The sequence below is a fragment of the Narcine bancroftii genome, chromosome 7, assembly GCF_036971445.1.
Source record: "Narcine bancroftii isolate sNarBan1 chromosome 7, sNarBan1.hap1, whole genome shotgun sequence".
Taxonomy (NCBI): domain Eukaryota; kingdom Metazoa; phylum Chordata; class Chondrichthyes; order Torpediniformes; family Narcinidae; genus Narcine; species Narcine bancroftii.
The window spans coordinates 150,969,652-151,258,009 of NC_091475.1; the positions used below are offsets into that span (position 1 = coordinate 150,969,652).

At 39.9% G+C, this 288,358-nt stretch overlaps 1 protein-coding gene and 1 pseudogene across 8 annotated transcripts; one reads left to right on the forward strand and one right to left on the reverse strand.

Annotated features, from left to right (window-relative positions):
• The first annotated feature begins 22,850 nt into the window (after window positions 1-22,850).
• slc36a4 (solute carrier family 36 member 4) lies at window positions 22,851-179,028 on the forward strand. Of its 8 annotated transcripts, XR_011342097.1 has the most exons (14): window positions 22,853-23,221; window positions 23,481-23,560; window positions 50,069-50,192; window positions 55,380-55,470; window positions 56,811-56,899; window positions 62,025-62,120; window positions 62,738-62,776; window positions 66,438-66,522; window positions 69,358-69,594; window positions 74,313-74,411; window positions 85,250-85,419; window positions 133,667-133,836; window positions 151,714-152,127; window positions 176,375-176,431. XR_011342097.1 is itself a non-coding variant. In XM_069890840.1 (13 exons), exons 2-13 carry the CDS (start codon window positions 23,539-23,541, stop codon window positions 176,692-176,694), a joined length of 1,542 nt encoding a protein of 513 aa, XP_069746941.1. In that variant the 5' UTR covers window positions 22,851-23,221; window positions 23,481-23,538; the 3' UTR covers window positions 176,695-179,028. The 8 variants fall into 8 exon arrangements, 7 of the variants coding, with proteins under 7 accessions (XP_069746941.1, XP_069746942.1, XP_069746946.1 ...); XM_069890840.1 differs by lacking the exon at window positions 151,714-152,127 and having other exon boundaries at window positions 22,851-23,221; window positions 176,375-179,028; XM_069890845.1 differs by lacking the exons at window positions 151,714-152,127; window positions 176,375-176,431 and adding an exon at window positions 149,862-150,057 and having other exon boundaries at window positions 22,852-23,221.
• Window positions 179,029-226,045: 47,017 nt separating this feature from the next.
• On the reverse strand, window positions 226,046-233,694 carry LOC138740047 (general transcription factor II-I repeat domain-containing protein 2A-like; annotated as a pseudogene).
• Between the last annotated feature and the right edge of the window lie 54,664 nt (window positions 233,695-288,358).

Consider the following 288,358-nt stretch of genomic DNA (forward strand, 5'->3'; position numbering starts at 1 on the left):
CCAGGTGTACACCAAGGAATTTGGTGCTCTTGACTATCTCAACAGTGGAGCCATTGATGGTCAGCAGAGAGTGATCCCATGGGCTCTCCTGAAGTCAACCACCATCTGCTTTGTTTTGTTGACATTCAGATATAGGTTGCTGTCTCTGCATCAGTGATTGCACCTCTTCTCTGTAAATGGACTCATCATTCTTGCCCCACCACGGTCATGTTGTCAGCGAATTTGATAATGTGGTTAGAACTGTGTCTCGCTGTACAGTCATGGGTCAGCGTAAACAGCAGTGGGCTAAACATGCACCCTGGAGGGCCCCTGTGGTCAGTGTGATAGTCATGGACAAGCTGTTTCTGATCCAGACTGACTGAGGTCTTCCAGTCAGGAAGTGAAGCATCCAGTTATAGAGGAAGGTCTTTAGGCCCAAACAGGTTTCATTTCCTAATGCTGTAGTAAGACTGTGTTGAATGCTGAGCTGAAGGATATGAACAGCATTCAAACATACACAAGTATCATAAATGAAATTAAACAGAACAAAATCAAACCATATCAGGACAATAGGTGAAGAATTGTAGCCTTGTGTCACTTCAGAGAGAATTTTACTGGAGGAAAGATAATAGTTAAAAATTAATTTGTAATTGATTGACACACAAAAATGAAATTGTGTGTACATGCCTCAAACTGCTAAAGAAATGAATACAGTTATTGAAGAAAGGGATTGATTGATAGGCTTTATCAATAACTCCAAAGCTGTAGAGTGAGGAACGATAGACTTTATTATACTTTAGACTTGTTGCTGGCCTGTAGAGCTCGTCGAAAGAACCAAAGACTTGTTGATCCAAACCAAGGCTTTTATTAGCAAAAGACAGGAGCTCTTCACAGGTGGCCGACCAGTCCGGAATGATCCGACCTGGCTAGGGACACAACCCTTTAAGGCCCAGACAATAGGCGTGGCTTAGCTCTCAGCCAATCGCTGTAAGCACAGTCTAGATACAGTAACTCTATACACTATGTACATTGGTGATAGATCTGTACTATCACAGGATGCACCTGTGTTGATAATCAATGAGGAGGAGATGTTGTTTCTAATTTGTACTGACTGTGGTCTTCCGATGTGAAAGTCAAGGATCCAGTTGCAGAGTGGGGTGCCACTCACTGCCTAGAGTTTGTAGCTTCTTGCTGCAAGTTCCAAAATCTTTCTTTCTTGATAATAAAGGAATTTAACCTGTATTGAATGCAGCTTTTGATCTAGTTGTGGTCGAGGTCTTAAAGCTTGATGTGCTCTTTCTGCCTCAATATCTCCCAAAATTCTTTAACTCCAAGACTTTGTGGGATCCAACATTGCAAAAATTGTCTAATATCTCCTTCATCCCCTTCTTTAAGTCCAACAATTTTTACATTATTTCTTCCACTAAAATTTTCTAAAGCATCCAATTTTTGGGCCATATAATCTTTATCAGCAGTAAAATTAGATTGTATATTCCCCATCTGATCTTTAATTGAATCAATTTCAAATTCTGTAACTCTTTAACTCTTTCTTCCATCCCTTCAAATGATTTTTGCATATTCACCACAACTTCCTCTACATGTTTAATTCTAACTTCTGATTTTAACATTAAAGCTCCAATTTGCTTTATTTCCTTCATAAATGCCTTCATTTGCCTATCCAAATCATACATACTCAAAGACTTAACAATTTACCCTTTCTGACTTTCAACTGTCTACTGGCTCTTTCTGATTCTTCTCCTTCTAATTGTAAAAATTTTTCAGAATCACTTGAATTTGATTCTTCTTTTGTTTCTTTTTCTTGTTGAAGCAGTTTGTACCTGCTTCCTTCTTCCAGCGCTCCTCCTGTTTTACATATCTCCTCACGCATGCGCAGAGACGTTTCTTCCTTTGGGACCTCTGGCCATTGTTGGAGGTGGCTCGACGATGGAACGTCTTGAGTCACCCCAACCATGGATTCTTCAAGCGGGTCGCTACTTTTGTACAGCTCACAGATCCATCTTCGAGGTAGACCTCCCTTCTTTATCTTGTCGTTGTTTTCTGTTTTTTTCCTTTGAGCCAGCAGCAGCTTTTTCTTTCTTTGGAGACGTCTTTAGGGTGTTCTCTGTTAATTTAAATGTTTTTTTTCCTCTTTTTCTTCTACCTCTTCTTTTTCAATACTTTTTAATTTTTTTGGGGGGAGAGCTAGGTTCTCCAACCTGATGCTACACCATCAAGTGACACCATCAAGTGACATCAAGTTTGTAGCTTCTTGACCAGCACTGAAGGAATAATGATATTGAAGGCCAAGCTGCAGTCGATGAAGAGCAACCGTATGTATGAATTATTGTTGTCAAGCTGGTCCAGAGCTGTGTGGAGGGCCAGTGATACTGTTTGCATCTGCTGTGGAGAAATTATGATGTTAGGAGAACTGCAGTGGGTCAAGATCTTTGCTTAGGTGCGTGTTAATTTTGGCCATGACCAGGTTGAAAGGCAACTTGCCAGACAGATAATGAAAGGTTGCATGTGCACAAAACTTTTCATCAACTCACAATGGGGAGCAATCAGGAGGGAGTAAGTGTGGGTGGGAGAGGAGTCCAACGATCCCGGGAGAGGAGGAGGTGGCGGGACTCAGACTCTGGCCAGGTTTTGGGGATGTGGCGCAGGTCAAGTTGATCAAAAACAAATGCAGTGCAAAATCCAAATGGAAATTAAACAGGAAACTGGAAGTACACTTTGTCATGATTTCACCAAAAAAATGTCTTTCTTGTCTGGAGACAATGATGTACCCAGATAGGAATAAAGAATCTGGAATAGATGTTCAAAATAATGGCAACGTTATTTAAAATGTAAAAAAAAAAGAAAGAATGGCAATGGATTCGTCTGAAAACTTGAGCAGAAATCTGAGTGGGTAAATTGCCCTGTACTCCCAAGTATGCTGAAGGAATAACCAGCGGAGTTTTATGATAAATTTAGAGTGATCAAATTATGCTGGATTACCACTATTTCTGATGCAGAAAGAGGGGGGGATGAAGGACTGGGGAAGGGAGGAGAGTGAAGGAGTGGGGAAAAGGGATGGACAGAAAAAGAGGGAAGGGGAAGAGGGGGTAGGAAGAGATGGAGATAGGGAGAAGAGAGGAAGGGAAAGGGGACATGCAAATGTTTAAAGTTCTTGAAAGGTTCAGTGAATGTCAAAACCAGAATTGACGGATTTTTGCTCAACCAATTTATATCCCTTTGTAACTTCCTTTTGTTTACTCCATGCTTATTTTCTTATCTAACTTCATGTCATTTGCAATCTAGCAAATATAAAATATTCCATGCCATGAATTTGAAGAAGAGTATTAGAATTCTCCTTGTTGGTCTATTCAACAAGTTCAGCCTCAACAAGTCTGATTAATCTGATTCTTACTTGTGGAAAATTGGTTGCTGTGATTTTTATCTACAGCAATGACTAAACTGCAAAATTTCCCATTGATTGGAAACTACTCAGAGGCACCATATTACCCTGAAGAGCAATAACGATTGAATGAACTGCTCATACAAACCCTCTACAATTTATGAAACAATATTTATTTATTTGTAGAAAAAAAACACACACAAATGCTGGAGAAACTCAACAGGTCAACGGTGCCTTTATGTAGCAAAAATAAAGATACATCACAAACATTTCAGGCTTGAGCCATACTTCATATGTATTTTCATGTTTTTCCACTGAGAACTGGAGAATGTGATTTTGTCAGGTTGTATTTGCATAATTAGATGCTAATAAACTTGATATTGAGTACAGTTTTTTATGCACTCCCAATCAGTGGTGATTCTGCCTCACGTGCAGGAAGAAGAATCTCAGGGTTTATGTGATGTCATAAATCTGAACTGATTTTGACACAGCAATGAGGAAAAACAAAGTATTCCTGAATCAAGATGGTATATGACTTGGAGACAAACTCTCTGCTCTTCCGACTGTTAAAAATGTATTTTCAAATACATGATCTCGATGTTAAATATGGCAGTGCTGACCACAAAAAAGTGTTAATCTTGACTGAATTAGCAATCTGCTGTTTTTGCCATAATTCCAGTGTATGTTTGGACTGCTGGTGCAATATAGCAACCATCATAATTTACACTGCAGATGTGTAGAGATGATTTACATACCATATTGGGAATAAATCATCACATGTTATTAGCGAAGCAATAACAGCTATTCTGCAAGTCTATTTTGCAGCCTTGAAATGCTGAAGGCAGCCATTGAGATAAAATACATAATTCAGCCCGTAAATTTTTGCTTGATGTTATTTGATACCTATTTTCAATAAAAGACAAAAGTCAACTTTAAAAAGCCCTGCCTCCCCGTGGCATTTGGGAGTTGAGAGGGTTGTTGATTTTAATTATTTGTATGAAAATGTGTTTTCTTATTTTTATTCTCCTATTGTCTAGCTTTGATTCTCAGATTGTTAGAATTTCCCATCAGAGGAAATAGGTTTTCTTCCTATCTCAATTGAACTTTTACAGTCAATTACATAAACAATAAATGGAGCTTGCATTTAAAGATCTTAAGGTTTGATGTAAGCTTTCTTATTAGCTGTTATCATATTGGTTCTCACTATTTAAATAATTCAACAGTTAAACAGACAGAAAAATCTGTGTGATTATGGGAACACCAACCTGCACTGGTCAGGACTGCTCAGACATGCTGAGGCTCCACTTAACATTCAGGCAACATCCGAGCGCATATACGTCGGCAGTGCCATAATTATTCAGTTACTGCGAGTAAGTCTGCAGCAATTTAAAAAAAAAACAATGCTAGCTATAGGAAATTGTATACTGTATTCCCCAACTAATCCCACTGCACCATGCTCTCCCAACAGCCCTGTGTCAGTCCCCACACTGATCTCACTGCCCCATTCTCTCCCCATAGCCCCATGTAAGTCCCCACACTGATTCCTACTTACAAATTAACAGTTTACAGGTGCATATACTATATATGGGATACTGTCGTGTAAAAAGTATTAAACGTTAATACTTTTTGCTTGAGTAAGTTTACTTTTTTATAATTTTCAATGAGGTGCAATGTGCCACTTCTAATCATCCAATGTGCCAATTTTGGCGCATGCACCACAAGTTGGCCATCCCTGATCTAGATCATTAATATAGTTGGCAAACAACAATGGACCCAGCTCCTGGGTTATTTTTAGGACCTTTTTTAAACATCAGAACAATATTAGCTACCCTCCAATCCTCTGGAACCTCACCTGTGACTAAAGACATTTTAAATACAGGTAGTCCTCGACTTCCAATCTACACAAGTTAGGTCCTCCCGCACATACCACTGAAATTAAAAAAAAAATCTTTATTAAAACTACCCTACAAGTACATATTTTGTATTAAAAGTACTGTATACAGTGGTCCCCACTCCCAGCAGCAGCCCAAAGTCCCCACTCCTGGCAGCAGGACGAAGTCCCCGCTTCCCACGACAGCCCTAGGTCCCCACTCCCAGCAGCAGCCCAAAGTCCCCACTCCTGGCAGCAGGACGAAGACCCCGCTTCCCACGGCAGCCCTAGGTCCCCACTCCCAGCAGCAGCCCAAAGTCCCCACTCCTGGCAGCAGGACGAAGACCCCGCTTCCCACGGCAGCCCTAGGTCCCCACTCCCAGCAGCATGATCCCAAAGTCCAATGATAATTATTTACTATAAGTTCATATGTTGAGTATCTTTATTAAAGGTAAATGTGCTGACATATGTTGACATTCTTTATTTGTTGAAATGTAAAAAATTGCTAGAAGACCTCATTAAGGTGTGTGTGTGTGTGTGTGTGTGTGTGTGTGTGTGTGGGGGGGGGGGGGGTGGTCGGAATCCAAGTTGCATCTAATCTAAGTTATAACCAATCCTTCCGTCCCAATTATGGTTGTAAGTCGTGGACTACCTATATATCTGCCAGGGACGTTGCAATTTCTACTACTATTTTATTTACCTTTGATCTTTGATCTTGCTGTCATTTAAAGGAGTTCAAATGTCTTCTAATTTCCGGTTTGAATCTATGAAATGATTCCACGTGCACAGCTCTCTGGGGATGGAGAATGTCAAAGATTTACGACACTTTGTGAAGAGAAATTCCTTTTCATCTGTCTGAATCTAGACACCCCACTGCGGAAAACATCCTCTCAGCAAGCATCCTGTCAAACTCATCAAATTCTTGTATGTGTCAAGAAGATCGCTCTCATTCCTCTAAACCAGCCATTCTTAATGGGGGCCCTACGCTCCCCTGCCACCCCAGGGACCACAGCACATTTAATTAAAGCCTTGCTTTCTTTTCACCTCTTGCAACAAAATTTTTTTGTATAGTTGGTAGGAGAGAAGCACTGAAGAAGCTAATGAAATGAATGCTTCACAGGGAAGGGGCCTAAAAACTATGAGCAAGTCCTGGGGGGGGGGGGGGGGGGACGGGGGGACGGGGGGGACAGCTGAAAAAAAATGTTGAGAATGGCTGCTCTAAAATATTCTGGTCAATCTTTCTTCAAAGTTCAACCACTTTACTTGACCAATCAACTCTGTGGTCCTTCTGTGAACTAATGCATATATATTTTCTTTAAGCATGGAGGTCAAAGTGTTGTCACATTTATATCTTTTAAAATTATGTCAAAACTTTTCTATATTTTAACATTTAAATCTTACACAAAAATTATAAGTATGTCATTAACCTTTCTATTTACCTGATGTAATTGCCAATGAATGAATTTCATGGATGAGGATACCCAGATCCCTGAGTACTACATGACAAGGATCAATTTAATTATTAATATACTTTTCATTCTTCATTCCAAAGCGATAATAAAATATTTTTCACATTATGCTTCATCTGACAACTTCTTGCCCACTCACTTAACATATCCATAACCCTTTGCAAGCTCTTTGTCACAATGCATCATCAACAAATCTGACTGTATTGAACTTGTTTTTCAACTTAGTAATTCATGCATATTGTTAGTAATGGAGTCCATAGCACTAACCCCAGTTTGCCAGCCAGATATTGTCCCATTTGTCTTGACTTTTTTATGCCAATATATTACACTTTCTCCTCCCCAATCTCACTTGCCTTTAGCTCCTGGAATAACTTTTCATGCCTTTCAGAAATCTCAACACAATGCATCTTCTAGTTCCCTTTAATTCCCCTTCCTTGTTATATTCTCAAAGAATTCCACCAAATTTATCGAACATGACTTTTTTTTCTTAAAACTATGCTGACACAAGTTGATTGTGGTAATGGTTCCAATGTTAATGCTAATATTATGAGAGATTGTGTTAATCTTGGAATTATATTTTGGATATTAATTGTGAGGATGTAAATTGAGATGGGCAGGTTATCCAAATGGCCTATTATTAATCCCTTAATAATACTACCATTTCCCAATGAGAGATGTTAGACTCATTAACAAATGATTCTTTCTCTCTCTCTCTCTCTCTCTCTCTCTCTCTCTCTATTTTAGTTCTCCGATCCTCTGGGAACTCCCAAGACGTCACAGAATTTTGGTAGATAGCAAATACATCCAATTAGTCAATTAATTTATCATAACATTAGGATAACTTTGGAACACCTGCTTTTTTAAGACATGCTCAGATCTACTGATCTCAGGACCCCAATTGAAAGTATGAGGAAAATGAAGAGTTAATATTTGATGCGATTGTATCCTGTAAACCTCTCAAATGTAAAGTGAATGGTGGTCCATTGTTGGATGTTGATTTCGCTGATGTTCCACATGCACTCAGGTTTTCAGTTGTACAAAATGTAATATGGTTTGGCTTCAATCAATTTTGAGAACACATTAATGATTACAAGAAAAGGTTGTTTATTCTTCAGCAAAAAATGACCATTTACATCTGAGGGGGTTACAGCTATTTTTAGAGTATATTTTAATGGAACTAGATTCATGATCATATATTACTTCAGTGTCTTCAGGTATGTCCCTTGTTGCAAACATATCCAAAGGAAACTCAATATGCTTACCAGTTCACCAAGATCCCATTGCCAAGTCATGTATTTGTCCACTGGTCTGATGTGTAACTATCATTTAACTGAGGTTGCTTTTCTTCTGCATGTTGTAACAGACCAAATATCTCTATTCTGTTAAGCAAGTCAAGATGTTAGTTTCTCTGTTTGAGATAGCAGGCTTGAAATAATAAGGAACAGTCCATTGGAATTATCTCTTGAAGATAATATTGATTTGCTGTCATGCAGAACAATGCCAATGGAGAAAGATAGGAAAGAATTATTTGACTTGTTGACTCTCAATTGATAGATGATATAAGAGAGAAAGCGGCTACAGCAAGTTTCTATTTTAGTGAAGGGTGAGCTGAGATAATGTGCCCAATGGTAACAGTGGTGATACTGGTTGATAGAATCAAAGGTTTTTTTAAATTGATTGATTGAATGGTAACCAGGAGAAAGGGTCTAAGGCTGGAATAAGAACTGAATACTGTATTTCTATATTGATCAACCAAATGGGAGTCTGTGGTGTGTAATGTTATAATATGTAATGATGCTTTGGGTGCAATAATCATATTTTAAATTGATTTTTTTTTTTAATTCCCAAACTATTTCTGAATGGCTTCCTCTCTTTTGTTTTGAGGAGCATTTCTCTGCACTGCTGACAAACTGCATAAATTGAAACAACTTCCTCCAACATTTGACCAAAGCACAATACGCCTGATGATGATTCTTGTGTTCTGGAATTCCTTCATCAGTGATGAAAGGATTCTGAAAGAGGGAAACTATTTGAATTTGGAATGTCAGGGACTGATTTGAAGGAGTCAGTATTGTTCACAAATTTGATTGAGTCTTTTGAAGAGGTGACTAAGAGGATAGACAAAGGCAGGGCAGCAAACATTGTCGACATGAATTTAGCAAAGTTTTTGACAAAGGCCTCCCATCTAGAACCAAGGTCCCTCTAATCTTAGTTATTGAACTTCATTGTGCAGACAGTAATGCATGTTTACATGTTTGGAAGTCCATCCCACTTCTATCCACCTATTACCTCTTGACTTGTTAGCATGTATCTTCTTCTTCTACCACCACCCCACCCCCCCCCCCCCCCCCCCCACCACACCGCACCAGCCCTGCTCACTTTTTTTATTCAGGCGTCGGTCTAATTTTTGGCTCTCCTGAAGAAAGGCTCAGGCCTGAAACATCAACTGACTTTTACTTTCCATGGATGCTGCATGGCCACCTGAGTTTCTCCAGTAGTTTTTTGTACTACTTTATTCATGCATCAATTTTTGGTGCTAAAATTTATTTTTTACATAAACATTGGAATGTGAAATAGTGTTGAGTGACATTTGGGAAAACAGCAGCATCAGATCATGAGGTGACATAATAATTTGGCCTGAGTTTTAGCATGAAATAATTCCTGTTGTGCAAGTTTCCCATTTCCTCATTTGAGTAAATTCATAGCAAACTCTCTTGCAGATAGATCATCTTTCAAATGCACTCATGTACAAGTTTTCAAATATAATTATATAACATTTTCCCAAATATATGATGCTTTAATACAGATTTTTAAATGCATTTCATGCATCTAAGATCTTGCACTGGTCAATCTAATACTTTAATGGCTGCTTGTGAGCCATTGTACATCAATTCTAGACAATATTTGTACATATTTCTAAAATGTTTGCATTTGCAGTTCCCCAAACAATGTTACATGTTGGAATTTGTACACTTGCCAACTTTAAAAGCCCAATATGCAGTTTCTAACCTCCACAACTACAACAAGTATTGAAGCAATGCCTGATGACACATGATCAGGCAATCATGCTTTATACACCAGAATAGCCAAAAAGAAAAATTCCAGGGTCATTGAAAATAACCTCTGATATAGTATCTTAGGCATTTCTTTGAGGGTCACTAAACTTGATTCTTAGTTTCTCATAGAGTCAAGGAGCCATTCAGCATAGAAACGGGCCCACAGGTGCAGCCTATCCATGCTGAACAATGTGCCCCCTTTGCTTCAGCCCCAGTTGCCTGCACCAGGCCTAAACTTTCCCCCCTCCATCCCAAATACAAGTAATTTTTAAAGAAAACTAACATACATGTCTCTGTGCTCTGTCTGATAGCTTCCATATCCCCTCAACACTTTGATTGAAGAATGCCCTCTCACATTCCTTCTAAATTCCAACCCCCTCACATCCCTTCTAAATTCCAACCCCTTCACCTTCTAGTTATGCCCTCTCATCTTAGATTCTCTTGTTCTAGGAAACAGACTGTCACTATTCATCTTGTGTGTGCCCCTCATGACTTCATAGACCTCAATACAATTCCCTTCAATCTCCAATGCCTGAAAGAAATCAGGCTTAGTTTTTTTCAGTCTCACATGATGACTTTTTTGATGCTGCCAACAAATTCCTCATATATCTCACCAGTGCTTTATACAGTGCCAACAGTGTATCTCTCTTCTTGCATGCTATTCCTCCAGAAAGGAATGCCAACATTTTGTCGGCTTCTTCACCACCGATTTAATCTGGAGGTTAACCTTTAGGATATCTTGCTTGCTTTAGGAGATCTTACTTGCACTAGGGTATCTTGCTTAAGGATTCCCAAATCCATTTTCACCATTTATTTCTTCTGCCAAATTGCAGAAAAGTACACTTACCAACATTGTATTTCATTTGCCACCTTTTTTGCCCATTCTCCTAAGTATCCAAGTCTCTCTGCAGTCTTTTGGTATCCTCAGCACCACCTGCCTTACCATCCATTTTGGTATCATCTTAACATTGAGCCACAAAGCCATCTATTCCATAATCCTAATCATTTATATACAATGTAAAAAGAAGCAGCCCCAACACTGTTGCCTGCAGAACACCACTGGTAGCCAACCAGAATAGGATCCCTTTATTCCTATTCTGTTTCCTGCCAATCAGCCAATGCTCTAGCCATGCTAGTATCCTTCCTGTAATTCCTTAGGCTCTCATTTTATTTAGCAGCCTGATGTGTGGCACCTTGTTAAAGGCTTTTTGAAAGTCCAAATACACAACATCCACTGCATCTCCCCTGTCTATCCTATTGGAGATCTCTTCAAAAAACTACAATAGGTAAACCATGCTGACTTGGGCCTATCTTTTCATGCACCTCCAGATATTCTGTAACCTCATCCTTGACAACCAACTCCATTCTGCTGTCTTGTTTCCTTTGCGATCCACCAGAACGATGCCAGAATCCATCAATAAGAGGATGATCATTACCAATGCCTCCACAGTTTCAACAGCTATCTTCTTCAGAACCCAAGGGTGCATTCCATATGGTCCAGACTTATCCACCCTTAGACAATTGAGCTTCCCAAGTACCTTTTCTCTCATGATCTTGACTGTACTCACTCATTTCCCAGAGACAGATGAGAGTCCAGTATGCTACTAATGTCCTCTACAGTGAAGGCTGATCCAAAATAATCATTCCATTCTTCTCCCATCTCCTTGTCTCCCTTTATAATTTCTCCAATGTCATTTTCTATCAACCCAATGTCAACTTGGATCACTCCTTTTCTCTATATATTTAAAACAGCTTTGTGTCCTCTTTAATAATACTTGCTCACTTCCTTTCATAATTCATCTTTTCCTTCCTAATAATCTTCTTAGTTGTTTTCTCTAAGTTTTTAAAAGTTTTCCAGTCCTCTACATTCTCACTATTTTTTGCTTCCTTGTATGTCCTCTCTTTTGCTTTTATTTTGGCTTTAACTTCCCTCATCAGCCACAATTGTCTCAATTTTTCCATTCACAAATTTCCTGCTTCTTGGTATGTATCTGTCCTGCACTTTCTTAATTTCTCACAGAAACTCCAGCCTTTGCTGATCTGCTGTCTTCCCCATTAGTATATTTTTCCAAATGACTGTGGCCAATTCCTCTCTTACGTGACTGTAACTTCCTTTATCCACTAAAATATCAACATATCAGACTTTAGCCTCTCCTTTTCAAATTTCAAAGTGAACTCAATCATATTGTAATCAATGCCTCCAAGGATTCTTTTACCTTAAGCTCTCTAATCACCTCTGGTTCATTACACAGCACCCAATCCAGAACCACGGTCCTTCTGTCATACCTTATCTATTTCCTGTTGTATTTTGTAGTTCCTGTTGTTGTTTGGAGGCCTGTATATAACAGCCATTAGTGTCCTTTCACCTTTTCCATTCCTTAACTCAACCCATAAGGACTCTACCTCTTCTGATCCTATGTCACTTCTTTCCAATGATTTAATATTGTTGCTTACCATCAGAGCCACGCTGCCCCCTCTGCCCACCTGCCCATCTTTCCAATACACTGGGTATCCTTGGATGTTCAGCTTCCAATGACATCCATTCTTTAGCCATGTCGCAGTAATGGCCACAGCATCATACCGTCCATCCTGTAGCTATACAGCAATATCATCTACCTTGTTTCTAATGCTGTGACCTTCAGACCAGTTTTTGAATGGACTCTCTCTGTCATCCCTCCAGCTATTATTTTGTCTCATCACCTACCTGTCATCCTTGCTGCATGCTCACTATCTTCACTTTACTGCTGTTTACCCTTCTTCAGCCCTAGTACTCTGGATCCCATCCCTCTGTCAAATTAGTTTAAACCCTCCCTAACAGTTAGATTAAACCCACCCACCAGGATATTGGTCCCCTTAGGGTTAGGGTTCACGGGTAACCTATCCTTTTTGTATAGCTTGCACCTTCCCCAAAAGAGATCCCAATGATCCAAGAATCTGAAGCCCTACCCCCTGCATCAGTTTCTTAGCCTTGCATTTATCTGCCTGATCTCATTAATCTTCGCCTCACTAGCATGTGGCACAGGCAGTAACCCTGAGATTACCACCCTGGTGGTCCTGCTTCTCAGCTTCCTCCCTATTTCACTCTATTTCTCTTCAGAGCCTCCTCACTTATTTTACCTATGTCATTGGTACCAATATCTACCAAAACTTCTGACTGTTTGCCCTCTCCCCTCAGAATATTCTGGATGCATTTGGGGACATCCTGTTCCCTGGTCCCATGGAGGCAACACATCATCCGGGTGTCTTTATTGGGCTCACAGACTCTCTTGTCTGCTCTCCTCACAGTGGAATCTCCTATCATTATTGCATGCTTCTTCACCCTTTCTGCTACAAAAACCAGTCTCAGTGCCAGTCATTATGGTTGTACTCTTTCAGGTCATCCTCCTCAATATTATCTAGAGTACTTCTAAAGAGCAAGGGTCCTAGTTCTGAATTCTGAGACAGTCCACTTGTCATGGCCCTCTGCAATGACTCTCTGACTTCTATCACTAAGCCAATTTTAAAAAAAATCCAGTTGGCCTGGTGTTCTCTCCTGTATATTCTAATCTTCCATTCTAATCTACAATGTGTTATTAAAATCCAAAAGAATAACATCAGCGACCTTGCCCTCTTCCACCTTCTTCGTAACCTCTTCAAAAATTTCTATAAAGGTCTTGAGACACAATTTTCCATGTACAAATCATTGCTGGCTCTCCTTAATTTTTCCCTGGTCATCCAAATGCTGATAATCTATCTGAATCCTTTCCAGCAGTTTCCCTACCACTGAAGTCAAACCAACAGGTCTGTAGTTACCTGGGCTATCCTTACAGCCCTTTTAAAATAAAGGCACCACATTTGCCATCTCCCAGTCCTCCTCAACTTCTGTCCTCAGCAATGAATTAAAATGTCTGTTAAGGCCTCAACAGTTTCCCTCCTGCTTTCTCACAGTGTTCTGGAATGCACCTAGTTTTTAACTTGGAGATCTATCTATCTTAACATGATTTACGACAGCAGACACCTCTTCACTGCTGGTGTAGACATGCCCTAGCCTATCTTCAGTTACAACTCTCCTCTCAAACTCCTGCCTTTCCTGCTGCACAGAAAACACATTCAGAAAATATTCACTTTAGCTCTTCTCATCCTTTCTGGATCGGCACAGACACCACTCTTGATTTTCATTCCCTTGTGACCCTTTTGCTCTTAATATACTTAGTTTAAGTATACACACACACACACACACCCCCTACATACTAGGGTTGTTCAACAGTCTCACTGTCTTCTTTGAATGTAGTGCCTCAACGATACAGTGGCCTGATGGTAAAGGTCTGCAATTATGCTCTGAGTCCTCTTTAAGCACTGCTTCCTATCAACGATAAAGGAAAGGGAGACTCCTGTCAGTTTTAATCACCCTCTATACAGACCTCTGATTTTTGCAGCTACCATACCATGCTAAGATGCAGCCAGCCAGAACTCTCTCTATTGTACAATGTTGTTAGGATGGTGGTTAGTAGCCTTACCCTCCTCAACCTCCTTAGGAAGTGAAAACACTGCCTCCCCTTCCTGACTAATGAGGAAGTGTTTTGGGCCCAGATTATGTCATCTTGAAATGGACTTTGTGCTTCCTACTCTTTCTACAATGGAGCCATTCATTTTTAGTGGGTAGTGGTCCTTTGTTCTTGTCCTGTCCACATTGAGACTCAGTTTGTGGTCTTTCAAACTCCTCTCTGTAAACCAGTTCATCATTATTGCCAATGAGGCCAATTACTATTGTGCCATCTGCAAACTTGATGATTCTGTTGGAGCTGAACCTGGCACTACAGATGTGAATTGGAAGCATTAATAGTGTTGTAAGAACATGCACCTCTGAGGTGCACCAGTGCTTAGTGTGATAGGGCTTGAAGTCTTGCAGCCAACCTAGGAGGATTGTGGTCTTTCAATCAAGAATTCCAGGATCCAGTTGCAGAGGGAGATACTGAGTCAACAGCCTCTGAGGCATTATTGTATTGAACACCAAGCTGAAGTCAATGAACAACAGCCTGGCATATGAGGATTTGTTCTCTTGGTGGGTCAGGATGAAATGGAGGGTCAGGGCTATTGCATTGTTTGTGGATTGGTTTGACCAATAGGAAAACTGGAGTGGGTCCATTGTTGCTGGTAGGTGTGCTTTGATGTGCTCCATTAATGGTCACTCAAAGCACTTCATGATTGTGGAGGTGAATGGTACTGAACAATAGTCATTTAATCCAGCTCCCATTGCTCTCTTGGAGATCAGGATAGTGGTGGCTGCCTTGAATCCTGGTAAAATCCATGAAACCTCCCCGAGCTAAACTGTTCTCGCATCTACTTACAAGTTCCGGCCTTGTCCCCATATCCCATGCTACCCTGACTAATTAGATACCCCCAAAGATCCTGCCTCCACAGCTGCATGTGGCAACGAATTCCACAAATAGACTACCCTCTGGCTAAAGACATTTCTCCTCATCTCTGTTGTAAATTGGTACTTTTAAATTTGAAGACTGTGCCCTCTTGTCCTGGAATCACCCAACAGGGGAAACATCTTATTTACATCTACTCTGTCCAATCCATTCATTATTCGAAATGTTTCTTTGAGATCCCTTTTATATTCTAATGAATGGAATCCAAGAGCTGCTAAATGTTCCTCATATGTTAGCCTTCTCATTCCTGAAATCATTCTGGTAAACCTCCTCTGTACCGTCTCCATCCTTGCTATTTCCTTTCTAAGACACGGAGCCCAAAACTGCACAGAGTACTCCAAATGATGTCTCACCATTGCCCCATAGAGTCTCATCAACAGCTCTTTATTCTTAAACACAATCCCCTTTGAAACGAATGCCAACATAGCATTCACCTTTTTTTACTGCCGATCCACCTTCATGGTCAACTTTCAGGTTATCCTGCATGGGGACCCTAAGTCCCTTTGTACTTCTGAGGTTTGAATTTTCTCCCCATCCAAATAATAATCTGACCGTTTATTTCCTCTACCAAAATGCAAAATAGTACATTTTTCAACATTATATCTCATCTGCCATTTCTTCACCTGTTCTCCTAAACTGTCCAAGTCTCTCTACTAGCTTTTGATTTCTTCTACGTTTCGTTCTCTACCACCTATCTTGGTGTCATCTGCAAACTTTGCCAGGAAACCATTTAATCCATAATCAAATTCATCAATATACATTGCAAAAAGAAGTGTACCCAACATTGACCCTTGCAGAACACCACTAGTAACAGGCAACCAACCAGAATAGGATCCCTTTATTCCCACCCTTTGTTTCCTGTCTATCAGCCAATGCTCTACCCAATCTATTATTTTTCCGATAATTCCATGTGCTCTCCTCTTATTAAGCAGCTTCTTATATGGCACCTTATCAATGGCCTTTTGAAAATCCAACATCCACAGCCTCTCCCTTGTCTACCCTGCTTGAGATTTCCTCAAAAAATTCCATTAGGTTGGTCAGGCAGGATATTCCCTTCCCTTCCCTTTCAAACCATGCTGGCTTGGACCTATCATACCATGCACCTCGAAGTATTCCATAACCTCATCCTTGAGAATTGATTCCAATATCTTTCCAACTACAGAAATCAGACTAATAGGCTTACAATTTCCTTTTTTCTGCCTCCCTCCTTTCTTAAAACGGCGGAACTACATTTGGGACCTTCCAATCCTTGGGAACGATGCCTGAGTCTATTGATTTCTGGAAAATCAATTCCAATGCCTCTACAATCTCCAAGGCCACCTTCTTCAGAACCCGTGGGTCCACCTTATCCGGTCCCGGAGATTTATCTATTTTTAGACCATTCAGCTTACTAAGCATTATCTCCCTTCTAATCCTGACTGTACTTAATTCTTTTCCCAGAGACCTTTGAATATCAGATATATTGCTAATGTCCTCTACAGTGAAGACTGATGCAAAATATCCATTTAGTTCCTCTGCCATCTTTTTGTTACTCATTATAATTTCTCCAGCTTCATTTGCAATTGGCCCTATGTCTACCTGTGTCTCTTTTACTTTTTATATATTTGAAGAAACTCTTAGTATCCTTTTGTGTATTATTTGCCAATTCCTTTCACAATTTATATTTTCTTTCCTAATAATTTTCTTTGTCTCTTTCTGTAAGTTTTAAAACAAATTTCCCAGTCTCCTGCTTTTCCAGTATTTTTTGTTCCCCTGTATCCTCCCTTTTGCTTTTGTTTTAGCTTTAACCTCTCTTGTTAGCCACATCTGCATCATTTTACCATTCATAATTTTCCTTTTCCTTGGAGTATATCTATCCTGCGCTTTCTTTATTTCTTTCAGAAATTTCAACCAATTCTATTCTCCCATCTAGCTTACTTTTCCAGTCAACTTGGGCCAGTTCCTCTCTCATACCACTGTAATTCCCTTTGATCCACTGAAATATTGACACACTTGATATCATTTTTTCCTTTTCAAATTGGAAGCTGAACACTATCATATTGTGATCACTACTTCCTAAGGGCTCCACAACCTATAAATCCCTAATCATCTCAGTTTCATTACACATCACCACCAATCCTCTGGTGGGCTGATTGACTAGCTGTTCCAAAAAGCCATCCTTTAGGCATTCTATAAACACTTTCTCCTGAGAACCTGTACATTCCTGACATTCCCAATCCTTTTTCATATTAAAATCTCCCATAATTATCTTGACATTCTCCTTCTGACAAGCTTTTTCTAATTCCAGCTGCATCTCGCAGTCCATGTCCTGGCTGGTGTTTGGGGAGCTGTATATTACAGCCGTGAAGTATTTTTACCCCTGCCATTTCTTATTTCAACCCATAAAGATTTCACAATTTCTGTCCCTATGTGCCTTTTTCAAGCGACTTAATAGCATTGTTTACAATCAGGGCCACGCCACCCCCTCTACCTACCTGCAAGGTGTAACCCTGTACATTCAGTTCCCAATCACATCCCTCATTCAGCCATGTTTCAGTGATGGCCACAATGTCATACCTTTCCATTTGCATCTGCACAGCTAGATCATCTACCTTATCCCTAATACTCCATGCATTGAGGTACAATCCCCTTAGACTGGTATCTGATTTCTCTATAGTTCCATTGTTCACCAAATTATCTTGTCTTTTCCTTTGTCAGTCTTATTTTGCTGCATGTCAATTTGGACTTATTTCCAGTTTTAACTTTGTCCACCATTACACCCTGCTTTCTTTATACCTTAATCTCAGCACTAAGATTCAGATTCCCAGCCCCCCTGCCAAACTAGTTTAAACCCTCCCTAACAGCCCTAGCAAACCTGCCTGCCAGGATATTATTGCCCTCCAGTTCAGGTGGAGCCCATCTTGTTTGTAGAGGTCAGACCTTCTCTAGAAGAGATTCCAATGATCAACAAATCTGAACCCCTGCCCCCTACACCCTACACCAACTCTTGAGCCACACAGTCATCTGCCACATCCTCCTGTTTCTACCCTCTCTAGCACGTGGCGCTGGCAGCAATTCTGAGATCACCACCCTTGAGGTCTTATTTCTTAAAACCTTGTATTATCTTTTTAAAACCTCATTCCTATTCCTGTCTATGCCATTAGTCCCCAATGGACCACAACCTCTGTCTGCTCCCCTTCCCCCGCCAGAATGCTCCCTGACCCTGGCAGCTGGGAGGCAACACACCAGTCAGGAGCCTCAATCTCGTCTACAGAAACCCCTATTCACACACCTAATCAAAGAGTCTCCAATCTGATAGAAGCCTCTGTTTTCTTTCTGATCTATGCCTCTCTTTTTCTTGTTAACTTGGGCTCCTTAACCTTGCCATTCCTTCCCTTTAACATACTGAGAATATGTTTATCCTGGACTTTCCTTATTGCCCTCTTAAATGTCTCCCATGAGGCAATCGTACTTTCACTCACTCACATTTGCGTCCAGTCAATTACTGCTAACTGCTGCCTAATCTTGTCAAAATTGGTCTTGTCTCAATTTAGGATTCTTTCTTGAGGACCAGTGTTATCTTGATCCTTAACTACCTTAAAACTAATAGAAATATGGTCGCTGGTCCAAAAGTGTTCCCTGATCACTAACTCAGTAAGCTGACCAGCTTCATTTCCCCAGTATAAAGTCCCATATTTCCCTTCCCTAGTAAGCCTATCTGTATGTTGCTGGAGAAAATTCACCTGCAAATACTTAACAAAGTTCACTCCATCCAATTCCCCAAGCTGTCTTCTACAGAAATTTGCTGCACAACTTTTTAAATTCGGTTCAGGAAGATAAATGGTACTTGGGTCAGGTCCACCCAGACATTTTGTATCTTCAAAATAGATGTGAAAAAAAATCTTCAATTTTCAGTGCAGAAAAAAAAAGCCTCCTTGGACTAAGGAAAGTTGCATTATGGGTTTTTTTTAGAAAAATAAAAGCCATCCTTTTTATAAAGATAACAAGCAAAATTATTTTCAGTCAAACATTACATTAATAATACATTCCATAAGCAACATTTTTGGTGTATGGTTTTGTTTACATAAATCAAATCATATGATAGAAGAGTTTGATATTGAGGAAAGGAGTCAAAATTGATAAAGGTAAGACATTTCCTGAACAAAGGATGATGAATAAATTGGAGATTAGAACAGAGACTACTGTACTCAAAATTGAGAAGCTGCAAAATTCATCATGGAGATTGCAGCAGAAACTATGACAGCATCCAAGATTTTAAAGTGAAATACCAAAGTCTGCAGCTGCTGTGATTGTAGTAAAAACATATCGAAATGCTGGAGGTACTCAGCCGGTCCTTTCAACATCCATAAAAAGCCAGGATATATTGCCAACATATTGGGTCTGAGCCCTTCTTCAAGGAATAAGTAGAGTTCAAGATCTTAAAACCTCTAATCAGAGAATATAGACCTTGCTGATTATATCATTTATCGTCCTTTCTTGGATATTCCCAATATTTTTCTCTCTCCTCTAACTTGAATTATTGAAAAGTCAACCTCAATGTTCAGGCAGTTGTGCAAGGCAAAAGTGGATTGCGAGCAGAAAATTGCAGGTAAGTGAATATCTGGCATATAGTAGTTATTCAAATATAAAAGGGAGAGTTTGAGGCCAAAACGTTGCCATAAGCATGAAAGGTAAGGTCAGCAAATCTATGGGGCTATTGAGGTGGATAAGGAAAATTATCAGAAGCATATGGCAAATGCAAAGAACTGAAACTGGGTATTTAAAAACAAAGAAGATTGAAATTGCATAGGAAGAGAAAATTAAGGAAAATCCCAACACATATTCTACATATTTGGGCAAGAAGATAACCAAAGAGTAAAGGGCCTAAGAACATGGATGAGGTCTTATTTCTCATCTGTGTTCACTAGATGGGACAGGGTGTCTGTGGCTCTTTAAGTTTCCCTGGCCAGTACAGGATGTCATAGTTATAGGTGGATAACTCTATTCACCACCTCAGTATTTTATCATTTTTGATTTTGCCCCACTGCTGATTGTTGAACATGAACACATTAGTGCGTTAATCAGTCAGCAGGGTGAATCTCTTACTGGCCAGGTAATGGCTCCAGTGCCACACTGTCTTGACAATGGCTTGGGCCTCTTTTCCAACTGAAGAGTGTTGAATCTCGGGGCCCTACAGGGTGTGTGAAAAAAATGTGATGGGCCTGCATCCTTCAGGGTGAAGTCTGATGTGTTGCTTTCCACCTGAAGAGGGGTGGATTCATCCACTGCATGCATCATGGCCTTGGCAATATCAGACTTGATGTGGCTGAAGGCTACATGAGCCTCCTCCACCTGGGGAAGGATGTAGCAATTATGCCTTGTCTGCATAATTGGGGACCCAATGTGTATAATAGGAAAAAAAAAACCAAGGCACCTCTTCAGGGCCTTGCGGCTGTGGGAGGGGAAGCTCTAAAAGTGGTCGCATGCAGTCTGGGTCCGGGCCAATGACACCATTCTCCACAACACAGCCAAGGATGGCCAGGCTAGTTGAGCGGATCTCACATTTGTTCTTGTTGTACCTCATATTAAGGAGCTTGGCTGTCTTGATAAATCTCTGGAGATTGGGATCATGGTCCTGCAGTTCATGGCCACAGATAGTGATGTTGTTGAGAAACTGGAAAGTGGCCCACAATTCATACTGATCCACCATATGGTCCATCTCCCGCTGGAAGACCGAAACACCGTTCGTGATGCCAAAGGGGATCCACAGGCAGTGGTAAAGGTAGCCATCTGCCTTGAATGCTGGATAATGGCAGTCCCCCAGGCAGATGGGTAGTTGGTGATGGTCGAGAAGACCTGATACTGGGCAATTTGGTTGACCATGTTGGCAATTTGCAGAAGAGGGTATGTGTTCAATTGACTGTAGTTGATGACCATTTTATTCTTTTCCCTGTTCCACACTATCACAACTTGCACGCTCCAAGGGCTATTGCTGTCTTCAATAACCTCTTCCTTAAGTTAGTACTGTAGCTCTGCCTAGATGAAGCCCCTGTACCTGGTTCTGTACCATTTGCTTTTAGTGGTAATGGGTTTGCAGTCAGGGGTGAGGTTGGCGAATAGTGACAGAGGGGGACTTGCAGTGTGGAGAGTCCACAAGTCATGCATGGTGAATGATTAGGTTGATGGACATGTACGGCGGGGAGTTGCCTATTTAATTGCTGATTACAAACGGTGAGGGATGGATGGAACCCATCAAATGCCATTGTCACACTTTTAAGATGACATTGAAAATCAAGCCCCAACAATATCTGGCAAGTTGATGAGGATTGTCCTGGTTGAGGGTTATGGAGGCTAAAGTCGGGTCGCTGCACTTCACTGCAGTAGAAGATGGTGGCGTCCAAGTTGGTGGCCTCCAGGGCCCGCATGCAGTGTTGCCAGATCTGGAAGATGGCAACTTCTGCAGCCCAGCTGTGTCCTGATGGTGGCATCCAAGATGGTGGCCCCCACAGATCACACATGGCACTGCTGGCTCTGGGTGATGGCGGTGTTGCAGAAGATGGCCCCCATGATCTGCACGCGGCACTGCTAGGAAGGGTTTTTCCACGTGCACACTTTGGCATAGCGACCCTTCTTTCCATAGCTGGAGCAGATTGAATCTTTTGCTTGGCAGCGTTTCCTCTGATGCTTGCCCAGGCCAGAAGCAGCACTTTAGGAGTTCATGCAACATCACAGCTGTGCTTGGGTCATCAGAGCCGGTCGAGAGTGTCAGAAGGGTTTTTTGGAGCACTGCTGTTGTAGTCTGGTCATTAGTGGAGCAGGAGGTGATGGCACATCCCAGGATGGCTGCGACTGGGGTTTCCACAAGGTGGCTGCAACGTCAGTCAAGTAGGTCTCTGTGTTCTGGAGAGTCACCTCCAGCATGCCTGCCAGCCCAACTGCTTTCCACAGGCTAAGTTCCCTTTGCTCTAAAAGTCTCAGTCGTATGTAATTTGACCTGATCCCTGTCCCGGATGAGGTCCAATGTATACTCTGCGGCAGACATGGCTGTTCATTCACAGGCCAAGCCGAGTGCTTTCAAGGCCAGGAGATATTTGGCATTTGACTCACTGGGTTGTGGCTTTCTGGTCACTAGAAGGTGCCTAGCATAGACAACATTGATCTTATGCAGGTATTGGCCTCCTGGTACATTGTGGTGTCCCTGAACATGGAGAACACCATGGTGCAGACCTGTGAGTGCAGTACTTTCAGCTTGTCAGTTTCTGATCGCACAATGGTCGAGGAGGCCTGCAGGAAGGTCTGAAATCAGCACAGCCAGAGTTCGAGGCTGGTAGATGCCTCAGACAATTGAGGGTTGATTTCCAGTTTTTCTGGTTTGAGGATCTGCTCCATTGTAGAAAACGTCAAGTGAATTAAATTGATGTACCACCAATCACTCAGGAGACTATTGTGGAGAAACCAATAGGCTTTAATTCACTTGAGAACATAGCAACTGTTCAGTTGCCCTACATGGAGTTGCAGGGGACTGTGGAACGGCCACCTTTATACAGAAGCCTGTGGGGCGGGACCACAGGTACAACTGGCCAATGGGTGTGCCTGATCAGACAATTCAATGCAACAGTGGTTCACTTCATCTGCCAACTTTCCGAGTAATTCTGCACGCAATAACCAACAGGAGGTCACGATAACCATCATTTTGGGTTTGACCCCCCCTTCTTCAACTGGAGCCCGAAAACGTTGGTTCTATAATCTCTGTCACGCTGCGTGATCTGCTGAGTTCCTCCAGCACTTTTTGTTTTGGTGTAATGACCGGAGATTGGTGGGTGCATTGCTCCTGATCCGTCTGTTAAATATCCCGAACATTCCTTTTTGGATCATCCTCTTCGGGAAGACCAGAAGCCGCTCCGTGAACTCGAGCAGCGACTCCTTCCCAACTGCGCATGCCCACCGCCCGGGCCAGTTCACGCATGCTTTTCCCAACCGTCCCTCGGAAGCGCGAGTCGCCGATGGAATATCGTCGTCACTCATGGCTTGAGCAGCGCGTGTATTCATGGGGCCAGGTTGGTAATTCCTCTTGCAAAACGGCGCGCTGCGTGGGGGCATTTCAAAGGCCAGAGGATGGGGACGGGCGCGTCATCGGAACGGTGTTCACTGATTTGAACGTGGGCTTGCAGTGCCCTGGGAAGAACAAGATGGCCTTCGGTTGCTGAGCGATCGCCGGGTGCGGGAATTTGGCTTCCTTTCGATCAGTGACGTTGGTGGCAGGGAGGCCCGGCATCGGCAGTCACGTGTCTTGGTCTCTGTCGTTTTGTTCCCCAGGATATCTTTGAAGCCAGCTTCGCTGCGGGAGCGCCGCTTGGCCGTGACGTGGCGCTTCATGGATGCCGGGGAAGAGATCGGTGAGTGAGTGAGAGCGTGGCGCGCTCCGGGGAGCTGTCTTCTTGGGTCAGCCTCCTGCAGCAGAGAGTGTTGCAGCAGCTCACTCAAGGGAGTGAAGGTGTTGATGCAGGATGGATCGGATCCGGCTGAGCTGTTGAAATGCGAACCGTCAATTCCTTTGCAGCTAAAGACATTTTAGCAGTGATGAATCTATTATCAACCCCACCGACAGTATCAGGGCATTTAAATAGTTGAGCCTTTATGTGTTCGTGATAAGCACATTGACCATTTGCATTTTAAGAAGGATTAATCTGAATGAAGACCTTTGATCGGTGTGCTTTGTATGGTGCAAGCCAATAAAATATCTTGCTACTCCTGTTCAAAACGTGTGGTCAAACAGTGTCTATAAACAATTTATGGGGGTGGGGGAGACTAATAAAAACAAGTGGCAAATACCAGTCTAAACGTTGACCAGAACCAAAAGGAAAACATTTTGTGGACTTGGCACAAAACTATCTCATTACACTAGAATGGTAAGGCAGTAATAGTTTAAGCAGGTTGGCTAAGGCTTCATTGGCTTCTCAAAAGCAAACTGGTATTTAATCAAACACTCAACTGTGACAGCTCTATTTTTAGAATTTTTAAAAAAAAGTTTGGGTCATAAATGTATCTTCAAAAATTCCAGCATAATTTTTTTTTAGAAAAGTGGCGGTAAGAGACAGCTGTTTATCATGAAATAACTGATGGCTTTTTAAATGTCATTTGAAAATTGGCAATGTTTGTAATCTTGTATAATTTTGAAGATTTGATTAATTGATGCCAGAAATGCGCCAGGTCAGGCAGCATCAGAGTTCGTGTTTCAGTTTGATCTGTTATTTTTTTTAAATTCTAGAGAAAGGAGAAATGGAGAGAACTGAAATGAAATCAAGAAAAACCTATAATTACATTTAGCAGTGGTTATTCTGTCTAGAACTCGAGATGGATGCAGATGATGGAAAACTGAAACATAAACAAGAATGCTGAAAATAAAAACTTTAACAGCCTGGGTAGCATCTGTAAGTAGAGGAATAAGGTTCACTTTTCTGATGGTCAACCTTTTATCAGATTTGGCCAGATCTGAACAGTCTTGTAAATTTGAATGGAAATTGTTGCATTCTATGTTGAGAGCTAGTAGACTTTCTTGTAACAGAAATCCCAAGGTAGAATTAAAGTGGGAGAAGATGAGGAGTTAAACCAAAAGACAGCAGTAAGGTTGGGGTTGTCCTCATTGACTAAAAATGACTTCCTAAAGTAGTCATGCATATCGCATTTAGTTTCATGATGTGCAGGAAACCACATTGTTAGCATTCTTTGCTAACACTTCAATCACGGATGCCTATTGTTTCATTCTATGGCTGCATTTTTTGAAATTTGGACTACCTAGCTGTGCTCTTCCTTTCTGTGTACAAACTCAAGCTGAAGAGCACAGAATCAGCAATGAAGTCTGTATAGAGGTGGTCTGGAGAGGCAGAAGTGCAGTTTCATGACTGTCTGGAGTCAGTGAATTGGGCGATGTTCAAGCGTGTTCCAACTAGGTATTCGGTTGTATTCAAATCAGAAGTCATGGATGAACCAACTACTGAAGACCAGATCTGTGGTGTTTAGAACTGGAGATTCAGAAACATACAAAATGTCCAGGTACAATATCCAGAAGACCATCATCAATGTGAAGAGACAATTCTGGACTGAACTGGGGTCTCAGACAGGTACCTAACGGCTTTGGCAGGGCTTGCATGCTGTTACATTCTATAAAGTGAAACAAGACCGTATCATCAATTGCGATTGGATGAGCTTTGAAAATGAACCTATTCAAAAACCCTCGAGAGCCTCACGGCCCCGGTGACTCTGTGCTCCCAGTCCCTGAGAAGGAAATGACAGAACTTTCAAAAGGGTGTATTCTTGGAAAGCATCTGGCCTGGGTGATGTATCTGGCTGGGTTCTTAAAACCTGTGTGAACCAAACGGCTGGACACTTTCAACCTCTCACTCAATGGCCAGAAAGACCCGTATGCTTCAAATGAGCATCCATCTTTGTGATGGCCAAGAAGAACAAGGTGACCAGCCTCAAAGATTCATCTGGTGGCATTTTTGTTGACACGAAATTTCAGAATAGAAACAGTGCTGGCTGGGGGAGGAGTCCAGTCCAAAAAAAAGGTATTAATTGGATATAAGAGGAGAGGTGTCTGTGTGAAAGGAGCAAGAATTTCAGCCATATACATGCTCTACAATGTGTATGGCAATAAATTTGTCATTAAATTAGCAGTGCAAATGAATTGCCACATTATCTGGAGATTTTTGGGTCGGGATGAGTCATCTTATTTTTTCTACTTTCATTGCAGCATCTTTTTCTCATTTCCTTTGCATTCTCATACTTCCACCATCATCCACTCTCCTCACACAATCTTCCCATGTGATGGAGTAAATGCGACATTTGCCCTTCATCTTCCACTCATACCAGGCAGGGATCCAAACTAATTAAACAGTAATTTAGTGTGCTGCATTCTTTGCTTGTGGTTTCCTATGTGTTGGGCTATCATTTATCAACCTGTGGAGCCACTGGTGGTCTGTGGGTGTGGTTAAAACAATATTGCTGAGATAATCAACTAGTCGTATGTGAAACATGTAGATTTGTCAATAAAAATTCTCAAAACATTTCCCACAACTGAGAAGAAGAAAAATCTTGTTGGTTGAGGAAGAGGCTGGAGCTGGCCATCAGCATCCAGTGGGTTTGTTGTTGATCGTGTGATTTTTTTTTTAAAGTAAAATTAAGATAGCCTTGAGTGAAGAAAGTTTGTGAACTCTTGTATTGAAGAAGTTAAATGCAGATTGAGTGAGCACTTTGCTGATCACCTCTGTTCAGTCTGCAAAGATAATGCAGAGGATCCAGTTGCCAGTTTAATTCCCATCTTGCCAGTGCCCTAACATGTGTTTGGACCACTGAGCATCTCAATTTCATTTTTGCCAATATTATAGTCTTCAGGTTTAATATTTGAGCTCAATAGTTTCAGGTTACAGATCTTTCTAACACCAGAAGGCTGACCTGCTGTGTATTTCTCCACTTTTGATTGCAATTTTCCAATATTTGGAGTGTTTTTACTTTTGAATTTCAAGCTAAAAAATGACATGGCAGATGTATTTTGGAGGATCTTGTTCTTAAATTTTGAGAAATTGCATTCATAAATGTTTTGCTTTACTTTAATCATGCTAGCATAAAATCAGGCAACACTACCACAGACCCAGGAGAGCTGGGAGCGGAGACCAGCGCTGCTCCACAGGGTCCTACTGCTGATATAAAGGCTTTGTGTAGGCTTTAAATGGTTTGTTAAAGGACCCACTGCTTTTAAATCCTGCAACCACTGGGTCTGTGTCCAAGTTGGCAGTGCCTTTGTGGGCAGCATACCACAAGGGGTTGCAGACCTCAAGGGAGCAGCGAGCCAAGTCAGGGCACCAGAAATTGGGAGAATATTGCTCCCTCATGTCCACTTTGAGGAGAGCATAGGAAAAGTACCCTAAGGAACATGACCACAGCATGGGCTTAGTGGCTATTAGCGACCTGGTCAAAGGACTCACTCGTGCTGCGGGCTGCTGGAGATGGGCTTAAGTGAACCAGGTATCAACTGGGATTTGAGAGGGTGTTGAGGGCAAAAAGGACTTCTTAAAGGCCTTGGGCACTGAAGGCTTTCTGATCACGTCAAAGGTTTTGATTTGGAGCTCAGGTTGCTGATGGTTTGAATTGGAGGCGGATCCATGAACGCTAATGGATTCTCTCCTGCTGTTAGTAATGATGTACAATGCCCATTATGTAGATTGCGTGACAATAAAAGGAACCATGTGAGGGTTTCAATTGCTACTTTCTGATATGGTGTTATTTTTCAGGGATTTGTAGTACTTTCATACATAAGCAGAGCAAGTGTATGCTCCCAAAGAAAATAAAAAGCTTGCGTGAAATTAAATTCTGCATTAGGATTTGAGCCCCACAGGGCTAAATCTGTTTGTGTTGGACTATTGTGTCGGCCTAGCTCAGTACTTTATGAAGTCTTTCTGATTTCAAAAGTAATACGTATGCAGTATATACATAGCATTATGAAGTCAGTGCATTTTGTATACAAAGCACCAATGCTATTCACAGTGCCAATTTTTTTTGAATATTTTATTTATATTTCCATACATGTATTAATCGCCAGATACAAAGAACAATATTCATCTATTTCAAATCAATTGTACATATTACATATTATACCCCTTGAAATCCCACCAACTCCCTTCACCAAATAATAGTCCCCAAAGAAAAAGAGAAAAAAAAGTGGAAAAAGAAAAAGATTCAGAGAAAAAAAAACTAGTCAAAGAAAGAAAGAAACCTGGTTATTGAACTATAATCACAATTCACTCAACTTTGCCTTTTCAATATTATTCACATCCATTGGAGCGCGCACACCCCTAACGTCGAGGTACTCGAGATGGCAGAGGTCGACAGCATCGAGTCCACGCTGCTGAAGATCCAGCTGCGCTGGATGGGTCACGTCTCCAGAATGGAGGACCATCGCCTTCCCAAGATCGTATTATATGGCGAGCTCTCCACTGGCCACCGTGACAGAGGTGCACCAAAGAAAAGGTACAAGGACTGTCTAAAGAAATCTCTTGGTGCCTGCCACATTGACCACCGCCAGTGGGCTGATAACGCCTCAAACCGTGCATCTTGGCGCCTCACAGTTTGGCGGGCAGCAGCCTCCTTTGAAGAAGACCGCAGAGCCCACCTCACTGACAAAAGGCAAAGGAGGAAAAACCCAACACCCAACCCCAACCAACCAATTTTCCCTTGCAACCGCTGCAATCGTGTCTGCCTGTCCCGCATCGGACTGGTCAGCCACAAACGAGCCTGCAGCTGACGTGGACTTTTTTACCCCCTCCATAAATCTTCGTCCGCGAAGCCAAGCCAAAGAGAAGAGAGATTTACTTATCCTAAGCAGTTGGCAAGACTTTGTGAGGTTTAGGTAAAACTCTTTATAAATTAATACCTACAATGTGTAAGTACGGGCATCAAATTTATTCCTTAAATTATATATAATCTTCTCAAGGTATTCAACTATGTATTTCCGCATGCCATCTTTCCATTCCACAATGCGAATCTGATTTCTGTGTCACTGCTATACATTTTCTTGCAACTGCTAATGCAATTTTCACAATTTTTTTTGGTCTTATCGCTGAAATATTACCCATTAAGAAGAGCACTGGTTCTTGTGGAAATTTAACTCGCATAACTTGTTCTAGAAATGTTCCTAAATCTATCCAAAATGGACTCCATTTTGAGCATGACCACGTAGAATGCAAAAAAGATACCTATCTCTTGATGACGCCTAAACCATTTATCTGATGGATCTGATTTCAATCTTTAATTTTTGTGGACTAAGATAAAGTTGATGCAAAAAAATTATACTAAACCAATCTATATCAAACATTTATTGTGTTTGTCATGGTATCGTAACATAATTTCAACCAATTTTTCTCCACAATACTTGTATTTAAATCTGTTTCCCATTTCTATCCAAGTCTATGAATTCTCTGCTTTTTGAGTTCCCTTTTGCAATAATGTGTATATGGCAGAGATAAATTTCTTAATAAATCTATTGCAAATCAAAATTTCTATTTCACTTTGGGACGATAGCATTGTTGTGTGGCACTCTGAGGAACTGAAATAAATCACAGCCTCCACACCGATGGTCGTTAATGACCGTTTTTATTTAAATTCAACGCGCCCAGGGCATGCATGAGTTCAGTCACCTGGTGCATTGTGACGTCATAATCGCTGCCCAGGGCATACGCTGGAAGGGACGCTGGAGTCGAGAAGAAATCCCTGATGACGCCATCTCCTAATGGCTGCCCCGCCACGTGGCAATACAAGCGGGGGCAGTTCGCCATTAGACTGTGGGCCGCCACACAACCCCCCCTGCCCCTGAACCAACTATGCGTCCTGTCACTTGGCGACCAGCCCCGCTGTTTGGGCACGGCTGCCTGGATCAGTTGAGATAAGTCTAAGTGGGCTGCTTTCAAGCAGTCCACGATAAACAATTCCTCCCTGCCCCCCATGTCCAAAGTAAAAGTTCCGCCCGACCGCTGGAGAACCTTGTACAGCCCCTCGTAAGGCCACTGCAGCAGTGCTCTCTGTGATCCCATTCTAATAAAGATGAATTGCGCCACATTGAGTTCTTTGGGCTGATGGGACGGTCGGGTGTCGTGGTGCGACGGGGGTGGTGGGGTCAGGTTTCCCAGGCGTTTACAAAGGTTGGTGAGCCGCTCACCTTCACTGCATGGCCTCCGCTTGCGGACCGAAGAATTCACCTGGCAGGGAGAGTGGTGTGCCATAGACCATTTCAGTTGACAAGGCTTGCAGGTCCTCCTTGGGCGCTGTTCTGATTCCGAGGAGGACCCAGGGCAACTCATCCACCCAGTCGGGACTGAAAAGCCTGGCCATCAGGACGTACTTTAAGTGGCGATGGAACCTCTCTACCAACCTGTTAGACTGCGAGTGGTAGGCTGTGCTGTGGTGCAGTGTTACCCCTAAAAGCCTCGCCAGCTGTGACCATAGGGCAGAGGTAAATTGAGCACCCCTGTCGCTCGTAATATGCGCCGGCTGCCGAAACGAGCGATCCATTGGCCGACAAGGGCTCTAGTGCATGTCTCTGCCGATGGTTCATGGACTGGGATGGCTTTCAGCCACCTGGTAGCTCTGTCCACTATGGTGAATAGGTACGGTGACCCTCTGGACCCCGGCAAGGGGCCCACAACGTCTACGTGGATATGTTGGAAACTTCATGGTGCTGGGTCGAAATGTTGGACAGGGACCTGCATGTCCCTGTGGACTTTTGAGGTCTGGCATCGGGCTAGTGCCGCGATCTCCTCCTTGAGGCCATGCCAGATGAATCACTGAGCCACCATATGGACGGTAGTCTTTACTGAGGGGTGGGCGAGTTGTGGATGGAACTGACGACCCTAGCCTTCCAGTCCTGTGGAACTACCAGGTGTGGTGAGCCGGTGGAGGTATCACAGAGCAGCGGCTGGGCGGAATTAGAAAGGCAGATATCCTCAAGCTGGAGCCCTGATACTGCGGTGCGGAGAGCCTCTGTTTCGACGTTGCGCTGTTAGGCCTGTGTGAACTGTGTGTAGTTGAGACCGGGAGCTACCGTGCTGATGGCTGAGCGGGAGAGTACGTCAGCGACTACGTTGTCCTTACCCGCCCTGTGCCGGATGTCCGTTGTGAATTCCGAGACATAGGACAGGTGGCGCTGTTGCCTGGCTGACCATGAATCCTTGGCCATCGATAGTGTTTGGGTGAGTGGCTTGTGGTCGGTAAAGATGGTAGAAGTCCTGCCCTCTAGGAAATATTGAAAATGGCGGATGGCCAGGTACAACGCCAGGAGCTCCCAGTCGAACGCACTGTATTTGAGTTCGGGAGGCCGCAACTGCCTTCTGAAAAAGGCTAGCGGGTGCCACTCTCCGTCCAGCCACTGCTCGAGTATCCCCCGACCGCCGTGGCAGAAGCATTGACCGATAATGGCGTGTGTGCTTCCTGGCGCAGATGCACTAACAAAGTCGGCTCAGTGAGGGCCCGCTTCATCGCTGCGAAAGCCTCATCTGCCTCCCCGACCAGGCCAAGGTCTTCTCCTTCGTCGCTATCAGCGCAAACAGAGGGTGCATGATGCGGGCTGTGTTGGGGATGAATCGATGGTAAAAGTTCACCATCCCCACAAATTCCTGTAGCCCTTTAAAGGAGGAGGGCTTGGGGAATCGTTGGACAGCTGCCACCTTTTCCGGTGCCAGAGCTGCCCCAGATGCTGTGATGGTGGGCCCCAGGAACTGTAAAGTTTGTTTTCTGAACTGGCATTTGGCCTTGTTGACCGTGGGGCTGAATTCTGCCAGCTGGGCGAACAGGGTAAGGAGATGTGCTTGTACTCTTCGCAAGTGTGGCTAGCTACCAGGATCTCGTCTAGGTAGATAAAGATAAAGTCCAAATCCCTACCCACTGCGTCCATGAGGTGCTGGAATGTCTGCGTGGTGTTCTTCAGGCCGAATGGCGTGCAAAAAATTCGAACAGGCCAAAGTGAGTTATAATTGCGATCTTTCCAACGTCATTGGGGTGGAACGGGATCTGGTGGTATCTGCGCACCAGATCAACCTTTGAAAAGAACTGCACGTCGTAGAGGTTGGACGCGAAATCTTGGATATGGGGGACTGGGTAACTGTCTGGAGTTGTGGCGTTGTTCAGCAATCTATAGTCTCCGCAGGGCCTCCAACCTCCTGATGACTTCGGGACCACGTGTAGCGGCACTGACCAAGCACCACTGTTCGATCGCCGAACGATGCCCAACTCCTGGAGTCTGGAGAATTCCTCCTTGACTTGCTTCAGTTTCTTCGGCGCAGACCTGGCGTGGATGGGGGGGGGCCTTGTGTGGAGACATGATGGAATCCTCCGTGTCAGAGCGAGGTGATGTTGAAGCAAGGTTCCAGGATGGCAGGGAACTCACTGAAGATCCCAGCGAATTTGTCTTCGGAGGCGGCGACTGTGATGATATCCAACCTGGCGTTGTCTGCCATGCCCAGGCGCACCAAGCAGAAGGCGCAGGTGTTGAGCAGCCTCCTGCCCCTCACGTCCACCAGCAGGCCGTGAGCCCTTAGGAAGTCAGCCCCGAACAGCGCCGTGCGCACCGCGGCCAGGATGAACATCCAAGTGAACTTCTCTTCCCCAATCTGCATCTGTGCCCTACGAGTACCAAAAGTTTTGATTGTAGAGCCATTGGCAGCCTGCAGGTTTGGTCTGGGGTTTCGAGTCCGTGTTTCCAGTGCTGTGGGGCGAAGGGTGCTCAGGTCAGCTCGTGTCGACTAGGAACTGGCAGCCTGTGGATCTGTCTTGGATGTAGAGGAAGCTGTTCACGTGGCCAAACGTCGCAGCCATTAACGGCGGTTGGCCTGGCCGTTTCCCTGGTAATCGCAAGGCTGGCGGCCCTTGTGGCCTTTAGCCCCCCAGCACTGATGCTAGAAGCACCACAATGACTGGGCTTCTTTGGGCTTGCCCTTGGGGAATCTTGCTGATGACGGGGCACTGGCTTGGAGACCTGGCTGAGTGCTGCCTTGTTCTCCTGCTTAGCTTGCCAGAGGGCATCCGCCCGGGTTGCTGCCTTGTGGGGGTTGGAGAAGTCCTCTTCAGACAGATGGACCTGAATGTCCTCCGGCATCTGTTCCAGAAAGATCTGTCTGAAGAGGAAGCACGGCTCGTGATCCTCTGCCAGGGCCAGCATCTCGTCCATGAGGGCTGAGGGGCTGTGGTCCCCCAACCCATCTAGATGTAAGAGTCTTGTTGCACACTGCTGGGATGAGAGACCAAACTTCCCCAGGAGCAGATTCTTGAGGGCTGTGTACTTTTTGGTCGCTGGTGGCCGATGGATGATATCGTCCACCCTCACTGTCGTGTCCTGATCAAGGGCGCCCACTACATGGTAAAACTTGGTGGCATCAGCCATGATGTTGCGGAGGTGGAATTGTGCCTCTGCTTGGCCGAACCACGTCTGTGGGCGATATGGCCAGAAAGGGGGAGGTTTGAGGGCTACTGCGTTGACCTCTGCTGTGTCCATCGTTGGTTAGGTCCAGAAGGTCATCTGGGTCCGTTGGGGACACCAGTGTGATGCTCTGAGGAGCTGAAGTAAATCACTGCCACCACACCGATGGTTGTTAACGACTATTTTTATTCAAATTCAGTGGGCCCCTTTAAGGGCAGCATGAGTTCAGTCACCTGGTGCATTGTGACATCATAATCGCTGCCCAGGGCGCACGCTGGAGGGATGCTGGAGTCAAGAAGAAACCCCTGACGATGCTATCTCCAAATGGCTGCCCCGCCACGTGGCGCTACAAGTGGGGCTGGTTCGCCATTAGCCTGTGTGCCACCACAGTTGGACCCAATTTATCTCAAAAATATTCTTTTATTTGATAATAACAAAATATTGTAGTATTTTGTGTTGTGTATTTATTTTTTAATTGATCAAATGACGTTAAATTTCCTCCTTCATAACAATCTGCTATATTTCTAATTCCTTCAGAGAACCAAATATTAAAAAGTCAATTGTTCATTTTGAATGGGATAAGTCTGTTCTGAGTAAACGGCATTTAATTAACCTAAAGTTTGTAGCGATAGCTACGAGGAATGAAACTCTCAACCATCACGTTCGGGGTTTCAATGACCATTTAATTCAAAACTTGCACGTGCCCCTTCAAGGGCAGCGTGAGCTTTGTCCCCGCGCGGGCTGTGACGTAGTCACGCTTGCCTGAGGCATGCACTACATTCAAACCATGTGGCAAAAAGGTCCCCTGATGGCGCCATCTTCTCACGGCTGACCCGCCGGTGTGGCGGTACAAGTGGGGCCGGTTCACCATGAATATGTGCGCCACCACACAACTCCCCCCTCCAGAACTGGCTTATGCGTCCCACTGCTTGGGTGGCTGGCCTTGGCGCTTAGCTTGGGCAGTCTGAACCGGCTGACTGAGGTCCAGGTGCGCCACCTTGAGGCAGTTGATCGTGAACAGTTCTCCTTTGTCCCCAATGTCCAAAGTGAAAGTCTTGCCCGATTGTGGCAGGATTCTGTAGGGCCCTTCATAAGGGTGCTGCAGGGGCTCGGTGTGCGAACCATGTTGGACGAAAACTTACTCGGCTGCGTCCAATTCCTTGGCCAAACAGGACGGTCGGCTGCCGTGGTGGGATGGAAGTGGGGAGGGGGGGGGGGTGCGAGCGAGGTGAGCTTACTCTGAAGATCTGCTAATAAGATCTGATTGTCGGCTGCCGAGTCTGTGTCCAGGCTGAAAAACTCTCCGGGTAGTGACAAAGGTGTGCTGTAAACCAACTCCACGGATGATACCGTCATCTTCCTTCGGGGCTGTTCTAATGCCGAGCAGAACCAGAGCAACTTGTCCACCCAACCAGGGCTGGTGTGATGAGTCATAAGGGCCGACTTGAGGTGTCGGTGGAATCGCTCCACTAGGCTGTTGGCTTGAGGGTGATATGCACTGGTGTGGCGGAGTTTGATCCCGAAAGGCTTGCCACTTGTGCCCAGAGGGCAAATGTTAATTGGATATCTCTGTCGCTCGTTATGTGCGTCGGGTCTCTGAACCTGGCAATCCAGTGAGCGAGTAGGTTCCTGGCGCACGTTTTGGCAGAAGTGTCTTTCAGCGGAATGGCTTCCGGCCACCTCGTCGCTCGGTCGACTACAGTCAACAAGTAGAAGGTATCCCTGGACATCGGCAGGGGGCCCACAATGTCTACATGTACATGTTGGAATCCCTTGGCCGCAGAGTCGAACTGTTATATTGGGGCTTTTGTATGACGTGGACTTTGGAGGTCTGGTAGTGCGTGCAGCTCCTCGCCATCTGGGCTACTTGCTTCTTGAGCCCATGCCACACAAAACGCTCCGCCACCATCCGAATCGATGTCTTGACTGAAGGGTGGGCCAAGTCGTGGACCATGCTGAAAACTAGTGACCTCCACTGCGGTGGGACTACAGGGTGCGGCGACCCGGTGGAAATGTCGCAGAGCAGCATGTCTGGGCCCGAAGTTGGAGGCCTGTATGGCGGTGTGGGTGCTTGTGTTTCTTCGTCTTCCCTCTGCTGCGTTAGCTAGGCATAGTTCAGGCCAGGGGCGAGGCTGTGGATGGCGGGTCGTGAAAGTGCATCTGCCACAACATTGTCTTTACCTGCTCGGTGTCAGATGTTGGTAGTGATCTCCAACACATAGGATAGGTGCCGCTGGCTGTTGACCCATTGCTCCAGAATGCCCCCAGTGGCTATAGCCGACGCGTCCACTGAGAACGCAGTGTGAGCATCTTGCTGCGGGTGGACTCATAGAGTGGCGCTCATCAGAGCGTCTTTCGTTGCAGCAAAAGTGCCCTCTTCCTGTTCAGTCCATACCGGGACTTTGTCCTTCGCGGCGATCAGCGTGAATAACGGTTGTGTGATATAGGCCTCCCTGGGGATGAACCGGTGGTAGAAGTTCATCATGCCGACGAACTCCTGTAGGCCCTTGAGAGTGTTGGGCTTTGGGAACTGGCTCACGGCTGCAACCTACTCCGGTGCCGGGGCAGCTGCGGCCGCCGAGATGATATGGCCCAGGGACTGCCTGCCGATCTGGCACTTGGCTACATTGACCATGAGGTCAAACTCTGCCAGACGGGCGAACAGTGCACGGAGATGGACCTTGTCCTTGTGGTCTCAACTGGCAATGAGTATGTCGTCAAGATAGATGAACACAATGTCCAAGTCTCTGCCCACCGCATCCATCAGACGCTGGAAAGTTTGGGCCGCGTTCTTTAGACTGAAAGGCATCCATAAGAACTTGAAAAGGCCAAACAGGGTGGTGATTGTGGTCTTACTGATGTCATCAGGGTGGACTGGGATTTGATGGTAACCCTGTACCAGGTGGACCTTCGAGAACACCTGGGCGCTGTGCAATTTTGACGAGAAGTCCTGAATGTGCGGGATTGGATTTCGGTCTGGTGTGGTTGCATCGTTAAGGCGACGGTAGTCCCCGCAAGGGTGGCAACCCTCAGAAGTCTTGGGGACCATGTGGAGGGGGGAGGCCTAGGGGCTATCGGATCTATGGACGATTCCCAGTTTCTGCAGTTGGGAGAATTCTTCTTTGGCCAGTTGTAGCTGTTCTGGGGGTAATTGTCTGGCTTTGGCATGAAGAGGGGGGCCCTGAGTTGAGATGTGGCTGCAGGATGGAGGGGAACTCATCGAGGATACTGGAGTACTCGTCCTTGAGGGTGCTGTTGCAAGCTATCCCCGGGTTGCACGTATGTGGCATCGATGCGGATGGATTTGAAAGGTGCGGGTGTTAACCAACTGCTTGCCCTTGACGACCGCTAACAGGCTGTGCGTCCGGTGGAAGTCGACCCCCAACAGCGCCGTGCCCACCAAGGCCAGCGTGAACTTCCAGCGGAACATGTCCTTTCAGATCTGGATCTGCACTCTGTGAGTGCCAAAGGTCTGATGGAGGATCCGTTGGCTGCCTGTATTGTAGGGCACCGTGCTCGGGTGCGGGTCTTGAGGGCTGTCTGGGGGAGCACGCTCAGCTCAGCTCCGGTATCTGCTAGGAACCATTGGCCAGTGGTCATGTCGGTCATGTGCAAGAGGCTGTTCGCATGGCCAGCCGCCACAGCCATTAACGGTGGCAGGCTGAGTCATTTCCCTGAAAAATGCTGCCTGGACGTGGGCTTGAGCCCCCCCCCCACCCCCGCCCCCAGTGCTGATGATAGAAACACCAGGTGGGGTGGTGCTCCTCCGGCTTGTACTTGGGGGATGCTTACGGCTGACTGGGCCCTGGACGGGTGACCTGGCTGAGGGCAGCCTCATTCTCTTTCTTGGTCCGCCAGAAGACATCAGCATGGACCGCGACTTGTTGTGTGTCGTTGAAGTCCTCATCTGCCAGCAGGAGCTGTATATCTTCGAGCATTTGCTCGAGTAAAATTTGCCGTAACATGGTTTGTGTTACTCTGCTAACGCCAGCATCTCGTCCATCAGGGCAGACGGGTTTCTGTCTCCCAACCCATCCAGGTGTAGGAGCCTGGAGGCACACTGCTGCGGGGAGAGGTCAAAGGTCCCGAGGAGGAGGTTCTGAGGGTGGGTTATTTACTATCCTCCGGTGGGTTGTGGATGAGGTCGTCCACCCTGGCTGCGGTCTCTTCGTCGAGTACGCTCATGACGTGGTAAAACATTGTGGCGTCTGATGAAATGTTTTGGAGGCAAAACTATGCCTCTGCCTGCCCAAACCAAGTATGTAGGTGATGTGTCCAGAAGGGGGACAGTTTCACCGCGACTGCGTTGATCTCCGAAGAATCCATAGTGAGAGGCCAGAAAAATGTCTGGACTCGTTGGGGTCACAATGTAGCGGTAGCTACGATGAATGAGATTCACAACCACCACCACGTTGGGGGTTTCAACGACCATTTAATTAAAAACTTGTGCGTGCCTTTTTAAGAGCAGCGTGAGTTCTGTCCCCACATGGGTGATGACGTCATGCTTGCCTGAGGTGTGCGCTATATTCAAACCACGTAGCTAGAAGGTCCCCCGACGGCACCATCTCCTCGCTGCTGCCCCACCAGTATGGCGGTATAAGCAGGGCTGGTTCGCCACGAGTATGTGTGCCGCCAGAAGTTCCTCATTCCCATTTCATTATTTACTTTATTCCATATATTGATCAGATGCTTTAACAGTGGTGTATCCCTATCTCCAGGTATTAATCTTGGCTCCCATTTATATGTAAAATCTTCTGGTGTCTTTTCTCCTATGTCATCCATCTCTACCTTAATCTATGCTGGTTTGTCTCCATCTTAAAAAAGAGAAATCTCATTTGTGTGGTTTTATAATTTTAAAATTTGAAAGTTGTAGACCTCCTCATTTACATTCCCATTTTAATTTTTCTAACAAACCCTTGATATCTTGCCCTGACAAAGAATTTTTCTTGTGTATTAATTCCTGAAAAAAATTCTGAAGAATTTTGAAAAAGTTTGAAAAAGATATTGCACTCTTGGAAATGTATTCATTTTTATTCAGTTAACTCTTCCCAATAATGTTATTCATTTTTTATAATCTTCATCAATTTTCTAAGTAAAGGTGTATAGTTCAATTTAAATATTATTTAAATTATTATCTACTTGTATCCAAAGCAAAGTAGACAAAATCCCCCAATTAATATTGTTACAATAATACATAACATTACCCCCACCCCCCTCACCACTTTGTGTTTAGTAGCCAAAGCCACAAACACTCACATGGTTCAGTATATGTCAGTCCATTTCCTTCAGCTCCCTGAATGTTTATTTCTACTTCCATTCATATCTTTTAGACAGATTAACATAATCTTAATCACCTATTATGTTCAAGAAGAATTTCACACTCCTGCTTGCTGGGCTGCTCTCTGATGAACTTCTTGACGAATATTCGGTAAAATATCTGTGTACTCTTGTGCACGTCCAGGGTCTGGGGGTGGGGGGTGGGGGGGGGGGGAACCCATTAACAACTTGTTTGGTTCTCCTTGGACAAAAACCTTTAGAGTCACAGGATGAAGTAAGATAAAAACTGTAAAGTATTCTTCACTGGGTTAAATTCTTTCCTCCTCTTCAACAGTTTAAACTGATAACAGGATAAAAAGTAAATCTGATTTCCATTATATTCCAATTGACCCTTTCTTTCCTTAGCTTGCTTTGCTGCAAGATCTAGCATTTTTCTTCTAACCTGATAATGATGAAACTTTTATCAATGTTGGCCACAGTTTTTGATCAGGTGATGGGCTTGGTCTTAAAGCCCCATGGGTCCTCTCTATTTCAATATCTCCATGGAGCTTGTCCAAAGACTTCTTGGATCCAACGGTGAAAAAAAAGTTGTTATATTATCTTCTTCATCACCTTCTTTAAGAACAATAATTTTAATGTTTTTACTGAAATATCTCTAATGAATCTACTTTTTAAAAATAACTGTTTATTGATAGCAGCAAGAGTATTCTTTTTTGAACCATCTCTATATTAAATTCCACATTCTTAACTCTTCCACATCATCAATTGATTCAATATATCATACATCTTCATAGTTTCTTCATCTGATTTCTTACTGTCCTTCTCTCTTGTTTCAGCTTTCATTATAATCATAGTTTCTGTACTTAATTTCTGAATATTTGTTGGCATTTTAATTTTAGTACTGTAGTAACTACTCCAGTAAAGCTACTAAATCAACACACATACACAGGCTAACTTAACCAAAGACTGTTTATTTGAGTTTGCCATGCTTTTATATCCCTCCCATCCCAAAGTAAACATGGTGGGAGCCCCTTGCCCTCTAGAAAGAGGCATTGCGATCTAGCGTGCCGTTACTCAGCATGCAGTACCGCATGTATGCAGTCCATTGCCTAGGTGAGTGCATATGCTGGTGAACCGCACCGGTGAGGGTTCGCAATATTGTGCCATGCACCTGCTCGGCTGTACACAGCTGCTACAGTACCTTCTTTAACAACAGCCTTTTCTTCTGTTTCTACTGCCTCTTTGTTTCAGGCATGGAGTTTTGTCAAGTATTCAGTTTCTGTAGGCAGCTGTTCAAACATGCTGCTTTCCTTAGCGATCTCTTCCCGTTTGGGTGTTCTGCGCATGTGCGACTTCTTGTGTCCTCTTCATCTCCATTGTCCCTCCATTGCTGCATTACCGTTGCAGTTTGTTGAGTTATCGCTTTTGGAGCTCTTGCTACTCAGATAGGAGCCTTCATCACAGCGCCTGGATCCATCTGTAAGATAGGCCTTTCTTCTTGTCCTTTTTATGTGACATTTGTAAAATGCACTCTTTAGGACTAGTTTCCAAAAGTTTAATTTTGGTCTCTTCACTTTTTTCCACTTGTTGCATCCTGGCTCTACCTCATCATGTGACATCCTCCCTGACTCTTTCTCTCTTTAACTTGCTTTGCTGTCAACTCTAATGCTCTCTTTCTAACCTGATAACAAATAAACTTTATCAATATAGGCCAGTGGTTCTCAACATTTTTCTTTCCACTCACATACCACTTTAATAATTCCCTATTCCATAAGTGCTTGGTGATAAGTAAAGGATTGCTTAAGGTGGTATGTGGATGGAAAGAAAATGTTTGAAAACCACTGTTTTAATCATACCTAAAATTGAATCGTTATGCGCACAGTTTCATAACTCCAAAGGAAATGGGCCAAAGACAATTTTTCTCAAGCAAAATATTTCAGTAACATTTGGGTCCAGAGCAGTAATTCTCAACCTTCCCTTCCCACTCACATACTACCTTAAACAATCCTTTATTAATCACAGAGCACCGATGGTATAAGGATTACTTAAAGTGATATGTGAGTGGAAAGAAAAAGGTTGGAATCCACTGATATCAACCGTGGTTTTTGATCTGGCAATGGTCGTGATCTTAAAACCAATTTGAATAATACGCTTAGAGTTTTGTCTGGCTGTTACACAAGATCCAGCCTCTGAGCCCATTGGCAGCATTGTAGCCTTCTTCACAAAGCTTTTGTATTAGCTACACCAAGCTTCAGTGCATCCCATGATCTATAATCCCCCAAGATGGAATATGCCACGAAGCAGTATTCAGTGTAGGATATGTCATTGCACTGGAAGGCATAATTTTGGACAGATTGAACTGTGCCTTTCACCAGACTGATTTTCCAGAAAGACTTGGTATTTGTATTGGGATGTGGCCTTGGAAACAGACAATCGTCTATCTATGGTCAGTACTTTATGTAAGTCAGGATGATTTGCTTCATGTTATTGCAAGATTAAGTATTTGTTCTTATCAGTATTGTTGGGTAAGATTGGGTCATGTTTATAATGGAGCTGACCTGTTTATAGTGATTAAAGATGGAGCAAAGTGTGTAACTTTTTAAGTGAATTTTCCATTTCTGATTGATTAATATTTGAATACATTATTTATTGTAACATGATGACACTTGTATTTGGATTATGCTGTCAATTCATGAGTATGCAATTTTGGACATTTGTGCTGTAAATACATTGGATATGTCTTTCTACCAAAGAGTCATTATTGCTTGACATGACTAAATTGTAACCCACAAATTATGAATTTCCAGTCAAAAAATTATGCAAATTATGTAAGTATATATTAGCATACAAGTAGAAACATAAAAACTTGGGTTACGCAGCATTAGTGGAAGGAGAAACTGAGTTTATGTTCCAGGTTGAGGAATATTTATCGGAACTGAGAACATGGGAAATGTTACTTTTAAGCTGCAGAGAGGGCAGGGGAGTGAAGATGGCCAGGGCAAAGGAAATATTTCTAATTATGTGGCCAGCATTACATGAAAATGTGTTTACAATTTCAACTGGTTGATGACTAATGAGGGAACAGAGAGCAAAAATGAAGGGATATATAAAAATTGCAATAGCTTTAATATTTTTACAGAAAACAGCAAAAAGAAAATGTTGGGAAGGCCCATTAGATCAGACCATGTCTGCAAAGAGTGAATGAGTTAATGTTGCAAATGGATTGCCTTACAGCAGAACAAATAAAATGAGTTACCCAGAATTGTTGAATTTGATATTGAACTGGGGGGTCTTGCGTGATGGCGTAGGCAAGGAACATGGGAAAACATATCTCCCAACAGATTAAAGAAAAGCCCATTTTTACAATAACTTTCTAACAGTATAAAATTTTCTAAAAGTCTATGAGAAGAAATAAAAATGAAGAAGACTAGAACTCAAACCACAAATAAACCGATTTTAAAACAGTCGGTAAGAAGTGAGGCCTACCTCCGAGTTGGAGCCCGGAGACTCGGGTGGTGCTCCTCCCCATTCTCTGTGACACAAGCAGCCGTTCCGAAAGTGACGCTGGCACCAGTGCCACAGAGTTCCAGGCAAGATGGCGCAATGTCAAGAGATGCTCCTTCACGGAGACTGGAGAGGTGGTGAGCATGCAGACTATCCTAAGTATTTTTCTCCCTGTGGGAGGGGGGGTGCTGGCGCTCGCTCACTCAGTGACCTGGGTTGGTGGAGGGCCAGTCTAGGACTCATAGGGGGAGAGGAAGACAGGTTAAACTGGTGGAAGCAGAAGACATGGGGGATGGAGCCATTGAAGCTGAAAGCCTTGAAGAAGAATTGGAGTTTAGTGAGGAGGAGGAAGTTGAAGAAACAATATCTCCAGCTTATAGTAGGGCTACAGCTAAACATAAAGATTATTTTGCAAAACAATTCCAGGCTATGTCTCAACAGATTTCTTCATGTTTTACATCTGTGAATAAACAAGTCTCTCATATTATGGAGGATATAGCATCTATTAAAGTGGATGTGGCAAAATATGCTAATTTGGTGGGTAAAGTACAAGAAAAAGTTAAAAAGATGGAAGATAAACTTGTGATATTGATCAATGCCAACAGAAATGGAATACTTTGGATGATTCTTTCACTGGGTGGAGAATAGAGAAAAATGATTTATTAAAGAAAATTGATTCTTTGGAAAATCAGAGCCGGAGGAATAATGTAAAGACTTTGAAGATTCTGAACCAGTAAATTTTTTTCAAAAATGGATCCCACAAGTTTTAGGATCAGAATTCTTTCCAAACGGGCTGGAATTGGATAGGGCTCATAAAGCAATTAGAACAAAACCATTACCAGGTCAACCACCCTGATCTGTTTTGCTAAGTTGTCTTCATTACCAAGATAGAGAGTTAATTTTCCAACAACAAGGAGATCCATTGATGGTTTTTTTTATGTGGACCTTAGTCAAATTATTATTAAAAGACATAAAGAATTTAATTCGGCAAAAGCAGTCCTCTGGCAGAAGGGTTTCAGATATCCAGCTGTTTTAAAGGTCTTTTATGGAGAGTATGAAACACAATTTTTTGATGATGACGGCAACGCATTGATATTTACCAATTCTCTTCCTGATTTTAAAAAAGGACAGTCTTCATCTTCTCAGATGCAGAAATCAAATGGTACCTTTAGAAAGAAAGGTAATGGAGAATGAAAAGAGAGAAGGAATAAAACTTGGGAAGATCAGAAGGATGAGTCACAAAAGAAGGAGAGTGGTGATTCGGAAGAGATATCCATTGATGAAGTGAATAAGGACTTGGAAGAAGCTTATCATACTTGAATTTTTCTTTATATATACTGTTTGTTTAATTAATTCTGTTTGGAAGAGATGCAAAATCTCATTGTATCTCTAACTGAAACCGTTGGTCACATAGTGGCTTAGGCCACTATCTGTATAGCAGAGTAGGGTAATACAATAAGTACTTTTGAGGAGGTGGAGGGGTTTATTATTCCTTATCAACCTTTATTTAAAAAAAATTGTTTTAACTTTGTTGAGGAGATGTGGATGGGGGTTTAGATGGTAGTGAGATGAGATGGCTAATTTAAAATTTCTAACATTTAATGAGAATGGGCTCAATAATCCCATTAGAAGAAAGCGAGTGTTAGCTTATATTTAAAAAAAAACTAAAGGTAGATGTTGCATTTTTGCAGGAGGCACCATTACCAGAAAAGGAACATCAAAAATTAAAGAGATATTGGGTTGGTCAGGTTTTTGCTGCTTTTGTAATGGAATATTTGGGAGATAAATTGGTAAAATTAGAGTAGGTTACATATATACGCACACTTTAAAACCGATCTTATTTGAAATATTGAAGAATTCACATTCAGTGAATTTACAGAAACTATGGAGAATGCTGTGCACATTTCACAAGTAGGTGCTAATTGAAATGACATAATTAAAGCAACAAGCAGGAGATGCTCTGGCCGTTAAAAGCTCTTTGCAAGGGTTTTGGCAGAGTGCACATAAAGGTCACTCCTGGGTTTTTGTTTACCTAAAGACAACAGCTTGACCAAGAAGACTAACTCCTATTGTTTGCTGGAGAAGGTCAGGGGTTTTGCAAGTGAGAGAGTCACATGGGCTTTATGGAAGTTGGAGAGAGAGAGAGAGAGAGAGAGAGAGAGAGCCATCTGTCTGATGTTTCTCTTGGAATAAGGGGAACAGAAAGGAACTCTCTGGTAGTCTGAAAGAAAGAGGTTTTCATCTGGAGAACCCTGATGGGGCAAGTTTCATCAGCAAGACATTGAGGTGACTAATGGTGGGACCTCAGTTGTGGAAATCCTGGAACAACAAATCTCTCTCTGCAAACCCTACGAGAACCTTTCTGAGCAGTAAACATTTACCTTTTGAGCACCAAAACCTGGTGAATTTTATGCATGTTAAATTCTGTGCACAGTATAATAATTGCCTGCAACCAGTGAACTTTGAAGAATGAGAAGTGAGATTGAACTGTGAACCAAATAACTTTTCTTATATTTACACACACACACACACATCACATATACGCGTGCGTTTAGAATTAGAAGGGGGTTAAGTTGGGTTTAGTTAAGTTACTAGAGATAATTTAAAGTTTGATTTTGTTTTCATGTTTAAAGATGATTAAAAACAACTTTTGTTTAAGTAACTACTTATCTTGGTGAATGACTATTGCTGCTGGGTTTTGGGGTCCATTGGGCTCGTAACACTTAATTCAAAATCTAGAGGTGTGGCAATATTAGTTAATAAACATTTGTCATTTAGTTCAGAATCTATATGCGAGTTGGGGAAGAGTTTTGATAATAAATTGTATTTTTTTTTTCAGATTTTTGGACATGTGAATATTTATGCACCAAATATTGATGAGATGTTTTTTCAATAAGTTTTTAAAAAAATTTAACATATCTTTTGATCAAGTTATGATTTGAGGTGATTTTAATTGTTTAGATCCTTTAGTTGATAAATCTGATAAAATAACAATTAGAACAAAGATGGTGAAAAAATTGATATCCTTGATGAAGGAAGTGTATTTGATTGAGATATGGAGGAAATTGAACCCGAAAGAGAGAGATTATTTGTATTTTTCAGCTCAATATGATATTTATTCTAGAATTGATTTTTTTAATGTTATCAGCTCAGTTACAAGGCAATGTGGTATTGGTGAATATAAATCTAGAATTTTGTCGGATTATTTATTGACAGATACAAAAATGAAAAAAAATGAATTCTACATATTGTTGGAGATTTAATCCTTTATTAAAAAATTCTGAATTTTATAATTTTATTACTGAATAAATACAACAGTTTTTAGATATAAATAGAGAGTCAGTGGATAGTAAATTTGTATTATGGGATGGATTAAAAGAATATTTGAGAGGTCATATTAGTTTTACATTGAAACTTTAAAAGCAATATTTAGCTGAAACAGATAAATTAGAGAAAGAAAGAAATATTTTGGAAAAGGAACTACTAAGAAATCCATTTGAAAAAGGTTAAAAAAAAAGCACAATTGACTTCTAAGGAATTTAAATATAATAAATTGCAAACTTATAGATTTGAACATTGATTGCAAAGATCTAGACAGATTTTATGAATTAGGTGAAAGTGGACATAGGCTGAGCATGGCAGTTAAAATCTGAACAGGTATCTAGGACAATAAATGCTATTAGAAAAAAATCAAATATTTCTTATAAACCTCTATTGATGAGGAGTTTACAGAATTTTATAAGAAATTGTATACTTCAGAAGTTGAACAAGATCAAGATAAAACTGATAGATTTTTAAGTAAATTGTGATGACCTTTTTTTAAATGATTGAATGAGAGAGAAATTGGAGAAGCCAATAGATATTAAAGAAGTTTCTTTAGCTCTTAAATCAATGCCTAATGGTAAGTCTCCAGGAGAGGATGGGTTTACTAGAGAATTTTATAAAAGGTTTCAGGAGTTTTTATTACCATTTTTTAGTGAAGTATTAGAATAAGCTAGAGAGACACAATCTTTACCAGATTCTTTTTCACAAGTTATTATTACAGTTATACTTAAGAAAGATAGAGACCCTTTGAACACAGGATCTTGTAGACCCAATTTCATTGTTAAATGTTGATTATAAATTTGTAACTAAAGTTCTAGCCAATAGATTAACTCAATTTTTACCAAAGTTAATTCATATTGAACAGCAGGATTTATTGAACACCATTATTTGGCAGTTAATATAATTAAGTTAACTAGTTTAATTAATGCTTCACAGGAGAAATACAATTTACCAATAGTCTTATCATTTGATGCTGAAAAAGCATTTGATAGAGTTGAATTTGGAAAAAAAATTGATTTGGACCATTATTTATAAGTTGGATTAAGGCAATATATAAACAGACTATGGCTAGAGTTGTGACAAATGGACTTTTATCTGAATCTTTTTAGGTTAGAGGGATCAACAAGGCAAGGTTGTCTTTTGTTACCTGCATTGGAGATTGAACCTTTAGAACAGTTAATAAGGCAAGATAGTGAGATAAAGGGTATTACAAAGGGTCTGGATGAATTGAAGATTAATTTATTTGTGGATGGTGTGTTGATTTATTTAGCAAAACTAAGAAAGTCGTGGAAAGTTTTACAGGATAGATTAAGGGAATATGAGGAATTATCTGGGTACAAAGTTAATTGGGAGAAAAGTGAATTTATGCCATTGTCTGATGCAGATTATTCTTGTAAAGATTTTGTAAAATTTAAATGGACTGATCAAATTAAATATTTAGTTATTAAAATAGATAGACAAATAAAACATTTATATGCATTAAATTATTTACCCTTATTTTCTAAATTTAAAAATTACTTAATTAGATGGAAAGGCTTACCAATAACTTTTAATAGGCAGATTGAATTGTATTAAAATGAGTATATTCCCAAGACTTCAATATATTTTCCAACCTATTCCGTGTAAAGTACCTAAGAAATTTTAATGATTTGCCTAGATTTACTCCTTTGTATCAGAATCATATTTTTCCCTTTACGATTAATAATAAACTTTTTAAGATTTGGGATCAGAAAGGTATTAAGACAGTGAATAATTGTTATGAATTGAGTTGTTATCTTTCATTTGAGAGAATCTGGATATCTAAAATGCGGAAAGCTCCAAAATCTGGCTTTTTTTTTTTGCTGGTGCTGGTACAGCGGAGGGAGGGAGAGAGACAGAGACAGCAGCGTGAGTAGGTTGGGCATGGGGGAGAGAGACAGCAGCGCGATTCAGGCAGGTAGGGGGAGAGAGAGACAGCAGTGCGACTTGGGCGGGCGGTGGGAGTGAGACTCGGGCGAGGATAGATACGGCAGTGCAACTTGGGTGGGCGGAGGGTAAGAGAGATGGGAGTATGACTCAGGCGGGCGGGGAAGAGAGATGGCAGCATGATTCGGGCGGGTGGGGGAAGAGAGCCGGGCGGGCGGTGGGAGTGAGACTCTGGCTAGGATAGATACGGCACTGCGTCTTGGGTGGGTGAGGCGGGGAGAGAGGTGCAGCATGACTTGGATGGGTGGGGGGAGAGGGACGCCAGCGTGACTCAGGTGGGCGGGGGGGAGAGAGAGACGCCAGCGCGACTGGAAGGGATGGATAAGGCAGCACAATTCGGGTGGGCTTAAATCTGGGGCAGCTGGCTTTTGTTCTGAAGTCCAGAAAAATCCAAAATTTGGATCACACTGTCCCCCAAGGGTTCCGGATAAAGGGTTGTGTAACCTGTACTAACCCATACACTATTTTGTTATTATCAAATCAAATCGTTGTTGCATGACTTTCATTGCAGAAAATTGGAGCTTCTAAAGGAATCAAAATTTGAAATGTTAAGTCAGCAAGGTGGAAAGAAAGGATTTATAAAAGAACTTAATTTACAAAGATGGCATTTAGAATTGAGATCTTGTATTCCTTTGGAGAAAATAACATAATTTGAGAGATAAATATTTTATTTTTCGGAAGGTTTGGAGCCCTTATTTGGATTGTATGGATTTAAAATTTAAAGGATCTGAACCTGTATGTGGCAGGATATCCCCATCGCACAATGATTAGTTACTGTGCTATTTTTGGTTATTTCTCCTCAACGTTTTTTTTTTTCATTTCTTTTTTTTCTTTTTAAGGGTTAGTGGGATTTTAGAGGTTAAGGGTTGGGATGTTGGGAGAGGGTGGGTTGATTAGTATAAGGGGTTGGGGAGGTGTAGAGGGAGGGTTTTTTCCTTTTTTTTCTCTATTTCTAACCATGTTTGTTTTGATCTATTTTAATTATCTTTTATGATAACTTTAAATAAAATATTAAATAAAGAATCTGATATTGAACCAAAAGATTCAGCATATCTGGATGAAAAATGAGATATTGCTCATCCAGGAACACCGAAGGCTCCAGAAGGTAACAAACGTGCAGGCCAATTGCAGGTTCCGACATTCCATCCACTGAATGAATCTTTGTAAGGTATTGCCTCAAGAAGGCAGCCATCATAAATGTCCTCCATCAATCTGGTCACAACCTCTTTTCACTGCTACCTTCAGGAAAAGGTATGGACACCTGAAAACCAGTACCTCTAGATTCAAAAACGGTTTCTTTCCAACAGCTATAAGGCTTCTGAATCTCTCCTTGTTACACTAGTCGTGGACTGCTCTGAAATGCTCACAAAATGACTGTCTGCATTACTACACTCACTTTTTGCACAATGACACCAGAATATGATCTATCTTCCATTTGCATTTATCGTTTTTTTTAAATTCAGCTTGTGTATACTATTTTGGTCTTTTTGTGAAGTACCTATTTCAGAAATTAAGAATTTTGGTGCATATTGTATAATGTACATAATTAACTAAGACTTTCAAACAAAATTTTCTTTGCTCGTCACCTACAAGTATTAGTGTCCATCCAAAATGAAGGGAAAACTAATAAATTTATAAATTAAGCACATAATGTTACCTTTTCTCCCCCCAAAAAGGTGTTACACACTAAGGTTTTGCAATTTTGGAAAAGATGACTGTAATTAAAAAAATGCAGTTAAAAAGTAAACAAGGAATCTTATGAGACATACTTAAGACATAGTTTAAGTAAATTAAAATAAATATAGAGGGGTCAATATCTGAGTGGGCATATGAAGCAGGGGAATTGCATTGGGCACGGGAATAGGCTGAGGAGTTTGAAAGATTTTGTATTTACTGTGCATTACTGTACATTGTATTTTCTACAGTGTTCAATAAATGCAATGAGCACACCATTAATAATAAAAAAACTTTGGAAGTACATGGCACTTATACAGGTGAATTAGTGTTTGGCAAACTAATGAGGTTATGGCTGATTGATTCATTGAGTGAGATGAAGTTTAATAAATGGAGTACAGTAAAAAAAAAACTTGTTATCTGGGGTTCAAGAAACTGGAAGCCTCCAGTAACCATCAAAATAATTGTGGAAAATAAATAGGTAAAAAATACAGAAGTTTAAAATTGGGGCACCTCATTGGTAGTTTGCCAATCACGCATCACACAATTTCAAGCAACTGGAAATTTCACTTAACTGGCAAGCACCAATCCCCAAAGGTGCTGGATACCAGGGTTTTACTGTAAAATGGCATAGGATTTTCATAATTTCCTTCTAGGGTGCTTTGAACAGCTTCTGACATATTTTACCTAGGTGACTTCCCCAATTTCAGAAACGGTAAATCCCTTAATATTTACTCTTTATACTATTTATTCCTTAATTTCCTGCACATTTGCTCTTAACTGCCTCCCTTCATTGGTCCTTACATTTTACCCTGTTAGCCTCTGCATCCAGCACACATTTCTGTCAGCTTCAATGTGATCCCACCACCAGTCATAAATTCCCCTTCTAACCTCTTTATGCCTTCTGGAGAGACCACTCTCTTTGTGACTCTGATTCACTAATTTTTCCCACCCAATCCTCACCAAAATATCTAAATTGGCTCCCTCTGCCTTGTCCAACTTACCACTACCTGTCAAATGTATAAAAAATGAATCTCGTGGGCTAATTTTCTTTCTGAATAGATATGAATGATATAATAACCTGCAATATTTTTTCCAGTTCTTTTTGATGTATATGTTTTGTAATTGTGCAATGCCTAAATTCATATCTTGCAAGTATTAACAAAAAAACTAATGCAGTAATATTTTGGTGTTCCAGACATGGAAGTTATGAATCCTCTTATAGAGGTGACTCATACTTCAGAAGAAGTGTCAGATGAAGAACAGGAATCTGAACTAACAGGTTTACACTTGCAGAAAACTGGGCATGAACAGGGCATCTCGTAAGTTCATGTTACTTTCATTTACCTTTGTATTTTTCAATTTTAATGTCTTTAAGATTACTTTTTTTTATTCTGAAGGAAAATGTTATTGTATTCTAGGTTTACATTTCCTAACACTTTGAATCCTCAGTACCACACACATTAACTGGCCTTTTTCATATTTGTAAAAGATGCCCTCTAAATGGCTTCAAAATTAAAAAAAAAAGCATTTTGCTGTTTTGGGAATGATTTGAGGATATTATGTGAATATCCTCAAATCATTCCCAAGATGTCAAGATAATATTTTTTCTAACTTGTTTTAGTTTATGATTTTTAAACTACATTATGTAGTTATAATGCATGGTTTATGCAATATTCAAAAATCAAACTATGAAAGGTCATTAGTGAGGGAATATTTAGAAAATCAAATATTCAGTGGTCTCTGCAAATTCAGAGATGGTAGGTATTTAACAAATTTAAAATGATTGCTAATCTTGGAGAAAAATGGTATTTTCTAACTGGATGTTAAGACACTTTTGAGTTTTGTCTCTCACTCGATGGAAAATTTAACTCGATGTGAATATTGTAAGTATTTTTTAAGATTTCATTGAGCCCTCTTCCCCTAAACAAGTGGAGAAATGAGCCAGACTTGAAACATTTTAGATTCATAGACAACTGTGCTGAAAGATGACAGGTGAAAATGATTTTGCAGTGTTTTATTAAAAAATTGTCTCCAATGCTTTATTTAGGGCAAGGCAGTTCAAAATCAGAGCTAGTCATTGGGTTACTCGGTCTACCTTGGTTCATCCATGCATAAAGATTGAGCAATTTTTTAAAGTACAGAATGTGTTCCACAGAGAATAGTGCATGTGACAGTAGCCTTTGGCCCCTATTTATAGTTGAGTTGATGAGTCATGCAAAATGCTGGTTTTTGATAATGATAATGAGTTTATCTTGTGCAACATACTGTACATAAGCCCAAAAGTTCCTACTTGCTGCAGCTGGAGAGGTACTTTGTTTTAAAAAAAGCTATAAAGCAACCATATAATGCTAAATTGAATTTACAAAGATAATTATTACACACGAAAATATCAATAATATTGAGCTACCCTGGTGCATAAAAAGTGACAGGAAGAGTGCAGACAGTCCTTTTGTGGTCAGAGTGTAACAAGGGGAATTTCTGTTGGAAAGAAAGTGTTTTTGGACATAAATGTTGGTCTTCTGGCTTGTGCACTTTCTGTCTGAAGGCAGCAAAGGAAAAGGTTGTGACCAGGATGCTGGGGTCCTTTTACGGTGGCTACTTTCTTGAGGCAGCCTTGATGAAAGGTTCAAGCCTGAAATGTCAGTTTGTGGCGGCGCACATCAATACATAGGCAAACTGGTCCTGTGTGTCACGGCCACGATAGTGGGACAGCCGCTGTCAGGTTTTGGGAGTGCATTGTGGCCTTGGCTGCAGCGTGCGCTTTTCGGCAGTGTGGTAACGTCAATGCCGACGTGGGGCGAGGCTTGCGCCTGCCCTTAAATACACGCATGGGCATTCGCATAAAGTCAGTTGGAACTGAAACTCACACTGACCTTTGGTTTGCTTTCAATTGCAGTAGCTGTCGCTACAAGGTATGTATTTTTTTTATCTTTGCACAATAGAAGATACTGCCCTTTTGAGTTTCTCCAGCATTTTGTTTTTACTTTGATTACCTGGGTTTATTTGTACTCCTGGCGTACAAGCACCGGTGGGGAAGACAGCAAGAGTGCAGTCAAGGGGCATGGATTACCTGCAGCATTGCTTTGAATCGATGGACTGGACCATATTCAGGACCTTCCTCAGACCTGAATGAATATGCAACAGGCATCACAGACTTCAAGTCCTGCGTGGACGAGTGTGTGCCCATGTGCACATACTGGGAGTTACCCAACCGGAAGTCTTGGATGAATCAGAGCATTTGCATTCTGCTGAGGGTGAGATTAAGGGCGTTTGAGGCCGGAGATGCAGATCTCTTTTGGTCTAGGTACAACCTGCAGAAGACTAACTCTACAACAAAAAAGCAATTCCGGAGGAAGGTAGCGACAGATACACGCCAGCTATGTCAGAGAGTGCAGTCCATTACATCCTACAAAGTGAAGGTGAACACCATAGATGGCTGTGATGTTTCATTACTGGAAGAACTGAATGTCTATGCCCACTTTGAGAAGGAGGCCTCAACAGTGCCTATGAGAATTCCTGAAAAGGCTAAGGGCCTGTGATGTCTGTCTCTGAGGCCGTTATTAGAGCATCATTCAAGAGGGTCATCCCTCGCTAGGTGTCTGGCCCTGATAGCGTACCTGGCAAGGTGCTGAAAATCTTTGCCAACCAACTAGCCCGACCATTCATGAACATTTTCAATCTCTCATTGCTGTAGTTGGAGGTTCCTACCTGCTTCAAAGGGGCATCAATTATCCTATGGCCAAGAGGAGCAGTGAGATGCCTCAACGGCTGTCGTCCAATAGCACTAAGATCTGCTGTGATGAAATGCTTTAAGAGGTTGGTCATGGCCAGAATTAATACTTACCTAAACAGAGATCTGGACTCACTATAAAGCGCATATCGACGCAATCACTCCACAGTAGACAAAGTAAGCGCATATCGACGCAATCACTTCACAGTAGACAAAGTAAGCGCATATCGACGCAATCACTTCACAGTAGACAAAGTAAGCGCATATCGACGCAATCACTCCACAGTAGACAAAGTAAGGTCATATCGACGCAATCACTCCACAGTAGACAAAGTAAGCGCATATCGACGCAATCACTTCACAGTAGACAAAGTAAGCGCATATCGACGCAATCACTCCACAGTAGACAAAGTAAGGTCATATCGACGCAATCACTCCACAGTAGGCAAAGTATCATTGGCTCTCCATTCAGCTAGAAATCAGCAACTCGTACACATGGCTGCTCTTCATCGACTACAGCTCAACCTTCAATGCCATTATTCCCTCAGTGCTGGTTAGCAAGCTCCAAACTCTGGGCCTCTGAGCCCATCTCTGCAATTTGATCCTTGACTTCTTCATAGGAAGATCATTGTTTTGGCAATATTGTTTGATATTTCAAACAATATTGCCAAAACAGATGTTGGAACAAAATGTTGGCATGCTATTTTGACCAGTCTATGAAGTAGTATTCAGATAGGTAGCTAAGAGTTGTTTAAGATGTCTGAATGTGAAGAAATGTAGTGTAAGTTCATTTTGTTTTGGGGAAAGATAAATTTTTTACCAAATAGCTGTATTTAGGGCAAGGCATTTCAAGATCAGAGCTAGTCATTGGGTTATTCGATCTTTGAATCAAAGACTGCCACACGTAGGGTGAAAAAGTTGGGCTCGTCAGTGGATAATTAATCTGATATGTTTAATAAATGTTGAATTTGCATTATCCACTTGGTAATTACTGTGAAATAGAATGGCTGAACTTTTGATCTCATAACATTAGATCATATTTTTTGTTGATTAAATTTGCATAATATATTAAAACACTTATCAATCTCCTTGTTCAGACGAGATCGGGCGTTTTCAGGCTAGTATGGCCGTAGGCATCAATCTCCTTGTTTATGTTTTTGGGCTCTTCAGGTACATTCATAAATCTAGATGTTTAAATGGCTACTAGATGTGATTAGCTGAATTCTCTCAATATAACAAAGATCCCACTCCAAGTTATTGTTAAATTTATTGTGATGATGTTGGTCTGTTGTCAGTAACATTGGTAAATGATACTCATTTAACTCTTGTTTTACCAAAAATTGACATATTTTACCGGCATCTTATGAGGGATTGGGAACTTAGTTTGTATTTTTTTTAAAAAGGAAAAGAACAGGTTGCAAATTGAAAAAGCTGTGGTGGGTGGGTTGTGAGTGGAATTTATCTAAGGAACTTAAGGTATGAATAATTTCAGATGACTTCCCCAAAACAGCTCTTCAGTGAAAATTGACACAACTAATTGACATGGAAGATCTTGTACCATTTGTATTTTTAAAGAAAAGGGTGGTTTGTGGCAAACCAAGACAGACATTGAAAGTAAACTATGGGCAGGTCTCCTTAATTTGTACAAATGCCATAAACAGTTGGTGCATTGTGTCTGGAATTGGAGTAAATAACATGGAAGTTGCAATTACAGCTAGTAAATTATTAAAAGCTGTGTTGTCAGATTGTTAGCACGACAGCTGTAGTGGTGTAAAGGTAAAGGTTCTATTATTGTCACGGAATACTACATTTAGAATGTAACATGCATGAAATTCTTTAACTGTGTACTGTAAGGAAGATAGAAGCCCTTTTTCCATTGGCATCCCAGTTAATTGGCTGTACAGTCTCCTGGAATAGGAAGCTGTTTGTGCTGTTTCCACTGGGCCACCTTTAACTGAGACACTGACTGCTTTTCCACTGAACACAACTCATCTCTGGAGATCGAGAGTCTACCTTTGAATGGAATGGGTGGGTTTATCTTTTTCCACTGGTTTAATCAGCATGCTGGTGTCATCTGATGCCAGGGATATGATTAGGGGTAGAGGCCTTCAATCCCTGGTGTGATTTGACGCTGGAGTGCTGATTGCTTTCCTTTTTCTGAACTGGTTAATTCCTGGGACAAGGTGCCAGTGGAAAAGGGGCTAGAGGGTTACCACTTTGTCCTGAGCCCCTCACAGAAATGAGGCCTTAGCAAGGAACGAAATCGTGACCCCTGGTTTGCATGACCAACGCTCTAACCACTAAGCTATCAGAACCTGCACGGTATTTTAAAGTTTGTTGTATTTATTGTTATATTTTGCATATAATTTTGAAATATCGTGCTATAGTGTTTATAATATTTTACCTTGTTATTAAATTAGTACATGTATCCATTTCAATAAATTTAAAAAAAAATGTGAATTTGTTTCTTTGAATCTTGGAAAAGATCTCGCTTCAAAAATAAAGGTAATTTATTGTTTTCAAATGATGCGAGGCCATGCAAGACATTGTGTCAATTATTGTATTTATTTGTACCTGACTGCATGAATCTGCACTTCATTGATATTCTGCCTTCAAACCTGTACAGTACTAATTTATACAGCTCCTTGCTAGGTCTTTTAATGAAATCAACAAAGTCTAAACTAAATTATAAATGCAATTCAAATGACAATTACCTGATGCATTAAAATAAAAGATGATCAGTAATTGTGTTTTTGTTTATTTTTTGTTGTTGTAGATTCACACAAACGCTAATTCATTTATTGAAGGGAAATATTGGAACTGGACTCCTAGGTTTACCACTTGCAATTAAAAATGCAGGTCTTATGGTAAGATCTATGGTGTATTATCTAAAGAGAATGTTTTTGGAGAAATAATAATGGATTAGTCAAAAAGAACAATTTGCCAATTTTATTTCAATAATATTTGTATGTTTGCAGCCAAACTAAATAATGTTGGAGAATGCTTCCTAACTTTCCATGATATTCATAATTATTGTGCTAATTATTGTGTCAATTTACTCCTTTTTTAAAAAAAATCTAACCTAACATAATTTCAAGGTTCAAAAATGTAAATTGGAAATGTTGGAATGATCCAGTTTATCACAGTTGTAAAGAGTTTTGACCAAAAAATTAATGTAAAAGGAATTCCGTTTGAGATGGAATGATTTAAATGACATTCACTGTTTCATATGCAAGATTGCCATGTTAGGGATTTGTCTTCCACCTTTGTCAAAAGATTAATTATTTGAGGAGTTTAATGGCTTCAAAAAGTCAAATGTTGTTTACTGTTGAATTTGAGAACTTGATAATTGTATGGGAAAATAGATTAATTGACTTGAAATATATAATCTAGAATTACAGTAAGCCCCTATATCTCCAGGGCATATGTTGCAAGACCTCCAGTGGATGCCTGAAACCACGGATAGTACCGAACACTTTATTGGTTGGCGTAGCGATTAGTGCAATGCCTTTACAGTGGCAGCGATCTGGATTGGGATCCTGTCTGTAAGGAATTTGTATGTTTTCCCCGTGTCTGCATGGGTTTCCTCCAGGAGCTCCGGTTTCTTCCCTCCATTCAAAACATACTGGAGGTTGTAGGTTAATATGGATAAATAGGGTGTAAATTGGGTGGCATGGACTCGTGGGCTGAAACGGCCTGTTATCGGGCTGTATGTATAAATTCAAATATATACTATGTTTTTCCTCGACATACATGCCTATGATGGTTTAATTTATAAATTAGGCACAATAAGAAATTACAACAATAACTAATAATAAAATAGAACAATTGTAACAGTATTTTAAAAAAATTACTTGAAAAGAAGCACTGCATTACTGCAGCAGTCGATTTAATAACCAAGACAGCTATCAAGTGACAGATAGCTTATATAGCGTGGATGCTCTGGACAAAGGGATGATTTCAGTCCCAGGTTCAACGGCATGAAATTTCATCACACTACTCAGAACAGTATGTAATTTAAAACTTGAGAATAGTTTATTCTGAAATTTTCCATTTAATATTTTTGCACCGCACATAACTGAAACCACAGAAAGTGAAATCGTGGATAAGGGGAAACCACTGTATTTGAGAGCTTACAATTGCATTTGCAATTCACTGTATGGATGAGATGCATATTGATGAATTTACAAGCTACTTTTTCTTTCAGCTTGGACCAGTCAGCCTTGTTATTATGGGAATAGTGGCAATTCATTGTATGCACATTGTAGTGCGTTGTAGCCATCACTTCTGTCACAGGTAAAACCTTATTTCCTTTTAAGATGATCAGTTCTATTTTTTTCATGCTGTTTTGTTAATTTTGGAAGTTGTCCTATATTTGTTAAGGAGGCTGAAGGCTACACAGTTTATTATCGTTTTATCCCAGATCTTTGGGACCAGACATTTCATGGTATTTAGATTATTCTTGATTATGGAATTAAAATGGCAACTGTACAGATTCGTGCAAAACACAAGCCCTTTTGATGGAATGACATCGCATTGAAGCCGGATCAATGAGCAATGGCTGTCTTCTTTGCCCATAATTCCCCCACTCAGTTGGAACCACTCTGAGAAATCCCCAGATTTCTAGCTGCATGGGGGATTATGGGTTAACGAATACATTAAATAAGCCATTAATCCTGCATTTAAACAAAAAGTGCTCACTCTGCTGGGCTGTGCTGCATCCTTGCCTGCCTCCTTTCGGCCTGACTCGGCTGCTTTTGGGCTGCTTCCCATCATCTGGTGTCTTTGCTGCTGCTCAGCTATCAGAGGGCTGCCCATCGTCTGCTCCTCACTCAGTCCTGGCTGTTGCTGTTGTTGGGGCTCAGCCACTCCTCAACGTCACCTCAGATTCTCTCCCTCCAGCACTCCCTTCTCCTTGGCATTGGTTTGCTTCTCTCCTCCTTCCTCCTGGACTGTGGAGCTCAGCACCCATGTCCCTTTGCCTTCTGATCCTGGCGGCTCAGTGGACTTTGACTCTCCTTGCCCCCGCTGGGCCTTCATGCTCTTTGGCCCATGTTCTCTCCTCACTCTCTCTCTGCTAGTCCATGCTCTCCCTGCCCACTGCGCGCTGCTGCGCTCTCCCCACCCACAATTTTGGAATCACGGATAAAGGGATGAGGACCTTTATTAGTGTTTGACTGGTGCTGAGTGCCCTCCTATAATACTTCCAAATGTCCACCTTAATATGCCAGAGATCTATCGGAAGAGAAGCAGGGCTAATATTTCCATTCATTAAGCAACAGAAAAGTTAAAATAAGTTTTAAAATAGTGATTAAATACATAAAAATGCTGGAGGAGAAGTTGGCAAGTCTTGCAGCATCTATTGGGGGGGGGGGAGGGGGGGGTAAGATGTATAACAAATGTTTTGGACCTGAGGCCTTCTTCAAGGAATGAGCAAAAAATAGGTAGGAGCCTGAATAAAAGAACTAGGGGAGGGGGGAGCACAGGCTAATAGACAAAAGATGGTTATTGGACATGGATAAAAGGAGAGGAAAGGTGGGAATTGATCGGAGGATGGGTGGTTCTGACTGCAAAGCTGTAGGAAAGGAGACTGGGAGAGAGACAGGACTAGAGGCAAGGAGGGAAGGGGGAGGGAGATTAGGAAGTGCTCATAGAAATTGATGTTAATTTCATCTGGTTGGAGGGTGCCCAGTTGGAATATGAGGTATTGTTCCTTCAATTTGCAGGTAGTTTCAGTTTGGCAGTGCATGAGACCATGAACAGACATGTTGACATGGGAATGGGGCAGGGAAATTAAATGGGTTGCCTCTGCAAAATCTCTGCTCTTGCAGTGGACAGAGTGATGATGTTGAACTAAGCAAACTCCCAGTCTGTGTCATAGAAACATAGAAAATAGGTGTAGGAGTAGGCCATTTGGCCCTTTAAGCTTACACCACCATTCATTTTGATCATGGCTGATCATCTACTCAGTACCCTGTTCCAGCTCTCTCTCCATACCCCCGATTCCCACTAGTCACAAGTACTAAATCTAACTCTCTCTTAAATATAGCTATGGAACCGGCCTCAATCACTTCCTGTGGCAGAGAATTCCATAAGAAAAAATTCTTCCTCATCTCAGTCCTAAAGGACTTCCCCTTTATCCTTAAACTGTGACCCCTGGTACTAGACTTGCTCAACATTGGGAACAATTTTCCTGAATCTAGCCTGTCAAACCCTTTAAGAATTTTGAACGTTTCTATTAAATCTCCTCTTAATCATCTAAACTCCAGCGAGTACAAGCCCAGTCGTTCTAGCCTTTCTTCATATGCAAATCCTGCCATCCCTGGTATCAATCTGGTAAACCTTTTCTGCACTCTCTCCATGGCAATGATGTCCTTCCTCAGATAAGGAGACCAAAAACTGAACACAATACTCCAGGTGAGGTCTCACCAACTGCATCAATACCTCTGTGCTCTTGAACTCGAATCCTCTTGATATGAACGCCAACATACCATTCGCCTTTTTTACTGCTTACTGCACCTGCCTGCCCACTTTTAATGACTGATGCACCGCAACACCCAGGTCTCTTTGCATCTCCTCTTTTCCTAATTGGATACCATTAAGATAGTACTTAGCCCTCCCATTCTTTCCTCCAAAGTGGATAACCACACACATATCCACATTATATTGCATCTGCCATGCATTTGCCCACTCACCCAACCTGTCCAAGTCACCCTGCACACTCTTAACAGCCTCTACACATCCCACCCAGTTTTGTGTCGTCTCCAAACTTGGAAGTTCTGTTTTCTATTTCCTCATCTAAATCATTAATATATATCGTAAATAACTGGGGTCCCAGCACTGAGCCTTGTGGTACCCCCACTAGTAACTGACTGCCATTCCGAAAAGTACCTGTTTATTCCTACTCTTTGCTTCCTATCTGTCAGCCAATTCTCTATCTACCTCAATACCATATCCCCTATACCATGTGCCTTAAGTTTGTATAGTAATCTGCTGTGTGGGACCTTATCAAAAGCCTTCTGAAAATCCAGGTAAACCACATCTACTGGTTCTCCCCTATCCACTCTACTAGTTACATCCTCAAAAAATTCAATAAGATTAGTCAAACATGATTTTCCCTTCATAAAACCATGCTGGCTCTGACCAGTGAATTCACCACTTTCCAGATGTGCCGCAATCTCATCTTTAATAACTGACTCTAACATTTTCCCCATTACCGATGTCAAGCTAACCGGTCTATAATTCCCTGATTTCTCTTTCCCTCCCTTTTTAAAAAGTGGAGTTACATTAGCCACCCTCCAGTCCTCAGGAACTCCTCTAGAATCTAAAGAGGTTTGAAAATTTATCAACAATGCATCCATTATTTCATGGGCTACTTCCTTTAGCCCTCTGGGATACAGACCATCTGACCCTGGGGACTTGTCTGCCTTTAATCCCTTCAATTTATCCAACACAACCTCATAACTTACACTTATTTTTCCCAGTCCTTCCGTCACATTAGCCCCATGGTCCCCTATCATTTCCTGAAGATTATTCATATTTTCCCTAGTGAAGACTGAACTAGTTATTTAATTGGTCTGCCATGTCCTTGTTCCCCATTACCAATTCACCTGTTTCGGACTGCAAGGGACCCACATTACTCGTCTCTTTCTCTTTACATATCTATAAAAACTTTTGCAGTCATTTTTTATGTTCCCTGCCAACTTTCTCTCATAATCTCTTGCCTTTCCTGATTAATCCCTTTGTCTTCCTCTGTAGAACTCTGAATTTCTCCCAATCCTCTGGTATTCTGTCTTTCCTGGCTAGTCTATACGCTTCCTCTTTACACTTGATACTCTCCCTGATTTCCCTTGTTATCCAAGGATGTACTACCCTCCTTGAGTTATTCTTTTTCCAAACCGGGATGAACAAACACTGTATTTCATCCAGGTGATCCTTAAATGCTTGCCATTGCCTTTCTACAGTTAATCCTTTAGGTAACTTTGCCAATCTAACTTAATCAATTCGCATCTCATACCCTCAAAGTCACCCTTCTTTAAGTTCAGAACCTGAGTTATAGAATTAACCTGTCACTTTCCATCCTAATGTAAAATTCCACCATATTGTGGTCACTCTTGCTCAAAGGACTTTGCACAACAAGATTGTTAACTAACCCTTCCTCATTACTCAGAACCCAGCCTGTTCCCTCGTTGGTTCTTCAACTTACTGGGTTAGAAAATTATGTCTCTGATGTAGAGGAGACCCAATGGGAACACCGGAATCAGTAGCTGACTCCTGCAGATTCACAAGTGAAGGGCTGCTTCACTTGGAAGGACTGTTTAGACCTCCAAATGGTGGTGAGGGATGAGGTGTGGCTGCAAGTGTAGTACTTTCTTCAGTCACAAGAATAGGCCCCAAGGCAGGAGTGGATGAGGGGGGTCACAGAGGAGGTGGTTTCTGCGAAAGGCAGAGAGTTAAGGAGAGGGTAAGATCTATCTAGTAGTGAGATCACGTTGGAGACAGTGGAAATGGTGGAGGATGATGTGGTGGATGCAGAGGCTAGTGGGGTGGTAGGTGAGGTCAAGGGGAATCCTGTCCTTGTGCGTGTAGGGGGCCAGGGCAGATGTAAGCTGAGGGCTGAGCTGATGGGGAGTGGAGAGGAAGCCATGTTTTTTATTGGAGGACATTTTGGATATTTCCCATGGAAGACCTCATCCTGGGGGAAATGCAATGGAGATGAAGGAATTATGAGAAAGGAATGGAATCTTTACATGGTGTGGAGGTGTTGTCAAGGTAGTTGTGGGAGTGGATGGGCTTGTGGAAAATGACTGTCCAGAGGTTGTTTTCTGAGGTGGAAACAGAGAGATCGAGAGTGGGGAGAGTGTTGCTGGAGATGGACCAAGTGAATTTGAGTTTGGGGTGGAATTTGGTAGCAAGGTAGAAAAAGTCGACGAGCTCATCTTGGATACATGAGGCAGCACAGAAATAGTTGTCAATAAACAGGAGGAAGAGTTGAGGAGCCGAGCTTGTAGGCTTGTCGCATGTATTGCTCCAAATAGCCAATAAAAAGGAAGGTGGAGCTGAGGCCCATATCGGTATCTAGTGATTAAAATGTTCATAATATGTTTGTGATAGAAGTGGGAGATGGTGGAAAGGGGTAACCAAGGCAGATGAAAGAGGAGATTAAAATTGTTAGAAAATAACAAATGGTATCTCCATGGGACTAAATGTTAGCTTTTATGTATTTTATTGAAACCTGTCTCCTGGTTTGCATTGTTGACTGCAGTCAAAGTGGATACATTTTTGCTTCTGTGAAGCAAACCTGACTAAACATTTTTTGTGCTTGTGATAGTGCTATTTTGAAATACTGTGATTCAGTTGTAAAAATGCATTTTTAAAATATATGGTGATCTCTTTATTTTGGAATTTTTTTTATGAACAGATTTAAAAAACACGGTCTGAGTTATGGTGACACAGTCACATTTGCAATGGAGTATGGACCATTCTCTTGTCTTCGAAGCAAAGCTCCATTGGGAAGGTAAAATTGGCAATATCAATAGTTAATAATGACTTTGATGTTCCACAAAAAGTACTGGAACACTTGCTTTGGTTTGGAAATACTGACACCTTGTAATTGATATAATCTTTTGATAAATGTTAATATTTAAAAATATGGAAGGAGAGTTATGATGCAATACACAAGTGTATTGCATTTTGACAATGGGGTTAGGCCCTGAAATGTTGGTTTTATCCCTTTGCTTCCCATATGTGCTGCGTGACCTACTGAGTTTCTCCAGCACTTGTCTGTATTCACAACAATCACAGTAGCTGGAGACTTTCCTGTTTAACTTCATTCAAAGGAGAGTTGTTAGCACTGTGGCCTCTTTGGCTTAGAGACCTGGTTTGATCCTGATCTTGGATGTTGTCTGTGTGGTTTTCACATTCTCCCTCTGACTGTGGGTCTTGTCTAGTTGCTTTGCTTTCCAGAGTCGTGTTTGGATGCTATAAATTGTCCCTAACGTGGGTGGATGACAGGAGAGCCAGAAGTTTCCCCATGTTGAGAGTCCAATATGTTACATGAAAATAAGTGGAGGAATGGCAGTGATGAAATTAATCTTTGAAATTAATATGAAGAATATGGTGCATTTCCTACAGATTTCTTATGGTTGCCATGCTAATATCTGAATTAACTTGGTAGGTAATAGAACTACGAAAAGCACACTTATCCTTAATGAGCATTTAAATTTTTTTTCCATACCTTGATTAAGGGCTCAAGACTGAAATGTCATTTATGTATTTTTAACTTTTCTATATAAAGGACACGAGGTGCTTTCAAATTGCAGTACCCAGGAAGCTCTCCTGGGACCTGGGTGTGATAACTGGGCTGTGGGTGCAGGATGCACCTTTCAAATCGCAGCCAGACCTACCTGGTAAATCACCAACCCAACGATTTAAGGGGGATCCTGTCCCCGCAATGATGTGGTGAATGATGTGTCAAGCACTCGGGAAGTATCAGCCTTTAGTCGCGCTCCCCCCCCACCCCCCCCCCCAAGCGACATGCCACTGCCACGAACGGGGTTAGGGGGTTCACGATGATGGCTCAATGTGGGAGTACAGGAGCAATGACTGTCTTCCTTACCCTTAATCCCCCCATGCTGCTGGAACCGCTCTGTTATCTACTGGTCTTGTCCTGGGTGGGGGGGGGTGGTGAAGTGAGACCTGTCATTTGTGAACAATTATTTAAAAGCTAAATGCTGTGAGGAAATATGTTTGGAAATGTAAAATTTTTATAATTTGGATGCAGGATATATATTAAATTGAATTTAGTCTGATATTATTGAAACAAATACCATTTCCAAACTCTTTTTCATATTGTATTTCTGTGAGGTTTGTTCATGCATTCATTTTTGAGGGCTGACATCACAGATGAGGCCAGCATAGGAATAGGCCATCTGGCCTGTCGAACCTGCTCCATCATTCAATAAGATCATGGCCGATCTATTAATTGACTTAACTCCACCTACCTGCCTTTTCCCATATCACTTAATTCCTTTTTTATGTAAAAATATATATCTAATTGAACCTTAAATATGTTAATGAAGTAGCCTCAACTGCTTCCCTGGGCAGAAAATTCCATAAATTCACAACTCTGTAGGGGAAAAACAGTTATTCCTCATCTCTGTCTTAAATCTTCTCCCCTGAATCTTGAGGCAGTATCCCTTAGTTCTGGTCTCACCTACCAGTGAAAACAATTTTCCTGCCTCTATCTTATCCCTTTCATAATTTTATGTTTCTATAAGATCTCCTCTAATTCTTCTGAATTCGAGAGTATAATCGTAGACGATTTTGTCTTTTCTTGTAAGTCAACCTCCTCATCTCCGGGATCAACCTGGTGAACCTTCTCTGGACTGCCTTCAAGGCCAGTATATCCTTCCTTAAGTGTGGAGACCAGAACTGCATACAGTACTCCATATGTGGCCTCACTAGTATCTTGTACAGTTGCAGCATGACCTCCCTGCTGTTGAATTCAATTCCTCTAGTGAAGAAGGCCAACATTCCATTTGTCTTCTTAATAAACTGTTGTACCTGCAACCCAACTTTTTGGAATTCATTCACAAGTGCTCCTAAATCCTTCTGCACTATAGCATGCTGCAGTTTTTCACTATTTAAATAATAATCTGCTCTTCTATTTTTTTCTGCTAAAGTGGATGACCTTGCATTTACTAACACTGTACTCCATCTGCCAGACCTTTGTCCACTCACCTAACTTAATTATAACCTTCTGCAGCCTCTCCACATCCTCTGTACAATTTACTTTTCTTCTCAATTTAGTATAATCCGCAAACTTGGCTACACTACACTCCGTCCCCTCTTCCAAATAATCAGTGTAAGTTCTACAGTTAATGGCAGGATTCTTAGGATCATTTATGTATAGATGGATTTTTGGGTGCAAATCATAGGTCCCCAAAAGTGGTAATGCAAGTGGAAAAGGTGGATAAAGAAGGCTTGTGGCATGCTTGCTTCCATCGATCAGGGCATGGAATATAAAAGTTAGGAAGTCATGTAGGCCACATTTGAATTATTGTCACCACAATGCAGGCAGTCTGTACAGATTTTAATGAGGGTATATAAGAGTTCACTATCATGTTGCCTGGAGTGGAGAATATTAGTTACAGAAAGAAGTTGGACAAACTTGGATTGTTTTCTCTGGTGTATCAAAGGCTGAGGATGACAATAAAAGTGTACAAAATTGAGAGAGGTTTAGATAGCAGAAGGTAGTCTTTCTTCCCCTGGTTGGAAATGTCAAATGCTAGTAGGGAGAGGTTTAAAGTGAGAGGGGGAAACTTTAATTGAGATTTGTGAGGCAGGCCACAGGTTCTTGGAATACTCTGCCAGAGGACATGGCAAAAGACAATACAGGCAGTCCCTGGGTTACAAATATCCAACTTGCGGACAACTCGTACTTAGGAACAGACTACGTATGGCTTCAGTGGTTTGTTGGCTCGAGGAAGTAGAACGCTGTCTACTATTTTCAGTTGGATCATGTTGCCTCCCTTGATGCCTACTTCCAGAAATTGACTCCAGTAGATTTATGTGTTTATACTGTAAACTAAGACAAACATTTGACTAACTGAAGCTAAATAAGAATCGTATGCACCTGTTCTGACTTGCCTACAAATTCAACTTAAAGACAGACTTAGGAATGGATCTCGTTTGTAACCCGACGCCTGTCTGTATATTGTAACATTTAAGGATGTGTGAACAGGGAGGAAATAGAAAGACAGTGTGCAGGCAGATTGTATTCATTAGATTGCATAATTTTCTGTACAGGCTGAAGGGCATATTCCTGTGCTGTACTGTTCATGTTCTTATTTTTTCCAAGGTTTGTTGTATTCTTTGATATTGTTGGAGGATAGTGCTGGCTAAAAGGGCAGGGAGATGGAAGATGTCTTGCTTTGCAAATCTATTTTCTTGTCAGCTTCATGAAGAAGTTGACCATGACTCAAAGTTGATGGCTACAGAAAAAAAAAGTTCTTTAGTTCATGTGTAGCAGAACTAATTAGACATGTCATGTTTGAAGAATTAATGGAAGTTTTCTGTGGGTGTGATCTAAATATGAAGCTGGAAAGTTAGGCGTTGTATGCTATTTTCACATACATTCCTGGTTCCCTGTACCAACTGGGGTGTGGGTCTCTACAAGTACTGATCTATTGCAGTACTATGACTCAGCTTCAGTGTAATGCACACCTTACCTGCGACACTTCTAGCAATGTCCACAGTAGCGACATGAAGTGGAGTAATGTCTGTGTCTTGGGCTGCGAGGCAGAGACGGAGAAATGTGCTTTGCGTCGATGTTTGATACATTTCTGATCTGGGCACCTAGCCAATAATGACCCCAGGTAATTTAAATGAGCCAACGGTAAGGCGTTCATTAATGGGTGGCCGGAGTCCAACCTTGATTGACAGGTGATGTGACTTCTGAATAAGTTTCAGACAATATTCCAGACCGGCAAGGAGGCTACGCTTTCCTCCAAAATCCACCTATAATAATTGCACAGTTAGAACTGCTATTTACATGGTCAATTTTTAAATTAATTTAGGCAATTTGGGTGATGCTGAAAAGGTCAGCATTGGTTGCCCATCTAATTGTCCAAAGGGGTACATGAAGCATATTCCTTAGCATTATATAATGAAAGGCATTCAAGATCTTTCAGAAACTTATTACTGCTCTTCCGACATTACATAAATTATCAAACTGATATTTGTGGAATCATGTTAGATAATATATATTGCCATTTTTCTCAATGTAACATTTGTATTTTCAGTATTTATTGATGTGCAACTTTCTCTTTAGGATGACTGTAGAATTTTTCCTCATCATTACACAGCTGGGATTTTGCTCTGTTTATTTTGTTTTCCTTGCTGCTAACATGAAACAGGTGAGTTTCTAATGGTTAAAATCGTTCTGAACGAATGAAAATGATGGCTCATTTATTTCCCGTGAAAGGTTTTAGATTGAACACTCCTTTCATAGTACATTCTTTACGTGGGAAAAATAAACTTTTTTCTTCTTTAGAATATCACTTTTACTTATTTTTGCTTTAACAAGAAGCATTAAAATAACCTTTTTTGAGAATGTTCAAAGCATACAATCAAAAGTTTAATAAAAGGAGAAAGAGAGAGATTATGAGCATAGCCAAAAGAACTTCCCCCTTTCTATAGCAAAGGTTTTGTAAAAATCTGCTGATCTTTTCCCCTTCCCTAAAGAAATTGGCAAAGTTGTTTTGATGGCAGATCAAATTGAAATATAGTTAGATTTCAGATATTTTGTCACAGTACATAAATGATATCTCATACCACCTTCAGATTCCTTTATCTTATGGGTGCGGAAGAATTACCACTAATAGATAAAAATAAATTGTATACACTGTAAACATGTAAATAAATTAAAGAACTGTAAACAGTGGTTATCTCAAATCTGAACTCCCTTTAAAATTTTAGATTATTTTTAACCAAAAAGCACAGTATGTTAATGCTGCAAAATTGAGTATGTCATTGTTGTCTTAATCAGATTTCAAAATTTAAAAGATAGGCAAAAAAGCTCAAATTAAAGAGAAATGCAGTATAATGTGGAAATTTTGGGAGAAATTAGTTTTAAAAATACTGGAACATGTAATGTGTTGGTGCCAGAGGAAACTGGATGTCCTTGTATATGAATTGCCAAAAGTTAACATGCAAGTGCAGTGTGCGATTAGAAAGGCAAACTACTGATTGTATTTCAAGAGGATTTGAGTACAAAATATGTCTATCTGCTGTTTTGTATAAGCACCATGTATACACAAAGTAGAATATTATGTTCAGGTCTGGTCTCATCACTTCCAATAGAGGGAGTGCAATGAAAGTGGATCAATTTAATTTTTGGCATGGATAATTGTGCTATGAAGCAGACTGGGTCTAATTCTCTTGTGCACGAGAATGAGAGGTGATCTCTTTAAAATGCACTAAAGCTTTATGTGGCTTGACAGGGTAGAAGATACTTCCCTTAGCTCTGACATCAAGAACAAAGAGACATAGTCCAAAAATGAATCGTTAACCATTCAGGATTAAGATAAGATCACCTTGAGGGTTACAAATCTTTGCAATTCTTTGTCTAAGAAGGCTGTAAAGACTGTAGTTGACAGATTTTTGGGGCAATTAAGGGATATGAGGCAAGTGCTCAGTTAAATGAGCAGACATAAAGGGCCAGTTTGTTATTGGCTATTGGAGGTCAGAATTTAATTGCCAAAACATCAGTTTTCTTCATGCAATTAGGTACGGGAGAAAAGCAGCAAAGGACAAACTCTATTGATGTTTTCTGAAAATGCAAGTATATAGTTAGCCAGATTTAGAAGCCTTAGTAAATCATCACTGGACAGAGAAATTTACCACAATAAATCCAAGGATAATTTTGAATAGTTTTATTATCTCTTCAAGTATATTGATTGATGAAAGCATCACATTTAACTTCAGGTATTAGAAACTAGTGAATGTTTAAGTGAGAGTATTTTGGACAAATGGTGAATGAACTATAAGTATGGAAATTATTTAAGCTTGTATCTTGAAGTCTCTTGTTGATTAGCTTCAGCAGTTTTCTGCGCCACACTAATTTTTGATGTTTATTCAGAAATCCCTTAGACTTGGCATAGAAATTCAATCACGAATGCTGTTATTCGTGGATGTTTAAAAAGGTGCATGTTCACATTTTTATAATTACTGAAATATTTTATTCCACATGCATTGCTATTTAAAATAAACCTTGCAGTTTTTGTGTCCTGCTTCTCACAATTTTGCCCATTCTAAATCCTGTTGTAGACTTGGAAAGATAAAACAGTCTGTACTTTCATCATCTATTTCATCCTTAACGACAGTAGTACTGTCATATATCATTGTTTTTGATACATCTTTTAATGCAGAGGACTTTCACTATGTTACTTTCCCATACTTTTCTCCTTGGCATTCTGCAATAAATAAAGCATGTAAAAATGAGGGCAGAATGACAACAGCAGATTGGTACAAAATTTTCTTTACTCATTCATTGATCCCTTGGTTTGAAGATGACACATTATTTTGGTTGTCATTGTTATTTCTTCTGAATGGATAAAATACATGACACTATCAGTTTAATAAAGTATGTAGGCCTAATTGTGCTAAAGTACTTGAGATAAAAGATAAAAGCCAAAATCATAATATCAGCTTTTCAAACCTGTAAACAGCTCTCTCTGGTGCTAGGATAATTTGAAGTAGCTTCAAATGTGAAATTTCATTAAACCATAAAACATCTGAGAAAGCAAAATTTGTTTTTTTTTGTATTTGGACGAAAGTTTTTATTTGTCCTGGTTATTTTAGACTGTCATAATTGTCAAATTAATCATAAATTTGGAGATCCAAGTTGTTTCATGCTTACACAAAGTCTCTATTTTTGGGAACATTGGAAAATGGAAAAAAGTAATCCTTTCATTAAGCTTACAGGGTATTGATTTTTTTTTAATTATTGCACACCAATTAACCCTTTTTGTTAACATTCACAGTACATTTCAAGTTGCTGCAATCAATTTTATTATTGTCAACATTTTGACTGTTTCACCTCTCATTTCCACTTTAAATCCTTATGTTTTTGTTTCATTGTTGGGTTTTGTTTTAGTTTAGGAATTATCTATCTGTTGTTTCTGATGGTGTTGGTATCCACAGCAGACCTGATGTGTGAGAGTAATAGTTCTGTTGCTTGTTTTCCACAGCTAGTCGAAGGCTTCCTGAGGAATCATTCAAGTTACAATGACCTAAACATCACCAAAAATCTGCAGTCCCACAGTGAAGACTGGAATGTCGATGCAAGGATTTACATGCTGAGCTTGCTTCCTTTTTTTATCTGCTTTGTGTTTATTCGTGATCTGAAGTACCTTGCAGTATTTTCTTTCTTGGCAAATCTTTCAATGGCTGCCAGTCTAATAATCATCTATCAGTATATTATTAGGGTAAGTTTAATGTACAGAAAAATGTGTTCATAATTCTTTCTACAGGTTTTTAGCCTTTGTCTTTTTAACTTAGTTACTTGCAAAAGATTTGTGGATTGTAGCCTTCAAACCGATAAACTTACTCCCTCCATTTAAAAAAAAAACTAATAATTAGAGGCTTTTGATACCTGAGAAACTGTATGTAGGATCAGAATCATCTGTTGCCATCGAATTTAGATAATAGAAAATCTCTATTTTGTTACCTGCTTTGGGTAATAAATCTCCACCAAAATCTCCCAAGTTGAATTTTTCATTTTCCTCTCGGATTGTGTTTCAAATTTCTATGATTCTTAAGCAGTGCTCTGTAATATTACTGCTGGGCAGCTGGTCTAATTTTAAAGGTTTATGCTACTCTTTATATCTCTCGTATAATTTTTTTTTCTCTCCCTTTCAATTATACTTAACCTAAAACTAGAGAGCATAGATTTTAAGGTCAACGAAGGATTTAAAAGGGGCCTGAGCAGCAACCTTTTCATACAGAGGGTGCTGGAGCTATGGAAAAAGCTGCCAAAGGAAGATGAAGAAATGGGGACAATTACAAGGCAAATGAAACCAGCGCAGGTAGAAATTTGATTGGTATGGACAATTTAGGTTGAAGTGCCAGTTTCCATGCTGAGTAGCTCTGTGACTCAAAGGAATATATAACTTGTGTAATGGTCTTGGAGACTATTCCCTTGTACTATTCTGGAGAATGTGTTGCACTTAGTGTATTATGCCTTGCATGTGCGTAAATGAATTCCATGAAAATTTGTTGCATGCTGATTTTGGTTTCATGTTGCTTTCAGGTGCAAGTCTGCTTAAGTAGGCAGATAATTTTATTTTAAGTGTGTGTGCTTGCCATCATGCAAAACAATGTAATTAGTCTTTTGTTTGCAATTTGACTATTCCCTCTACAGTTGTGTATTTTTAGTTGGGGGGAGAAAAGGTCATTAAAGAGCACAGTATTTTCTAAGCAATTGAGTGATCTGTTTGCATAGCAAACTAGGTAATGGATAAAAAGTATTGGGAATATGTGATAACTGTGGTGGTGGTTTGGGGGCGGGGGGCGGGAGTTATTTGGAGTTTGATTTGGTCTTTCCCTTTCTTTCAGTGGTCTTAGTTTCAGAACTGTTTTAGATTCACTGAAGGTTGATGCATTTTAAAATTGCAAATGCTCAGATTAAAATCAGGATTTGCTTTTTGTAACCATTTTAATTGCTGGCCAGTAAAGTTAAGAAAATGAAGCTCCTCCTTAATTTCTACCAATAGGGTTTTTTTTTTTGCAGAGTGGGATCTGTTTTGGCTTCACTACGATCACTTTGCGTGGCCATACACATTCCTTTACAGTTCTGCAATGACTGCTGATGTTCAATTGCAAAACAATTGAATATAATTTTAATACTAGCCTGTATAGAACAAGTTCTAATATTTTTTGTAATAGTTTAAAATTGATGGAACAGATGGTATATTTTGGTTTCTTGTATTTTGATTTTAATTCATTCATATTTGATAGCCCCTCTTTGAAAGGTAATGTATGCAAATACCAGCCAGGAACTTCAACCTTTTGGTTCAACTACTGATTGGAGTTTGCTGTCAGTCATGCAGGAACATTAAGAAATAGAATAGGTACTGAAAGCAGCAGAATTAGATGAGTTTATCAATCTTGTTATCACTCATTGACATGGAGGAAAAAGCTTTAAACATTTGTTTATCATCATTTAACTACGCATGCAACCCATGAAATAGAGTTTCTCCGGTCCACGATACATGCAAACATAATACATGTACATATAATAGATTTATTGTCAGAGTGCATACATGACATCAAATACAACACTGAGTAGATTATTTTTTTCCTGTGGGCAAGGCAGAATTACCACTTATTTATAGTACACAACAAACATGTAAACAAATAAAGAGAAAAAAACCCCAAAGTCCTTAAACGAGTCTCTGATTAAATTTATTGTTAAAAAGTCTGGTGGTGGAGGTGTAGCAGCTGGTCCTGAACCTAGTCGTGTGAGCCTTGTGGCACCTATACCTCTTTCCTGACAGTAGCAGTGAGACCGAGTGTCTGCTAGGTGGTGTGGATTCTTGATGATTGCTGCTGCTCTCCAAAGACAATGTTCCCTTTAGATGTTCTCAATGGTGGGGAGGGTTTTGCCTGTTATGTCCTGGCCGGTGTCCACTACCTTTTGGAGGGCTTTGTGCTTAGTGTATTGGTTTCCCCACACCAGATGGAGGAAACGGTTTATCAATCTTACAGCCTCTGGAGAGGATAAAAGCTATTATTCCAATGTAATAATATCAGCTCCCTGCTTCGTTAATTTTGATATCTGATTGATAGTAAGTATCATGTTGGGCTTTGTTGTTTTACTGTTTTATTTCATGATTGCATTTTCACTTTTGTTTTATGTGATGAGTACAATTAGGCCTCTAGATGTTGTTCCCTTTTGAAATGCTAAAATTCTTCATGTAATAAAGATGTCCCTGGGACTTGCTTAGCATCTGATTTTGCAGTAGTACTAAACATGTATCCTGATTATCTTTAGTCAATTCGATTGGATAAGCTTGGAGTCCTACATTGTTGTGGTCCTGCCATCTACACTGCTCATTCATTTATTGCCTTTTAATGAAAGCCAATAATCATCAGTGTGTGGTCCTGTGTATTTCCTTGCATCTCTACAATTTGAGCAATCAACATGATTAGTGGGGACAAGTATGTTTCAGTCACCAAACAGCATGCCTTTGATTGCATTGACGTTGGTGCAACTGTTTCCCCGCTCAAATTTTATGTTGATCAGGATGAAATATACCACACACACTCTTAAATGTATTTTAAAATATATTTAGAAATATATTAAAATATAAAGAGCGAGAAATATATTAAAAAAAATATACGAGCAAATGTTCAAATTATGCACTAATCGTCCCTGCTCTAGTGTGGCAAACTACAGAGTGAAATGCTCAGTGGTTGAACATTGTACTGTGCTTTGTATAAACTAATTTATATTGCTGAGAAAATGACATTTCTGCCACCAATTCCAATACTGATTCTTTACTGGTCTACAAGGGTGGTGTTTTAAGTTAAATTTCATTAAAGAGGTTGCTCTAACTAGTGCACAGGGAAGCAAGTAATGTTTTGCAGCCATGTAAATGTTTTTCCTTTCTTTAAAATCAGAATGCAAATCATATACTCAAATGAACACCAAAATACATTTGTGTATTTGTATAACTGGCAGAGTAGAATATTATAAAAGTACTCCAAAAGATGGAGCTATTTATATTAGGTTACTATAAAAGTATCCTTGACTAGTAACAAATTTATTTGTGGGCTGGGGAGTGGGGCAAAAATTATGCATGACAATTAACGCTCATCAGACCAATGCATTTGACAGCGATATAAATGGTGCTTGATTTTTATTGTGAGTGAGGATCTGGGATGTGGAGTGTAATTCTGATGAATATGAAGTTATCAACCTTGGATGGAAACCAGCAAATCAGACAATTATTTAAAGAATGAAAAATGTTAGTGTGTAAAGTAATGCAGAGAGATGTGGGAGTTCTTGTGCATAAATCAGAAAATGTTTGCTATTGCAGCAAGTAATCAAGAGGGCAAATGGAATGTGAGGGACATGGAATATCCTCTATTGCTGGAGAGATTGAATATAAAAGCAGGGAAGTGGTGTTGGAACTGTACAGGGTACTGGTAAGGCTGAACCCAGAGTATTTTGTGTAATCCTGGTCTCTATCAGAAAAGATGTACTGGCTTTTGAGGTGATGCAGAGAAGGTCCATCAGTTTGATTCTGAAGATGAGGGGAGTATCTTGTAAGGAGACGTTGAGTAGCTTGGAAACAGGTGAGTCCACAACAGATCAACAACCATCTTACTGAATGGGCAACAGGCTTGTCTGACTATTTGGCCTACTTGTGCTCCTATGTCTTGTGACTTTGTTTTTAAAAGCCAGCTGCTCTTTTAAACTCCACACCAATAGCATAAATCAAATTTACTTCTTGTTAGAGGTTCTAAGGTTGAGAGAAGAATTTCACTTTGTAGGTAAAAACACACAATGTTGGAGAAACTCAGCTGGTCAAACTCTATATAGCAATGGTAAAAATATATAACTGCTGTTTCAGGCTTGAGCCCTTCATTAAGGCAGGTGTCCAGGCAAAAGTGTGTTGGGGTGGGGGAAGGGGGAAATTATGGTGTCATTGTGTGTGTTTTTATACCACAGTATCTACAGATTTTCATGATTTACTTCACTTTATAGGTGTTTGGATTTGAATTTGCAAATTCGGTCAACCTGCTTTTTTTTAGATTGTCTTGATCATTTTCTTGATTGGCTTTGTGCCAATTTTATTTCAGTCAAACCATTTGTCCTTTGCCCATGTTTGCACTCATTTAATCGAACCCTGATCAATGCTTTTACCATGTTGATATTTTGAGATTTCACTTTCGTAGCTGCATAATGAAAGATGATGTGGTGCATACAATTATTTTTTTTTAAATAGGCGTCTGTGGTTTTTACAGCTTGATACCTGCACATGGCTCTTTTTGGGGGGGGGGGGGGGGAAATTGAGCCCTCCAATTGCCTCTCAAAAACTTTTGGTTTAGAGAATCAACATTCCTGCTGTTTTATGTGATATAATCCTGAGTTTAAAATAACATATTTCATTCTATTTATTTTATTCTTTTCATGTAGGATATACCTCATCCAAGGAAGCTTCCTCTGATTGCCAGCTGGAAAAAATATCCACTGTTCTTTGGGTCTGCAATATTTGCTTTTGAAGGAATTGGGCTGGTAGGTACTACCCTATTCTTTATCTGGGTAACACTGTTTAGTGCATACAGTGGCTTTCTAATTTTAACCCGACAATGATATAATAAGAATTTAAACTTGGCCAACTGAGTTAAATTGTAATAAGATTTTAGACAAGAGAAGGATAGTTAGCATACTACTGTACCGGTTTGGTTTGCCAGATGCCCTGGAGAAGGAAATCCCTCTGTGACTTATGATTTTTTTTAAGCTACTAAATTCAAGTATAATTAAAGGTGTAAGAAATGTGCGCATTACTGGTAACAATTAATGTTCAACTTATTTTTTAGATGTTGACTCCACCGTTAGCTAGCATTCATACATCATACTCTGAACAATTTCATCTTTAAATTATGATGATGTGCTGTGAACCTGTTATTTCAATGCAGCCATTGAAAATGATATGTGCTGCTTTGTTGGTCTTTTAATTTTAAACTGTTCCCAAAATTAAGGTTCTGATTTAACAGGAGCAATGTTATATGCATCCTAATCCAGAAGTGAGCAATCTTTATATTTATTTGATTTCCTAGGGGATTTCTGCACAAAATCAATGATTTCAGATGTTTATTTTGAAGGATTTGGGAACACCTTCAATTGCGCTATTGTAGCGTCTCGTGCCTTGGGTCAACACAGGAAATGGTCATCGACCTTGGCGACTGGCAAAGCATCATGCGGGCTGAAACTCCCATTTCCATAGACTGCCGACAGAGTGGTGAAACTGGCCAATCACTGCTAGTGGATCTCAGGGGGCCCAATGTGGGCCTGGGTATCTGAGGTAACCAATCGGCAGCCAGTTCACTCAAGTTGACTGTAAAAGGCAGAGCTGCAACTGAATAAACTCAGTGTTGAATACACTCTACTGGTGTGTGCGCCTTTCTTCTGTGGATTCGAGCTACAGCCTTAGGGCTATAACAGAGTTACCATATAACCATTTATGGAGCGGAAACAGGCCATGTTGGCCTTTCGAGTCCGCACTGGTTCACTAGAACAGCTCCACTAGCTCAAACCTCCTGCTCTCTGCCAATAATCCTCCAACCCCCTCACCTCCATGTACACATAAATCATTTAGTAAATTACTTGTTTTAAATTGTAGTATTTACTTTTCCAAAACCTTTAACTAGTAATAAGCTCTTTCTGTTGTAGGATTTTTTTTCTGTAGGCCTTGAAAAATATTATTATAAGTGACCTGCTCTGTTTCTAGCAATTTCGGAGTAATTGTGTGGAAGAAGATACTTCCATGTGGATTTTTCTAGGTGAATTTACCAAATGATGTAGTGCTAGAAAAACAAATTTTAAAAGTCCAAGTTTGGTTCTCTGAACATGCTGAATTAATTTATTCTCTGAGGCAGCAGTGCACTGTTCTAATTAGCCTCATTGACCCTTGAGTGTGCAAAAACAAATCTGGGTTCATGTTTCTGCTTGACTGTTTGAGAACTACTGTTGAAAAGTCTGCATGCATATTGGGATGCATGAAACTTGATTGATCTGCAATTGTAGTACGAGAATTCTGAACCATTTTCTTTAATGAGGAAGTGAAAGTATATACAGTACAACTCTGATTGATTTTTCTGAAATCAGATTCTCCGAAATCCTCAATTATCCAAAAGATTTTCAGAGCCGACTGACTGGGCACCTCGGACTCCCAGCAGCGGCAGCAGTGAGCACCTCAGGCTCTTAGCAAGTGTCAGTGATTGGTATGGTCAGCATTTTTTTTTTTGGTGAGAATTAAACATTATTTTAATGCTTTAAAACGATTACAAGTGATTTGCTGTTGCTACTGGGCTGTTTTTTAAAAAATGACTAGTTCTCTGAAAAAAAAACTGTTTATCCGAAATGGGCTCAGTTCTGACCATTTCAGATAATTGGAATTGTGCTGTATTTCTGGTTAACTTGTGATTTGCAAGTATGTGTTTCACAGCTTTTCTACTTTCCATTATACCAATCCCCCACCCCCATCCACCATGATATATTATTTGCTGCTTTGAAATTAAGTTAGTAAAGCCAAAGCAGACTCCGAATTTCATATATATCAAAGCTATAGATGCTGGCATGTTGAGAAAACGGGAAACCAGTGAAACTCAACTGGTCAAGCTGCATCCATGTCACAAATGATAAGTAAATATTTTGCATTAGGACCATTTATCAAGACGGATCATAGATGCTGCTGACTTGCTCAATCCCTCTAGCTGCTCGTGGTTTGTCCTTGAGTTTATATCTTGCTTTTGAAATACAAAGGTGATTTGAGTTGATGGCAAGTTTTGGATTTGAATCGAGTTCTGTGGTTACATTCACGTAAATTGGGAGGTATTCCCACTATCATTATTTGAATCTTGAGACTGAGATGGTGGTGCCCTTTCTAATAAATTACTAAGGAGTATAATACCGCACTAATATGAAAGTAGCTCTTGCCAAATGTGATTCAACTTTTTGTTATTAGTGACTGATATTAGGCAATTAAAACAAAATTATTTTCAATTTCAAAGCACAAAGTTCAGATTTATTGTCGATGTGCATACATTATGTCATCTACAACCTTGAGATTCTTTTTCCTGCAGGCCACCAGGCAGAATTTCTACTTATCAGTGGTGCAAAGAACTGTACTCCAGAAAAGATGAGAATGGAAAAGAGAGAAATTTAAACAAACTGCAATACTGAAAATAAATATTTATTCAATAATAAATAACGTGCAAAGTAAGAGTCCTTAAATGATTCTCTGAGTCTGATGGTGGAGGGGCTGCAACGGTTCCTGAACCTGGTGGTATGAGTCACCTGTGCTTCTTTGCTGATGGTAGCAGCAAGAACAGAGTATGTCCTGGATGGTGTGGATAATGATGAATGTTGCTGCTCTTTGACAGCAGGGTTCTGTGTAGATTTTCTCTATGGTGAGAAGAGTTTTGCCTGTGATGTACTGGGCTGTGTTTACTTCCTCTTGCAGGACTTTCCGCTTAGAAGTATTGGTGGCCCCATGTTAGGCTATGATGCAGCTGTTCAGCACTCTTTCCACTGCATTTCTGTGGAGGTTTGTCAAGGTTTTTGATGTCATACCAAACTTTTGTGAAATCCTAAGGTAGTACAGATGCTGACATGGTTTCTTCACAAGGACACTTGTGTGTTGGATCCAGGAAAGGTCCTCTGAGATGGTGGCTCCCAGAAATTTAAATTTTCTCACCCTCTGCATCTCTGATTTTCTCCATTGATCACTGGATCATACACTTCTGGTTTTTTCCTTCCTGATGTCCACAATCAGCTCTTTGATTTTAGTGATATTGACTGTGAGCTTGTTAGTACACCATTCAGCCAAGTGTTCCATGTCTCTCCTGTATGCTGACTCATCACCCCTTTTTATACAATCCACTACCTTGGTACTGTTAGCACATTTATAGATGGTGTTATTGTTGTACTGAGTCACACAGTCATAGGTGTAAAGCAAATAGACCAGTCAGTTAAGAACTCAACCCTATTGTGCTCCGGTACTGATGGAATTGTGGAGGAGATGCTCTTCCCACTCCTCCCTTATTGTGATCGAGAGGTGAGAAAATCACAAAGCCTCCATATTGATGCAATTAGAAAGAAGGCTCGCCAGCAGCTATACTTTGTGAGGTTTTGAGGAGATTCAGTACGTTAGTGATAGCTCTCAAACTTCTACAGGAACTGTGAAGACCAGTCTGGCTGGTTGCATAACTGCCTGGTACGGAGGTGCTAACACTCAGAACAAGAATAAACTCCAGAGTGCTGTTAAGTCGGCCTGCAATATCTCAGGCACTAGACTTCACTCCATCAAGGACATCTACATGAGGCGGTGTCTTAAAAAAGCAGCCTCTATCTTCAAAGATGCTCACCACCTTCTTCACTCTGCTATCATTGGGGGGAAAAGGTAAAGACGAGCACTCAACGACACAAGGATATCTTCTTCTCCACTGCCATCAGATTCCTGAATAATAATTGAACCAAAAACATTGCCTTGCTTTTTGTTCACTTCTATTTTTTTTTTATTTATAGTAATGTTTGCAAGCAAAACATTGAATTTCATGACTTGTTCATGGCAATAAATTCTGATTCTGAACTCCAGAATCCAATTACACAGTCAGGAATTGAGGCCCAGTTTTGGAGTTTGCTAATCTGTTTTTAGGGGATGATGGTGTTGAATGCTGAATTGTAGTCAATAAAGAACATCCTTGTGTATACATCATTATGTGCCAGGAGTTCCAGGGCCTTGTCTAGAGCCAGTGAGGTGGCATCTGTCGTAGACCTGTTGCTGTGGTAGGCACATTGGAATCCTTGTTGTCACTCAGACTGGAGCTGATGTGCTTCAGCATCTTCCCCTCAAAGTCCTCTGGATGTTCGTGCTACTGCTTAGTGGTTATTTAGGCACGTATGTTTGAGCCTTGTTTGAAACAGGTGGGTATAATGCCCTGCTGGAGTGAGATGTTGAAGATAGCTGTGAGTACATTGGCAACTTGATCAGCACAGATTTTCAGTATTTGGCTGTACTCATTCAGAGCTGCTTGTGGTATGATTTGAAATCCATTTTGCTTCTATTTCAATTTTGTGCCCCACTTGTGCACCAACATGTCCTTGACCTCATTCGCTGGCAGGCCAAGACCAACCATAGACCTCTTTTGCTCTCCCACCCATATGCCCCTGTGACCTCTTGCTGTGTCAGGTTACTTGTTTAAGTGTTGCTGGTACCACGTAATCCAGTACTGCCTGTTGCATGGCTGGGTGGTCAGGAACTAAACCAGCTCCCCCACTAGACTTGCCAGGTGCAGAGGGTGGCTGGACACCCCAGGACGATAAACAAAGCCTGTCACAGTGCGGACCAACCCACTTGTAGGGTCAATGGCCACCTAGCAAATACGAACCGTGAAGTGCGGAAAGGGCATCCCTTGCATTGAAGTCTGGTCTGGGAACAGAACTTCCCCCAGCTGTCTGGGACCTCACCACGCTGCTGGATCTGTGGGGTGTTGAGACCTGTGGGTCTGGACCTGTGCAACTCCTACTCTCCTAAAATCCATTCATGGACACACTGTTTCTTTCTGAGGAGTGGGGTATCCACCTATTAAACCCCACAAACTGGCTGAAAGGAACCATCATCGTCCTATGGGAGGATAGCCGGAAGATGATCTCATGCCTATTGGCCTGTGTTCCATCCTCTGCCCCTCCTCCCACCATTTTCTTCAGGTGCCTGCCTACAATTTGCTCATAACTTATTTTAAGGTTCAGGTCCAAAATGTTGGTTATGTAACTTTATCTTTGCTACATAAAGGGCACTGTGTAACTTGCTGAGTTTCTCAAGCATATTTGTGTCTACAGTCACAGCATCTTCAAATATTCTTGTTTAACTTACTGCTAAATATATTTGCATCCTTTTGTTGTAAGGATCTGATATGCTCATATTTTCTTGTGTTTTTTTGTGTTAGATGCAAACAAGGAATGAAATTAGAATGTGCTTGAAATATTGTCCACTTTCAGGTTAACTTATGTGGAGCCAAGGAAAGCATAATGAAAGAAAATGCTTGAAATATTGTCCATTTTCAGGTTAACTTGTGTGGAGCCAAGGAATGCATAATGAAAGAAAATTCTTGAATATTTTAAAATACGGTTTGAATGGAATGGAGTTAAGTAGCAAGTAAAATTTCAGCATGTACTTGTAGATATTTCATAAATCTTTGCTACTTCCAACATTGTCTGTTACCAGGGATCCACATAGTTTTCCATCTTAGTGGATGGTAACTCATTGAAAGCACTATTAAGTAAGTTGCACTTGACAGCTGATTATCTCTCGATTGTTTATCCCATTACCCTTTGAAGGCTACCAGTGAAGCTTCATCCATCACTGTATCATGGCATATTCTAAATTTCTAACATATTTCACTTGATAGAACAAATCCCTTGTGCTTCTGACCCTGGTACTAATCACCATAATTTTATATTGTCTTGTGAATTATTTGCTCACAATGAACAGTTCCTCTGAATTTGATGTAATTAAGCCTCTTATGATAAGAAACTCCCTCGTCACTTCCCCTTCATCTTTCCTCTAAGGTAAATAATCATAACTTTGAGTCTGTCACACAGCTAATCCTTAAGCCATGGAACCATTTACTGTACTTGGCTCAAGTGAACTTGTTGCTGAAATGTTGGTGCTGAGATTGGGCACACTGCACCTCCTGGGACGAAGATTATTTTTTGGTAGGCAGAGGATTAGGTCTTGACCTTGTAATGTGTCCCTCCATTTTTAAAGATGAGGATTAAGTTATTTTAGTTAGACAGGAAAGTCTGCATTTGCTGTCATGGCAATGCAATATGCTTGAATGACTCACTGAGAGCCTCAAGGTAAAATAATATTAGTGTAAACACCATCTGAATTCTTTTGTTATTTAATTTAAAAATATCAAATTGGTAGTATGCTTGTATATTTTTGAACTTGGCTAGGTGATTGGGAATAAGTCTTTTGCTTAAAATATTGAGATTTCTAATGTTATCCATTAATATAACAGCATAGTTGAACCAGAGATTTCAGTTAAGATGCTTAGTCTAAAGGGCCTTTTTTAAGTACAAGTTATGAAATCTTGCAGGGTTGTACAGAACACCTGTTGATCAAGGCAAAATGTTTTTAAAACGTGCTTATTTTGCTTTCTGTATGGAATAGAGTCAGGATGCTGTTACTTTGGATAAACATGGCAAAATAAGTACTGGGATGAAATCTCTGCAGAGAGTTGAGTACAAGGTTGCTCCGAATTTTAACCCTTGTTTCTGCTGGTGTGCTCTGTTGTGTCATTTATTTTGTGGATGAGGCATTAACATATGGTTTATTTAGAGGAGAGATAATACAGTGAAACCTTGTTAGAACGTGATTCGTTAATCTGCAGAATCGATTATAGCGCGGGTGTCTGTGGACCCCAAACTTGCAAATAAGTTGATGAAAATATAGAATACCAATATTTTAAAAATTTGCTTGCTTTTTTTCAATGAAATTGTTAGTTGTAGATAGCGGATCCTTTGAAAACTGGTAATATTTGGGTTTAATTATTCATGGGCACTCTGACATAGATACATCTGTTCTGCGACTTGGCTGTAACGCGGCATGAAATCTTGGACCCCATCTACTGCGTTCTAATGAGGTTTTACTGTACATGATCATTGGTTATTTTAAGAAGATTCATCGTGGGTGGGTCCTGGATAATTAGCTTTTGCAATACATTAGTCTATCACATTTGGTGTTTGTGTGACTTCATTGTGCAAATTGATTGTTTTATTGGTTATGAAATATTTAAGAAAATCCAAAGGTTGTGAAAATTTGTATGAACCAAGTACTAAAATCTAATAAGGTTATGGCTGATGTGATTGTAACCTCAATTCCACTTTCCCTCATACCCCAGTAAACTTTCATTTTTATCAGGTGTTTACCTTTGCCTGAGGGTATTCAGACGTGCAGAAAATGCCCATTGTCATCTGGAACACTTTACCTTATGCAGAAGACAAATGCCAGTCTTCTGGCACTTCTACACCTTCCTCATGACCATAACAAATAGAAAGTTGCAGATCTTATTACATCAGAACTCTCCGTGGCCTCTAAACTTGTAGTGCTCCAACTCCACACAGCTTACCTTTCTTCTTTCTTTCTTTGGCTTGGCTTCGTGGACGAAGATTTATGGAGGGGGTAAACGTCCACGTCAGCTGCAGGCTCGTTTGTGGCTGACAAGTCCTATGCGGGACAGGCAGACACGGTTGCAGCGGTTGCAGGGGAAAATTGGTTGGTTGGGGTTGGGTGTTGGGTTTTTCCTCCTTTGCCTTTTGACAGTGAGGTGGGCTCTGCGATCTTCTTCAAAGGAGGTTGCTGCCCGCCAAACTGTGAGGCGCCAAGATGCACGGTTTGAGGCAATATCAGCCCACTGGCGGTGGTCAATGTGGCAGGTACCAAGAGATTTCTTTAGGCAGTCCTTGTACCTTTTCTTTGGTGCACCTCTGTCACGGTGGCCAGTGGAGAACTCGCCATATGACACGATCTTGGGAAGGCGATGGTCCTCCATTCTGGAGACGTGACCCACCCAGCGCAGCTGGATCTTCAGCAGCGTGGACTCGATGCTGTCGACCTCTGCCATCTCGAGTACTTCGACGTTAGGGATGAAAGCGCTCCAATGGATGTTGAGGATGGAGCGGAGACAACGCTGGTGGAAGCGTTCTAGGAGCCGTAGGTGATGCCGGTAGAGGACCCATGATTCGGAGCCGAACAGGAGTGTGGGTATGACAACGGCTCTGTATACGCTTATCTTTGTGAGGTTTTTCAGTTGGTTGTTTTTCCAGACTCTTTTGTGTAGTCTTCCAAAGGCGCTATTTGCCTTGGCGAGTCTGTTGTCTATCTCGTTGTCGATCCTTGCATCTGATGAAATGGTGCAGCCGAGATAGGTAAACTGGTTGACCGTTTTGAGTTTTGTGTGCCCGATGGAGATGTGGGGGGGCTGGTAGTCATGGTGGGGAGCTGGCTGATGGAGGACCTCAGTTTTCTTCAGGCTGACTTCCAGGCCAAACATTTTGGCAGTTTCCGCAAAACAGGACGTCAAGCGCTGAAGAGCTGGCTCTGAATGGGCAACTAAAGCGGCATCGTCTGCAAAGAGTAGTTCACGGACAAGTTGCTCTTGTGTCTTGGTGTGAGCTTGCAGGCGCCTCAGATTGAAGAGACTGCCATCCGTGCAGTACCGGATGTGAACAGCGTCTTCATTGTTGAGGTCTTTCATGGCTTGGTTCAGCATCATACTGAAGAAGATTGAAAAGAGGGTTGGTGTGAGAACACAGCCTTGCTTCACGCCATTGTTAATGGAGAAGGGTTCAGAGAGCTCATTGCTGTATCTGACCCGACCTTGTTGGTTTTCGTGCAGTTGGATAATCATGTTGAGGAACTTTGGGGGGCATCCGATGCGCTCTAGTATTTGCCAAAGCCCTTTCCTGCTCACGGTGTCGAAGGCTTTGGTGAGGTCAACAAAGGTGATGTAGAGTCCTTTGTTTTGTTCTCTGCACTTTTCTTGGAGCTGTCTGAGGGCAAAGACCATGTCAGTAGTTCCTCTGTTTGTGCGAAAGCCGCACTGTGATTCTGGGAGAATATTCTCGGCGACACTAGGTATTATTCTATTTAGGAGAATCCTAGCGAAGATTTTGCCTGCAATGGAGAGCAGCGTGATTCCCCTGTAGTTTGAGCAGTCTGATTTCTCGCCTTTGTTTTTGTACAAGGTGATGATGGTGGCATCACGAAGGTCCTGAGGCAGTTTTCCTTGGTCCCAACAAAGCTTGAAAAACTCATGTAGTTTGACATGCAGAGTTTTGCCGCCAGCCTTCCAGACCTCTGGGGGGATTCCATCCATACCTGCTGCTTTGCCACTTTTCAGTTGTTCGATCGCCTTATATGTCTCATCCTGGGTGAGGACCTCATCCAGCTCTAGTCTTAGGGGCTGTTGAGGGAGCTGGAGCAGGGCGGAATCTTGGACTGAGCGGTTGGCACTGAAAGGAGATTGGAAGTGTTCTGACCATCGGTTGAGGATGGAGATCTTGTCGCTGAGAAGGACTTTGCCGTCTGAGCTGCGCAGCGGGCTTTGGACTTGGGGTGAGGGGCCGTACACAGCCTTTAGAGCCTCGTAGAAACCCCTGAAGTCGCCATTGTCCGCGCTGAGCTGGGTTCGCTTGTCGAGGCTTAACCTCTTGTTAAAGATCCATAAATAGAACTGCCCTGGTAGTCTCTTTTTTGCTTGCTGTTGCCCCACAAATGTATTCAGATGTGGAAGCCATCCTGTATCCCCTTGTTTGGTCCCTTCCCAAATATATTCAGGATTCCTGATACCCTCCACCCTTATGGTAATTTTGAATTTCCAGGACCTGATTCACACACTGCAGTTTAGGTTAATCTTTTAATTAGCCCTTGGAGGCCTTTGATCTTACTGAATCTGTAGTTTTTAAGGCCTTTTGTCACTTGACTTACAATACATGCAACTTAATGCTGATCTTCTTTGAAATATAATCTTAATAGTTTTACCACTTTTGGCTTCTTGTACTATGTTCTCAATCTTATATACTAATTTTTTGTTTCTCTTTAAGTTTTAGTTTACTTTATGCTGCTGTCAGGGCTGATTTCTGTTTTGAATCTTTTAATTTTTCTTACCATCTTGGCTTTTATTTCACTTTATGAGGCAATGATCAAATGTATCATAAAGCAATCAAGTTGAATAGAATTCAAAATGATGATAACAGGAAAAAAAGTGGTGATTTTTAAGCAAAGATTGGAAACCTTGGCATTAACTTTTTTAGTTTTCTGTTGGAAACATTTAACTCCTAATGCAGTGTCAAGATGTTCAAACCATGAAGTTGTTGAGCAGACGTGGGAGATCTATTTCCCCTTCTCTCAGTTGCACCAGGCAACACAAAAATTCTGCATCGCTAACTCTTCTTGCAGGATAGAATGTTATGAAAAATTTACTAAGGTTTAACATTTTTTAAAATTCAAAATTGATGCTGCAAAGGAAATAAAGTCAATAGTTTCAAGCTTGTAGCAGATTGAATGGAGTAAAGATTCAAAAATAAATCGATCTGAGCGAAATGGGGGAAATCCAAAGAACAGGTTCTGAGAGCTCAGTTATGCTTGCAGTACAGAAATACATGACATATCACTGAACAACTGAAAAAAGGAAATAATAAAACTATTAAGTGTTTACTTAATCCATAATATTTTTGCCAGATTTTATTCCTTTTGTTTTGAGTTTTTAATCTGTTGAGAGCAGCAATGTATAATTATTCTTAAATATCGGTAATTACCTGTTGCTTTTTTTTTTAATGAACAGGTTCTTCCTTTAGAGAATAAAATGAAGCAGAGAAAGCAATTTCCACAAGCATTAAACATTGGTATGGGTATCGTCACAGCTTTATACATTTCTCTGGCAACCCTTGGGTATCTGCACTTTGGTGATGCTATTCAGGGCAGTATTACATTAAACCTTCCACAAGATGTTTGGTAAGTGATTTTTGCAATCTATATTTAAGAAAGTTATTTTTAAATTGTACTTAGTACAATTTTTAAAAAATTTAAGGATGGCTCCCTGGTTACAATGTTGGTTGTAATTAAAATGTTGTTATTCTATGCACTTTCATCAATTTCAAATTTCCATAATGAATTCTAGTTATCTGCAGTCACATCTAATTTAATTTACTTTATTTGATAGGCCTGCAACTACTGTGATGGTGATGTTGGATGGCTTTTTTTTTGGAACACTTTAGAAATGAGATTTGTCATTTGAATTAAAAAAATATTACAGAATTTAAAATAAAAGTTACTATCAAATGCTGTTAATTTTGCAATTTAACAGAAGACCATAATATACATTTGATGGAGAGAGTAGAATCTATTTGTTCAACATCATGACAACTTGAGGTTGTTTACATACGTATCCTGTTATTTACTGGATCTTGTACATCTCCCTACCATGCTCATTTTCATTGGGTTCAGATATTTCAAAATCTTGTCCCTTCAGTCACCTAAGCCTACAATCCTCTCAGTATCGACTCTTTTTGTCAAAGGGTTGGTTTCCCAAATACCTCTGCCTTCTGTTATGTCATAGACGAGCAGCAATAGAAATTCACCAAGACGATGGTATCTTAAAACAATAATTTCTATTAATAATATAATATCTTACTTAAATCTAAACTTTAGTGTGGGTGTGTGTTAGTTATCCAAACCATTGCAGCTTGGATACAATTCTGAAAAGTTGATTCAAAGTTTAATTTTAGGAATCTTGTGTTGAAACTCAGACTCTTTAAACTGATGTTCAGAAGTAATTATGAAATAGATGAGACACCGAGTTATCAGACTTCTCAAAACTAACAAATTCTTGTCAAGATACTTTCAGAGAAATGCTCCTTCATACCAATTATTTGTCACAACTCCCCTCTTCCTTGCATAGGGTTTACAAAACTTGTGACTTCCATGATGCGATGCTTCCACGAACCCAGACAAGGGTTAAATGAAATGACTGTTAGAATGGTCATGATCCAAATAAAAGATTGGTCCTGCTTCCTTTACCCAGACATGGGTCAATCCAAAATGACCATTATAATGGCCACAATAGATTACTGCTCTCCTCTGACGAGGAGAAACAGCAGAAGAGACCATCTCATCTGAAGTCACTCCAATTCTGTTTTTGCAGATGACTTACTGATGAACTAAAATGTTGTGTTTTCAAGTGTATTAATCACATGACTTTCTTGATTTAATCAGAACAGATGTCTTCTTGGGTAAACATCCATTATTATAATCTTTCAATTGAGAACAATAATGCTTTTTACAGCTTTGAATTCAGTGCCAGGAACAACCTTGTCTTGCCGATTTTGTTAATGAAAAAGAAGAAAGTTGTCCATTAGTAACTACTTTAGCCAAAGGATTTCTATGTAAAGCTTTAATCCAATTCATAAATATTGGCCCAAATTGAAATTTTTGCAGAACCTTAAATAATTCCATTCGAATCTATCAAAAGCCTGTTCTGCATCTAACGATAAAACTAATGCTTGATCCAATTGTCTCTGAAAACTATGAATTAAACTAATTAATTTAGCTATATTATCAGCAGAATATCTTTTCTTGATAAATCCAGATTGATCTAAATGAACCAACTCAGGTAAATATTCATTTACTCTATCAGCCAAAACTTTAGTAACAATTTTATAATCAACATTATAGATCTATAAGACTCAGGTTTTAATAAATCTTTATCTTTCTTAGGTATTGCTGTTATTACAGCATTTGAAAAAGATTCTGGTAATGAAGAAGTTACTGTTGCTTGTTTTAATACTTCCATTAATAAAGGCATCAACAAATCTTTAATTTTTTTATAAAATTCAGACATAAACTTGATCTTCACCAGGAGATTTTCCATTTTGCATAGAATTTAAAGCCTTAATAACTTCTTTCAACGTAAATAGAGAATCTAAATCTTTCTGAGCTTGGCAATTCCAAGATAGAAGTGAAACTTATGTAAAAAAGTCATTAATTTCTTCTTCATTGTCCAATGATTGAGATGAATGTAACTTGGTATAATGCTCTCTAAAAGAATCATTTATATCCTGTAATTTATAAGTAATTTTTGAATTCTTCTTGACAGCATTAATAACCCTTGATGCTTGCTCTGTTTTCAATTGTCAAGTTAAAACCTTATGTGCTTGTTCTCCTAATTCATAATATTTTTGTTTAGTTCTATCAATTAATTTCTCAATCTTACAAGTCTAAATTGAATTATAATACATTTCCTTTATTTCTCAAACCTATAAGTCTGAATTGAATTATAATACATTTTTTTTATTAATCAATACTAACTTTTTCTTTTCTGATGGTTTTTTGTAATTTTTTTCCAAAATTACAATTTCCTTCTCTAATTTATCTACTTTAAGATAATTTTTCTTAATAACATTATTTGGCCTCTTAAATAAGCTTTTAATGCATCCCACAAAACCAATTTATTATCAACCAAATTAATATTTGTATCTAAATACATCTGTATTTGACTTCTCATAAAATCACAAAATTCTACATTTTTTAATAATGATGAATTAAATCTCCATTTATAAACTGTTTCAATTCTATCATAATTTAAACATGACATCAATAATGGTGAATGGTCTGATACAATTCTAGGTTAATATTTATACATACTCAATCCTTCCTTGTAAATGAGCTGAAATTTAAAAAAAATCAATCCTAGAATAAGAATCAAACCAATAAGAGGAAAACAAATAATCTTTCTCTTTATAGTTCAATGTCCTCCAAATATCTACCAAATTTAACTCTTCCATTAATGTCAATATTCTTTTAGCCATTTTCATTTTCATGAAAGATTTTGTAGATTTATCTAAAATTGGATCCAAACAGCAATTAAAGTCTCCATAGATTATTTTATATCCATTTACTTGTGCCAAATTAAGAATAACATCTTCAATAAATTTTTCATCATCTATATTAGGAGCATGCACATTAATAAAAGTCCAAGATTCTGAATAAATTTGACAACTTACCAACACAAATCTACCAACAGGTGTGAAGGTGTAGGGAGAAGATGTGGAAAACGCCTCTCCTGGCAGAATTAATTAATACCCAACTTTAATTTTTTTTTAAAAAGAATTAAATAACTTTAAAATCTCTCTAGAGGTCTCAAAAGATGGCTGCAAATAAATCCAGAACACAAAGGGCAAAAAAAATTGGCTGTAACTGAAGTTACTCTAAGGGAAAAAACTGGGCCTACTTTGAAGACAGCCTCCAATCCTGGTTCCTCTCCAGCCTCGATCTTCAAAAGCTCCGCAGTTAAGGGTTCAAACTCCAGGGCCACTTTCTTGGGGAGCTGGAGAAGATGGTGCTGGAACACCGAAGAAAACTACGGAGTTGATTGTGGAAACAACGCGCATGCGTGGAACTTTGCATGTGCACTACGGAAGCGATCGAGTCAGAGTCTGTGGACCCGACTTCTTCTGTGATTGCAGGTCAAACAAGGGCTAAGCAAAAAGCCTGCCTGCAATTTCAACCTTTGGCAACTTCAACAGAGGAGGAAGAAGAAGAGGTAGGAGTGGAAGAAGAAAGCTTGTGCCATAATTACAGGTAAAGGAATCAGAAGAAGAAGGAGGAAATCAATATATTCAAGTTAAAATGGGTGCATATCATGTTACCTCAAAACCTCTTGATCCACAGATTTTTGGAAAAATGGAGTCAAACTTTGCTGAAGTGAAAGCTGATTTTACTACTCAATTGGGAGCTATTGGAGAAGAAACAACTGTAATGAAGACAGATATGGCAAAGTGTAATAAAACTGTTGATAAAATTAAAATTAAAGTTCAAAAATTTGAAGAATATTTTCAGTAATGTCATATGAAGGTAGAAGAATGCAAAGATACAGTTAATAAGATAGAAGGTTCTTTTACGTCATAGGAAATTCAGAAGAAAGATTTACTGCGAAACGTTGATATGTTGGAAAGTCAGAGTAGAAGAAGTAATGTAAAAGTTGTTGGTCAGTCTGTGGACTTTGAAGGCAATAATCCAGTTTTTTTTTCAAAATTGGTTGCCTGTAATTTTGGGACCAGAGAATTTTCCAAACGGTTTTGAACTTGATAGAGCACATAGAGCTCTAAGGAAAAAACTGTATCCGAGACAAACACCACACTCTATTTTAATTAAATGTCTATGTTACCAAGATAGAGAAATTATTTAAAAAATGGCAGTTCAAAAATCCAGAATAATAGAGTATTCTTTTATGTGGATTTGAGTAATGAAATTGACAAAAGAAAAAAATTTAATCCAGCAAAGTCAGTTTTGTGGAAGAAGGGATATAAATTTGCTTTTCGATACCCAGGAGTTCTTAATGTTTTTTTAAGGACAATCTCAAGCTCAATTTTTTTATTATTGAGTCTGAAGCTTTGGAATTTGCCAGTTCACTGCCTAATAATTAGCAGAATGGAGGACAATCTTGTGCGTCTCAACAAATGGAAGGGGATCAAGAAAAATCAAAAGGAAGGATTTCACCAGGAAAACAGCCAACCTAGGTTCAAGTTGAAATTGATGATGATCAAGTTAATAGAGACCTTGAAGCTTATCATACTTGACTGATTGAAACTAAATTTTGATATTCTGTCTGGGCGAGGTGGATTCTCTTTTTTTTCCCCGCTTTCCTCTTCCAAGGCCTCGCGCCACTAGTGGACCACTTTTCGTTATTAAAGGAGTTAGCGCTGACTTAATCGGCGCTTTTGGGTTTTTAAATTTAAAAAAAAAATCTTTTTTATTACTTTTTTACTTTTGGGGTTTCTTACTTTCTATCTTTGGAGATGGTATGTTTTGAAAGTTGGCTGTGGATCTGGGACGACCCGGGGTAGAGAGGAGAGTTGAGTATTTTTAAAAATTAAATTATGATAACACAATGTTTGAATTATGTAACTTTTAATATGAATAGGCTCAATAACCCAATGAAAAGAAAGAGGAGTTAAGAAGTTGAAAGTAGATATACTGCTTTTTTACAGGAAACTCATTTAACGGAGAAAGAATATCGAAAGTTAAAGAGGGAATGGGTTTGTTAAGTTATAGCTTTGTCTTTTAATTCTAAAGCACAAAGAGTAGCTATTTTAATTAATAAAAATTTTCCATTTAAATTACAATCAACAGTCATTGAACCTGTTGGTAAAGGGGAAATTGTGGATCAGATAGCGACCTCCAGACATCGGACAGAGAATCTCCGGAACATTCAAAGTTCTTAATTTTTTGAATCATGATAGTGTTCTATGAATGGGGACCCAGATCTTTATAAGTTGAAACTTTCTATCTTTAATGTTGTATCTAATTTTCTTCAAGCTTAAATAGGACATTACATCATGAAACCACTGTGTATGGGTAGGTGAAGAGTCATCTTTCCATTTCAATAAAATTGCTTGTCTGGCCATTAGTGTGTTAAAGGCTAAAACTTTCTCCTGAGTTGCAGACAGAGGTATATCTGGCTCACGTGAAAAAACCAATCAAAGCAATTAACATACATGGTTCTATTTTGGTCTTAAAAATTGCTGATAAAGTTTGAAAACTCTCTTTCCAAAATCTCTCTAAATGTGGTGTTATGAGACCAAAGGATCCAAAACCCAGCACCAATAGATATTCACCACGACAAGTAGTTACTTAAACAAAAGTTGTTTTTAACTGTCTTTAAACATGAATCCGAATCAAATTTTAACATCACTATTAACTAACCCAATTTAACACCCTTCTAATTCTAAGCGCACGTGTATGTAAGAATCCGAATCAAATTTTAACATCACTATTAACTAACCCAATTTAACGCCCTTCTAATTCTAAGCGCACGTGTATGTAATGTGTGAGTAAGTTTAAGAAAGTTCTTTGGTTCACAGTTCAATCTCACTTCTCATTCTTCCAAGTTCACTATATGCAGGCAATTCTTATACTGTGCACAGAATTTAACATGTATGAAGTTCACCAGGCTTTGGTATTCGAAAGGTAAATGGTTACTGCTCAGGAAGGTTCTTGCAGGTTTGCGGAGAGAGATGTGTTGTTCCAGGATTTCCACAACTGAGGTACCAATTTATCTCCCAAAAACATTCCAAAATTATTCCATCTCAGTGGGCATTCCCAAAACATGTGGATCAGTGAAGCTACAAAAATTTATGCTTCTCACATAGTGGATCAATATCTGCATAAAAATGAGATCATTTGTTTGGACAGAGGTATTCTATGTACTTAAAATTGTAATAAACAATGCCTTGCTCAAAATGAGGTATCATGAATCAAAGTGAGAATAGAATACCAATCTTCATCTGAAAATGTTATGTTCAAATTTTGTTCCCATTCGCTCTTAATTCGAGCCATTGAGGTTGATCTTACATCCAATAAATCATTGTGGATATCAGATATTAATCTACTGTTTGGAAAAAAAGTACATTTAAAAAAATGAATCAAGAATATTAGTATTTGAGATTCAAAAAAAATCAGAAACCTTGAACTGAACAAAATGTTTAACTTGTAAATATCTAAAAAATGTCTGTTAGAAAAATTAAATTTGACTGATTATTGTTCAAAATAGGCAAAGCTATCTCAAATAAAAAGATCCTTATAACTTTGGATACCTAATCTACCATTCCTTGAAACCTACATCCAACAGAGATGCTGAAAAACATGATCATCTGTAATAGGACGAGCCAGAGAAAAACTATTAAACTCAAAGAATTTTCTAAATTGAACCCATATTCTCAACCTATTGCTTATTAATGGATTATTTGTCTAAAGGAAAATGGTAAAAACATCCCAAAATTGCCAAGATTTTTTTTTGGAAAACTTCAGTTGCATTTCTTTCCAAGAGGAACGATTCACTAACATCTAAATAATAATAAAGGTAAGTTACGTGTATTAATCACTTTATATAATAGAATCTAAAATCTGCAAGTGATAATCCTCCATTCCTTTTAGTCTTTTGAAGATGGCCTTTATTTATACGTTTTTTTTCCTCCTTGCCATATGCAAATAGAAATTACAAAATCTAATGAGCTAAAAAATTATTTAGGAATAAAAATTGGTAAAGCTTGAAAAAAATTGAGAAGTTTAGGCAAAATGTTCATTTTAATCGAATTAATATGACCCTTCATTGAAATGGATAAGAGTGACCATCCTGATAATTGTTTTTTTAATTTTGTTGAGTAATACCAAAATATTCTCTTTCACTAAATTTTTATAACTTTCCATAATTGTAATTCCTAAATATTGGAATTGATATTTCACTATTTTGAATGGGAAATTAAAATAGCTGACAAAGGATCCTTTTAAGGCTAAAAGTTCACTCTTGTGTAAATTTAATTTATAACCTGGCTCAATTGGACAAACAAAGTTAAAATATTTGGTACAGAGGCCTCAGGATTTGAAATAAAAAGCAATAAATCATCTGCTTAAAGAGATGCTTTATGTTTAATTCCACATTTAGTTATACCTTTTGAATCCTCTACACTGTCAGAGAGCAACAGCTAAAGGTTCCAGTACTATATCAAAAAGCAGAAGACTTCATGGACAACCTTGCTGTGATCCCCTATTAAGCCTAAACATTTTTGATTATTGTAAATTAGAATGAATTGAGGCCGTAGGGGACAGCATTCAGCACTACATTTCTCAATATTAAATTTTATTAGGAAGCAAATGGCAGTGGTCCTTGTACTGGCACATGGGGATATCCACTGCACTTCCCTCCAGTAGGGCAAGCATATACAATACATTCACTCTTCTAACCCTTTGATTACAGCCCTTTTAATTTGTGAAATTCCATTTTATTGATTGCCCTGTTATGTGGCATTTTGTGAAATATCATGTATGCTTCATCTATATTTTCCTAATTGACACTGTTATTTCATCAGTAAATGATGTGTCCATTGCTTACTCTGTTTCTTTTATTTTTATAACACTTCTATCACCTGTGATCAAACTAGTATGCTGTTACACATTTATTTTGAATAAAGATGTAACACAATTTTTCAATCTTCAGGCATCCCCCATTGATTAGGACCAATACCTTTGCAGTTTCCTCCCTTCCCACAGCAACTTGAGATGCATCCTATCGGCATTAGGTCTTTCATCCATTTTAAAGGAAAGCTAACCTTTCCAGTACTCTTATCAATTGTAGGTTCATCTAGAATCTCAAACTTGCATTCTTTTAAGACTTCGGCAGTGAAATTTCTTGGTAAAGTTGTTGGAAAAATTATCATTTGTTATTTCAGCCATATGCTTTGCTTCCATGAGCAAATTTTCTTTTGGTCTCTCATCAGCTCTACTTACACAACCTTCTCCTGTTCACATGTCCTGAGAAGTTTTTTTTAATTTGCCTTTGTTGTCAATCTTTTCCCATGCTCCCTCTTCACCTTTCCTTTTTCCTCTGAAATCTCTGCAATCATTTGTTCTCTCTTGTCTTCAGAAATATGTACTCTTTGTTCTATTTTACTTTTTACCTTGTTGATTACCCATGGTGCTCTGGCTCCACTTTCCTTATCCTTCTTCCTCATGGGGATGTCCCTAGCTGAATGATCTCCACTTGAAAGGGTTTCCATTGTTCATATATTCTTTGAGGAATGGAGTAGATGCCAATGCTGTTGGGGAGGGGTGGGCACGCTGGTGCTGTCGGAGAGGAGACCAGATCCTTCATCAGATGAATTGAAGGAACAGCAATATATTGCCAAGCTAGGGTGATGCACATATTGTAGAGGAATCTGAGTGTTCACGTGTTTCTGCCTTATCCTAATGATAGTTGTGGATTTGGTAGAAACTATCCAAGAATTAAGTTCAGTGCATTTTGCAGACAATGGCCACTAGTACAGGATAGTAGAGGAGTAGAATGTGTGGAATGTAGGATGAGCTGCTAGTGAGTGGACTGCTTTGTTTTGGATTTTGTTGAGTTTATGGAATGTTGTTTGATCTGATTCATTCAGCAAGTGGAGGTTGTGCCATTCCTTACAAATGGTGGAAGGATTTTGGGGAGTTGGTGAGAGGTAATTCACTGAAATAACCAAGATTTTGACTTCTTGAAGCCACAGTTATTGTGCATGTAATCTGTTGGATATCTGGTCAATAGTGGCATACCTCATGACCCCAAAAAGCTGTGGATGTGACTCATGAATACTCTAAATTATTGGATTCTCTTGTTGGAGATCAGCATTTCTTCCGCTTATGAAACATGAAGGCTGCTTGCAATTTGTCAGTCCAAGACTTGGATGGTTCCGAGGTTCTGTTACAGGAAGTATGAGTTGCTATGTTTTATAACTTGCAGATGAAATTGAGGATTTAGTAAGGAGGAATACAGAGCTTTACAATCCAGTGATCATTGGGGGATTAGAGATGGAGAAGGTGAGCATATTTAAGTTCTTGGGGTCACTATCTCAGATGATCTTTCTTTACTCAACACACCAATGACATCATAAAGAAAGCATGTCAGTGCCTCAACTTCCTCAGGAGTTTGCAGAGGTTTGGTATGACATCAGAAACCTTAACAAATTTCTACAGAGATGTGGTAGAAAGTGTGTTGACTGGCTACATAATGGTCTGGTATGGGAACATTGATACCCTGAGCATAAATCCCTCCAAAAGATAGTGGACACAGTCCAGGACATCACAGGCAAAACCTTCCCCACAATTGAGCACATCTACAAGGGGTGCTGCCATCGGAGAGCAGCAGCAATCATCAAAGACCCTCATCACCCAGCACAAGCTCTGTTCTCACTGCTGCCATCAAGAAAGAGGTATGGGTGCCACAAGGCTCACACCACTAGGTTCAGGAAAAACTGCTACCCCTCCACCATCAGACTCCTCAATGACAAACTCATATTCATTTAAGTACTCTTGTGCATTTCGATTTTCTTTTTGTTCTCTTTCTATGGAACAAAGATGTCTGTTTACAGTTCTTTGTTTACAATTTTTTTGCACTACCAATTAGTGGTAATTCTGCTGTCCCTGCATGAAAAAAGGAATCTCAGGGTTGTATCAGATGCCATGTATGTACTCTGACAATAAATCTGAAATAGCTTCACTCACCATGGCTAAGGTCGGTTATTAAAGTTGCAAAACACATTGATCTCAGACATTGGCCTTGAGAACTCAATCAGTGAATACCTGGTGTTGATTTGGTTGATCTTCAACAATCAAGGCTCTTACATTTCCTTTGTTGAAGTTATGGTTGCCATCTTGAAGTTTCCTTGCTGTTCATTAACTTGAATTTGCTTGGTACCAGGCTAACACACAAGATCCCATGATACCAAAAACAGTCCCTTTGCCTCTGAAAAGTATGTCTTGATGTAAAAACTGATTTTTGTGAATACATTATAGGGACACTACCATTTAAAGGGTTTATTGATTACATCTTCCAACACTTTATTGACATTTGAGATCAGGTTAATTGGGTGGTGATTAGAAGGGGTTTTTAATGCTCAAAAGCCACATTTATCGCCTGCTCAAGTTTTAAAAAAAGGCAAATTTACCTTTTATGCAGAGGACGGAAAAAGCAGATCGTGCAGTTCTTTTATGTAGCCCAGAGAAGCATACCTGCTTCCCCCTCTCCCCTCTTGGAGGTGGGTGGCATGAGGATGTGCAGCCTGATAGCTCCACCAGGTGCTCTGTGACAGTGCAGTGGGGTGATGGGGTTGTCAACGCTATATCAATCATCTCACCTTCCTGTTTGGAGCTGGTTTCAGCGGCAATCCTTTTACGCAGGAGGTGGAGTGACTTCATTCCACCTTTTGACATTGCCCCCTAGGCAGAGGGAATGTGTATCAAGTTGGATCATTTAATCCTCCTTTGGACCTCTTTGGTGCAATTTAAAGGCAGAGGAAACATCAAATTTCTAATTTTCACTATAAAAGGGCTGAGTGTGTGTTTGTCTGGCTGTAGGAGTTATCTGTGAAATTTTCCACATTGCCAGCAGGTGCCATTATTGTACAGCTTCACTGGCCAAATGCCTACAAAACTACTTTATTCTTCCAAGTTGGAAGAGGGCATATTGCGGATCTCTGATCTTCTGACTACTTGTCTTTTGAAGTGAATCCCTTGCTAAACCACTGAAAGTTGAATCCCCCCACCCCCACAACCTTTATGTCATTTAGCAACCTTCACTTCCAGCTTCCCCACCCCTCTGGGAGCTTTTGGCATACCTGGATCTCTGAATGGCAGGATAAATAAGTCTTTTGCTTATTAACAACTAATGGGGCACCTTCACATTTTTACCATTATCTTGTCAAAGCAAAGAAAAAAACAGTTAACTTGGAAAAAAAACACTAGGAAACTTGTCTAACTTCCAGCCTGTCCTCATAACTCTAAGCTCTAAACAGTAGCATTTCCTTGTCGAACCATCTGTTGAGCTACATTAAAGTTGATAAGAAATAAATACAGGTGCAGTCATACCAATACTCCATATATCAAAGCATAATTTGTGCTTGATGGTTTCAACGTGGTGGGTGAATTTCCAATTAGATTTTCTATTTTTAATCAGGGTTAAATCCTATTTGGTTTACCCTATCTGGTTATTCAATTACAACTTAACCCTTTAACTACTCTTTTTGGAAATATAGGTGTAGGTTGTTTATCTACTTCTGCATATTGAGTTACAGCTTTTTCTATAATATTAGCTAGAAGAGCCATTTTACTTAAATGGAGAGACTGATTCTCCTACAGTATTTCAATGGCTTTCTCATGTTATGTCTTTCTTAAATCTCGAAAAAAAAATCAGTCATTGAATTTCAGCTACAACTACTAAATTTGAAGAAACATGATTACTTTCATGGGATATAGCTAGCGTTATTCTATGAAGTAATTCTTCCTTTCCAGATGCAATATAATTTGTGCCATTTTTGTTATCTGTAGGTGTGGACTGGAGCTATGTTTTAAACAATTTGACAGATCCTTGGGATAGGCCGCTATTGTTTTTTTTAAGTAAATTAGTTTTTTTATATATAATATAATTATTTCTTTAACTCTTTGTTAGAATTATTTCTAATATGTTACATTTTCATTCTTTGGAATTTATATATGATTCTTGTGCTATGTAGACATGGACAGACCATGTTAATTGTGTTTTTTCTATTCTCCTTATGCTGTGTATATTATGAAATGTTAAAATAATTGAAAAAAAAACCAAAAAAAGGTAAAAATGTGTTTTAAAATTTATAAAAGTAAATGTTCTCAGAAGTAACATATAAACCTTTGGTGAAGATGGTCATGCTTTGCTTTTTGCAGCTGTTTGAATAAAATTGTGTAAAACAGCAATGGCATCATCCAGGATGAAGAGTTACTTGACTCTCCATTGGGATGACTCTCTTAAAATATCTCCTTATACCTGCTTAGTAAGAGCCTTTATTAGTGTATTATTAAGTATATTAATAAGGCATTATTTGTAAACTTGGGGGAGAGGGGATAATTAAAAAAAACAATGTTATTGTTTGTTTTTCGGGCAACTCTGTGGAAGGAGATAAACCTGCAGATGCAGCGACAGTTAAATGTTTTCGAATAATGTTACTGAAAATAAAGTAAAATGCTTTAAGGTTTATATATTTGTGCAAGTGAAGTTTGTTCAGTGTGAGTAAAGTTTTTTTTTTGTCTTTTTAAACTATTCTTTATACAGGTGTATTAGTTAGGCTTTGTAAGACTAAGACTCAAGCAACCGAGAAATACACTTATCCAACATTTACCAATCCACATTGGTGGCATATACCAAGGGTTTTAACTGTATTCCTTCGAGTTTGTTTGTATATTAATTAGTAATCAACTGCTATCCTAGAATTCATTCCTAATCTGTTGCCATTAAATCAGTTGATATTGCCGGGCACACTGCCATATTTACTTAATTTATTTAGATCTGTTTAACCAGTTGATTTTGTGAGGATAAAGCCAACACTTGAAATTAAGTTCCATTTTCCACTTAACTTTGCATAGAATCTAACTCTCAGTGCAATATCTTATGGAATCCATCTTTGAATCCCAAATGTGCTTGGCCATAAAGTGTAGTCTTCTTGGACAAAATAAGGTGTTCAAAATGCAATTTCTCCGATACTCTTTAATAAAGTTAAGAAATCTATCCTCTATTGGGGCTATAGGAGCCAAAATTAGTAATTTATTTTCTTACACTGCCATATTTACTTAATTTATTTAGATCTGTTTAACCAGTTGATTTTGTGAGGATCACTTGAGATAAAGCCAACACTTGAAATTAAGTTCCATTTTCCACTTAACTTTGCATAGAATCTAACTCTCAGTGCAATATCTTATGGAATCCATCTTTGAATCCCAAATGTGCTTGGCCTAAAGTATAGTCTTCTTGGACAAAATAAGGTGTTCAAAATGCAATTTCTCCGATACTCTTTAATAAAGTTAAGAAATCTATCCTCTATTGGGGCTATAGGAGCCAAAATTAGTAATTTGTTTACTTACCTTGTTAGGTCTGCGTTTGGAACAGAAAATTGAAGGATAAAAAATAGAAAAGAATCTCTCTCTGCTTTGGATTGATATTGAAAATAATATGGTGGCCCTCTTGGAAATGCCTCGAGTTAGGGGCAGTTATAATCTTCATCCATCTGACATGACTTCGAATCTTATTGCAAAGTGTCTTATAATCACATTGGTGAAACCATTCATTGACAGATGCTACAGTGGAAATTTGATAGCCAATAGCAGGACATTACCGGCATATGAAGCGGTAGGATTACGTCTGTGGATTACTGTGTATTTGTGGAAAGTTTGAGCCTAGTTCAGATTTTGCTGCCACTCATCCTTTGGGGACTGTTGATTTGGCTTGTGTGAGCTGGGAGGATAGGGAACAAGACGAGTAAGAAATGGCTGCAACAGCTGCTGGCTTTTCTGTTAAGGAGCAACGTATTAAAGACATAAAGGTTGCAGATCCTAAAGAAGAAATGAGCCAATGGAAGCTAAATACATGGAAATAAAATTGTTCTCATTGCAAGACTGAATCTGGCAAGGGAAGAATCCAAGGCTTCGGTTGATGGGAATGAGGATATTGCAAAATCATTGCAGAAGACAAAAACTAAATGTGAAGACAACAACGTGGAAATGGCTGAAGATTTGTCATCAAAAGGTGAGCAAAAGGCTGAAGATGTGTCACCAGAAGATGAGGAAAAGGGTGAAGATGTGTCACCAGAAGACGAGGAAAAGGCTGAAGATGTGTCACCAGAAGGCGAGGAAAAGGCTGAAGATGTGTCACCAGAAGGCGAGGAAAAGGCTGAAGGTGCGTCACCAGAAGGCGAGGAAAAAGGCTGAAGGTGCGTCACCAGAAGGCGAGGAAAAAGGCTGAAGATGCGTCACCAGAAGGCGAGGAAAAGGCTGAAGATGCGTCACCAGAAGGCGATTAAGAAAATGAAAAGGATAAAGAAAGGCAAGAGGCGAAAGATGGAAAGGATGTACAATTTGAATTTGACAAACAGTTACGTAAACAGTTACCTATGACCTGCATGACAAAATAAAATCAAGTGGCAATGTGTCATATGTTGAAAGCGAGTGAAGTACTTTTGGTTCAAGCTCTAGTTTCCAGTTCAGCATCAGCGAGTGTGAAAATAAGATGTGAAAAGGTTGCTCTTGATGCAGAACAAGAAGGATTTAAGCAGAACTGGAGGCAGGAGGTGAAGTACAAAGAGAGCGGAGGCAAAAGGAGCAACTGGATTTGAGAAAAAGAAAAGGTAATATTGCACTAGAAAGTTCAGAGGTGTCTGGTGCTCAGAATAGATGACCTAAAGTATATGATGGTATGGAATCCTGTTTTAAGGAAGAGCCACAGGAAATTAAACCAGTTATGAAGATATACCTTTGTATCACAGGTACAAGGTGGGCACATACAAGAACAAGTCTTTATGGAGCATGGTGTAGCCAAGCCACATGCCACCAGTGATAACATCTGTCGACAGAGCTGCAGCTTAGCTTCTCTTTGCCCAAGAAGGAGATTCAAGCTTTTGATGGAAACCAACTTCACTACCAAACATTCATGAGGTTTTTTATACACAATATTCAAAACCAATGCCAAGACCTTGGAGATTGTCTGTACTGGTTACATTCCCAAATAATAAGGACAAAAGAACTTGCAAAGAGTTGTCAATGTGTCCACAGAAAGAGGATTCGACAGAGCTAAGTCTTTACTAGAGCAGCATTTTGGCAACCAGCATTGAATTGCTTTAGCTTGTATGGATCAAGCTCTTAAAGGGTCATCAATTAAACTGAATGATGTAAAGGCTCTACAACCATATATTCTCTTTTTAAGAGGATGCTGTAATACCATGGAAGATATCGATAATATTCATGAGCTTGAAGGGCGTGGTAATATGCGAATCATCTTAGATAAGTTACCCTACCGGATGAGGGATGGATGGAGAAGAATGGCTTATACTTTCCAGGAAAATTTCAATTATAAAGCTACCTTAAAACATTTGGTGGATTTCCTTGTACATTGCAACAGATCCAGTATATGGAAATACCAGACACTTCAATGGGGAACAACAAAGATGTAAGGAGGTCCAACTTAGTCTAGTCTGAAATTGAAAAGGAATACTTTTGCTACTACTGTGTCAGTTATAAAGAAAGAAAAAGATAAAGTAACTAAGGAAAAGGAGTTTACCTACTGAGAAGAGTTGTTTGTTCTGTAATGGTGGACATGCTTTGTAAATGTGTTTACGGTTGGAAAGAAGAAACATAGAGAAGATCCCCTTTTTAAAGGAAAATGGAGTATATTTTAGCTGTCTGTAAGGTGACAACTGTAAAATATCCAGTCAGAAGCATCTGAAATTACTGCATATCCATCAAAAGAACAAGGAATTCGGAAAAAAAGCAAACAGAAACAAAGGAAACATCGTAAAAAAGTGTTATAGCCTCAGTTCAGACAAGTGGTCTTCCTGGGCTGGTGTGGATAACTGCAGACTTTTAATAGTGTCTGTACAAGTTGAAACCAAGAATGGAAATGAATACTGAGCATTTCTTGACCCAGGCAGTACTGCATTTTTTTTTGTTGCACGATGTGACTAATGAACAAACTTGATCTTCAGAGAAGAAGGTCAAGGATTATGTTGAAAAACTATGAGACAAGAAAAGGTCATTGAAACAAGCATTGTTTCAGGCTTAGCGGTTGCTGGATTGTATGGTAAAGATTTTTGTGATCTTCCAATTTTATATATTCGGAAGACAGTTAGAGTCAAATATCAACAGGATTTGGGTTGTGAATGAGTTGTGGGAACAGCAAAAGACTAAATTTAAAAAAATCACTTCTGAAGAAAAGAAAACTGATCAATGTGATCATAAATCAAAAGCATCAAAAACAATATTTAAGGAATTACTTTCATCAGAAAGGGATTAAAATGAAATATTAAAAGATGTTGCAAATACTGCTGGTGATTATTCCTGTGTAATTGAATCAGAGACAGGACTAAAACAAATGACTGAGAACAAATTTGAAAGTTACTTTTGTAGCTAAGAGGTTACAGCAGACAAAGTCAATGAAGATGTCTCACGGGGGAAGTCACGTGATCAGGAAGACATAGGACATCTTTGGTGAAGGAGGTGGAATATTCAATGTCAGTGTGTGCAGTGGCTAGTCACAGGACCTATCAATCAGTGAAACCAAGGCATTCTGCAACTTGCCATCTTTTTGGGGCATGTATGTTACTGTATTCTTAAGTTGGATAGGATGGAGAAGGCTTGTTGATGTAACTGCAAAATAGGTGGTTAGACATCTAGTTGGACAATCTGAAGTGGTCTGGTCCCATTTATTTGCAGATACCTAGGTTCACTGCTTTTTCTCAACATTGTATGAATCAAATTGGCTGAAAACTGGCTTAGACAATGGTGGGGATTTCAGGAGATTAACGTGGTAGTGGTAGAGAGTAGAAGAAATTGAATTGAGGATGCCAAATCATTTACAGATGAGTTAATGGCAGTGCACTTGATTTATTTTTCGATAATGAGGTTAATTAGAAGTTCTAGACCTATTAAACAAATTTCTTTGCAGACCTAAATCTTTTTTCATTTTGTCTCTGGATTTTAAATCCAGGCATCTTAATTTTTGTTTTAATCCACTCTAGCATTGTGCAGGAGGCTTCTTTATGTGGATATGCATTTTGTGGCAGTGATTAATTTGGCACTTTTTAATACATTTGAGGGATGTGGGCATTTAATTGTCTTTTCTGCTGAAGGCTTGAAGTGCTGGTGTCTCCATACTTCTATTAAGGAGAGAGTTCCAAGATTTTGTTCTCGTGACAGTGAAGGAATGTTGATCTATTACTAAGTGAGATGGTTTATGGATTGGGAGGGCAAATAGCAGAACTTGGTCTTTCAATGCTTTTGCTGCCTTTGTTCTTCCATCTCGTAGAGGTTGTGGGTTTGGAAGGTGCAGCATTGAGAGACTTGGTAAGTTTCTGCAGGCCATCCTGTGTTACTATGCATTGGTTAACTGAGTGATTGGTTGAAGATGATGTGCCTATCAACCGGACTGCCATGTCACTTATGGTGTTGAGTGTTGTCTGAAGCTGCTTTTTTACAGCCAAGTGGAGAATAGCGCAGCCAAGTGGAGAATAGTCTAATACACTCCTGGCTTGTGCCTTCTGAGCTGTGGTAAGCTTTCTCTTAACTGATTGAACTTTATTTTAGGATGTTAACAGAGATCAAGAGTCATAGCTGATTAGCTTTTCTGTTTAATGGCTGTGGTGGAACTCCAGCATATTGGGTCTTCCTTATCTGTTGATTAGCTACCTATGGATCCACGTACTTGGGAGGTTGGCCCCAAGTCTCGTTGTGTTTTTGTATGTATTTCTGTGCATGTATGCGCATGGAGAAATCGATCACAATAAAAATGTTGACCATTTTCTGGATCACTTGTGCTGTACTAAATGTCTCCCTGCTCTAATAAAGAGTGGTATATGGTGATCATTAATATAAACGTTAATAGAAGCAACTTGCTAGCTCTTATTTTCTTTTTAAGTATTTAAATATTTTATTCAATTTGCTAGCATATTTTTCACATTAGTGGATATATATTTATTTGAAGGGTATTGTATGACAAAATAGCCCTCGAGGTATCTGCATTTTTTGGGGGGGGGGGGGAGGGAAATGTTTGAACCTCTACCCTTATAGGTAATGAATATTCAGTCAATGCAACAAGATTTTTACATCCTTCAGTTGATGTTCAAGGTTTAGTTTGCTTCAATATTATCTCTAGATTTTTCAATGGAAATCAGTTCATAGTGCATTGACAGCAATTCAAGACCTATTAGTCACATTGCACAATGCAACACAATGTGACGCTTTCAAAAGGGATTAATGCTATCAAAAATACTTGAACGAAAGAGGATATGGACAGGGATAGAGTTTTAATTGATCACTCTTCTGATATACCTGTTGTGATTTTTCTTTTTTGTGGCATAAGACCTAAGTTCCTTTCTCAAAATGAGGTAAAATATAACTGGACAATCACTATATCTCCAAGGTAAGAGTACATCAAGATTGTGACTTTTCTGAATGAGAAAAGGGGACATTTCATAATTGAAATGTTTAAAATACAAAGAACAAATTTCGAGAAAATCTGTTTAAGGTTATTTGTAGGATTGTTTAAGGTCATGAATGTCATGCACCTTTAAGGACCCATTTAAATACTACTTGTGAAGCAAACCAATATAAATGTACTTTTTGATTAGAGAGATTATTTTCGGTAAACTAAATAAAAAGTATTAGTGTTATCGGCAGCACCTAATAGCCTGAATATGCCTGGGATTGTCTGATCTCAGAAGCTAAGGTTCAGTGCTTGGAGGGGAGACCGCCTAGGAACACCAGATGCTATAAGTTTCTGTGAGAGGCACTGGACAAAGTGGTGACCCACTGTCTGCCTTAAAGTAGACAAAAGTTAAAGAATTTCATGCATATTACATTCTACATGTAGTATTATGTGACAATAATTGAACCTTTATCTTCAGATACTTTTGTGTGTTTCATCTCTCATGGTTAGGATGATGTGCTTGGCAGCACCATTATTTTTCATTGATTTAAGACTGATGTCTTTGAATTCTAACTCAAGTGTAAACTAAAAGCAATGTCCTGTGACATTTGCATTATTCTGCAACATTAGAATCAAGTTGCTGCTTGTTGTTTTGCAGTCTTTCAATGTTGAAAATGGCAATAGTAGACATGAAAATGTTTTTAAAATGTCTTAATTATAATGAGTATTATCAAATGCAAAATAACTTGATCAATGTGGGTTGTTTGACTCTGCAGCTGTTTCATGGCCTTTCACCAATTCTTAATGGATTACAGAGAAATACTTGTTTTCTCCTTGTAGGTAGTGGCATGTTTTCCACTCTTTACAACCATGGCTTCTTCTGCACATTTGTTGCATAGAAACATAGAAAATAGGTACAAGAGAAGGTCATTCAGCCCTTCGAGCCTGCTTCATCATTCAATACAGTCAATGGCTGATTATATATTTTGTACCCTATTCCTGCCTTCTCTCCATATCTCTTGATGCCTTTAACCAATAGGGCCTCATCTAACTCTTTTGTATATATCTAATGAACTGGCCTTAATAATTTTCTGTAGTAGGGAGCTCACAACTCCCAGAAAATAGGTTTCTCATCTAAATCCTAAATGACCCACCCATTATCTTTAAACTGTGACTTTGTTCTGGACTTCCTCAAGATTGGGAACATCGTTCCTGCATCGAATCTGTTCAATCCTTTAGAACTCTATATGTCCAAATGAGACTCCCTCTCATCCTTAAAATTTTCAACCAATGTAACCCTAGTCTATCGATAAGTGTGGCCTTACCAAGGCCCTATACAACTAAAGTAAAACTTCCTTGCTCCATGGATTTTACTTACTTCACCACCTCCCATCCCTGCATTCTAACTTTCAATGACTGATGCATCATGACACCCAGGGCTCTTTGCATCTCCCCTTTTCATAATTTCTCACCATTCAGATTACTGTTTCCCTGTTATTGGATAATTTCACAATTGTCTACTATATACTGCATTTGCCAAACATTTGCCCATTCTCCAAATTTGGTCATCACCCTGCAGCCTCTTGAAAACTCACAGCGCACACTGCCACCAAATTTGCTGTCATCTACAATTTTAGAGATAGTACATTAAGTTCTTTTGTTGAGAACATCTTTGCATCAGTATCTGAAGTCCCAGGACTGGACATCATGTTATCCCACTGCCTGCCAATCTAAAAAGCACCCATTATTACCACTCTGCTTCCTGCCTGCTAGCTCAGTATATTACCTCCTGCACTTTGTCTCAAATTTTGCACACCACTCTCTTGAGAAGGAACTTGTTGAAAGCATTTTGAAAGTCCAAATACATCTTCTTTGTTGGATGCTTATTCTTATTACCTATGTGCAATTTACTTATAAAATTCAATATAAATATTGAAAAAGCAAAAGAAATCTTCAAATATAACACATCAGGTGGAATCTGGAGAAAGTAAGTGTCGATGTTTAAAATTGTTGAGTTTTCATCATAATAAGCCTTGTTCTGATGAGTGTTTCTAGTATTTTTTGAAATTTTCAGTATTTGGCTTTAACCTTCCCATTCTATTGAAAAATCTGAATGACTTTTGTGTTTAAACATTTTCACCTTTTTGTGTCTGTTCCTGGAAACAGCCCATCAATACTGTAACACATTCAGTTCACCAGATAAGAGTATTCTGGAGCTTTAACCTCACGCTAATTAAGAGGCTTCAAGGCAGAGGACATACTTCCTTTAACCTTCTAAGCCACTTTTCCAAATTTTTTTTTAACCAAGTTTGTACAAGTTACCATCTATAATATCCCAGTGGAGGAAATGGCAGGAAAATTATGGGAATGTCGAGTCAGGCAGCAAGGGGTCTTTAACATATAGCAGAATCAGATGCATAAACACACTGCTTGAGAAACTTGAGTCAGGCATTATCAGGGCTGATGCAGTTTCAACCCAAACTTCAACTATTCCTTAGCCTCACAGATGCTGCTTGACCCATGAGTTTCTCCAGTAATGTGCGCATTGCATCAGATTACAGCACCTGTAGTGCCTTGAATCTCGAGCATAATCAGATACACAAAATTCCTTAATTTGAGAGCCTATCAGCTCAATAAATGCAATAATTCAGGAAGAAGGCCTAAGTCCATAATGTAGCCAGAAATGGGCAATAAAGGTGCCAATCTCATTCCCATCCCAGATTTTAAAAAACAGCTAAAAAATACCATCAGCGAAACTGAAGGCAACCAAATTAAAAAAAAAACTCCTTGCAGAAAAGGATTTAATTGCAATAAGAAAGGTTAACTGAGAATGAAATGGCCTGAATATGTTTTGATAATTGTAAAATTAACTTTATGGATCTATTTTGTGCTTTGTGAGGAAGTGTTAGGTTCATTGGGTTCAAAGAAAGACGAGTCTGGACACAAGGGTTTGCAATGAAACTACTTTATTAACACAACAATTAACAATTTATAAGAGAGTATTGGAACATATGCATAGAATTTATAAGCATGGGAACCAATCATAATGGGAAACAAATAGGGAAGAATGTTAGACAGTACAGAAGTATTAGTTGACACAGGCGATGCAGTCATTCACATCCTATAAGCAGGGGTTATACACACCCTCCCAGACCCCTGAGTAAAGGGAAGTGGATCTGGTACCACTGTACCCACAGGGTACTCTGACACCCTCGGACCCCTGATCAGTTGAGAGCAGCAGCTCTACTGCTGGTATTAATCTATAGCAATTCGAGCTATAGCAATAAAACGGCTCAGCTTCAGTGTGGTGTGCATCTTAACCAGAGTTCAATTAGTATCAGTGGAGAAATACTGAGTTAATAGATCAAATGAAGCCCTTTCTATTTGTGGAATGGCACATGGAAATGATTTTTAAAAATAAAATACACAGGATAATTCTCAAGGAATCTGATGATACGCACAAAAAACACCAAGGATTGATCTGATCTATTTTTTTCTGCTCCTTGCTGTGGATGTGACACTTCGCTCCACTTAATGGTTCCTCATATAGACAATTTGGGATTGGGGCACCAGAATACAAGGTCTTTGCTCTGTACGTGTTGATGTTTCATTCCTCAATACTTTATGTACTTTTAGATTTGCTATGTGTATTCTGGATATGCTATTTAGGAGTACAGTTGCTTTATAACATTAGAAAATCATTTTGTTGCTGTGGTATGTTTATCTGGTCCATGAGAAAAAGTCCAGAAAAGCTGCAAATTCTCTGCCCCTGCACAAACTTCCCTCCAGCAGAAGATACAGGAGTTTGAAAACATGCATCACCAGAATTGCAATTTTTGAAGTCTGCTGATTAGTTTTGACAAGATGAATGGAAACACTTTGTTCTGTATGCTATTCAACACTCTGTCTCAGTATATGTGACAGTAAACAATTCAATTAAGCCTGACACCACAAGACCTGAGCACAAATGGCATTAACCTCCTAAAATCTTTTGAATTAAGAGCTAAATCAATTTGTCCAATATGAGAGAAAGTAAAAACTTTAATGAAAAGTATTTTGCATATTGTATCTCCTACATATTTCAAAAGAAATTACACAGGCCAAGTTTTTACAGAAGGTCTGCTGTTCTCCAACTAAATGTGCAGAAATTAAGCAAATGTCCTGTTGCAGCAATTACTGGCCAATCAGATCCATATGAATGAATGCAGCTTAGAACATTTTGGCAAGAAGTACTCCACATATTAGGGAACAATGTTAGAAAGCAAAGCACCTTTTCTAACTTCAAGTTTTCAGGTGATCTGAGGGTGTGGCCATGAGTTTTGGTTGAGGTCTCCATGAAGAGTACTAAATATAAACTGTAAAATCAAGATTTTCTTCATCAAAAATGAATAAAACTAGTACAAAGAAGCCAAGGCAGCCGAGAACAAAGACTGAAGAAGCTCCTATTCAACCAGGAACATCAGGTGAAAGCGCAAAAGGGAGCGGTGCAAAAATGGCAACAGGACCAAAGAGCAAGTTAAAACTGGGGAGTCAGGTCAAGAAATTAGCAACATCCTGGAAAAAAATTGAGAATTTGAGTAAGTGATTCATAAATTGGGGATGGGGGGGGGGGGGGGGGAATGTGTTTTTGTGTTTTGTTGGGAGCGATATGACAGAGAAAATGACCAAAATAAAAGAAATTGTTGAAGACTTGAGGAGAGACTTGGTCGAGCAGACGAAAACATATGAAAAACTTGAGGCTTAGGGGGTGAAGGTAAAGAATGGGAGTCGGATAAACCAGGACTACTGGACAAAATTGATCATATGGAGAACTTTAGTCAACAGAATAACGTCTGAATCATTGGAGGAAGGAATCGAGGGAAGAGACCCGGTGAACTTTTTTTCAAAAATGGATCCCACAAGTGTAGGGAGAAGACAAATTTGGAGAGAGCTCACCAAATACTCAGACCTAGAATAGCCGGTGATCAGCTACCAAGACCAGTTCTGATGTAAGGTTTAAGGTACTGAGAATAGGAGATAATTCTGGGAGCAGCATATAATTACTCTAAGCAGAATAATGGACCGCCTGAGGTTGATCATGAAAAGGTACAATTTTATTTCAAGACTTTAGCGGGTCCTTGATTCAACAAATAAAAGAATTTGATCATGTGAAAAGACAATTATGTGCTAAAACTTGAAATACTCAATGATACATCCTGCGACTTTGAGGGTCGAAGTAGCAGAAGGTTGTCAAGGGAGAAGATAATGAGATTATTTCTCATGGAACTAAGTAAAAGTAGTACAAGTTATATTGGTTTTATTTTTGATTTATCTTGTATTAATTGTTTAAATGTAAAGTGCATAGGAACGCTCACAGAGAGCTCAGTAAAGAAAAAAAAATCTGGGAAAAGTAGTAGCAGGGTGGAGACTCTGGTCTAAGGGGGAGAATGGCACCTGGAAAAGAGTAACAAAAAAAGTTGGCGCTAGAGGGAGGGGTTCTTCTTCCTCGAGAGATTCTGCAGGCTTTTTTGATAGGCATTCGGGGATCTCTACGTCACCATCAGGGCAGTGACATTGTGTTTTTCTTAAAGGGGAAGGATCACTATTTATTTAGAGTCAGAGATTTTACTGTTTAAAGGAAAATATTGTTTAAAGAAGAATATGGATAGAACATTAAAGTTTATTTTAATGTTAATGGAATTAATGGGATGTGAATAGAAAACAGGTCTTGGCATAACTTAAAAAAAAATTAAAAGCAGAAATATTTTTTTTACAAGAAGTGCATCTTACCAAATTGAAACATACGAGTAATATCATCTTCATTGCCTCAAAAGCAAGAGGTGTAGAGATTTTAATTAATAAAAATATTCTAACAATAATAGAAGAGATGTTAACTGATGAAGCTGGAAGAATTGTAATGGCACACTGTAAAATTAATGCAGAATCATGGACATTAATGAATACACCCCAAATTATGACTTAAGTTTTTTATGAAGGATACATTTTTTAAAAATTACAGGGGAAGGCAAAATATATTGATTGGAAGAGATTTCAATTTTTGTTTGGATCAAAAATTGGACAGATCAGTGAGAAGAATATCACAGGCGAAAGCTGCAAAACCGACACTATAATTTATGAGGATTTTAAATCTAATTGATATATGGAGGCAGCTCAACCCCTGAGAAAGAGACTATTTGCTCTTCTCAAAGATACATGATTCATGGACAAGGATTGACTTATTTTTATTATCTGCCCAGTTACAAAGTAGAGTGGTAAAAATGAAGTATTTGGTAAGACTTTTATCAGACCACTCGCTGTTAACATTAAATATTACAATAATCAAAAATCAAGATACCTTAATGCTACATTATTAAAAATGATGTGGGGGGGCTGGTAGTCATGGTGGGGAGCTGGCTGATGGAGGACCTCAGTTTTCTTCAGGCTGACTTCCAGGCCAAACATTTTGGCAGTTTCCGCAAAGCAGGACGTCAAGCGCTGAAGAGCTGGCTCTGAATGGGCAACTAAAGTGGCATCGTCTGCAAAGAGTAGTTCACGGACAAGTTTCTCTTGTGTCTTGGTGTGAGCTTGCAGGCGCCTCAGATTGAAGAGACTGCCATCCGTGCGGTACCGGATGTAAACAGCGTCTTCATTGTTGGGGTCTTTCATGGCTTGGTTCAGCATCATGCTGAAGAAGATTGAAAAGAGGGTTGGTGCGAGAACACAGCCTTGCTTCACGCCATTGTTAATGGAGAAGGGTTCAGAGAGCTCATTGCTGTATCTGACCCGACCTTGTTGGTTTTCGTGCAGTTGGGTAATCATGTTGAGGAACTTTGGGGGACATCCGATGCGCTCTAGTATTTGCCAAAGCCCTTTCCTGCTCACGGTGTCGAAGGCTTTGGTGAGGTCAACAAAGGTGATGTAGAGTCCTTTTTTTTGTTCTCTGCACTTTTCTTGGAGCTGTCTGAGGGCAAAGACCATGTCAGTAGTTCCTCTGTTTGCGCGAAAGCCGTACTGTGATTCTGGGAGAATATTCTCGGCGACACTAGGTATTATTCTATTTAGTAGAATCCTAGCGAAGATTTTGCCTGCAATGGAGAGCAACGTGATTCCCCTGTAGTTTGAGCAGTCTGATTTCTCGCCTTTGTTTTTGTACAGGGTGATGATGGTGGCATCACGAAGATCCTGAGGCAGTTTTCCTTGGTCCCAACAAAACTTGAAAAACTCATGCAGTTTGGCATGCAGAGTTTTGCCGCCAGCCTTCCAGACCTCTGGGGGGGATTCCATCCATACCTGCTGCTTTGCCACTTTTCAGTTGTTCGATTGCCTTATATGTCTCATCCAGGGTGAGAACCTCATCCAGCTCTAGCCTTAGGGGCTGTTGAGGGAGCTGGAGCAGGGCGGAATCTTGGACTGAGCGGTTGGCACTGAAAAGAGATTGGAAGTGTTCTGACCATCGGTTGAGGATGGAGATCTTGTCGCTGAGGAGGACTTTGCCGTCTGAGCTGCGCAGCGGGCTTTGGACTTGGGGTGAGGGGCCGTACACAGCCTTTAGAGCCTCGTAGAAACCCCTGAAGTCGCCAATGTCCGCGCTGAGCTGTGTTCGTTTGGCGAGGCTAGTCCACCACTCATTTTGGATCTCCCGGAGTTTGCGCTGAAGATGGCTGCATGCGCGACGGAAGGCTTGTTTCTTCTCTGGACAGGACGGCTTTGTAAGGTGAGCCTGGTGGGCAGCTCGCTTCTTTGCCAGCAGCTCCTGGATTTCCTGGCTGTTTTCATCAAACTAGTCCTTGTTTTTCCTGGAGGAGAAGCCCAGTACCTCTTCAGTGGATTGCAGTATGGTAGTCTTCAACTGATCCCAGAGGGTTTCAGGGGACGGGTCCGTGAGGCGGGTTGCATTGTCGAGCTTTGCTTTGAGGTTTGCCTGGAAGTTTCCTCTCGCTTCGTCTGACTGCAGGTTACCAACATTGAACCTCTTTCTGGGGGCTTTATTGTTCCTGGGCTTTGGCTTGAAGTGAAGGTTGAGCTTGCAGCGAACCAGCTGGTGGTCAGTGTGGCATTCCGTGCTAGGCATGACCCTGGTGTGGAGCACATCTCGTTTGTCACTTTCTCGCACCAGGATGTAGTCCAGGAGGTGCCAGTGTTTGGATCGGGGATGCATCCAGGTGGTCTTAAGGCTGTCCCTCTGCTGAAAAAGGGTGTTTGTAATGACGAGCCGCTGTTCTGCGCAGAGATCCAACAGGAGGCACCCATTGTCGTTGCACTTGCCGACGCCATGCTTGCCCAGGATTCCTGGCCAGGTTTCTGAGTCTTTGCCGACACGAGCGTTGAAGTCGCCCAGGATGACAACCTTGTCGGCTGTAGGGGTGCGTTGGATGAGGTTGCGCAGGTCGGTGTAGAACTTGTCCTTTTCTGCTGGTTCCGCCTGGAGGGTTGGAGCATAGACACTGATGAGGGTGATGTGACGCTTGTTTTGAAGGGGGAGTCGCATGGACATGATTCGGTCCGAGAGGCCTGTCGGAAGGTTTTCGAGTTTGGAGGCAATGAAGCTCTTGACCATGAAGCCTACACCAGATAGGCGTCGTTCATCTGAAGGCTTGCCAGACCAGTAGAGTGTGTAGCCCGCGCCGCGTTCTTGGAGGCTGCCTACATCTGCCAGGCGGACTTCACTGAGAGCGGCTATGTCGATGTCAAGTCTGAGGAGTTCATGTGCAATGAGGGCAGACCGACGTTCAGGTCGGTGGCTGTCAGCCTTGTCTAGCATGGTTCTGATGTTCCAGCATGCTAGCTTGAGTTTGTGACCCCCTACGGCTCCTAGAACGCTTCCACCAGCATTGTCTCCGCTCCATCCTCAACATCCATTGGAGCGCTTTCATCCCTAACGTCGAAGTACTCGAGATGGCAGAGGTCGACAGCATCGAGTCCACGCTGCTGAAGATCCAGCTGCGCTGGATGGGTCACGTCTCCAGAATGGAGGACCATCGCCTTCCCAAGATCGTGTTATATGGCGAGCTCTCCACTGGCCACCGTGACAGAGGTGCACCAAAGAAAAGGTACAAGGACTGCCTAAAGAAATCTCTTGGTGCCTGCCACATTGACCACCGCCAGTGGGATGATATCGCCTCAAACCGTGCATCTTGGCGCCTCACAGTTTGGCGGGCAGCAACCTCCTTTGAAGAAGACCGCAGAGCCCACCTCACTGACAAAAGGCAAAGGAGGAAAAACCCAACACCCAACCCCAACCCACCAATTTTCCCCTGCAACCGCTGCAACCGTGTCTGCCTGTCCCGCATCGGACTTGTCAGCCACAAACGAGCCTGCAGCTGACGTGGACTTTTTACCCCCTCCATAAATCTTCGTCCGCGAAGCCAAGCCAAAGAAAAAAGAAAAATGATGGATTTTTTGAATTTATTAAGAGACAGAAATATTTTCTGAAAACAATCTCCCACTGACAACAGTTTTCTCATATGGGATACAATTAAAGTTTATTTGAGGGGTCAAATTATTTCTTGCACTAAAAATCTTGAGAGAATAGGTGAGAAACTTAGAAGGTCTAGAGGAGGCTATAAAAAAATGGAAAAGAATATCAGCTATCAGGAACACGAAAAATATGGAATATTAGAGAATAAAAAGTTACATTATAATACTCTACAAACATATAGAACAGAAAAAATGATATTAAAATCTAAATTAAAATATGAACTAGGAGAACAGGCACATCAAGTGTTAGCAGGTTGAAGCAGAGGAATCATCAAGAATGGTAAATGCAATAGAAACAAGCTGATGCTATAACATAATCAAAAATAAATAAATTGTACGTTAAGACAATAATGTATGAAACTATAAATGAAGATGAAAATGAGCTGGAAGAACTTTTAACAAATGTTGAACTTTCTAAACTAGAAGAGAGAGAAAAAGATGATTTAGATGCTCCTTTTACAAGGGATGAAATAATGAAAGGTCTGGGTATTTTGCAAGCTAACAAGTCCATGGGAGAAGATGGGTTCTCTCCTGAGTTATAAAGACAATTTAAAGATTTGTCGATGCCCCTTTTGATATGTTAGACTGGGCAGTGGTGACCCAAACTCTCCTGGAAACCTTTTCAACTGCTATAATTATGGTGCTGATGGAATGTAAACTTGTTGAGGGAATATAAAATGCCGATATTAAAACATCTCTTAAAACTATGGCATAGATTATCAAAAGAATTCTGGATATTAAAGGCTTCAAAGTTGGACAAGAAGAACACAAAATTAGTTATTTGCTGATGATGTGCTGTTATATACGTCTGACCCAGTTGAATCACTGATAAGATCACAAACAATATTAGAAAAATATGGAAGAATATCAGGATATAAAATAAATATGGATAAAAGAGATATAATGAACTTGCAGAACTTTGGTTATAAAAGATACCAAAAAGTTAGTAGATTTAAATGGGAGAAAGATTAAATTAAATATTTAGAAATAATAACATAATAATTAACAGAATTTGTATGAGCTTAATTATACCCTTCTACTAGAAAATAAGAGAAAAAATCTGCCGAAATGGAAATATCTGCCAATTACCTTAATAGGAAGGATAAATTATATATAAATGAAACTAATGTCAAGACTACAGTATCTTTTTCAATCATTGCCTATCATACTAACTAAAACTTTAGTTATTACATAATTGTATAAGACAATTCCTATGGAATAACAAAGTACCAAGCATTTAACGTGGGGCTATAAACTGGGAGGACTTAGACTTCCAGATTTTAACAAGTATTATCTAACAGCACAAGCAAGATTTTTATCATGTTTCTTTGAAGAAAACAGACCCCTCTCGTGGATTCGAATGGGACTGAATTCAGTGAAAGAGGAGACAATGAAGGACTTTATTTATAAGTGGAATGTTAAGCCAATAATAAAAAAAACAGCTAGTCCAATATTAATACACACGATTAGAATATGACAAGAAATAAATGAATGTATCAGGAAAAAAACAGGTATATCACTAAAGACACCATTATGTAAAAATGTACTACTGGCTATAAATCTGGGAAACAAAATATTGAATTCATGGTATGACAAAGGAATAAGATATGTTGATGATTGTTATATGGAAGGATCTCTTGTGTCTTTTGAACAATTAAGAAATAAGTATGGAGTATCTAATGGGACATTCTTCTGCTTTTTCTAGTTAAGATCATTCTTAAGAGAAAGATGGGGACCAAACTTGGTCCCACCTGAAATTAGTGAGATGGAACAAATGATTTGGCTGGAAAACACAACTAAATTTATACCCAAAGGTGTACTTTGCTCTCCAAAATGAAAGTGAAAAACCAGGTTTACAGAGATCGAGACAGAAATGGGAGTCAGATTTAGGAGTTGCAATAATGGAAAGAATGCATGTCTGATTGGTGTTTGGATAGCATGAAGTCAGTTATAAATGCAAGATATGGATTAGTGCAATATAATTTTCTACACCAATTATACCTCACACCACAGAAATTACATAAATATTGCAGATGTGTTTTAGATGTGGATTGAAATAGGAATGTTTCTACATGTTATGTGATCATGTGTGAAGTGAGACCTTTCTGGAATACTGACAAGAATATCAGGTGGCCTTTGCGGACAACCTGGAGCTTTATCTTATGGGTAACTTTATTGAAATAAGAAATAAACTAACTAAATTCCAAATTTTATTTGCTAAAATGGCTTTAGTTGTGGCTCAGAAATGTATTGCAATTATTTAGAAATCTGACTCCCCTCTAGAAATCGCACGATAGAAGACAGATGAATAGTTGTATACCTGTGGAGAAAATCAGATACAATATAAAGAAAAAATGTGATGCATTTATAAAAATATTGCAACCTTATTTGGATTATATAGGGGCCCAAATATAATTTTTTTTAAATGCTTCTATTATAAAAATACGTGACGTTCCTAATGGAGACTTTCCTTTTTTATTCCCTACTATAAGCCCTGGCATTGCATTGATTTATACTGTGAAGGGGGTGGGGAAGGGGTTGTGTTTTGTTTTCTCAGAAAAAGTTAATTTCATAGATCTCTCTCTATATTCAAAAACATTTTTTTCAGGTGATCTTTCATAATTTAAACAAATTGATTTCTCGCTTTACCTAGTTCCAGAAGAAGGTTTTGTCTTGTAACCTTGATTTTCTTATGTATGTCAGGTTTAGAAATACACTGCACACGGAGATGTGATGTTTCATTCATTGTTTAATAGAAATCTAAAATAGTTCCCTGCAGCACACAATATATATGAATGATGACGTTAACACTCTCAGCATGATGACATCATATGCATGGAGGCTTACGTATATACATAATACTCTTCTCCCCCCACCCCCAAAATAAATCTTTGTGAAAATAACTTGCAGGCAGCACTTGTACTAAATTGCAATAATTACATGGTGCCCCTATACTAATGGTGAGGATTATAATACACTATAAAGTATGAAATAGTAAACTGTCAAGACACCATATAGTTCTGGAGGATGTTTTTTTCCCTCTTTGACCATCTCTGAGCAGTAGAATCTGTCAAGGTACTTTGCGACTTCTCTAGACTCTTAGTCTTTTGGGATAGTACCTTGGTGGCAAGGACTGTGAGGTTTGTCTTCAGCGAACCCCTTTCGATTGTTGCATAGGAGGACTGTGTTGTTGAACTGGGCATAGTGTAGGACTGCTCTGTTGTCTCATAGGACTGCTTGGTTCAGTACTGCTCATTTGAGACGGGGCATAATTTTTGGACAATATTTCTGGAAAGTTGATAGTGCAATGAGCTCAAGAAATCTCATCTGGAATCTCTTTGGGATCATAAGCAGTGGGTGTGGCCATAGGATCATCCACTGCTCTCAATTGGTTGATGTGCTGTTTCCATATTTTAGTTCCCACCAGCATAGAATAAGAACAAGGACTTTGTTTTTTTTAAGAATAACCCCTCTTATCCACAGTTTCCTATTGTCCTGGTAGTCTTGTACCACTACTGGTTCTCCCACTTCTAGAAATCTGGTAGATTTACTTGGAGACGTGGATTGTTCTATTCGAAGACCAAAGTTTGAGTATACTGTGGAAAGTCTTGTTTTTATGTTATGTCCAAACAACAATTCAATTGATGTTAGTTTGGTGGTAGAGTGTGACGTGTTTCTATATCCTAACAGGAAATCTACGATTCTGTGACTCCTTGATGCGTTTAGGAGTTTCTTAGTTTTCATGGCTTCTTGAAAGTCTGTACAAAACATTTCTGCTTCCCCATTAGAGCTTGGGTGGTAGGATGCTGACAAAGACACCAGAAAAGCCTCTGATACAAACTGTGGGCCATTATTGAAAACCAGTTCAATAGGTAATCCATACAATGCAAGTATACTTCATAGTTGTTCAGTTGTCTGGTCTGTTGTTGTTTTTCTCATCTGTGATTCCATTTAGAATATGGATCGACAGCAAAAAGGAAGTTTTCTCCCATAAAAGGACCAGCGAAATTAAGTGAAACCTGTGCACTAGTTGTGATGGCCATTTCCATGGGTTAGCTTCAGCTTGAGAGTCTTTGGTTGCATATCTTGACAAATGCCACATGTTCTGACTGTTAAATATCAATGCCTATTGAGGGCCATCAGACATGCATACATGCAAACGCCTTCATCTGAACCATCCCTGGGTGGTGGTTGTGGAGCTCTGATAACATGGCCGTCTGCTATTTTGTAGGAATGATTGTCCTGGTCCCCCACAAAAAACAACCTTCTTCCACCGATATCTCATGGTGCCTTATATAATGTTTTGGTTCTCTGTGATAGTTTGGGCCTCAGGCTACCCATTTAATATTTAATATAGAACTTTTGACAGTGCAGCTTCTTTTTGTACTTTGTTGATTGTTTTTGCTGTAATGGGTAAGTGGTGAAGTTGTTCTTGATTGATAGCTGTCACCTCTGCCATCCATTTAATTATCTCACGTTTCTGTTCAGTTTCCAATAGAGGTAAGCAGGATAGAGCATCAGCATAATTGTTTTGTGTTGCTGGTTTATGTTTCAAATCGTAATCATGTGCGACAAGCTGCAAGGCTCACCTTTGAATTCTTGTTTGAGCTTGCACTGATAATACTCCCTTTTTTTCGGGCCTAAAATCAAACTTAATGCTATGTTGTCTTTCACTCAGGTAACTACCATATAAGTATTGGTGGAATCGTTTGATGCCAAATAATATGGTAAGCCCTTTTTCCAGTTGTGCATAATTGCGTCCACAGATCAAAGACTGTGAGGCATAAGCCATCAGTTGTTCTCCTTTTTCCGTTACCTATGACATTACTGCTCCTAATCCTACTGGCGAAGCATCCATTGCAAGGGTCACTTTTTTGGGGTCATGTTAGTAGGTCTTTCAAACAATTACCATGTTACTAGTTTTTAATTCCAGCACCATTTCTGATTTTTTTTTTAACAATTGGTTGAGTGACCTGCACAGCATTAACATATTTGGAATAGGCTTCTGATAATGATTAACCAAACCCATTTGCAATTCGGCTCGGTTTGTTGGGTAAGGTGATCTGCGAACTGCTTTGGTACCAGCGGTGTCCATTCCGACTCCTTCACTGTTTATCGTAAAGCCTAGATGTGTTTCGGAAGGTCCCATAAATATACACTTGTCCTGGCGCAAACTGATGTTTGCTTGTTGCAATCGGGTTAGGACCTTTTCTAGGTTGGACAGGTGTTGAAAGTCATCTTGACCTGTAATTATAATGTCCTCAAGGTAACATCTTACATTAATTCCATGTAATAGTTTGTCCATTGCTGCTTGAAATATTCCTGGGGCTGCTGAAATTCCGTATGGGATTTGGGTATAGGTGAATAAACCCAAGTGAGTATTGATTGCCACGTATTTCTTTGAGTTTTCATCCAATTTTATTTGTTGGTATTCTTGTGATAAATCCAGCTTCCTGAATTTCTTTCCCCTGTTTAGAGTCCAGAATAATTCTTCTGCTCTGGGCAGAGGATGCTCTGGGATCTATAAAGCTTGCTTAATGGTGACTTTGTAATCACTAAAAATTCAGATTTGTCCATTGGCTTAACTGACTGTCATGATGGGAGCTACCCAATCACTGTATTGGGTTCTTTCCAGTATTCCCTCGTCTTTCAATCTGTTAAATTCTACTTCAATCTTTTTATTGCAAATGGTACCATTCTGGGCTTAAAATACTTAAGTTCAACACCTGATTTCGGGTGTAATTTTGCCTTGACTCCTTAGATTTTTCCAAAGTGTTTTTTGAAAACTGTCTGGTACTTCTTGAGTACTTGCTCCAGTTTTGGCTTGCCCTTATCTTCCAGGCATAAGTTCATTATGGATCCAATTTCCATCCAATCTAGTTGAATATGTGATAGCCAGTTTCTTTCAAATAGTTTCTTCCTTGGTGTCAACAATGTAGAGGGGGTAATCTTTTGGGTGTTTGTTCTTTATATTTCATGTCTACGTTGCATTTTCCAAACATCTTGAGTTTCTCCCCATGACCTCATTAATGGTGAGTTGGGGATAGCAGTCATTGTTTTAAACTTAATGGCAGTGAAACTGCTACCCCTGTGTCCATTTGAAGAGGTTGCTTTTCACTTTGATGTAGAATTCTGATTTCCTATTCTTTAATCTGCAAACATACATGACTTCCATTGTCTTGTCTTCCTCTGAGTCGTTTTTTTTCAATGCTGGGGCTTTCACCCTTCTCCACTGTTCTTACTTTAATGGGGTGCCTTTCGTAACTTGGTCATTTTTATCTTTGTTTCTTGGACACTTGGCTCTGATGTGGCCCTCTTTGTTACATAGATGACATCTAGATCTTCTGAAGTAGCAATTATCAGGATTGTGATTGCTTTTACTACTGTGAAAGCATTCTTGGCGGGAAAATATGCCCACCACTAATGGTTTACCTTGGCAGATGTCCATCTCGAAACCCAAGGCTTTATAATATGCTGAATTAAGTGTTTCTTCTTTTTTAATTAGTAATTGCTGTCTGGCACTGTTTTCTGTTAAATGAAGCATCAAGAGACTGATTAGTAATAGATTTAAGAATCCACCAAACTCAGTGTTATGATAGTTTACATAATTTAGCCAAAAATTTGCTTACTGATTTGCCCGTTCTCTGTTTTCTGTAATAAATTTTTTGTCTTTCTGCCATAACAGGTGGTTTGGGACTTGGGTGTGCCCCTATAATAGCACGCAACTCTACATAAGTTTTTGTTCCTGGTGTTTCAGGTGCTATTAGAGTCTTTATCATTTGAAATGTCTTACTTCCCATTTGGCTGAGAAACAGAGACCGTTTTCGATTAAAAGGCGCAGTGTCAGTAAAATTATGGGCAACACAGTGATGATCAAATTTTTCTACATAATCATACCAGTTTTCTTCAAGAGTCCACGAACTTTCCAAACTGCCTCCACCATTTTGAGGCTTTTTTCTTTGTTCTCTGTGACTAAGCTTTTGGGATCCACTGTGGGGATACTTTTGCATTTCCTTTTTAGATCTTCACTCCAATGTCTAGAGCATCGAGGAAGTTCTTTTTGATCCTTATCGCCAATCCGTTATGTATTCGAGGTTTAGAAATACACTGCACACTGAGTGTGATGATGTCATACAGACAGATTTAATGTTTCCTCATAGTTGCTGCCCAGCCATATGAATGTTTCCAAATTTTTGTATTTTTATTATCATTTGTACATCTTGTTTCTAAATGTCATTGTGAAATGAGATTATTAGAAGAATATTTTGTGATAGTTGAGGTGAAAATAAAACTGTTGTTAATTTGATTTGTTGGCGGGGGTGGGGGGGGGCAGTTGGGCATGTCATGAGCCTTCAGTTCCTGTGTGCCACAAGGTGCTTTGAATTCCATGATTAGTTTTGGCCATGACAGTGGCATGAATAGTGTGTGTTTTGGTTTTAAAATCTTCCTTGACTGGGTGGTTTTAGAAGAAACAATTGGGTGAAGCAGATTTTGAAATCTTTGGTAGTACTGCTGAAGTATGATTAGATTCTGCTGCAGTAACCTTGGTAGCCCATTCAGTTGAAGCAAGACTCACTTCCAGTCAGCTCTTGTAATACTGTCCTACAGTACCAAGCTTTAAAGGAATCAAATAATTTTTTCAATATTGATGTAGTTTCATTACAAGAGCTATTTGTGGATCATATTTATGCAATCATAGTGATAGGTTAAGATAACTTTGTGCTGCATGGAATTGGCGTGGTCATGGATTTGAATGCAAGCAAGGTAATTGAGGTACTGTAATACAAGTAAACACATCTGGATTGAAAAAAAAATCAAATATTAATAATGGTGATTATACAGGTACACAATCCTTTATCCGGACATCTAAAATCCGGAAAGCTCCAAAACCTGGCAAGTGGGGAGAGAGATGGCAGCGCGAGTCGGGCGGGCGAGGGGGAGAGACTGGCAGCACGAGTCGGGTGGGAGAGATACTGACAGCGCAAGTCAGGTTAGTGGGGTGGGGGGAGGAGGGGAGACGGCAGCGTGACTGGAAGGGGGTGGGGGTGGATATGGCAGCACAATTCAAGTTGGCTTAAATCTGGCTTTCCGAAATCCGGAAAAATCCGAAATTTGGAAAACAATGTCCCCCAAGGGTTCCGAATAAAGAATTGTGTACCTGTACCACATTTTTGGAAGAAACTATCTGATTTAGTGACATCTTTCTCTGGTCGGAAGCTTGCTATCCTCTTTGTGCATGGCCCCAGTACCAGCAACATGAACTCTGAAGTGTCCTTTGCAATAGCCTTTTAAGTGCAATATTTGGTAGATAATAAATTGCTGCCAAACCAGCAACACATGTAAACAAAAATAATAAACATACCTTGTAAATAAAAGATGCAGTAATGTGACCTGTGCTGGAATAAACATACTGGCATGATGGTCAAAGAAGCGCACCAATGCCTCAACTTTCTTAGAAGACAGGAAGTTGGTATGCCCACCTTGTCTCTCAACAACTTTTACAGTTATATCATCAAAGATATACTTGCTGGATACAGAGCGTTGTGGGAGCTGCTCTTCTTAGGATTGGAAGAAACTATAGAAGCTAGAAAATGCAATTCAGGTTCTAATACCATCTTCTCTCCCCTTCATGGAGCCATCATATCCAAGATATGCTCTCTTCTTCCTCTTCCCATTGAAGGGGAGGCATCAGAGTGTGAAAGCATGCACCAGTAGGCTTAAAGACATGTTCGTCTGTGCAGCTGTCTGAAGGAACCTCAACAGTACTCTCATTGGTCCCTTGGTGCTAATTGATATTTTCATTGCAATCCAGCACTCTAATTTTTTTTGGACTACCAATTAGTGGTAATTCTGCTGCGTCCACAGGAAAAAGGAATCTCAGGGTTGTATGTGATGTCATGTATGTACTCTTGACAATAAATCTAAAAATCTTTTGCTGCTTATAGGCTGTATGAATGTTGGGGAGAACCTGTTAGTCTGTTTGCAGAAGCACCCTTATCACTGAATGTGGTATATTGTGACATAAATAAACTTAAAAGCTTTGGTCTTTTGATCTTTCCAGAGATGACAAGACTATTCAATATGCAGGCATGGACTTCTTAAATTTATAGGTTAATTTTGTTGGATGGGTTTGGGGGAAATTACTTTGAAAGCTTCTGCATGATTAATGGAGCCTGAATCCAGTGGCTTCCAATGTAAGCTGCTGTGGCATTTTGGTTTAATTTTGAGTAGAATTGGAGGTTGTTTTTTTAAAAATGTGAGTCCTAAAGCAACTTCTATTCTTGAGCTCGCAAATATGACCTGCTGCACATTTGCTTATCTCATTAAACCAATTTTGTAACATTTTTATTTTCTTTGTAATAGAATTTGGGTATATTATATCTGCAAAAAATACTTGTCATCTTCAGAATGTGCTAAAGTAATTTTGTATCAAGGAAAGTTAATTAAAAATATAATCATGAATCACAGATAAATACAGCTACTTTGTGCACAGCCATAAGACTAGCTCCTTAATTTTTTTGTTTTTGTGGCTTTTGAGGTTGGACTTTGGGTCATTAACAGATGACCTCTCATTCATTGGTAGTTATTGTGTTGCCATGAATAAATGGACGAGACCTTGATTTAACATTTTCAATAGTACTTCTGCCTTTGTGAAGGTGGAATTTGCACTTATAGAGTCTTTCTTATAACATGAATACAGCCATTTAAAGTGGGGGGAGAGAAAAGCATCCAGTAATGTGATAAATGGTGAAGCTAATTTGTTTTGCTAATGCTAGTTGCATTGGTCTACACACTAGGTAGAGTACAATCTTCATAAATTTTCAGAATTTGTGTATTTAGAGTGTATATTATTTTGAGACTGCTGTTGAATTTATAACTTCTATTTGAGTTGTCTGACAAGGCATCTTATGATGGACTCTTTTAAAGGTGGTGCCTCTAACAGTGCAGCTGCATTTTTGCCAGTCTATTTTGTTGTGCTAGATCAGTGGTTTCCAACTTTTTTCTTCCAACTCACACGCCACTTTAAGTATTCTCTATGTCATTGGTGCTCTGTGATTAGTAAGGGATTGCTTAAGGTGGTATGTGAGTGGAAAGGGAAGGTTGAGAACCACTGCTCTAGACCCAAGTGTTACCAAAATATTTTGCTTGAGAAAAATTGTCATTGGCCCATTTCCTTTGGAGTTATGAAACCGTGCACATAACAACTCAATTATGCACGATTAAAACAGTGGTTTTCAAATTTATTTATTTTTCACCCACTTACCACCTTAAGCAATCCTTTACTAATCACAAAGCACCAATGGCATAGGGAATACTTAAAGTGGTATGTAAGTTGGAAGAAAAAGGTTGGGGACCACTGTGCTAGATTATGGTATTGTACTTGAACCTACAACATATGATTTGAGAGTGAAGTGTTAACAACAGAATAGTCTCAAATATATAGATTTGGCTTCCAAACATAGCATGAAATATTAAATGCTTGTGTATGTGGTTTGTTAGAATTGGGGGGGGGGGTTGAAGTGGTGTGGGTGTGATGGCGTGGGGCGGGGGTTGTAAACAGTGCATGGAGGAAGAGGTCCTTGAATGTACAGGGTCAGTTAATATTTATAGTAGCTGGAGATTATGCCAATTGAAAGTGCCTAACAAATCCCATTTCTTATACTGGATGCACCACCATTAGCTTGTAGTTAAACAGTACGTCTTCCCTGTTTTTGTGTGGCACAGAAGTGCGATATGAGATTGGACATCACTGCACAAGTTAGTAGTGAAATATTGCTGTGAGTGGGTTCATGAGATCAGGAAATTATAACCCACCTGTCCTACCTTTTGAATGGAAAATATCCCCACAAAACATTTATTTTGTTTGAAATTAAGAGATGGTAAGACAGTGCAACACCTTAAGGTATCCATGGCAGTAATATTCATAATTGGTTGAATTGAGCAGAATCCAGAGTATAAATTCACTCATCAGATGCTTTGAGTGTAGCTGCACCATGGGTTGAACGTTGGGTAAAGATTTGTAGAGAGTTGACAAGATGGCTCCTGACGCATATGCCTGATGTGTCCATTCATGTTTTCCAGGTGTAGTGAGGGTTGACGTCATCTTTTTGTGAAGTGGCCTTTGGAGGATCCTGCAATTGAGATGACGTCTTCCTGGCTGCGTTATGCTTCTTGGATGTTGATGGTAATGGTGTCCCACCCTTCCTGTACCTCTTCTGCTGCTTCCTCAGACAAGATAGTACCACCTTTTTCTGAAGTATCAGTGATAGATTGGGTTGTTGATGCTTTTTTTGAATTGCCAACACATGAGGAAGGTATTTGTTACCTACGTTCTGTGAATGCAGATAGAAGTAGAAACCAGTATTTTGTTTTTACCTCTGGTTTTATGGATATCTAGATTGTTGAAGCTAATGCTGTATATGCTCACCCGTTTTAAAAAAAATATTTAAAAGTTTTTTTAAAAAACAAAATACAATCAAATGACAGCAAGAAATTTTTAGATAGATAAAGAAAAACCCTCCCAGCCCTTCAGCCAGCTCCCTTAAGGGGAGCCAAGTACAAAAACAAAACAGAATATATAGAATATTTCAAAGTATTTTCAAATTCATATATTCCAAATAAGAAGACCACATATTAACAAAGAAGGAATAATTATCATGCAAGTTACATGTAATTTTTTCCAACAGAATACAAGCTCTGAATTCATTATGCCAACGTACTGTATTAATCTCCACATTATCTTTCTAAGTACTAGCTACACATTTTTGTGCTACAGATAACGCTAAACATACAAATGCAATTTGAAATTTATCCAACCCCAATCCCTTCAAAGAAACCATATAGCCTAGCAAAAAAAATTGATGGGTCTAGTTGTAGTTTAATCTTAAATAATTTATCCAAGACCAATCTAATTCCTTTCCAAAGTGGTTGTACTTTAACACAAGACCAAACAGCATGTAAAAACGTTCCAGTACATCGTCCACATCGAAAATAAGAGTCCGAATTGCTAAACCCATATTTTTTTCAATTTCTCTGGAGTCAAATATAACTGATGTAAAAAATTATAATTAACCATTCCATATCTTCCATTCGTCAATTTAGTTACACTGTCGTGACACATAACCTCCCAATTGTCTTCAGGAAAAATATAAGTTAAATCACTTTCCCATTTAAGCCTAGATTTCTCCCATTCCGGTTTATCCATTCTATCTTGTAATAATTGATACATATCCGAAATATAACCTTTCTTTGGTAGAGAGGAAATCAAAGACTCAAAATTTCGTCAACATAGGTAAATTCATCTCTTTACCATATTTATCTTTTATCAAAGCTCTAAGTTGATAGTACACAAATAAAGAATTTACAGATATATTAAATTTCTCCCTCAATTGATTAAAGGAAAGAAACTGTCCTTCTTCAAAACAATCCTGAACTATCTTTATAACCTTAAAATTCCATCTTTTTAAATGATTATTAAACATTGAAAAGGGAATAAGTTGATTATGGTATAATGGAGTTTGAATTGACAGTTTACCCTTCGACCCTAAAACCATATTTCTTTTACCCCATATCTTTAACAAATGTTTTAATACTGGCATATTACATTCCCGCAATAAATTCATATTCCATTTAAATATAAATTGATGTACCTCAACTTCAGAAATACAAGCCATTTCCACCTTCGCCCAACTCGGAGGTTGGTCCATATCCATCAATCTACTAACAAATTTCAACTGAGCTGCTTCATAATAATTTTGAAAATGAGGTAATTGAAGACCACCCAATGCATATTTCCATATAAGTTTATGTAAAGCTACTCGTGCTAATTTCCCCTTCCATAAAGATTCCCGTACCACTCTATTCAAATCCTGCAAGAAACTCTTTGAAAGTAAACAAGGTATCGACTGAAACAAATATTGGATTCATCAGAAGCTTGGGGAAGATGGATGTTTTTGTAATCACTCCATCTGCTTTTGGTTACTTCAGTGTGGAGACGACCACATGGTGCATCACATTGAAAGAAGTACAATTGAATTTTTGCTTCACTTGCAAGCTCATTAACCAACTCTAGCTTTCTACTAACACTTCCTTTCTCATGGCATTTTCCAATGCAACTGCAGGCTGCAGCAGTTATCCTTTTGCCTCTCAGTTGTTCATGGAACAAAACAGCTAAAAGATGAGCAACAATACTCTCCAGTAAGATGCAGTCTAACCACCTGCTTTTGTCAAATGGCATGATTGATGCTGAGACCCTCAGTTGTCATGTGAGCTTCAGAATCATAAAATTTCTCACAGACAGGTGGCCAATCAGCCTAATATATCCATGCCATTCAAAAACATACCTATTTCTTATCATGTTCCACAATTGTTCTGTCACCTTGCATTTTCTGGCTTTTATTTATTGAAGTGCTTGCATTCTATTTGTAGTGAGGGCTTCTACTTATTATTTTAGGTAGTGGGCTTCGAATTTGCTACTACGGATAAAAATGTTTTATTTTCCTTTTCTGATTTTTTTCCAAAAAAATACATAAAATCTTCAATATCACGATATATTAAACTTTTTCTTACAAACAACAGCAAACAATGAAAACAAAACAGTCCCTTCTCCCCTTCCATACATACAGATTCGCACACTATCAGAGCTTACATATCTTTTAAATGTATAGAATACAATTGGGGAAATCATGTTTGGACATGGATAATAGTAATAGTTATAGTCCTTTTTAATTATTGCTGTATTTGGGGCCCCTTTGTGGTCCAGCTATGTCTGGTAGATCTTTACAAAAGCATCATATTCTTTAAATTGTGGTTTTCCACACCCCTCCCCCCCATAGGTATACAACTGTTCATTTCCACAGTTCATGAAGGGAGAAGTAGAAGGGAGTCGGACTTCCAAGTGATCGCAATATATTTTTTTGCTACTGCCGATGCTATTTTTATAAATGAGATTTGATATTTATTCAATTTGTTGCTTATTTCCATAAGAAGGCCACTGGTTAATTTTACTGTGACGTCTTGCCAAAATAGCCTTATCTTCATGCACGGCCACATAGCTTGTAGAAAGGTTCCTGTCTCAGTCCCACATCTGAAACATCTCTGATATTTCTCCTTTTTATTTATGCATCTTTTGTGGGCTAGGATATAATTGGTGTACAAATAATATTGAACCAATCCATATCTTGTATTTATAATTGATTTCATACTGTCCTTACACCAATCTGACCAGCTTCTTTCTGAAATCACCACACTCAAGTCCAACTTCCATCTTTCCCTTGGCATCTGTAACCCTAGTTTTGCACTTTCGTTCTGGAGAATATAGTAGATTTTTGTTATAAATTTGGGTATATTCCCCATCCAGACCATTTGTTCCATTTCACTAATTTCAGGTGGGGTCAATGTTGGTCCCCATCTTTTTCTTATGAATGATCTGAGCTGGAGAAAACAAAAGGAGGTCCCATTGGCCACTCCGTATTTATGTTTTAGTTGTTCAAAGGACATGAGTTCCTTCCGTATAGCAATCTTTAATATACTTTATGCCTTTTACATACCACAAATTTAATATTCTATTGCCTATGTTCTTGACAATAACACATTTTTACACAATGGTGCTTTTAGACTTTTGAGGGGGGAGGGTGTCTCCAACTGTGTTGGAATATTTGGGAATGTTTTGGGAGATAAATTGGTAAAAAATTAGAGTAGGTTATATACACACACACTTTAAAACAGATCTTATTTGAAATACTGAAGAATTCATATTCAGAGATTTTACAGAAACTGGAGAATGCTATGGAGATTTCACAAGTGGCTGTTAATTTAAGTGAATGAATGGACTATTGTCTTTAAAAGCCACAGCAAGAGACAGGACCTCTCCTAATACCTCTTCTCAGAAAGGTCATTGAGAGGTTATTGTTTACATAAAACAATGGATTGACCAAAAAATGAACTCCTATTGTTTGCTGGAGAAGGTCAAGGGTTTTGCAAGTGAGAGAGAGAAGGACATGATGCCTGCCAGTTTGAGTCTGAGAGAGAGAGATGCAGAAGGGAGTCTTGGACTGTGTGTGACACAGAAAGCTGTAACAAGCCAGGAGAAGCTTATTGGAACTGAAACAGAAGCACCAGAGTGGCGGATGGCTGGAGGTATTATCTGTCTGATGTTTTTCTTGGAATAAGTGGAATAGAAAGAAACTCTGTGGTAGCCTGAAAGAAAGAGGTTATCACCTGGAGAACCCTGATGGGGCAAGTTTCATCAGCAAGACATTGAGGTAATTAATGGTGGTACATCAGTTGTGGAAATCCTGGAACCACACATCTCTCTCTGCAAACCTACAAGAACCTTCCTGAATGGTAACCATTTATCTTTTGAGCACCAAAGCCTGGTGAACTTTATACATGTTAAATTCTGCGCATAGTATAAGAATTGCCTGCAACCAGTGAACTTGGGAAGTGAGTTTGAACTGTGAACCAAATAACTTTTCTTAAATTTACACACACATTACATACACGTGTGCTTAGTATTAGAAGGGGGTTAAGTTAATAGAGATAAGTTAATGTTTGATTCTGTTTTCATGTTTAAAGATAATTAAAAGCAACTTTTGTTTAAGTACCCATTTGTCGTGGTGAATATCTATTGTTGCTGGGTTTTGGAGTCCTTTGGGCTCATAACAATTTGTCCTTCCAAAATGCAACCTTCACACTTGTCGGCATTAAATGACCAACAATTTTCCTATGCCAAATTTTTCCAGTTTTTTAAATAGGAAGGACCATTCCAAACAGTCAAATGCTTTTTCCACATCCAGGGAAACTGTAATACTTGGATTCCATTTGAATTTTGCCTTGTGTATTATATTAAATAATCTCCTAGACTATTTGAGGAATGCCTTCCTTTAACAATCCTACCTGGTTTGTATGATATTGTCCTAATCTATTAGCCAATGCTTTTCCTAGTATCATATAATTGGCATTTAACAGAGAGATTGGTCTAGGAGACACAGTTTTTAATGGGTCCCTTTTTTTGGGTAATGCTGGAATTGTGCTTGAGAACGATTCTGGGAGGATCTCTGTTTCTACTCCTTAGTGCAGGACATCCATTAACAGAGGCATTAATAATTCTTTGAATTGTCTGTAAAACTCCCCTGGTGATTTATTAGCTTGTAGGGTACCCAGGGCTTTTTTTTACAATTTCTTCTCTTGTAAAGGGAGTGTCCATTTCTAGCTTTTCTCTCTCTTCTAGTTTTGGAAGTTCAAACATTCGGCAGAAATTTTTCCATTTCATTCTCGCCTCCTAATAATTCTGATTTGTATAATTTTGTGTAATATTGTCTAAATATGTCATTGATTTCCTTTTTATATGCTAAGGTGCCTTTTTTATATAGCGTTTATCATTCTTGATAACTCCTCTGCTTTAATTTGCCAAGATAAGACTTTATGTGCCTGTTCGCCTTGCTCATAATATAGCTTTTTATGTTCTATACGTTTGTATTGTATCTTAGTTTTTTTATTCTCGAGTTGTCTATATACTTGTTGTTCTTTCATTTTTTTTCCCTTAATTCTATGGTACCATTCTCCATTCTGTTTACTTCTGCCATATATTCTCTCTTAATATTCTTTGTATAGAATATAATTTGTCCACTTACATATTCTTTCAGCGTGTCCCATATAAAAAAAAACTATTATTAGTAGATGGCTGATTTATTTAGAAAAATATTTCTATCTGTCTCTTTATAAACTCAACAGAAGTCTGTTCTGTGACATTGAGATGCTATCTGTGTACACTTTCTTGCTTCTCCATAGTTAATGTTGACTGATCTGATAGAAGCCTTGTCCTGGGTAAACTTGTACCTCTTATTTTGTTCATTTTAGATTGGTCACAGTGTTTGAGCTACTGAAAGAAAATAGACACACACGCCGAGAGCACTTCAGTTTATACAAATCTTTATTACAAATTATAAAGCTGATATCAAACTACAATATGCAAGCCCTTCCCAATTATACTTATCAATGCCTGGACTGGTCCCAACTTTGCTGAACTTACACACACGTGTGCTTAGCATTAGAAGGGGGTTAAGTGAGTCGGTAGAGTTAAGTTAAAGTTTGATTCTATTTTCCTGTTCAAAGATGATCAAAAGCAACTTTTGTTTAAGTAACCATTTGTCGTGGTGCATATCTATTGCTGCTGGGTTTTGGGGTCCTCTGGACTCTTAACAAAATGTTAAGATTTCATTCTATAGCATTGCTTTAATAGCTTGCTGCTGTAATTTAAATTATTTGTGTAATCTCTGAGTTCTCTGGTTTTATAATCAAAAACTAATGAAAATTATAGACAAAATACCAGCATGTCAGCTGAATTTTATTGACCTTCTGCACTGAGCCTCAAAAAATAACTTGTTTAACACTAATTGGTGGCACAAATTTGGCTCTCCCAACAGGAACACAGGGATACATCAAAGTACTTAATTAACAGTTCTAATCATTATTTCTGTTCTTTCTGTGTAATCATTCTTACTGCTGGTCCAAAACAACACATTACCAAAGTGCACAAACCAGGGAGTATGATAATTTGATTCTCATTCTGTTACGTTACCTTAGGATATCAAAATTATTGCTACTATGTAACAGAGCCAGGTAGAGCTGTGAGAATGACGCACAATGTGGAATCAGACTTGATGAAAGGATGAGAACCTGGCAGATGGAATATAACATGGGGAAAATAGGAGATCATCAACAATTGTGGGAATAAAAGAGGCAAAGCAAATTGCAAACTCTAAGAGATTGAAAGCTGTTGGTGTACTTGTGTATGTTAATATATAGATTCAATAAGCATTTAAGGAAGCAAATGGCATACTGTCTTATTGAAAGAAGATTTGAGAACAAGAGCTGTCTTAATCCAATTGATAGAGCCCTGGTGAGACTGTCTTGAATACTATGCATGGTTCTGGTCTTTATCTAAAATAGGATATCCTTGCAATACAGGAATGCACTGAAGGGTAACCAGATTAATTCCTTTGGTGGGGTTGTTGTCTGAAAAGTAATTGTACAGACTGGTCTCATTACTCAAGAGTTAAGAATAAGAAGGATTCTTATTGAAAAGTACAGGATACAACAACCTTGATAAGAGTGGATTTAAATTTAGATGTGCAGCAAGTAATAGACCATTTCAGTTCACAAGTCCATGCCGCCCAATTTACACCCAATTAACCTACACCCCCAGTCTGTTTCAAAAGGTGGGATTAAACCGAGCCCCCGAGGACGTACAAATTCTTTACAAACAGCGCAGGATTTGACTCAGGTCCCAGTTGGTGGTCTTGTGAAGGTGCTGCGCTAACTGCTATGTTAACCGTGCAGAGTTCATGTTTTCCCCTAATTGGGAGTTGTCAGAGTCCGAAAATAAGGATCAGAAAGTCAGGGTAATGATGAGATTTTTTTTTACCCTGAGGAGAATGAATCTGGGAATATTCAAGACTAAGATTGATAACTGTTTATGTAATAAAGGAATCAAAGGATATGGGGTCAGTAGAAAAATGTGGCACTGAGGTAATTGATCAGCCATGATCTTATTGGATAGTGGAGAAGGTACAAGGGCTGAAAAGTTTAATCCCTATTCTGTTTCTTGTTTTTTAATGTGCATTTGGGCTGAAAGATTGATGTTGGATTCTGCTGATGTTAAACAGGCCCCCTCTATTGAATATCTTGTAGTTCTGATGAATTTGTTTTGTCAGTTTCAATCTTCAATCTATTACCTTGGTGCAGTAGAGATTGTATGTGGGACATGCCATCTTTGAATACAACAGGAGAGGAGAAAAAATGGCTGGAGGAAAGACACGGACCAGTATTAATGCAAATCATGAATAAAAAAATTCTCAAAACAAAAACATTGCAAATGCTGGAAATTTGAAATGTCAGCAGAAAATGCTGTTAGTCCTGATGAAAGTATAAAAAAGTTTTGATATTGTCACAGATTATGTTGTATTTTATGTTGAAAGGAGATAAATTGGGGCAGATTTTTTTTTAGTGTAGGTCACATGCAAACATTTCTGAACAGATCTCATTTAAAATACTGGAGCTCTACTCAAGTCAGACAGGCCTGGCTCTGATTCCCTTTGCAAAAACTTTGAAGACTGCCCCAAGGGACTTCACTTATGGACTGTTATTTTGAAAAACAACAGATGAAAGAACTCGGAGGATTAAGTTCAGAGCTGCAGTTTGCTGTTCTAAGACTTAAGGTTTTGCAAGCAGGTTGTTTCTCTGTGAGAGAGAGAGAAAATTTAGTTCTGCAATTTTACAGGTCAGCAGCAGCAGCTGGGACTGGTACAGGACAAGCTGGCAAGCTTGTAGAAAATCCCCATTTTGAAGATGGGTTGTGAGTTGTGAGTCCTTAGTTCAGCCTGGTCAAAGCCCAAGAGGAGAGGACTGGCTGCTTAATGTTTCACTTGAAATAAGGGAAACAAAAAGGAACTCTTTGATGACCTGAAAGAAAGAGGTTATCACCTGGGAAAACCCTGATGGGGCAATTTTCTTTGGCAAGACACTGACATGGCTGATTAGAAGAAATCAGTTTGTGTCGAGCGACTAACAAATCTGTCTGAAAACCAACAAGAAACTTCCTGAGCGGTAACCACTTACCTTTTAAGCACCAAAGCCTGGTGAAATTTGTAATGTTAAATTCTGTGCACAGTATAAGTATTGCCTGTAACCAGTAAACTTGGAGGAATGAGAAGTGAGATTAGATTGTGAATCAAAGAATTATTCTAAATTTACACACACATAAACATGCGCATAGAATTAGAAGGGAATTAGATTAGGTTATTTGCAACATTAGAAGGGGATTAGATTAGGTTAAGTAAATTAATAGTAATAAGTTTAAATTTTATCCTGTTTTCATATTTAATAAAACCAACTTTTGTTTAAGTAACCATTTGTCTTGGTGAATATCGGTTGCTGCTGGGTTTTGGGGTCCTTTGGGCTCGTAACAATTTAAATTCAATGGCCCCAAATGTTTAGCTTTATTTGTGTCCTGCTGAATATTTTCTGTATTTCTATTTTAATTACTGAAAATAATTGTTTTGGGGAAAAGAAGAATGCTTGAGTTTGATGTTGCAAATAATTAATTAGTTTTGTGGTGGGGAAGATTTTGAAGAGTTTTTTTTGATCATCTAGAAACTGTTCTCCAAATTGATAGTATTTCTGTTACAAAATTACCAAGCCAAACAGCTAGGATCAGGTCACATTCCTATAGCATCTCAAACCTGTGTGCCGCTGTAACGTGTTATTATTTTCTTTCTCTAGGCTATACCAGTTGGTAAAACTCCTTTACTCCTTTGGGATCATGGTGACTTACACAATCCAGTATTACGTGCCAGCAGAGATAATTGTTCCAGCTGTTTCTGCAAGAGTACATCCAAAATGGAAGCTACTTTGTGACCTTGCAGTCCGAACACTTCTTGTTTGTCTAACTTGTGAGTAGATTTAAAACAACTCTGATTTTAGATTTTGTTTTCTAAATGAGATCTTAATTTCTCCTGCAAAACTTATAATGTTACTATGGATGACTATTGCCAATTATTTTGATCAGAAATGCACATTCAGTGAGCCCCACAAAAAAATTGTTTGCTACTTGGGTTACATGTTGGCATAACTATATTTTGGTCTCCTCAAAAATGGTTCTTCCTTTAGAAGTTAGTTCAGCATTTTCCCTATAAATTTTAAATTCCTTGAAATTGTTTGAATCTCCATGTGATATTCCCACAGATTAGGAGGTGAAGGCATTTTTGGTTTTTAAAGGACGTAACTCCATATGAATGCATTCTTCGGGCAATAAAAACGTGCATCCTTTTTCAAGTTGTCCTGTAAATCTAAGGTTATGTACAATTGGTAGAAACTGATTTCTTAAGGAATGTGGGTTCTGGAATTGAGACTACAGCCTGTTTGAGGATTAACGTTGTTCTGATTAAATTTCATTGACCTAAAACAGTAGGTCTAGTCATGATGCCTGATGGCGTGCATTACGATGGAGCTTTGGTACGTCTTGGATTTTCAAAGCTATGTGTAATAAAACAGGGGAATCTGAGGATCCTTGATGCTCAGATGCCAATGCAGCCGACAATCTAGTTTGCCACTGAGCCCAATGACCAAGCAGCAACTCGAGAGAAAGGCCAGCTCTCAGCTTTATGTCAGACTCATTTATTTACTGTTTACTTTCTTTGAAGTCAAAAGACTTTGCTAATCGTCTGTTGGTAGTTGATTATTTGTAGTAAATGCTCTTTCAGGAGATATGAATTATGGATATATGCATGCATATTTTACAATCACAAATACTGTACATCTCTGATACCAAAATGCCTATAAAGTATTCCCCTCCAATTTTTTAGATTTATGAAATATTTCATAATAAAAAATTTACCAAGAATGCTTATCTTTTTAAAAAAATTGAGAAGTGGATGTTTATGGGAATAGAGGTATTTTTGCTCTTGGTAGAATGCGAGGCTGAAATTACAAGTAAAAAAAAGTCTGCTGGAGGAACTGAGCAGGTGGTTGGTCCAGCATCAGTGGAAGAAAACGGGTGGATAAACACTTGACTAGCATTTCGTTCCTTTTCTCCCACTGGTGATGCTTGATCCTCTGAATCCCTGCAGCAGATTTTTTTTTTGTTTCAGATTCCAACATCTGCAGTTTGTCTGCAGTTACAAGTACAGTAAAACTCCTGTTATCTGGAATTCAAGCAAACTGCAACCTCAAGCGAATGGCAAAAAAGATTGAGGAAAATAAATAATTAGTTCAATAAAAAAAAAAGTTTAAAATTGTAAATATTTTCTGAAGTAACACCTAAACCTTCATGAAGATTCTATACAACAGAAATGTTTTGTTTATGTCACAACAGCTGCAATGTATTCTGTTACATTCTTGGCGATTATATGCTTAAGGCTTAGAGACGCAGCATGACTGCACTTATTAAGAAAGTCAATGAGCTCTACTTGGGTTGTAAAATTGGTGACCAAGATAAGCCCTGGATTCCTCACATTTGTTATGCAACATGTGCAATCAACCTGAGAACTAGGCTCAGAGGTACATTATGCAATTAAACCTGCTAAATTTAATAAACGTGTATTTTATTGTTCCTTCAACTGCCTACATGATACAGCAAATCTGAAATTATCTTTGTGTTCATCTTGAAGTTGTCTATCAAAATCCCCAATTTTCTTTCAGGAAGCAAGGCTTTTGGGGAAAAAAAATTGTTGTCCAGTGTTATTAAGTATATAGTAAGGCTTTGTCTGTAAACTTCGGGGGTGGGGGAGGGGGTTAATTATGACAGTGACATGGTTAGCGTAGTAGCTAGTGCAAAGCTGTTATAGCCCCATCGACCAGGGTTAAAATTTAAATTTTGCAAGTTATGGCAATTACCTGATTAAAGTGAACTTGACATAATTAAGGACTACAAAATTGATAATTTTTAAATTACTTAACATTTTGCGATGTCTTTTAAAGTGTTTTTTCTAAATGCTGGTGTATGGAGTTAGGAATTGAAAGTTTGAGTCTCAAGCAACCGGAAAACTAATTTATCCTGCATCCCATAGGTGCTAGATACCAGGGTTTTTTTTTGATAATAGCACTGTGTTCCATTTGCCTTAATAGCTTTTGGCTTTTGCAAATTTGTGCACCAGTAATTCACAATCTATTACCATTTTGCTTGTTAATTATGAATACAAATTGAAACAGGTTCACCTGTGCCTTGGTTGATAATTTAATGGAAATGGATATATGACAAAAAAAAACTGAGTAATATCAATCCTTGTTTTTTTGATACAAACAAGCACTCCAGTTTGGCAGATGGGATTCCATCTGTCTGCAGAACCAAGAATGTCTCCTTGGAATGGATAATTTTTATGTAACTGATTTTCCCAAGGACTGCAACACTCTCCAGAAGTCCACAAATAAGGGATGCGTTTTGTCAGTGACCTAATTTAATTATATACTATTGCAAGTAATTGGAGAAGACAATTGAAGTTGATCAAAGCAAATTTAAACATATACTTGTCAAGAGCTAATCTTGGATTAGATACATAATGTTGACTCTTATTTGTTAAGGTTTTTTAGAATTTGATTTTTTTAAAATATTTGAGTTAATATTATTTTTACATTTGGTTGGATTGTCTCGAGGTAGAATTCTATAATGTCTCAGGACAACATATTGAAGCTCCACTGAAATACTGCTGCTGTCAACCAGCCTAGGAGGATAATTATGGAAAAAATATAAACAACAGGGTATTGTTTTAGTAATAAATGCAGTAGACATTGAGTTTAATAAATCTTATTACAGACCTGCAAGATTTATGAAGTCCAGCTGTAAACTAACTTTGTGGTATTAAATTGTTTTCCTATCCTTCCACGTAATTTCTTGATTAACTATATCTGTGTCAGTTTCCTCACATTTATTGAATATGCAAGAATTAATGCTCCAGGTTTACAACCTGTTGCAATGAATGTAACTAACATAAGCTGTACTCTGGAATGTAGTGAGACAAAACACTATTTGCACTGCTGATTGATGTTTAGGTATCAGTGACATTAAATTAATTTTTCATCCATTCAATTTTCTTGGGTTTCATCTTCTCTGTTGTAACATTTGTTCTGAAACCCTTGTTCATTAAAAAGCTGGCATATTCTCTCAGTGAAAGATGAATTTGCTAATCCAGGATATATGTCAGGCACTCATTTGGTTTCTTGTACTGATTTTTTTCAATCTACCAAAAGTGGAGAACTGTGAAACAATACTATGACACATCTTTGAATGGCAGGTCTTGTGAAAATTGCAAAAGAAATCTGTTTCTGTGAGAAGCATAAAAGCTGCTGATGTTGGAATTATGAAAAAAACTAAGAATTGTTGGAGGAACTCAGCAGACCATATAGCCTCCATAGGTAGAAATTGTTAATCGACATTTAAAGTTTAAGCACACTGGCTATTGTAAATGTAAGTGTTACTGAGTTTGTGAATGGATTTGAAATAATGCTGATTTTTTTTTACATGTAAAGCATAAAAAAGTGCATTCCACACAAAATTATTTCAAAACATTAAAACAACAACAAAAAATTTTTCTGTTTACTCAGTGGTGCATTCATTTGAAAGGTTTTTGACATGTGTCACATTTGGAGACTAGGTCTCCCTGCCTGGAAACAGACACACTGCTGCTGGCAGCAGTGATGGATTAACCATTAGGCTGAATAGGCTTAAGTCTTAGGGCCCAGAAGGGAAGGGGACCAGGCAGGAACAGGGATGTTTGGGTTCCCAGGAGACCTGGCGTAGAGGAAAGAAGCTGTTTTTGTAACATTGAATGTGTTTCTTCAGACTCCTGTTCCTCCTTCCTGATGAGTGAGAAAAGGGCATGCCCTGGATGGTGATGATCCTTGATGAATGAAGCTGCTTTCTTGGGGGCACTGCCTCTTAATGATATCCTTAATGGAGTGAAGACCAATGCCCAATGCCCATGATGGTGCTGGCTGAGTTTACAATTTTCTGTAGCCTCTTCCTGTGCTATGCATTAGCACCTCCATATGAGGCATTGATGCATCCAGTCAGAATGCTCTTAGGTGACATACCCAGTCTCCTCAAATTCTTGATGAAATATAGCCATTGGCATGCCTTCTTCATGATTTTATCCACATGATGGCCCCAGGATAGGTCTTCAAAGATGTTGACATCTAAAAATTTGAAGTTTCTTACTCTCTCCAGTGGTGGCCTCTCATTGAGGGCTGATTTATGTTCTCTTGGTTTCCCCTTCCTGAAGTCCAAATGTCATTCCTTAGTTTTGCTGACATTGAGTACAAGGTTGTTGTTGTGCACCAATCGACTAGGTGATCTATCTCGCGCTTGTACACTTCCTCATTGCCATCTGTGGTTCTGCCAAAAACAGTTGTGTCTTCGGCAAATTTTTTTTAGATAATATTTGAATTGTGCCTGGGCACACAGTCATAGGTATAGAGAGAATAGAGTAGCTAAGCACACATCCTTTGATTGTCAGTTGAGGAAGGGATATTGTTACCAATCCGCACTGACTGAGGAAGTCAAAAATCCAGATGCAATGAGAGGTACAGAGGCCCAAGTTTTGAAGCTTCCTGATCAGTATTGAGAGGATGATATTATTGAAAGCTGAGGAAAATTGAAAAGCAACCTGTGTCGGAATTGCTGTTGTCCAGGTGAATGGAAAGCCAGTGAGATGGCATCTGCTGTGGAACAACTGTGATAGACAAATTGCAGTGCATCCAGGTCTTTGTTTAGATATGTTAATTTTGGTCATAACCAACCTCTCAAAGCATTTCATTACAATAGATGTGAGTGTTACTGGACAGCTCACCCTGCTCTTCTTGGTCACTAGTATGATTGATCCCTTTTTGAAGCAGGTGGAGACCTCTAGTATGAGTGACTGAAGATGTCCATGACCACTCCAGCTATTTGGTTGGCACAGAATTTTCAGTACCCTGCTAGGTACACCATCAGGGATTAATGCCTTGGGAGGGTTCACCCTTTTGAAGTATGTTCTGATGTTGGCTTCTGATATCACAGGGTGGCCAGCTTCTGCAGGGATTCTCACAGGTACAGTTGAATTCTCCTTTTCAAAAGTGAGCATAAAAAGTGTTCAGCTTATTGGGGAGGGAAGTATCGCAGCCATTTATGATGTTAGACTTCACCTTGTAGGATGTAAAGGCCTGCAAGTCCTGCCATAGCAGGCATGTATATGATTCTTTTTCTAACTTCATTTGGAATTGCTTCTTTGCTGTTAAGATAGTCTTCCGTAGGTTGTAGAGATATGGATCATAAACTTCCTGAAAACTGGTTTTTCAACTTGTAGCAGATCAATTAATTTAAAATCAGGGTGCTTTTTTTCATCCACCTTCTTTAGAATTGTATCTTCTGTTTATATTGCTTCTCTCCACCAAAATGTTTTTAAGTCCAGAGGCCACATGCATCCATTCAGTCTTCCCGTTGATCTCCTACTGATGTTCATTATTATGTGCCATAAAAATTTTGTGGAAACTTTGAAATGTTTCTATCATTATCATAATCCAAGAGAAGCAGTAAAAATCCTTGGAGCATCACTTTATAGGTTCTCCTGTCTCTGCATTACTGCTGCTTGTAACACTTTCATTTTATTTTGCATGCTTCAGCTCCGTGACATTTTAGCAAACATCAAGTCTGTACATATAACTCATTACCCCCATCTTAAAAAAAAAATCACTTGAGATCATCAATTTTACTTAATTTGTTTAAATACCCAAGTGATTAACTTGGTACAGGGTCTGGCCCAAAATATCAACAATTCTTTTACTTCCACTGATGCTGTTTGACCTGCTGGGTTCCTCCAGCAAATTGTTATTTTTTGCTCCAGATTCCAGCAATGAAATCTCTTGTGTGATCTTGATTAACTTATCCATATTCTTGTTTCAAATAATTTCCATTCTTTGAAAGTCCAACTGAATCCCGTATTTTTGAACAAATATGTAAAACTCTTCAGTCATCTAGCATCGTCCATAGTTCCAATCTTATGTTCCTCATTGTGTCTTGGCTCTTAACCTATTAAATTCCAGCGGCCTGTTTACTTTGAGTGTGGCCCATCTTTTCATTCTTTCATGTCCATTTTTCCATCCCAGTGTCCCTTTTTGTCGTGTCTTCTTTGTTAAAGGTAGATAAATACAAACTGCTTGTATCAACTCTTGCTGTGCCACTTCTTTCCATCATTTTAGCATTTATCTGCCTATTTTAAGATTTTTTTCATAATTGCTCCTGTTTGCTTTTTCTTTAATTTCCCCACAAATTCTTTTTTATGTTGGTCTGGTTTTCATCTGTATTTGCAACCTGACGGGCAATTACATCCTCATATCATTTTCTGCTGTTGCTCACATAACCTTTCATTGAAGCAACAATCATCCAAACCATCTCCTTTTAATGGAAAAAAATGTTGTTTTACAGCCTTGCCTGGCAGTCTTGACTTCCAGTTTTCCTTGGTTAGACCAAGCCTTGCACCCCACCAGACTATCTGTTTTAGAATAAAATGAATGCTAAATACATCACCGTTATCGGGGACCTGGAATAAATAGTTCCTCAGAATCCCTGGAAAATCTTATTTTAAAAAAAATTTGGATTATAGCAGGTTTGGGCACCTGTAACTTGTCCTTTACAAATTTTGAATAAATCCAAGGGAAATTTTCTAAGACTAACAAGTCCAAAACCTTGGCACCACATGAAACAAAAGTTAAGAAATAATGCCAATATTATTGAAAAATCTTTCAACCTGATGATCTTTGAACTAATATTCATGCAAAAATATTTGCTCTGCTGTTTCAGAACAATTATGTTCTGGTATCATTAATGTGACTGATTGACTTCACAACTACTGCAATTGATGATAAAAGTAAAAAGAAACACTGAAAGATTAGAGGACAACAGGATAGGTGAAAGCCAGCATGGCTTCCTTAAGGGAAAATTTTGCTTGACAACCCTGTTGGAATTTTTTGAGGTGACAAGCAGGCTGGATAAGGAAAATACAGTGGATGTTGTATATTTGGATTTTCAGAAGCCATTTAATAAGGTGCTGCACATGACACTACAAGAGCCACGGTATAACAGGAAACATACTAGTATGGGTAGAGCATTGGCTCATATTCTGATTGGCTGCAAGTTACTTGAGATGTTCCTCAGGGTTCGTTGTTGAGGCCATTTCTTTTTAAGTTGTATATTAATGATTTAGATTATGGAATGAATGGGTTTATGGCTAAGTTTGCTGATAATACAAAGGTAAGTGGAGGAGAGGAAATAATGATGCTGCAGAAGGACAGATCAGGAGAACGGGCAGAGATGTGGCAAACAAAATGTAATGTCGGAAAGTGTATGTTCAGGCACTTTGGTAGAAAAAGTAAACGAGCAGACTTTTTAAAAAAATGATGAGGAAATTGAAAATACCCAGATGCAAAAGAACCTGGGAGTCCTCATGCTGGATAGCCTGAAGGTTAACTTGCAGGTTCAGAAGGTAGTGAAGAAGGGAAATGCAATGCTAGCATTCATTTCAAGAGGGATAGAAAGGAGGAGAGATATCATGTTGAGGCTTAATAAGGCACTAGTTAGGCATCACTTGGAGTATGATGAGCCGTTTTGGGGTCCTCGTTTAATAAAAGATGTGCTGACATTGGTGAGGATTTGAAGGAGGTTCACTCGGATGATTCCCGAATGAAAGGGTTATCTTACGAAGAGCATTTGACATCTCTTGGCCTGTATTTATTGGAATTTAGGCAAATGAAGGAGGATCTCACAGGATCATTTTGAATGTTGAAAGGCATGGACAGACTCCAGGACAACAGAGCACAACTTCAAGATTAAAGGGGCGGCCGCTAAGAACAAAAAATGTGTAGGAATTTCTTCAGCCAGAGGGTGGTAAATCTGTGAAATTTGTTGCCACAAGCAGTTGTGGAGGCCAGGTAATTGGGTGTATTTAAGGCAGATAGGTCCTTGATTAGACAGGGCATCAAAAGTTATGGGGAGAAGGCTAGGCAGTGGGACTGCATGGGAAAATGGATCAGCTCATGATGGATTGGCAGGGCAGACTCGATGGGCTGAAAAGCTAATTTCTGCTCCTGTGTCTTGTAGTTTTGTAATATGAAGCCAATTGTTTCTAAGGTGGTTACTCACAAGGAGAGGTTGTAGCTTAAAATCAAAAAGTGTAAATAGTGAAATAATTTTTGCTACTTTATGTCCTGCATCCTTATTCGTACTCTTTAGGTCATTCCTTGTATTCTTGCTTCTATGTGCTCCCTCAGTAATCAGTGAGGAATAAGTCTCAAGAACGAATGGCCTTGTAAAAGGGAGCGCAGTGTTTCCCCATATGGAAAAGAGCTTGGCCTCAGTAGTATGGCTAAGATTGCCATTTCCAGGAGGAATGGTGTCTGTCTGCCATCCATGAAGATTTGGGTTGTTACATTTGAAAAAATTATTGATATTAAAATGTTTTTTTATTTACCAGGATTTTATTTCATTAGTTAAAAATCAGAAGATCAATTTGTCTTTAATTGTCAACACACCTCATATTTTGCCTGTGGGAGTTTTGAACCTTATCTTCAAGAGATTTTTTTATTTTTAGTTTCTGTTAAATGAACTATTAGAGTTAAACCTTATCATCATTCATCATCTGCCAGTCAGTTCAGAGTGCATTTATTAATTTGTGCAAAGCCATAAAATTCAACCTTAAAAATGATACATTTTGTCCTAATTAGAAATTCTGGACTGAACGTGTCACATCATAAATTTTATTTGAAAGTTTGCAGTGCGGTTTTCTTGGTAAAAGCAAGCAAGCAACTGTTTTTTTTAAGTTTGACTGATTGCATTCTAATATTTATATCTCTCCTACATTGAGAATGTATAGTATTGCTTCCCACAAATAATTATTACAGCCATGCAAATGCGAACTTCATTGTGATTTTTTTAATTGTTGTAATATGCTGTATTGTTGGACAATTTCCATGAGAAAATTGATTTTGAGAAGACAAAATCTTATGCTCCCCAAAGCAAATTCAATATCACATCAGTTTCTAAGGATTTTTGCAGATTAATTTCACATTGATTTGTGTTTTCAAAATTTTCCAGTTGCTGGCTACCTAATTTTTAAAATCAGGGAATAAAGACAAATATTTCCTGCATTCCTACAAATTGACTATTTCTATATTTATATCAGGAAATGATAAAGGATCAGCTTCTTTTATACAGGAACATTAGGGATAAAAGTGATTATCATTGTTGTTAGAAACCGGTAAAACAGAGTGTGCAAAAAAAATTGGTGTTTTTGGAAAAGCTACAGGGCTGATTAAGAACTTTCTCCCACACTGCATGCCCCTCCCTTCCTACACATCAACCTTAGAATATTTCAAATGAAACAAGAGAAATAAAATCACAGATTTTTTTCTTAAAGCTGACATGAATATTTTCTTAATTTTTATGATTTAAAAATATATTTTGTTCATATGTAAAATCTTAAACTCAAGACCAAGCCAACCATTTACCAAGCAGGAGTTAACCCTGCTCTCTTTTAGGTACCAGAAACAAGGGCAACACAGAGATATCTCTCAACACTGGAAAAATATGGCTGTCGTTGATCAGACACCAGAAGCAAGCACTCTTAACGCAAACATGATTGTGCCAATTGATATCCAAAGAACAGAATCTCCTTGTAACAAACAATACCTTTATTAATACAGTGGATTCCTGATGAAGGGCTCAGGCCTTAAACTTCAACTACCCCTTGCTTTCCATAGATGCTGCATGACCTGCTCCATTTCTCCAATACTTTTGTGTACTGATTCAGCAGAATCCCTGGCCCAAGACTATTTGAACTAGCTGCGAGGCATCTGGAAGGCACTGATACCTCTCATGTGAAGGCTGACAGAATGGAGTATGGAAAAAAACCTACTCACTTGCCTTCTCAATCCAATTGTGGCAATCTGCAGATCCTGCAAAAATGATTAGTCAACAAAATTTGTACCATTTATTTGACACCCAGCCATGTTATGAAAGATGTTACTGCAACCTCTAATTAACTTTTACTAGTAGGTACATTGGAAATAGTTGGACTTTGCTGGAAGTGAAGAAATAATGCTTCCAATCTACAGAAAAAGGCATAAATGTTTCCAATAAGAACAGTGATCTTAGCATCTGTAAAGTGTGAATTGGAAGTCTCTAAAGGTTAGGAGGAATAGTTTTCAATCCTATGTGGGTTGCAATTCTTTTTAATTTTATTATAATAAATAAACCCTAAATATACCATTATTTTCTAGGGAGCTTAACTGTTGCAAAATACTATTCCTACTTTTCTATAACTTTTATCACCAATGTAAGAACGAATATAGAGGCTCTATCACCATAAGTGGACCACCTTCCTGGTGCAGCAGATAAAAATCTTGGTCGTTACAAGAGTATTAAACTGTCAGGAAAAGTTGAAATGTCTACAACAGAAAGCGTGGCTCAAAGCAAAACTAAAGTTTTTTTTAATTAGGAATTTTACACGTGAATTATTGCTATTTCTGCAAACTGTGGGTGCTTGTACTCTTAATTCTAATTTCATTTCCTTTTCTGATGTTGGTTTTAATTATGTCGTCATTATTCATCACTGGGTGTAATTTCATCAATTTGCCTTTACATTATTCACCTTGTGCAGAGTTCCAGCTACATTTATTTATTTCCACATGGACCAGGGTGTATTGTTTTGCTAGCAGACCAGTAGGCACCTTATACATATTGGAAGTAGGAGTCAGTATAAAAGTGCAGAGTTGCAGAGAAACATTATTTAATACGGAGCAAAGGCAACATAATTCCTTTTTTGGAGTTCATTCATCAGTCCGACAATGATGGTTGAAAAAAACATCTTTGAGTCTGGTGTAATGTCATACTTGTGAGTCTTCTTCCTGACAGGTGAGGGATGAAGAGAGTGCCGCTGGGATGAGTCTTTTAATATATTGGCTGCTTTTCCAGGGCATCAAGAGTTATCATTGGGGTTGGGGAGATTATGTGATTGCCTGAGCTCCATTCACAGCAGTTTCTTAGTCTTTCATGGAGCAGTTCCCATATCATACAGTAATGCATCCTGATAGAACGTTTTCAATAGAGCACCTGTAGAAGGGATGCTAGTGACATGCAACTGTTTCTGATTTATGATTTACTTCCAGTTATTCAGTTTTGTAATTGCTAAATTTTACCTTGAGTTAAATGAGTTCTTGCTGCAGGGTGGGCTCCTGGGGATGATTGTGGAAGTAAATTTGACTGTGGTGAATCAGATCATCGATGATTTATCAGGTGGTTTAAGGCCTAGGGACAACAAAGATATCCTGTGATTACCATGTGTTTTTAGCACAGTGAGTATTTATGATCTCAAGTTTACTGCTTCAAAGATGGTGGATCAACCAGTGCCTACAAAGATGAATTGGGTGGACACTTGATGATGAATAATTTGGAAGGCCATGGACAGAGAGTAGGAAGATGAGACTGCCGAAATAGCTTGATTAGGAGCTGGCATAAACATGATTGGCTAACCTCTTGCGCTAGAATAATTCTGCAATTCTGTGATTCAGCATTATTTTCCCAAGCAATGAAAGAAGGTCAATAAACAATTGTCTCAGAACTGTGAACATTAGTGAAAGAATTATATTATACATAATGATTTTACATTATCCACAGTGCTGCAATCTTTTCTGCGTATACTGATTGATGGTTTCTGCAGCAGCAGGACAGAAGAATGGCTTCAGTTGATTCTGGGGATGATGATTAATGTGCCCGTGCGTACGTGTGTGCTGGATTGCTACATGCCATGTGATCAGTATTATCAGTATTGTGTGTGCAACTGGCCAAAGCTTATAATGATAGCTTGGGGATTGTAGGAGTACGAAGGTGGAATGAGTAATACCACTTCAGATACAAGAACATAAAACTGCAATACTTTATGATTAGTTGTCATGAGTGAGGCCTGCTTAATATTCTACCTTTAGCTTTCTGATTCTGCCAAGGTCAAAATACTTCCTGGCAGTAAATCATGCAGAAACTGCAATTTATCAGATTTTATTAGTGAACAAACAAACTTCAATCTTCAGTGATCTACCAATAATCCTGATTCTGTTTCACTTTTTCTTCTTAAACAACCAGTGCATAGATGTTTACATCATCTTGCAAAGATTTTCATAATTAAAAAAAAAACTTATTTTTGTAAAATGTACAAGGTTAAAATATTTGATCTTGTTTTCATTAATGCAACATTCATGTTCTTTTGATAATGTGATGTTTAGACCCCATTGTACTGTTTGAAGAAAAAGCCACACCACAAAAAAAAATGATTTACTATGCAGTTCTAAAATTGACAAGGAGAAAGATGATGGAACTCGATCGAGAATAAATAAGATATTCTACAATTATGTAAACTGAAAGAAACCTGCATAAATGTATCATGGAGACAGATCAAATCAATATGGTGAATATAGAAATGATTGAGGAATTAATTAAGTCACTTACATGCATTGTCACAGTTGAAGACAAAGTAAATAGAGCATGAAAAGAAGTGAACCAAATGTATATTGACAACAAAGAACCAAAAACTAATTAATAGCAATGGACTCAAAATGGACAAACTTACTGGATAACCTGAATCTTGTTGTTTAAAAGAGACGACAGTGGAAATAGTGGGTACATTTGTTGATCTTCCAAAGCTCCCTAGGTTATGCAAAAGTTCCAGCATACTTTAAAGTAATAAATGAATCAACACTATTCAAGAAACAAGGGAGATAATATGGAAAGAATCAATATTCAGTTAGTCCTAGCCTTCGAAGAGAGAACATTACAGTACAGGCCCTTTGGCCGACGATGTGCCAACTTATATAAGCCTTCTCAACAGTCAAAACCTTTCCTACCTCATACACAAAACATATTTTTCTTTCATAAATGTGCCTATTCTTTCAGCCTACACCATCACCCTTGGCAATGCCTTCCAGGCTCCCATTAATTTCTGTGGGTTTTTTTTAAGAGAAAATTACCTCTGACATCTCCCCAAAACTTTCCTCACCTCCCCTTGTACAGATGACTTCCGGTATTTGTTACTGTCATCCTAGGAAAAAGATGCTGGCTGTCCTCCCTATCTATGCTTCTCATGATCTTGTAGACCTTTATTACATGGCCTTTCATCCTTCTTTGTTGCTAAGAGAAAAGTCCTAGCTCTGTTAAATATGCTTCATTGACATGTTCATCAATCCTGGTAACATCCTGGTAAATTTTCTCTGCACCCTCTCTAAAGCTTCCACATCCTTTCTGTAATGAAACAACCAGAACTGAATGCAATATTCCTAGTGTGGATTAACCAGAGTTTTATAGAGCTCACATTACCTCGTGACTCTTGAACTCAATCTCCTGCCAAATGAAGGCCAATATTCCATAAATCATCTTAACTTCCCTATCAACTTGCGCGGCAACCTTGAGAGGTTTATGGATTTCGACCCAAGGTCCCTCTGTTCTTGCACACTGTTAAGAATCCTGCCATTAACCGTGTACTCCACCCTCAATTTCGACGTTCTAAAATGGATTGAACACCATCTGCCTAACTATGCATCTTGTCTATATCTCTGTTGTAACCTACAACAGCCTTATATACCATCAACAAATCCTCCAACTTTCATGTCACTTACAAAATTATTGACCCATCCTTCCACTTCTTCATCCAGGTCATTTATAAAAGCCACAAAGAGCAGGGGTCTCAGAACAGATCCCTGCAGTACTCCATTAGTCTCTGACCTCCAGGCAGAATATATTACATCCACTCCTACCCTCTACAGGCAAGTCAATTCTGAATTCATGCAACCAAGGTTGCATGGATCCCAGGTCTAATGACTTTATGAACATATGTCCCATGGAAACTTGTCAAATGCCTCACTAAAATCCATATACTGCATGTCAACTGCCCAATTTCTTCTTGCCAAACGTGGCCTCCATCATAAATACAATTACTGAGTTCCTAAAGAAAATCATCTGATAATTAGAGTCTTGTGAGGAGAAAAGTGCATTTGTTCAATCTTACTGGTTATGAACTATAACCAACAGGGCTAGGTGAGTTAAAATCTGGAGAACTTACAAGATTCCAAAAGGCATCTGATAAGGTAATACACTAAAGATTGTTATTAAGAAAAAGCTTTGTGGGTTCAGAATATAATGTTGGAATGAAGAGAGACCAGTTAAAATAGAGAGCAGGAATAAACTTGTTGCCTTAAGATTTGCAATCTGTTAGAGGCTTTGACAAGGATCAGTTCTAGACTCTGATTGATTCACAATTTATTTTAACGTCTGAGTGGAAAAGAATGTCCTTTTCCCAATTTGCTGTTATGAAGCTAGTTCAAAGTTCAGTTTGTTGAAAAAGTACATACATGATATTATGTATAACTGTGAGATCCATTTTCTTGTAGCAAAAAACTGTACTCCAGAAAAGATACGAATACAAAAGAAAGAAATGTTAACAAACTTTACAATAGAGTAAAAAGAATTATTCAGTCATAAATAATGTGAAAAGTAAGAGTCTTTAAATGAGTCTGTTTGAGTTTAGGTCTCTGATGGTGGAGGGATGGCAACTGTTCCTGAACCTGGTGATGCAAGTGTTGTAGCACTCATACTTCTTTCCTGATGGCAGCAGCGAGAACAAAGCATTTCATGGGTGGTGTGGATCCTTGGTGATTGCTGATGCTCTCTGGCAGCAGCGTTCTATGTAGGTTTTCTTGATGGTGGGAAGAGCTTTACCTGTGATGTGTGGAGATATGTCAACTACCCTTTGCAGCACTTTCCACTCAGAGGTATTGGTGCCCCCATATCAGGCAGTGATGCAGCTGGTCAGCACACTTTCCACCACACATCTGTAGAAGTTTGCCATGATTTTCCATGTCATACCAAGCCTCCATAAACTCCTAAGCAAGTGGAGACCCTGACGTACTTTCTTCACGATGACATTCGTGTTGGGTCCACGAAATGTCCTCCGAGATGGTGACTCCCAGGAATTTAAATTTGCTCACCCTCTCATTCCCCCAATGATCACTGGATTGTACACTTCTGATTTTCCCTTCCTGAAGACCACAATCAGCTCCTTGGTCTTGGTGACATTGAGTGTGAGGTTGTTGTTAGTACACCATTCAGCCAAGTTTTTAATCTCCCTCTTGTGTGCTGACTCATTTCCCCTTTTCATCCAACCCACTAATGAGGATTCATCAGCAAATCTGTAGATCGTATAGTTGTCCTACCAAGCCCACAGTCATAGGTATAAAGCCAGCAGAACAGGAGGCTAAGTACAGTAAAAGCCCTAAAATCCGGTATGCTCGGTGATTGGGTAGGTTTGAATTTTCCGGTTTCTTGAGCAATACTTTAAAATTCAAATTTAAGGAGGAATAAGGAAATGAACAAGTAAATTTTGATAGTTTATTCATTAGCAAATACAGCATGCTTCATTTATTAAAACAAACAAAAAAATAAACAAAAGCAAGTGTGTAATCCCTGAAATTGTTGAAAAATGAACATTGTAAAATAAAAATATAGTATAACAATGAATTTCTTTATGATAAGATTGCCTGCCTGTATTAAGCATGGCCACTTGTTGCCGCCGTACATCCGTGGCTCTTAGGCATGCACACACACAAAAGCATGCTAAATTTAAAAAGTTTCAGCTTCAGTTTCTCAGGTGGTCTGGATTTCTGGCATCTGGGTTTTTGAACTTTTACCATCACAGCCCTGTTGTGCTCTGGTACTGATGGAGACTGTGGAGATGCTCTTACCCATCTTTACTGATTGGGGTCCAGAGGTGAGGAAATTCAGGTATTGATTGAACAGTGGTATTGAGACACAAGACTTGGAGTTTGCTGATAAGTTTTGAGCAATGATAGTGTTGAGTGCCAGACTGTAGTCAATACAGAACATTCTGAAGTATGTATCTTTGCTGTCCAGGTTATCCAGGGCTTTGTGTAGAGCCAGTGTGATGGCATCCGGCGTAGACCTGTTACTGCAGTATGCAAATTGGGATGGATATATGTTGCTGCTCAGATAGATGCTGATATGCTTCAACACCAGCTTCTCAAAACACCTCATCACTGTGGAAGTGAGTGCCACTGGTCAATAGTCATTTAGGCAGGTCTCCACACTCTTCTTGGGCACAGGTACGATTGAGGCCTGATTGAATCAGGAGGGCACCACACCGTGTCAGTGTGAGATATTGATGATAGCTGCTGACAAGTTGGTCAGCACGTTTTCAATACTTGGCCAGGTACTCCGTCTAGACCAAATGCTTTCCTTGGATTCACTCTCCTGAAGCACCCCGCACATCATCCTCTGATACTGACGGTGGAGGATCATTGGGGACATGGGGGTGCACAGTGGTTCTTACTTGTTCTGGTGATCATAGACGGCCTTAAGTTAACATGGGAGTGAAAGTTTGCTCTCTCCTATTGCACCAATTTTGGTTTTATAGCAGGTAATTTAGGGGCCCTGCCATACCTATTTGGCATCCTTAATTGTTTCCATTCTTATCCAGAACCTCCACTTCACCTGGGAGATGAGTTTTTGTAGGTCGTACCTGTTCCTTATGTAGCGTCCTGGATCTGCTGACTTAAATGCCTGTGATCTGGCTCTCAGCAAGTTCCAGATTTCATTGTTCATCCAGGGTTTCTGTTAGGGAAAGCCTTGAATGATTTGAAAGAGACACACTTATTTTGATAAAGTCTGTAATGACCCTGGTATAATCATTCAGATCCTCTGCTGAGTTCTTAATCCCTGACTCAAAGGAGTCCTGTAACCATTCTTTGGCTTTCTATGACCACCTTTTGGCTGTCTTGATCTTTGGAGCCCCTGTTTTTAGGCTTTTCATGAAGGCAGAGGAGCACAGCCAAGTGATCTGATTTGCCAAAATGTAGTCTTTGGGGGAAAAAACAGTAGGCCTTCCTTGGTGTAGGAGTGATCAAGTAAAGGTAAATGTTCCATTCTTATCGTAAAATACTTGGACCTTTGGTACAGCAGGTTACGTGCTGGTGATAATTGGGCAGGTTTTCTTGAGACAAGCCTGATTAAAGTTACCGACTATGATTTGTAGTGTGTCAGGGTGGGCTCTCTCTTGTTTTCTGGCAACATGATGCACCTCCTAAAGAGCCTGTTTGTAATTGGCATCGGGAGGGATATAAACTCAGGTAAGAATCACTGATTAAAAACCCTCAAGGGTAAATAGAAGGGTCTGCACTTAATTGAAATTTGCTACAAGGCAATAAAGCAGGAGTTGACATGACCCCAATTTCCATGCACCAGCCAGTATTAACTTAAAACAACACGCCACCACTCTCTTTACCAGAATCGGAATTGCAAATTGGGAAAATGGATGCAGTTTTCACCAGGATATCAACAAACAAAGAAGAAGCAGGTAGAGTACAAGATGGGAACAATAGGGGCAGGGAGGTTGTTCATTTTGTTAGGAAGATAAGAAAAATGGACAGAAAAAATAATAGAAAGAATGCTATAATCCTGTTCATTGTATAAAATATAATCAGTATGAGAAAGACCTCACATCAGGTCTGCAATCAATTGTTGCTTTGCCTAGGACACTTAGGAAATCGGAAACCAATTAATTTTGCACTACGGAGTAATGTTGTATCATATAAAAAGTGCTGATCCTATCTGGAGGCACTGCATATGATGTCAAGCCCACAGGGTGACTTAACAAATGCAAATGTATTAATTTTTAATTAGAGAAATTAAGTTTTGAATAATTGCATATTCTTTTTCAATTTTATAAATTGTTTTTTTTATAATACAGTACAATGAAGAAAAGGGAACAAAACGGAAAATACTGCATCACAGTTGTATGCATATCAAGATGAAACTTCAAACAGTATAAACTTGGTACCACTTCATTGCATTGTGTGATGACAGAAAAGACAAACCCCACCTAACCTACTCTATGAAAAAAAAGAAAACTAACAAAAAAAAATCTCAGCAGCTTATCCTGAGGGTTACCTATATTTTGTAGCTTTTGATTCATACCATGAATCAAAAAACAAAGCTAAGGCTGTATTTCATCTGGAAGAGTGAGTGCATCTAATCACATTAAAAACATTTACATCAAATGAAAATAAAACATAAAAGGTCAAAATGTATCCTCAAATTTCATCAATGAAGAATTATTACATTAATGAATTGATCATCTCTCTTTGGCTATTGTTTCATATAGGTAAGCAATTAGTATGCTCAGTCACACCGAAGATGGTTTTGTTTAAGAAAATTGTTAACCAACTATTCTTTAATAGTTAAAAGCTTGGAAATAATAACACTCTGGTCTAAGCTAACGAACTAACTTGTTCAATTAGAGCAATTGTTGCTTTAATTTTCTTGCTGCTTCTTTCTTCCATATCTAAATGTACTGAGTTTTTATGGAAAGGCACTTTCAATTACAATACTCATGATGGCATAAAATGGATTGATACCTCAGTTTAGTTGTGAGGGAGCACTGCCCTGTTGGATAGTTGAAACTTTAATCTGAGCTTCCATGCCAACATAAAAGTTGTGTTTGAATAAAAATAGAAGGGAAAACTGTGGTTACTTGCCAATAATTATTCTGTTCTCCTCATCCTTGAAACAGAGCACCTAGGTGTATATGTCATTGCTGATCTGGGAATTTTGCTGCATGCAAATAAATTTATGTGCTTTTTGCATTCCAAAAGTGTGTTTATTGCCTCTTGAATTTGGAAGGATGCCACATTGTTCATTCTGTGCCGCAAGGTATTACCCAAGGTATGCCTAAACAAGTGGTTTCAACCCAAAATGTTAACTGATCCTAGATGCTGAGTTCTTCCTTTGTTCACTCTTGGCTCCAGCATGTGCAGTCCTCCTGTTCCCACAAGTGTGTGTTTGTTTGGACAGATAAGCTATATTGCAAAGTTAAGACCTGACATTAAAAAAAAATTCTAGATTTCCCTATCCTGCTTTCCAAAGATTTTCCTAATTTTTCCTCAACATTTTATTTATTTACTGCTTGTGAATTTCAATAGCATGCACTTCTTCTGATCTTTTCAGCCACTGTATTTGAACCACTCCCATCTGTGTTTCTGTTCCATGATAAAATCCAGAACATTGAGAGGAAGAATTTTGTGACAGTAATATTGTTGAAATTTCAGGGGGAGTGAGTTGGAATTGGTAACTGCTTGGAACTGAGTGATGTGAATGTCACTGACAGCTTACCAATTTGAACGTGTTGCAGTCTTGTAGGTTGGAGCAGGGTCTGCTTAATTATCTGAAGAGTTGCAAATGAACACCTTCACTTTTTGATCTTGTGGAAGGCAGGTTATTGAAGAAGCCACTGAAGATTGGACTTTAGGTACTGATCAAATAAATTCTTGCAGTGATGACCTGACCTCACTTCTACTTGTAATTACTGTGATGTGATGTTGTCCCTCTTCCTTCAGGTCTGGAATTCAATAATTTAGTCAGTGTTTGGATCTAAACTGTCATAGTATCTAAATCTAAATGGTCCTGATGACCCAAATTGAGAATCATTCAGCTGGTCATTGGTGCATACTGCTAGAAAACACCTGTTGATATTGCTTTTCATTGCTTTCTTAATGATAGAAAGCTGAGCAGGAAGTGGTCAAATTAGGTATGCCCTACTTATTGAGAACTGAATACCTCTGGGCAATTTTCCACATTGTTGGTAGATGTCAGTATTGGAAACGTTTCATGGGAATAATGTGCCTAGAAGGACAGCTGACCTCACAGTCAGGAACTAGTTTCATCGCATAACTTTAGCTGAACCCACTGCTTTCAGTCATTTTTTATATTGATCAAATTAGCTGAAAGCTGTTCTATGTTGCTCTGGATCCTGGCGAGGTTATTTCAGATCATACTGTTGGCAATGTCAGTTGAATTTGATTGCACCTGATTCTGCTTCGTCTTTGCCTGTGCCATCATTGAGGACAGGGATGAACATCCTTTCATTCTCCTTTTAATTGTTTTTAGACAAATACCATTCACAACCAGACTTGGAGGGACTGTAGTCCTTTGATTTGATGGGATATGTGCAATTCCTTAACACTGTCCATTGCATGCTGTTCTGCAATTTGGCATTGCTGCAGTTCTATACTGCAACTTTACTTGGGTGGCACTTTATTTTAGCTGCTACAGTAGGGCTGATATCGCCTCAAACCATGCATCTTGGCACCTCACAGTTCAGCGGGCAGCATCCTCCTTTGAAGAAGACCGCAGAGCCCACCTCACTGACAAAAGACAAAGGAGGAAAAACCCAACACCCAACTCCAACCAACCAATTTTCCCTTGCAACCGCTGCAACCATGTCTGCCTGTCCCGCATCGGACTTGTCAGCCACAAACGAGCCTGCAGCTGACGTGGACATTACCCCTCCATAAATCTTCGTCCGCGAAGCCAAGCCAAAGAAGAAGACTTTGAATCCCTCCCATTAATCCAGTGGTAATCCCCAACTTGATTGATTAATCCAATCAGTCACAATTCATTGAATGAACTGTGGTATCAGAAAATATAATCCTGTTTGTAATATTTATTGCACTTGCTCATCTCTTTAACTTCTGAGTCAATATTTTCAGAATCAGGATTTAATCAGAATCAGGATTTATCGTCATGAAATTTGGTACCTTTCGGCAGCATCATAGTGCAAGCATGCATATTATAATTGTCTTTACTATATAAAAAAATAATAACAATAAGAGGGCACAAAAAGTGAGGCAGTGTCTGGTTCATTGATTATTCAGGAATTTGATGGCAGCGGGGAAGAAGCTGTCCTTGTGCCACTTGTCTTTAGGCTCCTGTACCTTTTCCCCGATGGTAGCAGAATGAAGAGGGAGTGGTCTGGGTGGTTGGGGTCTTTAAGGATAGAGGCTGCTTTCTTAAGACACTGCCTCTTGTGGCTGTCTTTGATGTAGTGAAAACTGGTATCTTTGATGTGCAGGCTGAGTTAACAACCCTCTGGAGTTTTTCCTTGTCATGAGCATTGGAACCTTCATACCAGGCAGTGATGCAACCAGCCAGAATGCACTCCATGGTACACTTGTAGAAGTCTATGATGACATACTGAACCGCCTCAGTCACCTCACAAAGTATATCTTTCTGATTGTAATGAAATGGAGGCTCCAGGACAGATCCTTGGAGATGTTAATACCCAGGAATTTGAAGTTCTTGCCCCTCTCCACTCGATGACGACTGGCTCATGTTCCCCTTACTTTCTCCTGAAGTTCACAATCATCTCCTTGGTTTTGTTGCTGTTACACCATTCAACCTCCCTCCTGTACACTTCCTCATTGCTGTTTGTAATTCTGCTGACAACTATGGTGTCATCGGTAAACTTGTAGATGGCATTGGTATTGTGCCTGGCCACACAGCCATGGGTGTATAACGAGTATAGCAGTGGGCTAAGCATGTGTCCTTGGGGTGCACTTGTGAGAAGGAGATGTTTCCAATTAGTGCTGACTTGTCTTCAGATGAGAAAGTCTAGTTGCAGAGGGGGATACAGAGGCCTAGAGTTTGTAGCTTCTTGACCAGCACTGAGGGTATAATGGTATTGAAGGCTGAGCTGTAGTCTATGAAGAGGAGACGTATGTGTGAATTGCTGTTTTCGAGATGATCCAGAGTTGAGAGGCGAGCCAGCGATATTGTACCTGCTGTGGAGCAATTGTGACGATAGGTGAATTGCAATGGGTCCAGATCTTTTGCCAAGGTACGTGTTAATTCTGGTCATGATCAGCCTCTCGAAGTATTTCATCATGGTAGAAGTTAGTGCTACTGGGCGGCAATCATTGAGGCACCTCACACAACTCTTCTTGGGTACTGAGATGATTGATGGGTGGGAACCTCTGACTGCCACAACGAGAGTTGAAAATGTCCATGAATACTCCGGCTAGTTGGTTTGTGAAGATCTTCAATACCCTGCCAGTTTCACTGTCAGGGCCTGGCACTTTGTAAGGGTTCACTCTTTTGAATGGTGTTCTGCCATTACCTTCAGAGATGGGTATCACAGGGACCTCAGCCTATTCAGGGATTCTAGTCGGCATTGTTTGGCTCTTCTCCTCAAAGAGGGCGTAGAAGGTGTTCAGCTCATTGGGTAGTGAAGCATCGCAGCCATCTATAGTGTTCACCTTCACTTTGTAGGCTGTAATGGCCTGCACTCCCTGTGTATATTTCTATGTCTCTAGTTTCCTCCGGAATTGCCACTTTACTTCAGAGATAGTCTTGCGCAGGTCGTACCTAGACAACTTGTAAAGATCTCGATTCCTGACCTTAAATGCCCTTGTTCTCGCCTTCAGCAGGTTCTCTGATTTATCCAGGGCTTCTGGTTGGGGAACACCCAGTTTTTGCACATGGGCACACACTCATCCATGCAGATTTTGATGATGTCAGTGACACCTGTCGCATTTTCATTCAAGTCTATGGATGAATTCATGAATATGTTCCAGTCCACTGATTCAAAGCTGTCCTGCAGAAGCTCCTCCGCCTCCCTAGACCACATCTTCACCACTGGCGCTGTGGTCTCTGCTTGTACCCCAGGAGTAGAAGTACAGCCAGATGATCAGACTTGCCGAAGTGCTGTCGTGGTATGACTCGTATGCATTTTTTGATGGTGGTGTAACAGTAATCGAATGCGTTGGTTCCCTTGGTCTCACATGTGACGCATTGGTGGTAGTTTGTCAGAGACTTCTTCAGGTTAGCCTGATTGAAGTCTCCCACAATAATCAGGAAGGCATCTGGATGTGATGTCTCATGGCTGTTTATCACAGTGCCCAGTCCCTCCCATGCCAGCCTGGGGCGGAATGTACACTGTGATCAAGGCAGTTGAATGAGCGATATTTGATCGCCAGATGTTCCACGTCAGAGGAGCAGGATTGGGATATGACCATCACATCTGTGTGCCATGATGACACAAACGCCGCCTCTTGCAGACGCTAGTAATTGATCAGCACAATGGAGGGTGCAGCCCTTGGGCTGCAGTACTGCGTCTGGAATGTCTGCACTTAGTCATGTTTCCGTAAAGTATATCACATAACACTCCCTGATGTCTCTCTGATGTTGAAGTCTGGCTTGGAGTTCATCAGATTTGTTCTCCAAGGATTGTAGTTTGGTCAGGAGGATGGTAGGGAGCGGAAGCCTCAGGTCCTGGTGTCTCAACTTGACCTGTAGCACCCCCCTCCCCACCTCATCCACATGGTTGGGTCTTCTTTGTGATCCGTTACTAGAGTTGTTGTTGTATCTGCTTGAGCTGTTTAAAACTCCCGCAGAGGAGTTGTTGCACTTGCATGAGCTATTTAAAAGTCCCTCGGCCCGACAGAGATTGCCGATTCTGCTGATTCCAAGCGACCTTAGGGCCTCCATGCTGTCAGGTAATTTTGATTTTATGTTTTTTGTTTGATTTTTTTTAGGAGTTCGGAATGGGAATATTTGATTATTCGCATGAGATCTGCGCGCAAAGAGTCACTGCTGTAAGGCGGCATTTTCATGAAAAATTTTTTTAGAGAATCCCCTTTGATATTAGGGGATTTCCCCTAGGGGAAATTTAGAGTCTCCCCTCTGATATTGCTTACAGGGATTTAAAAATCAATAATGTGGTGATCATGAACGTAGAGATTTGCAGAGACATTTGAAAATGTAGATGTTGGAATCTGAAGGAACTCAGAAATTGAGTAGTGCCAGTGGGGTAAGGAATTGTTGATGTTTCATGTCAGTATGATGACAATTCCTTTCTTCTGGCAGATGCTGCTCAACCTGCTGATTTATTCCAGCAGTTTTTTTTTCTCGCTGGTGTTTACTTCCCTTGATATCCATCAGACATTCACTCAGTTGTGTCATCTTTGGGGCACCACTTTAGGGTAAAATAAATGAGAATCAAAGCAATAATGTTTTTATCTGTAATGTCCATCTGCAGATGGGTGTCAAAGCAATAATGTTTTTATCTGTAATGCCCATTTGCAGATGGGTGTCAGTTAAACCAAAGACCTGTCAAAGACTACTTTTGCAACATATTAAAAAAATGAAGTTTCTTTTTTTTGATAAATTGCTTGGGGTTGCTTGTAAAATGGCATGGTGAAGGCTCATAAAACAGGCTATGTATGCTGTTTTTCATAGACATAATATGGGTGCTGTGTACAAGAGATTATCATGGGTCCCATATCCCTACTTTGTTTTGTAAATTCAAATCCTGTCACCCACCACAAAGCATGGATTTCTAAACTCAGGCTTGAAACACAATATCTGGAAGGGGCTTATTAACAAGGAGAATGCTGAAAGGACATTTCCCATTCTGGGGAAATCTCAAACTTGGTTCGTTTCAGAATAAGGTGTTTGCCCCATTTGCACTTGCGAACAGGAACAATCAGAACATCGAGAATCTTTTGTGATCTCTACACCTCAGAACATCAGAGCTGAGTAATTTAAGGCATTCAAAGCCAAGGTAGGTTTTTAGAATTGGCCAATCAAAGTTCAGATGATAGGCAGGAAAATGGAACTGAAGTAGAATCAGATTAGATTGAACCTACTTAAAGGCAAAACAGAATATACATTTTGATCTTCTTGTGTAACTGTATGGATTTTCCCCAGAATTAAAACTGCAACATAAATGCAGATAGTCTTATCCTGGCACACATTTTAAGAGGCAGATAAGGAAATACGAGCAAGCTAGTGGTGAAGACAATGGCTATAGATAACATCTTAGGACGCCCAAGGCAGAGAATATTCAGCAGTTTGCGAATCCCATGCCTAGAAAGGTGTTCAAAGCCCAGACATTAAAGACACGTGATCAATGTCGCGGTGAAGAACTTCTGAGCTTGCTAAACCAGTCATCGGACTTGTCAGCCACAAACGAGCCTGCAGCTGACGTGGACATTTACCCCCTCCATTAATCTTCGTCCACGAAGCCAAGCCAAAGAAGAAGAAGAAGAGTTTATTGTGAGTGTGGGTTGTGGGGAAGCAGCCATTAACTGCCTTGAAATGTCTTGTGTCTGTTCATCTCCTGCTACTTGACCTCTGCCTCGGTGTCATTGTAATTATCAAATGCAACAAGCCAAAGAGGCTTATTCTGTTTGTCCTTGTTACTTAACCATACTACTTGCTTACATCTGCTGCAAAATGCTAAAACTGGCAGCAGTAGGAAATTTCTTGCTCCTACCAGGCTTGTGTCCTTGATTATTGTTGGGATGGAAGCTAATCATCATTAATAAATTAACTCCCTGTGAATAAGATGAGGGTGGCTAGCATCCAGATAGGCAAAGCACAGTCATATTTCCACAGCACAATAGCCCCATCATTAGTTGAGCTTTGACCAGTTTAGGACTGGGCAGATTTGGAATCCATTTTTCTCTTAGATATCCAGAGGATGATGTTGCTGCTTTTTCTGGATACTCTTGACACCAGGTATTAGCAGAAATAACAATTAATTGGGCTATGGTAAAACATAAAAATCTGCAGACACTGCAGTTGAAGTAAAAACACCAAGCTGGAGAAACTCAGCAGGTCAAGCATTGTCCTTTATGTAAGAGATGTTAAAATACATAACAGACATTCGGTTTTTTTTAGATTTGCTACATGAAGGAGACTGCTTAACCTGCTGAGTTTCTCCAGCTTTGTTTTTAATTCATTGGGCTGTCCCTTAGAACCTTTCCCTCTGCTAATTCAAATTCACAAAGATCAAGTTCAAATTCAAATTTATTGTCAGAGTACATAGATAACATCATAAACAGTCCTGAGATTCTTTTTCCTGTGGGCCAGGTAGGATTACTATTTCTCGAAGACTAACTGAGATAAATGGAGTAATTCCCTCTCAAAAGAGAGCAAAATAGCCTGGGAATGGATAACTGATGAAAATGGAAGCCAAAGATTTAAAATATGATTTTTTCTTTCCCTTCTTCCCGCTTCCTCTCCCCCTTCTTTCCCTTCCCCTTTCACTTCCTCCACCCCTTCCTTTTCCCCTTCCTCTTCCTCTCCCCTTCCTCTCCCCTTCTTCTCCCCCTTCCTCTCCCCCTCCTTACCACTTCCTCTTCCCCTTCTTCCCCTGCCTCTCCCCTTCCTGTTCCATTTCCTCCGCTTCCTCTCTCCCTTCTTCCCCCTTCCTCTCCCGCTTCCTCTTCCCCTGCCACTTCCCCCACCACTTCCCCCACCACTTCCCCTTCCTCTACCCATTCCTCTTCCCATTCCTCTACCCATTCCTCTTCCCATTCCTCTACCCTTCCTCTCCCCCTTCCTCTCCCCATTCTTCTTCCCCTTCCTCTTCCCCTGCCACTTCCCGTTCCTCTACCCTTCCTCTTCCCCTTCCTCTTCCCCTTCCTCTCCCCCTTCCTCTCCCCCTTCCTCTTCCCCTTCCTCTCCCCTTCCTCACCCCCTTCCTCTCCCCTTCTTCTCCCCCTTCTTTCCCTTCTTCCCCTTCCTCTCCCCCTTCTTTCCCTTCCCCTTCACTTCCTCCACCCCTTCCTTTTCCCCTTCCTCTACCTCTCCCCTTCCTCTCCCCTTCCTCTCCTCCTTCCTCTCTCCCTTCTTCCCCCTTCCTCTCCCGCTTCCTCTTCCCCTGCCACTTCCCCGCCACTTCCCCTTCCTCTACCCTTCCTCTTCCCCTTCCTCTACCCTTCCTCTTCCCGTTCTTCTTCCTCCTTCCTCTTCCCCTTACTCTTCCCCTGCCACTTCTCCTTCCTCTACCCTTCTTCTTCCCTTTCTACCCCCTCTCCCCTTCCTCTCCCCTTTCCTCTCCCCCTTCCTCTCCCCCTTCCTCTCCCCCTTCCTCTCCTCCTTCCTCTCCCCTTCTTACTCCTTCCTCTTCCCCTTCCCCAGCCTACCACTTTCCCATTCCGTTTCCTCCCCTTCCTCTCTCCCTTCTTCCCCTTCCTCTCCCCCTTCCTCACTCCCTTCCTCTCCCCTGCCTCTTTCCACTTCCTCTCCCCTTCCTCTTCCACTTCCTCTCCCTTTCCCTCTGCCTCCTCTCCCATTACTCTTCCCCTGCCACTTCTCCTTCCTCTACCCTTCTTCTTCCTCCCCTTCTTCCCCCTCTCCCCTTCCTCTCCCCCTTCCTCTCTGCTTCCTCTTCTCCTTCTTCTCCCCCTTCTTCCTCTTCCCCTTCTCCCCCAGCCTACCCCTTTCTCGTTCCATTTCCTCCCCTTCCTCTCTCCCTTCTTCCCCCTTCCTTTCTCCTTCCTCTCTCCACTTCCTCTCCTCTTCCCTCTGCTTCCTCTCCCCCTTACTCTTCTGCTGCCACTTCTCCTTCCTCTACCCTTCCCCCTTCCTCTCCCTCTCCCCTTGCTCTCCCCCTTCATCTCCCCAGTCTTCTCTCTTCCCCTTACTCTTCCCCTGCCACTTCTCCTTCCTCTACCCTTCCTCTTCCCCCCTTCCTCTCCCCCTTCCTCTCCCCATTGTTATTCCCCCTTCCTCTTCCCCTTCCTCTCCCCTGCCACATCCCCTTCCTCTACCCTTCCTCTCCCTCTCCCCTTCCTCTCCCCTTCTTCTTTCCCTTCTTCCCCTTCCTCTCCTTTCCCTTCTCCTCTTCCTCTCCCATTCCCTTCCTCTCCCCTTCCTCTTTCCCCTTCCTCTCCCCCTTCCTCTTCCACTTCCTCTCCCCTTCCCTCTGCTTCCTCTCCCCCTTCCTCCCTCCCTCTTCTTTCCACTTCCTCTCCTCTTCCTCCTCCACTTCCTTTCCCCTTCCTTCTGCTTCCTCTCCCACATCCTCACCCCTTTCCTCTCCACCGTCTCTCCCTTCCTCTCCCCCTTCCTCTCCCCCTTCCTCTCCCCCTTCCTCTCCCCTTCCTCTCCTCCTTCCTCTTCCCCTTCTTCCCCTGCCTCCCCCCTTCCTGTTCCATTTCCACCCCTTCCTCTCTCCCTTCCTCTCCCCCTTCCTCTCCCCGTTCCTCTCCCCTTCCTCTCCCCTTCTTATTCCCCTTCCTCTCCCCTTCCACCTTCCCCTTCCTTTCCCCTTCCTCTTTCACTTCCCCTCCCCTTCCCTCCGCTTCCTCTCTCTCTTCCTCTCCCCTTCCTCTCCACTTTCCTCTCCCCCTTCCTCTTCCCCTTTCTTTTCCCTTGGCACTTCTCCTTCCTCGCCACTTCTCCTTCCTCTACCCTTCCTCTTCCCCTTCCTCTCCCCATTCTTCCCCTTCCTCTTCCCCTTCCTCTCCCCCTCCTCTTTCCCTTCTTCCCCTTCCTCTTTCCCTTCTTCTTCCCCTTCCTCTTTCCCTTCCTCTTTCCCCTTCCACTTCCCTTGCCACTTCCTCTTCCCTTACTCTACCCCTTCCATTTCCCCTTCCTTTCCCCCTCCTCTTTCCCTTCCTCTTTCCCCTTCCTCGCCCTCTCCCCTTCCTCTTTCCCCTTCCTCTTTCCCCTTCCTCTCCCCCTTCCTCTCCCCCTTCCTCTCCCCCTTCCTCTCCCCCTTCCTCTCCCCCTTCCTCTCCCCCTTCCTCTCCCCCTTCCTCTCCCCCTTCCTCTCCCCCTTCCTCTCCCCCTTCCTCTCCCCCTTCCTCTCCCCCTTCCTCTCCCCCTTCCTCTCCCCCTTCCTCTCCCCCTTCCTCTCCCCCTTCCTCTCCCCCTTCCTCTCCCCCTTCCTCTCCCCCTTCCTCTCCCCCTTCCTCTCCCCCTTCCTCTCCCCCTTCCTCTCCCCCTTCCTCTCCCCCTTCCTCTCCCCCTTCCTCTCCCCCTTCCTCTCCCCGTCCTCTCCCCGTTCTTCTTCCCCCTTCCTCTTCCCCTGCCACTTCCCGTTCCTCTACCCTTCCTCTTCCCCTTCCTCTACCCTTCCTCTCCCCCTTCCTCTTCCCCTTCCTCTCCCCCTTCCTCACCCCCTTCCTCTCCCCTTCTTTCCCTTCCCCTTTCACTTCCTCCACCCCTTCCTTTTCCCCTTCCTCTTCCCTTCCTCTCCCCTTCCTCTCCTCCTTCCTCTCCCCCTCTTTACCACTTCCTCTTCTCCTTCTTCCCCTGCCTCTCCCCTTCCTGTTCCATTTCCTCCCCTTCCTCTCTCCCTCTTCCCCCTTCCTCTCCCGCTTCCTCTCCCGTTTCCTCTTCCCCTGCCACTTTACCCACCACTTCCCCTTCCTCTACACTTCCTCTTCCCATTCCTCTACCCATTCCACTTCCCATTCCTCTACCCTTCCTCTCCCCATTCTTCTTCCCCCTTCCTCTTCCCCTGCCACTTCCCATTCCTCTACCCTTCCTCTTCCCCTTCCTCTCCCCCTTCCTCACTTCCTTCCTCTCCCCTTCTTCTCCCCCTTCTTTCCCTTCCCCTTTCACTTCCTCCACCCCTTCCTTTTCCCCTTCCTCTCCCTCTCCCCTTCCGCTCCCCTTCCTCTCCCCTTCCTCTCCTCCTTCCTCTCTCCCTTCTTCCCCCTTCCTCTCCCGCTTCCTCTTCCCCTGCCACTTCCCCCGCCACTTCCCCTTCCTCTACCCTTCCTCTTCCCCTTCCTCTACCCTTCCTCTTCCCCTTCCTTTCCCCGTTCTTCTTCCTCCTTCCTCTTCCCCTTACTCTTCCCCTGCCACTTCTCCTTCCTCTACCCTTCTTCTTCCATTTCTACCCCCTCTCCCCTTCCTCTCCTCCTTCCTCTCCCCTTCTTACTCCTTCCTCTTCCCCTTCTTCCCCAGCCTACCCCTTTCCCGTTCCATTTCCTCCCCTTCCTCTCTCCCTTCTTCCCCTTCCTCTCCCCTTCCTCTCTCCCTTCCTCTCCCCTTCCTCTTCCACTTCCTCTCCCTTTCCCTCCGCTTCCTCTCCCCCTTGCTCTTCCCCTGCCACTTCCCCTTCCTCTACCCTTCCTCTTCCCCTTCCTCTCCCCATTCTTCTTCCCCTTCCTCTTCCCCTTACTCTTCCCCTGCCACTTCTCCTTCCTCTACCCTTCTTCTTCCTCCCCTTCTTTCCCCTCTCCCCTTCCTCTCCTCCTTCTCCCCTTCTTACTCCTTCCTCTTCCCCTTCTCCCCCAGCCTTCCCCTTTCCCATTCCATTTCCTCCCCTTCCTCTCTCCCTTCTTCCCCCTTCCTTTCCCCTTCCTCTCTCCCTTCCTCTTTCCACTTCCTCTCCCCTTCCCTCTGCTTCCTCTCCCCCTTACTCTTCTGCTGCCACTTCCCCTTCCTCTACCCTTCCCCCTTCCTCTCCCTCTCCCCTTGCTCTCCCCTTCATCTCCCCAGTCTTCTTCCCCCTTCCTCTTTCCCTTACTCTTCTCCTGCCACTTCCCCACCACTTCCCCTTCCTCTACCCTTCCTCTTTCTCTCCCCATTCTTCTTCCCCTTACTCTTCCCTTGCCAATTCTCCTTCCTCTACCCTTCTTCTTCCCCTTTTTCCCCCTCTCCCCCTTCCTCTCCCCTGCCTCTTTCCACTTCCATTGCTAATAATTTTTACTTTGCTTGGCAATTTGCCATCCCCTTCATTAATCTGTCTGGCAGTGCCTGATTTAGAAACTGCTCCAAACTGTTTGATAAATTGGACACACAAAAATGGGGCAAATATCTAGGTTTCCTGGGGAGTGAAATAGTGGTGGATGTTGTGGTGAATCATATTAATGAACGGCAGTTTTTTCAGTTATTAGAGGTTTAAATAGACACAAGCTTATTGACTTATTTTTGCTGCCTTTTTTTCTGTTTTATGGATGTTTATGTTTTGTAGCTTATAATGTACATAACTAACACTGACTCAAGAGTTTGACAAAACTTTTTTAAAGAACAATAAAGGTTCAATCATAAAGAAATTCCATGAGCACGTACAGTATTTGTCATAGACCCTCAGCAGGTGTTTCATTGACAAAACTAAAAAGAATTGCATGGTAGTTAGGAGTAAAACACAAAAGTCTGTGGACACCATGATTGAAGTAAAAATGCAATACTGGAGAAACTCAGCAGGTCAAATAGTGTTCTGAATCTTTTATAATGTTCTCACAATAAGCTGTATGGTATGTGATCTGGATATCCCAACCAGCATTAGTAGCCCCATGTACTCCTAAACCTCCACAAACCCACTCCTCCACTCTCTGCAGAAACCTCTCTTAAGGTTCACTGATCAGCATGTGACTCCCATCATTTCGCAGTGGGAGTATATATCTCATGGCTCTTGTTATAAAAGCTTTGCTCTTTCATCTCTGGAGGTCTCGTACTGTCTAGAATGCATTCAGGGCCAACATTGGGATGAAAATGTTTCAAAGTACTTTGCACTAGAAATGCAAGATTCGGGATCAAATGAAAAGATTAAAGTGCAGGAAGCTTTCAAGTTAATATAGAAATGGGATTCAGTTCAAAAACACACCACAATCTGAGATTGTGAACTTTAAAGCATGATGTGATGAAAAATATTTAAATATTGCACACTGCGAGAACTTAAAGTCTTGGCAGACAAAAGAAGGCCATCCTCCTTTCAATGGCATTAGCTTATCAGACATTGCCTACATAACTCCAGCCTCCTGAGCTCAGTCTGCTTGCAGTTTATTAAAGTATGTTTATTTACTGGTTGACATCATGTCCCTGCTGGCTTTGACAGAACAGAGGATACACATTTTTATGACTCTTTTCCTACTTATTGGGTATTTGCTGGTTTGTGCTTTGAAGCTACTTTTCCAAGTCTTTGTGTTTCATAGGATCCATTTTTGCAGAGCAACTTTTGTGTACTGTAAAATATCACTGAACTAAGGAAACGGTCCTTGCTATATTTGACAGCAAAGAATAGGAGAGTCAGGAGAAGGATGAAGAGCAGCACAAGGCTCAGGAAGAAAAGCAGCAACATGACCACCCATGCACCTTGCTGCCTGCACCTGGTGGCCAGCTTCCCACAAAACAGTTCTTTCCCACTAAGGCTTCTGACAGACTCCCAGCCCTCTTTGTGCCATCATCAATTTTCTTCCTTCAGTCCAGTCAAGAAGCGGATATTTTGTTAGCAACTCATTTCAGACTGGAAATCAATATAGATATCGGCTTCTGTTCCTGCTGGATTCATTTGCCCCCCCCCACCCCCCCAACTCGTTGTTGATTGTAAACCCAAGGTATGTTACTGAGGGGTGCATAAAGATATATATTTCTTTTATTAATCATATATTGATTAAAACCTTTTCAAGGTTTCACAAAAAGTTTGAGATACACCTAATTTATTGTTGTTTACATCTGTGAAATTAGTTCTCCCAGCACCGCAACAAAGAACTCTAGTGCCAGCATTGATTTTTATTTCTTCTATGGTGTAGAATTAATATCAGGCAACATGAATAAATATTGAAGAACATTTTATTCTATTTATGATCAACAGTGAATGTAAGATGTTAGTTAATTTTGTTATAATCATTGTTAATTTTAAAACTGCTTAATTATTAATTATTACTATCAAAATCAGTTTTGAAAAGATGATGGGTACAAAATTTAACATCCCCAAAATGAGTGTAGGGGTCCCAATGTGTGATTATAACTTCCTTGGTATAAATGAAGCAGCAACTTTGTAGTTACTGGAAGGGAAAACCAAAGGTGTACAATCTAATGATCATTGGGTGATCAGAGGTAGAGAGGGTGAGCAAATTTTAAGTACTTGGGAGTCACTATTGGAGGATCTTTCCTGGACCCAACACACTAATGGCATCATGAAGAAAGCGCTTTTGGTCTCTACTTCCTCAGGAGTTTGCAGAGGTTTGGCACGACATCGGAAACCTTGGCTATTTTTTACGTGAGTGTGATGGAAAGTGTGCTGACCAGCTGGATCATCGTCTGGTATGGGGACACCAATACCACCAAGCGAAAAGTCCTGTGAAAGGTAGTGGACACAGTTCATGACACCATGGGCAAAACCCTCCTCACCAATGAGAACATCTACAGGGAGTGCTGCTGTCAGAGAGCAGAGGCAATCATCAAAGATCCACATCACCCAGCACACACTCTGATCTCACTACTGCCATCGGGAAAGAAGTACAGGTGTCACAAGACTCACCCTACCAAGTTCAGGAACAGCTGTTACCTCTCCACCATCAGACTCCTCAACAGCAAACTCAATCAGGGACTTAGTTAAGGACCATGAGTCTTGCACTTTGTTGATTTTCTTTTCTGTATTGCAGTTTGTTTATATTTATTTTTTGTTTACATGTGTACATTGGTAGTGCAAAAAAAAAGCTGAGTCAATAAGTGATAATTCTACCTCAAGCGCAAGAAAAATAATCTCAGTTGTATGTGATGTATGTACTCTGACAATAAATCTGAAATCATTGAATTACAATTTTTAAATGTCCAGACTGTTCTGACTGATCGAGATAGTATCCTACTGTCTCTTGGCCGCTCATCCTCTTTTATGTTTGCCATTTCCCCTACCCATTTTACTCTCGATAAAGTATCCCATTTGGAAATGTTGACTGAACATTTCTGTCCATGTAGGCTACCTGACCTGCCTAACTTCTCATTGCTTGTTCATAGATTTCAGCATCTGCATCCTTGTGTTTCTCTAGTTCTGACTGATTTGTTAATCGGTTAGGACCAATTTTGTGAGAAGGTGAATCCCATTATGGTGACCACACCACCCCTAGCAATATATTCCAGGCACCCAAACCTTTCTGTGTTGGGGGTGGGGGGGGGGGGGACTTACCCCTGATGCTTCCCTTCACATTATACAAGTATCCTCTGGTGTTTGCTACTCCTGCCCTCTGAAAAGGTGCTGACAACCTACCTTATCAATACCTCTCAATCTTGTAGACCTCTATTAAATCACCTCTCATCCTTCTTTGCTCCAAAAAGAAAAGTCCTAACTCTGTTAACCTTTCCTCATAAGACATAGTTTCAAATCCAGGCAACATCCTGGTAAATCTCTACATCCTCTCCATAGCTTCTACATCCTTCCTGATGAGATGACCAGAGCTAAACACAATATTCTAAATATGGTATAATCAGAGATTAATGGAACTGTAATGTTATCTCGTGAACTTATTTCTCCTTCTAAAGAAGCCCAGCATACAACAGGCTTTCTTGACTATCCTATCAACTTGCTCGGGATCGTTGAGAGATGTATGGTATGGTTTGGACCTCAAGTTCCCACTATACTTCCACATTGTTAAGTATTCTACCATTAGCCATGCACTCCATCTTCAAGTTTGACCTTCCAAAATGCATCACCGCACACCTTATTGAACTCCATCTGCCACTTTCCCATCCAACTCTATATCCTGCCTATAACCTGTTGTAACCTACGACAACTTTCAACAGTATACCCAAATCCTCCTAGTTACTGACCTCCAAGCAGAATACTTTCCATCCCCTACTTCTTGAATGAAATTGGAATGTATCTGCAGTCGCAGCCCATTTTACAACTGTTGCATTTATTTATCCAAAAATTAACATGGATTGTCAATTCCAGAACTTCACAAAGCTAAAACACAATTGAATTATTTTATGCTTGGTTTTTGAATCCTGCCATATATTGATTTAAGATTATATTTGCTGATTACCAAACTAGCTCTGTGGCAGGAAATATAATTATGAATGATCACAACTTAGGAATTTTAAGATTAGTCACAATTTGAATACGAAAACAAATACAAGAGGTGACAGTTATTAAAACGCAGCTGAGTTCTGAAGCAATTACATCCTTTTTTTTAACCATGTTGTAAAATGCAAATAACATATATAAAATGGCGATGCAAACCTTCAGACTGATTATTTTGAGCAGAAGTTTCTTCATGCCTTTTTTCCTCAACATACTATGCACAATGAAAGATTAGCCACAGTTCAATTGTTCCTCTTCCTGCTAAAAGTTTACCACATTTTTTCTGTTTTTGTTTTCATCATTGAAAAACTATGGAAAAGTCTCATGGAACGTAACCTTTGAAAAGGTTGGATCAGAGACATGATCATCTCTGAATGTAATTTGCGTGAAATGTGTGCGAGTTTTTGAATTTCATTTTTGAAGATCCTTTCTATCACATATCAGTGGAACATAGTGAAGTTCCTCCGACTTGCTTATATTTTTAGACCAGTTTGAAAAGATTATTCATTTTATATATAAGTAGGAAGATTTTTGTAAGGTATATACAGTATGTGTTCTGTACATACTATATCTTCGAAGATGTAATACCATTTTTGCAGCCGTGTGCATCTTCATTCCTTCATGAATACATTTTGGCAAATTTCATTCAAAGTGAACTGGGTATAGTAGTGATGATGAGACTTCAGACATCCATCTTCTAACACAGTGGTTCTCAACCTTTTTCTTTCCACTCACATATCACTTTAAGTAATCCCTATGCCATCAGTGCTCTGTGATTAATAAGGGATTGCTTAAGGTGGGATGTGAGTGGGAAGGACTGCTCTAAACCCAATTGTAACTGAAATATTTTGCTTGAGAAAAATTGTCATTGGCCCATTTCCTTTTGAGTTATGAAACCTTGCACATAACAAGTCAATTAAGTACGATTAAAATAGTGGTTTTCAACCCTTTTCATTCCACCCACATATCTCCTTAAGCAATCCCTTACTAATTACAGAGCATCTATGGTATAGAGAATATTTAGTGGTATGTAGGTGGAAAGAAAAAGATTGAGAACCTCTGCTCTAAAGTAAAGAAAATTGAATTTAAATATGTTTGTACTTATTCTTTCCCCCTTTATGTACATCAAGCAACACTAGTTTTTTTTTACAGCCAACTGATCTTTTTTGTAAACAGGATAAAATGTAAAAAAAACATTAAAATGTGAATTCAGCATTATAAAATAAATAGTTTAAATCTACTGTGAAAATAAAATGGTAGTGTGTTATATGATTCTTAATTTACAACCGTTCCTGCAACCTGCTGGCTTTAAGGTATACAAGACATTCTCCTGGAGAGAGGCACTTGTAACAGAAAATGTAAATTTTGTGATGTAACCACACAGTTTATGGTGAACCTTGAAAGCCTACATCACATATTAAGTTGGATTGCTTGACCAAACTAATATGGTATGGCTGCAGGGCAGAGTTGAGAGGTCTTGGGTTTCTTAATTATTTTTAATATTATTGCTCTCTTTACAAACTGTGATGCTTCCTTAACTGAAACCTTTTTCTCATTTACTCCCTGTCTACTGATGGCAGAGGAAGAGCTATCTGGGGTGCAGGAGTCTCACCTGAATTTGCCTCCACTCAGGTTTGGCCTCTTGGGCCTGGGGGCTTAATGGTATGTCAGGCTAATTCTGGTCAAGGACCAGATTCGCTTTCAATAAAATCCAAGTAACCTGAGCCCTTGTTGCAGGTTTAAGTCATGTTCCAGGGAAAATGGGCACATTCCATAAGATACATTTGTTAATGTGGACTTCCATGCAATATTTTTTGTGTTGCCTTTTTGTTTTTTATTCATGCTGGTAGTCAAAGCTGACATAATACTCATCCTAGGGTACAAATAAAATGTGTTAACCCACTTATCATTGAACCATCAGCATTTTGGCTTCAGTATACTTAGTCACTTTATTCAAGTCAATCATTTAAATTATAAATAGATGAGACCCCAGCACGGATTCCCATGGCTCACACTAGTTAGAGATTACCCATCTTAAAATGACCCATTTATCCACCTGAAAATGACTTTCTGACCAATCTGAAAATGAGTCTCTGATTTCTGTGAGTTAACCAACTCTCTGTCTATGCCAATATATAATGATGAATCCAGTTCACTCCTAACTCGTGCAGAAACCTCATCAAATGTCTTCTCAAAATCCAAATATACTGCAAGTCTTTCATCCTCCCTGTATCTTATTTTCCCAAGAATCTTAACACAGAACACAGGATGACTATCCTTCTGTCCCCACAGATGTTGGCTGACCTACCAATTTTTTTTTTTTTTTTTTTTTGCTCATACCATAAAAAGTTGCCTTTTTAGAAGTTCAACACACTAGTTTCTCATAATTTTGCTCTTGTGATATAGAGCCACTAGGGACCAGAGCTAAATACAGATATATCCATAGACAACTGATCTAGATCCTGGTGGAGTCTTTGACAACTTTTCTCACCATCCACAATTTCACCCTCTGATCTTTGTGAAATGAGTCAGAAAAACATTTCTCTACAATTATCCTTTGTTTTCTATGATCTTGTCAATTTTGGATCCAATTGTACCAACTCACATGGATCCCATGTGACTTGATCTGGATTAGCCTTCCATGAGCAACCTTGTCAAATGCTTTACTAAAGTCAATGTAGACAACATCCACTACCCCTACCCTCATCCATCTTTGTCACTTGCTGAAAATATCAACAGGACCTTCCCCAACTAACCCTAATCATGTTGTTTAAATGAAAGTAAACTATTTTTGTTTCCCTTTTAATACATTTTTCTTGATATATGAAGTTTATTGTTCCAATCCAGGGTACTGATTGGGTGATTCTATCCATCTAGAGAAAGGCCTTAAACTCCCAAATACAACCTAAAGAGAGTCCAGAAAGCTCAGAAATGGCAAGAGATTGGTTGATGAAGTCCTTTGCTCAGTCCATAGGTTCCACAATATTGCAATTTAGGGTCTTAGTAATAATCTGATACAAATATTTGTAAATGATTCAATGGAAAGCTTTAAAAATACTTTGCCCTTTGCTTAATGTTCAAGCAGAAGGGCCCTTCTTTACTCTCAGGTGAGCATAATTCCCACGGTATATTTTGGATGCTTCTCAGGCCAATATTAATCATCTATAGAGCGAATCCCTGATGGTGGAGCAGTTGCTCATTGTTGTAGAGAACAGTCAGCAACATTTTGACTGCTTTTGTCCATGGAATATGACTTAAATGTAGAACACTTTGATTCATATCAGAGAGCTATTTACTGAACCACATCTATTATTTCATTGTGTCCCATTACTGATTTATTTCTGGGAATTCACCATTTATCCATTTGCAGAATTGATTACATTCAAGAAAGCAGGTTCCAAACTCAAGGATTCATCCACCACCTGCATCGACTCTTATTAAGCAAATTAGTTTGATAGAGCAGTCATTTGGAATTTTCAATTCTTGAGCCTACCTGAAGGATTTCCAATATTTGTTTCTCTGCTCAAAACCTTACCATATATTTGAATGATCACCAATATTCAGAGATATGAACTAAACAAAGTTTGTATCTTAAATATGTTCAACTGTGAATTGTCTAGATATTCATGCACATGGAAGATCATGTGTCTCTATAAAACCTACAAGATCAAAATCTTGTAAAAAATCTGAATCATTAAAGTTAAAGCTGAGCACTCTGTCCAGCTACAATTAAAACCGGAGAGCATCTCTGAATGCCTCTAGCAACAAATGTCTGCTCCCATTTTTATCCAGCTTCCCATTGATTCCAATATGTAATCAATATCTTTAAGGAGTCCCATTATTTTGTGTATCCAGATATTTCTGCACAGCTGAGTGCAAACTTAATTTTACACAGTTAAACTGTACCATTTTCTACAACTCCTTGCATTGAGAAATTGAATGACTCCAGTTCCATTTTCCTGTTTGATGGTGGGGGCATCCATAATTCATGCAAGAAATTAGCAAAACAGAATATTGGCAACGAATTTAACATAAACATAACATAACAATTACAGCACGGAAACAGGCCATTAGGCCCTTCTAGTCCGCACCGAACCAAACACCCCTTTCTAATCCCACCTCCCTGCACAATGCCCATAACCCTCCATCTTATTCTCATCCATATACCTGTCCAACCTTTTCTTAAATAATACAATTGACTCCGCCGCCACTATTTCTCCCAGAAGGTCATTCCACACAGCTACCACTCTCTGAGTAAAGTTCCCCCTCATGTTACCTCTAAACCTCTGCCCCTTAATTCTTAACTCATGTCCTCTTGTTTTAAACTTTCCTCCTCTTAACGGAAATAGTCTATCCACATCCATTCTGTCTATCCCTTTCATAATCTTAAATACTTCTATCAAATCCCCTCTCAACCTTCTACGCTCCAAAGAATAAAGACCCAATCTGTCCAATCTCTCCCCATACTCCAGATGCTTAAACCCAGGCAACATTCTGGTAAACCTTCTCTGCACTCTCTCCACTCTGTTTATATCCTTCCTATAATTAGGCGACCAGAACTGCACACAGAACTCCAAATTAGGCCGCACCAACGTCTTATACAATCTCAACATCACCTCCCAACTCCTATATTCCATGCAATGATTGATAAAGGCCAGCATACTAAAAGCCTTCTTCACCACCCTATTCACGTGAGTTTCTACCTTCAGGGAACGATGTACCGTCACTCCTAAATCTTTCTGCTCTTCTGTATTCCTCAATGCTCTCCCATTTACCACATATGTCCTATTCTGATTCTTCTTACCAAAATGAAGCACCTCACACTTATCAGCATTAAATTCCATCTGCCATTTTTCAGCCCACTTTTCTAAGCAGCTCAAATCCCTCTGCAATCCTTGAAAACCTTCTTCATTATCCACTATTCCACCTATCTTAGTATCGTCTGCATATTTACTAATCCAATTCACCACCCCATCATCTAGATCATTAATGTATATAACGAACAACAATGGGCCCAATACAGATCCTTGAGGCACACCACTGGTCACCGGCCTCCAACCTGACAGACAATTATCCACTACCACTCTCTGGCCTCTCCCTTTCAGCCAATGTTCAATCCATTTGACTATCTCAAAATTTATACCTAAAGACTGCACCTTCCTAACTAACCTTCCATGTGGTACCTTATCGAAGGCCTTACTGAAGTCCATATAGACAACATCCACTGCGCTACCCTCATCCACATTCCTAGTCACCTCTTCAAAAAATTCAATCAGATTGGTCAAACATGACCTTCCTCCCACAAATCCATGTTGAGTGCTCCTGATCAGACCCTGTCTATCCAGATGTTTATAAGTACTATCTCTAAGAATTTTCTCCATTAATTTACCTACCACAGACGTCAAACTTACAGGCCGATAGTTGCCAGGCTTCCTCCTTGAACCCTTTTTAAATAACGGAACCACATGCGCAATGCGCCAATCCTCCGGCACTATCCCCATATCTAATGACATTTGAAAAATTACCGCCAGAGCCTCTGCTATTTCCTCCTTCACTTCTCTCAATGTCCTGGGGAAGATCCCGTCTGGTCCCGGAGACTTATCCACCTTTATATTCTTCAAAAGCCTTAAAACTACACCTTTTGTAATCTCTATATTCCCCATATTTACCCAATTTGCTTTTTTTATCCCACATCTCCCAATATCCTTCTCCTTAGTGAATACCGAAGAAAAGAAACTGTTCAATATCTCCCCCATTTCTCTAGGTTCCACACGCAGTTTTCCACTCTGATTTTCTAAGGGACCAATTTTGTCTCTAGCTTTCCTCTTACCATTAACATATTTGTAGAACTCTTTTGGATTAGTTTTCACCCTGCTTGCCATAGTTTTCTCGTACCTTCTTTTAGCTTTCCTAATTCCTCTCTTAAGATTCCTCTTACATTCAATGTATCTTTCAAACATCTCCTTAACTCCATGCTTCTTATATCTAATGTACGCCTCCCTTTTTCTTCGAACCAAGTTTCCAATATTCCTTGAAAACCACGGCTCTCTCAAACCTTTTGCCCCTCCTTTTAACCTAACAGGAACATAAAGCTTTTGCACTCTCAAAATCTGATCTTTAAAAGACTTCCATCTCTCTACTACATCCTGCCCATAAAACACATTGTCCCAATGCACACCCTACAAGTCCTTTCGCATCTCCTCAAATCTAGCTTTTCCCCAATCAAAAACCTCAATCCTTGGCCCTGATTTCTCTCTTTCCATAATGACATTGAAGCTGATGGCATTATGATCACTGGACCCGAAGTGCTCGCCAACACTAACCTCCGTCACTTGACCCATCCCATTTGCCAACAGTAGATCTAACACTGCTCATTCTCTGGTCGGCACCTCTACATATTGTTGTAAAAAACTATCTTGCACACATTTCACAAACTCTAACCCATCCATTCCTTTCACAGAATGTGTTTCCCAATCTATATGTGGAAAATTAAAATCTCCCATAATTACAACCCTGTGCTTATCACAAATATCTACTATCTCCCTACAGATTTGCTCCTCTAGGTCTCGGTCCCCTCCGGGTGGTCTATAATACACCCCTACAAGTGTAACCTCTCCTTTCCTACTCCTCAGTTCCACCCAAATAGCCTCCGTGGATGTGCCCTCTAATCTATCCTTCCTAGGCACCGCTGTAATATTTTCCCTGACAAGCAATGCAACCCCACCTCCTCTTGCCCCTCCGACTCTATCACACCTAAAACAACGAAACCCAGGGATATTCAGTTGCCAATCACATCCCTCCTGCAACCATGTCTCACTAATCGCTACCACATCATACTTCCAAGTATCAATCCACACCTTCAGCTCATCCACCTTTTTTACAATACTCCTGGCATTAAAATATATGAATTTCAGGGATTTCCCATTTTTTAATCCCTGTTTTCCCTCATCTTTAAGAACAACATTATTTACTTTTCCTGCCAATTGCCCTTCATCTTCTTCCAGAGCATTTCCCTTCTCTATCACCTGCCCATCCATATTCAAATACTTACTACAAACTTTCATTGTTTGCATTCTAACCTTCTCCTTACTGCTCTGTACTATTTTGTTCCCTCCCCCCAACCATTCTAGTTTAAAGGATCCTGAGTAGCCCTAGCAAATACCTCTGCCAGGATTCTGGTCCCCCTGGGATTTAAGTGTAACCCATCCTTACTGTACAGGTCGCATCTCCCCCAAAAAAGGTCCCAGTTATCCAGAAACTTTAAACCCTGCCCCTTACTCCACCCCTTCAGCCACGTGTTAATCCTCCACCTCATTCTATTTCTATTCACACTGTCACGTGGCACAGGGAGTAATCCAGAGATTACCCCCTTTGCGGTCCTTCTTTTTAACTCCCTACCTAACTGCCTGTACTCACTTTTTAGGACCTCTTCTCTAATTCTCCCTATGTCATTGGTACCTACATGTACCACGACCTCTGGCTCCTGTCCCTCCCACTTTAGGATATCCGGGACATGAGCAGCAACATCCCGGACCCTGGCACCAGGGAGGCAAACCACCATCCGGTTCTCCTTGCTGCATCCACAGAATCCCCTATCTGTCCTCTTAACTATGGAATTTATGTAACTGTTCAAGGTCGACGCAAAGAAACATGTTGGAACTTAGTCTACATAAATAGCATCTTTTAGTCTCTTTCAGGATTTCTTCCTGAATGCAGAACCTGACGAATGCAGAAATTATCTTCCATCCATATTTGTAGGCCCAGCTCGCCTCCATAGTAGTAAGAATGCTGCAAATTGAGCTATGATTTTTCTCTGGTAATAAGAATTTCTGGTCACGGCTTTAAAAAATTGAGTCTAATTGTTTTGAAAATTTCTTCTCTCTCTGACATGCTTTATTCGTGGTATTTTTAACATTGAACATATTCAAAGATTTGTGGGCGATAAGCAATTTACTGAATAGTTTTTTTATGCTACTATTTCTCTAATTAAATTCTGCCATTTTGTCCGATTTTTTTTTTTACCCAGGTGCCACAGCTATTTTAATTCCACGTCTCGATTTAGTGATTTCGTTCGTTGGAGCTATCAGCAGCAGTGCTCTGGCCCTTGTCTTCCCTCCCATTCTGGAGATCATCACATTTTCTGGAGAAGGTATCTCTGTCTGGTTGTTTCTGAAAGACATCTTCATAGCACTGATAGGAATCATTGGCTTTTTGACTGGAACATATGTGACTATTCTGGAAATTATTTATCCAGATACATCTTCAGTGATTGAACTTGCTACTAGTCCTTCTATCAATGCCAACGCTACTTTACTGAATTCTTGGGCCAATATTTCAAGCTCATGAAGAAGAAGTCCACAGAGTACCTCGATAGAGGAGTTGTGGAAATTATTGACTACTTTTAAATAATAGGGTGAGAATAGAAATATTGCATTAAATATTTACACTCTACACTCGAATGGTTTTATGCACTAACACGTGACATGTTGGTTGGTGAGAATCTGGTTTGACCTGCTTTGTAAATTATTCTGGTAGTTTTGAAAATGTTCAATCCAACGTCTATTTTTTGTCTAAACATGTTTTTTTTTGCAATTCTCTACTGCTTTGGTCTTCGGCTATTTTATAAATGAGTATCACAGTCTAATATTGGGAGATGTCTAGGCTCTGCTCAATGTCTATTTTAGATACTGTTTTCTATGCTGAACCAATGAGTTTGGTATTTTTCAATGTGAATCAATGTCATAAATTTTCTTGAAATGTTCATTTGCATCATAACTTAATGATTATGTTGTGACATATTCCATGTGTAGAAATCTCATCAGTGCATGGATCTGACTCAGTGAATGGGTTGTTGGGTCTTGATTATTTTTCGACAACAGTCATAATTTCCTCCAATGCCATTATCCTGTGAACTCAAAGGTGTAATGTTGGTTAGATCAGATTCCAAGGTTGACCAACTCTGTAATCAATATCTGGTGAACTGAAAATGATCAACACATTTAAGTTTTTTGTATGACTGAAAATGTGTTGTATTGATCTGATCTACTGCCAAATTCCCCAAAATAAAATTCTAGAAAGCGATTTGGCAACGATGGAGATTTGGTTCACTTCAGGGGCATTTGTATGAATATCACTGACAGATTCAAATCTGACCTAGTGTCAGCCCAGAAACTTCATCTGGACCTTATCACCTTTCAATAATTAGTGCAGTGATTCAAACATAAGCTTCAAATGGTATATGCACTATTGGTGGGAAAGTATTTGATTTCCAACAGGAGTCACAAGAGCCATAAGCAATTATAGACCTCAGGTTAGGAGGGGTGGAGGAAGTGAAAACAGATTTGGGATCAGAAAGATGTTACAGGTAATAGTAGATTTGGGGTCAAAGACATGGAACTGCTGATAGTAGATCAGGCATCAGAGAGATGGAACAAATTATTACAGATCTGGGATCAGAGAATGACCCTAGAGAGTAGATCAAGATAGGGGAAGGGAACAGGCAAAAGGAGAACTGGGACCACAGAGGTAGGACAGGCAATAGTTAATTCTGGATCAGAAAGAAGGAATTCTGTTCTATCTCGTTGTTAATAATTATCATCCAGTGACCTCGTTGCATCCCTCAGCTTTTGATACATTTTGAAGACACAAATAGAAATAACAAAATTATACAGCAATTCAAACTCTAACCCATTATTTTATACTACAGTTTTCTGTCCCTTTCATTAATTTAAAATCATACATCTAGTAAGCTGTTGATAGTGATACACTAAATAATGCAATAAAGAAGTTGGATGATGCACGAGAAAATTAAACTCAAAAATGGCAAAGAATAGGAAAATGTTGTTTTCTGAAAATAAGTGTAAAGGTTATTTTATATTTTATTATGTTGTACAAATGATTAAAAATTTATTATGATTGTGGCCCAATTATGTTGCAGAGGTGTACAACAGGGGTATGTTGGACTTTTAACTAGAATGGGAATAAGATAATGTGGCTTAAGAAAGCAAATAATTTAGCTTCTTTTCAATGTTGATTACAATGGAACCTGTTATAACACGATGGTTTGGGTCCAAAAAAAATCGCATAGTGCTAAAAGTGGGGTGGCGCTAAATCGGAGTTTCAGTAAATCGTAGTTACAGTTGAATAAAGCACAAATTAAATTTAGTAAACCGACCACCCCGCTGCTCGCAGCAGCCCCAAGTCTCCGCTGCTCGATAACATTATTTATGTAATAATTATTCATTTTTTGTTAAAGTTTGGAGCCCATATATGAGATAATATGGGTTTGAATTTGTAATAGTTTTTTTTCCCCACGGTTGGTGGGGTTGCACCAAACCATGGCAATTGTTGATGATTGATATACAAGTTCATCTCCTCTTTTTTTCTTCTAATTTCTATCCTTTCTTGTTTTCTTTTGGGGTAGCTTAGAGGGGGTGGGGGAATTATAGGAGATAAATATTATGTATCTACTTGTATTTTGACTTTGATTGTATGATATATTTTGATCAATAAATAAAATGTAAAAAAAGTCCCCACTGTTCGCGGCAACTCCAAGTCCCTGCAAGCCCCAAGCATCTGTACTCACTCCTGGTTGCACCCAAAAGCCCAAGTCCAATGACTCATCGCGTTATATCTGAATTTGCATTAAATCAGATCGCATTAAATCAGGGTTTCACTGTATTATTAACTGCTCTCATTCAGTTATCTTGAGCATTGAAAGTATCGTAACTGTTCATTTTAAAACCAATCCACTATTGTCCTTGAGGAGGTTGTGCCAGAATAATTTCAAGGGATTGTCTGCTGTCTTAAGAAAATTTCTGGTTGATGCTTTTAGAATGTTGTAAACTCTCAGGTGTTCTTCTGGCTATTGCCATTCAAAAGTTACTGACGGCTCTTGTTTGGAATTGTAGAATAAGTTGCTTATTGGCTGGTAACAAAGTTACTTGCCAACATGTGACTGTGTTGTAGATCATGAATGAGACGAGAGTCCAAGTATAGAGATCAACAGCTGCGACTGGAGAAGAGGTTATAGCAGGAACTGAGATCATATTGTTTGTGTATCGGAAGAGAAGTATCCTATTCCCGCAAGACTGGTAAGCAGGATAACCAGTCATTTTGCTTCATTGTGCATTCTAGGATGTAAGTTATTAATCAAGTTTTAAAAAATAACTTATTTTGTACATTCCCACTACACTCCAGCAATAGGGTGATTAGATCATTTTAAATAACTGCCTAACTCCATGCACTTTTGCACAGAGTGTAGACCCTTCAACCAGACCTGCAAAACAATTTGAGGTGAGAAATTTGAGCTGCTGATTTCAAGAATAATCAGGAATGCTCCCTGATCTAACTGAGCCAATTATAAAACCATAGTCATTCAACAAGAAACAGGCCCTTCAGCCCACCAAGTCTTTGCTGACCTTCAAGCAACCAACTACATTAATTGTTCACTAATCCTGTTTTATTCTCCCTAAATTACCAACTGCCCCAGATTTTACTCTTCACACATACACTAAAGGAAACTTAGTGTTCATATAACCTAGCAATCCACACATTCTATGAAATGGGGTGGGGGGGGGGGGGGGTGGAAACAAGCACATGGAGACAAAAAGCACACAGTCACAAGATGAACTTGCGCTCTCTATTGGTGTGAGGCAGCAGCGCTAACTACTCAACTCTGAACAATCCAAAAGAGGACAGAAGGTGCAAGTCATTATTAAGTAGAAAGGAGAGTAAGTCAGCCAAAGATCTTGGGGAGGATTTCCTTCACTCTTGATTGTTTATGTGTTATTTACCCATTAATCTTTTTCAATAAATTTAGGAATTACACAAATGGTCGCATCCCACCTGATTGTTTTCTCTTCCTTGATAGCATGTGTGACAGTCCTGCAAAAATAAAGGGAATGTGATAGCATGTAGCTTTCTGTGAGATGAAAATGTGTGTGTGTGTGTGTGTGTGTGTGTGTGTGTGTGTGTGTGTGGTGAGGATGGTACCATGGGAATTAGACATGAAAATAGTTGAGATAAAATGAAAATGTGTCTGAATAGTTAGGAATCTCGAGTTGTACCTTCCTGGAGTTCCACTGGTCCACTCTACTCTCCAAATTTCCATAGGGTCCAACTGAGCAGAAGCCAGTAGTGGGAACTACTGTATATTTTGGTGTATAAGTTGAGTCGTAAAACCCTCAAAAAATGGGAGTTGACTTTAAATTCAGGTCAGAAACTGTTTGACACTGATTCAGCATATAAGTCGACCCTAGAAGCACTAATTAGGCGTATTAGTCGACCCTGAAAGCATCTCTCCGCTGCCAGCGCCACCATTTCCCGACACCTCCCCATTGCCGGGCACCGCCATAACGTACTCAGATATTTTACATTTATAGAGCCTGAGGTCCCTACTCCTACCTGGGAACATGAGATTGGTGCTCCTACCCGGTAAGCCGAGGTTCCCGCTCCTGCCGGGAGAACATGGTCGCTGGTCCTACCCGGTAGGCCAAGGTTTTATTTTACTGATTTTTTTTTAAAACTTACGATAATTTACAGCTTTGTAACTAGGTGATTGGGATGTTTTAAAACATTTTAGGTTGTTGCTGGGAGGCCCGGGCAGCCTGAAAATGGTGGTCGACTTATCTGACGGTCGAGTTATACATTGAAATATACCATAAAACCATTAAAGTGAGGCAAAAAAGGAGGGGGGGGGCAACCTATCTGTCAGACGTATTTTGAAATATACAGTATTTACAGTCCACATACCCATCCCTCCTGATGTAGAGAAATAAGTCTAGAGCAGACAGAAATTCCTCTCAGAACTTGTGATTGCTGGTTCTTCCAGTAGACCTGCCAGATATACAGTGGGAACAGACTTTCCTCATAGCATCCATATTGCTAAAGAGAAAAGCACAATTAGAAGAAAGTATATGGAAAAAGTTTGTGCGATTTTCATCCCAGTATTACTTACAAAATGAGTATATTGTTTAGTACTTTTGACTGTTTTTATGCATGTGAAAATAAATTGTTTTTGATAGCACATAGTTAAAACTCAACCACACTATAGTTTTCTAGAATTCCTCAAATTAGATTCTTCTGCTAGGAGTGGAGTTTCCACATCTCCACAAATTATACAATGTATCCATACCAATGTACTGTATATGTAATAGACATGTAGTAAAGCAATATTGTGCAAACAAACCATCCCACAAATTAATTCAAAGTGAAAGGATTTCCATAGCAGTCATTATCTGTTCTCTCCATCAATTATGCCCATTGTCGACAACAATAATTTATTGGAAGAATCATCTTTCTTATGCACTGTTAATCACTGGTACAAATTCATAAAACAATGCATATTGAAATAAAATACAGTATCAGCTTTTAATTCCTCATGAATACACATTCTGCTCTTTTTTTCTTAACAAGAACCATAAACTTCTGTGACTGTGAACCTGATTTCACGCTACCCCAGATTTAATCATCACATTGGGAAAATACTTGGTTGACCAGGATAAAAATGAAATTTTCAGTTTCTTCCATTTCAGTGGTGATTGTTTTTCTTTAAGTTTCACTTTTTTTCTGCATGGATCTATTCAAATGTTTTATTTTAAATTTGCTGACATGTTGGGATTCAAGAGCAGACTATTGTGTCTCAGTCGTGCTGCATATTGTTGACATGCTTCATCAAATACACTCTTGATCTGTACAGACCCTATAATAGAATGTAATAATAGTGTATAGTGTACTGTTGATGGTAAAATGCACTATATCTAATATTTCATGAACTCTTTTGCAAATTATTTAATATGTTTGAAGATTAAAGTGAAATATTTTTGGAACATTTTCAAGTATGTTTGCTTTTGTAAAATGTCTTAATTAGAAATTGTCATGTTTTATTAGTGTAACAAAAAATGCAATAAATGGTTTCAAAGTGAAAAATGTCTAATAAAAAGGTATTTTGCCAACTGATTACCGAATAATTTGTTAGATGATGATGCATAAGAGGTTGTACTGCCTATGTTTGATACTAGGTATTCATAATAAATGTTATTTTGTGTAAAGGTTCATAATGGCCTGCAAGATTAATTATTACAGACAGTGATGACAAAATAGGAAGTCTATAGCTGGAGACAACATGTATATAGTACTGATAAAGATCTACAGAAACACTAGAGACTGCACATGCTAGAAGCTGGAGCAAAATAAAGCTGCTAGAAGAGCTTAGAAGGTCAAGCAGGATGTGTTTTAGGAGAAACAAAATTATCAATGTTTCAAGTTAAGGCCTGATAGGACAAAGAATGGGAGAGGACACAGGTGGACAGAAGAGGAGTGAAAAATGATGGGTGGAATGAGCCACGTTGGGGAGGAATGGAGTTGGGAGACAGAGGCAGATGCGTGATAGATGAAGCAGACAAGGAGGGAAACTGAGGTTGATGGACCAGGTAGGGAAGTGGGAGGGATCCTGGCACTGGAGAAGGCCGAGGATGGACCTATCAATGTGTGAAAGGGAAGGGGAGTTGAAATGGCATGCAGAGCAAATTGGTTCTGTGAACCAGTCCCCTTGTCTGTGTTTGGTCTTATTGATGCAAAACAGGCCTTATTGGGAACACCAACTACTTTAGACTAGATTGGCGGAGGTGCATGTGTATCATTCCTCATGTGGAAGAGCTGTTTAGGTCTATGCAATGTGGTCATGGAGGAGATACTGGAGCCAATATTGCACCCTACTGTGGTTGCAGGATCAAGTAGAAATGAGTGGAGATGGTTGTGCAGACCAGGAGTAGCGGAGGGAATGGTCCTGCATAAGGCATTCCAAATGAAGCCACACCACCTGTGAATCTGTAAGAAATATTTAGGGTATCTGGTACTCCCGATGAGGCCTCCTCTACATCAAGGAGACTAGATGCAGATTGGGGTATCATTTCATTGGGCATCTGCACTCTGTCGCTGCAACAACAAGGACCTCCCAGTGGCCAGCAACTTCAATTCCAAAAATCATTCCCACTCTGACATGTTTGTCCGTGGCCTCTCAGGCCTCTCTTCTCCATATCACTTCCCACCTCCTTTCCTTTTTCCCCCTCCCACTGGCATTAACTGTAAGCCTGTGCTTATCTCTCCCCCCACCCCCCCAAACTTCTTTTTAGGCATTTGCCCGATCTTGACATCGGTGATGAAGTACTCAGGCCAAAAACGTCAACTGCCTATTGGTTTCCATGGATGCTACATGACTTGCTGAGTTCTTTCAGCATGTTTATGTATTGTTCAGTTCTCTAGCATCTGCACCCTGAATGTGCATGGTTACTTGCTTTTCAAAGGCAGGGCATGACTGACTGCCCTTTTCATACCGAACATGTCTAATGTTGAAGAGAAACACATTTCCAGCATTATTTTGGACATGGCATTTAATGCGAGTTCTCCATATTATTCTCCTTCACTGAATAATCCACATCTGTGATAAATCAGGTAGTAAAATAAGAGATATGCTTTAATAAATTAAGATGAGAAAGCATTGAAGAGTTCTTTTAAATCAACCTATCCCCTAAACTCACATTTCACCAATCAATCCTTATGCCATAAGTGCTCTGTGATTAGTAAGGGATTGCTTTAAGGTGATATGTAAGTGGAAAGAAAAATGTTTGAAAACTGTACTTCATTGACTTGTATGAGCAAAGTTTCATAACTCCAAAGGAAATGGGCCAGTTAAATTTTTTCTCAAGCAAAATATTTCAGTTACAATTGAGACTAGAGTAATGATTTTCAGCCTTACCTTTCCACTCACATACCACCTAAAGCAATCCTTTACCAATCACAGAGCACCGATGGCCTAGGGATTGTTGAAGGAGGATGAAACTTTAGGGGGATAGTTTGAAAAGCACTGTTTTAAATGGAATGAATGAATTGTTGCCAGAAAATGTTACAAACTTAACATTACTGCCTTAAAACAAATGTAATGATTACATTGTGAAGTTCTTTACTGAAAGAATGCACATACCTTCTGAAGGCATACAGGAGACAGCAGATGCTGGAATCTGGAGCTACAAACAATGTGCTGGAGGAACCCAATGGATCAAAATGGCTTTGACAAAGTGATCCAGCTCAAAATGTTGACAATTCTTTTTCTCCTATGGTTGCAACTTGGCCTGCTGAGTTCCTTCAGCAGATTGTCCTTTGCTACATATATTCTGAATGCCACTGAAACTCCGTATTAGCCATTATTTGCAACCCATTATTGAGTTGCAGGTTTGTTTTTATTGCACAAAGACAATTAGTAAAAAGTTAAAATTCCAGGTCCCCTTTAGTTGTACTTGAAAGATTTCATTTGGAAATACATTGATTACTTACTGAAACATGAAAGTCTGCAGACACTGTGCAGTAAAACCACAGAAATGCTGGAGGAACTCAGCCAATCTTTTCAGCGTCCAAAAAAAACAAAGATCTATTGCCGCTGTTTCAGGCCCGACCCTTTCTTCAACAAATAAGAATAATGAACTAGAAGCAGGATGTCTCAGAATTCAGACAATGCTGGCTGGGGGAGGAATCCAGACCAACAAAAGGTGGTAATTTGAAATGATAAGGGACTAGATAAAAATTGATCATGTTTGCGAGAAAGGAGACAGGGAAAAGGGAGAGAGACAGAGCTGGAGGAAGGAAAAGGGGGGAGGGGAGGGTTTTAATGAAAGCCAGAGAAGTTGATATTCATGCCATCTGGTTGGAGGGGGCCCAGTCAGAAGATGAGGAGATGTTCCTCCAATTGGCGAGTGGTCGCTGTCTGACAGTGCATGAGACCATGGATAGACATGTCAGCAAGAGAATGGGATGGGGAACTGAAATGGGTGGCTACTGGGAGATCAAGGCTATTGCAGCAGACATACCTGAGGTGCTTTAACAAAGTGATCTCCCAATCTGTGCCTAGTCTCTTCGATACAAAGAGATGACAACGGGAGCACTGGGTGCAGTAGATGACTCCCTGCAGATTCACAAGTGAAATATTGGTTCACTTTGGACTCTTTGGGGTCCCGAATGGCGGTGAGGGAGGAGGTGTGGGCACAAGTGGTCACAGGGGTAGGTCCCAAGAGGGCACTTGGTGGGGAAGGAGGAGATGATAAGGGAGTTACAGAGACTGGTAGGGGAAGAAAGTGGAATATGGGATCACGTAGTAGGTGGTGGAGATAGCAGAGGAAGATGTGTTGCTTGCGGTGGTAGGTGAGGACAGGAGGAATACTGTCCTTGTAGCACATGGGGGCAGAGGAGCCTGGGGAGATGTGTGGGTAATGAATGATAGGCGGGTGAGTGCCAAGTTGATGGTGGTAGTAGCAAAGCCACGTGGTTTGAAGAAGGAAGATGTCTCTGATGATCTGGCAAGGAAGTCCTCATCCTGGGAGCAGATGCAATGGAGACAGTGCCAATGATACATCACAAAACCAAGAGCAACTTTGGAGCTTTTGCACCTATACCGAAGTTCTTGGGTTAAGGTCAGCTGCTGCATAGTTCTCCTAGCTGTATACCAATGTTTGACTCCTCATGGAGTCCAGTAAGGAAGCAGAGCCTTTCTGCTGGCAATCCATCCAAACAAACAGTTTATCAATATCAATTTCAGCAAAATTTATTTCCACAAGAGATGTATCAGAAGGCTGCTCTGCTTTGCTAATGGAGGAAAAGGCAAGGAGAAAATAGCTGTTCCATAGAATCCCCAGGAACCTCATTGAGGCCACAATGAAATAGGCTGGTGCAGAGGAGACTTAATGGGTCAGTAGCAACCTCTTCACTCCTGTGAACAGAGCTTGCTTTAGGAAGGGTATCATGTATGAGGAATAAGATTATTACACAATAGATTCAAACAATACTTTGTCATTCTTGCTTCACCATTACAGATTATTAATTCCCCTTCATCATATACTTCACTATATATCTATAACTTCCTCCCATCTACCTAATTCCAGCAACATTCAACACTTCCTTCCATCACCCCATGCAGTAATACCAATTACTTCTGAGAGAATTATAGTCTGTAACTTTGGTGCTTGGGCCAATTAGTACAGTTTGTCAAACTGACTTTCATACACCATGATGGATGTTAGAAAGAGACTAGCAAAGATTGAAACTTCACAGTGAAACCTGGGCTCAGTGCTAATGAATGAATACATCACAGATACTGCACCACAGTCTTGGTATTGACTGAATTACACCTGATTATTTGTAGAATTGTACAACGTATTCAAATCAACCTTGATGAAGTTATTGGTTATAATTAGTGGAACATTTGTGAGTTGTCCAATGCTGATGTGCTGCAACTGATATGACAGGTTTTCTCCAACCCACCACCCTCACCCCATTCCCCTCCCACCCCACCGCATTGATTGGGATGAACTAGAGGAACAAGAAATAGCGTGACTCACGTGCTAACTCCTCCAAAAATACATCTTCAACTGTGAACATTTTCTGAAGTTTGAACTACTCCATGGAGTCTAATTTTTCCAGACTGTCTGGGCTTCAAGAATTGTGAACTGATTTCACATGTAAGGAGGTAATTTGAACTGCCCATTGAACCTGTGGCAGCTCTTTGAAGAAATCTCATTCATTTTTTTCATGCACACATATAGATTTCCCCTGAAGTATTTCTTTACTTCTCTTTTGAAAGTTATTGATGAGTTTCCTTTCAGCATCTTTTCAAGTAATGCACTCCAAATTTTAACTCTGTAAATATTCTCATATTGCCTTTAGTTCTTCTGCCAATTAACTTCAATCTCAGTCCTTCAACTATCTGTCTTTTTGTCAAGGGAAATAGTTTATTTTTAATAATTCCATCAAACACCTTCACGATTTTGAACACCTCTTTCTTTATGTCTTTGATCAAAGGCTTTTTAAATGAGCCCATACCAAAGTTATGGTCCAGGAATGATTTGTTGGTTTCATTCTGGACACATCTATCTTCCTCCACTTAGTAAAACATGAAACTCGAAAGACACTGTGGTTGAAGTAAAAACACACAATGCTGGAGAATCTCAGCAAGTCAAACAGGGTCCTTTATACAGCAACGGTAAAAATATGTTACCGATGTTTCAGACTTGAGCCCTTCATCAAGATATGGAAAAAGGTCAGCAGGCATCCGAGCAAAAGAGTAAGGATGGGGGGAGGTGTGGTCGCAAAAATAGAAGATGATAGGTGGAGAAGGGAGGGAGGGGACAGAAGGGATCAAGGAGAGAAGGGATGGGAAGGTGGGGAATTGGAAAGGGGGTAGGGAAGGAGGGAGGGGAAGAGAAGAGCTGGTTGGTAGAAAATGGGAAAGTTGATGTTAATGCCACCTGGTTGGAGAGTGTCCAGATGGCAAATTGGGTGTTGTTCCTCCAATTTGTGGATGATCTTGGTGGGATAGTACATAAGGCCTTGGACAGACATGTGAGAATGAGAGAGTGACACAGAACTGAAATGGATGGCTACTGGGAGATCTCTGCCACTGATGTGGACAGAGCGAAGCGATCTCCCAATCTGCGCCCTGTGTCTCCAATGTAGAGAAGGCCACAAAGGGAGCACCAGATGCAGTAAATCAGTCCTGCAGATACACAAATGAAGTGTGGCTTCACTTGAAAGGCCTGCTTGGAGCCACAGACCATGGTGAGGGGGAGGTGTGGGTGCAAGTGTTGCACCTCCTGCAGCCACAGAGGAAGGTGCTGGGGAGGGGGTGATTGGTGAGGAGTGATGAGTGCACGAGGGAGTCATGAAGGGAGCAGTCCCTAGGGAAGGCAGTGAGGAGAGGAAAGCGGAAGATGTTTCTGGTGGTGGGATCCTGTAGTAAGTGCTGGATGTTCCATTGGATAATGTGTTGGATGAGGAGGCTGGTGGGGTGGTAGGTGAGGATAAGGGGGACTCTTATGTTTGTTGCATCTGGGAGCAGGGGGGCAGGGCAGATGAGCAGAAAATGGAAGAGATGTGGATGAGGGCTGAGTTGATAGTGGAGGGAAAGCAGCATTTGCAGAAGAACACAGACATTGCTTCTGCCCCCTCCCTCCCTTCTCACCCATCACCTCCTGTCTTTGCAACCATATCTCCCACCCTTACTCTTTTGCTGGAATATCTGCCGACAATTTTTATACCTTGATGAAGGCCTCAAGCCCAAAGTGTCGGTTATGTATTTTTACCTTTGCAATATAAAGGACACAGTTTGACCTGCTGACTATTGTGTGTTTTCACTTCCTCCACTTAGATCTGTCAGGTCAGTACTGAAGCAATTATTGTGTTATTGATCTCCAAAACAATGCTAAAGAGAAAATAGGAATTTTGTAAATGATGGAAGTTAAAGCAAATGGTCTAAATGGATTGATTCAAATAAAATGAAAAGGAGTTAGGTTCTGGGAGAAAAATATTGTCATTTGGTAGATGACCTTCATATGTTTCAAATTCAAATGCTACAGTATTTGATCCATTTGTCATTTTTAGCATCTTGCTGAAAGGGAGTGTGTAAGAGCTGTTGAAAATTAAAGCAAGTAGAGATGCTGAAATCTGAAATAAAATAAGAAAATGTTGGAATGGTCACTCCATTGTTTTCATGGTGACATACTGTTTACAAAGCTTGACAAATGATTGAGAGTACACTGAAATGATGGAGGAACACAACTGGTCTCACAGTGTCGATTATTACCAACGTTTCAGGGCTGAGCCTTTCTTCAGGGTATAAGCAAAGAAACAGATTTCAGATTTAAGATTTATTGCTAGAGTACCGATATGTACATGCAGTACATGACATCATATACAACCCTAAGATTCTTTGTTGTTGGACAAGGCAGACTTACTACTTATTGGTAATGAAAACAGAACTATACACAGCCTATACATGTAAACAAATAAAGAACTATAAACAGATAATGAATGTAAACAAATGGACTGTGTGATAAAGAGAATTTTAAAAATCAATGAGTCCTTGATTGAATTTGTTGTTGAAGAGTCTGATAGTCTGGTAACTGAGGAGTCTGGTAACTGTTCGTGAACATGGTGGTAAAAATCTTGTGGCACCTATACCTTTTTCCTGATGGTAGAAATGAGAACAGAGTGTATGCTGTGTGGTGTGGATCCTTGGTGATTGCTACTACTGTCTGATGGCAGTGTTTCCTGTAGATGTTCTTGATAGTGGGATGGTAGTCATTTCCTGCAATGTCCTGGACTGTGTCCACTATCTTTTGAAGGGCTTTATACTCAGGGATATTAGTGTCTCCATAACAAATTGTGATGCAGACAGTGAGCACACTTTCCACCACAGATCTGTAGAAATTTGCCAGGGTTTCTGGTGTCATACCAAACTTTCGCAAACTCCTGAGAAAGTAGAGGCATTGATGTGCTTTCTTCACAATGTCTTTGTTGTGTAGGGTCCAGGAAACATCCTCCAAGATAGTGACTTCCAAGAACTTAAATTTTCTCACCCTCTCCACCTCTGACCCCCCAATGATCACTCGATTACATACCTCCAGCTTTCCCTTCCTGAAGTCAACAATCAGCTCCTTCGTTTTGGTGACATTGAGTACAAGGTTGTTGTTGGTGAACCATTCAGCCAAGTTTTCAGTTTCCCTCTTGTACCCCTTTATTTGTGCAACTCACTGCCATGGTATCGTCGGCAAATTTGTAGATGGTGTTATTTTCATTCTGAGCCACACAGTCATAAGTGTAATGTGAATAGAGCAGAGGGCTAAGAACGCTGCCCTGTGGTTCTCCGGTACTGATGGAGATTCTGGAGGAGATTTTCTTACCAATCCTCACTGATTGTGGCCTGGAGGTGAGGAAATCCATGATCCACACACACAGCAGCGTGTTAACTCCCAGGTCTTGGAGTTTGCTGATCAGTTTCGAGGGGATGATGGGGTTAAATGTCAAACTGTAGTCAATAAAGAGCATCCCGATTCTATACTGTCCAAGTGTTCTAGGGATTTGTGGAGAGCCAATGAGATGGCATCTGCTGTAGACCTGTTGCTAAATTAAGTGAACTGGAATGGATCTTTAAGATGCCAACATGCTTTTTGCTTATATCTTGAAGAAGGTCTCAGGCCCAAAATGTTGGGTTATCTCCTATGGACTCTGTGAGACTTTGTTCTATCTCTTCTCCAAATTAATGTTGCCTATTGTTCAACAGATGCAGCCTCAGCTGTTGACCATTCCAACATTTTCTGTTCTTATCACCTGAGTCTCTTCCAATTGTTAAGAAGACAAAACAAACTGCAGATGCTGGAGCCTAGAACAAAAAAAAATAGTTCTGGAAGAACTCAGTGGGCCAATCAGAATCTGTGGAGGAAAATGGTGTAAGTCAAGGTTTTAGATTGAAATGCAGGCTCCTAATTTAAAGTCTTGGCACAACTTTGGTTTCAACAGATATAATTAACCAAGTAAGTTTTTCCAGAATTCTGTTATTTCTTCTAAATGTTCATGGGCAGCTGATCTAACTAGTGTAATGCCCACAAATTCAATGAGGAGAAATTATAACCACCAATCAGTGTGGCTGAAATTTGGACAGATGCTGTACCTCATATAAGATGACTCTATATTAGCCGACCACTGGGAATTGCCACCTAAAATGTAGGTTTTGAGTTACACTCACTGTTTAAGACTACCCCAAGTCTGGCACTTACCGCTGGCCAATGCAATGATACTACTAGGCACATTTAATATATTAATTCACAATAGTTAAGAGTAAATTACCCAATAAAGATTTACATGTTATTTGCATCTTTTAATATAAATCTTTAACAAGCCATTTAAAGCCTGTGCAGAGCTGACAACAGTCAGTCTAGGGGATGGGCCCTGCAGAGAAATGTTGAGACTTCACTGTCAAGGTTCAGATTTTAAACTTGGCATATAAGATGACCCCTGGTTTTGGGGTGACTTTTTTAGTGATCAAGGACTGTTTTACATGTTGGTATATATAGTAGTTTAAGTATGGTAGATTCCCTCAAAGGGAAGGGCCTCTGCTTTAGGACTCAAGAGTAATTCTTGGTAATTTTCAGCACTAAGAGGTTAAATTATGAAGGAGACTTTCTACTTGACTACTGGGTTTTGAGTGTTGCACTGAACAGATGCTGAGACTCCTGAGCAAGGTTTAAATCCAGAAATATGAAAGTCTGCAGACACTGTGATTATAGTAAAAAAAACACAATGCTGGAGAAATTCAGCAGGTTACTCGGCTTTCGTTCCTCTCTCTGTCGGCATCAATGGTTGGTATCTCCCAGTGGCTAATCATTTCAATTTGCACCCTACTCCCATGCTCACATGACTGTCCATGGTCTCATGAACTGCCAAACCAAGTCCACGCATAAATTGGAGCAGCCACACCTAATATAATATCTGGGCACCCTCCAACTGAATGCCATTTACATCAACTCTCATTTCTGTTTGGCTACTCTCCAGACTCCCTCTCTTCCCCATTTCTCTGTTTCTTTTCCTCCAGCTCTTCTTCTTCCCCCTCCCCAACTTTCTCTCTTTTGTCACAGAGCCATCCCCAGCCCCTCCCCCTGTTTTTTCTCGTGCCCTCCCTCCCTTATCTACTTCTTTCCTGTGGGCCTGTGTGCCTCTCCCAGTCCCAGCCCCTATTCCCCTATTCCCCATCATTTTATTCAGGTGCCTACCAAGATTTTACTCCTACTTTGATAAAATGGCTGAGGCCGAAAATGTTGGTTATCTATCTTTATATTTGTTCCAAAAGATGGTGTTTGGCCTGCTGAGTTTCTCCAGCATTGTGTTTTTTTTTTCCTTTAATCCAGATGATAGGTTTCACAATCAAATATTTGGGTATTTTATGTTTAGTGTAGATTCATGCAGCAGAATGCAACCCAGAATCACGTTCTTTTCCTGCACTCTGTTCACTATGCCTTGAAATATGTCTTTAAGGAACTCCAAATTTAACTGTTTCTTATAATTTTAATCTGAATGCAGGGGGAGAGTTTGAGATTGTTGACCATTTATTTAATTTGCTCTGAAATCTACCTTCACAGTATGTCACCTTCCTGATTTTTTTTTCTGTTATATTCAACCCTGCATAATCTGCAAATTCTCCAACTAGTTATCTGCAGACCACTTTGATGTGATTTTTTTTCATATTTATAATAATTCTCAACTACAATTATGATTTTCTAGTCAACCATTCAGATTTCAGAGCTATCTAATGCTTTTCTTGTCCTTGGGTCTGTGCCACAAACTTCAGAATCATTCAGATTTAACAACCAACAGTAGGAAAGTGTGTCTCATCGAGGGCCAAGGCGACATCCACAGGGTTGAGAGGAGAGAAAAGGATACCTGTTGGAAGTCTGATTAGAGCCTGGTTTTGAGCAGATAGTGATTAATCGGAGGATAGATGGTCAGGTGGGGGTGGTGATCAAGGACTCCATCAAAGTCATTATTAACATTATGTTATTGGGACGAGTGTCTTGGACCCAACATTGTGTAAAGAATTTTGGACATTCAGATGAATATTTTGAAAAGGCTGGTTTGGCCATAACAAGAGTAATGTGTCCCTTCTGGACACTCCACTTTAATAAATATATGTACAATTTTGAGACGTTGGGGAAGAGATTTTGTGAGTGTTCTTAGATGATGCTGATATGAAAAATTGGCAAAAGTGAATGTATTTGATTAATGAGAAACCATCATCCCCTCGCTCCTGGTCCGCAAGTTTCAAAATCTGGGCCTCTTTAGCTCACTCTGCAACGAGATCCTCAGCTTCCTCATTGGAAGACCCAGTCAGTGCAGATCGGTAACAACATCTGCACATCACTGACAATCAACGCAGGCACACCTCAAGGATGCGTGCTTAGCCCACTGCTCTACCCTCTTTACACCCTTGACTCTGTGGCCAGTCACAATACCAATGCCATCTACAAATGTATTGATGACAGCACAGTAGTCAGCCCAATGACACACAGCAACGAGGAAGTGTTCAGGAGGGAGATAGATCAGCTCGTTGAGTGGTGTCACAGCAATAATCATGCGCTCAACATCAGTAACACTGACGAATTGATTGTGGACTTCAGGAAGGCAAAGTCAGGAGAATACAATCATTCCTCAGTTGAGAAGTCAGCAATGGAGAAGGTAAGAAACTTCAAATTCCTGGGTGTCAACATCTCTGAAGACCTATCCTGGGACCATCATTTTGATACAATCATGAAGAATGCATGCCAGCGGCTATATTTTGTTAGGAATTTGCAGAGATTTGGTATGTCAGCAAAGACTCTTGTTATGGGCACAGATGATCCTAAAACCAAACAGCAAGACAAATGGTTGCTAAAACAAAAGTTACTTTTAATTTTCTTTAAACATAAAAACAGGATCAATCTTTGACTTATTACCATCTAACTTAACTTAACCTAGCTTAACCCCCTTCTAATTCTAAGTGCATTTAATGTGTATGCAAAAAAAAGGTTATTTGATACTGTCTAATCTCGCTTTTCACTCCTCCAAGTTCACCGGTATCAGGCAATTCTTATATGCTCTGCACAGAATTTAACATTTATGAAATTCACCAGGCTTTTGTGCTTGAAAGGTAAATAGTTACCACTCAGAAGGTTCTTGTCAGTTTTCAGAGAGAGATTTGCTGCTCATTGGACATAAACTGATTCCTTTCGATCAGCCACGTCACTGTCTTGCCGAAGAAACTTACCCCATCAGGGTTTTCCAGGTGATAACCTCTTTCTTTCAGGTCACCGGACCCGATCTTCATCTGCTGCTTTCTAAAACAATAATCCACTACTCCACAGCATGTCCAATTAACACCTACTTGTGAAGTCTCTATAGGCATTCTTCAAAGATTTTGCAAAGGCACTCAGAGCCTGGACTGTCTGGCTTGTGCCAAGCTCTTGCATTTTAAATGAGATCTGTTTTGAAGTGTTTTTGCCTTTTTGGTATTTTTCTTAAAGTCTCTTCTTTCTTCTTCCAATCTCTTACCAACTTCTCATGCACATCAAATTTTCTTGTATCAGAACAATTGTTGTTTTTTTTTGGCCATTCCTATCACTTTCAACTTAAAGCTTGCTTCATCTTTTCATCGGGTGCTGCATTATTTTGATGGACCCTCCACGATAGCAATCACCTTCAGCCAACATCCAGCAGAGCAATCTGCGTGATGTATGAGAGTCGACGTATATACCAGTCAATGGCCTATCTTAGGCAACACAACTTTTACACTGGTCAGTGGGGCACCTCAGGCAGCCAGAAAATCAGGGTTGACTTATAAATTGGATATCCCATAAAAGTCTTAAAATGAAGCTGAAAAGGAGGGGGGAGGGGGGTGGTGTTGGTTGACATATGCTGGTCAGGTTATATGCCTAATATACTGTATTTTTTTAAAAAACTTGCGACGTCATGTCGCTGCTGAATTTTTTTCACGAAATAGAGCATTTCAGTTAAGTGGTTTTTGGATAATGAGAAATGTACTGTATTTTCCACTAGTTCTTGTGCTTACCTCATCTATTATATTATTAAAAATTCATCAACTTTGTGAGTTTTCTAAAAAGTTGCTATTGGATAATATACTTAAACATATAAGAGCTAAAGGCTAAATTCTTAAAGTAATAGTTTTCAAAGCATGTTTGTTGTTTTGATTTAATTTCCATTGATATTTCAAAATACTTGGAAGTATTTAAATTGAACTTGTAATGAAAAAACCTCTAATTCCTCTTGCTGAGGTCAAAAGAAAATAGCATAGAATAGAAATTAGATTTGAAACTGCTGTCATATTGGAAAGTGAGTGTGAGACACCAAAGCTGCCATTGAGGGAACAGGGAAATTAGTTGGAGAGGGGAAGGTAAATTGGAGAAGGGTTAAATTGTACAGGGTTGGTTAATGCTATGGAATGGGGCAATTGGGCTCCAGGCATAATGGTCTCCTTCCGCAGAAGGAAATGCAGCCATCTTTATCAGTGCTTCCAGTCCACTAAAGGGCAGGGCCAATTAATTAATATGGGGGAGCCAGTGGATATAAAAATAATATCCCAATGTTGTCCATTTAATGGTCCCAAATATACTACATAATTTGTTTCATGCAAAACTGTGATTCAATAATGAAGGTCATAGATTAATGTCAGAAAAATGTTTCACACACGCTGATGACATGGCATATGACCAAACCAGTAGAACCAGTTACTGCTTGCTGTCCTGCCAACTCACTGGCCCTTCAGCCTTGTTTGAGTGAGAGGGGATGTACAGGCTGGGTACAGAACAGTACCTGCAGGAAGCATGTACTTTGCACAGAAGGACCACAGGAACTGCCAGGATTAGAGCCATGTATACCCACAGTAGGTACCAAGGGAGGATACTACATTTTCCCTGCAAATAGGTATTTTCCTTCTGGTTGCTCTGGTTCCCTCTCACCTCAGTTTAGTACTTTAATTAACTAATGTAAATTGCCATTAAGGTGCAGGTGATTGGTAAAATCCAGTGGAGTTGATAGGAATATCAGGCGAATAAAATGGGATGAGTGAAAATGATCCCTTGGCTTGACTAACACATGGCAGATGGACTTTTGGAAATCTTCAAAAGGCAATTGCCAATGCAGTTATTGTTGCAATTAATTCTGCTGTCCAAGTGGATATTTCTGAATTATCAAGATGAAATGGAAAAGTGAAACAAGGAATAGCAGCTGGAATTTCACTCAGGCGTGAGGGATTATACTTTAGTAGGTTAAAGCAGGCAGGACCCTGGAGAGTGCTGTGGAACAGAGAGGTTTAGGGATACAAGTACATTGTTCTTTGAAAGAGACAACATTAGTAGACTGAATGGTGAAGACGACATTTGCTTTCATCAGTATAGGAGCAAGGCCGTCTTTTTACAATTATACAAGAAGTTGGTGAGACCACACTTGGAGCACTGTCTGCAGTGTTGGTCACTCAGCTTTAGGAAATATATCATTCATCTGGGAGGAGTGCAGAAGAGATTCATGAGAATGTTGTTGGGACTTACAGGTTTGAATTATAAGGAGAAGCTGGATAGACTATGACTTCCCTTTAGCTGAAGGGATACCTTACAGGGCAGTGGTTCTCAACCTTTTTTCTCTCTACTCACATACCACTTTAAGTATTCCCTATGCCACAGGTACTGTGTGATTAGTAAGGGATTGCTTAAGGTGGTATGAAGGTGGAAAGAAAAAGTTTGAAAACCACTGTATTAATCGTACTTAATTGATTCGTTATGTGCATGGTTTCATAACTCCAAAGGAAATGGGCAATGACAATTTTTCTCAAGCAAAATAATTCAGTCTAGATCAATGGTTCTCAACCTTCCTTTCTCACTTACATACCACCTCAAGCAATCCCTTACTAATCAGAGAACACCGATGGCAAAGGGATTATTTAAAGTGGTATGTGAGTGGGAAGAAAAAGGTTGAGAACCACTGTTATGGGGTTTATAAATCATGAGGTGCAGAGATAAGTAGTCATAGTCTTTTTCCAAGGATATTTGAATTTGAAACAAGAGGGCATAGATTTAAGATGAGAAGGGAGAGAGTTAAGAGGGCACTTTTATCACGGTGGGTGAGGTGAGCATTTGGAACAAGCTGCATAGGAAGTGTAGACACAGGCATAATAATTATGTTTAAAAGATATTTAAAGAGGTACATGGAGAGAAACAATTCAGAGGAATACTCGAGTTGAGGCTATAGTTTTAAAAATAGTTGAGTTCAGGCAGGTGTGGAGTTTGACATTGTTAATCCTAGTGCTGGCATAGTCCAGTGGTCAATTTAGTCAAATTTGATATCAGAATTGACCACAAACCATTCATTTGCAGATAGTTGCCAGGTAAATTAATGAATGATTTGCTTTGGAATGGATTTTTGTGGGTGATTGAAGACAATGGGTTTGTTTTTCCCACTAGCTATAAAAATCTTGAGGTTCAAGGTGTATGAGTCAGATTATTAATGCTAATAATTATGTTTATTGTCATATACTTTGTGCAATGAAATTCTGATTGCTGCAGCTGAGCGGGTGCTTTGTAAAGAAGAAAAAATATTTACAATTGTATACCTTAAATTAAATTTTAAAAAAGATAATAAATACAAAGGATGGAGGGTTAACAAATATTCACATTTACCAGAGTGCAAAAAAAACAGCAAAAAAAGAATGGAACAGAAACTGAACAGGCATCTAGAATGATTAATGCAATTAGAAAAAAATTCAAAGACAACATATAAACCACAGGAAATTAATGAGGTTTTTTAAGTTTTATCAAAATTTATATACTTCCGAGGGTACTCAAGATATGGACCAGATTGAGTCTTTTTTTTAATCTAATCTGAGGACTAGACCTCTCCTTATCTATAATTGTCTTGTAACTAATTGCATTATGATCACTGGATCCAAATGTTCTCTACCACATACTTCTGCCCTGTCTCATTCCCTCATGAGATCTAGTATTGCCCTCTCTCTAGTTGGTACCTTGATTTAGGAAACTTTCCTGGGCACATTTGACAAACTCTTAGCATTTTTCACATGTTCTCTGAGAAAAGCAAAGAAGTAAAGTGGAGGATGTTTAGAGACCACTTGCACAGGGTTCTGGATAGATCAGGGAAAAGATCTTCCGAATGAGATAGTTGTATCACGGTCCCTTCTGTCATTTCAGAGAAGGTTGGATGTGTACATGGAGGTGAGGAGGGGGGGGTGGGGTTGGAGGGCTTTTGGCAGAGAGCAGGAGGTTTGAGCTAGTGGAATTGTTCTATTGAACCGGTGCGGACTCGAAAGGGCGACATGGCCTGTTTCCGCTCCGTGAATGGTTATATGGTTATATGGTTAAATGCAATTTAAGTTGGCTGCTACAATTCTAATTGCATGAAAGGTATTCCTGATGGAAGTAACAGGCAGATGTTTATAGATAACAATTCAAATTCAAATTTGAAATAACTTTGATGCTGAAATCTGAAATAAAATCAGTAATGCTGTTTCTTTATCCACAGACACTACCTGAGCTGCTATGTGCTTCCAGCATTTTCCGTTTTAATTTTAGAAATAATGAGCCCAGTATTTTCCTGGTTTTGTTTACGTGGAGAGAAGTACACAGAAACACTGTATTACGGATGAATCTCATCACTGAATTTTTCTTTTTTTTGAGCTACAGCTGCATTGCGCTGAGTGAGTTCTTGACTTTAGAAATTTGTACTCATCTATTTCTGCTAATCAAGCAAGGAGCTTTTTCATTTCACTGTGGCTTGCAAAGTTTAATCAATTGTTCTGTCAGTTTTGTTCATTTGTATTTTGCTTTCCTTGAATTTTCTGAATAGTCATTTGCTTCAGTTGTGAAACTCCCTTTAAATGCCCTATTCATTCTAATGCTCTCCTCTGCTGGTGGTAGAGTCTTGAGTTGTCTTCTATTAATTTATTTTTTTCTTCTTTCTCTTTTTCTTTGGCTTGGCTTCGCGGACGAAGATTTATGGAGGGGGTAAAAGTCCACGTCAGCTGCAGGCTCGTTTGTGGCTGACAAGTCCGATGCGGGACAGGCAGACACGGTTGCAGCGGCTGCAGGAGAAAATTGGTTGGTTGGGGTTGGGTGTTGGGTTTTCCCTCCTTTGCCTTTTGTCAGTGAGGTGGGCTCTGCGGTCTTATTTCTAAGCTAATTTCTAAGCTCTGAGTAAATGTACAAAATATATTAGTTACACCAGGGTGCTCTATATTACATAATAGCTGAGATACCTATTTCAGATGAGTCTTACTGGAAAGTAATAGAATTGATTATGTGATTCCAACAATCAGATACCCTGAACTCTTTGACAGGTTATTTGAATTGAAAGTGGAAACAATGTGGAATCTTTGCAGTCATTTTTTTACTTCACTGATTTCAGATTTGGAATCAGATCTATTTTTCAGTATGTTTAATTTAATTATGAATTACTAAAGCTGCCTGTTGTGTGGTTTTCACAAAGCTCAGAATTATAATATTGTCATGAACATTTGTTGTTTTGTAGCTGCAGAATTGTGCATTACATGCGCAAAATTGTTTTAAATTACAACTTGTAAGTACAATATTTAAAAATAAATAATTAGTGCATGTAAAGCGCGTCTGAAGAACCAAAGACTTGTTGATCCAAACCAAGGCTTTTATTAACTAAAAGACTGGAGCATATCACATGTAGGTCGACCAGTCCAGAATGACCTGGTCTGGCTAGGAGCAATTCTTTAAGACCTGCCAGTAGGTGTTGCTACGGTCTCAGCCAATCACAGTCATTCTACACTACAATCTGTACATATACACATTGGTGGTAGAATCTGTACTATCACATTTACCCCTTCTTTGAGAACTGACCCCGGGGTGGATAGACGGCGGTTAAAAAAAAGAAGAAAAAAAAGAAAAAAGAAAGGAAGAAAAAAAAAAGAAAAGAACAAAAAAGGGCCCAGTGGAGGTTAGGGGCTGTACCAGTCAGGGGGCCTGACTGCTGTGGTGCCGGGATTGGGGTCGCTGGAGTCATGTCGCTGGCAGGCTCGTAGGGTGCTGCCACTGCTTCGCTCAATTCCCCAATGGCATTGTCTGGCCTGAGCTGGTGGGGTGGTGCTAGTCCCTCTGTTCAAGCACATGACCTGGGGGAGAAGGAATTGGGGGGGGTTGGGTTGAAAGCATTGGTGTGCCTGATCTGGCTTGGGCTAGGTCCCTTACCAAGACTGTGTCCTCCCACCTGTCCAGGTACTCAATGTAGGCATAATGCAGGTTCGCATGGAGCAGAGTCAATCGGTCAACCAAGGGGTCATTCTTTGAGTACCGGACGTGTCATCGAAGGAGGACCGGCCCAGGAACCATGAGCCACGCTGGTATGGTTGTTCCTGATTCGGATTTCCTCAGGAAAGAGAACATCCTTTCATGGGGGGTGGCATTGGTCGCGGTGCATAGGAGGGAGCGGATGGACTGTAGGGCACTAGTGAGCATGTCCTGCCTGCGAGAGGTGGGGAGACCTTTGGACCAGAGGGCAAGCGTAACTGCTTTCCAGACGATGGCATTCTCTCTTTCGATTTTCCCATTACCGCGTGGGTCATAGCTGGCGGTCCTGCTTGAAGCAATACCACGCTCCAAAAGGTACTGCCGCAGCTCTGTGCTCATAAATGAGGACCCCCTGTCACTGTGGATGTAACTGGGGAACCGGAAGATGGCGAAGATGCTATGCAGGGTCTCTATGACTGAGGAGGCAGTCATGTCTGAGCAGGGCACAGCGAACGGGAAGCGGGAGTACTCGTCAATGGCCGTAAGGATGTAGGTATTATGGTTGGTCGATGGTAGGGGCCCCTTGAAGTCCATGCTGAGATGCTCAAAGGGGTGGGTGGCTTTGATGATGTGGGTGTTCTCTGGACGGAAGAAGTGGGGCTTGCACTCAGCGTACACCGGGCAGGCTCAGGCCATGGAACGAATCTCCTCGACCGTGTAGGGCAGGTTGCGAGCTTTGACAAAGTGTGCAAACCTAGTGACCCCTGGATGACAGAGCACCTCATGGAGTCTCTGCAGCCTGTCCAGTTGTATGTTGGTGCAAGTCCCCCTGGAGAGTGCATCTGGCGGGTTGTTGAGTTTACCAGGCGGATACAGTATGTCATAATTAAAGGTGGAGATCTCAATTCTCCACCTGGCAATTTTGTCATTCTTGATCTTACCTCGCTGGGTATTGCTAAACATGAAGGAGAAGGAGACCGTGCATTGGTCGGTCAGCAGTGTAAAGCGCCTGCCAGTGAGGTAGTGTCTCCAATGACGTACTGCTTCAACTATGGCCTGGACCTCCTTCTTGACAGAGGAATGTCGGCTCACAGACCCCAGCGGGTTCTGGAGAAGAAGGCTACCGGCCAGCCGGCCTGGTTCAAAGTGGCTGCCAGTGCAAAGTCAGACGCATCGCTCTCGACTTGGAACGGGATGGACTCGTTGATGGCGTGCAGCGTTGCAGCAGCGATATCCAATTTGATGCGGTCGAAGGCCACTCTGGCTTCGGTTGACAGGGAGAAGGAATGAGTGACCATGCCTTGTCTGCATATTGTGGAACCCATTGGGCATAGTAGGAGAAAAAGCCCAGGCAGCATCTGAGTGCCTTCTAGGTGTGGGGGGAGGGGATGCATGCGGTCAGGGTCTGGCATTACCACCCCATTCTCCACCACACAACCTAGAATTGTGAGCCGAGTGGTCCAGAAGACACACTTGTTGAAATTGTAGGTCAAGTTCAGCCGATTTGCAGTCTGAAAAAATTTCTCAAGGTTGGCATCATGATCCTCCGTATCATGGCTGCGGATGGTGACATTGTCCAGATATGGGAAAGTAGCAGTTAGCACATTCTGGTCCATTTCCCGCTGGAAGACCCTTTGTGACCCCAAAGGGTATCCTGAGGAATTGATACAGCTGCCCATTCTCTTCAAAGGCCATGAAAGGTCGGTCTTCTTGGTGGATCGGGAGCTGGTGATAGGCCGAACGCAAGTCAATGATGGAGAATACATGGTATTGGGTGATCTGATTCACCACATCTGTGATCTGTGGAAGGGGGTACGCATCCAGAAGCGTGAAGTGGTTGATTGTCTGGCTGTAGTCAACCACCATCCCCGGCTTCTCCCCGTTTTTAACAACCACCACCTGGGCCCTCCAGGGACTCGAGCTAGGTTCGATAATGCCCTCGTCCAGCAGTCTGTGCACCTTGCCTGTGATAAATTTTCTGTGTTCATAACTATATTGCTTGCTTTTGGTGGCCACAGGCTTCCAGCCAGGGGTGAGGTTTGCGAAGAGCGCTAGCGGAGCAACATGGAGGGTGGAGAGGCTACAGGTGAGGCCCTGGAGTGTGGGGGCGGGTGGCTCGGGCTGCCGCTGGCAGGAGGCTTCCAGGGTGTAGTGGTTACAGACAGAGAATGGAGCATGAGGCCCCCCAAAGTGTAGGGAAATGCTTTGAAACTCGAACTGAAAATCCAGTCCCAGCTTTGCAGAGGCGCACAATTGGGGAAGGACTAATAATTTGAATGCTGTGATGCCCTGGACTTTCAGGGTCGCCATGCAATGCCCCATTTCCCCAGTTGAGTGTGAACTGGTTCCCAATTAAATCCTCTGGGCAGTGGGGAGAATAGCCAGTCCACAACGGTGGGCCAGGTCTGGGTGGACATAACTGTCAGTTGACCCCGAGTCAAATAAGCAATTGGTATAATGTCCATGCACTTTAATCAGTTCCATTGCTTTTGTGAGGGGATGGGGGAAGTCCTGGTCGAAGGTTACTGATGCAGAGACTTGTAATGGGGACAGTGGAGTCCTGCGTGATGACATCAAGCAACGTGTGCCTGATGACATCATGCAAACAGTTGGGCCTGAAGAGACAGCATCGAGGAGTTGGTGTTGCTGCCTGCAGCCTGCTGGGGGTGTCGACCAGCCAACGGTAAGTGTTGGGGGTCGCTACTTGCTGTCGGCGGTGAGGCGGTCAGTCGGGCAGTCGTCGATGGTCGCGGTGGTGGATACCAGGTCAGTAGCGTCAGTCACAGTGCCGTGTCCCTGGTCGGCAGTGGTGGCGTGTCCCTGGTCGGTAGCGGCAGCGGCAGTGGCCATTGAGGTCGGGGCTGGGGCCTGGTTGGATGTTGCTTCATGTGGGAGGGTGAACGTCATTGCGGAAAGGGTGGGTTGTACCTTCCGCGCTCGGCGTCTGCCCCATTATTTCAGGAGCTGCTGCACGGTGGAGACCTTGCTCTCATTGGACGAGAGCTCTGAGGAAGAAGTGTTCGAATGGGAGGGTGGCGGTTGGGTTTCACACGAGCCACTGTGTTTGATGGCGGCCATTTTGTAGTAACTGACTACAGCAAAGTGGCCATTTTTAAGGCACTTCTGGCACCTGGCTTTTCTTGCCAGGCACTGGGACCTGCTGTGCTTGTTCCTCCCTCAGAAATAACACTTTAGAGTTGCATCGGGTAATGTAACGGCAGCCGACAGGTGTGCCGGGGGGTAGTAGGGTAGAGGGAGGGCATCCTACTCACATCAGAGTGTGGGATCCAGCCCCGAGAGTACACATCCATACTTAAGACCGCAGCTTCCATTGTCTCTGTGATCCGGATCCGGATCACATCCTCTAGGATTTCTTCCCCGTGCTCTAGCAGGCGCTGCCTGCCTCATTCGATCGAACTCCGGCCACATAGGCATCCCAAATGAGATCGTCTGTGGTCTCCGCAGCAGTTCTGTCTGTGCAGGCACAGTCTCTGCCCATTGCTTATAGTGCCTGAATATAAGCTCTACAGGACTCACCGGGCTGTTGCTTCTTTGTTGCAATTTTGTACTGAGCATAGACCCTGTTCACCGGTCACTCGTAGAGCCCTTTCAGCACCTTCATGGCTGCGGCATAAGTGGTCACAACCTGGATGCTCTGATAGACTCTCGGGGACACCATAGTCATCAATATTAGTAGTCAATGGGTGTCCTCTTATCATGGTAGGGTCAGAGAGCTGTAAGTATGTTTCGAAGCATCTCACCCAGTCCTTAAAGTCATTCAAGGCTGTAGCTGACTGTGGGTCAATGTCGAGGCGTTCCATTCCTTCAAAACTTTTTAGTTAATAAAATTGTAGAGTGCGTCGAAAGAACCAAAGACTTGTTGATCCAAACCAAGGCTTTTATTAACTAAAAGACCAGAGCATATCACATGCAGGTTGACCAGTTCAGAATGACCTCGTATAGCTAGGAGCAATTCTTTAAGACCTGCCAGTAGGTGTGGCTACGGTCTCAGCCAATCACAGTCATCCTACACTACAATCTGTACGCATACACATTGGTGATAGAATCTGTACTATCACAGCGCAAAAAAGAGAAAAAACAAAGTGAGGTAGTATCTATGGTTCATTGTCCATTCATAAATTTGATGGAGGATGGGAAGAGCTGTTTTGGTACCATTGGGCATTCATCTTTAGGCTTCTGTACCTCCTTCCTGATGGTAACAGGGAGGAAAAGGCATGGCCTAGATAGTGAGGGCTGTTGATTATAGAGGTTTCTTTCTTGAGACACCAGCTCTTAAAGAGGTTTTTAATGGAGTGAAGACTTAATGCCCATGATGGGGTTGGCCGAGTTTACACCCCTCTGCAGCCGTTTCCTTTCCTGTGCATTGGCACCTTCATACCAGATGGTGATGCAACCAGTCAGAATGCTCCCCTTGGTACATCTATAGAAATTTGCAAAAGTCTTTTGTGACATACCATATCTCCTCAAACAAATTATAGCCACTGGCATGCCTTCTTCATGATTGCATTGACATGATGGCCCCAGATAAGATCTTCGGAGATGTTAACACCCAGGAATTTGAAATTCTTTACCTTATCCACTCCTGACCCCTTGATTAGAACTGGTTTATATTCTCCTCATTTTCCCTTCCTGAAGTCCACAATCATTTCCTTAGTTTTGCTAACAATGAGTGCAAGATTGCTGTTGTGACCCTAACCCTAACCCTACTAAACCAGCTGATCTGTCGTACTGCTGCAAAGTTTTCTGATGTCATAAATGAAGAAGTCTAGTAATTATAAAATAATCTATTCAAAAAATAGACTAAAGTAATTATAAGTACTTCAGAAAAAAGCTATTGATCTTCAGTTAATATTGCCCTGCACACATTTTAATTTATATTTACAAAGGTTATTAGTACTAGCTGGGAGCCAATGTGGCCAATAGGCTGATAGAGTGGAAGACTTTAGACTCCTGGGCACCAAAATTCATCAAGGTAATATTTGCAAAACAAATAAATTCATACTCTATTGATGTTGCATGCAGAGAAATGCTGGCAAGAATCTAGTAGGACAGAATAAGGACTGTCTGAAGGGATTCATAAGAAATACAACATAATCTAGGAATCAAAGCCATTTGTGCAAGTTTTCTGCATGAATTACACATAAAAATAATTCTATCTGGGCCAGGATTGCTTCAAGGTGAAATAGTGTATGTTGGGGGGACTGAAGTTGGTAAAGAGGCAAAAGATCTTTATTGTACATGACAAGCAGCTATTCTCTTGATGACCCTTTAAATTTCATTGAGTGTTAATATTTTTAAGTACTGTTACGTGTGACAGTTTATGTTATATTTTATATTATATATAGATATGTTTTAAAAGAGATAAATTGTAGCAGGTTTTTTAGTGTAGGTCACATACAAACACTTCAAAACAGAGCTCATTTAAAATGCTAGAGCTTGGGTCAACCCAGACAGTCCAGGCTCTGGATGCCTTTGCAAAAACTTTGAAGAATGCCTATAAAGACTTCACAAGTAGGTGTTATTTGGACATGCTGTGGAGTAATTGATTATTGTTTTGGAAAGCAACTAGATGAAGGAACTTGGAAGATTAGGCCCAGAGCCTCAGTCTGAGTGCAGTTGGCTGTTCTAAGAGATAATGTGGATTTCTCTGAGTGAGTGAGAGGGAGGGAGAGAGAATTCAGTTCTGCAGTTATACAGTTCAGCAGTAGCAGCTGAGACTGGAACAGGACAAGTTGGCAAGCTTGTGGAAAAACCCCATTTTGAAGACAGGTTGTGAGTTCTTAGTTCAGCCTGGTCAAAGCCCTTGTGGTCCATACAGGAGGAGAGGACTGGCTGCATAATGTTCCAATTGAAATAGGGAAACAGAAAATGAATTCTGTGGTGACCTGAAAGAAAGAGGTTATCATTTGGAAAAGCCTGATGGGGCAAGGTTCTTCGGGAAGACACTGATTGGAAAGAATCAATTTGTGTCCAACGAGCAACAAATCTCTTTCTGAAAACCAACAAGAACCTACCTGAGTGGTAACTATTTATCTTTCGTACCAAAGCCTGGTGAACTTAACATAAATGTTAAATTCTGTGCACAGTATAAGAATTGCCTGATACCGGGAACTTGGAGGAGTGAGAAGTGAGATTGGACTGTGAATCAAATAACTTTTTTTGAACTTATTATATACACATGCACTTAGAATTAGAAGGGAGTTAAGTTAGGTTAAGATAATAGTAATAAGTTAAATTTTGATCCTGTTTTCATGTAATTAAAAGCAAGTTTTGTTTAGGTAACCAGTTGTTTTGGTGAATTTCTATTGCTGTTGGGTTTTGGGGTCCTCTGGGCTCATAACATATGTCACAGTCCAGCAACAATAGAAATTCACCAAGACCATGTTATTTCTAAAGCAATTTTTTAAATTAATAATTACTAATAATATAACATTTTACTTAACTTTAAACTTAACCCCAACTATACATATATATATGTGTGTGTGTGTGTGTGTGTGTGTGTGTGTGTGTGTGTGAAAATTACCCAAACCATTACAGCTTAGGCACAATTCTGTCAAGTCAGTTCAAAGTTCAGTCTTAGAAATCTAAGGTTAAGTCCCACAACCTTTAAACTGAGGTTCAGAAGTATGACTCTCAAAACTCACAAATCCTTGTTGAGTTGATTCCAGATTCTTTTCATGCAAATAGTTCTCACAACTCCCCTTTTCCTTGTAGGGGAAATGAAATGTGTGACTTCGAAAATGCTTCCAAGACTCTGGAAAGGGTAAGACAAAATGACCATCAGAATGGTCACAATCCAATGAACAATTCTCCTGCTTCTTTTACCCAGATATGGGTCAATCGAAAATGACCATTACAATGATCATTGTTGCCCTGTCCATTTCACACAGTCACATCATTTCTGTCTCTTGCAGTTCTCTGGTAACTTATTAATCAAACTTGCTTCTTCAAGTGTCTCAATCACATGACTTGCTTGATCAATACTAAAATCTGTTTCTGTTTCAATTTCCCAAAAACGGACTTGTAAGCAGATGACTTCCTCTCAATACATGTCTTTTCCTTGGGTAAACAATCCATTGTTCTAGTTCTTAATTGAGAGCATTATCTTTGTTCATGGTTTTGACTCAGGTCACCTAAGGGTGCCAAGCTGTCTGGAAATGTTATGAACTCTGTTTGGATCCTGTTTTAACTCCCAAAGTAACACTCATTAAAAAATAACAGAAGTTTGCAACAGTACAGAAGTTAAAACAGGTGATTAAACAGAATTGCACTAATTCCAATGTCACTGTTTACTTCAGTATTTTGAGGCTGACAACATATTAACAATGGGAATAAATTGTAACTGACAAAGCACCTCTCAATGTTCAGACATCTTTATTGGGACAAATTAATTCTCATAGATGGTATAAAACCTTCTGAGGACAGAGAACTAACACCTGAAATTATACAATACACAAATTGTTGGAAGAACTTAGCACGTTAGGCAACATCCATAGAAGGCAATAGAGAGTTTAACACCCAAACTTAGTGTTGTTGGGTCTGACTCCTTGGGTACAAATTATCGATGAACAGAGCAATTATAACCATGCATGATGTGCTAAGTAATAGATTCCTTAATCTCTATCATTATGCAAATTAACTAAGCTAAAGGTATCTGAAGCCAAGTTTGATGTGGGCCAATTAACATAACCCCATGGTCTTATGTTTAGCTGATACATTATTGGTCATGTCAGTTTATAAACCAGATGTCCTGAATAGCTCCCCCCTGCTAGGGGAAAGTAGCCTGTGCTCTGCAAATAGCATTGTTGGTTCCAAAGCTCTTTTTCATTTCGATGTATTTTTTCTTTTAATATATATTGAAACAGTTTTTATCAAGAATGTTTCTCATTTGTATTAATGTCTCTGATATCCACATTATTCCATAATTCTTGAATAATCCCTAACAGTGCACATATGTACATAATCACGGCCATTTCATCCTGTTGTTGTTTTCCAGATGTAATTTGCAATCAAAATGTTATCTCAGGTCATGTTTCTCTCTTGTAATGACAGAAATTGGAGCTTTTGTGCAACTTATGATATTCACCCAATCACACACTAAAATGAAACTGCAGAATGCCCATTACCAGTCTGAGCAATGGATTGAAGATTTCAGGTATGGGAGCAAGGCACTCAGTTCCTTGAACTCATTTCACCCTAATACTGATATAGAAATTTTGAACATCTTTGTATATTGTTTGAGAAATTTCTCCATGCTTGACTGCAAATTTTAAAGTGATCACACTAAATTTATTATTTCAAATACACTCAGAATTCATCCATTCAGTCTCTTTCTAAAGTAGTTGGTCTGTTTGTTTAGCATTATAACCATACAAGTAGCCACATATTGCTGCTGAACAGGTACTTTGTAAAATAAATCAACTACAATGGTATAATTAATTGAATTAAAAAGAGACAATAAATAAGGTTGCAACCTTCAGCAGTCAGAATACTTTCCACAGTGCACATGTAGAAGTTGATGGAGTATTCAATGACATGTCAAATCTCCTCAGACCTCTTAGAAAACAAAGGTGTAGGTGTGTCTTCTTCACAGTTGTCTCATTGTGACAACTCTAGGAGAGGTCTTCCAAACTATGGTCTCCCAGGAACTTGAAGGTACTAACCCACTTCACCTCCATCCCATCAATCTGGACAGCTCCCTTGCCCTCCCCTTCCTAAAATCAGCAATACGCTCCTTGGTCTTGGTGATGTTGAGAGCTAAATTATTGCTTTGACACCATTCTACCAGGTTCTCGATTTCCATCCTGTATTTTCTGACTCGTCATTTCCAGTTATCCATCCAGCCATAAGCTTCTTTTTACATTTTGCAGTTATTGTTCAAGTTTCAAGACTGCAAGGGAGTGTATTAGTGAGACAGACATGACGGGCACACAATTTGATATTATCTCTGTGTTGCTGTTGGTCCACACCCTTTTGATCAACTTGTGCTTCATCTTCAATTTCAGTAACAGGTTTCTTGGCACTGTTGAATATGTGATGCTGTTAATATCTCCAGTAATGCATCTTCTATGCAATGTTATATTAACATCCATGGACAGAAGTTAAGCAAACACTATGATAATCAAGGAAAAAAAAGATGGATTCAAATTGATTGAGACAGGGCAATGCTAGTTGTTGTTGGCATATGGGTGATGTCCTGAGAAGCAAAGTGTAGATAAGTAATCAAACAGGTCTAGGATAGATCCCCATGAGACTCCAGAGAGAAGAACAATGGAACAGGAAGATAATTAATTAGAAATGACTCTCTGATCTATATCTAGATTCAAGGAATTGAATCAGATGAATGATGGATTGTGGGTAAGGGCATTGAAGAGGGACTGTTCGCTACTGTGACAGATTATGTTATATTTTATATTGTATATAAATATGTTTTAAAGGAGATAAATTGTGGCAGGTTTTTCTTAGTTAGGTCACATACAGAACAAACTCAGAAGATTGGATCAGGAGCTGCAGTCTGTCTTACAGACTGGTCAAAGCCCTGAGTTCCATACAAGAGGACAAGAACCTTCCTGAGCAGTAACCATTTACCTTTCAAGCACCAAAGCCTGGTGAAATTCATAAATGTTAAATGCCGTGCAAAGTATAAGAATTGCCTGCAGCCAGTGAACTTGGACGAGTGAGAAGTGAAATTGGACTGTGAATTAAAGAATTTTTCTGAATTTGCATGCACATTACATGTGCGCTTAGAATTAGAAGGGGGTGAAGTTAATTTAAATAGTAAAAAGTTTAAGTTTGATCCCGTTTTATGTTTAAATATAATTAAAAGCAACTTTTGTTTGAGTAACCATTTGTCTTAGTTAATTTCTATGGCTGCTGGGTTTTGGGGTCCTCTTGGCCCATAACACTACCGTGTCAAATGTTGCAGAAGTAGATGAGGGTAGGATTGCTTTCCATCATCACTGGTCAAGGCTATTTCTATACAGGCTGTTGTGTGGGTGGAACTATAGTGCAATATTAGATTTTCATCACCATCCAATGAATCACTGAGTGTGTCCAAGAGATATCCCACCAACATCCACACAAATGTCCGTTATGAATGAAAATGGATGTGTGGTTTCTACTTTGGCGACAAAAATCATTACTTTTCTGCACACAGTGAGCTCTGCATGTACAAATGATCTGCCCCACTTCTTTTGAAATCCTTTTATACTTTGTTATTTAACATTATAACGAATTCAATATTTCTACAATTTAGCGTAAATGGCAAGGGATTTCATTTTCTGAGTTCACAGGTGCAGAGCTGTCTGCCTCAGCCAGACATCCAAGAGAGTCTGGCATGAGAGAATCACCCACACACTGACTTCAACAGAACTCAATGCACAGGCATTTAAACCCTTAATCCCATTCCTGTATTATAAAGGGCAGCATGCCATCCTAATTGCTTGCTTTACCAGCATAATTCATATTCTGTGATTCATATACAAGGACCACATTTCACCAGCATATGTTACGAGGTCTACCAACTTTTGAAGTCTTTCCTTTTTCCTGTGGATAATTCAAACTTTAGAACATTCTATCTTTGTCTAGTTTTAAAGATCATTGACACATTCTGTATCTTCTGAAGTCACATTCTATGCTCACGACACTGATAATTTTGAGATCAGTAAACCTGGAGATTGTACATGTAAGTCTCACATTGCATTGTAAATATATCTGTAAATAAATATGGGTTGTAAATATGATCCTGGTGGCATTTATTGCTTTTACCTTGCATCTCAAAAAAAAAACCCCTTAATCTTCCTCTTTATTTTCTGTCCATTAATTGATTCTTAGGTTGCTAAGCCCTCTCCCTGTTCACTTGTACCTACTGAGCATACAGTGCCCTCCATAATATTTGGGACAAAAACACTTTTTTTCCTTTATTTGCCCCTGTTTCCACAGTTTTAAATTTGTGATCAAAAATTCACACATAATTAAAGTGCATATTCTAGATTTTATTCAAGGTTACTTGTGTACATTTTGGTTTGACCATGTAGAAATTACAACACTTTTTATACATAGTCCCCTCATTTCAGGGCACCATAATATTTGGGATATTTGGCTTCACAGATGTTTGTGAGTACTCAGGTATGTTTCCTCATTGAGCTAGGCTTTCTTCTAAGCTTTTGCTCACCTTTGGAGGCTGTAGTTTCCATTTTTCAACATGAGGACCCCGAGTTGTGCCTGATGAATGTCAAATAACCCATTATAAGGCTGAAAAACCAGACTAAAACAGTAAGAGATATCACCCAAATCTCAGGCTTACCAAAATCAACAGTTTGGAACATTATTAAGAAGAAAGAGTGTACTAGTGAGCTCAGTAATCAGAAAGGGTCTGGTATTCCAAGGAAGACCTTCATTGCTGAGGACAGAACAAAAATTCTCAAACATATGTCTGACAGATCAGAAACACACTTCATGAGGCAGGTGTGGATATGTTAATGACTACTGTCTGCAGACGACTTCATGAAAAGGTATACAGAGGCTACACTGATCTTGGTCTCATCTGTCCATAAGACCTTTTTCCAGAATTGTGTAGGCTCTTTTAAGTACCTTTTGGCAAACTGTAATCTTGCCATCCTTTCTGTGGCTAATGAGAGAGAGAGAGAGAGAGAGAGAGTGATGTTCTGTGAGCTGACATCCTGATAAATGGAAACTGATGTATTGCTAAAGTGAAAACAGACACCCTTATAATTAAAGAACTGATGATTGAGGATATTATGGAACAACAACAGCAAGACTTAGAAGGGGGTTAAAGTAACACATACCTTGAGACTTAAGAACTGGGCTTATAGCAGTATATTTGGCTATGAAGGACTAAGCAATGTCTGGATTAATTGGAAAGAAATGTATAAAAAAGCACCTTAAGAGATAATTGGCAGAATAACTCCCAAGATACATCACTGAAGAAGTATAAAATTATGCCATTGTTTTGTAATTATCAATGAAAAAGTATAGGTATTTGGCAAATCATTTTGAAGTGTGGCTATGACTGACTTGTCCAGAGTCTCTGCGGCTGTGGGGACACTGGAGGTGAATCCACGGATATTCAGTAACTAAAGAGATTCTCTTTTGCTTCTCTTTCTCTTGTAGTGTAAGGGGTAACAGGCTACATTAATGATGACTTTGTCTACCTTACAGCATGTAATGTTACACATTCTGTACTATTACATGTCAAATAAAGGAATCGTGAATTGTATCATGTGTTGCATTTAACTGCAACAAAACTAACACCAACCATTGTTATCCTTACCTCTGAGCACTGGCTTCTGAATTGCTCTATTTCTGTTATCTGTAGACTCAAACACGATGACACTGGGGGGGCCTCCCTTATTCTACCCCCATGAACCTGAGATAAATTAATCTGCTGTCCAAGTCATACTTCTCACAAAATCTTTTTCACCCACCACACTTCCGCTTGTTGACCTTCACCAGCTCCAGATCTCAATTTTAATATTCTCATTATGCATTTAAATCCCTCCATGACTTTTCTCTCCTGATCTCTATAAACACCTCCAGCTCTAATACTGGGATAGCGTGAATATACAGTAAAACCCCTGTTATCCGGAATTCAAGTAGCTGGCAACCTCAAGCAATCGGCAAAAAATAAATTGAGAAAAATAAATAAATAAGTCAATGTTCTCTGAAGTAGCACATAAACCGTTGGTGAAGATGGGAGCAAAATTTCAGCCTTGGTTGTGCTTTGCTCGTCGCAGCTATTTGAATAAAGTTGTGTTTGAATAAAATGGCATCATCCAGGATGAAGAGCTGGTCGATACTGCTCACTGTTGGGATGATTCTCTTAAAATGTCTCCTTATCCCTTCTTAGTAAGAGTCTTTATCCTTATTAGTATATTATTGAGTGTATCAGTAAGGCTTTCTCTGTAAACTTGGGAGCGTGGATAATAATCTATAATCTTATTGTTCATCTTTCGGGCACCTCCGTGGAGTAGGAGGAATCTGCGGATTAAATGAAAGTTTAACAAGTATGTGACTTATGCTTTAAGGTTTATATATTCATGCAAGTGAACTTTGTTCAGTGTAAGTACAGTATAGTATTTTTTTTCTTAAAATGTTTATTCTTAATGTAGGTGTGCTCTTTAGGCTTTGTAAGAGTGAATCCAGAAAACTCACTTATCCACCATCTACCAATCTCTGTAGGTGCTGGATTCACAGAGTTTTACAGAACCTCATTCTTCTAGTTATGGGTTCTTGGTCATCATTAACTCTAAATGGTCTGCTATTGACAGCTGTGTCTTCACTTACAAAGGCTATATTATTGGAAGCTGAGCGATGCCTTACAGAGATCAACCAAAGTGGTGTTTAATAATGATCAAAACAGTGACACAAACTCAGCTGCCAAAGGCGCCATGACCCCTCTTGGCTTGGAGGATTAAATCTTTGCTTCCATTCAAGTCTGAATATCTTGGTGGCTAGCAGTTTGTGCTTCACATGTCTAGCAGTGCTTTTCAAAATCTTGTATTCATCTCACTTCTCACGAGTAAGTCTTCGGAAATGTACAACTTGAGCCACTGCTTTGTTTTGTGGAAAGAGGCTCAGTATTGATAGGAATTACACAAGAATCATAAGATAATTCCATAGCCTTATGGTAGCACAAGGGAATGCCAGAGGTAGAATGGTCTCTTCTCAACCTATAGAAAAACAAAATATCAACAAGTTTATGGACATTGGGATGAAATATTTATATTTCACAGAGAGTGCTTTTGAAATAAAACTTGATTAATAGCTCTGAGAAGATCTTATACAGACAGGAAATGTACAGATAGCACATAAAACCTTTATTTCAGAATTTAACCTGCTGTGCATTGAAGATGTCACTGAGATCAAATGCTTCACAACTAGATTGGAAGCAGAGGTCCAGGCACTTCTCAGAGCTCATGATGGACGGTAATTACGGTCAAAAAGTTTGAAATTGAAGCCATACTAAGTTAGACAGAATTTTAAGAAAGGCCCCTGATCATAACCAGTCAATTTTCTTTCTGTCACTTAAGTTAAAATAATCTGTATTATTGAGCAGGAAAAAGTCAGTTTCTGCCCTCTGCAAGAAAGAGATTACACTTCTACTAAATGGGGATATCAGGGGACAGGAATGCTAATATTAGACCATTTTATTAATTATAATAGCCTCTGCATTCAGACTTGGAGACTATTCTCATTGGGACTCAACAGTCCTCTCTATAACTGATGCTGGATTTGTTAATCGAAAGACCACAGTCAGTCCAAGGTGACAGCAAAATCTCGTCCCATCATGGCGTACCTCAGGGCTGCGTGCTCAGTCCCTACTATTCATGGTGCTGACTCACAACTGCACTGCCAGGTTCATTTCAAACAAAATCATCATATTTGTGGATGTGTGACAGATTATAGATATGTTTGTGGGAGATAAACAGGGGCAGGCTTTTTAGTGTAGACAGGCTTTAAGACAGACTTTATTTAAAATACTGGAGCTCTGTTCATGCTAGACAGGCTGGCTCTAAGAGCCTTTACAAAAGCTTTGGAGAGTGCCCAAGGGACTTCATTAATGGATAGTTGTTTACAAAAAGGCAACAGATGAAAGAACTCATTGGAGCCGTAGGCTGTCTGGAGTAGAACTTGCTGTTCTAAGAGGGTCATGTGGTTTTGCAAGCAGAGAGAGTAAAACAGGCTTTTCTCTGAAATAGAGAGAGGATTCAGGTCTACAGTTTTACAGTTCAGCAGCAGATGGGACTGGAACAGGACAAGCTGCCAAGCTTGTGGATAAACCCCATTTGGAAGATAGGTTGTGAGTGCTTAGTGCAGCCTGTTTAAAGCCCCTGTGGTTCACACAAGTGGAGCGGACCGGCTGTCTAATGTTTCACTTGAAATAAGAGAAATGAAAAGGAACTCTGTGATGACCTTAAAGAAAGAGGTTATCATCTGGAAAACCTTGAAGGAGAAAGTTTCTTCGGCAAGACACTGAAGTGGCTGGTTACAAGGAATCAGTTGTAGATGTCCAGCGAACAACAAATCTCTCTCTGAAAACCAACAAGAACCTTCCTGAGAGGTAGCCATTTACCTTTCAAGCACCAAAGCCTGGTGAACTTCATAAATGTTAAATTCTGTGCACAGTATAAGAATTTCCTGCAATCAGTGAACTTGGAGGAATGAGAAGTGAGATTGGACTGTGCATCAAAGAACTTTTCTGAACTTACATACACATTACATACACGTGCGCTTTGAATGAGAAGGGGGTTAAGTTAGGTTAGTTAAGTTAATAGGGATAAGATAAAGTTTGATTGTGTTTTCATGTTTAAAGATAATTAAAAGAAACTTTTGTTTAAGTAACCATTTGTCTTGGTGAATATCTCTTGCTGCTGGGTTTTGGGGTCCTCTGGGCTCGTAACAGATGACGCAACAGTAGTTAGCCTCATCAGCAACAATGATGAGTTAACTTTCAGAGAGAAGGTTGGGAGGCTCGTAAAATGGTGCAACAACAGCAACTTGAGTCTCAAGAGTCTCATTGTAGACAAGACAAAGGAGATGACTGTGGACATCAGGAGGCTGAAGGTCGACCATTCTCTACTGCACATCAATGGCTCTGTCATGGAGAGAATATTGAGCACAAAGCTCTTCGATGTGCATTTTCACAGATGATCCACAACACCTCCTCATTAGTCAGAAAGATGTCTCACTTTCACTTCCTAAGGAAAAAGAGGAGGACAAGGCTCCAGGCCCCCACCTTGACAACATTATACAGAAGCACAATTGAGAGTGCCTGATCTGGCTGCATAATTGTCAGGTATGGTAGCTACAAAGCATTGGACCAGAAATCAATACAAAAAATCATTAAAACACCAAGAAGATCAGTAGGGTTTCCCTTTTCCCTATTGATGACATTCACCAGAAACATTGCTTAAACATGGCTCAAAGAATCATTGTGGATTATTATTTATTATTACAGTATATTTGACCCACTGCCATTAGGAAGGAGGTACAGGAGCATCAAAATCAGGACTGCTCGGCTGGGAAATAGATTCTTCATGTAGGCTGTGTGATTGATGAATGGTATCCTGTAATCTTTGGTCTCATAAATGAAACTGAGTAAACTATTCCAGAATATTTGTTCATATTTATTTTATATTGCATTTCTTAATGTATGTATGTGTGAGGAACATATTGTGCACTATGGTCTGGAGAAATGTTGCTTTGCAGGTTGTAAATGTATAGTCAGATGATAATAAACTTGAACTTGACTAGATAGAGTTATACATGGTCATCAGACTTATGGCTACAGTGACAAATTATGAAATTTTATACCAAAACTTAAGCAATGAGGAAAATTAAAACTATAACATTCTATCAAGATGTACAGAAGTGTTGTTGCTCATACAACCTGTTCTGGTTTTTGGAAAAATTCCTTTAGCAAAGCTATTGGCAGGGTTGGGGTGGGGGGGTGGTGTTGAGGATGGAGGAAATGGGTCTCACCACATGTGTCTAGAGAAAAGAAATGCAGATCAGGAAATGAGGGTTTGACATAGAGGGTTGGTCTCAGAGCCTGAAGCATTAGATGATGGAGTGGCAATGATGGCAAGGGTACTGGTTGTGAAACACCATCAACAAGATTCAGCAATGGGAATTCAACAAATGAAAAAGAAGTGTAGGTATGTTAATAACTCTGATAAGACATGAAGCTGATATATCAGTTAAGTTAGTTCTAAATGTTTCTGAGATGAACGTCACTTATGAGGCACTGGAAATACCTGAAATGGTATCTCCACAATATTCTCCAAATTTCCTGTAGTGCAAACCCACAACCCTTACTACAGTAAAGGCATCCACAACATTTGGAATCTTTCAGAATGTTCATATAATATCCCATAAGGCTTATTAAGCACATTTCAATTGACATTTGCATGTCTCATTTACAAAGATCCTGCGATAAACTTTTACATCAATATTTTGGCTGGAGTTTCTAATTTAAAGTTGAAACCAATGCAAAAGTTTTCTAATTTTAATCAACATCTAATTAATAGAGTACATAGAGCAACAATGTACCGAAGGTAATCCTTTACATTCTGAACTAGCCATCTGTGACTTTTACGTGCCAACCATTTTGAGAAAATTTGTTAATATTTGCTAGCCAGATTGCTAATTTACAGCAAATGAATGCAAAGCAGCAGGAATGTTATCCCCTACTGTATTACATGACATGGTTTGAATTTAACAGCATACTCTCTCATTACCTTCTGAGCTGTGAAAAAGTCAATCCTCACTTCTTGCTGTTTAAAATCTTGAATGACTTCCAAGACCGTGTTTATCTCTGTGTGTTCCCAACATGTGAGGCTGGACTCTGCCAGGTGCCTGGAACTAAGGAACTGCGACTGCATTATAGATAAGATAAAAGTGATTACTACAGCAGACAAGAATGTTATTCACTGTGTGTGTGCCGTCTTCTGAGAATAACTTCAAAGTCAGGCTTATTAAATATTGAAATCATCCTTTAAAGTGTTTGTGGATACACATGGCTTTGAAAATTATGAAAATAATTTATTGCAACTCAATTCTTGTATAAAAATGGTTCAAAAGATTTGCAGTGTGTAGCTCCTTTCATTTCTCTTCTTGTGCAAAGTATGAGCTGTAGCACCTGGCAAGGTATACTTGAAACTTAGAATTATAGAACCATAGAACAATATGCACAGAAACAGGCCCTTCTACTCTCTAGTCCCACTGAACTGCACCTCAAACATAGCTCTCCATACCCTCCAATCCATGTACCTGTCCAAATTCTTAGTAATAATTAAAATTGAGCTTTTACAAACCAGAGGACATCATGGGTTAAGAGTGAAAGGGAAATATTAGGGGGAAACTTATTCACACAGAGAGTGTTGGGAGTGTGGAACGAGCTGCCAGCTGAAGAGGTGAATACAAGCTCAATTTTAATTTTTAATAAGAATTTGGACAGGTACATGGATTGGAGGGTATGGAGAGCTTTGTTTGAGGTGCAGTTCAGTGGGACTAGAGAGTAGAAGGGCCTGTTTCTGTGCATATTGTTCTATGGTTCTATAATTCCAAAATGCAACACCTCACACTTGTCTGCACTAAATTCCATTTACCATTTTTCAGCCCATTCTTCCAGCTGGTCTAGATCCCTCTGCAAGCGTTGAAAGCTTTCCTCACTGTCCACAACACCTGCAATCTTTGTGTCATCTGACATAGATGACAAACAACAATGCACCGATCCCTGAGGCACCACTAGTCCCAGGCCTCCAGTGTGAGAAGCAATCATCTACCACACCTGTGGCTCTCCTGTCCAGCCAATGTTGAATACAGTTCCCTACTTCACCATGAATAACGAGCATTTGAACCTTCCTGACTAACCTCCCATGTGGGACCTTGTCAAAGGCCTTATGAAAGTTCATGTAGACAACATCCACAGCCTTTCCTTTGTCAATTTTCCTTGTAATCTCCTTGAAAAACTCTATAACATTGGTTAAACATGGCGTATCATGCATAAAACCATGTTGACTACCCCTAATCAGTCCCTGGCTATCCAAATAATTGTATATCCAATCTCTTAGAACACATTCCAATAAAATATCAACTACCGATGTCAGGCTCACAGGCCTATAATTTGCAGGGTTACTTTTGGAGCCTTCTTTAAACAATGTGAAATACCCCCCAATCCTCTAGCATCACAGCCATGGCTAAGGACAATTTAAATACTTCTTTCAGAGACTGTGCAATTTCTACACTAGTCTCCATCAAGGTCAGAGGGAATATCTTGTCAGGCTCTGGGGATTTATCTACTCTTATTTGCTTTAAGTGCAAGCATCTCCTCTTTAGTCTGTATAGGTTTCATGACCTCACTTCTTGTTTTCCTTACTTCCCACGACTCTATGCCAGTTTCCTGAGTGAATACCGATGGGAAAAAAAGCATTTAAGATCTCCCCCATCTGTTTTGGCCCCATACAAAGCCGACCACTCTGATCTTCAAGTGGACCAATTTTCTCCCTTACTATCCTTTTACTCTTAAATATAATTCTTGCAGGTCACTTGTCTGAGTGCTACTGGTACCATGTAACCCTATAATACCTGTCACACGGTTGGGTGATTGGTCACTAAACCTGCTTGGCCACCAGGCTTGCCTGGTGTAGAGGGTGGATAGTCACCCTACAGGATGAAAATCAAGAACTGTTAAGGTGTGAATGAATCCTCTTGTAGGGTTAATGGCCATCTAACAAACATGTGCCATGAAGCACAGAAAGGGCATCCCTCGCATCGAAGCTTGGTCTGAACATTCACTGCAACAGAAATTTCCCCAGCCGTCTTGGACCTCACCAGGTCATTGGATCTGGGAGGGGATGTTAAGAGGGTGGGTTTGGACCTGTGCAACCCTTACTTACTAAATCCATTAACACATATGCCATTCCTTTCTGAGGAGTGGGGTATCCTCATATCAAACCCCACAAATTGACTGAAAGGAACCATTATCATCCTATGGGATGGATAGCTAGAAGAAGAGCTCTTAATATACCTGTAGAAACCCTTAGGGTTTTCCTTCATATTGTCTGCCAGAGCAACCAAATGTCTCCTTTCATCCTTCCTAATTTCTTTCTTGAGGTTTTTCTTGCATTTTTTATACTCCTCAAGTACCCCATTTGCTCCATGTTGCTTCTACCTGTTGTACACTTCTTTCTGCTTCCAAACTAGATCCTCAATATCCCTCGAAGACCAAGGTTCCTCAATCCTGCTAACTTTGCCTTTAATCCTGACAGGAGCATACAAATTCTGTACTCTCAAAATTTCACCTTTGAAGATCTTCCACTTTCATTTCCTACCCGTACTGAAAATAATTTATTCCAATCTATACATGCTAGATCCTTTCACATTTCCTAAAAATTGGCCTTTCTCCAATTAGAATCTCAACCCAAGACCCAGATCTATCCTTCCCCATAATTAACTTGAAACTAATGGCATTATGATCACTGGACTCAAAATGTTTCCCTACACATACTTGTATTACCTGTCCTGCCACGTTCCATAATAAGAGATCCAGCATTGCACTCTCTCTAATTGGTTCCTCTATATATTGATTTAGAAAACTTCCCTGAACACATTTGACAAACTCCAAGCCATCCAGCCTTTTATAGTATGGGAGTCCCAGTCAATATATGGAAAGTTAAATTCTCCTACTATGAAAAACTTATATTTCCTGTAGCTGTCTGCAATCTCTCTATAGATTTGGTCTTCCAAATCTCGCTGACTATTGGGTAGTCTATAATATAACCCCATGGGTGTGGTCATACCTTTCCTGTTCCTCAGTTCCACCCATAGAATTTCAGTAGACAAGCCCTCGGGTCTGTCTTGCCTGAGCACAGCTGTGATATTTTCTCTGACGAGCAATGCCTCTCCTCCCCCTTTCATTCCCCCCCCCCACCATTGTATTGAGTTTGAAGCATGCTTCATGCAGCAGTCCCAGCTGTTAGCCATTACTAATAGTTGTCTTTTTAATATTGTTGCCAAAGGTGGTAAGAATAGAAATTGAAGAATAGAGAAATGAAAACATGTACCATGATGTACCATGGAAATGCCACTGATCCAAAAAAATACTGTTCCCCTCACTGAGCATCAACAGAGACCACAAGGGGAAATAGAAAACATAATTCAGCAATTCTATATGAGAAGGATCTGTAAATATAAAGAGCATTGGGCAGTACATTTGTGTCTTTGTGCACATCTGGTGAAGAAGTTCTGCAGCATGCATTCTGTGTTCTAATACTTTTAGAAAGATTAATAGATTAACGACAAGTATTGCTGTCGTGTACTTACCTTCGCTGGGAGCGTGCCGGCTGGCACTGATGATGCAAGCAGTGCGACACATGGGTGTAATAGTGCGCATGTACGTGTGTGTTAAGCGTCAGTATACAGATGATGGAGGAGATTGAGAGCGTCAGGATCACCTGGGTGGCAGAGAGCCAATGAGTTTAGCTGGGTGGTGTTTGGGGAGTTGAAGAATCCAATGTTGTGTCTAGTGAAGAATAAAAGGAAGACTGACTTCATGGTGTGTGTGCTGAAAGAAACAAGTGAGTTTATTCTTTATTTGTTTGTTAAGCTGTGGCAAATCAGTGCTGTTACACAAGAAACAATCCTAGAATGTATTTGGTGATTAAGCCTTGGAGTGAGTAAGTATCCTGAATATCCTCGGTCAGGAAACAGGAATTGCAAGTGAGGGGGTTTAGATTTCTTCAAATGTGGAACAGTTTCTGAGGCAGATGGGTTCTATTCAAGTTGAATGAGTTGCATCTCATCAGAACTGGAACCAAAATCCTTCAAGGAAAAGTTGAGCACTGTGTTCCTTTTGACCCTGTGGTTCTTTCAGGCTTAACAAACAATCTGTAGACCTGAACTTATGGCCCATTTATTTAGTTGGAGTGTCTTACTCATAAACTCTTTTATATTTGCATCCTGCTTCTCATTGAAATAGAGGTTAGGAAATTGCTCAATGAAACTGACCTTGCTGAGTTCACCCCTCTTCTATGCTCAGTTTGAGAAGGAAAACTCAACAATGTCTACGAGAATCTCTGCAAAGGCTGATGAGCCTCTGATATTTATTTCTGAGGCCAACATCAGAAAATTATTAAAGAGGGTGAACTATCGTAAGGTGTCAGGCCTGATGGCATAGCTGGCAAGGCTCTGAAAATCTGTGCCAACCAACTAACCGGAATGTTCACAAATATTTTCAATCTCTCACTGCTGCAATTGGAGTTGTCTACCTGCTTCAAATGGTCATCAATTATCCCAGTGACCAAGAAGAACAGAGTGAGGTGCCTCAGTGATTATCACCCAGTAGCACCTCACATTTACTGTGATGAAACGCTTTGAGAGGTTGGTCATGGGTAGAATTAACTCATCTCTAAGTAAAGAACCAGACCCACTGCAATTTGCCTACAGTCACAATTGCTCCACAGATGCAATATCACTGGCTCTCTGGATCACCTAGATCACCTAGACCTAGACACCTAGCTGCTCTTCATTGACTACAGCTCAGCTTTCAACATCATTATTCCCTCAGAGCTGGTCAACAATCTCCAAACCCTGGGCCTCTGCAGCCCCTTATCTTTGACTTCCTCACCGGAAGACCACAGTCAGTGTGAATCGGCAACAACATCTTCTCCTAACTGACAATCAACACAGTTAAGAGGTGTCACACAACCTTGCACTCAGTGTTAGCAAAACCAAGAAGATGATTGTGCACTTCAGGAAGAAATTAGAAAAAACATGACCCAGTTCTCATCAAGGGGTCAGCAGTGGAGAGGGTCAAGAACTGCACACTCCTGGGAGTCAACATTCTCCGAGGATCTGTCCTAGAGCCTCCATGTCAATGCATTCACAGAGAAGATTCACAGCAGCTATACTTTGTGAGGAGTTCAAGGAGATTTTGCATGTCACCAAAAACACTTGAAGGCTTCTACAGGTGTACCATGGAGTGCATTCAGCCTGGTTGCATCACTATCTGGTATGGAGGTGCCAACACTCAGGACAGGAAAAAAAAATCTCCAGAGGGTTGCTAACTTGGCCTGTGATATCATGGACACTACTCTTCACTCCATCTACAAGAGATAGTGTCTTAAGAAAGCAGCCTCTAATCTCAGGGACCCCACCACCCAGACCATGCCCTCTTCACTCTACTACTTCCAGGAAAAAAGATACAGGTCTGAAGATAAGGATCTCTTCTTCCCCTCTGCCATCAGATTTCTGAACAAACAATGAACCACAGACATGATCTCACCTTGTATTTTTCTTTTTCTTGCACTATTTTTATTATTTTGAATTGCAGTTTTTAGAAATGTTTGCACTTGATGCTGTCACAAAACAACAAATTTTGTGATGTTCATGACAATAAATTGTGAGTCTGAGTCTCCTGAAGATCTATTCCAGTCATGTTTAATTCCCAGAAAAAGCACATTTGCTGGCAGCTTAGTACATTTTTAATAGTACAGTTTTGTAAAGATTTGTGAGTAAATTCATACCAGTCATGTGGACTATTCCAACTTTTCAAAGATACATAATTCCACCAGAAGGCAAAATAAAAATCCAGCAGCTAATTTGCAAATCTTTTATGAAGCCTTTAAACAGCACTGGTAGGTGAATGAATTGTTCATTATGTTTAGAAATGTGTACAGCTGTACCACTCATGTAGTGTGGGAGATGCACATGAGATATGATAATTGCTCGGGTGGCTTCAAGTTGTAGTATGCATCATCTTACAGCTTGGCAGGCTGTCAACAGTAATTCCTATAACAAGATATCCCTTTGTGTCCTACTCGTAGAAGTATGGCAATTCGTCCATTACACATTTATGAGCCTTCTGTGGTGAACAGCAATTCACCTCTACCTCCCATCTCTCCTCTCAATCCTTTATTCAAGAAAAAAAATCTAATTCTTTGAATTCCATTTCATTGAAGTTCCCACATCTACATTCTTCTTTGTGGCTCTTTCCTTTCTCGCCAGATCTATGCTATTTTCCCCACATTCGTTATTAATTGCCCACTATTTCTTTCCCATGGCTGCTGTAAACTCTGTGTGTGTGTGTGTGTGTGTGTGTGTGTGTGTGTGTGTGTGTGTGTGTGTGTGTGTGTGTGTGTGTGTGTGTGCTGCATCAGTTACCATTTCCCATACTTGCCTTCTGTAAATAAAATCCTTCCCTATCAAAACTGTGTTCAGAGTCCTTGCCTTTGAGACCTACCAATCCTATTTCCTTCACTCACAACAACATAACAGCCCAGAAATGGGCTGTTAGTCTCATTGACCTGGACCATAGCCATCCATACCCAACCTATCTATGTACCTATCCAATCTTCCATTAAATGTAAAATTCAACCTGCATCCACCACTTTTGCTGGCAGCTCATTCCATACTCTCAATTTTTGAGGGAAGAAGTCCCCCTGATATTCTCATTAAAAATGTCACCTTTCACCCTCCACCTTTGTCCTCTTGTTCATGACTCTCACTACCTCAGTGGAAAAAAAACATGTTTGCATTTACCCCTCATGATTTTGAATACCTTTATCAAATCTCCCCCTTATTATCCTAAGCTCCAGGGAATATAGTTCCAATCTATTTAACCCTTCCCTATAACTCAGTTCAAGTCCCAGTAACATCCTTGTAAACTTTTTCTGCATTCTTTCTATCTTGTTGGTATCTTTCCTGTAGGTAGGTGACCAAAACTGCATTTACCACTCCAAATTTGGGCACACCAATGTCTTAAACAACTTCATCATAACATCCCTAGTCCTGTATTCAACACTTTGATTTATAAAAGTCAATGTACCAAAAATTTCCACTATCTCTATCTTGCCATGATATTTCTTTCAAGGAATGATGTACAGGGTATCTGTTTTCCTAGATCCCTCTGTTCTTCCACACTCGACAGTGCCCCACTGTTTACCTTCCAAATAATATACTGCTTCATTTTCCCAAAGTGCAACACTTCCTACTTGTCTGCATTTAATTCCGCCTACCATTTTACTGCCCAGTTTTGCAGCTGGTGCAGATTCTGCTGAAAGCTTTGAGACCCTTCCTCTCCGTCTACTACACCCCCCCCCCCAACTTAGTTATCTGCAAATTTGCTGATCCCATTTACTACATTATTATCCAGATCATTGATATAGATTTCATGCAACAGAGGTTCCAGCACTATTTCTGGTGGCATACCACTCTCTCTCTTTGGCTTGGCTTCGCGGACGAAGATTTATGGAGGGGGTAAAAGTCCACGTCAGCTGCAGGCTCGTTTGTGGCTGACAAGTCCGATGCGGGACAGGCAGACACGGTTGCAGCGGCTGCAGGGGAAAATTGGTTGGTTGGGGTTGGGTGTTGGGTTTTTCCTCCTTTGCCTTTTGTCAGTGATATATATAGTCAAAGAACATAGAACAATACAGCACAGTACAGACCCTTTGGCCCTCAATGTTGTGCTGACCCATATATCCCTTCCTAAAATAAAAGTACTAAATGCTCCCTACCCCATAACCCTCTATTTTTCTTTCATCCATGTATCTTAAATTCCCCCAATGTTTCAGCCTCCACTACCATCCCCGGCAAGGCACCCACAACTCTCTATGTTTATATATTTTTTTAAAAAACAAACAAAACCTACCCCTGATGCCTTCCCTTAACTTTGTACATATGTCCTCTGGTCTTTGCTGATCCTGCCCAAGGTAACAGTCGCTGGCTGTCCACCCGATTGATGCCTCTCATAATCTTGTAGACTTCTATCATTTTCTCTCATCCTTCTATGCTCCAAAGAGCTCTGTTAACCTTACCTCATAAGACTTTTTTCCCAAACCAGGCAACATCCTGGTAAATCTCTTTTGCACCCTCTCCATAGCCTCCACATGCCTTCTATAATGAGGTGACCAGAACTGAACACCATACTCTAAAGAGCCAGATTCAAACCCGGGTTGGTGATGCTGTAATAACATTGAAAGGATCATGAGTACTTCAAGCAGATATATAAAATTATATATCTACTTTCCTGTTTTACATGAAATCTTGTAAGATACCCTCACAAGTGTTGCAGAAAGTTTGTGATTATTCCTAATGAGGTTTCCAGAGCAAATTGCTGTGTTGTTTTAGCACAGGGGTGTCAAGCTCAAATTCACAGAGGGCCAAAATTATAAACTTGGACTAAGTCGTGGGCCAAACTAAATATTTATTGAAAATTTTCAACAACATCTGCATGTTTTCTATTCTTTCAACATATGTAATGTTAAACTTTTTCTTACTAAAATAAATGTTTAATAATAGTTTTGGTTAAACTCTTTCCAGAAGAAGCATTAACAAATGAGAAATAAAATATTCAATAAATAACATCTCAATAGCCTTTAAGCTCCTTTTAAATGTTTTTTTGTTCACAAGCCAACAAGTCAAAAAAATAACAACTTGCTTCAATGAAAATCCAATCTTTCAACTATGAACCATCCAAAGTTAACCAAAGAAAATATTAATCCAAGCTTAGCTTGCTACACTGTGATTTACTCTGATGCACCTGGGTCTAAACCAGATACTTGGTATCTCTTAGATGCAAGTTCATCAAATTCTGGGATCAGACTCTGAGCTGAGGAAATCCTCAGGACCGAATGAAGGTGCTCGTCAGTAAGATGACTCCTGTATGGTGTTTTGTTTATTTTCATCAAAGAGAAGAGTTGTTCTCAGAGATACGTGCTGCCGAACATTGACAGCATTTGAGCAGCTTGTGCACGGAGTTGGGGCAGTGTGTCGGGAAGGAACTGTGGGAACTGCGCAGCACCGACAGAGACATACTTTGTCTTGAGTGTGTCATTACACTGGAGCTCAATCAGCTCCATTTGGAGGTTGGTTGGAGCGCTTGTCACGTCAACTGCAAACTGATTGCTGAGTAGTTCAAATCTGCATTTCTGGGCTTCAAATTCAGCAAATCGTCGGGAAAACTCCGCACAAAGTACGCTTAGTTTTTCAGCAAACTCTGCATTGGGCAACATGGCAGGTGAGATCTGTTCTTTCATAATTTGGCAGCACAGAAAATGAGCCATGTTTCCCTGCAGCATCTGAGTCTCCCACAAGCACAACTTGGTTCTAAAAGCCCTCACTGCACTGTACATGTCTGTAATGACGTGCCCTCGTCCCTGAAGCTGCAGGTTTAGCGCATCGAGATGGCTCACGATGTCACACAGGAATGCCAGCTCACATTGAAACTTTTTATCCCTGAGCTCTGTTGTGTCTTTGGCTTTGCTCTCCATAAACAGACATATTTCTTCACGCAGCTCAAAGCATCTCTTCAGTACTTTTCCTCGGCTAAACCATTGCACCTCTGTGTGATAGGGCACATCTCCGTATTCTGACCCTAACTCCTCCAGAAAGGACTTGAACTGGGGGTGATTTAAACCTTTGGCTCTTATGAAGTTAACTACTCGAGTTACAGTGTTCATAATATGCTCCATTTTCAAGGCTTTGCCACACAAGGGTTCCTCATGGATTATGCAGTGGTAAACTGTAAGCTCACCTGCATGATTCTCCCGCATCTTCTCCCAAATCCTGCCCACCAGTCCACTTTTCTGACTGCACATCGCAGGCGCACCATCTGTCGTTAGTCCCACAAGTTTATCCCAAGGCAGCATCATTTCATTGAGACATTTGGACACCTCCTCGAAGATTTATTTTCCTGTAGTTGTGCCATGCATGGATTTTAATCCAAAAAGTTCCTCTGTAATGGAAAGTTTTGTGTCCACTCCACGGATGAATATTGATAGCTGGGCAGTATCTGATGTATCGCTGCTCTCGTCTACAGCAAGTGAGTATGCCATAAAATCTTTCCCCTTCTCCTTCAGTTGTTCTTGTAGATTAGTAGCAAGCTCACAAGCACGCGCAGCCACGGTGTTCCTGCTCAGGCTCACATTTTAAAACGCTTGCTTTTTATCTGGGCAAATGACATCGCAAACTTTGAGCACACACTTTTTAACAAACTCTCCCTTCGTAAAGGGCCTGGCTGATTTGGCGATCTCTGCGGCCACAATAAAACTAGCCTTTACAGCAGCCTCACTTTGGGATTCTGCTTTGGTGAACATAGTTTGCTGTAAAACCAGACTTCTTTTCATCTCCTCCACCTTCTGGAGCTTTTGCTTCTCATTCAGATCCTTATACCTGTCCTGGTGTTTCGTTTCATAGTGTCGTCGTATGTTATATTCTTTAACTACAGACACGGTGGCTCCACACACAAGACAAATAGGTTTGTCTTTTAAAATGATGAACATATAGTCTGTCTTGAAAGGTCCTATTTTCTGTCTTTCGTTTGGCTATTTTTCGTAAGGAGTTTATTACATGTGAGTTGGGCGACAGGTCGCAGATGCTAATGAAAGTAAAGAGAGGAGGTGGGAGCGATTACCGGGCTGACGGGGCAGCGCCAATGCATTTGCAAAGCATTCTGGGATTTGGAGTATTAGCTGTGCATGCGCTATACTGGCGCGGCGGCCAGCGGGCCAGCTCTAATACATATCTGATATGATCTTGTGGGCCAAATATAATTATATCACGGGCCAAATTTGGCCCGCGGGCCTGAGTTTGACATGTGTGCTTTAGCATGTGGAGTTATTCTGATGCAAATTTCTAAAGGTACTAGCACTTAGCCTCCCCCACAGTGACCTCCTGAGTTGGCCCTTAAAAGGAAATTTGGAGGACAAATTGATGTTGATGGGTTCCGAGGGGTGGGGTGTCTGGCGGATGTTTCTGTGAGGATACATGTGCAGTCTATCAATATCTTAGAAGGCTGCAAAGGTGCCAACTCCCTCTGCCTAGATGTCTATCTTTGAGTACTTAGTTTGAATGACCTCACAAATATTGCAGTGAGTACAAAATATCAGCAACAGGGGTCTGGAATGACCCTGAAGCTAGGAAGCTGAGATACCAGAACCTAGACCTCCTAGGTAAAGCAATCCAGGCACACATGTGAGGCTGTATTTGAGTTTGTTAGAGTTCACAGATCTCCAGTGAGGTTTGTCAAGGTGAAGCTTAACTTAAGCTTTGATACATAGAGCAATATGGCTGTATGGAATCCAAAGATGGTTAAGGTACTGAGTGATGCATTTCTATGTTTTACCCACATGGCCGCCATGGCCCCCATGGCCTCATATGATGTGTCAAATGCTTTTGGTCCATATCCATGACATTCAACAAAGGAAGACTAAATTGTGACCAATCACAATTAGAGGACAGTTTGGATGCATCATCAAAGATACAATGGCTAAAGTGTAAACAATGTGTAAGTGAGCACTGAGGTCTTGGAGTGCTATGGAGTAGCCTGCCAAAGAATGCACATTTAGTGATGGCCCTTTTAATAACAAGGTTCCAGAAGAAGAAGGATCATTAAATTCCCTTTTGGGATAACATTAAACCTGTTATTGATTAGACCAGTTTAAAAGCATCTACATCCTGCATAATTATTGTCATTTTTTAGGTAACTTTTATGTTAGAATACTGTTTCCAGTGTTAATGAAAACTTCATTAAAAATATCAAGCAACTCATCTGGGAAGTTAAGAGGCATGAGTGCAATTTTGCTCAAATCTATGTGAAACCTATTTTCAACAGAACAGCACCACTTTCTCGCCAGTGCTGTGAGAATGTGTGGTCTAAATGTTAAATTGTCCATTTTACATGGAGCATGCTGAGATTAATTCAGAAAAATATAACTTTTATCTGGGATGTCATTTTATGTCGACGCTGGGATAGCAAAGATAATATGCGCAGTCTTTCATTTATTGAATAGTATTCTCATTTCTTCAGGCTATGATTTCCTGTTCCAGACTGGATGACTGTAAACACTCTCAGCCAGACATTAAACAAACACATCACAAAAATGAGCGACAATATTGCTTCTAGATTTTTTACACCCTGACGCATACTTTAATTGTGCCACACCATTTGTAGCAAAATAATTTAACAAATCAATGTCCCTAAACTTGCTGCAGCAGGATGTTGGCTGATGTCAAGTGTTTATTGGTTGTTTGAGTTCTCAGTTCAGTTTGTTCTGTGAGCACATGATCATTAACCTGGCTATGTCATAGCAGGCTCAGAGATGAACCCAGGATCTTGCTTACAATGGCTCACCTGGCAAACCAATCACATATTGCATTGAACAGGTGCTGCAACTCAACTAAGTTGAGTCTTCAGAATAAATGAGTGACAACTGAAGCCATTTTGATTCAGATTCTACAATACAGCCTTACAGTACCAAAGGATTACCTGTACTTTAATTTTGTGAATCATTATTGAATCTCTTTTTAACTCAGTGCATTGCAGACCATATGAAAGGGAATTCTCAACATCTCCCTTCTGGAACTTTTGCCATACAAGTTCAGTCCTTTTATACAGGTTGGTTACTCCCCTGCCATTAGCAGTAGTACCATTTTCCCAATATTCATCATCTCTGTTCCAAGGAATATTGTGACAGAACAGATATAATTTTGGGAGATAAAGTGTGGCAGGTTCTTTTTAAGTGTAGGTCACATACAAACATTTCAAAACAGATCACATTTAAAATACTGGAGCTCTGCTTACAATAGACAGGCCAGCTCTGAATGCCTTTGGGGAGTGTCCAAGGGACTTAATTAATGTATTGAAAAGCAACAGATGAATAAACTCAGAGGATCAGGTTCAGAGTCACAGTCTGTCTGAGTGGAGGTTGCTGCTCTAAGAGGGTCATGTGGTTTTTGTAAGCAGAGAGGGAGTCAAACAGGCTTTTCTCTGAGTGAGAGAGAGAATTCAGTTCTACAGTTCTACAGGTCAGCAGCAGCAGCTGGGACTGGAACAGGACAAGCTGGCAAGCTTGTGAAAAGAAACCATTTTGAAGACTGGTAGTGAGTGCTTAGTTCAGCCAGGTCAGAGCCCTTGTGGTCCATACAAGAGGAGAGGACTGGCTGCATAATGTTTCAATTGAAATAAGAGAAACAAAAAGGAACTCTGGTGACCTGAAAGAAAGAGGTTATCACCTGGTAAACCCTGATGGGGCAAGTTTCTTCGGCAAGACACTGACATGGCTGATAACAAGGGATCAGTTTGTGTCCAGGAACAACAAATCTCTCTCTGAAAAACAACAAGAATCTTCCTGAGAGGCAACCATTTACTTTTCAAGCACTAAAGCTTGGCGAACTTTATAAATGTTAAATTCTGTGCATCGTATAAGAAGTGCCTGCAACCAGTGAACCTGGAGGTAGAGAAGTGAGATTGGACTGTGAATCAAATAACTTTTCTAAATTCAAACACACATTATATACATGTGAACTTAGAATTAGAAGGGAGTTAAGTTGTTAATAGTAATAAGATAAAGTTTGACCCTGTTTTCATGTTTAAAGATAATTAAAAGCAACTTTTGTTTAAGTAACCATTTGTCTTGGTGAAAATCTATTGCTGCTGGGTTTTGGGGTCCTCTGGGCTTGTAACAATGTAATTTTAGCTTCTAAACCTTCAAAATCTTCTTTGTAGATTTTCTAAGGTCATGCTCCCTAAACATCCCACAATATGAGCTAAAATCCCACCAATGGGTTATAAATGTTCTGCAGAACCTTTCTGATTTTTTTCCACTCAATATGTTAATTATTGAACCTATCTTATTTTTAATGATCTTCCATCTTAGGAATTCACATTTAAAGGCCAATTTTAGTTCAAATATTTACCTTTTAAATGCTGCAAAATGTTATTTTTATTTGTATATGTTTTCTAAAAAAAATAATTCCAGATAAAAACCAACACTTTTCAGATTACAATGCATAAAAGTGATGGAGAAGCTCTGTAGGTCACACAGCATCAAAAGGAAGCAAAGGGATATAACCAATGTTTCTGGCCTGAGCCCTTCATCAAAGTATGTGCAAAAAGCAGGCAGGTGTCTGAATACAAAGGTGGGAAAAGGAGGGAAGAAAGGGCAGGGGAAGGAGCACAGGCCAGCAGGCAAGAGGTCATGGGTGGATATGGGTAAGAGGGCAAAAGAGGAAAAAAAGGTGAGGTGATATGGGAGGGGGTAGCTCTCTGGAGAGGTTCGAGGAATAGGGAAAGAGACAGAGAGACAGAAGAGGAGCCAAACAGAAACTGAAGAAGTTTATGTTAATGTTATCTGGTTGGTGAGTGCAGGCTGGACTATTAGGTGTTGTTTCTCCAATTTGCTGGGAGCCTTGGTTTGGCAGTGCTTGAAACCATGGACAGTCATCTCAGTGTGGGTTGGAGTGTGGAATTGAAATGGTTGGCCACTGTGATGCACCATTATTTACTTCAAAAGGCTAGAAGTTGTATAGAAACTGATAGGCTTTTAATTAACAACAGAATGGAGGCAGGTCCATGGTGATTAACTGTCCTGGACTGAGGAGGGAGCAGTGGCAGAGTTGCCTTTATTCAGGGGTCTATGGGAGGAGCCACTGGCACAGTCAGCAAGGGCATGTCGAGATGAACTATAACGAGTATTAACATAGCCAAAACATACGTACAGTGTTGGCTGCTTGTTACTCCAAGCATGAAGATAACCTACAAGGATGTGTAGTGGCATGGAAGGAGCTAGAGGGGTGATAAGTTGCCATATGAAATGTTAGTTGTCTCAGAGAAATGAGATCTTCTTCAAAAGATACAAGATCCTAACCAGGGTAATTAAGATGCAGAAAAACACAAGTACTGCAGAATCTTGAGCAGACAATAAGCAGCTGAAGGGATTCAGCAGGCTATTTAGCATCCACAGAGAGAAATGATCAATTAACGTTTTAGGTTGGGAACATTTTTCAAAACTCTTTCAGGTTGGGATAATCTTGTCTCAAAAATGAGTTAACATAAGAGCATAAGACATAAGAAATAGGAGCAGGAGGAGGCCATCCTGTTGTCGAGCCTGCTTCGCCATTCAATAAGATTATGGCTGATCTGATGACAGGCTTATCTTCACCTACCTGCCTTTTTCCCATATTCCTTCATTCCCCTACAATGTAAAAATCTATCCAACCTTGTCTTAAACATGTTTACTGACATATCTTCCACTGCTTTAATTGGCAGAGAATTCCATCTATTCACCACCCTCTGTAAAAAGCAGTTCCTCCTCATCTCTGTCCTAAATCTACTACCCTGAATCTTGAGGCTATGTCCCATAGTTCTAGTCTTCCTCCACCTATGGAAACTTCTTACTGTTATCTAAGCCTTTCATAATTTTATACGTTTCTATAAGACTCCGTCTATTTCTAAATTCCAGTGAGTACAGTCCCAGGCAACTCAATCGCTCCTAATAGGCTAGGCTAATCCACTCATCTCTGAAATCAACCTTGTGAACCTCCTCTGCACCAAAGCCAGCACATCCTTCCTCAAGTAAGGAGACCAGAACTGCATGCAGTACTTCTCTCTCTCTCTCTCTCTCTCTCTCTCTCTCCCCCCCCCCCACCCCCCACAGTGGTGCACTACAGTTACTACAGTGAGAAGGGTGCATTTTTTCATGGTTACAAAATAGTTCACTTTATCCTGACTATGTAACAAACATTCCCTCCTTCTCAAGATAAAGAAAAATTTAGTGTTCTTTATCACATTCTTTCCAGTGAAACTTAAGTAACTGAACTTGTACACTTGTTCATTTACTATTTTTATACGTTTCTATAAGACAACTATTTTTAAATAGTTCTTATCGATCTCGCATTGGCGGATTTGGCTGTGACTGTTGGGCCCTGTGTTGCTGGTACACGTGTAGGCAATGTAGCTTGTTGTGCTTCACCTGACAAGTGCTGTGTTGATGTTTTTATATTAGTTGTTGTGGTCTCTTCACTTGATATTGGTGTTGCAGGCTTTGTTGGTTTTTAAACTTTCTGCTTCATCCCATCTTGTGTCGGATGGATGTGAATTCTGTTCCTCCTCAGCTGATTGCCAGAGTCTGTCTCGACAATGTATAATCTTGGTGTCTCAGCTTCTCCGATGACCTTTGCTGCAGTCCGTTTTCAGCATCGGCTCTTGAATATGCACATGCTGCCCTCTGAAGAGTTCTGGCAATGTTTGTGCATGTTTGTCATAGAGCTGGTGTCCCTCTTCTTGCATGTCAGCCAGTCTTCTTCTGGTTTCTTCTTGGTCTTCTGAAGGATGTATTTTGCTTGGCAGATTTGTTTTGTATCTCCTGCCATTTAGAAGTTCTGCTGGGGACTTCATATCGGCCCTTAAAGGTGTTGCTCGTAATGATAGAAGAGCCAGGTTTGGGTCTTCATTTGTTTTGTGACACATAACTAGTGTGCGTTTCACAGTTTGCACTTGTCTTTTCAATAAACCCATAACTTTTGAGGTAGTAGGGGGATAATATAGTGATAACAAACCTGTACTCTGCAGCCAGCTTTCTGAATTCTTGTGATGTGAACTGTGTTCCATTGTCATATATTCCTTGCTTGAGTATTCCTTGTTCAGCAAGGAGCACTTTCATTTCTGAGGTAATAGTTGATGCTCTCAGGTCTTTCACCATTTTGATGAATGGAAACTTAGAGTAGTAATAGGCGACTATGAAATGCCACTCTTGATTCTTGGTGAACAAGTTTGCTCCCACTGTGTGCCATGGCCTGGTCGGTACTTCTATGGAAATAATTTCCTCTTCTTGTTGTATCTTTCTGTACTTTTGGCATATTTGACATGTAGCCACCATATTTTCAATGTCTTTGTATATACCAGTCCAATACATGGCTGACTTGGCTCTGAGTTTGCATTTCTCCATTTCCATGTGACCTTCACGTATTTTCTGGAGAATCTCTTTCTGCATTGTTTCAGGTCTTGATCCAGCCAGCAGAACACCATTCTCCAATGATATGTTGATTCTGATGGACCAATATCTGCTGTATCTGCTTTATCCCCTCTGGCCATCCTTGTATTACTTGTTGAGAAAGTTTTTGCAACACGTTGACCTTACTCGTTTTTTCTCTGATTTGGGTTAATTTATTACTGTCACACTGATGAGATGATGTATCTTGATTCCCATGTTTTCCATTTCATATTTTTCATTTGGGGAAAGTCGTGACAAGGTATCAGCAAGCACCATCTCTTTGCCTGATCTATATTTTAAGTCTAAGTCATAGCATTGTAGTTGTAGAAGTAATCTCTTCAGTCTAGCTGGTGCCTTATTTAGGTTCTTTCTTTGGATGTGTTCCAGTGAGCGATGATCAATTTCCACTATAAACTTCCTTCCATACAAAAACTTGTGAAACTTCTAGCATCCGTATACGATGGCCAACAGCTCTCTCTCAATATTGCTATACCTGGTGTCCACTGTTGTTAGTGTTTTTGAGGCAAAAGCTATTGGTTTTCCTTCTTGTATTAATGCTGCACCAAGGCCTCTGTTAGATGCATCAACTTGGATAGTGATGGCTTTTTCTCTATCATAGAATCTCAGCTCCACTTCTCTGCTTATTATTTCTTTCAGCTGGTTAAAACTTCTCTGATGTGATGATGACCACTGAAATTCCATATCTTCCTTCAGCAACTCTCTCATGGTTGCTATGTGGTCTGACATATGTGGTATGAATGAACTCCTGTAATGGACCAACTCAAGGAAATTTTTGAGTTCCTTTTGGTCCTTTGGGTGGTTAATTTCAGCAGTAGCTTTAATTTTCTCTGGACTTGGCTTTACCCTGACAGGAGTGTACATCATTCTGAAGAATTGGCATTCCTTCTCTTTTATAATGCATTTATCTGCATTAAGTTTAATTCCAGCTCCTCTTGTTCTCTCCATGGCCTCATGTAGATGAAGATCATGAGCTTTTCCATCTCTGCCAATAATCTGCATGTCGTCCACGATACCAACAGCACCTTTGCACCCTCTGTAGGTCTCATCGATCTTCTGTTAGAACATGTCCTGGCTCACCTTCAGGCCAAAAGGTAGTTGCAAGAACTTGTAATGACCAAACAGAGTACTGAACATTGTTAGTAGTGTTGATTCTTCATCTAATTTCACATTCCAGTATCCATTCTTTGTGTCTAGCTAGCTAAAGATTTTGGATCCTGTTAATTCTGCTGTGATGTCCGGTAGCTAGGTAGTGACCCCTTTTTATTGCTTGATTTAAGTCTTTAGGTTCCAGGCATGTTCTCAAGCGGCCATTTGTTTTTATTTGTCCACTATGGAATTTACCCAGTCAGTCAGCTTAGTCACTTTGGCTCTGACTTGGAACCTTTCCATGTCCTTTAGTTCTTGCTCCAGCTTCATCCTAAGCTCTAGTAGTACTTTCCTTGGAGCATGGACTGTGGTTGGCTCGGCAGCTTCAGCCAGGGCTGGCATGTCTGCCAGTGTGCATGTGACATGAACTGGGTTGATGCATACATGCTTGGCTCAGGCCCAGCAGTGAATGGCTTGGATATGAAGTGTGGTACGCATGTGCACTAGGCTCAGCCTGGCAGTGCAGTGGTTGGAACTGGGCCAGTGCATGCACAATGGAGCATGCACAGCTGGAATCCTCATGTGTTTAAATATAGGTTCTACAGCCAGTGTTGGCAGTTGAAAATTAGAGGAGGGTGAGTTAGGGGTTGACAATTTCTGTGGCCACTTTGCTATGCAATTTTACATAATAAGTTACTGTATATGGACTGTTAAATAGATCATTATAGGGACATTATAATGGAAAGTTACTTGTTAAGATATTCTACAGACATTAGCCCTTTTGTGTTTAATATTAAAGATTGTTTGAGAAAATTCAACTGGATTTCATTACTGATTTATGTAGAAAATGCATCACAGAAAAGCCCCTAACTTGGACTCCAAGTGACTATAAGAAGGAATTGGTACACAGTGCACAAAAAGGTTCTTTATCTTTGCTATATTGAGTACAATGTTGACCTGCTGAGTTTCTCCACCATTATGATTTTGCTTCAATCACGGTGTCTGCGGACATTCGTGTTTTACTTTTGAAATTTAGAGTTGTGATAATGCAATGGAAAAAGTATGATGTTATATAGCTTCAAGGAATCATCAACAAGAGAAACAAGTTTGTTTCCCTTGTTTAGAGGCACAGAATGCAGAAACAGGGCATTTGGCCCGGTAAAGCCAAGCAGAGCATTACTTATCAACTCTAATCATATTTACCAGCACTTGTCCATCATCTACGTGTTGGTATTCAAGAGTTTATTAAATGATTCTTATACGTTGTGAAAATCTCTGCCTCCACTTTCTCCTTTGGTAATACATTTAAGATCTCGGAGATCAAAATCTTCCTAAGTCTCATCTAAATCTTTTAATATATATCCCAAACCTATGGTCTTTGGTTCATTTATACTAAAAGTCATCATAGTGCACCTACAACACAGTCTCAGATATCTTCAGTGACTCAGTGAACCCAGTGAATGATATAAATTGTTCCTTTTCTATCTCTTATATTCAGAAGTATTTTCCAAAATACTTAAGAACAGTAAATTTGTAGTTTGTTTATTAATGCAATGTATTATGGATTTATTAAAATATCATAATAAAGATCTCAATAAAGAATCTAAGTCCCCTATCTGATTCAAAGAGATAGAAATTGATTGTAAGTAATGTCTTTAGAAATACAAACTGCTGGAGGAACTCAGCAGGTCTCACAGCATCCATCGGAAGCAAAGATGCATAATTAACGTTTCAGGCCTGACCCCTATTCAATTGCGTGGCATGGTGAAGTAGCACAAAAGCCACAGAAAGCATGCAAGAAGTGGTTTAAGGAATAATATTTTTTAAAATGTCCTGATATTGTGTCCTGTTTAGCTGATTTCAACCAGCTTGCAATGCTTTTATTTATGTAAATAAATGAAACTTGGAAACTCAACAAATGATTTCAATGTTTTCACCTCAATAATTATTAAATTATTGAACGTTTTGAATGAAAGCACAGTTGCAGACATTTTTTTATGAAGCATCCAGTGTTATGAACTGTTTTTAAATTAATTATCTTGGCATTATATTTTCCGAGTTTCTGCTTCATTTTACAGTGAAGTAGACATGGTAATTATAGAAATGTTATTGGTTATATTTAATTAATTTAGAAGTTAACTGAAGGATTGTTACATGAGAAAATATAATTACTTTTTCAATGACTGATTGCAAGTCTGATTAATGCAATGATAATATAATTGGACGTTCATGTTTTATTACATACTTCTCTCATGCCTTTAGATTTTTCTTTCTGTAATAGTAGCGATAATTCAATATTCCCAGCATAAGTAGAATCATACAATTGGTATCATTTGGAGAGCGGAATTGTATTTTTATTTAGTTTTAATTACAATTTTTTTTTAATTCTGTAATTACTTCATAACTTATAGTTTAATCATTCTAGGCATTCTAATTATTTTGGTTTTAACTATCTTATTCTCATTGCATTTTGGTCCTTTTGGAAATATGGTTTGGGACACACAGGATAGATTGAATATAATCTCTACTAATCTGCCTCTAAGCAAATTTTTACAGTACTAACTACTCTGATAAGATTTTAAATTATTTGTATTTGATAATATTGAGCAAGGGAATTTAATCAGTAGAACGCTAAATATTTATTAATTTCTATGAATCATACGGAGTGTGATTGCCAATTTTTTTAAAATTGAAGTCACTCGAGAAATGAAGAAAAATTCAATATAAAGGGAGGAGGACAATAATAAAGGAATGGATTCTGAATTTGCCATTATAATTATGTCAAGGAGTGATTCTTTTATCCTTAAAACTAAGCTTCCTGAAAGAAAATGTGGCATATGAAGGATATCTTAAGTGGAATAGAGAACATAGGAAATATTTTATAGGTTAGGCAGTGTGGTGATATGTAATTACACCACTAGGTCACCAGGGGTCATCCCAGTGAGCTTGTATATAAACCAGTCCAGAGCTTCAGTCTCACCTTCCAGGTTCGTCTTGCAGAGAGACAAGACCTCTTAGTGTACATATTAGTTTATTAAAGCTGTCTTATACTCGCACTGCTGGTGTGGTTATTGTCAGTACAGGCAGCATCTGTCAGACCCACTGAATATTTGCAGCACTTCTTGGTTCTATTTTTATTGATTCTCCTAATGATAGCATAAGATGAGAGGCTCCCTGCCTTAAACCCTCCAGTTGGTTTTGACTAAATGTGCTCCTTCCGTGTTATTAGGTTTTGCATTCATGGTGTCTGGATGGATGAGGTATAATTGTATATTACATACATAATTTGCTTTGTTTCTTGTATTCCTTAATCTGAATCACCTATTGTTAACAAATGCTGTGATACGTTACTTTGAAATGTTGCATATTCCAAAACTGAGTTAATTTCAGGTTATTATATGATTTATTTGGCTAGTAAAGGAGAATCCATGCTCATCAACCATAACTTGTTCTTTTTAACTAATTAATTGCATGTGAATTGTCACATTAGCTTGTATTTGCCTCATATCTCCTATGCCTATCCATTTATCTAGTCTAAATGTCTGTTAAATGTTGTAATTGTGCCTCCCTCTACCAATTGGTCTGACACCTCATTGCACACTCCTACCACTTTGTGTGGAAAAAGTTGCCTCTCATGTTCCTTTAAATTTTTCCCCTCTCACCTTAAATTGGTACCCTCCAGTTTTAGATTCCCCTATCCAGGGTAAAATACCACAACTATTTACCTTAAATTTGCCACTCATAATTACTGTATATGCCATTGTATAGGATGATCTGAAACTTCATATATTCACCTTAAAATCAGGGTTGTCTGATACAAAGAATCTAAAATTCTTACCTTGATGATGTAGTTGCAACACCACCTCCATTCTTCCTGCCAGCTCTGATGCCATCCCGCATATGCCCCTTCAGTTATTTGTGAAATCTCACAACTCCTCTGTGGGGTCTATCCTCCTGGTCTGACTGCTGTCAGCTCTGTACAGGCTTTTAATGGCCTATACAAGGAGCCAACAGTTTCTCTTTTCCAAATGCAATGGAAAAGGTATTGTGCAAAGCATCATCCAAATAAAATGTAAACCTTTAAATGATAATTTTTAAACAAAATATTGTGATTTTTCTTTTATTTAAAAATTAATTTTATTGACTTTTATCAGAAAAACAAACTAAAAAGCAGTAAATCAATTGCAATGAATCATTTGCAGATTTACAAATAATAACATGGTACAGTAGCAATAATTGTTAATTCTAAATCCAATAAATGATCATACATATGATACTGTAAATGATAAAAAAATCAAACTCAGCAATCAAAGTTGAAATTCATATTGTGTGTAGTGTTAAATCTGATGAAGCAGTCTTGGGATCAAAACAAGCACGCCCAGTGACATTTATTCTCACACCAAATTAGTCAAATTATGGAAGTGAGCTAAAAATGCCCCAAGTCTTATCAAAAGAAAACTTGATTTTCATGACATTATGCCTAATTTTCACCAGATTTAAAAAGGACATAATGTCTAATCGCCATTGATTATGTGTAGGTGGAAACTCATCTTTCCATTTTAACAGAATTGCTGCTCCTACCTAATAAAGTGGAGAAAGCTATAACCTGTCTTTAATTAGAAGATAAAAATTAAATAGTGCAATTACCAGACATGGATCTAAAGTCGTCCTAAATATAGTTGAAAAAGTTCTAAAAATGTCAGTCCCATATTTTTTGCAAATTAGGGTAAGTCCAAAACGTATGTAAAAAAGAGGCATTGAATATTTTACATTTGATTTGCCTTTAACAGCAGCCACTGGTAGCGATAAGTGCCACAGTTGGGGGTTGTCTTCTCTAAAGGGTATTGGCTGAAACCAATATTTAAGGTGAAAATTCCATGGTTGTCCTATACATGAGTCATCCTACACAATGGCATATACAGTATATAAAGCTTACAATGTCGCCCACTTCACAACCTGTGTTGCAGGGAGAAAAATCTCACCCTATCCAGTCTCTCCTTATAACTCAAGCCCTCTGATCCTAATAACATCTTTATGAATAGTTTCTGCACCCTTTCCAGTTTAATGACCTCTTTCCAACAGTTGGCAGAACGGTACACAATACTTCAAGTTCAAGAGACGGTTCACCACAAATTCCTTGGAGGAAATAAACAACAGAGAATAAATGCTGGTCTGAAATGTGATATTCCTATCCCATTGTATCTCTGGTGCAAATGTGAATTTGAATACTAAGGTTATTGAAGGCATCTTATAGAATAGAAAATCCTGTTTACCATTAATTCAGAGAAATTAGCTTGTCATGTTAAAGTGTATTATCATCTGACTGTTGTACAAATACAACCTGACAAAATGGCATTTCTCCTGACCATGGTACATGTGTACATGTGCACGTACAGACACACGCACGCACACCAGCCACATTATAATCATATATTTATGCACCATTGAGGCTCTTTTAGATGATTTGCTTTCCCCTTGGACCCTAATATCTTCGTAGGATTAGGAATGATATCAGATGTATTTCTGGATTTCCGTGATCTCAGAACAAGAATTTATTGTCATGAACACGTGTCATAACAGGTGCAAAAATTGCTACAAATTACATTTTAAAAAGTAAATAAATTAGTGCAAAAGAAAAGACAAAGTGGTGGAAGAGAAGAAGCTGCTTTGGTACTGTTTAATGTTGTCTTCAGGCTTATGATCCTCCTTCAGCAAAGAGAAGAGGGCATGGCCTGGGTGGTGAGGGTCCTTGATGTCAGCAGCTGCTTTCTTGATTCATGGCCTCTTGTAGATATCCATAATGGAGTGAAGACTGATGCTCATGATGGCGCTGGCTGAGTTCACAACTCTCTGTAACCTTTTCCTGTCCTGTGCATTGACATCTCCCTACTAGATAGTGATGCACATAATCAGAATGTTCTCCCCAGCAGACCTGTAGAAATTTGCAAGTGTCCTTGGTGTCATACCAAATCTTCTCAAACTCCTAACGAAGTATAGCAGCTACTGAGACTTCATGATTGCATCGACATGAAGGCCACAGGAGTGATCTTCAGGGATGTTGACACGCAGGAATTTGAATTTCTTTACCTTTTCCACTGCTGGCCCCTCGATGACAGTAGGACTGAAATCTATGCACTGCAGATGACTGCCTACTGTCAGGAAACAATATAAATCTTCATGCTCAAACTAAGGTTGTCAATAGGTTGAACATTCAGTTCTACTGTTCCTTGCTACTTTGAAAGTTTCTTACAAAGAAATATGTATTCTGCTCTACATCTTTAACTCCAGGGAAAGCTACCATGTAGCTAAAGATTGGTGGTCAATTGTCCAATTAAATATGATTTATGCATTCTTCAAAAACTTAGCAGGTCACGCAGTATTCGTGGAAAATGAAAAGTAGTTGATATTTTGCACCTGAACTCTTTCTCAAGAGTGCTGACATACAAAAAGGGTGGAAGGGGAGGAGCACAGGAAGGGAAAGGGCTGGGAGATGGAGGAAGAAAGTCAGAGGGTGTCAGAAAGTCAGAGCTTGGGGAGAGTGTTGACAGAAGTTAGAGAAGTCAATATGGATGCACTGACTGCCGAGAAGCTGTTGTTCCGCCAATTTACTTGTGGCGTCAGTATTACAATGGAGTGTGGAATTGAAGTGGATGGACACTGAGAGCTGGCATCAACTGCCTTTCAATTTCAATGGATGCTGCATGTCCTGCTGAGTTTCTACAGCATTTTGTGGACTGCATTACACCTTAGTATCTGCAGATTTCTTGTTTACCTTTTACATGTACTTCCTGTGGAAGGAAATCTCTCGCTAATACTGCAACAACCTTAATGATGTCATAGATGTCAGCTGCAGAAGGGAGAAAAACAGCTTTGTCAGGGTTGAAAGAAAAATCCATGTATCCAGATAAGTGAAATCATGATCTTCGTATACATACAAAATAATCTGATAAACTATGCTGCAGTCCCCTCCCTCTTTAATGACTGTGGTTCCAAAAGCTTGGTGATTGGATCTCCTGAGGAGGAGATTGATTTTGATATTGAACTCATTGAAAATATGCAATTAGACTGTGAGGGGTGGGAGCGAGCACAAGGATCACAGTCAGCTGTGGGAGAGGGCAGTGAACAACATCATATTGGACTGGGTTTACAAAATCTCTGACAATCATCTTGACCATTCCAGTTCTAACATGGTAAAATTACATTTAATTTATAAATTTACTATTTTAGAATGGTGTTTATTATTAAAAGTGTCAGGAGAGAAAATGAATGTATTTTTCAATACAGAAAAGTCATGACTAACATAGAGATATGTAACCATTGTTGAACATTAACTAGCCTTAAAACATCTTGCTCTCCTTGTCTAGCACTTTTTTTGTGTGGATTCCACTTGGGGGGGGGGGGCGGGGGGGCAAGAATTCAATAACTAAAATGCTGTGAGCATGGGATCAAAAGATTGGTTGGCCACAAATCTGTGAGAGATCATTTGTAAGCATGAGATAGACTAAAATATTGAAAATTCTCTGAAAAGGTGCCTGGGAGATCTCAGAACCCCATCCGCCAAGGATTGCAATTTGAGCTAACACCTTCACGTGTTCCGAACTTCCTTCATTTCTTGCCACATTTTGAGGAGCTTTCATTGTGACTTCAGGTTATTAAGATATTGGATTCTGCTACAAGTTCAATCATCTGCTGCACATTTTCAAAGAAACTTTTAAGTTCCTTGTTACATTTCTGATGTTCTGCTAGAATCCTTCTTTTCAGGTAAGATGTCTGCGATCAACAATCAAATTTCCTCTGTCAATGGCTGACATTTCCTTAGTCTTTGCAAAGGAAGAACTTGCTCTCAGAATTTTACCACTAACTTTCTTCTGTGTTTGATTTGGGTTGAAAATACAATAATTTGAATAGTTTTATTTTTGTGTTGTTTTATCATTACATTGTATACGCTGAAAACTTAAATTCAGCAAATAATTGGCAAAGAAAGCCTAAAATTTCAACACCACCAAATAATCTTTAATATATAGGTGTATATTAATCTTTAAAATTTCATACTTTTGACCAATACCCACAAAACACAATGAGCTCCATAAACACAAAAGTCTGAAGATAACATGATCAAATCCTTTTATAAATAAAATTGAAAGAACTTGCACAGTAAAAACATTTTTCACACTGATTAATATGAATGGATTACAGGTGTACCCTACTTTACGAAACTAGAGCATTCCTACAGAACCTTTCGTAAACCGAAATGACGTAAAGCGAAGAAGCAATTACCATTGATTTCTATTGGAAAGTTTTTTTAATGTTACCAGACCTAAAAAAAAATCCCCACCCAATCATAACAAATAACACATAAAACTTAAAATAACACTAACATTTATTAAAAGCAGGAATGATATGATAAATATACAGTAAAGTAGAAATTATCTACAGTGTAATTAGGCTGAGTCTTTGGAGGTTTGGGTGGTGGGAGATGCAGGAGTCTAGGACGTAGGAGAGAGAGGAAGAGCTGCTCGGGGTGCGCACGGAGCTTTTATAACAGCTCGCTGCTTTCACCACATTTTTTTCATAAAAGCAAAAATCCTTTTGTGAAAGTGAACACTGGCTTCTTAGTAACAGTGAATTTACATAAAGCGAGTATTTGTAAAGTGGAGTATACATCTACTCATTAAATCTGATAACTTCCTCCAAAGCTGAAGCATGGTTCAGAGGACTAGATATTCTTTTATGATGCTTTAGACAATTCTGCTGTTGCAATAGATTTCCTATCAAAAGGAAAGAAAGAAAATCAAATTAAAGAAATTTTCATCTTTAGCAATTAGCATAATGAGCCACTTTCTACAGCATGTACAAGAACATAAAATCACCACATAATTTTGAAATTTCCAAAAGATAATAATTGCATTTAGAAGTTAAAGGCTTCAATTCTACATTAAAAATTAAACGTAAAGTGTTTATTGTGAAAGGAGGAGGAGCTGACCAGGATATTTCAAACAAAAACTTGGAAATTGAAATAACTATTGATTGGTTTAGGGAGAATCTAAAAGGATAGCAGGGTGTAATGGATTTATTGTGGAAATGGCCAATGTAAGAGTGGGGCATTGACTCGGGAAGCTTGGTAACCAGAGGCTGCAGGGCTACAGTATTACAGGTAGGGTGAAGCTTATCATTGCTATTCTTTGCAGTGGTTAGTGGAGTCAAGATGGCACTTGGGTTTGTTCAGTGCCTCTCAAGCAAAGTGCAGGAAGTCAGAGAATCATCCAGTATCTCTGATGGCTATTCCTGTGAGAAGAGCATGGGTCTGCAATGACTCACTGACCAGATCATGAAGTTGATGATGCAGTTGGATGTATTGTATAGCAGATCAGTCGAAATGCAGATATTGACCTTTGGTGAGAGTAGTCTTGTTGAAGGAGCAGACAGGGAGTTACTGGTAACCATCTTGGTGGGTAAACCGTGTAACCTGAGAGTGCAGAAAACTCCCTGTGGCCATCCCCCTCAGTAACAAGTAGACTGTACTGAGTACGGTTGGGGTGATGACCTACCAGGAGGAGGTCACAGCAACCATGTCTCTAGTAGAGTCTGGCTCTGAGGCTCAGAAAGAAAGGGAGGAAGAAAGGAAAGTGATAATAATATGGGACTCAATGGTCAGAGGGACTGACAGGATATTCTGTGACCAAAATTGAGATCCCTGGATGATAGGTTACCTTGATGTTTGGGTCAGGAATGTCTCATATCAAGTATTGTTAAAATGGAAAGTAAATAACCAAAAATCTTGGTATAAATCTGTGACACCAATGACACAGGTAGGGAATAGGATCAGGTCCTGCAAATGAATATAGGGAGTTTACATATCTATTGAAAGGTAGGGCCTCCAAGGTGGCAATCTCTGGATTACTACCAGTGCTACATGCCAGTGAGAGTAGGAAAAAGTGCACAGAATGCATAGCTGTGTAGTTGGTGCATGAGGGAGGGTTTTGAATTAATTAATAATTGGGATCTCTTCTGGGGCAGGGGTGACCTGTTACACATGAACTGGAGGAGGAAAAATATTCTGGCAGGGTGATTTGATAGGTTCATTCAAGTAGTTTTAAATGAGACCGACAGAGGGTGGAGATCCAAGATGGAGAGAGAGAGGAACTACAAAGATTCAGGAGAGCGAACAAGACAAGGAGCTTATATTGAAGCAGAACAAGATGGTGTATGACAAACATTGAGGTAAAATAGGTAAACATCATTGTGTTTATTTTAATGCAATAAGTCTCAATTATAAATCATCGAACTTAAGCATGGATAGATAGAGAAGAAAGGAATGTTGTAGCTATAATGGAGATGTGATTGAAAAGGGACCAGGAATGACAGCTCAGCATTCTGATACAGGTGTGATAGAAATTGGGGAAAGAGAGGTAGGGGTGATGTTTTGATATTAGTCAAAGTAGTTATCACTGTATCCTTTGGATAAGATGTTGCTGGAGGATTATTTGGTAAGGCTGTGTGGGTAGAACTGAAAAGTCACCTTGATTGATGTTTACCATAGGCCACCAAATAGTCATCAGGAGCTTGGAGATCAAATGTGTAAAGAGATTGGTGAAGTCTGTAAATATAGCAACACTGTTTTTGTCGGCAATTTCAAATTCTTCCACAATGACTTGGTTACACAATTGCACCAAATTAACCTGCCAACCCCGTATGCTTTTGGAGGGTAGAAGTATACTGGAACACCCAAGAAAAACCCACATGGGGAGAAGGTACAAACTCCTTACAGTGTTGGATTTGAAGCAAGGTAATAATGTACTAACCATACTGCCCAAGTATGGTAAACCAAGCATAGATGAGGCATGACAGATGGAGGCAGAGGAATGACAGACATCAGAAAAAGGGAGAGGCAAGAAAAAAAAGGGTCAGGTGAGTTATTGAGGGTGGAGTGAATGTTTAGAAGATGAAGGCTACCAGTGCAGTGCTAGAATCTGATAAGTAGAGTAGATGTGAATGGTAGTATAAAGACAAGATGGTATCAGAGGGAATGGGGGTGGTGGAGAGCATGGAAGAATCCAATGGGGAGATGGGAACAGTGGTGAAGTTAACCAAGATAAAGGGGGTGGGGGGGGGCGGGGAGATGAGAAATATTTGGTAGAGCCTGCATTTTATTGCCTGTTTCTCATGTCCTCAATGTAAAGCAGAGCTCAACACTATTTAAACTAACCACAGACTAAAGAATTTCAATGGTTTGTAAAGCTTTCACTTTTCAACATAAACAATTTCACATTTTGATGGTATAAAACATAAGATGTTGAAAGTGATATGTATCAATAGATTTATATTTTGATAACAAAATGAAGCTGTCATCACATCACAGACTTAAGCACAGAATAGGCAAGTTAGTTCTGAGCTCTCAAAATGAATTATTGGGGATTGATTTTCAATTCTCAGCAATGAGAATTCAGAAATCATAATTTTTATCAGAGAACAGAACTTGTCCTTTCATAAACACATACCAGTTCAAAGCATTCTTTCTTACTTTAAATTCTGTCTGCACTTTTAACTCAAAAGAATTTTAAATTAAGTGCATGTTTAATTAGCTTGATGTATTTATTATGTGTTTCTGCTGCATTTACATTCTACCTAAGTAAGATTGAGACAGACTGCGTTTCTTTGCTTCAAATGAAGATTGCTTCTAATTTCAATAACAAATTGTAAGCATGCAAAGAGAGAACAGGTTCATAAAGGATCAGGCAAGACAAATGGCACTAGAGAAAGAAGCAGTGCAGCTTTAGATAGATGAAATCAAGGGAGATCTAAATTAGGTCTACTGTGCATGTGTATAAATGTACAATGCTTAGTAAACAAGGCTGGAGGGCTGAAGGTGTAACTTCGACTTGAGTCTAAGGCCCTTCTCAGAGCTTGTGATGCTGCCTTCAGGACAGGGTGTAAGATGTCTCTAAGAGCAGCCAGGGCTGAACTCTCCCATGCAATCTAGAAGGCAAAGCAGGTGTACATACTGAAAATCCACAGAGAGCTGTATGACAAAGGCGACAGGAGCCACATGTGGCAAAGGATCAAGACTACAATGGATCACAAGTCAAGCTTGCAACTTAAGGACAATGACACCTCCCTTCCGGACAGACTGAACACTTTCTATGCATGGTTTGATGAGAGGAACAAGATGATGCTAAAGAAAGCTCTGTGTTCCCTGCTGAACAGGCCCCCTGAGTAGACATGGCCGAGGTGAGAGAACCTTATCCAAGGTGAATACACACAATACGGTGGGGCCAGACAACATACCTGGTTGGAGAAGCTGTTCTCGATGGGACTCGACACCCCTCTCTGTAACTGGATCCTGGACTTCCTAATGGAAAGACCACAGCCTGTCCAGGTTGGTACCAGAATGTGGAGCACCATCATGCTGACATACCTCAGGGATATGTGCTCAGCCTGCTCCTGTTGGCAGTAGTGACCTACGACTGCATCACTAGATCCAACTCCAACAGTGTCATCAAAATTGCAGACGACATAACCGTAGTTGGCCTCATCAGCAATAATGATGTCACACCTCAGAGAAGAGGTGGAAAATCTCAGAGAAACACAACCCGAGTCTCCACTTGGATAAGATGAAGGAGATCATTGTCGACTTCAGAATGTCCAGGAAGGAACGACCACTCTCCACTACACATCAGCAACTCTGTAGTTGAGGGAGTGGACTGCACCACGTTCCTTAGAATTCACTTAACTATTGACCCAAAATGTTGACACTCAACATCTCCTCACTTGTCAGGAAGGTGAATCAGCGACTGCACTTCTTGAGAAGACTGAAGCAGGCAAGGCTACCAGCCACCATTATGTCAACTATCACCATGTGGTATAGTTGCTGCAGGTCAATGGAGGTCAATGCACAGGACCATAAGAGTAACAGAGGAACACTGGAGTCTCCCTCCCACCATCAATGTGACCTACCAGGATCATTGTAAAGAGGGTGCACAAAATCATTGAGGACTCCTTCCACCCTGCACACATCTTTCAGCTGCTCCCGTCAGGGAAGAGATTCTGGAGTATCAAAACCAGCACCACCAGGCTGAGGAACAACTTCTTCCCAGGGCAGTGAGAATGCTGAACGACCAAAGGAACTGCTCACATTAACCATCCAAGTTTCTCATATTCGTGAAACATATTCATTTATTTATTTATTGGTATAGATGAAATATTCGCCCTACATATGTATTGCTTGTCTGCATGTGTGTTATGTCTAGTTTTGTGTCTGCATGTTTTGCATTGAGGACTGGAGAATGCTATTTTATTGGGTTGTACTGGTACAATTAAATCATAATAAACTTGACTTGTAAGTGGAAGACCTTTTTAAAGGTGAAATTTTGAGAGTACAGAGTTTGGATGTTCCTGTCAGGATTAAAGGCAAAGTTAACAGACATAAGGAGGGATATTAGGGATCTGGTTTGGAAGAAGAGAGAGGTGTATAGTACGTATAGATAATGTGGAGCAAATGATGAACTTGGAGTATAAAAATGCAAGAAAAACCTCAAGAAAGAAATCAGAAAAGCTAAAAGGAGACATGAGGTTGCTTTGGCAGACAATGTAAATGAAAACCCTGAGGGTTTTCTCCATATGTAGAATACCAAGGAAGATTGGATAGACTGGGTCTTTATTCATTGGCGATTAGAAGGTTGAGAGGAGATTTCATAGAGGTATTTAAAATTATGAGGGGAATAGATAGAGTAGATGTGAATAGGCTCTTCTCCTTGAGGGTAGGGGAGATTGGAACGAGGAGTCATAAGTTAAAGGTTAGGGAGCAAAACTTTAGAAGTAACATAAGAGGAAGCTTCTTCACTCAGAGAGTGGTAGCTGAGTGGAATGCCATTCTGGAAGAGGTAGTTGCAGCAGGGTCAATTCTGTCATTTAAGAGGAGATTGGATGAGTATGTGGATGTGAGGGGTTGGAGGGTAATGGGCAGGGAGCAGGTTGGTGGAACTAGTGGAGTTTCAGTTAAATCGGTGCAGACTAGGCTGATATGGCCTGTTTCTGTACTGCAATTGTTATATGGTTATATGGTTTCTATAGTTATATAAAGAGAAAAAGGAAAGTAAGGGACAAAATTAGTTTCCTTGAAGATCAGACTGGTCAGCTATTTATGGAGCCAGCAGAGAAAGGGCAGATCTTAAATGGTTTTTTTTTGCATCAGTATCTATTCAGGAAAATGGCTCAGATTTGAGGGAAGTAAGGAAAACGAGCAGTGAGATTATGGACCTATACAGATTAAAGAGAAAGAAAGTTCTTGCTGTCTTGAAGCAAATAAGGGTAGATAAATCCCCCAGGCCCTGACAAAATATTCCCTTGGACCTTGAGGGAGACTAGTGTCGAAATTGCTGGGGCTCTGGCACAGATATTTAAAATATCCTTAGCCACGTGTGTGTTATTCCACTGTTTAAAAAAGGCTCAAAAAGTAACCATGGAAATTATAGGCTATTGAGCCTGAAGACAGTAATAGATAAATTATTGGAAGGTGTTCTAAGAAATTGGATATTCAAAAATTTGCATAGCCAGGAGCTGATTAAGGCTAGTCATCATAGCTTTGTGCATGGTAGGTCATAGTTAACTAATCTTGTAGAGGTTTTTGAGAAAGTTACCAGGAAAGTTGATGAAAGAAAGGCTGTGGATGTTATATAAAGTAAGGCCTTTGATAATGTCCCACATGGGAGGTTAGTCAGGAAGGTTCAGATGCTCATTATTCATGGTGAGGTAGTAAATGAGATTCAACATTGGTTGGATAGGAGAAGCAAGAAAGTGATGTGGATAATTGCTTCTGGTACTGGAGGCCTGGACTAGTGGTGTGCCTTAGGGATCAGTACTGGGACTATTGTTGTTTGTCATCTATGTCAATGATCTGGATGATATTGTGATAAATTGGATCAGCAAGTTTGCAGATGACACTAACATTGGAGGCGTTATGGACAGTGACGATGGTTTTCAAACATTGCAGAGGGATCTGGACAAGCTGGTAAAATGAGCTGAAAATGGCAGATAGAATTGAATACAGACAGGAGTGAGGTGTTGCATTTTGGAAAGTCAAACCAAGAAAGGACATACATGATAAATGGTAGGTCACTAAGGAGTGCGATAGAACAGAGGGATCTGGGAAAACAAATACACAATTCCCTGAATGCAGTGTCACAGGTAGATAGGGTTGTAAAGAGAGCTTTTGGCATATTGGTCTTCATTAATCAAAGTATTGAGTATAGGAATTGGAATGTTATTGGTAAAGTTGTATAAGACATTGGTGAGACCAAATTTGGAGTACTGTGTGCAGTTTTGGTCACCTATCTGCAGGAAAGATATCAATAAGATTGAAAGAATGCAGAGATTTATTAGGATGTTGCCCAGACTTCAGGAACTGAGTTACAGAGCAAGGTAATACAGATTAGGTCTTTATTCTCTAGAGTGTAGAAGATGAGGGGAGATTTGATAGAGATACTTAAAATTATGATGGGTCTAGACAGAGTAAATGTAGGTCAGCTTTTTCCACTGAGGGTAGATGAAATACAAATGAGAGGATATGGGTTAAGGGTGAAAATGGAAAAGTTTAAAGGGAACATAAGGGGGAACTTCTTCATGGAAAGTGATGGGAGCGTGGAACAAGCTATCATTGGACTGCACTTGAATATTTTGTTCATTTCTGGTCACCCCATTGCAGAAGGTGTGAAGGCACAAAAGACAGCAGGATGTTTCCTAGATTAGAGGACAAGACCTATAAAGAGGAGTTGGACAAACTTGGATTGTTTTCTCTGAAGCATTGAAGGTTAAAGGTGACCTGATGGGGATTTTTCCTTAGAGTGTGGTAGGGGCCTAGAACATTCCACCAGGAATAGTGGGAGAAGCAGATACAATAGTAGCATTTAAGAGGCTTCTAGATAGACACAAACATATGCCAAAGTCTTGTACTGTTGTATGTTCGATAGTTGAGTAAGGTCCTCCTGAAAGAGAGGAAGCAGAGAAAAGAGGAAGAGATGGAGGAAAATGATGTTTTGGACTGGTCAAGGATACAATGTATTTAGAAATGTATGTCCACTGCATGGTGTATTCTATATTCTGATTATTAGTGGGAATAAATTTGTAGTGAAATTATAGAGATGTTCAAAACTGCTATGGTAATGTTGACAATTATGTTATGGACAAGGAAGGGTAAAGATAATCAACAAGGGAGAATTTCCCTGACCTGTGAATTTTTGGTTCAATAAGGGGTAGTATTATACTTGTTGCATTTCTGGGATTTGAGGGTTGGTCAAATGGAGCAGTAAATAATTGGGAAACATTTAGAGAACAGTAATCATTTTATCCTATGTTTATAACAGCTCTGGAAAAGGATACAGAATGATGGTATTAACATTCACTTCTCTGGTTTCCATTACCCCCTACCCCCCCCCCCCATCTATCCCTATTTCTCCTTTCCCCTAGCTCTCTCTCTCTCTCTCTCTCTCTCTCTCTCTCTCTCTCTTTCTTTTTCCCTTGGTCTCCTTCACAGAGCTACCTCCTCCCTGATCCAATTCTAACCTTTCCCCTCCTGTTCTATCCATGTCTAATTATCACCTTTTTGTCTGTTGATCTGTGCTCTTCCCCCTGCCCTTTATTTCATTCTCCCTATCCTTTTAATTCAGGCACCTACTTCGTTTTTACTTGTACGTTGAGTTCAGGCCAAAAGCATCAGTTATTTATTTTTATCTATAGACGCTGCTAGACCTGCTGAGTTCCTCCAGCATTTCATGTTTTTACTGCATAATATTTTGCTTCAGTATTCACCAGAGAAAGGAATCTTGGCAACTTTGAGCATCACTTGAAGTGGACTGAAACACTTGACCATCTTGACAATAAGAAAGAGGATGTGTTGGAGCTTGTAAAAAGCAGGAAATTAGATAAGTCATCAGGACCAAACAGATTTATCCAAGCCTATTGTGGGAATCAAGGGAGGATACTACTAAGCCACTGATGATGATACTTGAATCATCACTGGGGACAGGAGAAGTAATGGAGGATTGGAGGATTGCAAATGTTGTTCCCTTCTTCTAGAAAGGAAGTGGAGAAAATCTACGAGTCAGTGGTGGGCAAGTTGTTGAAGAAAATCCTGAGAGGCAGATTTTACAAGCATTTAGAGAAGCACAATGTGATTAGGCATAATCAGAATGCCTTTCAAGCGAAGGTCTGAATTAATTCTTTGAGGATGTAACAAAGATCAGCAAAGATTAAGGGTGGCATGTGGTTTGTGGAGAAACATGTGGTCTCCCTGCTTGTCTGAAATATTGTAGATTGCGGGTGGTCATTTTTCCTCCCTCTCTGAAACTTATTTGAAATTCACTTCACCTGTCAATCAAGTTTGGACTCTGCCCATCCATTAGTGCGCACCTTACCAATGGCTCGTTTAATTAATTATTGACTAGGCACCCAGAGCAGAACTGTATATAACATCAACTCATAGCATATTCTTTCTCTCAGCCTTATGGACTCTCTGCTATAGATATGCGGTCCCGTGCATATCTATACCAACTCATGGGCAGTGGTGAGTGGGATAGCAGCTTGGATGCCTCATTGGCATGATGTGGGGTGGGGGATCCACAATTGCCCACTAAGAAGCACTGGAAGTACATCTGGGAGCAGGCTGAGCAGAGGGTGCTCACGGTCCATCACATGGTTGACAACACAAACAGGGCTACAGCGGAGGCCATCCACAAGGCCGCTGTGGACCATGTAGCTCAAATCTGCACAGCCTTCATCGGCTCTAACGATGTAGACTCCAGTGCCCTAGTAACATGGGCCCACAGGAAGAGCAGTCACCTGGGATCCAACGGAATGTGTGGGCAGAGGGTTTAGGGGTGGCATTAACCCAAGATCAGGCATGCTAGCATGGCTGGCTGGCAGGGACACCAGGACACATTCGGCGTGGCAAGGGAGTCTGACAAGTAGACTATTTTAACCCTCTCCCATGCCAAAAGAAAAAAAGCCAATGTACTGATGATGGTGGACACCTACTCCTGGTGGCAGTGCCCTGCGAGTGGACCATACAGGACAACACCTTTCGGAGGCTAAAATACCACTTCTCTATTTATGGAACACAATGGGAGCTCTGGCCCGATCAGGGATCACACTTTTCTAGGGCTAAGGTACAAGGCTATGCAACAGAGGTTGGCATCTCATGGCTGCTGCACATCCCCTACGACTCACAAGCATCAGGATTTAGTAGAACAGAAGAATGGTCTCCTCAAACAAAAGATACATACGCTGACATTGTACAATACACTCAAGGGGTGGCTCGGTGTCCTGCAAGAAGCAGTGGACGATCTTAATTTGCACCCCACTACATGGGGGGGGGGTCCCAACTTTCTAGACATTTGGTCACATCAGCACAGCAAAGGTTAGATGAGGTTGACCTTCAGGACCCTGAGGAGTCGGATAGGGTATGGGTGCAGCAGCCACAGGATCTGCCCAGAAGGGGTGAAATAGTTGCTCAGGTCCAGGAAACACTTGGTGGGTTGCATTCCCTGGAGAAACTGCATTAACATTTTACCACATTAACAAACTCTCCAAGAGGGAGTGAGGAAATTCCACCCACCCACCCTACAGGGCAAAGACCACTCAATGTTATAGTCTTCACATCCTTCCTGCCATCGCACCATTCTGTTTAACCAGTAAGGAGCTGCTATTCCTTACTATGCAGCAACTTTCAAGCAGACAAACGACATGGAAACATCATAATTGGAAACTCGAGCTCAACAACGACTACATCTTTTGTTATGCATATTTTGAGCACAGCTTTTTATAATTGATTCTTTGCTTTATTTCTCTTTTTAATTGCACCCTGAGCTGAGACACTCTCAGGAATTTTGAGTTACAGATTACCATTACAATGCTACCGTTTATAAGTATGGTGTTACAGATCAAATACTACCAAAGAAATATTGTATATACAGGGTAATTTGTTTCCACCTGACAATGACAGTGTCCCCACCAGCCCTTCCATAAACAGAAACAAATGCCTCTTGGGGTGGGTGCTTCAAGAGTTTTTATTTAGAACTACTAATTTGGCCAACTTTCAGTCCTGACTCCTCCTGGCTATTATTACAGAGAACCAAGACAGGCACTTGTGGCACCCATTTAAAGGGAACGCAAGCAGGAAAAGCATCCCAGTGATTGACAACAGCCCAGAAAAATGGGGTACTCTTTGGATGCATGCCAGTCGACTTGCCCCCTGCCTCACCATAGGATTGCACAGTGATGGGTATTTGGGCTCTATACTTAGGGAACGCGCAAATGTGAAGCCAAGGTGCGGGATGCACAAGCCAAAAAAGAGGGCCCTGACACCTCATGGATGATTCTGTACTGCCTTTTCACAGATGTTGGTGGTAAAGGTGCTCACATTTGCCAGTCAAGTCGGAGAAACCAGGCATATGAGTCAGTGACCAGACATTTTTCTTTCTCTTTCCTCCCTTTTGACAATGAGGAGCAGCTCTATTGGAAATGCAATGGTCCTGTTTGTTCAGGGGGGAGTTGGTGAGGTATTGGCTTTAAATTTGATTATGTGCCTTGTCCAGCATATGGAAGGCACTTGTGTATATATTGAACCACTTGGTTTAAATAATTTTAAAACATTTTTTTCTCTCTTCTTTTGTTCTATATATAGTTTTAACATGTACGTAGAGTTTACTGTATAGAAAACATTGTCTTCGTAGTGATTGCAGAGATATTTGACATTCGAGTGGTGAAATGTTATAGGTAGATTGTGGAGAAACATGTGGCCTGTCTGGAATATTGTGGATTGCAGGTGTTCGCGTGTTCTCCCTGTCTGAAACTTATTTGGAAATCTTGTCTATCAAGGTTGGACTCCAGCCACCTATTAATGAACACCTTGCCATTGGCTCATTTAAATTACCTAGGGTTATTATTGGCTAGGCGCCCAGACCAGAACTGTATTAAAATATCAACGCACAGCACATTCTTTCTCTCTGCCTTATGACCCAAGCACCGGACATCACTTCACACCAGGTTGCTACTGTAAACATCGCTGGATGTGTTTCTGGTAAGGTGAGCCGTAGTACTGAGATAGATCAGTGCTTGCAGAGATCCACACTCCTGTTGGCACAGGGAACTGAGAGTGTGTGTGAAAGTCCCTGTCTATAAGAGTGTGTGAGCATGTAGAGCACACATGTCAAACTCAGGCCCGCAGGCCAAATTTGGCCCGTGATATAATTATATTTAGTCTGCAAGATCATATCAAATATGTATTAGAGCTGGCCCACTGGCCGCCGTGCCAGTATAATGCATGCACAGCTAATACTCCAAATCCCAGAATGCTTTGCAAATGCGTTGGCGCCGGCCCGTCAACCCACTAATCGCCCCCACCTCCTCTCTTTACTTTTATTAGCATCTGCGACCTGTCGCCCAACTCACATGTAATAAACCCCTTACGAAAAATGGCCAAATGAAAGACAGAAAACAGGACCTTTCAAGACAGGTGGGAGGCAGACTCTGACCCCAGAGTTTGATGAACTTGCATCTAAGAAGAGATGCCAAGTATCTGGTTTAGACCCAGGTGCATCAGAGTAAATCACAGTGTAGCAAGCTAAGCTTGGATTAATATTTTCTTTGGTTAACTTTGGACTGTTCATAGTTGAAAGATTGGATTTTCATTGAAGCAAGTTGTTTTTTTTTTACTTGTTTGCTTGTGAAAAAAAATACATTTAAAAGGAGCTTAAAGGCTATAGAGAAATATTATTTATTGAATATTTTATTTCTCATTTGTTAATGCTTCTTCTGGAAAGAGTTCAACCAAAACTATTATTAAACATTTATTTTAATAAGAAAAAGTTTAACATTACATATGTTGAAAGAAGAGAAAACATGCAGATGTTGTTGAAAATTTTCAATAAAAATTTAGTTTGGCCCACGACTTAGTCCAAGTTTTTAATTTTGGCCCTCTGTGAATTTGAGTTTGACACCCCTGATGTAGTGTATAGGCAGCCACTGTTATCACAGTCCAACCTGGGTCCGATGTGAACGTCTATATAGTTGTTTAGTGATATAGTAATTGAGTATTGTTTTATGTTCTCCCTTGTTTGTCTCCTGTGTATTCATTAAAGTTACCTGTGATTGTAACACTTGTGTCCAGACTCTACTCTCTGAACCCACTGAACCTGATACTCTTCCAAACATAACACCTGGTTAGCATTCCTGGGTTTGAATCTGCTGTATGCAAGGAGTTTGTTCTCCCTGTGCCTGTGTAGGTTTCCTCTGGATACTCTCGTCTTCCACTCTCCACTTGTTGGTCGGAATAACATAACATTTGGTAAGTTTCCCCAAGCAAGGCTCATTCAGAGAGTAATGAGGCATGGAATCCAAGAAAGCCTTGCTTTGTAGATACAGAATTGACTTGCCCAGAGATGAGAGAGGGTGGCAGTAGATGGTTCATGGAGGTCAGTGACCAGTGCCATCCCTCTGCTTTGTGATTTATTTTTTATCAATGACCTGGATGTGAAGTGGAAGGGTGGGTTAGTAAGTTTGCTGATCAGGCAAAATTTGGGTGGTGTTGTGGATAGTTTGGAGGCTTACCAGAGATGACAAAGGGACGTTGATAGGATGCAGAGCTGGTCTGAGAAGTGGCAAATGGAGTTTAACCCAGAAAAAGTATGAAGTGGTTCATTTTGGTCAGTTAAATTTGAAGTCAGAACTCAATGCTACTGGGAGGACTCTGAGCAGTGTGGATAATCTGGAAGATCTTGAGGTCTATGTTTATAGGACACTCAAAGCTGCTGCACAGGTTGACAGGGTTGTTATCGTATGATGTGTTGGCCTTCATTAACCGTGGGATCAAGTTCAAGATCCACGAGGTTATTTTAGAGCTATATGAAAATAGTTAGCCCTCACTTGGAATATTGTGTTCCGTTCTGGTCACCTCATTAAAGGAAAGATGGAATGCTATAAAATGGGTGCTGAGGAGATTTACATGGATGCTGCCTTAATTGGAAAGCATGCTTATGAGGAGAGGTTGAGTGAACTTCATCTTTTCTCCTTGGAGCAATGGAAGATGAGGAGTGTCCTGATAGAGGTGTACAAGATGATGAGAGGCATTGAATGTGTGGATAGTCAGAGGCATTTTCCCAGGACTGAAATGGCTAAAATGTGGGGGTGTAGTTTTAAGGTGCTTGGAAGTAAGTACAGGGGGATGTAAGAAATATGATTTTCCCATGGAGAGTGGTGGGTGCATGGAATGCATTGCCAGCAACGGTGGTGGAGGCAGATACAATAGATCTTCAGATAGAAGATCTGAAGATCTTCTCATGGAACTGAGAAAAATGGAGGGTTATGCTGTAGGAAAATTCTTGGCAGTGGTTAGAGTAGGTCATTAGGTTGACATAACAATGTGGGCTAAAGGATCTGTAATGTGTTAATTTCTATGTTTCATTTTTGTTCTTCAACCACACAATCTTATCGAACATTTACTAGAATTAGATTGTACGTGAAAATGTTACAATTACACAGACTGTCCCATGATATTAACCCATATTTGTGGTCATAGTGTGTTTTGTTTACAGATCAGTCATTTACCAAAAGTCTTTGTCTAGAAATTAGCCTAATTATTGTAACTGCCCAATGACATGGTGATGGTTTCCTCACCTGCTGAACTGCATTCTTTAAAATCTAGAAGACTTTACCAAGAGACAAGCCACAACCAGTGTTAATTTTTGCTGGAATATATCTGACGTAGAACAAGGAATTCAAGCCTTATGAACAGAAATCCTGAGACAAATATTCACAAAAAAATAACTTCTCCTTCATCCATACCAGCTTTCTTCCCAAGTTGTCTCTCAAACCTCTGAACATTATAATCATTCAATTCCACAGTTTTTGTTAACACGTTTGTAAGCCATTTATAAATAGTTTCAAGTTTGCTAAACTCTACTTTGAAAGTTTTTTTTTTCCTTTTTGGTTGCCACTCCTCAGGGTCCTGAAGGTCAACCTTTTTGGTTGCTACATCATGGAAATATAATCCTGTTGTATTATGACTCACAAACAATGCCAAGGGCTTTAGTGAACAAAATTAGAAAACAAAATGTAAGTTAAAACTGAAGAGCCTTAAATTAAGCAATTAAGCAGACAAAATCAAAAATTCTAATTTGTATTATGTAGCAGGGATGTTATGTTTATAGTTTGAAGTATAATGTGGTTACAGCTCAAGGTTTAAGGAAGAAGACTCTCACATAAAGGGAGTGTTTTCGACACTGTCTTTTATAGGCAGCCAATTGGTTGTCCCAGATCTGCAGGCCCGGATTGGACCCCTGATGATCTGCTGGTGGTGATTGGTCAATTCATCCTGTATTACTGTGGCCTATGGGAGCGGGTGTCTCATCCCGCGTGCTGTTTGCTTGATTGCTGTGTTCGACGGCCATTTCCTGTGTCGGCCTACGGAGTGGGCCGCAGGGTGCTACATGACTCCCCCTCAAGAACTGGTGATCAGGAAACCATCATTTAGAGGCCAACCCCTGCGCCATGGGGTCAGGTGAGTGACCGGCTGGTTAGAGTCCAAGTGGGCTGGTTTTAACCGGTTGAGCTTGAAGGTCTCCTCCTTGCTGCCAATGTTCAACATGGCGGTGGAGCTGTTGTGTCTGATGACGCAGTATGGCCCTTCAAAAGGCTACTGGAGAGGTGGCCGGTGAGCCCTGCGTTGGACAAATATGTAGTGACAGTCTTAAAAGTTCTTTGGAACAAAGATGATGGCTTGACCTTGGGATCTGGACTTAACTGGGGCTAGTGAGACCAGACGCTTCTGCAATGAAACGTTGTGGCTGCCGGGAGCTCCCCTTTTCTTGAAAGCTGCCACAAATTTGCCTGGGATGACATGGGGAAAGCCGTAGACCAACTCAGCAGAGGATGCCTCAAGATCCTCCTTTGGGGTGGTACGGATGCCTAGCAGGACCCAAGGGAGTTCATTGGCCCAGTTCGGTTCAATGAGTCGGGTCATCAGGGCTGTTTTCAGGTGACTGTGGAACCTCTCCACCAACCTGTTGGCCTGTGGGTGGTATGCTGTGGTGTGGTGAAATTGGGTCCCCAGGCTGGAAGTGAATTGGAGGCCCCCTGTTGGATGCTTAGTGTTTGTGGTCCCCAAAACATGCAACCCAGGCATTCAGTAATGCTCGTGCACATGCCTCCATAAAGATTTCAGGTAGCGACACCACCTCTGGCCATCTAGTCAGTTGGTTGGCCATGGTCAACAGATAACGTGCACCTCTGGATATAGGTAGAGACCCCACAATGTCGATGTGCATGTGGTGGCGTGCTGGTTTGAAGGGTTGTGGAAGGGCCTTAATGAGGATCTGGATCTTGGATGCCTGGCACTGAGGACATGTTTTGACTCATTGAGTGACCTCTTTATGGAGACTGTGCTTGACATACCTGTTAGCCACCATTCTAACTGTTGTCCTGATAGCGGGGTGAGCCATATTGTGGACCGAATCGAAAACTCACCTCCTCCACGTGGCGGGATGATTGGATGCGGTTTGCCAGTTGAGGTGTTGCAGAACAGCATGTAGTTACCTGGGGCAATCTGGATGTCATCTAGCTGCAGGCTGGTAAGTGCTATCCGGTACATCAGTATGTCAGGGTCTGCCTGCTGCGCATCTGCCAGGGCTGCATAGTTGATACCTGGGGCGGGGTCGTGCACTGCTAGGATAGGGCATCAGCTACCACAATGGACTTACCAGCGATACTTTCAATGTCGTCTGTCAAAAATTCTGATACGTAGGACAGGTGCTGTTGTTGCCTGGCTGACCATGGATCTGACACCTTGCTGAAGCAAAGGCAAGCGGTGTGTGGTCTGTGTAAATTTTGAACTTCCTGCCCTCCAGGAAGTAACAGAAATGCCGAATTGCAAGGTATAAGGCTCCCTATCAAAGGCATTGTACTTTAGCTCTTATTGCCTGAGATGTTTAGTGAAAAAAGACCAGAGGCTGCCACTGTCCATTAACCAGTTGCTCAAGTACCCTCTGACCGCTGTGCTGGAGGTGTCTACCATGAGGGTGGTTGGGGCATTTGTCCTTGGATGTACAAGGAGGGTAGCTTTGGATTGGATGTCTTTGGTTGCTTGGAAAGCCTTGGTCACCTTCTGTCCTGAATGTCTTTACAGGGCCCTTTAGTGAAGGGAAATAAGGGGCTTATGATATGGGCCTCTGCGGATATAAAACTCTGATTAAAAATAATTGACAATAACTGCAAACTCTTGCAGGCCCTTTACAGTCGATGGTCTGGGGAAGGAACAAATAGCGTCCACTTTGGTGGGTAATGGCCTGCTCCCATGTTGGTAAATCCGATAGCCCAAGAAATCAGTTGTCTCTTGGCCAAACTGGCACTTGGCCGAATTGATGGTTAAACCAAACTCACTTAGCCTGATGAGGTCCACCTTAGAAAATATCCATGCCCCTTGCAGATCAGCAGTGAAGTCCTGGATATGGGACATGGGATACCTGTCGGGCCTGGTGGCTTCATTTAGGTGGTGGTACTCACCACACAGCCTCCAACCTCCTGCTGCCTTTGGTACCATATAAAGGGGGAGGTAGTGACGGAGGGGAATTCTGCTAAGACTCGAGCAAATTTGTTGTCAGCAGTACTCACCGAGTGCAGATGGGGGGTAGAAAGTTCAGTTCCTTTGAGCAAAAGTGTCTGAAATGTCAAGGCGTGTATCAGCCGCCGTTCCTTAATGTTCACCAATAACGAGTTGGCGCTCAAGAAATCGACACCCAGTAACAGTTGATGTATAGCTGCCACCATAAACTTCCATGTGAATTGCCTGTCCCCAAAGAGGAGGGGAAATATCCGAATGTTGGAGTCATTTGCTGCTCAAAGCTCTCTGCTCACCCTGCCATTGTGAGCCTTGAGGCTGGATGGGGGAATCTGTGGCAAGAACTGTTCACCAAGAAACATTGGCCTGACAGGGAATCTTAGATGTAGATGAGGCTATGCACTTGGCTGGTTGTCACAGCCATCAACAACAGCTGGCCTTGGCATTTCCCTGGAACGCTCAGGGTGAGCGGCATTGATGGGCCTCGGAACCCCACTATCAATGATACGGCATTGATTGTAGATTGGTCTTTCATCGTCAGGTCCAAAGAGCTATTTGGATCTATCAGGGTCACCTCTGTGGTGGGGACACTACGGTTACTGCTCAAGGTATAATGTGGTTATAGGTCGATTTAAGAAAGAAGACTCTCACACAAAGGGAGTATATTTGATATTGACTTAATGGGCTGCAGCTCTGACTTTTTATAGGCAGCCGGCTGCATCACTACTGGGGCGTGGCTTGAGTGGAGCTGGCTGCCGATTTGCTGTCCTGAATCTGTGGGCCCAGATTGGGCCCCCTGTGATCCGCTGGCGATGATTGGTCGATTTGACTGCTATTACTGCAGCCTATGGGAGAGGGTGTCTCAACTCGCGTTCTGTTTGCTCAATCGCCACGTTCAATGGCCATTTCCTGTGTCGGCTACAATTATTCAAATATGCCATTAATCAAATTCTTCCATGACCAATGTCAATGCAATTTTAGTGATTTTAAATTAAAATAATTAGTTAATACTCATTTACTTCTAAAATAATATATCCATGTCCATTTTCAGTGATGACTTTTTTCATTAGGATTTCATAAAATGTTTTATTAATGCCAAGATATAAAGTTAATTTGAACATCAGAGGGAAAGGCACATATATTGTTATTCATGTTATAACATGAGCCCTCTGATGTTCAAATTAACTTGATTTTATAATATAAATTAAATTAATAATATAAATCAAAGGGAAAATATTATCATTAACTTCCTTGAGTTTCGTTTGAAGATGTTACTTGTGCTTCTGCACATTGAACGTACTAACTTTTTTTTATTTTCGTGAGGAGGTGATGATTTGTTCAAAGGAGGTGCTTACACTTCCTAAGGAGGCTCAAGAGGGCATGAACTGTTGAGATAATGGAAGGTAGGAAGCTCCCTGAAATGCATATGTAAATCTGTTGATGCAAATGTTCATTCTAGTAGTTCTCATAACTTAGGAAAAGACCCTTTGCAATACCAGTATGCAAGTTCACTGATGCAGAATGACCAATACTGGTAGTATTGTTATTGCTGTTTTGTTGCCCATCCACATTGAACTGGGGTTGGATTTATCTGAACTTATTTTTTTCAGGGCAGAGACATGGGTTTTAACCAGGAGTAGTCATCCACACCCACAATTTCATTTTGCTTCATGTGAAACCATGACACTGAGTAAATTTGTTCTAAGCATTATGTTTCCCCAATGCTTGATAGGAGTCATTTACTTCTTTATCACAGAACTTTGAACAATCTCTACAAAGTAGTTTTTAAATCTTACTGCCCAGGAGAGATAAGCCAGGAGATGGGGAGATTTTAAAAAATCCTGATATAAGTTTTGAAATATTGAAAAAGATGAAAGAAATGGTTATATGGTTATAAATTCAATGCAGTTAAAAATGTGTTATAGAAGATTATGTCTTTGTCTTAAGGTATCCAGCAGTTTTGAAGGCATTTGTTCCAGAAGGGAGAAATAGTTATTTTTTTTATGGAACCTAATGAGGAAAATGTTTATACCGATTCATTGCCTGAAAAAGTGAGCGCTGTAACTGGAGAGAGAGAGAGAGAGAGAGAGAGAGAGAGAGAGAGAGAGAGAGAGAGAGAGAGAGAGAGATCTTTTAAAATCTATGATAAAAATAGAATAATGGATTGATTGGAATATCAAGTTAGAGGGGATTATGGGCCTAACCACTGTGAAGTCATTTGCATGAATGTGATTTGGATCACATCCTGAATCAATCAGGACAATAGAGATGTTAAATTTCATGCCTCTTGGGGGGGGGGGGGGGGAGGGTCTTCTCTCATTCTTATTTCATTCTTTTCTTCTCTTATTTTACACCTGGACTGACTAAAATTATTGCAACATATACTGTTGTTTTAGTGGGAGTAAGAGGAGTGGGAAAGAGATGATCGATGGACAGATTTAATATTGGTACTTAATGGCAGGAAAATTGAATTTTATTAGTATTAATATTAATGGAATTCAGAATCCAATAAAATGAAACATTGTTTAAATTATATGAAAAAGATTAAAGTAGATATAGCCTTATTGCAGGAAACTCTTTTGACTGAAATAGAACATGAGAAGTTAAAAAGAGATTGGGTTGAATCTGCATTGGCTTCTTCATTTAATTCCAAAGCAGAGGAGTAGCTATATTAATAACTATAAATTTAACAAATTAACAGATTGGATACAACTATAGATAAAGCAGAGAGATATATAATGATTAATTGTCAAATTTATTCAGAATATTGGACATTAATTAATATATGCACCAAATGTGGATGGTGGAAAATTTATACAAGATCTTTTTATGCAATTATCAAGTGCCCATGGGAAAATAATAATGGGTGGAGAGTTTAATTTTACTTTTGATTCAAAACTAGATCAGATAGAAATATTTTAAATAAAATAGTTAAAATCATGACAGAATTAAAGAATAAGATGAGACTTGTTGATAGTTGGAGGAAAATTTGTCCTAATGATAGGGACTATTCTTTTAGATACAAGATGTATTCATGAATTGATATGTTTTTAGTTTTTTTACACAATTACAAGCTAGAGTTCAGAAGATTGAATATCAAGCAAGAATATTATCAGATCATTCACCTTTAGTGATGTCAATTGTGTTGGAAGAAGAACAAAATGTAGGTTTAGATGGAGATTTAAATACTTTTAAAGAGGAAGGACTTTTGTGAATTTATGAAACAACAAATAAAGTTTTTTCTAGAAATTAATGAACACTCAGTAGCAAATAAATTTATTATATGGGACTCTATAAATGCCTTTTTAAGAAGACAAATAACAAGTTACACATCTAAAATTAAGAAGGAATATATGAAGGAAGAAGATCAATTAGACAAAGATGTATTGTATTTAGAAAAGAAATTCCATCTTCATAAAAATGAAGAGAAACAAAGATTATAGGAATCAAAAAAATTGAAACTTAATACAAAACAATCTTATAAAGTAGAAAGAGATGAACTGTGCACAGGACAGAAATATTATGAATTAGGTGAAAGACCCCATAATGTTTTAAATAGTAACTCAAAGCAAAGCAATTATCAAGAACAATAATAACAACAGAAAGAGAAACTGGTCAAATTGCATATAAAACACAAGAAATTAATGATGATTAATATATACAGGATAGAATAATATGTTAGGAATATATGAATAGTGAATGATAAATATGTATGTATTGAAGCAAATAAAAAATAAAAATTAAAAAAAGTTTTAAAATCTGAGCTGTTGACTATTTTACGGACCTTTTAAAGTTCCCTGTCTCAGACTTTAACATGAACATGACAATGAGCATTTTAATCATTCTGTTATTTTTTAGTTCTATAGAAAATAATGAATCGGGTTGGTCTTTAATGGGATATTTTAGAATATATAATGGGATACTTTATTCCCTTTTGAAAATATGATAGAAATGACACTGTTGAGTAATGAACATGCCCCATGAAACTTGTATCTGATCCCATTGTATGTTTCCTGCTTTAATCTGCTTGTTTAAGCATTGGAACAGGAATCTCACAGAAGACAGCATGTCCTGATTTGTAAGTTGCAGCCTAGTTGCCAGTGATGTGAGTTGTGCCTGCCCAGTTATGAACTTGCTGCCATTAATCGGCATTTTCCTTGATATTCTTTAAGGAACTCACCTTAAAATAATTACATTTCTCTCCTTATAGAAAATACCAGCAGAGAGAGAATGGATAGTGTCGGCCATCTTAGGGTCACAAGCACAGGGTCTGCTTGAGGATGTGAGAAGGAGATAAGGTCAGACAGAGTAGACCAAACTGTAAAGAGAAAGATGGATCGGAGGTGGAGAAGGTGAAGGAGGATAATCAGCTGGAGTCCCATTATGTATATAGTGCTAAACTTTATATTAACAATGACCAATGCAAAATGAAGTTGCAATATTAGCAAGAAAATCTGTGGCCCCATTAAAGGATGCTACTAAGGATATTATCACTTATGTCTTGAATATAATTAGAAAAATTTGGAAATATTTAGCAGGTTGGTTAGTTTTTGTTGAGAGAAACAGAGTTATCATTCAGATAGAGGATAATTGATCATTATGAGAAAAGAATACAAATAAAATAAGTTTCAAAATGCACAGATAATATGCATGATTGGAACAAAAACAGAAGAGTTGAAGTAATACATAGGAATAAGTTGCAAGCAGGTAAAATAAAGCAAAGAAGCAACTTCTCCATCATTGTACTCTTTGTGAATTACAGCACTGGAAATGGTTCAAAAATTCCAAAATCTCCCTGATTTAGAACATAGAACATTACGGCACAATATGTTTCTCTAATTATACCAACAGTGAAAACATTAATATACAACTCCTCTAGGAAGTATATAGCTGCAAATATCAGGAGATTTTGAAAATCTGTTTTCTCCTTTTCTCCAGCATTTCCTTTCAAAACCAAAATTAATAACATAATTAGAATAATTAATTTGAATGCACAGAGTTGAGATCAGAATGTCTCATGCACAGGCACCTGCACACCCACTTGCTTGTGAAGTCATCCCGGATTAACAATTATCTAAAAAAAATTTGATTTGATTTAATTGCATAACTATTTTGGAAATGGAAGGAAAGGCAAAAAGATGAAAGTCAACCAATGTTAGTGTAATCAAATTTTAATTTGATTTTAAAATAGGTCACAGTAAAAAGTTACAGTTGATTTCTTCAAATTTATGGCACTGATTAAAAAGAAACATCTTTACATTTGCAATTCACATGCATGAAAAGAAAGTTGCACTTCAGCCAAATTTGCCTTCAGTGGTAATCAAAAATAAAATCCCTCATTCCAGATTGTGACAAATCCAGATGAACCACATAAATGCTATTCTTAAAGCTCCAGGCATGAAAATTGGATCAGGCCCACTCAAGCTTAGCATAAACTTGTGCATGCTCGTGTGATTACTGCATTTATGTCATCTCCTGTCACCACACTGAACTTGTGGGCTGAATTGCCTCCTACCATGCTTTCTGTGATTCTGGAGCCCAAACTAGAGCACGGACATTTTGGCTTATGCTTAACTCATTGTAATTCTCCAAATACCTCTCTAACCATTCTTAAATGTTTGTAAGTTGCTGGATCTGGACATATCTGAGTAAATAAATTTACCTTCAACTCCCCTGCCGATGTTTTCTATCTCTTTGGGTGGCATAGTGGTGAAGCTATAGTCGCACAGCATCACACCATCAGAGTCCTGGGTGCAATCCTCACACTATTAACTTTGGACATTTTAAAAAAGTCTGTGATGGCATGGGATTTCTGCAGGTGCTTCTGTTTCCGTACACATCCCAAAGTCATGTAGATTGGTGGGTTTAATGGCCGTAGTATGTAGGTGACTGGTAGACAAACGCAAACAAAGAGAAGCTGGAAGAATTCAGAATCAGGCAGCATTCAGGTTAGGATCCTCTATCAAGACTAAAGTTGGGAGGGGAGATATCAAGTATTAAAAGGGGAGGGGCCAAGATGAGGACAGAAAGAAATCACAAGGGTATGAGTAGGGAGGGGTAGGGAAAAGAGACCAAAGTGGGAGTTGGAATAAGTAAAGGTGAGATAGAAATAGTAAAACTGGACGGGGGTGGCGTTACCTAAAAATTGGAAAATTTTCTTTATGCATCTTGGGTAGGAGGTAGAACCAGGCAGAACAGGGATGGGAAACAATGAGGTTGGAGGCCGAGGGAGAAATAGATGGGGGTGAATTTGTCAGGTGTGTACAAGAAGGATCCTGACACAGTATGTAAACTGGCCAATGAGAGGAGAGAAGAGGCCATACTGAATCTGGTTCTAGGTAATGAACCCGGTCAGGTGGTGGACCTCTTGGAGATGGAGCATTGTGTTGAGAGTGACCACAACTCCCTTAGCTTCAACATAGCTATGGAAAGTATTTAAACAGTCAAAATGGGAAATTAATTGACTGGGTAAGGGCTAATTATGAAGAGATGAGGAAGAAACTAACAAGAATAAACTGAAAACATATTTTAGGGTGAAAGCACAGAAGTAATGTGGAGGAAGGTTAGGGACTACTTGTGCAGGGTTCAGGATAGGTTTGTCCTACTGGGACAAGGAAATGATGGGAGGAAACAGGAACTGTGGCTGATGAAACAATTCAGGCAACTAGTCAAGAGGAAGAAGGAAGCATAAATTAGGTATTGGAAGCAGGAAACAGGAAGGGCTCATGAGAAGTATGTGGTGCCAAGAAGGTACTTAAGAATAGTCTTAGGAGAGCTCAAAGGGGGCATGAGAAGTGTCATGGGTTATGTTAGAATAGTCATGGGTAAAATATGTCTTTAAAAGAGAAATTGTTGGGGTTTAGTGTAGATTATATTTCACAGAGTAACATGTCGCAAAAGATCTCATTTAAAATGCAAGTGCTTTGCTGAAGCTAGATATTGAGGCTCCGGTTGACTTTGGAGAAGCAATGAAGAATACTGATCCATTGTGTATGGGCAATAAAGTCCAGGCTCAGAAGTACTGATAAAATCTTTCAAAGATTAGGTTAGGAGCCCTGTAAGAAGTCATTTGTTTTTTTTTACAAGCAGAGAGAGAATAAACAAACAGGTGATTTCTCTTTTTGGAGGGAGAGAGAGAGAGAGAGAGAGAGAGAGAGAGAGAGAGAGAGAGAGAAGTCTGTTCTAAAGTAGCAGTTAAGGCTGCAAAATGGCAAGCTCACAGGCTTGTTGAAAAACCCCATTTTGAAGATGGGTTGTGAGTTCTGAGTTCAGCCTGTTCAAAACCACTGGAGTCCTTACAAGAGGAAATGGCTGGCTAGAGTGTTTATCCTGCAATAAGGGAAACAAGAGAAACTCTGGTGACCTGGAAGAAGAGTTTATCATTTGGAAAACCCATGATGGGGCAAGTTTCCTCAGCAAGACACTGAAGTGACTGATTGGAGGAAATTAGTTTGTTTGTGTGTGTGCATTGCACAACAAATTTCTCTCTGAAACCAGCAAGAACCTTCTTGAGTGGTAACCAATCAATTTTAAGCAACAGAGGTGAAGATTCATAAATGTTAAATTCTGTGCACAGTATAAGAATTGCCTGATACTGGTGATCTTGGAGAAGTGAAAAGTGAATGATAGGACTGGGAACAGAGAACTTTCCTGAACATAAACACATTACATACACGTGTGCTTAGAATTAAAATGAGGTTGAGTTAGGTTAATTAAGTTAATAGTAATAACTTAAAGTTTGATCCTGTTGGTATATTTAAAATAAATTAAAAGCAACTTTTGTTTAAGTAACAATTGTCTTGGTGAATTTCCATTGCTTCTAGATTTTGGAGTCCTTTGGGCTCGTAACAGAAGGCCTTGGCATGTAGAATTAAGGAGTACCCCAAGGTGATCTATATGTATGTTAAGAACAGAAAGATGACTAGAATTAAGTTGGGGCCACTGAGGATAAAGGAGGCAGCATATGCCTGGAGGCAGAGGAAAATGGGAAGGTCTTACATGAATACTTTGTGTCAGTATTCACAAGGAAAAAGAACATTGATCACAGTGAGGTGGAAATTGAACAGACCTGTGTACCGGACAATGTAGAGATTAAGGAAGAAGAAGTGTTGAATCTTCTTAAAACATCAAGATTGATAAATCCCCAGGGCTGGACATGATGTAACCCAGGTTGCTGTGGGAAGCGAGAGAAGAGATAGCTGGGGAAGTAGCTATGATCTTTGAATCCTCTTTGGCCGCAAGGGAAGTGTCAGAGGATTGGATAATAGCAAATATAGTCCTCTTGTTTATAGACAATAGACAATAGGAGCTGGAGTAGGCCATTTGGCCCGTTGGGCCAGCACCGCCATTTTAGATCATGGCTGATCATTACCATCAGTACCCCTTTCCAGCCTTATCCCCATAACCCTTAACTCCGTTACCCACAAGAGTCTTATCTAACTCTCTTTTGAACACAGTCAGCGAATCCGCCTCTACCACCCTCTGTGGCAGAGCATTCCACAAATTCACACTTCTCTGGGTAAAAAAATGCTTTCTCATCTCCGTCCTAAAGGGCCTACCCTGTATTCTTAAACTATGCCCTCTAGTCCTTGTCTCCCCCATCATTGGGAACAAGTAATCAGACTTCACCTTGTCTATCCCCCTGATGATTTTATATACCTCAATCATGTCCCCCATCATCCTTCTAAACTCCAATGGATACAAGTCCAGTTTTTCTAGCCTTGCTGCATATGACAACCCTGCCATCCCTGGAACTAACCTTGTAAATCTGCGCTGCACACCCTCTATAGCTAGTATGTCCTTCCTCAAGTTTGGAGACCAGAACTGGACGCAATACTCCAGGTGGGGTCTCACCAGGGCCCTGTATAACTGCAGAAGGGCGTCTCTGTTCCTATACTCCAATCCCCTCTTTATGAAAGCCAACATTCCATTTGCCTTCTTCACAGCTTTCTGAACCTGCATGCTAGCCTTCAGTGACCGGTGAACAAGTATACCCAGATCCATTTGCACTTCCCCACTCCCTAGCTTGTCTCCATTTAAATAATACTCAGCTTTCCTATTACTTCCCCCAAAATGAATAACCTCACATTTGTTCACATTGAAATTCATCTTCCATTTAGCCGCCCACTCCTCCAGCCTGTCCAAGTCCCTCTGCATTTTCCTTACATCCTCCTCACACCCCACACCGCCACCCAGTTTAGTGTCATCTGCAAATTTGCTCATGTTATTCACAATCCCCTCATCCAAATCATCAACATAAACTACAAACAACTGAGGACCCAACACCGATCCCTGAGGCACTCCACTCGTCACATCCTGCCATTCTGAAAAAGACCCATTCACTCCAACCCTTTGTTTCCTATCTCTTAACCAATTTCCTATCCATGTCAGCACCTTACTTCCAATACCATGCTCCCTGATCTTGCCCACTAGACTCCCGTGCGGTACCTTATCAAAGGCCTTCTGGAAGTCCAAATACACCACATCCACTGGCTCTCCCGAGTCCACCCTCTTTGTCACATCCTCAAAAAATTCCAGAAGGTTAGTCAAGCATGACGTACCCTTAAGGAATCCATGCTGACTAGCCCTTATACTATTATTACTGACTAAGTGTTCTGCTATTTCTCCTTTTATGATGGACTCCAATATCTTCCCCACCACTGATGTCAGGCTAACCGGTCTATAATTTCCCATTTTCTCCCTCCCTCCTTTCTTAAAAAGCGGCACCACATCAGCCACTCTCCAATCCTCAGGGACCTCCCCGGAATCTATGGAACTTTGGAAAATGTCGACCAGTGCCTCCACAATTTCCATAGCCACCTCTTTAAGCACCCTAGGATGCAGCCCATCAGGCCCTGGGGATTTATCAGCCCTCAGTCCCAACAATTTACTCATAACCTCCTGCTTCTGGATCCGGATATCCATTAGATCCCCTACCTCCTCAGTAAAGTTCCCCAAGTCTCTTGGTACCGCATGACCACTACCCCCTAACTGACTATAACCTATATCCTCCTTGGTGAAGACAGTTGCAAAGTATTTGTTAAATTCCTCTGCCATCTCCTTGTTTCCGGTAATAATTTCACCCTTGCCCATTTTCAAAGGGCCAATTTTAGACCGAATCAATTTCTTCCTCTTCACATACTTAAAAAAGCTTTTGCTATCCTCCGCAATATTATCTGCTAATTTCCTCTCGTACTTCATTTTCCTGTCTCTTATGGCTTTCTTAGTTACCCTCTGATGTTCTTTGAAGGTTTCCCAATCCTCTAGACTTACCTGTCTTCCATCCACCTAGGTAGGTAGTCTCAGCAATGGAGCGTATTTGACTCATGGAGCTGGATTTTTTCAGTTCTGTGTGAACATGCAAGCCGGCTTCCTAAGATGGGTCATATCTATAGGAATACTGCGGCTTTGTAGTACAAAATGAGTATCTGGTTGGTATCACATTAACTGTTTTGAAGCTTTCTGTACACAATGACTGTTCCGTTTTCTACATTGCAACCACACCTTGAGAGTACTTCATTGAATATAAATTGGTTTAGAACATTTTATCAGTCCTCTTAGCAAATCTATGCAATTGAGATCGTAAAAATTCTCTAATCTGTGGATAACAAAAAAAAGCATTTGGTAGACTGTATTTAACTGAAAATTGTTCAAAGGAAGTGAGACACCCCTCGACAAATAAATCTTTAAAACATTTTATGCCCAATCTATCATCATTCTTTAAAAGTTACATCAATCATGGAAGGTTTAAAAAAAATTAGAAAAAAAATAGGACTATAGAGAGAAAATTTCATTAAACCAAAATGTTTTCGAAATTGTTTCCATATCCTCAAACTATGTGTAACCACCAGACTATTAGTTAATTTATGTAGAGATATAGGAAGAGAGGATCTAAAAACAGAAATGAGAGAACATTTTATAACAGAATTAGATTCCAGAGGAGTCTCCAGGTGGCGCTCATGGAGTGAACACGTTTTGGTTTTTGCTCCATAAAATATACTATTTTTAACCTGTATCCACCTTTGAACTAACTTCACAGAAGTCAGAAAGATCTTTATTATTTCTCAAATTATACTTGAGTCTGAAAATTTTGAAGAAATGACTGAAGGAAAAGCTACACGAGCTAAAACCCGGGCAGAAGAAGGTAACGGCCGAGAGAAGAAACAACCAGACATTAAACTAAGTGAGATGACCTTCACTGACTTTTTAAAATTCTTTCGTGATGAATTCAAAGATGTTTGTCGCAAAAAAGACCTAGCTGAACTTCGTACAGCTTTAATTGCCTCAGAAGCTGAAACCAAAAAACAACATACCTTAATTGCAGCTCTTCAAACTGAAGTTCAACAAAAAGAGATTAGACTGACTGAGGTCGAACAGAAACTTTCCAAAGCAATTAAACAACTAGAAGCACTCCAGCTGAAAAGCATTGATTCAGAGAACCGTTCCAGAAGACAAAATATTCGTTTGGTTGGAATTCCTGAAGGCATTGAGAAAGGAGATCTCCTGACGTTCTTTGCCGAGCTTTTAAAAGAAGCATACCCATCCGAATTCCCTGCTGATCCACCGCTACTTGATAGAGTACATCGTATCTGGAACCGAAATGCTGAAGCTTCCAAACCCAGAGTGGTGATGGTCCGTATGCATTACGTGAGTACAAAGGATAGATTGATTCGTACAGCCAGAAGACTTGGAAATGTGACTGTTCGTGGCTTTAGTCTAAGAGCCTATGAAGATTTTAGTCCGGAGGTAGTACGCGCTCGAAGACTGTTTAAAGATCTGATGTCCGAATGTTTTGAGAAGAAACTGAAACCTGCGCTCCTGTATCCTGCGAGGCTCAGGATTTCTCCGGAGAACCAAGCTCGTCAAATATTCGACTCCGTGTCTGCAGCACGGAACTACCTGTCGGCTAATTTCCCGTCTAGCGCGACCTCTCAGCCCGAGTGACCGATAAAAAATGTGGTAGATATTGGTCTTTTTCAGGTTAATAGTCAGATTCTGATTTCTGACCATTCGAAAAGTAATAGATCATTATAGCTCTAATTATCCTGTTCATCTTTAACACATTTTTATATATTTTCTTTCTCCTCTGTGAGAAATTTTTAAAAAATATATAAGTGTATGTTTAATTTTATATTAATCTATATTAATAATATGATTATATTCTTTACTATTTTATTTCTGAATTACTGAAAATGGCAATTTTTTATCTTTTGTTTATTAAAACTTTTCATGGTTTTTTTTTTTACATTCGCCATTTTCTCTTTGTCTTTCTTCATAAACTAATTTTAAAATGATTTAACTCTTTATGACTTTGTTTTATCAGTAGGTACTACACAATTACGATTTTTCTTTTATTTCTTTTTAAATATTTTTCTTTCAATATTTAGTATTTGATTTTAGCTTGAGTTATCCTTTTTATAAGTTTAGGTGGTGGATCTTATCTTAATATTAGGAGCTGCCGTCTGAAGACATGGGGGTAGGTTTAGTATTATCTCTTCTTTTTTCTCTGATCACTCTCTGGTCAGATGGGGGGCTTTGTGGGTGGGGGGTGGGTTTTGTTTTTCCTTCAGGGGTTCTTATGTTTCATTTTCTTTTGTTTTTTCTTGATTTTTCTTTTAGAACTACAGATATGGCTGACACGTCGTCATTTCCGGTCCTTCCTTATATCTTAATTCTTCTTCCGGGCGCATGGGTCCCTGCTTTGGTTAACCCCTTATATATTGGAGGGTTGACCTAAGTAATGGATCAAAACATTAATTTTGTCTCTTGGAATCCTAATGGTCTAAACAACATGTTTAAAAGGAGGAAGGTCTTTAAAGTATTCCAGAGACTGAAAGCACAGATTATTTTTTTTACAGGAGACTCATGTGAGGAAGGAGGATAATCTGCGTTTTTTTAAATCTTGGAAAGGCACACAATTTCATGCCAACTCATGCTCTAAGACTCGAGGTGTATCTATTTTTATTGATCCCTCTATTACATTTGTTCAACATGACATCACTGTAGACCCTAACGGCAGATTTTTATTGGTTACTGGGTTATTATTCAATATTAAGGTTGTCATGGTTAATGTTTATGCCTCGAATGTAGATCACCCTGAGTTTTTTAGATCTTTGTTTACTATTTTACCCAATCTAAATGAATATCATTTAATAATGGGTGGGGATTCTAACTGTTGTCTGAATCCCCTGCTAGATAGGTCAAAACCTTCACAGCTCCTACCAAATAAATCGGCTACATATATTAACTCTTTCCTTACTAACTCTGGAGCTGTTGATATTTGGAGATTTCTTCACCCGACAGATAAAGAGTTTTCCTTTTTTTCTCATGTATACCATTCATACTCGAGAATTGATCACTTTTTTATTGATTCATGTTTTATTCCACTTGTAACTGCTTGTAAGTATGACATTATAGCCATTTCGGATCACTCCCCATTACAACTCTCTCTTAAATTCAAAGACTCTGTTTCTACTATTAAGCACTGGCGTTTTGATGTTACATTATTGCAAGATTTAGACTTTGTTAAATTTATGAAAGAACAAATTAACTTTTTCTTTTCAACAAATTACACTACGGAAATTTCTTATGGAATATTGTGGGATACATTCAAGGCTTATATTCGTGGTCAAATTATTTCTTACTCAGTAGCTTTGAAGAAATGCATCAAAAACAAGATTCATCTATTGGTTGAGAATATTAAAGACATTGATAAGAAATATGTGACTGATCCTACTGAAGAACTTTACAAACAAAGAATTGAACTGCAGATGGAATATAATTTGTTACTTACAACTTCGATTGAAAACCAGCTAATTAGATCTAAATCTGATTTTTATGTGCATAGTGAGAAATCGGGTAAACTGTTGGCTAATCATCTGAAGAATATTTCAGCTAGACGCCAAATTGTGGAGATTCGCAAACAGAATGGAGAACTGACTGTTAACCAGGAAGAGATAAATCAATCTTTCCAAAATTTTTATACATTCTTATATAGTACAGAATCCCCTCAAGACCTTAGTAATATGGTTAATTTTTTAGAACATTTGAAATTCCCAAAAGTATTACCTCAAGATAACTTAGAATTAAGTAAACCCATTACAGATTCGGAGATCAATAATACTATTTTCTCACTGAACTCGGGGAAAGCACCAGGTCCCGATGGATAATCTGTGGAATTTTATAAAGCTTTTTCTTCTACTCTCTCTCCCTGGCTGATTAAGATGTTTGATGAATCTATCACATTGGGTAAACTACCACAATCATTTTACAGCTACGATTTCTCTAATCTTGAAAAAAAATAAAGACCCGACCGAATGTTCTTCTTATAGACCTATTTCTTTGTTGAATGTTGATTCTAAGATCTTCTCTAAAATTCTAGCGACAAGGCTAGCGAAGATATTACCATATATTATCTCTGAAGACCAGACTGGATTCATTAAAAATCGTTATTCCTCCTTTAATATTAGAAGATTGATGAATATTATTTACACTCCTTCACATAAGTTTTCAGAATGTGTTATTTCACTAGATGCTGAGAAGGCCTTCGATAGAGTAGAATGGCCTTATTTATTTACAGTTCTTGAAAAATTTAATTTTAGTCCGATATTTATATCTTGGATTAAACTTCTTTATAATTCCCCAGTTGCCTCGGTTTTTACTAATACCCAAAGATCGCCATATTTTCGATTATTTCGGGGCACCAGGCAAGGGTGCCCCCTTAGCCCTTTATTATTTAATTTAGCTTTAGAACCTTTGGCAATTGCTATCAGAGAAGCACCCAATATTACTGGTATTATTTGTTGCAGGGATATTCATAAAGTATCACTATATGCAGATGATTTATTGTTATATATTTCCAATCCTGAAAATTCTATTCCTGCAGTTTTATCTTTATTAGCCCAATTTAGTAATTTTTCGGGATATAAACTGAATTTAAATAAAAGTGAATTATTCCCTTTTAATGGATGGGTCCCTATTTATGATAGTTTACCTTTTAAAATAGCTAGAGACCATTTTATATATTTAGGGATTAAGATTACTAAAAAACATAAAGATTTGTTTAGGACTAATTTTTTCCCTCTATTGGACCTGATCAGCAGTTTACTTACCAATTGGTCACCATTATCCCTATCCATGATAGGCCAAATTAATGCTATTAAGATGATGATCTTACCTAAATTTTTATATATATTCCAAGCTATACCTATTTTTGTTCCTAAATCTTTTTTTGATAAGGTCGATTCTAAATTGTTCTCGTATATCTGGCAAAACAAGAATCCTAGATTGGGGAAAAATATTTACAGAAATCTAAACTAGAGGGAGGGTTGGCATTACCCAACTTTAGAATTTATTACTGGGCAATTAATATTAGTTACTTAAGGTATTGGTTGAATTATTCAGAATTATCTCTAAATCCCCATTGGGTAAATTTAGAAATTAAACCGATACAAAATTTTTCAATTAGCTCTATTTTGGGAGCTGCTCTCCCTTTTACTCTTACTAAATTATATAAACAAATTGATAATCCAATGGCTAAACATACACTACGTATATGGTTTCAATTCCGGAGATTTTTTGGCCTAAGTCATTTTATCTTGGAAACTCCTATTGTACTAAATTTCCTTTTTCATCCCTCTCTAATTGATCAAGCTTATTTACTCTGGAAAGTTAAAGGTATAACATGCTTTTCGGATTTATTCTTGGATAACTCTTTCATGTCATTTGAACAATTATCCATGAAATATGATTTACCTCGATCTCATTTCTTTCGATATTTGCAGATTAGGAGTTTCTTAGTTTCGACTTTAACCTCTTTTCCCAATCGGGAGACTACGACTGTTTTAGAGGATATACTATATTCAAAATTCCCTCCAAAAGGTGTGATATCTAAATTATATAATATAATTACAAAAATAAATTCTGGGACTTTTGAAAAGTTTAAAAATGATTGGGAAAGAGAACTCAACCTTCATATTTCTAATGAAAATTGGAATAAAATTCTGCGACTGGTAAACTCTTCTTCTCTATGTGCAAAACATTCACTAATACAGTTTAAATTTGTTCATAGAGCTCATATGTCTAAAGATAAACTCCATCGCTTTTATTCTCATATCGATCCTATATGTGATAAATGTCAATTGGAAATAGCTTCCCTTACACATATGTTTTGGTCCTGTCCCTCTTTACAGAATTATTGTAAGGAAATTTTTTCCATTATATCTACTGTTTTGAATATTGATTTACAACCACATCCCATTACTGCAATTTTTGGATTGCCTATGATAGATTTGACTTATTTATCTCTTCCTGCGGATCGTATGATTGCTTTTCTTACACTAATGGCTAGAAGATCTATACTATTAAATTGGAAAGAGGTAAATCCTCCCACTGTTTTCCAATGGTTTACCCAAACTATACTATGTTTAAATTTAGAGAAAATTAGAAACTCTGTCTATGAATCCCCTTCTAAGTTTGAGTTAACCTGGCGACCATTTATTCAATATTTTCATTTGTGGTGAGTTGATCTGGCTCTGTTTTCTTTCTATGATTATGTATGATAATTGGGCTGTAAGATGAGATCGGAGTGATCGGCGTGGTTTAGCTATATCTGTAGGTTTTTTTTTTGTTTTTTTTAATTCAGATTTGTTTTTTCTTCTTTTTTGGGTTTTTTTTTTCTCTTTTTTCATATATTGTTATTAATTATATCTTTTTTTTTAGAGATAGTTCACACCCTAAACTGATCAAAAAAATTTTTTTTATGATATATTTTTATTCTGTAATATTATTGTTTAATATCTCTGTATTAATTCATTACTTACTATGTATTTTTTTATATATATCTCTTTGAACTGTATGTGTTTATAAATTATAATAATAATAAAAAGATTGAAAAAGAAAGAAAGATTCCAGAGATATCCATAGTGGACAATCTTTGCAGTTATTATAATATAACCAAAACATAAGGTTTTGTATATAATACGCCAATAATAAAACCTAAAGTTTGGTAAAGCTAAAGCTCCATTTAAAAAAATGGATGTAATTTAATTTATACAATTTTTAATTTACAACCTTTTCTATAATGGTTCAACATCTAACATTCATAATATATTGTTAGGAATAAGAGAGACTCCCTCAGATAAAATTTAAAAAGCCTGGGAACATGACCTATACCATTTAATTCTTGAAGAAACTTGGAATGCAATTTTCAAATTGGTTAATACATCTTCTTTATGTTCCCACCACTCTCTCCTACAATTGATAGTCCATAGGGCTTACATGGACAAAGTCAAACTACCTCATTTTTATGTGGATGTATCTCCTCATGATAAATGCAACAATAGAAATGCTTGGTGAAATCATATTTTGGACATGCCAGAGTCTTGAGAAATATTGGATCAAAGTACTTCAAATTTTCTTGGCACTTTTAAAAGTTAATTTTAAAACAAATCCCTTAACTGTTTTTATTTGGTATTGTTAGAGAGAGTAGGTCCTTTTGTGTCAAGCTCTGCCTTGGAGCCGGCCACAATGCATTCATGGAGGTAAGTTTCCCAACATAAGGGTGGAGAATCTCCACCTTTAAGATCAGGCTTTTTCACTTCATGACATAACTTTAACAGCATTTGAGCTGCATGTATTAGCTTTTATTTCTCTTATGGCTAGGTGGGCAGTGTTGCTCAGATGGAGGGTCATTACCCCGCCTAATCACGGTCAATAGCTACGTGATGCCATGTCATGCTTAATCTTAGAGAAGATTAGATGCTCAATTTCCAATTTGAATGTAAATTTTCCAATTTGAATGTAAATTTTCAAACACTGTAGGGAACCCTTTTTTGAATTACTTTTATAATCTTTGATTTCTTATGAAGGTAGAAGTATTGACTAATGAGGTAATTTATCATTCATAAGAATTATGTCTCTTTTTTGGCTAAATAGCTTTTTTCTTAGCAGTTGATTTAGATTTTCATTTTATATATTAATATAATATCAATATAATGTAATCTGTTTGATGAAAATGTGGAGTACCTTGGATTAAAAAAAATACGATTTAAATGTAATGTGCCCTTTAGAATTTTAACATATATCCATTCATATTCTGTACTTTTAGGTGTGAAATTTCAATATTAATAAAAATCTTTTTTTTTTCTTTGGCTTGGCTTCACGGACAAAGATTTATGGAGGGGGTAAATGTCCACGTCAGCTGTAGGCTCGTTTGTGGCTGACAAGTCCAATGCGGGACAGGCAGACACGGTTGCAGCGAAAAATTGGTTGGTTGGGGTTGGGTGTTGGGTTTTTCCTCCTTTGTCTTTTGTCAGAGAGGTGGGCTCTGCGGTCTTCTTCAAAGGAGGTTGCTGCCCGCCCAACTGTGAGGCGCCAAGATGCACGGTTTGAGGCGAAATCAGCTCACTGGTGGTAGTCAATGTGGCAGGCACCAAGAGATTTCTTTAGGCAGTCCTTGTACCTCTTCTTTGGTGCACCTCTGTCACGGTGGCCAATGGCGAGCTCACCATATAACATGATCTTGGGAAGGCAATGGTCCTCCATTCTGGAGACGTGACCCACCCAGAAAACATCTTATGGCAACTTTCCTTTTTTATACATGTAATACCATTACTACTGATGGTTCTCTGAGAGCCTATTGTGTAACTGAACTACTCGGTATGGCACTGTGACATATGCACTGAATAAGAATGAGAATGAAACATAATATTTTTGGGTCATTTAGCAGGTCTCAGAAAATTAAGCAAGTACTTCCCAGTGGCAGTCACCTTACCATGCCCGGTGTGATTTCTGCATTTTTCACTCATGTGACAATGTCATCCTTCATAGTTTGCAGAGGATTTTGGACCATGTTGTCCTGAAGGTGCTCAACCTTTGCACTACACAACCCCCTCCAATCCCCATGATCACCAGCCTGCCTACCTCCCACCATTCCTACTAAATGGTGATATCACACGTGACTTCATGAATACTGCTGGTCAATTCAGCCAAAGTACAACATTACTGGTCTCCTACGTTGCGATATCCTTGGTGAGTAGGAGTCTAACAATGATCTCCAATTCACCAGAGATCCTACTCAAGCAGCAATAAAATCTGAACAAAGGCTTTACAAACATATGCACTTTGAGAGGATGTTGTAATGCAATGGGAAGTAGTGTACATTTGAAAGAGCTGAATTTGATTGCTAATTTGTTGATTATTGTTAATAAATTACCTTATAAGCTGAGGGACCTATGGAGAACCAAAGTTGCAGAGCTTAAGATTCTTCCTGAAAGAGACACCACTTTTGAGGATATTGTACAATTTTTGGAATGGCATGTGAATGTTAACACTGTACCAGTATTTGGAATTATTAAGGATACTTCAAAAGTTCCTAAAGAGGTAAAGAAGTCTAAATCATCATCTCAACAAAAACCAAAGGAAATACCTTTGTTAGTGCTGTGTCAGATACAAGCACAAGAAAGAACAAAGAAACAAAAAGATGAAAGATCAGACTGTTCAGGAAAGCTGTTTGTATTGCAAAAATAAACACGCTTTAGAAAAATGTTCACAATCAGACAAAAATATCATATGAGAAATGAAACTTTTTAAAGAAGAATGTCAAGACTGCTGTGGCACATGCTTCCAAAACAGTAACATATAGCTGAAAGGGGCAGTTGTATGATGGTCCACCAAGGGCTGCATGCAGTTTGGTAAAAGCCTCCGTTTCTTTGGGGTTAAAGTCTCAAGTTTGGGGAGAAATTGAAGAGGTATATGGAGATAACAGACGAGTGTAGGTGGTTATGTTTGGAATCCATTGGTGCAATAATTAACAAGTCCCAAGAATTAGTGCATTTGTTCCAGTGTAGTTGATTGAGGAAAGGTGATGAGTGGTTGCATTCCTTCTGGGTGAGGGCACATTCTATTGCCCTGAGGAGAGTTCTGAGAAACTTTGCCTGTTTCTGACCAGCTTTAACTTTACGAATGGAATTACACAACCAAAGGGGTGCAGTAGACTGAGGGAAAAAAAGACATACCCTGTGCATTTGCCTCAGTGGTTGAGCTAGCCAGTAATAGACCATCCATGTATTGTACGATGGTTGAATGTCCGGGAAGTACGATAGACTGCAGCTGACTATACAAGGTTTGAGAAAAGATTGTGGGTGAGGGTACATATCCATGTGGTAGCCAGGTCCATGTGTGCTGTGAACTATTGTATATAAACTTCAGGATGCTGGGAGTCTGAGTGCAGCCGGATTGCAAAAGAGGCCTACTGTTGGTCTATAATAGTGAGTATCGTGGAATGGGCAGGCATCTGGCTAAGGATAGTAGAGGGGTTTGGAACAATGGAATGCATCAGTTGACCATCTCATTGATTTTCCTTAAATCTTGCACCAACCTCCATTCCTGTCACCCAGGTTTGGGGATGGGGAAAGTTGAAGTATTGGAAGGGGACTGGCAGGGCACTACTATATTCTGAAACAATAAGGACATGATCACCTGCTTGAGCCGCCTTTAGCTTTGCGTTAAATGGATATTGCGGGATAGAGGGGAGGGCTACACATTTTTAACGAGGATATAGACCGGGAGAATTGTGATTAGATCAACCTCATAGGCTGAAGCTGATTGTACATTAGGCCAGTTCTGCAAAGATCCATTCTGGAACTCTTGCAGGTCAAAACTCTAAGGGTCAGCTTGTTTTACAAGCATGTACATTAAAAAGCTTAATTATTTTGCTTGGTGTCCTTTAGTAATCTGCAGTGTAAAGTGGGGGAACTACAAGGTCTGTTTATTTCTAGGACAGTGGATCCACTACCTGCTGATAATGTTTTTCCCTGTAGTCCCATTATTTCACCAATTAATTGTACTTCTGTGGAAGTCTCCTCATATTGGGCCAAATATTCCTCTAATTCATGACTGGCTCCTGTTGGATCATAGAAGTGTCACATGTGGATTAGGGAGAGACAGGAAAAGTGATTAAAGCTTTAGGGGCCTTTTTCATGGCAAACTCATGTTTTACATAATTCTCCCCCCCCCCGCCCCCTTCCCCAGTCCCAGCTAACCCTGACTGGGACCAAAACACTATTATTGCTCGACACACAGGATCATAAGTGTTTTCAGACCAATCTACATTATTTATCTTTATCATATTAGTCACCTTTGAGGGAAAACTCTGCAGCTGGAGGGCATCAAACTGCCCTGATGGGTGAATACAACCTTTTCTTGGGGTATAGATTTGCATTGCCTCGTTTGGTCGATGGCTGGCGAGTTCATAAACGGGAAATTATGTTCAACTGGATGCTACAGATCCTCTGAAACTTCTCCCCCTTGGTTATTCTTAGTCCCTCTCACTGATTCTGCAATGCTAATATTGGACTAGACCTGGGGACTGATCAAACAATTCCCACCACCTGAAGAATGGGGACCACAACAGCTGGAATATCCTGATAGTGTGACAAGTTTGATGGTGTTGTGGGTTGGGGATGCCAACGTTTCTCATCATCATCAGGAATGAACAGAGTGGCTATTCCAGACATATCAAACCGACCCAAAATCTTTTATCGTGAACTTTCACTTGCTTAACCATGGTTTTCTCCTGCCTCTTAGTCACATAAATTTATAAATTTCTTCCACTTTGATCCCACATCTTTTCTCCACAACAATTGCACTGCCTTTTCACATTGTCCAGCATCCCATGTTCCCCCTATTGGCCAATGTTCTTCACTCAAATGTCTGGTTAATGCATAACATAATTTTCCTAGATGTTTCTCATCTCCCAGGTGCATATTACACATTACTTGAATAGCCAACCCATTTATACTTTTGTCTAGACCTTGTCCCATTTCTCTATTCTTCTACATTTTTTTTCCCTGTGTTTCCACAGTTGCCAAATATTTCCCTACACTTGTGCCTACTTAGATTTTCTCCGCTGCCTTACAGGCAGTTGCCAAATAATCCTAAAACCTACTTATTTTCCCCCCCCCCCCACTGCTTTTTTTTTATATAAAAAAAACATTACTGTTTACTAATTTTCCAAAATACTATAAATATATACCTTTCATTGACCTTTTAAAATTTTTTTTTCCAAAAATATACATAGTAATATTTTTATTACAATATATTAAACTTTTCCCTTGAACAAAAACAGTCCCTCCCTCCCTCCTTTTCATACATACAGATCTGTTCACCTTCAGAGCTTTAATACATTTAAAAAATATAAGGGAGCAATTGGGGAAACTATGTTTTTTTCTATATATAATAGTTGCATTTACACCCTTTTTAATTTTTTTATGACTATCTGGGTCTCTATGTCGCCCAGGTATGGATGCCAAACATTTACAAAAGTGTCATATTTATTCTTTAAGTTATGTGCTTTCCCCCCCCCCCCCCGGTATACAGCTGTTCATTTCCGCAGTCTATTGTGCTACAAGTAGAAGTAGAGGGAAGTCAGACTTCAGAGTGATCGCAAAATATTTTTCGCTACCACAAGTCGCTCTCATCGACCTTGAGCATTTTCTTATACATCTCTTCTTGTGCTTCTGGGATCATGGCAGGGCCAAAGGTCTTCTTTGGATGAAGGACAGCGCCAATCAGGAGACCAGCTGATTAAGAGGATTCAAGGGATCCTCAAGCACCTTGATTTTCTCCCCAGTCTACATTTCCAGGTGTCGACCACTTACTCTGTCTGCAACTGACCTCCGATCGCAGTGAAACCCTGCTCACTGTGCCAAATGTTAACTTGTTTGAATGTAAAAAGTGTATGACAAATATAGTAATGGGAGTTCAAAAGAACTTTATTAGCTTTGCAAAGCAGGGGCTCTTTTACATGAGAAGAGCCATTGTAATCTGCAACAGGGTTTTACTGCAAGAAAGCCCCTATGCAGATGGGTACAAGCCTTTTTATATGGTTTAACTTCCCATTCTACAGCCTGTTCACAACTATTCACATGACCTATAATCTGCAGACTTTAGCAAAACATCTAGCTCAAGATTAGCATGATGTCCTTGGTTCTCACATCTTGCAGCTGTGTTACTTAAAGAAAACAATTTCTTCCACAGAATCTGGTTATTTCCCCATAAAAATATTCATTTTAAACCTTTTCTTGCTGCTGAATTTTATAGAATGGAAGGAAGCAAATAAAGCAAATCTATACAATCTATCATCTGTACAATTAGACCATTGCCCTCAATGCATGCTGTCCCCCAAGATGACTGCAGTGGAGTGGAGACAGCCATCAACCCCTTTCCAGAATGCAGAGTCACTAAGTGTAGGGAGAAGGATGCATGTTTCATAGTCATGGTTCATCCAGGGCTCTCTGATTTACGGTTTGTTGTGCAGGACAAACCATGTCAGACATTCAGAACTGTTTAAATAACATCAACTCGGTGAAAGGCATACTTTAGTCTGCCCAAAACCTGTTTGCCTTTCAGCACACAGAGATGATGATGTGTGAATGCTGCTGGGGGCTTCAAAGGCTTACTTTTTTCTCAGATTAGTGATCCAGGGAGAACTAAAGAGCTGATGAGTCTGAAGGAAGTGATGGTATGGGTGTCCCATTTGTTGTTCCAGGCTGCTCCATCCTGACTGCCCACACAGTTCTCAACACCTATTGCTCATTCCAGCTTATTGCAAACTCCAGCTTACTGGCTAATGTCAATTCTGAAAAATCAAATACTGGTTTATTAGCTAGAAGAAGTTGTTTACCCTGTTCCTTTTTAAAAAAAAAACTTTTCTGTTTTTGTTTTTATGTAATTTGAAAATCTTAAACTAAACACTGTAAACCAGCCTGCAAGGGGAGCTAAAAAATATCAAATAATTACAAACTTAAAAAATACAATATTTTAAGATATTTCTAAACCCCTACATTCCAAATAAGGTGACCACATCTGAACAAAGAAAAAAATAATTGTTATTTTTCCTCATATAAATACAAGATCTCAATTCATTATGCCAATGACCCATATTAATCTCTACATTATCTTTCCAAGTAATTGCAACACATTTCTGTGCCACTGCTAAATGAACAAAAGCTATCTGAAACTTATCCAAACCCAAACTAATCAATGAAACAGTATATTTCCAGGTCAATTTCTGTAATGCTACTCTCACTAACTTTCCCTTCCATAAAAATTTCCTCACTGCCATATTCAAATCTTGAAAAAGCACTTTTGGGAGTGAACATGGAATTGACTGAAATAAATATTGAATACATGGAAAAATATTCATCTTAATACAGTTTGCCCAACCTATCAATGTTAATAGAAGGTCTTTCAACTTAATCAAATCCATCTTAATCTTTTTCAATTTAATTTATATAAAGATTGATAATTTGCATCCAAAATTACTCCTAAGTATTTCATTTTATCAGACCATCATAATTTCATAATCTGTTTGCACTCATCACAATTCCCATCTGAAATTGGTAATATTTCACTTTTATCCCAATTTACTTTATACCTAGATAACACACCAAATTGCTCCAAGCATTTTTGTAAATGCTTCAAAGATTGTTCCAGATGTGTCAAATAAATCAGGAAATAAATTAATCTTGTTTTCATCATCTGCAATTTTTATCCCTTTAATATTATAATTTTTTGGCTAATGGTTCAGTGACCAATGCAAACAAGGCTGGTGACAATGGACAACTTTGATGTGTTGATCATGCTAAATTAAATGTCAAAGTTTGGCCATTCATCACCACCCTAGCAAATGATTTTTATAGAATACCTTAACCCAGTCAGTAAAAAGGTCTAAAATTAAATTTCTCAAACACCATAAATAAAAAATTCCACTCAACCCAATCAAACGCTTTTTCCATGTCAAGCGTGACAACCATTGGTTGGTTGGGTTGCTGCCTCAACACATTGATCAACGTTATCAATCTAAGAATATTATCAGAAGCATTCATATTCTTAATAAAACCTGTTTGGTCAACATGTACTAATGGAGGCAAATATTTAGCAAGTCTATTTGCCAATATTTTAACTATTATTTTATAATCCACATTTAATAAAGAAATTGGCTGATATGAAGCCACATTCAACAGATCTGTCTTTCTTTACAATTACTGTAATTATCACACTTGAACAAGATTTTGGTAATGATCGTTCATGTTATTTGCTGAAGTACATCCATAAATATAGGGGGCGTCCTCATAAAACACCTTATAAAACTACTGTAAATCCATCATCACCTGGAGACTTCCCATTTGGCATCTCCTGTATAGCTTCCTTAATCTCAAAAATCTGTAAATGGAGACTCCAATTTTTTCACTTCATGTTCTCCTAAAACCAGCAAGTGTAAATCAGAAAAAAGATTTAATAGAACCATCATCTTGAATTCCCTCCAAAGTATATAATTTCAGATTAAAATAAACAAAATTGGTCATTAATTTCCTGAGGTTTATAAGTAACTATTGAATTCTTTTTTTTTTCAGCATTAATAGTTCTCGATGCCTGTTCTGTTTTTAATTGCCAAGCTAATACCTTATGAACTCTATCACCCAATTCATAATAATGCTGCTTAGATCTTTGAATTAATCACTCATGTTGATATGTTTGCAAAGTATTGTAACATAATTTCAACTTAGTAAATGCTGCTTTTTAAAAAATCTTCATCACATTCATCTGAAATTCTTTTTCCAACTCAGCTATCTGTTTCGCCAAAGTCAAACTTTCTGCCAAACACTGCAACTTTTGCTGGATAACTAATGATTTGACCCCATAACTATGCTTTCAAAGCATCCCATAAAGTAAAATTACTCTGTACTGAATTAGTATTTGTTAGAAATAGAAATACCTCAATAGAAATTGCTAGAGACAAAAATTGAGAACAAAGAACATTTATTATAACAACAATGCAAAGTTGGGTGCTTCCCCTTACCCTGGGAATACACACATACACTGGGGCTCACCCAACTTTTATACAGTGAATTTTCATATCAGAATACCCTCCCACTTACATTCTTTTGCCCCCTGGATGGGTTTGGCATAGGCAATCCTTCCTGCCTACGTGCAGTTTCAGTGGACTTGGAGGACCAGGGGGTATCCTGTCGGTGTCTTCTCATGTCATTATTCCCATTGTCCTAATTCACAACCTTGCCCTTGTCCCCATTCACACCTTTCCAACTCTGAGCTACAGTCCCTTCATATGCAGAGTTCGCTAATCCTGTCTAGGGTTTACTAATTAAATATGCCTAACTTGATAAATCTGTGTATGGCTTACTAATTATATATGTAGAAATTGGTACTTCTGTCTAGGGCTAGGAGACCCTTATCTCATCCAGACTATCTCAACTTCCTACATTCTATTATTCGTTACCTCTCCTTATCTTATTCATACGGTGGGCTCACTGATCCTGTCGAAAGGACTAGAAGGTTCTTATCTTACATAGGCTGACTCTGCTTCCTGCATCCTAATTTCCATGCTTAGCCTGTTCATACTGGTTTAATCCATCACTCCATGTGTCTGTACTAGTTTCCCCATCTTTCATATTTTTATGTCAAGTTTACTCATCTCTCACATATTTATACTCAAAAAAGCAGCAATTTGTGTTCCTTAACAAAAGTAATAAACAAGTTTTTTCAATAACATTACATTAAATCTCCACCAATAAGTTGATTGCATAACCTCAGAACCTGCACAAGATATAAATAGCATGGAGTGATCAGACACAATCCTACTCTCGAATTCAGCCTGAGCAATTAGAGCTTGAAGATGTGCCAATATCAAAAACAAAATGAATCATGCATAGATGAATAAAAAGAAAAATCTTTCTGTTGGATCTAATCTCCTCTAAATTTCAACCAAATTCAAATCTTTCAAAGACCCTATTTGTACAGCCATCTTGGATTTTTTAAATACTTTTTGGAGATTTATCCAATAACAGATCTAAAACACAATTAAAATACCCTCCAATTAAAATGTTTTCATTAGCCTGATCTAATATCAAAAATGTTTCAGATAGAAATCACATCCACGATTCTGCAAAAATCTTACAATTCACCATTAAAACCCTACCTGCAGTTTCAATAAATGATTCCAACTCAAATGATATTTTCTTAAAATATTGCCATTCCTCATGCTTTAGAATTAAAAGAAGCAGCAACTACATACCCTATCCAATCTCTCTTCAATTTTAAATGTTCTTTTTCAGTTAAATGTGTTTCTTGCAAAAAAGCAATATCAACCTTCACCTTTTTAAAGATAAGCCAACACATGTTTACACTTAATTGGATTATTCAATCCCTGTACATTCAAAGTTGCAAAATTCAAATTAGACTTTCTTTACTAAAAAAAGACACAATAACAAAAAAACTCCCTTTAAGTAAAATTCAAAAAACCCTTAAAAAAACCTTCAAAAATAAAAAAGATTATCCCC

Excerpts from the sequence above, each read along its gene's own strand:
- slc36a4 (XM_069890840.1), top strand. The coding sequence starts at position 23,539 with ATGGATGCCGGGGAAGAGATCG. Across the intron at positions 55,471-56,810 it reads TTAAAAATGCAGGTCTTATG|CTTGGACCAGTCAGCCTTGT; the intron begins GTAAGATCTATG and ends TTTTTCTTTCAG. Across the intron at positions 66,523-69,357 it reads TTGCTGCTAACATGAAACAG|CTAGTCGAAGGCTTCCTGAG; the intron begins GTGAGTTTCTAA and ends TGTTTTCCACAG.